Source organism: Salminus brasiliensis, chromosome 19, assembly GCF_030463535.1.
Source record: "Salminus brasiliensis chromosome 19, fSalBra1.hap2, whole genome shotgun sequence".
In the NCBI taxonomy this organism is placed as follows: Eukaryota; Metazoa; Chordata; class Actinopteri; order Characiformes; family Bryconidae; genus Salminus; species Salminus brasiliensis.
In genome coordinates this window covers 14,741,491-15,029,848 of record NC_132896.1, presented here as the reverse complement: position 1 = coordinate 15,029,848, position 288,358 = coordinate 14,741,491, and the positions used below count along the sequence as shown (strand labels likewise).

The 288,358-nt window shown below is 39.7% G+C and overlaps 14 protein-coding genes across 30 annotated transcripts in view; 6 read left to right on the top strand and 8 right to left on the bottom strand.

Annotated features, from left to right (window-relative positions):
• mrpl11 (mitochondrial ribosomal protein L11) overlaps positions 1-5,403 on the bottom strand; it is a 47,445-nt gene extending 42,042 nt beyond the window's left edge. The window contains exon 1 of one of the 2 annotated variants that reach the window (XM_072663670.1): positions 5,354-5,403. The gene's annotated coding sequence lies outside the window, so the exon portion shown is untranslated. Of the gene's footprint in view, positions 1-5,292 lie in introns of both variants that reach the window. The other variant, XM_072663669.1, reaches the window with a different exon arrangement.
• Positions 5,404-5,996: 593 nt separating this feature from the next.
• Positions 5,997-9,217, top strand: pfdn6 (prefoldin subunit 6). Its single transcript, XM_072663563.1, has 4 exons — positions 5,997-6,181; positions 8,271-8,341; positions 8,472-8,596; positions 8,914-9,217. Exons 1-4 carry the CDS (start codon positions 6,118-6,120, stop codon positions 9,032-9,034), a joined length of 381 nt encoding a protein of 126 aa, XP_072519664.1. The 5' UTR covers positions 5,997-6,117; the 3' UTR covers positions 9,035-9,217.
• Positions 9,218-23,437: 14,220 nt separating this feature from the next.
• Positions 23,438-24,610, bottom strand: her5 (hairy-related 5). Its single transcript, XM_072664025.1, has 3 exons — positions 24,560-24,610; positions 24,091-24,186; positions 23,438-23,986 (listed from the first exon to the last, which is right to left on the bottom strand). The coding sequence occupies exons 1-3, from the start codon at positions 24,608-24,610 to the stop codon at positions 23,438-23,440; spliced, it is 696 nt and encodes a 231-aa protein (XP_072520126.1).
• Positions 24,611-28,613: 4,003 nt separating this feature from the next.
• On the top strand, positions 28,614-29,815 carry her11 (hairy-related 11). The gene is made up of 4 exons (XM_072664115.1): positions 28,614-28,640; positions 28,780-28,875; positions 28,995-29,088; positions 29,193-29,815. The coding sequence occupies exons 1-4, from the start codon at positions 28,614-28,616 to the stop codon at positions 29,813-29,815; spliced, it is 840 nt and encodes a 279-aa protein (XP_072520216.1).
• A 33,501-nt stretch (positions 29,816-63,316) lies between these two features.
• fgf20b (fibroblast growth factor 20b) lies at positions 63,317-65,147 on the bottom strand. Its single transcript, XM_072663030.1, has 3 exons — positions 64,874-65,147; positions 63,833-63,936; positions 63,317-63,587 (listed from the first exon to the last, which is right to left on the bottom strand). The coding sequence occupies exons 1-3, from the start codon at positions 65,145-65,147 to the stop codon at positions 63,342-63,344; spliced, it is 624 nt and encodes a 207-aa protein (XP_072519131.1). The 3' UTR covers positions 63,317-63,341.
• Positions 65,148-65,601: 454 nt separating this feature from the next.
• micu3b (mitochondrial calcium uptake family, member 3b) lies at positions 65,602-99,448 on the top strand. Of its 5 annotated transcripts, XM_072663025.1 has the most exons (15): positions 67,968-68,212; positions 71,542-71,604; positions 72,824-72,968; positions 77,923-77,954; positions 78,502-78,580; positions 81,659-81,706; positions 82,874-82,956; positions 83,067-83,138; positions 84,436-84,477; positions 88,282-88,377; positions 89,493-89,584; positions 90,940-91,111; positions 92,829-92,937; positions 93,045-93,202; positions 97,513-99,448. In XM_072663025.1, exons 1-15 carry the CDS (start codon positions 67,970-67,972, stop codon positions 97,579-97,581), a joined length of 1,503 nt encoding a protein of 500 aa, XP_072519126.1. In that variant the 5' UTR covers positions 67,968-67,969; the 3' UTR covers positions 97,582-99,448. The 5 variants fall into 5 exon arrangements, with proteins under 5 accessions (XP_072519130.1, XP_072519128.1, XP_072519126.1 ...); XM_072663029.1 differs by lacking the exons at positions 67,968-68,212; positions 71,542-71,604 and adding an exon at positions 65,602-65,662; XM_072663027.1 differs by lacking the exon at positions 71,542-71,604 and having other exon boundaries at positions 67,967-68,212.
• A 1,809-nt stretch (positions 99,449-101,257) lies between these two features.
• On the top strand, positions 101,258-122,862 carry zdhhc2 (zDHHC palmitoyltransferase 2). 4 transcript variants are annotated; one of them, XM_072663823.1, is made up of 14 exons: positions 101,258-101,561; positions 109,522-109,548; positions 109,715-109,806; positions 111,296-111,416; positions 112,119-112,188; positions 112,284-112,316; positions 113,897-114,017; positions 114,287-114,325; positions 114,949-115,081; positions 115,390-115,516; positions 116,073-116,162; positions 119,236-119,351; positions 120,443-120,506; positions 120,689-122,862. In XM_072663823.1, exons 1-13 carry the CDS (start codon positions 101,435-101,437, stop codon positions 120,481-120,483), a joined length of 1,137 nt encoding a protein of 378 aa, XP_072519924.1. In that variant the 5' UTR covers positions 101,258-101,434; the 3' UTR covers positions 120,484-120,506; positions 120,689-122,862. The 4 variants fall into 4 exon arrangements, with proteins under 4 accessions (XP_072519924.1, XP_072519926.1, XP_072519923.1 ...); XM_072663825.1 differs by having other exon boundaries at positions 109,712-109,806; positions 119,275-119,351; XM_072663822.1 differs by having other exon boundaries at positions 109,712-109,806.
• A 313-nt stretch (positions 122,863-123,175) lies between these two features.
• cnot7 (CCR4-NOT transcription complex, subunit 7) lies at positions 123,176-133,174 on the bottom strand. Of its 3 annotated transcripts, XM_072663635.1 has the most exons (7): positions 133,010-133,174; positions 131,514-131,724; positions 131,232-131,425; positions 130,018-130,179; positions 127,949-128,093; positions 127,725-127,835; positions 123,176-124,479 (listed from the first exon to the last, which is right to left on the bottom strand). In XM_072663635.1, the coding sequence occupies exons 2-7, from the start codon at positions 131,628-131,630 to the stop codon at positions 124,348-124,350; spliced, it is 861 nt and encodes a 286-aa protein (XP_072519736.1). In that variant the 5' UTR covers positions 131,631-131,724; positions 133,010-133,174; the 3' UTR covers positions 123,176-124,347. The 3 variants fall into 3 exon arrangements, with proteins under 3 accessions (XP_072519736.1, XP_072519735.1, XP_072519737.1); XM_072663634.1 differs by having other exon boundaries at positions 131,514-133,174; XM_072663636.1 differs by lacking the exon at positions 130,018-130,179 and having other exon boundaries at positions 131,514-133,174.
• A 1,371-nt stretch (positions 133,175-134,545) lies between these two features.
• Positions 134,546-152,809, bottom strand: mtmr7a (myotubularin related protein 7a). The gene is made up of 14 exons (XM_072663051.1): positions 152,603-152,809; positions 150,467-150,589; positions 150,071-150,233; positions 149,338-149,495; positions 148,432-148,560; positions 145,639-145,773; positions 144,486-144,618; positions 141,733-141,842; positions 141,534-141,659; positions 139,613-139,662; positions 139,276-139,476; positions 138,671-138,805; positions 137,182-137,308; positions 134,546-135,831 (listed from the first exon to the last, which is right to left on the bottom strand). The coding sequence occupies exons 1-14, from the start codon at positions 152,627-152,629 to the stop codon at positions 135,466-135,468; spliced, it is 1,983 nt and encodes a 660-aa protein (XP_072519152.1). The 5' UTR covers positions 152,630-152,809; the 3' UTR covers positions 134,546-135,465.
• Positions 152,810-160,824: 8,015 nt separating this feature from the next.
• slc7a2 (solute carrier family 7 member 2) lies at positions 160,825-181,175 on the top strand. 2 transcript variants are annotated; one of them, XM_072662970.1, is made up of 12 exons: positions 160,825-161,062; positions 163,221-163,605; positions 163,968-164,123; positions 165,563-165,728; positions 165,831-165,967; positions 166,113-166,335; positions 167,533-167,669; positions 170,455-170,557; positions 172,972-173,171; positions 174,214-174,380; positions 176,128-176,236; positions 177,560-181,175. In XM_072662970.1, exons 2-12 carry the CDS (start codon positions 163,242-163,244, stop codon positions 177,712-177,714), a joined length of 1,917 nt encoding a protein of 638 aa, XP_072519071.1. In that variant the 5' UTR covers positions 160,825-161,062; positions 163,221-163,241; the 3' UTR covers positions 177,715-181,175. The 2 variants fall into 2 exon arrangements, with proteins under 2 accessions (XP_072519071.1, XP_072519070.1); XM_072662969.1 differs by lacking the exon at positions 167,533-167,669 and adding an exon at positions 167,104-167,243.
• A 2,445-nt stretch (positions 181,176-183,620) lies between these two features.
• On the top strand, positions 183,621-189,965 carry pdgfrl (platelet-derived growth factor receptor-like). The gene is made up of 6 exons (XM_072664169.1): positions 183,621-183,849; positions 184,750-185,029; positions 185,728-185,879; positions 186,197-186,496; positions 187,469-187,605; positions 188,971-189,965. Exons 1-6 carry the CDS (start codon positions 183,795-183,797, stop codon positions 189,160-189,162), a joined length of 1,116 nt encoding a protein of 371 aa, XP_072520270.1. The 5' UTR covers positions 183,621-183,794; the 3' UTR covers positions 189,163-189,965.
• Positions 189,846-222,984, bottom strand: mtus1a (microtubule associated tumor suppressor 1a). Of its 6 annotated transcripts, none has more exons than XM_072664164.1 (15): positions 222,816-222,984; positions 217,000-218,794; positions 216,182-216,413; positions 214,074-214,244; positions 211,590-211,694; positions 211,086-211,193; positions 202,443-202,672; positions 197,529-197,595; positions 194,239-194,453; positions 193,799-193,904; positions 193,595-193,668; positions 193,399-193,494; positions 192,804-192,917; positions 192,554-192,651; positions 189,846-191,389 (listed from the first exon to the last, which is right to left on the bottom strand). In XM_072664164.1, the coding sequence occupies exons 2-15, from the start codon at positions 218,659-218,661 to the stop codon at positions 191,173-191,175; spliced, it is 3,495 nt and encodes a 1,164-aa protein (XP_072520265.1). In that variant the 5' UTR covers positions 218,662-218,794; positions 222,816-222,984; the 3' UTR covers positions 189,846-191,172. The 6 variants fall into 6 exon arrangements, with proteins under 6 accessions (XP_072520265.1, XP_072520264.1, XP_072520267.1 ...); XM_072664163.1 differs by having other exon boundaries at positions 192,804-192,920; positions 222,816-222,983; XM_072664166.1 differs by lacking the exons at positions 211,086-211,193; positions 211,590-211,694; positions 214,074-214,244; ... (1 more) ...; positions 217,000-218,794; positions 222,816-222,984 and adding an exon at positions 207,656-208,361.
• Positions 222,985-227,262: 4,278 nt separating this feature from the next.
• On the bottom strand, positions 227,263-230,240 carry fgl1 (fibrinogen-like 1). Its single transcript, XM_072663742.1, has 7 exons — positions 230,172-230,240; positions 229,631-229,805; positions 229,396-229,555; positions 228,244-228,341; positions 228,020-228,108; positions 227,557-227,744; positions 227,263-227,422 (listed from the first exon to the last, which is right to left on the bottom strand). The coding sequence occupies exons 1-7, from the start codon at positions 230,238-230,240 to the stop codon at positions 227,263-227,265; spliced, it is 939 nt and encodes a 312-aa protein (XP_072519843.1).
• Positions 230,241-233,739: 3,499 nt separating this feature from the next.
• On the bottom strand, positions 233,740-239,176 carry asah1a (N-acylsphingosine amidohydrolase (acid ceramidase) 1a). The gene is made up of 14 exons (XM_072663084.1): positions 239,072-239,176; positions 238,904-238,950; positions 238,717-238,807; positions 237,853-237,936; positions 237,653-237,731; positions 237,120-237,194; positions 236,981-237,026; positions 236,727-236,871; positions 236,588-236,642; positions 235,437-235,518; positions 235,114-235,245; positions 234,892-235,015; positions 234,298-234,354; positions 233,740-234,163 (listed from the first exon to the last, which is right to left on the bottom strand). The coding sequence occupies exons 1-14, from the start codon at positions 239,138-239,140 to the stop codon at positions 234,074-234,076; spliced, it is 1,176 nt and encodes a 391-aa protein (XP_072519185.1). The 5' UTR covers positions 239,141-239,176; the 3' UTR covers positions 233,740-234,073.
• Positions 239,177-288,358: the final 49,182 nt, after the last annotated feature.

Sequence of the window (288,358 nt, the reverse complement as noted above, 5' to 3'; positions counted from 1 at the left end):
AAGGGTTCACTGAGCGATGTGGATTGCGATTGAGCATGAAGAATCTTTAAGTTGGCAAAAAAACCTTTACATTAACTTCCTTAAATTTTTAAATGGTTTCTCACACACAGCTCTTTTAGAAAAACGGTTCTTTTTAGCATCAACTTAAGCAACACTATGTTTTTTTTGTTTTGTTTTGTTTTTTTCCCCCCTTAAAATAGCAGCTTCAAAATCACGATCCTGCTCAACTGACTTGTAACAGGGAGGACATCACTGTTGTTTTTGCTACTCCGGGCTCAGCATGCTGCTAACTGCACTATGTAACTCTGGCAGGACAAAGCTTGCGCAAACTGTGTAACACTGTTTAACCCGAGTCATGTTTGTGTAAAGTCCTGTAATATTACTCTACACCTCAGTCCACACACTTCTTTCTCTTATGTGATGGTTCTGTATCTCTCAGCTTGTCCAGAAATGCATGTCCTAAAGGCCAGATTCACACTACACAATTTTAGCTGCTGACTGTTCTTGGAGATTGCCAACAACAGTCTCAGGTCGGAGGCCTATTGGCGTTTGCTTGGCACTGGCTCGGTTCATAAGTGTAAACCGCTGAAAGATGTGATCTGAGAGCTCAGAGTAAACACCAATGTCTCACATGTGCTCCCACAATTATCTGGCAGGTTTAATATCTGATCCTGTCGGCCATGAAAGTGAGAACTGTTAGTGAGACAATGAGAACTTGTGTGTTTTCAAGGAAATCAACCTGCATCACTCATCTCTTACAGACATTTTCAAAGACAAACAAAGCGTGTCTCATGCAAGGCATCATGGCGGGTTTCTCCTGGTCCTGCCCCTAAAGATCTTGCCATTTCTGAACCTGTGCCGCTGATCACTTGCATAGCGTGCAAACCACAATCTCTAAAGATTCCCAATCACGAGACAAGAGGTTGTGCAGTGTGAAGGCTGCCATCAAGGGGTGGGTCAAAGCATGAATTCCACTTCTCAGATGTAGAAGGAGCACTAAAGCAGAAATACCAAACTGTTGCACAATGCTGCTTAGAAGAACCTTTAATATTTAATGTTTATAATGATGCCTTTTGTGAAGGTTTCCTAGCTCATCATTTACCATTTATCAGATGATAGGATGTGAACTGCTCAACTTCATCATTTAGTACACCTGTCTGATAGCGTCTGCATTGATTATGCTTCTCATTACGCTCGTCCTGTTTTGTCATTTGTCACCGTCCACTGAAACTCAGTTGTAATTCTGAGCACAAGCCAAAACCCATGTGGAAATCTGCAAGCGAGACTTTTAATGACATTCTTATGCAATTCCCAAACCGTCAACACCATTAAAATGGGCCTAAGAGCTAAGTGGTCCAAATGTCTGCCAAGATTCCCTTTAAAATGTCAAATTTTTACATTTTTACTTTAAAAATACATTAAAACTAAACAAATAAAATGGCAGCTTTAATCGTATTGTTTGATCAATGCTATTGAACACGTTTCACCTGTGTTTAGCACAGAAGCTAGCAGTAATCTTGCACCTTTTAACCTGAAACACTCATGGTGGGTCAGTGACCGTTTTAGAAACGACAGCTTTTGAAGTGCAGCTGTCATCCTGGAAGTCACCACTCGCATCAGTATAGGAAAGATTCCTCATAGCATAATGTATTCCATCAGAGTGACTTTGTATTGATTTGATGTCAACTTTCCCTCTAAGGGGACAAGTGGACTCAAACCTGTCAGCAAAATGCCCCTACAGCATAAAAAAAAGCCACCACACTCCCTCACTACAGCAGCCCGGTACCATTTTCTTGGGGTATGCCAAATGCAGATGCCGATTTAGTTACAGATTCAATTGAAACACCGGCCAACTGAGAGGTCTTTATGACTGAAGCTCCCACCATCTGTGCTCAGAAAATAAACCCTCTTTTAAAAAGTTACTTGGATCTCGTCTTCTTGCCATCTAAATTCATCCTCATGGTCAGCTGGGTCTGCTCAGCATTTTTATCAATGCCACAGAGCATGATAAGATGTGAACAACTCAACCGTACCATTTAGCACACCTGTCTGATAGCATCTGCATTCATTATGCCTCTCATTACGCTTATCCTGTTTTGTCATTTGTCACCTGTCCGCTAAAACTCATTGAAACACATTGAAACTCAGCACAAGCCAAAACCAATGTTTTTAAATGACGTTTTCATGCAATTCTCAAACTGTCAACACCTTTAAAATGGGCCTACAGGCAAAATGGTCTAAATATCTGACTACAATATCTGATATAGACGATAAACCAGAAACACGAAGGGTGCAGCGTTTCAGCTATATGTACGTATTGCTATTATGAAGAAATTCTAGCGGAAACACTGGGGTGCATTATCTTGCATTAATGGGCCAAACTGAAACATGGCTTGGAGCACCTACAGGCCTATACCTTTCGCTAATAATTAAGTAGCAAGCTTACCTTACCTTAAAAATATAATCTTATCTAGGGCTCTCATGACGAATCAGTTGAAGTATTAGACATATAGGCTCTCTAGAAATAGCCAGTTCTCCATTTGGTTTGTATTGTAGAAGAAGCAGAGCCTGATTTTATATATTTATATATAAACATATACACAATATAATATATTTATATATAATATATACACATTATATATAATGTGGCATAATAATCTGGACATAACCTTATTACTTACATTTAAAAATGGCAGCTCTGATCTCATTATTAAAAATTTTTGGTCATTATATGTCAAAATTGGGTCATTTGTGTTAAACGAAAAACACTTGAAATTGTGTAAATGAAATTCTGAAATTGTTTAATATATCTCAAGCATGACAACACTAGTAGACAATAGGAGAACAAGTTCCATGTTTCAGACTCTCAACTTGACCTCCATCATTTTGTTAACTGTCATTTCTGATTAAAAACAACTACCTGAAACGCTTTGCTATCTTCTCACAGCCGTCTCTTAATGATAAATAAAGCATTATGAGCATCATTAATTTTGGCTCGGCTGCCGACTGTTTGGGAGTCAGAATACTTAAAAAGCTTCTCATCATCTGGACTATCCTAACGCGGATTATGAATTGTACAAAATGCTTAAAATGCTAAAAAATGTGTTCCTCTTCTACTCACTTAAGAAAGAAGACACACTGACGGGCAGATCTCCCACCTGTGCTGATGTGGATGGACCAGATGAGGTCATCAGTGAGGCGCTACACCGAGGAACTTAACACTGCTGACTCTTTCCACTTCAGCTCCATTGATGTGGAAAGGCCGAGAGACCACAACTCTGCAGCTTCCTGTAGTCCACAATCATCGCCTTTGTTTTGCTGATGCTGCGACAGAGATTGCTGTTATAGCACCACTCTGACAGCAATCTCTGTCTCAACATCAGCAAAACAAAGGCGATGAAAAAGGCGATGAAAAAAAGCGCCTCCTCTCCCTGTGATGCCTTAAGAAGCTTGGCCTGCATCCAAATATGCTCACCAATGTCTGCAAATGCACCACAGAAGCTGCCTGTGACCGCAAGGCCCTTCAAAGAATGGCAAGGACAACAAAATACATCATAAGCGACAAACTCTCGACAAACTCTCATTGGTGCCTCACAGGACATCTATCAGTCCCAAGTCTGAGGAAACCACATTAAGGTGGAACAGTAGTCACCCAGCATAGGCCTGTTTACCAATCCAGGAGGCATCCAGTCCAGAACAAACAGGATAAAGAACAGTTTCTACCCACAGTCCATCAATCTACTGGAAGAATCATGAAGCTGTGAGTTCAACCCCATTACTCTTGCCACTCAGTCATGTTATTACTATTATATTACACAACTGCTATGGACACTCACACTTTAAAAGTACAGTAAGCCTTACTGTACTCTTTCTGTAGCTTCATGAACTATTGAACTATTCACATTGACACTTTGCTGTTATTTTTTAACTTGTACTTGCATATTATTTTTATTTATTTATTGATGACAATATGACAACTTCAGGAGAAGGGAAAACCGTCCTAGCTTTTGATGGACGTCCAAGTCATTCCTGAACGTTTCTAAGATAAGATAATCCTAAAATAAAATAATCCTTTATTAGTCCCGCAGTGGGGAAATTCTCAATTAATTAGTCCATTTATCACAGATTTCTGAACCAACTGTACAGAACAAAAGTCAGATTAAAACTGGGGCTGGGCTATACAGAAATAATATGTCTTGTGCTGTTTAAAGACATTTGTGTAACAATCTTTATTGTGATATTCTGACACAGACAAAGCACATCTATAGTGGCGCATTCCTTTAAAACAAAACAAAAAAAATGTTCTCAGATACATTGATTTTAATCAAACTAATTACACTCTTTTGAATGATATGTGCACATATGCTAATAAAGACACATCACAAGTGCATCACAATAAAATATAGTTTATATATATATATATATATACACACACACATACGTATATTATATATATTATAATAATATTATTATGATATTGCGCACTCATTCAAATTATAGTAAAGTAAAAAACTGCAAAAATGGATATACAATTTTGCTTGACAGCAACAAAATGTTAGTCTTAGGTCTAGGCTGTACTACAAGGGCATCAGGTTACACAATATAATATTATTTAGAGCAATACTGACACAGTGTAAAGAACACAGATTCACATTATGGAATACAGGGATTTTATGGGACAGCGATCCTGTATCCTGCTAGTGCTCGTTACCTGAGCCTCACAATGCCCAGTCCTCCCATGCACAGGCCTCCCATGCCCAGTCCTCCCATGCACAGGCCTCCCATGCCCAGTCCTCCCATGCACAGGCCTCCCATGCCCAAATATCCCATGCCCAGACATGCAAAAATGACAAACCTTAACTTGACTATTCACACAGCAACAAAAAATGGGGTGCCAGTCAAACTGTTTTGCATGTCACTGTAACATCTTACACTTTTTATTTTCTCCTTTCCTGTTTTTCAGGGCTAAATGTGAAAGCTTTTTCAACAAAAGTCAAACAAGCAGGATGTGTTAATAAATGTGTGACTGGACACACTAGAAGGGGAATGTGAAGTATCTGCTGATCGTTAACAAACACAACCTAAACCCATATGAACACACAACACACCTGTGCTAGGTAGTGCTGCTACTGACTATGTAGTAAGGCATGGCAACACTTCCATGAAGCAAACACTGAGCATCACACAACCATCAAACCCTCCATCCCCCTGCAGCCAGGTTTCACCTCAGAGTGTACAGCAGCAAAAGCGCTAAGATCTGTTGTTTAAAGACTGAGCGTAAAAACACGGTACCTGGTGGAGCGACTTCTGTGATCACACAAACACGAAAAGACCTTCACATCAACTCACATACTATTCAAACCATGTGAGCTGCCATGTTGCCGGACTGCTGTCACGCTGAGGTCGCTGTATGAGCGGTGAGAGAGCGCCGCCTACCGCGCAGGAGGAGGAACTATCTGTCCTACACATGATTTTCAAACCATTAACATTTACAGTCACTTACATAACACACAGCTTTACCAGTAGGAATTGCATGTTAGTATGTAAGACTTATTATTAATTCTCAAGTGAAAATTGTATTGTATTAGTTTTTAATTAATTTAAATTAAATTTTAATTCATTTTCGACTAAATTTGATTTTGGAATTGTACTTATTAAATATTCACTTCGATTACTTAATTGTAAAAATGTATATTTTAATTAGTGATCAGTAATTTGTGTAATTTTATAGGTGTTTAACATTGAGATTCTAATATAAGTAGTTAGCTATATAAGCTATATTACGTCAAAATGTGTTTTGAGGTGTCTTGTGTGTGTTTTGTTTTTTTTAATGTGTATAATGAGTGTTTTTATGTTTTACATTTGTTTGGGGTGTTTAGGTGTGTTTTAAGGTGATTTGGTGTATTTAAGGGGCGCTTTGCTGGTGTTGTGTTTACGGTAACAAGAACAGCAGGGGGCGCTCTGACTCTGCTACCAGACTAGACGCAGGATGATTTCGTCATTATCGCTGCGCCCACGTCTAGTGTGCATGGCTGAAGAGTGAAATCGGCGTATTCAGCAGGTTTAAATACATTCTTCATATTTAATAACTCTGCATAGTGTACGTCGACTGTCAGCATGGCAGACGCGATACAAAAGAAGCTGCAGGCTGAACTGGAGAAGTACCAGCAGGTCCAAAAAGGTAGCTATGTGTGTCCGTGTGTGTGTTTGAGAGAGCGAGGCAGACCGACATCGACTCCGTGAAAGAGAGAATACACACCCTGTTCTTCACTGTCTGTAATAGAATCACGAACTCGTTATAACACGATGAGGGTTTTTTTCCAGTTAAATAAAGACATTATCGTCTGTTTTCATTAGACAGTAAACAGACGTAGTGCTCGCTAAATTACCTTAAAAATATAAATACAATATAACACAATAATACAATACAATAACACGAAAAATCAATACATTTATGAGGTGTTTGAGCCAAATTGCCATTTCAAATTCTTAAAATGCAAAAAAGCGACATAATTACATAAATATCTGCATCCATTGGTAAGAAAAACGCTGTCAAAAATGGCAAATTTGGTTTTGACTAGCTACAAACTTGATGAACATGATAACCTGAACTATATTTACATGAACAAATGTATTAATATGAAATAAATATTAAAATTATATGGAAGTGAGCTTTTTGTTTTGATTGGTTGTGCAGTATGTAACGCTGTGTTAAAGCTAGCTAACCCTGCTGTGTGGAGGCTGCTCTCCCTATGGGTTATTTGCATGTTTCATACTAGAACTGTATTATTTCCACCAAGTGGGTGAGTTATACATATATTGCTGTGAATTATACTTTAACATAAGCAACATTTATGTATAATTTTTTACCTTAAAACAACAGTTTCAAAATCACGCTGGCCTGCAATAGGGAGAATAGCATCTCTGTTGTTGCCATGCCAGGCTCAGCACACCAGCCACTGCTTCACTAACAGTAATTATAATACTGTTAGTATTATAGTTAATAATAAATAGTGTCATTGGTGGTGGTACCCCAGACTCTGAACGCTGCTAACTGCAGTATGTATTTTTGGTGACTCGGGCAGGTCAACGCTTCTGAGAACTGCATAATGCTGTGAAATCAGTCATATTTGTGTAAAATCTGGTCATATTTCCATGTGAAACCATTATTGTAGTCACCTCTGTCTTTACTAGCAAACAGCTTTGCGCTCGCTTATTTACAGTGTTGAAAATTTGAGTGTTTTAATTTGAGGGATTTAAATGAGCCTGGCAAAGGACCTGGCAAAATTTCATGTTAATGATGCAACAAATTGCAAGTAGTATTGCGCTCTGAAATGACATTTATGTAGTTTGAGGAAAAAAAATGACTAATAATATAATATATAAATTATAATATATAAATTAGACACACTGGAAAACTAACACAAACAATACACAATAAAGTTGTTCATTTTGTTTAGCAGATTGCATGTACTCTCAGGCTGGCCAGCTCAAGCTGGTTAAACTGGTTGACCAGCTTAGCTCTTGACCAGCATATTGTATATTTTTGTTTAAGCTTTATGTTTTAACTGGTCTACAAGCATGATCAACCTGATCAAGCTGGATGACCAGCATGAATAAAATCAACATATGTAACATACGCTATGCTGGTCAATAGCTGGTTATTCAGCTAGCTTGTGTTATAGGGTATAGGGTATGTTTTCATTTGGATAACCAGCTTTCAATCACCCTGACCATCAAAGATCAGTTTACACCATCCGAACCCGCTACCAGCCACCGCTGATCTTAAGATGAAGGTTTCAGCAGGGCTGTAATACTTGTTTACTTGTGTCCTATAGTAAACTATTACAATTTTTGATTGTTTGTTCCAAATCAACCATTTCTGCCTGTCCAGCTTGCATTTTTTTCTGCCTGGTCAGTCTGCCAGCTTATCCTTTACTGCGTGAAATCTTGGTGTCATTCTTGACCCGAGTCTCAGCTTTGTTTCTCATATTAAATCTCTGACTGAGTCTGCATTTTCCCATCTTTGCTTCCTTGCACCTTTCACTTTCTTTATGTTGTTACTGTTATTATGGTAATTGTCCAGATGTACTATACAATTCTTGTGGAAAATATTGTTTTACTCTGACACCAGTAAATGTCAGTTTTTTTTGTTTTTTTAATCACTTAACATTTATTTGTTTACTTAAAAAAAAATTGTTTACATGTTGTTGGCAATACAATAAACATGGAACCCTCTGTGATGATCTCCTGCACATTTCACATTGCAGACGTCAGTAAAAGCATGTCAGCTCGACAGAAACTGGAGGCTCAGCTGACGGAGAATAACATAGTTAAGGAGGTAAGGAGAGGAGTATGAAGAATTATCAGATGTTTGAAATCTGACTTCTTGTATCTTGCGTATAGCTCTGAATAGAGCTGCGATGTGGCCTGACAGTGCTTTACTGGAATGCCTTTTATTTGTGTTTCAGGAGCTGGATTTGTTGGATAGCCAGAATACAGTTTACAAGCTAATTGGTCCAGTACTGGTGAAACAAGATCTAGATGAAGCCAAAGCAACAGTGGGCAAAAGACTGGAGTATATCAACGGTGAAGTGTAAGTGTAAGAGTTGTGAGAAACTGTATGATGCAGTGTGGACTGGATGTGTTCAGATTAGTTGTTTTCAGTGCTGTGTAATAACAGTGGTCTTAAATGTGACTGTGCAGATTCAGTGACATTATGCTTGCACCTGTGTCCCTTTTCTATCAAACAATGGTGCGAAATCTTTTGTATTAGTATTCTCCAGTAGTAGCAACGTTTTGCCAGACAAACACACATTACATATTTGTCTGAAGCAGTATTATCATTATGCCAGTCATACAGCATAAACCTGCATTTAATCTATGTCTGTGGAACCCATGCTTTCTTTTCAGCCAACGCTATGAAACGTTACTGAAGGAGATGGAGCGAAAGTCTGAACAGCACCGAGAAGTCCTAGCCAGCCTGCAGCAGGAATACCAGCGTGCCCAGGGCAACCCTGTTGCAAAAGCTTGAACGATGAGTGGATTATGAATACGCCCTTATGTTTAGACAGCTTATGTTCCTTTGGCTCCCATCATGCCGCCTACCCTTACAGACCGATTGTTCATGCTTATTCAGCATTTCACTAAAGAGACTGTTTGAGTTTTTGTTTGCCAATATTGTGAATAAATTTTGTTTATGTGAGCTGAACCTTCAGTCACTTGTCTTGTGTAATATTTAAGATTTCTTATGTTCATGATTGCAAACCCCAATTTACAAATTTATAGAAAATAGTCACAATAGATTATTGCAGAAGTGACCTGCTTATTTATCTCTCTCTCTCTCTCTCTCTCTCTATATATAGCTCAAGACCCAGGTAATGCAGTATTTATATTACTTTTAATTAGTGCCTAATACATTTTAATTGAATTAGAAATAATCTTTGTTCAACATTTTAATTTAATTGCTCACTAAGTAATATCTGGACCAGGCTGAAATTTGAGCCGGGTATAAGTAGTGTGCTTTCCATGTCCAAGCATAAAGTGTATCTTAGAAATTTCTGTAACTTTTAAGTAGCTTCCCAAATTTCTACTGCACATATGTACAGTGGGGAAAAAAAATTTAGTCAGTCACTAATCACTAAAAGTTCTCCCACTTAAAAAGAGGAGAGAGGCCTGTAATTGACATCATAGGTAGACCTCAACTGTGAGAGACAAAATGAGAAAAAGAAATTCTGAAAATCACATTGTCTGATTTTTAAAGAATTTATTTGCAAATAATGGTGGAAAATAAGTATTTGGTCACCTACAAACAAGCAAGATTTCTGGCTGTCACAGACCTGCAACTTCTTCTTTAAGAGGCTTCTCTGTCCTCCACTCATTACCTGTATTAATGGCACCTGTTTGAACTCGTTAACAGTATAAAAGACATTTAGCAGGAAGAAGCCTAAATTATTACTCAAAGTTTTGGAGCTTTGCATAAATGACACTGTGCGTCCTTTAAAACCACAATGCCACAAGATTTAAAATTAAAACTATACATTTAGACCTATTATGTAGATTTCAATGTGTTATGTGTAAATTGTGTGTAAAGTCTAGATAATTAAATCAAACTTTTATTTTTTTCCATCTCTTTGAGTGCAAAAAGCCATTTTAGATCAACATAGAGGATTTAAATCAAGTATTAATCCTCATACTTGCAGACTTTTTTCCTCAATAAAAATAAAAGAATGAATAAATGAATACAATAAAGATGTCCTGTAACTACTTTGTAGTTTGATATTTTAAAGTTTGGCTGATGCTCTTAACATAACGGCTTGGAGTGAGTCATGTTCCACAGGTAGGCAAAAAATGTATTAGGTGTATTAGGTGGCCCAATGGCTTATATAAGTGTAGTGTTTGTGTTTGACTAGCCAGGGAAGCAAACCCCAGTCTGCCATGGGGAGGCAGTGTTGCTACACACTACACTACACCAAGCACTATGTTAGTCATGTTTGACTAACAAACAATATGAACAAAAAGAAAAGGTTAAACAGTGTACAGACCAAATTATTTATTTAATAATGTCCTTTGAAATCAATATTCTGTCATTTCTAGTTGTTAGGATCCACATATTGTCTTGCAACCAGTACTCAACCAGTGTCCTGTCTTCCTGGCTATAAAATGTATTTCCTGGCCAGTGAGAATGCTGAGATATTACAGTCATCATGTAGTGTTTCTATTATGAATCTTAGCTATCATTTCCTATGATACCCACAGGCAATGTGCTTCACTAGCATACACAGCCTCGAGCTGATTTCATATCGATTTGAGAATCCCAAAACAGTTAATTGCACTTGCAGTCATCATTAGTATAATCCAGCTGTAGGGAAATCATGAGATTATCAAAGGACAACACATTTTTCCATCATCTTGGTATTAAAAACATCAGTAACCCCAGCACAAGAAACAAGGCATTCAGATGAAAGCAGCTGAAGGCAGTGTATCCCAGGGAAGCGCATTGCCTGTCAGTGTGAATGATGAAATAATGGATCCATATTGGAAACATCAGATGGCGATGGTGATGCATCTGCAAAGTTTATGTGTGAGCCAAACCTTTTTGATGGCCTTTAAGGCAGGATTTGTGGATGGATACTTTTTAATAAAATATTTGGAAAGGCATTTAAGTATTAGCCAGTTATTAGCCATTTGGAGCTCATTGTGTATTTTTTAAAATACTTAAATGATTCATGGGTGTGGTTTCATTTTTTAATGGTTTCATTTTTCGGGTAAAATTACATTTCAGGATTGAATGATTTCGCCATGCATGCACAGCTTGTTCAAGGTTCATTCACAGCTTTCCTATGATAATTTAGCTCATGGGACTGTGAGAGCCCATTGTGATTGTGAGGTATACTTTAAATAATTATCCTAGAATAGAAAATAAACCATCCCTTAGCTATCCTTTAACAGGTGGTTTGGTATTTTATGGAATCCATTCTTCCCTCCACCCGTGCATTATTGCTGAAGCCACTGGCAGCAACACAACCCAAAGCAAGCAAAATCCACCCCTTTTTCACAGTTGGCTAGGTGTTCTTTCCATGACATGTTGTTCCTTTTTCCGCCTCCAAACAAACCTTTGCTGATTGTGGCCAACAAGGTTTATGTTGACTTCATCTGTCTAGAGCAATCTTTTGCAAAACTCATCTGCCTTGTTCTAATATTCTGTTGCATACTTCAAGAGTTTTGTGACTCGGTCACAGTTAAGATTTGCTTTCTATTACTCTTCCGTAAAGTTTATGTATGTTCGGGTTCATGGCAGTCATATGTGGGTTTTAATTGCCTTGTCTTACTTGCCACATTAGCATTTATCTCCTAGATTTGTCATGGTCCTCCAGATTTCACATTGACTTCCACAGTTCCCCTGAACTGGCATTTTTAATGAACAGTATAACTGCAAGCTAAAAGCACTTGGCCAGGGTTGCCCAAACTTTTGCACACTTACATCGGAAAGCTGTTTATTGACTTCAGCTCAGCAATAAAACCATCGCACCCCAGAACTGAACAAACTCCACTTACATGGTCTAAGCTCATCACTCTGCAACTAGGTAACAGTTACGCAGACAGGCCTCAGACAGCTGGGATTCAGAACAAGGTCTCCTGCTCTTTTGCCCTGAACACCAAAGCCCTCCAGGATGTGTCCAGAGCCCTCTGCTCTACACCCTGCTCACCCGAATTTGCTGATGACATGACTCATTATTGTTGGCTCACGTCCAAACACTCAAGCAGCCTACAGTGAGGAAGGTAAGGCAGCTTGAGTTCTGGTGCAGGAATAACAATCTCCCTCTGGACGATTTTTACAACTGTTGTCATCACAAATCAGCTTTACATAATTAGTATTCAATAAAAGACAGAGACAAAAGGAAGAAAGAAGAAATAACGTTAGACATGAAGGATCAAAGACCCCCAGTGAGCAAGCCAACGGCGACAGTGGCAAGGAAAAACTCCCTTAGAGCTGGAGGAAGAAACTTTCGGAGGCTCACAAGGGGGACCCAACCCATCCTCCTCTGGTCAGAACTATTTAAACATTATTGATAAAAATTACCAAACCTGATACAGCAGATAGTTAATAGTGGTGATATTAATAGTGGCAGATAGTTACGAGTCCATTTAGGTTTAAACATGGTCATTAAACAGGTAGCAGTGATAATAGGGTGTTGGTCTGTTATGGGTGGTGGTGGTTGGGGGGCCTGCTAGTTGGACCAGTAGGTGGCAGCTGGTTTGACGCAGCGGGCAATCTTCCAGCAGGTCGGGCTGGGTGGCCATTTACCCGGAGAAGGTAAAAAGATAGAGTTAGTTCTGAGAGGAATTTTATGGAGAGTAGAGAATGTTGAGCAGTATCAGAGTGTGTCTGACGACTCCGGCAGGTCTGACTATAACAGACTATAACTATAACTAATTACAAGGAGAGAGCCAGAAGGTAACACAGACATGGGAGCACCCTGAAAACGCCAGCATCTATCTGCTCCACCGTCAACAAACCTGAGTGATCACGTGTAAGCAGCTGACAGCTCCAGCATCTCAGTGTACTACAATTCCCTGTGTCCGCGAACCCCTGGACCTGCTACCTTTATCTAAGGGGAAACATTCATTACCAACAGCTAATATTGGTTCTTAGCCATGAGGGCTTGGGTATTATTGTGATTATACCACAATTCTGATAGTACTCATTTTAATCATTTCAGACAAAGAAGACACAAAACTGATTAACAAGAAAGTTTTCTCACATCTGCCAAGAAAAATAGTCCTGTAAGCAGGCACTGCTGACAGTCATACAGCTCTAAAAAAATACATTTGACCAATTCCTTTTCTGGCTTCCTGCAAAACCTGTACTATACACAGTCATAGAACATCATGCTTATCTACCTAATAGTCTGAATCACCACCCTTGGCTTGAATGACACTAGCAGAACGTTGTAGCATGTACTTTATTAGATGACCAAAGGTGTTCATTATAGAGGTTAACTGGACCACTCGCCAAAATGATTGTTTCCATCTGGCATCAATGGCCTGTGGGTCACCACTGTTATGCTATTTGGAGGCACTCGATGTGTGGAGGTCCATTCTCCATACACCTTCACTACAGTGTCTCTAGAACACTTCACACAGCTAGCTGAAATGCTACCACTCACCCGGTACCCTATTATCATGCTCTTTTGGAAATCAGTCAAATGGCATCCTTTGCCATGACGATATTTTTTTTTTGTGCAGCGAATCCTTTCGCTTGGCATCTGACGTCCCGGGCGGAGCTGCTTAATTTGAGGAATGTTCTGGAGCTGCTGTAGTGAAGGTGTACTGAGAATGGACTTCTTGCACATGGCAGCCTCGAGGGCTACTGGTGCCAGAGGGGAACAATGACTCATTGTTCAACAATCGCCGCGCTACAGTGGAGCAGTTAACCTCTATAATGAACACCTTCTGTCACCTGATACAGTCCATGCCATGTCTCACTAATGTCATGCGAGCCAAGGGTTGTCATTTCCACTATTAGGTAGGTGGTCATAATATTCTGACATGACTGTGTATTTTAGAAAACAATAACATGGTAAATAACTACAACCTACTGATTCTAGATCAGTTCATCATGTTCCAGCTGATGGCCCAAACCCCAGTCCAGAAGACCCAGCAGTGCAATGGCTTGATGTTTCCCCCTGTTCCAGTACTCCCAGTTCAGCTCATGATGTGTCAATCAAAAGTTATTAATACAACTCTTGCATATTATCAGCAAGGCTTACACAAATCCATACTGCACTCTTAAAACAATACAGGTCCTTTAAAGGGCTGTGAGTGATACCAAAAAAATGATACCATGGAGGAACCACTTTTGGTTCCATAAAAACATGTTTGTAATAGAGATGTGTGTGTGAAGAACCTTACTATTACATGAAGGTTCTGTAGACCTTCTAACCCAGCTAATATGTGCACGTGGGGCCTGTATGGGTAGCCCTGGGAACCATAAGTAATTCTCCTCAGGTTCCATGTTGGCCCCACATATGGATTCCCATCAGTCAGTGATAGGACTAAACATAGGCCCCATCTGGGTTGTACACTGCATATGGGGTTTAGCTGGGACCCATGTGAGATTACAGTAGGCTGTAACAATAAGGGCTCATTTGGGAAGCCCAACTAGCTCCCAGTAAAAATACATGTACAAACTCACTCAGAGCACATGCCCACCTAGAACCCACCTAGCCTATGTTCCACCCATGAGAACCCCACATGAGGTTTCGTTGAAAGAACTACTGTTGTACCGGTTTGGCTATTAATTCAGATCCACCCACACTTCAAACTCTATTCATAGAGTTAATAGAGGAAAATATATATTTTTTAATTATCAGGGTGACATTTACAATCATTTAGGATTTCGTTTCTGAAAAAAACTATTAGTTATCATAAAAAATAAATAATACATTTAATAAGATAATAACTTGCTCTGGTGACACTGTGCTTCTTAAATGCACATGTATTAGTATTTTTATTACTTTCCATTTTCATATTTTTATTCATGATCTAATTCAGATTTTTTAAAAGTGTATCACTCAAAATACAACACAACTCCTGATTAATTTCTTAATAATGTGTCCCCATACTTACGGTGCAATGTGTGAAACACAAGGGGCTGTTTTGGAGTTGGTGGGCGCCTGCACGGTGCTCGACCCTCCTGCGTCACAGCTCGTGTTGTGAGGGTGCTGTAAGGCGAGGGTGTTTCTCTAATGACGGGGGCAGGCGAGCGGCGCATGGGGCAGCTGTTGGCCGAGCGAAGGCATTCAGAGAGTGTGTGTGCGCCCTAATGCTCCCCCACCCCTCACGCAACAGGCCATTAGACGCAAAATGAAGAACTGACGGAGCAGCATACGCCCGTATTGTGGAGTCTCACCTCCAATTAACGTCCCGTGGAGGGGGACTGGTCCCCCTTCATTTCCCACCCGCAGGGGCTTAAACCGACATGAATAAAAGGCATTTAAAAGGAGCGCTTTTTTTAACTGAAGGCGGGGGCATGGCCTTTTAGATCAGTGTCCATTCAACCCACCCACAGCTCAGCATCCTCAGCTGGAGCCAAGCCTATAAAAGGATTAACCATTCATGAGACCAGCAACGTGCCATGCAAATTAAAAGCTATTTAAATAAGTTTAAAGGTAACTGGCTTTTTCTGCTATATGCTGCTCTTTTAATATGTGGATCGATGGACAGACAGATAGATAGATAGATAGATAGATAGACAGACAGACAGACAGACAGACAGACAGACTGACAGATAGACAGACAGACAGACAGATAGATAGATAGATAGATATACAGACAGACAGATAGACATATAGATAGATAGATAGATAGATAGATAGACAGACAGACAGAAAGATAGATAGATAGAGAGAGAGAAAGATAGACAGACAGACAGAAAGATAGATAGATAGATAGATAGATAGACAGACAGATATACAAACAGACAGAAAGATAGATAGATAGATAGATAGATAGATAGATAGATAGATAGACAGATAGATAGATAGATAGATAGATAGATACACAGATGGATAGATAGATAGATAGATAGATAGATAGATAGACAGACAGACAGACAGACAGACAGACAGACTGACAGATAGACAGACAGACAGACAGACAGACAGATAGATAGATAGATAGACAGACAGACAGAAAGATAGATAGATAGACAGACAGATATACAAACAGACAGACAGATTGATAGATAGATAGATAGATAGATAGATAGATAGATAGATAGATACATAGATATACAGATAGACAGACAGACCAATAGAAAGATAGATAGATAGACAGACAGACAGATATACAGACAGACCGACAGATAGATAGATAGATAGATAGATAGATAGATGGACGGACGGACGGACGGACAGACAGACATAGATGCATGCAGCAACCGGCTTCTACAAATCCCAAGATCCAAAGATGGGTAGACAGACAGACAGATAGACAGACAGATAAACAGATAATCTTTCAGTCAAGAATCTTCTTCTAGTCTTCGAATCTTCTAAGACTTCTTCTGAAACCAGACCTTGGTGGACTATGAGGTATTCTTAGGATAACTATCATGTTACAAGATCCAGTCACACCAAAGCTTCAGCTTCCTGCACACACTGCAGGTTTCCAGTGCCAGAGGAAGCAAATCAGCCCCGAAACATCACCAAACCACCATCATGATTCACTACAGGCAAGGCTTTAGGAGCTAATACATTTTTTCAGAGCCCATCATGAAATAAGACATTGAGACAACACAGATGACATGACATAAGAACCCTCAGACATAGGGGGAATAGGTAGGTTTTTAAATCACACAAAAAGAGCAGGGTTGGAGATCTTATAAAGAAAGGAAGGCTGATCAATAATTTGGGGGCTGCCACAGAAAAAAATGGATTTAATATCCCAGCCTCTACTCAGGCCTTAAGCAATAAATTGCTTCAAAGTTAAAATGAAATGTCTTTTGCTTTTGTTTTTTGAGCTTGCAGAGATTTTTTTTCACAACTCAATTAAACCTCATTGAAAAAATAAAAAATAAAAAAGAGTTTAATCGCATTCATAGTGTTATTTTGACCACAACACACTATAGATTTTTTTTTTGTGTTGAATTGTGTTGACATTTGTGAGTCATATACATTCAAAGCAGGCTGTTTTTCCCCCAGTGAGGTTTAATATGTGGCAATACAAGTGTCTCTGTCATGCAAAAACATTCGTCCAATATGACCCGTGTTGTTTCCAACAGTCAAAATAAACATATCTGATTCTAAGTATTTTTCAGAGCATTTCCATTGGTCCAGTCATAATTTTACTCAGTAAAAAAGAACAGCTGATTCAAATGATGAAGTAGATTGAGTAATCTAGCCTAGTGCTTTAGCAAATTACCCTTTATTTTTAAAATTTTCATTATTTTTGGTTGTCTATCAGAAAACACCACACAATGGACTTCAGTAGAAGGTCAAAGTAAGAATATATTTTATATCAGTTGTTTTAAACGGTTTATATCGATCAATTTATCATGTTAACTCAACATTAAGAACAAAATCAGATTCTGATTGTCAAAAAGTGAAAAAAAAACTGCAAAAATGAAGATGCTTGGAATCAAACTTCTTTTGAAAACAAAATGTACCATATGTCCAATATGCCACATTTTATTTTCAGAATATTTGATTCCAAGTTTTTCAGAGCATTTCTATTGGCCCATTAATAATTTAACTTGCAGAGATTTTTTTTCACAAATCAATTAAACCTCAATGAAAATAAAAAAAATAAAAAAGACTTTAATCTCATTCATAGTGTTATTTTGACCACAACACACTATAGATTTTTTTTAAACAACACAACAGAACATTTGAATAAAATGGTGAACAAAAGTTAATAAAACATTCACAATATTTATATATAATCTTACGCATGTAATATATAACCACACATTATTACACACCCAGTTTTGTGCCATATTTCCTTATCACAAAAAGTTGAGTTGTAGACTCTAATAAACTGAGGAAATCCATCTTTGTGACAGTCCCCAGTCTTTTCTCCCACATGACACCAGAGTGAAGACAGATTTGGCCCAGACTCCACTCATTTTGTTAACCTACACCTGCCTGATTCACCCATTTCACTCTCCTGCTTCTTTGCCTGATGGTCCTGTCTGGTGGGCCTGCTGGGTGTTCTCCAAGCCTTTTAGTTTCAATAACCATCTGAGGACACGTGCTGCTTTCCACCGGATGCTGGTGTTTACACTTCTGAGACAAATGGCTCCCACCGACTGCATAGGCTACCCTACATACACCATGTGCCAACAAGCACCACAAGGCCTTACCGGGCAATGTAAGGAGAGAGGTGCCGGACCAGCTGAGAAAGACCGCACGTCCTTGTGTATTTTGGAGCCACTGAATAAAAGGTCATTAACAAGCGTGCATGAGAACGAAGCCCTGCCTCATATCCCACGCTAAACGCCGGGCTCCGGCTGTCTCACTGTCGCAGTGATATTTTTCATAATGGAAGGAGCCGTATTAGCACACCTATAACCTGCCATACATCAGCACGGGTGCTTTATGTGTGTCTATGTGGCCGAAATCTCCCCCATTCCGACGCACATTTAATAGACAAGGCAGTGTTGCAGGGTACCATCCCAAGAGGACCTGTGCTCTGTTTCGGGTGACGGCGCGAGAGCGTCGCGTGCGCTCAGGCGCGTGTCCTCGACGTGCCTCTCCACGAGACAAACGCTGTAGTGGATTCACACCTGAACGCAACCTCTTCAACACCATGCGCCCTAAACCTACACCACACAGTTTACGCAGCCTGAGTGTTTGTCTTGCTATCAGTCTGTTTGGATTGTTTTCATAAAAAATAGCTGATTATTTAACACATATTCGCCATAATAATCTGATATTCAATGCATTTTAACATAACAGTATACCAAACTGTATAATGTGTTAAATATACAGTACTGCGCAGATGTTATATGCACGCATATCATTTAAAACCATTTATTTTAGCTAGCTTTAGCTAGAATAGCATTTTAAAGAACGTGGTTGAGATCTTGGGATGGGATTTATTCACTCCCATCAACGGATTTAACATCATTAAGCCCTGATTTATACTCTATAAATAATACTAGACTCCCACAAGGATTTATCTGGAGCTGTTTTAATATTATTATTATATATACATATAATTTATGAGTCAAGCTGCTTGACGGTGTACCGGTTGCTGACACGTGCAGCCGGTATCTAGCGCGCACGCAGCTTCATGCCTTTGCGCCATGCGTTTCTCAACATTGTAGCCCTGGATTGTGCTCTGGAGTCGTGGAGCGCCACCCAATACCTTGAGTTGTGTGTTATAATGTCTTTTCCTGTGGCAGAATGCAATCAAATCCTCACATCCTCATATTCCAACATTTACTAAGGGGTTGGGGGAGCAAACTCTCTATTAATATCCACGATTCAGAAGAAACGCTAGATGCCTACAAACATATTAGTCGTGTATTACAGAGGCCTGATCCTGTTTCTTAAACACAATTTCTGTGATTATTGGAACATACAATCCACTCCCAAAACTTATTAAAATTACATTTATTATATATACAAGTTAGTGTTCGCTTTTTAATGGGGCAGCAAGGCTGGAACACCAAAAAACACGGTGTCTGTGAACACAGTCTGCACTGAGTGGACCTGGTTTCTGGGATGGCAGACATACTCTGGAAGGAGGGTCATGTGGAGGTGGTCCAGCACCTAGCTAGCTAATTGCATACACTCTTGGATTCTTAGCTAGCGATAACACCATCTCAATGAAACTAACTATTTCTTTACTCCGTGCTCGAATCTTTGTAGCTACTATTCTTGTAAGAGTCAAATGTTAGGTTAAAGTCTTAAACCAGACTAATTTAGTGTTTTGTAAAGGGGCCTGTACGCTCTTCCTACTTTTCGAGAGGTGCACCATGTTGGAGCTGCACTGCTCAGTAAATACTGTGGTTTGTCTGTGGTCCGTTGGGAAGGATTGTCCGGGTAAGAAGACACATCCGCTGTGGAAAAGAAGTCCTTCTCAAAGCTAATCCCTTTAACCCAAAACTAGTAATTGCATTTGGGAGAATTATCCCCCGTAATGGTGGGTTCAGTCGTCAGACGGTTGTTTGGTGAGAGTCTTCCTTCTATTGAAGCTCTAATCTGATTTCTATTGAAAGTCGCTTTAATGCAGGGCTGATCCAAAGGCGACAAAGCGAGGCGAAGCAGCGCATAAAAGCTGCCTTTGTCCGCGGTTCACCTTAGCTGGACTAAGCCGTTTTCTTTGATCCAAAGATCGTTACCATGGAAACGAGACTTCCGCATAATGGATAAAGTTTTGACTTTAAATTTTGCCGTGAAATAGGTCATGAATCTATCGTGTGCACGTGGCTGCACATGAGTAGAATATCAACACAATCGTCAGTAACTACTTTTGGCGAGAATTGTGTTGACATTTGTGAGTCATATACATTCAAAGCAGGCTGTTTTTCCCCCAGTGAGGTTTAATATGTGGCAATACAAGTGTCTCTGTCATGCAAAAACCATTTGTCCAATATGGCCTGTGTTGTTTCCAACAGTCAAAATAAACATATTTGATTCGAAGTATTTTTCAGAGCATTTCCATTGGTCCAGTCATAATTTTACTCAGTAAAAAAGAACAGCTGATTCAAATGATGAAGTAGATTGAGTAATCTAGCCTAGTGCTTTAGCAAATTACCCTTTATTTTTTAATTTTCATTATTTTTGGTTGTCTATCAGAAAACACCACACAATGGACTTCAGTAGAAGGTCAAAGTAAGAATATATTTTATATCAGTTGTTTTAAACGGTTTATATCGATCAATTTATCATGTTAACTCAACATTAAGAACAAAATCAGATTCTGATTGTCAAAAAGTGAAAAAAAAACTGCAAAAATGAAGATGCTTGGAATCAAACTTCTTTTGAAAACAAAATGTGCCATATGTCCAATATGCCACATTTTATTTTCAGAATATTTGATTCCAAGTTTTTTCAGAGCATTTCTATTGGCCCATTCATAATTTAACTTAATATAAAGAACAGCTGATTCAAATGATGTCAAACTGTGAAAAGCTGCAAATGTTGGTCTTAGGCCATGGCTGTAGCAGAAGTAGTAACAGAGTTACCTGCCACAAAACACAAAACACTGGACTTTAGTGGAAGATGACACACAATTTGCTTCTTCTAACTTTGCAATGGCAAAATCTCCCCCAAAAATGTATTTCCAAAATACTAACTTCACATGTCAGTGTAAAAATGTAAACTAATTCTATTGGTCCATTCAGCATTTTAACCTAACATAAAGAACAATGTCAGATTCTGATTATGTCAAAAAGTAAAAAAAAACTTCAAAAATTGAGAAATGGAGTTTGCCCTAGGCCTGGGCTGTACAATAAGCAGGTAAAGTTACATATAGTGGTTTTGCAATTGTTTTGTGTGTGAGCATCAGATTCAGCATCAGAAAAGCACAACAGCAGACGCAGACAGATGATTTGCTTCCTCTAACCAAGCAAAATATCTTTCATGATCATGGTACATTGTTAAAAAAAGCTTTGTCAGTCCAAATCTAAAAATAATGTACTCAGCAATTTGAGTAATACTCCCAACAGCTTATATTTGTATACTGAGATGTAGTCTGGCTTTATATCAAATAAAATATCATTATTGTGACAATGGAGTTGTAGTCTACTGTGCATACTGTAGAGTGCATGAATGCCATAAGACACACTGGAGACGGACAGATTTACAACTTGTTTTAATTCACTACAGAATCAAGATAATTTTCATACTGTTCTGTATTCTTAGACCATGTACGCACACAGACCTAATATTTGTGTGTTCATGTCTAAACTATGAATATGACTGAGGGTGTATTGGTTTTATTACCATGGTATGCATTGCAAATCAATTCCATGTTTTTGCAGGTGATTGCTATGTTTCATCAAAATATATGTCCCAAAATATTATTTGTACCAGTACTGTATCTGGTATTTTCTGTCATAAAATGGTATGATTATTAAAAGTGTAAAAGTGTAAAAAAAACTTTCCTTATTATACAAATGTATTTGTAGTTTTCATTTACCTGTTGTTGTTTTTTTACATATAATTTTACCTTGTAACATATATGTATGTATTGTATACATATACAAATTTGACCATGGCTTTTGGAAGCTTGCTTCTCTTAACACATACTTATATTTCTACACTATGAGCAATTTAATTGGGTTCGATCCAGTGGATACGACTAAAGCCAATACACTGTCAGGCAGATCACCCAAGCATGTTTTCCAAGCCTGAAAGTCACAATCTGGTTTCCATTGTAAAAGTATAGGTCTATAATATTGCTGACTATTGAAATATAAGGAGACCATCAACAACCATTAATTGGACCTTTAACTGTTGAGCTGATTGTATAATTGCCGCAGGAAGAGGCCACAAAAGACTACAGTTAAGATCAGAACAGCAGCCTAATCAGTTATTTGCAAGTCAATGTGTTGTGCTTTGCCGTCTAACTGCAGCCTTTTGCACGTGGTACTGAGACAACAATGAGTTGAAATGGAGCATTACCTGACTGAAAGTCTGCAAATGTTTGGCCTGTTTGCAGCTTATATTACTGCACATTCACACAGACTCTGAAGAATGTTTTTGAGGCACTAAGAGGCATATAAACACAAATAAATGTAGAAAGTAAATATATCCCCTCAGGTTTATTCTGTCAACATGAAGGAAAGAAAAAAACACTGTTTGCAACAGTCTACACTGGACTGCAAGGAACCAAACATTTTACAATAAGTATTTAGCACATAGAACTATATGCAAAAAGGGAAAAGTCACAATTGAAGCACAAGCACATGCACTGGCATGTATATAAGTGTCCCTAACACTTTAGAAAGTAAAGGTTAAGTGTTAGGCAGATTGCTTGCGGAGCTGTCTGATACGAATAAAAACCATACATCACACAGCTTCACTTTCTTCATGCAAATGTGACTGCTGCAAAATGTGGCCTTATAAAAATGCTTAAGGTCTACAGAAAATGCTAAAAAGTACTTTTCTACAAAAATATATACATCTCCATACAAAGCTGTGCATGTGCATCAGAGCACAATACACATCTGTGATACCCACAGTCTGTGCAATTGCGTCTTTGTATCAAAATAAAGATCTCAGTATCTAATGTACAAAATGGACATATTTACATATGCTGCACATTTACATGATTCACAGTCTTTGGCTAACCATCAGTCATTTTGTGGTCATTTTGCTCCAGGGTCAATGGATTCATGCACATTGTCAACTGCTGATAATTCAGTCTGTTTGGCATCTGTTCTGACCCCTCCACAATTCACTGTTATAAGCCAGCGTTGTCTCTACTGTGGCCAAGGCCTCCACACCGAATCGCTGACCGTCAAAGGCTGTTTAGAGCTGGGAGTCATCTTATTTGTAGGCTCATATGTGACAGTTCTTGGAGAAAGCTTTGGCTGACTCAAGGCTGTGCAGGGACTCGGGGACTCTGCACGAGTAAGTGACCTCTGCCCTGGTGGGGAATCAAGTGTAAGGTGTCTTGGGGTTCCACGGTGAAGCTGACTTGCAGACACTAGATGACTTTGACTGGAATGGTCCTGGATGCTCTGCTGCAAAGTCCCGTACATGTTCCCCAAAGCCTCCCCTGACTCTGGGTTCTTGCTTGCGATGAAATGGCTCACTCTGAGCAGACATGTCCTCATCCCATCTTGGAAGTTCTGTTGCCGCTTGCAAGGAGATCCCACCATCTCATCGTCATCTTCGTAATCTGTGTGTGCTCTCTTTCCTCTCTTAATCGGATATGGGGGACTGGATCCCAGTCGTTGCTCAGCTCTCAAGAAATTAACAACACTCTCCAAGATTTCGGCCTTTTCCACTTTGGGGTTCTTGAGTTTCTTTAAAAAGAAGATGAGAACAACTGAGTCAAACAAACTGAAAGGTGTGTACAGATGTATTTACGTAGTGTAGCTGGGAAAGGGTTTCTGAACCTTGGACTTACCTCATTACATGTGCTCTCCAGCAACAGAAGCCTCAGTGTTTCCAGGCTGTGGTTAATACGGTCCCTCCTCCGTTTCTCCATGAGAGGTTTAGGAACCTGGAGAATAGCAAATAATAAGAATCGTTAAATCACCTGCATGTAGACTATAAGATTCTGTTAGCTTTAGTTCAGAATGAGCTGTCTGGACATCAAGGTCATCTAGGTCATCAACACTTATTTGTCCTAGATAATCTTGAAAAAAACAACATTCCCATTGTAACTTTGCCTCACGATGAGGACAGTCCCAATTACTTTGGGACAAAACTTTTATTTTGGCACAGGCATTAAAACAATCCCCAATATTTTAAGTACTCCTAACATATAATTGGTCCATGAGGCACATTAAGTGGTACATAAGGTGCATGGACTAAGATGTCAGATATTGGCAGATAGCAGAACAAACATATATGCCATGTTACTGGTTTCTTACCCGTCGCATCGTATCTTTTTGATCCGGTATACCAGTAGCCATCTCGCTCATACCTAAAGACAACAGCAAATGACCAAATCTTACAACTTCAGACCCCAGTTCGAGCCACAGCCCTTATTAAACGGTGGGGCTAGACTCAATCCCCGCCCATGAGCTGTCCAAACCAATGGGGGAGTAGATCCATTAACTTAACCCACGCCCTTCATTAATATGCATCTACAGGCTGTAAGAAGGCTTTGATCGCTAAAGGGTGATTGGAACTGAATTTAGCGAGACAAAGACCACATCCCTCAGTGATGGTTAACAGAAAGCCATTAGGAGGTGGTTTAGCTTGGCTATTAGCGAGTGAAGTGGAAGGTGAAGGCGATCATTAAAATAGCCTGAGTAGAGCTCACATAACCTGTTACAAACTTTTAAAAAGAGGGTTTAACCTTTCTCACTTTTCTCACAAATGGGTTTAAATTGTGCTTTTTAATTCAAAGTTAACCAAAGACTTTCAGCTTAGTAAAAAAAAAAATACATTGGATATTGCCTAGGTATGTGTTGACTTAATGACTTAGCAGCCAGTCGACTTAAACACTTAAACAGCCATTAAGTCAACGCGTAGGCTTTATCAAATTGTTATTAAATGGCTATATCAAATAAATATGTAGCCTATCTATATTTTAGCCACTGATATCTATCAGGCTATATATATATATATATTTACAATGTTGACCCTGGTCGCATTTCGTTGATATCACTGTGGCCATGTTCGCCTTAGGGGTTGCACTCTTTCAGGCCTCCTCATTTGGAAAGAAACATCGGTTTAATTACACGTAGTTCCGAGCCTCGGCCTCCTCTTTTTTCCCCTCATTATTAGTCGTGTGAATATTTCAGCTGCTTGATCGGATCAGAGATTTTAAAGCTCTCTGATGGTTCTTTTCAGCACAGGTGGAAGCAGAGGCTGCTTTGTGTTTGCCACTGGCTTATCCACTGGACCGTGCTTTTACTGGCCCACTGAATAGTGTTTGAAGCCCGGCTTTCTCCAGCCCTTTGAACACAGGACCGCCCGCGTGAGCAGGCTGCGTGTGTCCGCGTATATGAAGCGGTCAGGAAGATGGCAAAACTGCGTAAAACAGTCTCTTTTTAAAAGCAAAGTCATGAAAGTAATGTTGATTGTTAAGCGTTTGGTTTCTGCTTATTCGTTTTTAGCAGGTTGATAGACATGAAATAAAGCTTTGTCCTTTAGGGGCAGCTATGGACTAATGTGTGCTAAAATTAGGTGTGAATAGCCCGCGATGGCTCATAACTACCAGAGCAGAATTGTGAATATAGAAAAACAATAGGACAGAAAGAGAAAGCTATAAAATAACTGATCTCTGTAGATGAATAAGAGCGCAGATTTTTCAAACCCAGCAACTAAAATCGCGATGTGTTTATGTTGCATAAATATTCTTATATACACGCTATGCTTATATAGCATAATATGCTTAAATACAGGTAAGGAAATTCATTTTTAAAACGTGGCAAGTTTGTGATATTTGGACATATGTTTAAAATAAGTGTTAGCCTACATATATTTTATCAACATAAAATTACATTTAATTATTATAAAAAAACACTATTAATTTTTTTCATCATATGAAAAAATGGCAATGCCAATAACAAATTTAGAATCAGATTAAAATATGATGTATAAGGCATATAATTTCGAAAACTACGAAGACTACATTTGATTCGAAAAAGTGATCACGTGAAACACAAATACGATATTTAATGCGATATAACTAATAAAACTAATGAAAAAGTTTTAGCCTTAGTATTTGATTAATTTGAAGAAAAAAAAGTTATTAAAGTTATTAAAGTTATTAAAATACAATCAATTAATACTTTGTTTATTATAAGGCACATGATTGATGAATAGGCCTAAATGTCACCAACAGGCATCTGTGCATGTGTGTCTTACTTAACATATAATACAAATAATTTCTATAATGTATGAGTCTATCATTTGGCAATATTACAATTAGTAGAAGGCTTTTGCAAAACAAACAAACAAACAAACAAAAACAACCACACACCCACAAATAAACAAATACATCCAAGTAAATCCATAAACTCAGAAAATGATTAATTCCTGTGAAATTCCTGAAAGGACATGTCTGAAGGCAGCATGCTCAGACATGCAGATCAATACCCACACATGATTTTCTCCATAAGGGTTGAATTCCCCTTGTGGATGTGGACTGAACTGAGCACACAATCAGGACTAGCTGTTAGACGTTGTTGGTGTAGGAAGAAGTATAGCAGAGCATTGGAAGTCCACTGCTATGACCTCCTGACCTGTCTAACTTTAGGAGCAGTTTGGGCTGCACAACTGGTCCCCAAGAGTTCACCAGGAGTCCACCTTCTCCACCAACCTAAGCTCTTCAACACGTAATAAAATCGTTAGCTACGCGGGTCTGGGTGAGCAATGTGACACTTGTGGTTGGTTCCCACGACAAAGAGAAGTGTTGCAGGAATCACTCGACTTTTTATTAATGAAAAAATCCTCCACATGCGTGAAAGCTGTATTACAAACTTGCGAGATGTAAAGTTCGTGTTTATCCTGGTTCTGTAGGACCAGCCCTGTCCTGTTCTCTGGAGCATCAGCGTATGTCAGTAACTGTTGACTTTTGCAGGCAGGTCTTTCTCACTTAAAGCAATCCACGCACACGCCCGCACACTTAACAGAATGGTGCTAAGCGTTTGGACTTCACACCCCAGCTACCCCCCCCCCCCCCCTCACCACCACCACCACGGCTCTCTTCCTTGCGGCCACGCGCTGAACCAGTGGCCAAGGGTTTCCAACACCCACACGTTAGACACAAACATTTACGGCCATAAATACTAAAGTCTAAAGTAAAAACACTTACAGGCTAGCGATTTTCAACACGTTTAAATATTGTTATATATATACACAAAATATCCCCATATGCATTTAAACATATGTAGTTAAACACATTTTTAAAATGTGACCAGTTTGTGACGTTTGGACATATGTTTAAAAGAAATAGATATTTATAACATATATTTTATCTACATGAAATGGAGTATTTAAACATGTATTTTATATTTGTGCTTATCTATATTTATTTGTATGTTTAACTAATGCAACCCCCTTAAATGTGAGCCTTGTGAAAGTTAGTTAAAAAATTGAAAAAAAAAAAAAATAATAAAAATAAAGTTTTAGGCACCAGGTGTTTGTAAAAATCTACATGAAATTTCATCTGATTTACTCAGTAAAACACTCATATTAGAATAAATAAAAATAACAATAGATAAAGTAGTGCTTTTGCCTGTCGTTGCGTTCCAGTATTGCTTAAAGCTATCATCCAGCACCTGGTTTGGTAAATGAATGCTTAATCATGTTAAATCAGGTGATCTGGAGGGAAGTGAACACATCTATGCGGGGGCTGGGGGCATCCTGCAGAAATCTAGAACCGAGCTTCGTTCTTCAAACTAGAATGAATGATAAATTCTGTACAGGTAATTAGACCAGGAGTGCCCAAAATGGCTCGTATATTAGGTAAACATGTACGAACGAAGTCTCTGACCAGTACACAAACAAGTTCTGGCAGACATGAATTAAGATCTAAATTCCAATTGCTGAGTAAAAATACTAATAATTTTAATATATTTAAGTGAAGTTTGCGGATGTTTTTATGTAGCTACACGATTTAGCTTCCATATGATTTCTAGCCGGTATTTCGACATGCCCCGCCTCCTGCTTTCGGATTGGCTAGTTCATACCTTCAAACAGTCCGCCATCTGTCAGTAGGGTACGCTGGCCAATCGTTGCGCAGAAGGCGGGACTCTTGGGACTACACTTCGCTTCTCCACCAATCAGGAGTGTCACCCTTGCGCTAATATAAGTTTCAGCCTGGTCTTCTTCGCTCACTTTGCTTAGCTACTAGTACCCCGACTGCTATAACTACTACTACTACTATTACACCTACCACTGCTGCTGCTGCTGCTGTAGCCTTTCAGAAGTGGTGCGCTTTTATAAAGATACAGCTCTTCAACTTCCACCATGGCCAAAACGGAAAGCCTGCGAAGAGTAAGTCTGATTTATTCACTATATTAAAAATTGCCATCGAAAAATGTATTTTTATTAAAATCAGCTGACCGATGCTGTTGTTTTCTACGTGCAGTTGTAGAGTACTAATTACTAACGTATTTTCAATGTTTACTGTTAGACGCTGAAGCCAGTGATCGAGAAGAAAAGAAGAGACCGAATCAACCAGAATCTGGATGCCCTCAGAGCTCTGCTGTTTAGGAGCACTGCAGATACGGTAAGAAATCAAGAGTCACTTCACAGTGAAGTCTTTACAGTGAGTCCCTCTCATTTATCATTTATCATTAATTGTATTGTATTAATGTCTCTTTCTCTTTCTCCCTCTCTCGTCCACAGCGTTTACAGAATCCCAAACTAGAGAAAGCAGAAATTCTGGACCTTGCCGTTCAGTATATAAAAAAGAATGCATGCACCAGGGCAGATAAGAAAGGTATTATATTATATTATATTATATTATATTAATCATTATGCTTCATTTATAAACAACTGAACTTCTCAATCATCTTAACCTAAACTCAACCTCTTCGTCTTCAGTGTCTGCAAACCTTGAAGTCACCAAAACTCAACCCAAGGCACAGCAACCAGTCCATGGCATTCATCTCCACCAATGTGTTTCTGACTTCACCTCATTTGTGGGCCAGATGCATCCATCTGAGAGGGAGACAGTTCTTCACAGTCTGGAATACTATCTGGACAGCCGTCTGGCCCGTTCTGCCAAAGCTGGGAATGAAACGGACATCAAGGCAACCAGCGCCCTGACCAAGCTTTGCTCATCTGCATCACCTCACCACTATAACCAAGACCCGATCTTCCCTGAGTCGTCGTTACTTGGTTATAAATCCTCCAGCTTTACTCCATCAGCTTCACCAAACCACCTTTCCCCTCCACCCTCTCCTCCTTTCTCCCCCATGGCTTCCCCTTTCATCACCTCTCCCCCATATTCATCTGTTCCCTGCCACCTACCTTTTGCTCCTTCTGGTTCTCCTCCCTCCACCAATCCCCCACCCACTCTTTTTGCAGTGCCATTCTCTGTAATGTCTCAGTCCTTGCCGTCTCACGCCTCCAGAGATCTCCCCACGCCACCATCTCCCAATCTGGATATCAATGGAGATCTGCTCCCTGTCCCAGCCCTGTCAACATGGAGACCGTGGAGCTGAAATAGTACTGAGCACCTTCCTCAAAACCAAGGCAACTGGAGAACCAGTCCCCTTAAACACCCAAGGCCTCCATTCATAACTCCAGTTTCCATTAGGAGTCAGAATGTCCTAAGCCTGTGGGTTTAAAGGGTTAAAATGTGGGGCTGTTGAAGGCCTCTGGTGGACATTTATTGAAACAACAGGAGGAAGATCTCCTGTCGCTCCATTGACATTCCTGGTTTAATTGTATCATTTGTTGCCTAAATTTCATTTATCTATTTATTGGTTAGAATGTGGATAGTCTGTATGTATTCCATCACTTATACTACCTATTTTGTCAGTTCATCTACATAGGACTATTCACTGATGCATTCAATGTGTACATTGTAAATATTTAATTGTTATAAATATGTACATTTTGCTCTTATCATTGTGTATTTATTTTACACAAATAAAAACTGTTAAAGCAATTTTTGACTCCTGTATTGACCCATGATCCCCTGATGAGACCAGATATTCATATTACAAATGTACATCCAGACCACTGGACACCCAGCTAACATGTCCATGTGGGCCCTATGTTCCCAACTTGGAGCTAAAAAAGTTCCATGTTGGCCCCACATATGGATGTTTACCAGGGTCAGTGATGGGACCAGGAAGAGTTAAACATGGGCCCCATCTGGGTTGCACACCAGGTTACATATGGGGCCCAGATGGGACCTATGTAAGATTAAGGTTAGTTGTAATGATGGGGTTGAATTTTAAAGTGGAAAAAAGAAAGAGAAAGACGCACCATGGAAACATTTGGCCACCCTAACAGATCTGAGCTCTTATCAAAGTCTCCTCTCCTCTTTCCAACTGTTAAGCATGGAGAGGTATTGATCATGCTTTGAACTTGTGTTGCAGCCAGTGGCACAGGGGATGTTTTATTGGTTTCACGAAAAGGACCCAGATGAAAGACATGTTTTTTGTCGAAGATCTCTTATTAATGTTGTTCAGTTCTCAGACACCCCTATTTAAAAGCAGATTGAGACTTTAGAAATAGTTCAATCATTCAATCACGTTTCTGAAATTAAGCTTCTGAGAAACAGCCTTTGGATGTTTCTATTCTGATCATTGAATAAAAAAAATAATCTGATATTGACATCAGATCAGTGTAAGAACTCTCTTCTACTTCTCAGAATGTAATAACTCTTGACTACCTCAACAGTCTTTTTTCTTATTTTTTATTTTATATTATATTATTATTATTTTATTTTATTATATTGTCTAATATAATATTATATATTATATATTATTATTTTTATTTTGGTCCATAAAACTTCACATAATGGGATGTCTTAGCATGAAAGACTACAAAAAAGTGTTAACAAGCTGTAGTATCTGCCAAATGCTGTAATGACCAGGGTGCCCAAACCTTTGCTTCAAGCCCCTTTCCCTTTCCCAAGCTGTAAAATATGAGTAAAAAAGTTATCTTCCTCAAAAGATTTACCAAGAATTTTTAACTTGCCTTCTGGAAATCAGGCCATCTTTTACTTGCTTAGCTATTTACAGTAACAGATATTTTGACCAGGGGTGCCCAACTGTGTGCATATACAGATCCCTGTAGGCTACATGCCGCCATCAGCTTAACATAATGCAATAAAAAAGGACACAGTCTCAAAACGACACATGTACAGGAGCTGCCTTATCACACCCTACAGCAGAACTACAGAAGTCCCTGGAATAAGATTTTCTGGTCTAAAGTTGGAAGGGAAAACTACAGCTGCCTTATGGTGCTTTTGGAGGGAGGGGTGGGATGCGCTGGTATCCAACCAGCTGCCAGAAAACTTTATAACATTACAATATCTAAATGTCTTTACAGACTGAATGTCTTGTGAGATGAGGAGGCTGTCTAGATATTCACAGTTTGACTTCTTTTCTCTAGCAGTAGAATTTTCCTCTTTGTATTTTCCACATTTTGGTAGCTGTACTGCTCTCCATCTGTTTCCTTTACTGCAATTTTGTATTGGATAATGAAGAAGGTAGGGTACCCCCAGGGCAAATGTTACATCTAATGTTAGGCTGCTTTGCATTTGTAAGTCTATAAGCCAGAACTTGAGTGCTGCAAGAATTCCCAACAGCTGTATTACATATTTGCACAATGTATGCTGGGTATTGTAGTGAGAAATACAATAAAAAGCAAATAAACAAAAACATGATAAACAATGAAATCCTGAGTTGCGTAGAACTGATAAGACTGAGGGATACAGTGCTGCACTATGGTATACAAACAACACATTCAAAGCTAGCTTTAGGTCAGGATGCCCTTTTAAACAGAAAATAATTCAAATAATTATTTGTCAATAATTGTACTCAAGTGAAAGTGTAAGTACATTTGATTGATTTACTTCAATCAATCAATGTAACTGTAGTGACTAACCATAATTTTTGGATCCATGTTTTGGAAGGACCGTTTACCCTGGTAGGAAACCCACAGCTGTTCCCACTGATCTACCTTAAAAATGCATGTTTGCATTCCATTATCCACTATTTCTCCAGGAACCTGATATCTGAATTCCTTTAACATGGGCTTTATTTGTTTACATGTCTTTGCTGCCATCTTCTGGTCACTGTCAGCACATTTACTGAAGGTAACATTCTCAATGATGATTTGTCTGTTAATCACAAGCTAGTTTGTCAGATGTAGGGGCAGTGGTGGCTCAACGGTTAGAGCGCCGGGCTATTGATAACAGGGCTGTGGGTTTGATTCCCGGGCTTGGCAAGCTGCCACTGTTGGGCCCTTGAACAAGGCCCTTTACCCTCTTTGCTGGGTGTGTGTTCGCATGTGTGTGTGTGTTCACTACAGATGGGTTAAATACGGAGGACACTTTTCACTGTACATAGTACAGTGACAAATATATCCACCTTTACTTTGGGGGAATTACCAAAAACTGCAGCATTCCCCTTTGGAACCTTTGCTCCAATAATAGCTAATAATTCTGACCTAGTTATAGGCTACAGCTTGACTTACATGGATGCATGCTTACCACATCTCAGACTTGTTAAATACATACACAGAGTATAATGTCTCTACAAATTAGCTGTGTAGCAAAAAAGATAAAATAAATATATATAGATTTAAAAAAAATAAAAAACGGTCACGTCAAGAATCAAATTGAGGTGGTTAAATATTAGTGATCTGAAAAAGTTCCAAAGTTCAATAATTCATCCATGATTTCAATTGAAATTGAACCATAACACTTGAGCTTGTAATCTTCTATTTATTGCAGCGATGCAATGCCATGGTCAGCAGAGGGCAACATCTGCTTAAAAAAAAGCAGGTTCAGACCAGGCTCCCCTCCATGCAGGAGTGTGGCTCCACAGAGCATGGTGCTCTCAGAGACATAGAGCTCAGCATTGTTTCCCACCTGAGCGGCCTTCTGGCGACCAGCCGAAGACGCATGACTTCTCGCTCTTATAAATGTCAGTATTTCTCTCGCACTCTTTCAGCTCGGGATAAGTGCGCACCCTGCCCCATATCTGCTGCTCGCATCTCTATTACACAGTCTGAATATTTTCTGTGTGAGGCACCAAAGGATTTGGCTGGAGAAAACAGGCTCTCTGACATGATCGGACATGTCTTTGGATAATGGTTATTTTTTTCCTCCCCCTTCTGCCTGCTCTTCCCTCATCTTCACATTCAGCAGCGTCTCTCTGTAGTAGTGCCATTACCTCTGAGGTGGCCATTGTTCATTGTGAAGGAAGCAAGCAGGCACCTATAATGGCCAGTCTAGCTGTCTTTTGGACAAAGTTTTTTTTCCCCCACAGGTTGCAGTGGGCCCTGCTGACCAAGAGGGGCATAAATGAAAGATGTCTGTCTGTCTAGGCAGAAGTGACGCTCTATGACAGCGATAATGAACAAAAAACCAAGTCAATTGGTAAAATCCCCCTGAGGTGTCTCGAGGCACACTGATTAGAGCTGATCCTGTTAGTCATAGCTGTGTTAATGCTGAACGCAGCCCATGCATTCCTGATTTGGCCCAAACATGGAGGGGAGTGACTTAAAGAAAACATTGAGGAGGATCCAGCCCTGGAGATGTCATTGCTTTTGTCATGGTTTATTGGGCTCGGAGGTAAATACATTTGTTTTGGCACATCTCGAAAGCAATTTGTCGAGGCAGAGCTGCTGTCAAACGCTTTCATCACACGTGCACACACTTGTACCCTGCCGATTCCCTCAAAACACAAATACACTCGCAGGCATGCATACACAAACATCCCCATCAGTCTTTTAAACCTAGTGAGGCTAGCTGGAGGCCCTGTGCGGACCACGCAGAGAACCTCTAAAACCAAAATGCCAAAAACTCAAAAAAATGCCAAATTGAGCAATACGTTATCTCTGCATCCAAAATAATGATTCACTTCACATTAACAGGCCATAACCAGGACAAGCTATTTTTATGCCTATGCCAATGCCAATGGGCCTTCAAGGATTGTGGCAGGAGGTGCCGAACACACCCACATTTGGAAGGCCTGCATTCTTGAACCTGCAATCTCAGTCTAGTCAAATAAATACAACTACAGGTATTCAACCTTGTTATTTCACAGCAAAGTAAAGTAGACCTTTAGGTAGAAATGATTCCTACTTCCTTGTAAAGCTGGCCGGGCTGGTTAATAGAGCATAGGGGTCGATTTCATTTCCTCATTCTGCAGATACAGATTTTTTTCTCAGGTTGTACAAAACCTCCTGATCTACAGCCAAAAGTGCACCAATGGAACCTGTTATAGTACACTGAACCATATCATATCATATAAAACCATGCATCTGCATTCCTTCCCTCAGTTTTCACTTTTCATCATCTTTTCAACACGGCAGCTGCCCTTCACATTGTGAGAGCATATCATAATAAATAGACCAATAGATATTCTCCCAACTTAATTGGAGTAAAATTTCATTGACTTCGATTACAAGCTAAGAATGCTCTGATGATTTGGCCTTCTCCTGTCAAGCTGGACAGATGTGATAGGTAGAATGATACATTCTGCTAGATTTTAAATTAAATCTGAGGTCGCTAACATTGTCCTGGCACTAATATCGACTGGTTCAGGTCAGCAGGTTCTAGCTTACACAATGCTGAATCAGCTTTCAGCGTGTGTAGCCTGTAATCTTCAGTTCAATACTGCAGTCCATTTAGAGTGCAGCATAGTCACAGCTTGGAGATAGGAAATACATATGGAGATTGTTTGGAATTAAATACATTTTCCAATTATTCCAATTATAACCCTTGCAATTCAACTTTTTTAATGTACTGTGAAAGCCTTTGGATGTTAAATGCGGCCAAGGTTATTATTTTTGAACATATATATATATATATATATATATATATATAGGTGAGTCATTCACATCCTAACATACAAGGAACTTAGTCAGTACAATGAGTAACATCTTAAATTTGCCTTTACTGTAACCATTACACTGTATGTCCTAATGTTTGAGGACACCTCATTCTAAGCAATGCTTTCAGCTACTTTAAACTGCACCCACTGCTGACACAAATGTGCAAATGCATACACACAAAGCTTGCCTAGTCCCTGTAGAGACGTATTGCCAAGAGAATAGGGCTCTTAATAGAATAGAACAGATAAATGTGAACTCATTGGCACCATGCCCATTGCAGGTATAGGCTAGAGGGGTAAAAAGCCCCCCCATCATTGGGCTGTGGAGCAAGTGATCATCCAACATCCTGACTGTAGTAATGCTCTTGTCACTGAATGCAATCAAGTTACAGGATGCACTCTTTTTAATACCCTCTGATTTCTGAAGAAACAATAAATTGAGCAGGTGTCCGAAGTTTGGACATATAGTGTACTTAATCTGATCTTATTATTGTATAGCACTGATCTTATTATGGTTTTGAGTGGTATGTCCAGTATACCCCACCACCACCAATTCAATGTGCCGTAAAACCCACACCACTGCAGTGCAGCAAGACATGTCAGAAGTAAGATACCCATTAATGCTCAGACCTGCCTGATGGTACACTAAATAAGTTTTGCCCAGTCATTACATGCAACGTGACACTGATCCACTGTAGTACACTGGAGGTGCTTTCATTTGCTTGGAGTAACTAACTAGCTGACTGAAGAGATACTTTCTGGATTCGGCCTGGCTGGACACAGCGCAGGAAGACACTGAAGAATGCCGATCTGTCGCTACCCACAACTAAATACCATTTTCCCCTCTTTCATTTCTCTTTTTTTTCTCCTTCAGCACAGGGGGCTTTGAAGTTAATAGAGAAAGGAGTCCGGACTGTAGCAAATTACCCACAGACTGGAGCATTTTTTACATAAGTCTTGAGAGGCGGGTGAGCCACTTTTCCTGGCGGCCTGGCCGGGAGCGTTTAATCTCAAGCCACAGGAGACAGCGGCGCTGACAGACTGACAGCACGGCTGGACACGCTTCCAGGCAGCAGTGACGGACATGGCGGCCCCCGGAGCAGGGCCACTGCCCACGCATCACCACACTGGTAAATACAGGACACGCTTTCACCTGAGCGCAGAAACAGAGCTACATGACAGTCAGTGCTTGGACCGAAACCAAGCCTCATGCTGACTTTAACCCCTTAAATGTCTTTCTTTGTCAAAATAAGCATTCAGATTGTTTTTAGTTCTCATGAGTTTGTACTAAAGAACCCCTGAAGAACCTCTTTTTAAGGGTGTAAGACTACATGGAACCACAACTACATGGAAAAAGATGCAAAGTGGGAGCCATTTAAAAAGTCTAGTATTCTCTGATTCTATGCATTTACTAATTGAGAATAAACCCCCAAGTGTAGGATTTAGGTTCTACACACTAAAGTTCATGTTAGCCCACACCAGCAAGCCCAGAATGTGAGATATTCTGCTGTATAATAAGTGTGTAATGCAGGTAAATTGTCACTTCAGTCTCATTGGGAATTTGACTCTTGCTTGTGGTGATGCTCAATCCCTTCCCTTCTAATTAACATAGATTTCCCAGGTAATCATTAAATTAAAGAAGCATATTATGTCTTCAATTGTGGAATAAGGAACTGAGTTCACAAAAGTTGATGATTCCCTGCACTTAGAACCAGAGTAGACTCCAGACTTTCTGGATTCAAACACTCTTAACAGGACCTACGAGGCTAATGTTGCTTTCAAAATTCTTATAGCCACTAGCACTATGCAAACTACATGCGTTTCATCATATGCATCATCACACAAACCATAGTTGTGGTTTATAAAATACTGTTACTCAGTAAACATGTTGTATAAAACCAAGAAAAATACCTTATTTATTAAAAACAATAATAAATACAGATTTTATTTTATTGTGTTATTAAATGGCTGCTTTCTTTCTTGTTGATTGAGCCAGATTTAGCTCATTTCTTTTATTTAGTCTTTCCCGCAAGCATGACATCACCCTTTACCAATTGTCTTACTGTGTTACTTTCAGTAGGGCTGAGTATAGTGTAACCATACAACATCATTAGTGACCAACCGGTAAGTGGAACTTGGCCCATTTGTTTTTTAATGCATTTTATACAGCATATTTAGTAGAATTAGACAAGTGCACCTAACAGTCAGGGTTCCTTATGCACTAAACTGTGCATAGAGTATCTGAATAGGAGTACAAGTTGAACTTTTGTCCATTCTTATGGAAATCAGCATAAACTATATGAAGAATCCATGATCCAGTTCAAAACTAAAGAAGCAAATGTTAGACACCAAGCTGGAGCTGGTGGACTGCATTTAGAAGAAGGCAAATAAAGATGCTTTTCCACTGAATGATGATAATCAAACTGCAACAAACAGAATATATTTCCTGGCAGCCCTGATACTTTAAAACATTCCATTCTTGCTATTATTTTTCCTTCTTATGCGTGAGGCCTACTTGGTTACGTGTTTTCACATTTGGTACATTCTGGTTAACTTTTCACCCTTTCACAATAGAAATGCTATTGTGAGGAAGTTTTAAAGAATGTTAGCCCTATCAGAGATCTCATAAAAAAGCCTTAATAGCTGCTCATAGAGGCAAAGTGGTAATTCAAAGTCTAATGTAAGCAAGGGCCCTCTCCCAGTTCTGTGGCCTGCAGTTAATAGATAGTGTATCCGCCTCCAGTCCCTGATAGTCAAAACAAAGACTACTTAACAATAGCTTTGGAGGCCCAGCATTGTGGCGTTCAGATACTATTTTGGCACTTTGATTCTGTTGAATCACGTCTTTCAATAGCCTACTGTACCATTCCTCTGTATTAATTTTCGGAGGCTATTGTTACACAGCCTTACATTGATGTGCAAAAATAAACCCTTTCATAATGTTCAATGCTATTATTTTCCTTCTAAATGGAATTCGGATAGAATCAAGGATATGGAGGGTTTTTTTTGTTTTGTTTTTTTTAACTCAAAGTTTTTCTTAAGCTGCTTGAGATGTAAGGGGTGGCTGTGGTGTTTTGAATGTCATGCCCTCAGGTTGTGTGTTAGCTGAGCAGTCTGTCTGGTGACTAGAAGCTAGTGGTCCTTGCCAACTCCCTTGACCCAGCTCCCACAACTTGTGGGTGGGCCTTGACCCAGCTAGCCTGCAGCCATGCTGGGCTAAAAACCTCTGCACTCTGCACTTGTAATCCTTTAGGATGCACTTCAGCTCAATCAAGAGGTTATAGCCCTCTCTCTGCTTTGTAAAATCAGGAAGAACTTAACGTGTCAAAGGTTGACAAAAACAAAACTGATAGCGGTTAAAAATAGCGAGTTATTTCTGTGGCGGCTAAAAATACAAGGAGAAACAGTTTTGATACGTCTGAAGTAAAAAGTGTGAAGCACATTAAAGGAATTCATGGCTACATGGTTGGGGAGAGAAACACTTTTTATTTAACAGTTATTTCATATATTTGTAAACATAAAGGGGACCTATACAGAAGGGATAAAGAGGCATAGCCCAATACTTTTGTCCTCATAGTGTGTGTATATATACATATAGTGCAAGTACTGGGACACACCTCGTAATCATTAAGTTCAGGTTCAGTCCCATTGCAAATTTAAAGTCAGTCACCTAGTCATGCACGCTGCCTTTACAAACACTAGTGAAAGCCAGGGTCAGGGCACAGGGTCAGCTATGCTACGGCACCTCTGGAGTAGAGAGGACCTTGCCTAGGGGCCTAGCTTTGGGTATCAAACCCACCCTGCCCACTAAGCCACCACTGCCCTGTTTTGCTAAGGTGCATAGTGCATAAAATTTTGCTTCTTACAGTTTCTAACATTCTCTCATTGTGCTAAGGCAGGTGATTCACTAGACAAATCTACATGTTTGATTATACCTGTTAATTGTACCTGCTAGCTAGGTAGCCCTGTATCACATGATGCTACCAAGCTACCAATAGAGGGTGAAGTCTAGCATGTGCTTCCCTCAAGACACCTAAAATGAAAGGAAACTCAACTTCATTAGACAATTAGACAAAGTATGCTTTGACTCACGCCATGCACAGCATTCTTGTAGTCTTTAGGCAGATGCAGCATTTGCAGTGTTATTAATGCAGTATTACTGCTAAATGTACAGTTTAGGCCAAACAACATTTCAACAAACATCTGCTCTAAAGCTGACCGTAATAATAGGGTATTTGCCACCCGATAGTGTGAGCAATACAGCTAGCTAGCTAAAAAAAATCAAAACCTGCAGGTAGCAGCGATGTCTGTTAACAGCTAATTAAAAGACTATGCTAAAATCAACCGAAAATCTATGCTAAAATAAGCAGACAATAAAGACAGCTGTAGCTTGTATTCCAACCCCAATAAAACTGGCAGTTTGCCTAGCATTGCGCTGGGATGGGGGAGAGGGAGGGCCATCCTACCCTCGCAGCGAGAGTGAGGCCTATTTGGTTCTCTACTACCAATTAGTCACTGCACCACCACGTCATTCTTAAGCATGTTTTTGGATCTGTACATCAATTTAGCAAATTAGCACATCTCGAAAACACATTAGCACATAGGTGCCTAAACCTTTACCAATTCTCTGTATTCCAGATGGACAATCAATGTTAAATGTACAGTGTTGAATTGCAATGTAAAAAATGTTGCCCCAACAAGTTATCTTGAATATGACGTGATAATGAAATAGAATAACACCATGCTTCATTGAGCTTTGGCAACATCTGCAGTATAGACATGCAGGAAAAGACACATCTGGCTGCATTGCTATACCAATAAAGCTGTGTTGTGAAAAAAAATAATAAAATACATGCTTGGCGTGAAAAAGGGGTTTCCCGAAGTAGCACTAGCAAATCCTTGCATGAACAAGTAACTCAGAGAAAGAGAAAAGTACAGGCTGGAAGGGAGCCAAGTGCTAGCTGCTTTAATGATACTTTTTTTGTATTGCCACATTAAAGAGGCCAAAAAAAGCTTGTAGCAGCTTTTTAGGTGCTAAAAATGTTAATGGCTAAATTAGTTTTAAAGGTGAAAGTATACAAAATGTTGAAAGCAAATAATTTTGAACACTTTCGTAGCCTCATTGTTCACAATGTAGGCCATTTAACTGACATAATACAGAGATACTTGTTTTTTCATTTAATGTAAAAAATAAAAATTGGTATTTTACTTGCTTTATTTATTTATTTATTTATTTTTTAAAAAGACAAACATCTCCTCTGAGCATCTTTGCACTGATTCTGTGAAGACATTTCCTTGTGAAAGCAACTTTTGAAAACTCACTTTCCTCCTGGCATCTGTGTTTGTGACCCATGACTTCTGAAGGGCTGCAGAGATCAGTGACCACTGCTGGCCGTCTGTGCAGAGAAGAAGACAAGCCCGAGAGGGCCCAAGAATGTCAGAGCCATTCAGAACACAAAGCCAATGCCACAGTTCAAAATCATGCACTGGGTGGTCTGGAGAGGGAACGCAGCCCCAGTATGGCCTTAGGTTAGGTTAAAGAGTTAAAAGCGTGTGTGTGTGAGAGGGAGCGAGAGAGAGAGAGAGAGAGAGTCAGGGTGTCGTGATTGAATGAGTGATTTTCGCATGTCTGAGGCAGAAGGTGGGGCTGGGTCTTAGGTGCGCGTATGGAGCTTCCGTCGTCTTTTGAAATGGCTAATGCCAGCTGTTTGTGCGATCCCTGCTGCCTTTGATGTTTGATGTGGAGATGTAAGACAGAAGAACAGCTTTGCGGGAAGTCTTGCATGTGCCTGTGTGTCAGCTGAAGTGATGTCTGTTTTGACATCTTCAGCTCATGCACACAATGTGATACAGACAACAATGAACAGATCCTGGCAATCAGCAATGAAAGCTTCATCAAAGTACCATTCTTGTGGTAACAGTCACAAAGAACTGACAGTGAGGTAAAACTGCATTCAATAGAAATGACTGGTGACCTCTATACACTACACAGTTATGAATTTATGCCACTGGCAAACTATGAGTAGAAAAGCTAGGCCTTTATTTCAGGCCATACATGTCAAAACATGGTCACACACAAGAGAACACCATTGCTCATTTCTGCTAGCACTGACATTCAGCACTATGCTAACAACATATAGCAGACCTGTTTAGCCATTCTATAAAAAACACAGACATTTAAAGTTAGTAAGAAATTGCTTAGGTGTTATCTAATCAGGCATTAACATGGGTTTTACCATGTATGTAGCAGTTTTACCCAAACTTTTTGCACTGAAGAGTCCTGCTGCCTCTTTTTCATTTTTAACAACTGACTAAAACCTGGTTAGCTTGTGATCACAGTCAAAGGTCACATATCTGTGACTTCCAGAAGGTCCAGAGTAATGCAATTGGTAGTTCAACCCACTGGGAAACAAAAGGTAAACCCACTATACACTATATACTCTAACTGGACAAAAATATTGAGACATCTGCTTATTTGCTGTTTTTTTCCTGCTTTTGTTTAAGTTAATTTTTTTAGTTTTGTATGGATTTGATTGCATTCAGCAACAAGAGAGTTCAAGAGGTCAGGATGTTGGATAATCACCACCCCACCTTACCTCATCTCCAACTTTCCAACCCATCCCAAAAGTATTGGATGGAGCACCAACCGTCATTCCAGATAACACAGTTCTGCTGCTCAGTGCTGGGGGTGTACCCGTCTAGCCCACACCTAGCATTAGATATGGTGCCAATAGAGTTCTGTACTATTGGCAGTACTTCTCTACAGGGATTGGACAAGCTGTGTGTGTGTTCATTCATTATAGAAGGGGTGTCTATAAATGTTTGGGCATATAGTATACCTAGATACCACTGAGAAAGAAATATCCAACCATTAATTGGACAGTTCTTAAGTTGGCAGTTAAATTTAATACAAGTAATTCCCAGCCATCATTCAGGGTCTCCACAGCTGTATGCTTTAATTTTCATTGACCGTGTATGTATGTCATGCACTGATAAAAAGCGATGGGTTGAATTTACTTCAACAATTACATCAACACAGTCCTTGTATGTTAATGTTATATCATATCATATACCCTAAACAGTACACTGTCTTCCAGTTCAACTGCTCTGTCACGTCATTTCAGTACATCTCAATTAGAATAGCCAATCTAAAACAAAATACCCCCCCCCCTTTAAAAAAAAGAAACAAAGAGTATCAGGACATTCAGTACCCTTTGAAGCTTAGCGTGACAGTGTGTGTGGCTCTTCAGATCTGTGGCGAATCCTTTATTCTCCTTTATTTGTTAGCCGAGGTGAAAACACAAAGATCTAACCTTTGGATAAAGGCAAGAGTCATCATGGAGCATTCAGACTTGATGAGTGGACCACCAAGCGAATATCTCCATACAGGAATAGAGGCACAGCGATATGGGCCCAGTTCCTTGTATTAAGATACTGAACGGCAAGCTCTCCTTGGCAGGAGCTAAGAGGCAAGGGGGCCTGGTGGCACTTTGTCTGTCTCGGCTAGATGTGAGAGATAGAATGGAATGATAAGTGTCATGAAAGAAGCTCGTCCTTGTCGGCTTTTTCTGATATTCTTTTCACCCACACTACCACCATGATCCTGACAGGGGGACTTTAAGAACTAAGGAGTTGGCAGGAGCATAGACAGGGTTGACAAGCAGGTTCTAGCTGGTGACAGGACGCACAAGCTCTGTTGAGTCTGCAGAGGCCAATCTGATGAGCTTGCACACTGCAGTGCAAATCATGCTCTGCACATTATGTGCACTCTCAAGAATCAAGCTTCCTTAATTATTCTTGGCTTAGGTGTAGGACCTGCTTATTACATGCATTGGATCAAATAGATACATTTATTTCAAATTCATTTTTTGTTACCTGAACAAAGAATAAAATAAAAGTTTTAGTTAGTCGAACACAAACTGCCCCAGCACCAGGAATGCATACAATGCTTAGAAAGACTCAAATATACCATATCTATGAATCTCACACACGTTGATCAGGCATTTAGACCACTTTAGAGCTTTAAAGCATTGTGTTGAGGAATTTTACCTTTCTTGGACACAGAGTTGTACATGGCTTCACAGCTCTAGAGTGACACAACTGTCTAATTGCCGACTTGTCAAGAGACAGGAGATCATAAGTAACACCACAGCCCTCCAAGGTCAGTAGTCTGAGAATAGGAAGGCCTGCTTCTATGTGAAGGAATATGAGGGAATTCAAACCTGCAGATGGAAGTTAACAAATTGAGAGGTCAAAGGGTAAAAATCATACAAAATCAGCTGCAGCACATTTACTATATATATATATATATATATATATATATATATATATATATATATATTACATTTCGCATTACATTTAACATTTATTTGGCCCAAACTGAGATGCAGAACTGAAAAATGCTCACATTTCTGTTGGTGAATTAATTATAAAGATTTCACCTTGGTTAAATTGGGTCAACTGGTTTGTTCCAATGATGATATAATAATAATAATAATAATAATAATAATAATAATAAAATGGAAAAATACATCTTTTGAAAACCAAACGCGGTTTGCCTGTGGTTTTTGCCCTAAAGAACCCTTTTTGCTGACCTATTTTTTCACTTCCTTATTTTCCTTATTTTCCTTATTTGCCGTAAAAGACGAGACAAATAGAAAACATTTTCAGCAATCTTAAGGGATGCTGTCTGGGCCATGCAGCTAGCGTTACAACCCGAAAAGCTTCTAAACCACTGCTGATGCACAACCAATTGGGCATTGTAAATGTGATTAAGCAGTGAAGACTATATTGGCTGATGAACAATTTGTGCAATAAATGTGAGAGTAATTTGCAATTTTCTGCCTCATTGTGCATATTAAAACAGCATGTAAAAAGGCATAAATGCCACATCAGCAGTCTTAAACATCACGTCTTAGCAAATGCTGTTGGTGCTGAATAGTGGATTTGTGGCCTGTATTTGCTTCCAGCGTTTTTCTTTTACACATTAGCTGGTTTCTGAAGTTCTCTGTGGGAATTTCTTGAGAGATGGCAGCCACCATACTTAACCTCCTATCTACAGCGCATAACACAGCACTAATACCTTCTAATGTTACCCCATATACTCTCCTGCTCCACGAAGCACACTAACCCTGTGTTATCAGTTCTAAATGGCAGTGGACATCAATGTCAAGCTTAAAAGGGCTATTTCCTCTTGCCTAGTATGTTACCTATATGTACTGAGGCCAATATTATAGCTGTCATCTCCCCCCTCTGGTCCCGCCATGAAGGAATCTTTTGTTCAGCTTGTAACTTAGACATTGTTAAGCTCTCAGGTGCACAAAGTATGCTGGAGCATGGAACAGTATATGTGCTCTTGAACATGGGATAACTGTTTCCTGTTGACAGAGGAGGATTCCTCAGCAAGCGCCTGCTACATGTCTTATTCCTTGCTGACTTTTCTGGAATGTTAGAATGCATCTCACGTTTGCCACACTCATTAAAATCAAGGTTTCTGAGCAGTTCTTGGCTTAGATGCACAGTTCTATTAAAAACCTTAAGTTGGTATAGAACCTTTACATTATGCAGAGGTTCTTCAAACATTAAAGAGGCTCATCGCTCTCACACACAGCACAATGACGGCCATGACGGCCAAGAGTCACCTATTAAAAGTGGTTCTTCCATGAGGTTCGTGTGGTAATGAAAGGATCCGAAGTGAGTGTTCCTTCCTGCACTCAAAGAAAAAAGGTTCTGCAGTGGCATGCAAAAGTTTGGGCATCCTTAATCAAAATGTCTCTTGTTGCGAATACTTAAGAGAGTGGAAGACGAATCTGCAAACGGCACAATGTTAAAGATGAAAAATACAGAGATATGAGCTCTCATATCTTTCATAACGTCTCAGCTCACTGGAGCTGTGGCTTGTTCACAATCATCACTAGGAAAGCAAAGTGCAAATTCCAAAGCTTTACAAATGCACCAACTACTCAAAGCTTTTCCTAACAATCAGTCCATTTTCAAAAGCAGGTAAAATAGAATGTCTTGGCTGTAATAAACAAAGAAATCATTTGCAGAATTTCATGAATGTCACACCTCTCCAACTGTTAAGCACAGGGTTGGATTGATCATGCTTTAAGCTTGTGTTGCAGCCGGTGGTTTCTGGGAAGTATGAATTCAATTAAATATAAGCAAATTCTGTAACTGAACCCCACAGTGTCTGTAAAAAAAAAAAAGCTCAGGTGTAGGACCAAAAGAGTCTGGCTTCTATAACAGGATGATGTCCCTGAAACCTCACAATCCACAATGGACTACCTCAAGAGGTTCAGGCAGAAGAAGCCAGGGCCTTACAGAGCCCCGACCTAAACATCATCAAAAATTGGTGAAAGGACCTCTCAAAACAGAACCCAAGATAGTCCAAGAATCTGACAGAACTAGAAACCTTTGGCAAGAAATAATGGGTAAAACAATCTCTCAGACAAGAACTGAACAACTCTTAGCTGGCTACAAAGAGTGGTAATGGGTGTCAAATGGGGTGTTAATAAGTACTAACCATGCATTTTCCTTTTTTTTTTTGTTATTTTGATCATATTGTGCTTGCTTTTAGCTATTCACAGTAACAGATGTGTTGAGTGGGGGTGTCCAAACTTTTGTTTGTAACAATAGGGGATTTACATGATTTTTTAAAAAAAAAAGAGAACAACCATTTAATCAGGTTACAAATAATTTAAGCAGGCAACAAATGATTTCTAGGACCTTTGACTTTCCTAAAGAACCCTTTAGAAGCCCTCTTTCTTTTTTAAAGAATTTCTTTTATTATGTTGTTTTTTTGGCAGTATGGATTTCGGCTGGAATGTAAACATAAACAGTGAAGTGTAAAACATTCAGTCCCTGAAAAGTGACAAAATTGCTCTCCCTGGCTTTAGCCTAAGGGCTATGGATTCTGTTGACTGTTGTGTTTGGTCACCATAGGTGAAGCTCATGGTGGATCTCACACCCCTTTTCCTTTTTTCTGAGGAGAGAGATGCTTTTGTTCGTCTGTGACAGGGGGAATGTACGGCTAAACACTGCTTCAGCTCCTCAGAACCTCAAAAAGGCCTTTAATGTGCTCTGAGGTCTACTTTGATCTGCTCATACTTACCCATCTGCCCTGAGCTTTAAGTAGGTGAGTATACCTGTTATGCTTATTTTGGTCCATATCAGATGCTAAATCCCTGCAGTCTGCGGCCTTAAGAAAAGCAGGGAAGGTGGCAACGTGCTGTTAACATCCTCAATCCTTTCTTTGTCTGGTGAAGATTATGGAGGTTCTGAAAACTTAACAGTCTTACCTGAAAGTTTATGCATCTGTTCTTTTGCGGCCTGTGGATCTTCTGTTTCACAATCAGTCGGTAAAGCTGGCCGAATCCTCCTATGCTAAGCCCAATCCCACTAAATCCAGTCATAAAATAGCATGAAGTGCAGTGATATTTTTTACAAGTGATGGAATGGGACAGCTCTGCATGCGATCCAAAGGCACTAATGTTTACATAGTGTCTCCCTCTAACTTTGTGGGCATCCAGGAAACTGTCAGCTTAGGCCAACACAGGCTGCCAAAATGTCAAGCTCCCTTTGGTGCTTGGAACCTTTGCTGTGATATTTGATGTTAATCTCACTTTGGATCCAATTTTAGAAATCCAATCTATTTCTTTCTTCTTATTCCAGTTGAAGACCCTTCTGTCCATCAAGGTTATGAGGTTTTTATTATTGCGGGTTTGTGGCAGTGGGAAGATGGCCGGCTGGCTGACAGAAGTGGAGTGATGCCTCTTAGATTAGACTGCCTGCAATAAAAAACAGCACCTGCATGGAGTGTGATTTCACTGCCTCCCTCCCTGCAGCAGCCCTAATACAACATTTCCTCCTGTATGAAAAAAAGACCCCACCAACAGTCAGCACTTTCAGGGCGAAATGAAGTTATTAGGACAGAGATTTGTTTCCAGTGACCTTAACTACTTTGCAGGACCATATTTTGTCACCGATTTAAGCAAACCTTGTTTCTCCAGAATGGTAACTTTATAGGAGCAGAAAAAAGTTATTATTTAATGTTCATTTAGCAAGATTTTAAAAGGCCCATGTCATACATTCACATGTTTTATGTTTATTTTCCCACTGAGAACAACTTTATATACCAAAAATAGTCCTGATTCATTTAATATGACCATTGTCCAACCTTTATTTATCCCTCAGACTTAAACCAGGTTGTTTTGTTACTGTGACTTTAGGTCTCATACACTATATGGACAATAATATTGGAACACCTACACATTACACATACAGGAGCTTTTTTTTAATGACATCCTATTCTAAATCTAAAGGCATTAATATGGAGTCTGGTCCCCTGTTTACGGCTCTAACACCAGGTTTAGAACTTAGAAGTTATTCAGTAAGCAGAGCCTTGGAGACCTTCATGCACTATGAGCCTCAGCCTGCTCAGTAACGGTACATGGTCTTTACAGCTGCTGTGGTTCTTAAACTCTTCCACTTCTCAATATCAATAATACCACTCACAGCTGATGGTGGAATATGTAGGAGGGAAGAAATGTCACCAACTGACTTGTTGTAACAGTGGCATCCTGTTACAGCACCATGCTGGAATTCAGTGAGCTCTTTAGAACCACCAATAATTTTACTAATGTTTGTAAAGGCAGACTGCATGGCTGGGTGCTTGATTTTCTCCACCTGTGGCAGAGGAATGAAATGAAACACCTGAATTAAATGATGGAGAAGGGTGTCTTAATACGTTTGTCCGTATAGTGTATTTTTAAATGTTATTTGTGATTGGCTGTGAAGTATTGTGCCACTTTCAAAAAGCATTTCAGGCTGAAACACTGCTTACAAGCTTCACTGTTAAAGGGACTGAATTGCTATGGGCTGATAGTGTATGTGAATGTGTTGGTTTTTGTAATTAACCAGAGAGTAGACAGATGTTTTGAAGTTTTAACAGTGTTTATGTACTACATCAAGCATTTACTTAAAATAAGGGAGGAAGGGCTTAGCACTGGATGGCACAACAGTCTAAGTGTCAGCCCTATTACTGGGAGATAGCACTGGCTTTGCACTGAATGTGCTAAGGGCTTAGTGCTGGATGGATTTTACATTTCTATTGGTCCATTTTTTTGTGAAATGTTTGTACAACATAAAATTAACATGCTGTTAAAATGATGTAAGGGCAAGGATTCAAGATTTCTATATGCACCTTATTATTTTCATATCTCTATAAAAATAGAAACTCTTTCACTTATTCAGTTTGAATTCTATGAATTGGAACCGCAGCATTATACAACCACACATTTTTTTATGAGAACTGAGGGGTGGGAAAAGGCCTGTGGGAGTATGCATATATTACTCTGGTATAATTAACATCCAAGGAACAGGGTCACTCTAAACTGGGCTCTCAAAAATGCAGTTGGAAAATGCTGGTGCAGCCTTTCTTTGCCTACACGTATAAGCTTTTCATCAATCACTTAGTTTCCACTCTATCTGTAAGTAAGAAGTATCAAAAGATTAAATGTAACTGAACCGTCATAATGGCTTTTGATTTGCAGGCTTAAACTAGGAGGCTCTAAGGGGATGTCATTATAATGGTAATCTATTACCAGAGACTGCAACGCTATATGTCAGTGGGAAGTCCATTTATACCTGTCTGCTCTGCAATTTCCCTCCTGATAATTACTGCTGGGATCACAGTGGTCTCTAAAGAAAAACTCCTTGAGACAATGAACAGGAAGCTTTTTTTTTCCTAGCACTTCACAGAAATAACATCTTAACCATAATTTGAACCTTACCCTGCACTTGGGATGATTAATACCCTTCAACGCATCTAATTCATTGATCTTATGACCAATAAGGTCTTTTCCAAATTGATAATAAAATAATAAAAAAAAAAAACTATTTTAACAGGGAGAAAATACTCTAGAGAAAATACTCTAGATGTTGAACCTTGAGACTTTAATAACTAATCCTAAGCTCAGATTTCTAATTCACTATCGTTCACTGCATGCATTCTTTCATATGTCAGATGGCATATATCTTATCACCCGGTGTAGCATCTTGTTGTGGCAGATCGTGCTGCCTTTGATATCGGAGAGCATGGAGGTTTCCCCTAAATAAAGGCCTCTTTGTACTGCACTGATTAACTTCTGTACATGAGCTTTTTGATAAGATGAAAAAGCTTTCTTCACCAGATCTAAAACTATGAGTTTGTTAGGTTTATGCCAATATTACAAGTTTACATCGCAAAGTGTAGAAAAAAACTTTAAACCTCTAAATGCTTTAAAGGTTTGGTCAGTTACCATTTGTTTCTCTGTTACCATAATGAAGCAACTTGACAGTGGATTATACTTCCATTTTCAGAGTGGAGCTTCATTACTAATGTTGTACAAATGTCACAGTGCAATCTAATGTGCTGGTGTGAATTAGTTAACAGTGGCCAAATGTTGTTTAGCTTCTGTAGTCTAGCACAAAATCTTCAAATTTCAGCTTTAGTTACATATTCGTTAACATCTATATCGGGTTAACTTTAGTCAGAATTATAACCCCTTCCAATTTCAGGTAATTGGACAAATGAACAATAGAATGAATAAAATGATCTGTCAGGAAGTAAAATGCTTGCACTGTGGAGTTCAGGCTGGGTAACTGTCAAGCGTGTTTCACTTTTGCTGCTGCTTAATTCCATAATGCCTTACTAACATACTAGGATAACATTCTGGGACCAGTTCCCATAAGCACCTTAGTTGAAAGATCATCTTTACTAGTAGAGTAGAGTAGAGTGGAGTGTAGTAGAGTGTTTCTTGTATGATTCTCACTCGACCATTAAAATAAACCTTGCCATTGGTAAGAAACCAAGCCCGGATCTGATCTTCCAAATTCAACCTCCTACCATCAGCATTTAAAAAGTCTGTAAGGAAAGAAAGGAACAGGAGGACATGGGGTACATGTTCTGCTCAGCTTTCAAATTGGCTGCATGTCCACGTCACTCCTAAAACAGCCTACATCAAGTTGAAATTATTATCTGTAACATAATAAAAAAAAGCATTCATGGTGTCATGTCACAAAGGCATTAGGTAATGATTAATATGACAATGGGTATTGTGTTCCCTGTCATTATTTGAAGTTTTAAAAGTTCCCCCGGCTTTGCCAACTAGCAGACGTAACCAAGCATTTCTTGTTGCGACTCGCACGTCAAACATGAACACACCCCCGAGAAAAAGAAAAGAATTATAATATATAACATTTTTTGGAGTTAAGAATACTGTACAGTAAGTACAGTGTGACGAGGCTAATCACACACACACACACACACACACACACACACATATATATAAAGCAACGGAGTAGTAAGTTGTCCAGTTATGTATGGTCCTGAGGGCAACTGCACTTATTCAGCATTTCTGACTGTGCTGTTAATAGCTGCTGATAGTGCTGATGTGTGTCTGCCAGTGTTATTGCTCATCTCTATGGTTCATTTAATTTTGTGTTTTAGCTCTTTAGCTTTCATAAAGAAAGACTTCTCTCAACTGAGCAGCTACTTGCCCAGTTATTTATGGGTCATAGGGTCCCTGTTTTATGCAGCATTTCACTGGCTGTGCTGCACTAATGCTATTAAATTAAATTTCTAACAAAACATGCAGGTCAGTGATACTTAAAGCAACAATATGTAGCATTTTTCATCGCAATGCTCTATAGAACACTATTTACATTTATTCATATGTCGAAATCTGAAATCTAGTCCTCGCTGCATGTAGTTTATAACTTATGTAGGTTTATAACTTATGTAATTGTCTATATAGGGAGTGGAGCTATTTAAGATTCAGCCAGAAACATGTATGCGTTGTGACATCAGCGCTTTCACGTCCACACAAAATCACTAAGTTTTAAACAATCTTGGAGCGCATTTCTGAAAAGCTTTGTGTGATCAGGAGTCCAAAATGCAGACAGAAATGCTTTAAAAAAGATTGGAATACGTGTAGCCAAGTGTGGCCAGGCCAAGCCAGGCCCTCAGCTTGTCCAGAAATTAAGTGTAAAGCTTGTCTTTTAGGGGAAACTCGAAGTGTGAATTCCTCCTCACAACTATAGGTGGAGCCCAGGAGTAAGAAATGCCAAATCGCATAATGCTTCTTTAAAAACTGCTAATGTCCAAAAATACACACAGAACAGTTATTGTGATGACACTTAGCATGATCACTGTAACATATGGTCCTGTGGTTCACCCCTTGTTCATAGTCATTGTTTAATTTCTAACCCAATGAGCTAAAGTATGTTGCAGAAATCATTGCACTGTATCATTGCATTGTGTTGTATTTGATGTATTAATACCAGAGCAGCTCAAGCTGTCACAGTGACAGGGATGCCTGTTTTGAACAGGCTAACACGCATCAGATGAAACACCTACAAAGTACTTATGAAAAAGCGCCCCTTTGATAATCTGTTGGTACACATTTGATCTTGAGCCATTTGAATTTGTCAGCGTTAAACTTTCAAAGGAAGTGTATGGGCCCGGGGCTGTGTTCTCAGAAGTGGATTAGCACGGAAGGGAACTCATATCAAATTTATTTTGATGTTGGTTCATCAAGAGCTGTCTGGCTCTTTTGGTTTGGTCTCATGCTGCGAGTCTAACTCACATGAAAATGTTCATCCACATCAGTCAGCTGAATTCTTGATCACTTGATCAGAATGGCACTGCTGATGGCATGTCCACAGGGATCTCCTCAAACCACCTTCTGCTGATCTCTCTGCAGCATTTGATGCACCTCTGATGCAAACCTCTTCTCGCCCACATGATCAGGGCTGATGGAAGTCTGTGCCAGGGGATTTCCTTTTCTTCTGAAGCTCTCCAAATTACTATGGAGGTGGTTTAGCGTTGTGCTGAAGTGCTCGTTTGAAGTTGCCTCGCACCAGGTACGGTTTTCACTTCTGCAGGCAACAAAGAAGACGTGCCGCCCAATTTAGTCGCGTATGTTGCATGTCTTGTGTGTTTGGATCTTTTGCAGGGAGGCGAGGGTGCTGGCGTGTTACCTGACGTCTTAAAATGAGCATGGGGAGCGATACGTGGAGCTCACTTTCATTCATAAAATCCTGCCTCTCATACAGAACATTTCACAAGATCCTGCGCATGCTTTGGCAGCTGACATAATATTGCAGTGGATTTACTTACACTTTGGAGGGATGCCAAGTTCTGCCAATATAAGAAGTCTTTTCTGGAATGGAAGAAAAAATGACATGTAAAGAATAGAAAGTGCATAAAGTCATTTCTTGAATTGACTCATGTGTCTAAACCATTGAATGTGTCACACATGGACTGTACCTGAATTTTACCAGCCTTCCTAGAACCAGGTATTAAACACTACTCTGTAAAACCCGCAGTCCATTATGGTCAATATTTAAGGCCAACATGATAAGATGTGCTTTATGGATCATTTGTTAATTTTCTGAACCCATTAGCTGTGGTACAGATAACACACAAGCAACTCTGATGACTTGCAGGGACTTGCCATGCCTAGTGCTGTGATTCATTGGGTGGCTTCATGTGTATTTTAATTGCAGCTGTGCACAGTGACAGGTGGCTTCCCTGTTTGATATCCACACTGTGATCTTATAAAGGCAATCACAAAGAAACGTGCCAAGAGCCTTTGTACTCTAGACTTAACACCAAATTTACACATGAGAACTTGTTTACAAGCAATTGTGTATATTACATAACTTTATACATTGCATTACACCAGTTTTTTTTCAGATTGAAGTTATGAAGAGTATGAGGAAGAGAGTTGCAAAGTTTGTGGGCAGCGACACTAAAAGATCTGCCACCCATAGTGGAATGTCTAATCGGAGGAATGGTAAGTAGTCGAGAGTGACAATATAAAGTAATAAAATCAGAGCGATACGAAGGAGCCAGACCATGTAGTGCCATAAAGGTTAGATGGTTATTAACTACTTATTCCTATGCTGTTATGTGATGTAAAATATCCCCTTCTTGAATGTGCAATACCTCCCCACCATTTTAGTCCCCTTCCAACAAAAATGATAGCAATGCTGTGGTAGTAGAGTTTTGTTTTGAATGCTCTATGTTTGGAATATATGACAAGAAACTTGGCTTGCCTTAACCTATTTAATCACACCAGTCACTATCGTGATGAGTTTATAAAGCTGTAAAATAGCAAAGTAAAGAAGAGCCTAATATCTAATCTACATAAAAAATGTTTTGTTGTTGGTTGTTGGCCTACTGTGTTTTTTACTGAACAGCAAACTGTAAATTACATTGAAGGTCACCCTGATTTTATAAGACAATTTATATGTGGGTAATGTAATTGGCCAGGGGTAAAGATGATGCCTACATTAACGCATCAAATAAAACAATAAAATAAAACATGTTAGAAGGCCAGGAGTGGAGCTGTTGAACTTGGAGGAAATGGGAGCCGTGGTACTGTACTCATAAGTATGATTTCAGAATATTTGTACTTTATTTGTAAATATTGTTCTTAGTGTTAATACAGTTGATTACTTCAGTCAATTGAAATTTCCAAACATTTGCCCATCACATGACCCATCACACAACAAACAAAGACAACTTATAATTTATGTATTAAAATGTTTACAGTTTACATTACTTTTTCTTACATATTTTTATTTATAGATATTTACTTTCATAAGAATATTTTTGGCCTTTTATTTTATGTATTTATTTTATTTTCTATTTGTATTTTATTTGTATGAACTTCCCATCAGTTGCAAGTGGGTTGTTGGTTCACATAGTTGTGGGTTCAATACCTGGTTCTGGGCTAAGCTGCCACTTTTGGGCCCTTGAGCAAGGCACTTAACCCTCTCTGCGTGGCTACCCTGTGTTCTGACCCTGACTTACTAAGCTGGGATCTGCAAAGAAAAGATGTTTGCTGTAGTTAAATAAGTATAATAACAATAAAAGCACTTAACTTAAAACACACAAAGCTGTCCAAAAAAGTCAAATCCATGTGATCACATAGCTGGGAAATAAATAATTAATAAGTAAATAAATATATAAATATATAAATAAATAAATAAAATAAATAAATAACAAAATATATATAAAATAATACTGTTAATAACACAGCTCTGCAACTGATGTCTCTTGTTTTTGTGGCATGTCACACTAGAGCCTTGCTTCAAATCTCTTTGTAAAAGGCGATAAATAGCACACGGAAAGAATGGCACTTTTTCAAAACTCACTATTCAAAAATTCTAAAGAATAAACCAGAGGAACCAATAGCTGGAAGTAGTGTGGCACCAGGAAATCAGACAAATGACTTACAAGCAGAAACAGTCTTTCTGTAAGAGACATCAATATGTTCTGAAGGCTGTTTTGGGACAATCAAAGTCATTTGCATTTAGACAACAAGCAATCAGTCATGTAAACAGAAATCTGTCCTCGTCTTTTCTGCAGGAAGGACAAATCCATAGAGAAATCTAATCTCAGCTTGGTCAATAACATGCTGTAAATTATAATTTTGTAGTTAATCAATTTCAGCAAGTATAATAATGCACTTTAATGTGTTGTGTGTAATGCCTTCTTTTTTCCGTATGCAGAACTGCACACTCACAATGAACTCTCATTGATGTTATTGGTTTCAGTTCTCAACCAAGTCAGCTGCCACTCAACTCCCCTGATGTCCCCTGATGACAATTTAGGTTTGTTGGACAACTTCCAGTCTACGCTTAAACTGAACCTGCTAAGACCTCCTGATTTGACCATGTTGGCAATTGTTTTAAATGTTCTCAACTTGTAAATTATTTTGTGGACAGTGGAACGGCTGATTGCTAAGTGTTCAGAGATCTTTTTAAACCCCTTTCCAAAAGGGATACAGCCGGAGTGAGAGAGGAGGGTTTATATAGATAGGAGGAGATGGAGGAGGAGTTGGGGTGTGGTCCCAAAATTCAGTTATGATATGACATCGTAACAAATGTAGAGTTCTAACTTTTTCCTTACGAGACAATTCCACTGCTATTAATGATATAAATATTCTGCTTATTCAGATCTAATGTCCAGATGTTAAAATATGTATAAAAAAGGCCTAATTGGAGTTGTTCTTGGGGTTAATGTGTCTTAATTTTTTCACGTGACTATATGTTGTGCAGAGTGAGTTGAATTATTATATCATGAGTAAAATCCCAACATCCCCTTTCTGCCATCATCTGTTTGCATATTGTTGTACTTGGTTTTTATACTTCTCTGTCCACTACCTAGCCTTTTAGTAGGTGGCTGTTGGTGTGGCGCAACAGATAACACCACTGTCTGCCAGTGCACATGGAAGACTGGGGTTCGATTCCCGGTCTGGGTGACTATGCTGCGCTACACTAATAAGAGTCCTTGGGCAAGACTCCTAGCACTACATTGGCCCACCTCTGTAATACGAGTAACCTTGTAAGTCGCTCTGGATAAGAGCGTCAGCTAAATGCCATAAATGTAAATGTAATGTAAATGGCCGTAACACCCTGTACTTGTACCCTGCAGCTAAGTGGGTCTCTATAGTCTTAAAAAATAAAGGTGCTACAAATAGTTTTTGAGTGATGCTATAAAAGAACCATGTTTGGTTTCATAGAGATGTATGAGTGTGAAGAACCTTTAAAAGACCCCTAAAAACTCATTTATAGATAATTAAAGAAGCTCACGTCTCTATTACAAAACTCAAAAGGATTTTTTTTATGGAACTAAAAGTGGTTCTTCTAAAGAAAAGAACCCTTAATTTTTAGAGTGATATAAACTACGTTAACTACTACTAAGTTACATAGATCTAACTTGTGTTGCACCTTCTACTTTTATTACCTGATCAAAACTGCATTAAACTGAAAGTTTGAGTAAAACAGAAAAATAATCAGGGCCCAGTTTTCCAAAAACCTTGCAGTATTAAGATCATCTGAACAGTTTGAGCGAGAGAGTGTGTGTTTAATGTGTGCTTACATCAGCTAACTACTCCTGTGTGGTCTCTGCTCACACCTGATTTTCTTTCTTTTTTTTTTTGTTCTTTCACTGGGCACAATTTGTATGCTAAACTGAACCGAGGGAGTCAGTTAAAGTGCTATGTTACACGGCACATTCTTCACACCTATCAGCTTTCCCTGTGTGTAAGGCCCAACTCCTCTAAACCCTCTTTTCTTTCGTTCGCCTCTTGTTTTGTTATTTTACCTGGCAGTCCAGGTGTGAAGGGGTGAGGCCATGGAAAAACATTCAATTCTGTAAGCTTGTCATGAAAGAATCCATTGATTGACCTCTACATCGAGGAGCACAATGACAAATGGGTTAGCAATTTTCTGCCTCACTTATGGGCAACAATGCACATTTCCACTTTCACTTGAAGGCAGAGAGTGTACGGTGTGCATACCTTTCTCAGGTTCAGCAAACAGTGCCCGGGAAGCCTTGCAAATCTCTTCAAACTTGACTCAACTTTAAACTAATCAGGCACATAGATGGTGCCTTATGTTCCACTTACAGCAGCAACTCTTTCATCCCAGCTGTATCTCTAGAATGTAATCACCATAAATACAAGTAACGCTTATGTTCCAAGAACAAATTGGGTGTGAGAAATCATCCTAGTTAACTTCACCTCACCTTTGCATGGAGGAGCTTGGTTAGGGTTTTTTACAGGGGCTCACCACAGCTTTCACTCTGCTGTGATATTTAATCAATTCCTAATGATTTTCTTTTTCATCCAAGGATATTATTCCTTATTATTATTTCATGTTTTGCCTGCTGATTGAATTACTCCCAAGTGTCCGAAGAATGTTCTAGGTGAAAACTATGGAAATTAACCAATTGACCTTTTTTCTGACCCCTAGGATAGGAGAACCCTGTGGGAAAAGTCACTCTAATGCAGGAAAATCAAAGAGATCTTTGAGGCCATTCAATGGTGCTGCAGGCAATCCGCACTAAAATTCCCACATGTGAAAATTAATACCACATCAGAACAGAGACCATAAATAAGTAAAATAAAATAAAAGCAAAATAATTTATGTGAAAACTGCCGCCTCGACAACGAATAAATGATCAGAAAAGAAATAAACCACATTAAGTAACTCTACGTATAGACTGACGTTTGTATTAAATAAATAATTAATAATTAAAAAAAAGTGTTCAGGGTGTTTAGCATTTCTTCCCTTTTTGAAGTGGTGATTTGCACAGGAATGCCCGCCTAGCCTCTGCTGGACAGGATAATGGGTTTGTGCATCCAGCCTAGGAGGGCAGTGTCCAGCTCCAGTCGTCAGCACGCTCATGTCCTGTAGGGATAACCTGTCACAGTGCTGAGAGCCTAATTGATGCCTCATGCTTTCAGGAGCAATTATTGCGCCCAAATGTCAAGACCTAATTTGTGGCTTTATAAGTTGGACGCATGGGCCGAGGGGAGGCTGAGCAGCGGGCTCCGCTGGGAGACGCCGTGCGGTTTGCTCAGCAGATGTGGGGTGGTCTGGGTGAAAGTCTAGGGCTGAGGAGCAGCCATTCCTAAACATGAGGCCGATCGCCTGAGGTCCTAACTGTCTGCAGGGAAGAGACACAGTCAGAGTACAGCAGTGGAGCAGTTTTACAGACATAACAGCATATTTTCTAGTGGTTCTAATGGTCCAGTATCTATATATCTTCTATAATAGTTTCTGGTTATAAGATTTTACTGCACTCACACTGTAAATAATGTAAACAAGCCAACTTACAATGATAAAGTAAGTGATTACAGTGTTTTTGAGTAAACGCAACTTAGTTCTGAACTTGGTTCTGCTTAGCATTAGTTTTTAGTTCTTTATCTCAGAACATTTTAGTTTGAGCCAAATCAAAAACATTATTTTGTAAGACATTTAGTCTTACTCACTCACATAGAACTCCCCCTTTCCCTTGCAATGCTCCCACACTAGGAGGGTGAGGACGAGCACTCGTCTCCTCCGATACATGTGAAGTCAGGAATCGCCTCTTGTTGAACGTAGGCCATGCAGCATCACTAGGCAGCTAATGCTCTCGGAGGAAAAGGCTGGAAACTGGGCTCTGATTCATCAGCCAAAATACGCCTGTGCCTGCCTGCGTCACAATGGGAGTAATGAGGGGAGAGAGCCCCATCTACCCACTCAGAGAGAGCCCATTGTGCTCTTTTGGGCTTCGGCTGTTGATGGCGTAAGGTTGGCCTATAAGGGTCATGCTGCTTCAGAGCCCTGCAAGGGGGAGTTCAGAGCTTTGTAAAGGGAAGTTCTAAGCTGCAGAATGAAAATCTTAATATTTAAAGGATATTTTTTAATGTTTTTGAGGCTGGTGTGAGTTAGGAGAAGCTTTGACTAAATTATGTCGAGTTAACTAAAAAAGTTTAATCAGTTACTTTACTCTCTCTCTCTCTCTCTCTCTCTCTATATATATATATATATATATATATAAAGGCATTTAAACTGTTGTCAGTACTGAAACCCCAGGGAAACTACCCACAGGCTATTGCCATTGCTCTTGTCTTTTCTATCGTCTCCATAGCAATGAAACAACCGCATAACACTTTCAACATAGCTGACAGCTTTTAAAGTTGAGTGTCAGGAAAACAAGTGTGCAGAGCTTAATTGCAGTTTAGGGAAGCCGACCTCAAAGATGTCATGCTGAAAAAGTGTGTGACATCTGATGAAGGCGTGGCGCAAAATCACTCAGTTTGTTTTTGCGCGAAATCATCCCTTCATAGTATCGCATCTATGTCACGATTTTCCTACCCATTCAGTAGACCAAGACTGCTTCGCCGCTAAGCCGTGTAAACAGCGCTGCATTGTACTTTGGCTTTAAAGAGGTCATTTACTCTTAAAGGGGCTCTAAATAAATACTTGCTGTGTGTATTGTCGGACACCACCCTTATGCAAACAGATGCCTATCCTTAGAAGAATCCACAGCTTTAAATCAGCAGGTGAGCCTTAGTGCCGTCCCCTTGGCCCTTCTCCGGTCAGCCTGTAAAAATACGAATTAGACTTTATTGTAATCCAGACAGACAACAAAGCCATCTAGGCCGTATTATTTCCATGTGCTGGTGTGAGCTGTCTCCCCGTATTCACAGCACACACACACACAGACACACATAGATCAGAGACTGAGGAGACGCTGACAAGTGCTGAGGGAACACCTGCACTGTCTGACTGAACTGCTGAGATAGAGGAGAGAGAGAGAAGGAGAGAGAGAGAGAGAGAGAGAGAGAGAGAGAGAGAGAGAGAGACATGTGACATCAGTCCATAGGCAGGTGTGGAAGTTAGCAATCTCTCAGTCTTTCTCTCTCTCTCTCTCTCTCACACACACACACAAACACACACACATACACACACACCTCTATCTGATTGGATTTCCTTGAGAGCTCTTTGAGGCTGAGGCTGAAGTGATGAAAATAAGGGTGCATCCATTAAGTGCATGAGGTAGGCCTGAGAGAGGGCATGGATGAAGGATTTAAGTGTTGGCTGCAAAGTGCCTCGGACCACCTGCTGCAGGGACAAAGGCATCATTTTCAGCCCAGACAGTCTCCAAAACACCGCTTTAACAAGTGCCAAAAAGTATTTCATGGCATCAGGTATCAAAAATCCAGAATGTTAAATTGACCCCCCTCTAGCTGAGCCCCCCTTGTGCCTGGCTGGACCTTTTTTTTTTTTTTACGAGAACAGCACAGTAAACACAGTCACACAGCTGAAAAAGACCAATGACAGTGAACAGGTTTGCATTCTTAATGGGATATTTTCTATGTTGCCTTCACACATGCTCTCATTCACACACACACACACACACTTCTTAATAGGTGCCCGAAGTGGTTCTTTTAATGTGAGGAACCACTTTTGGTTCTCTACAGATAGAATTTTGGCACGTCTAAACAACTTTAGTCTGTTTATTTAGCAGCTATTTAATAACAGCAGCCATTTTATTTATCACTGCAGTGGGAATACAGGCATTTTATAGAACCATGGCAACATGAAGAACCATAGAAATGCTTAAATAGTTCTTCTCTATGATTGAAAGCCACTTGTTGACGATTTAAAGAACTTTTAAAATAAGTGGTTAGTGGTGGTTAATAGTGGTGCTAGATAGAGTTCCAGTAGTGTTACGGGTCAAACAGCTACTTTTTCAGGAATATATAGAACTCCTTTTGCTTATACTCTAATAAAACATGGGTTCTTCAAAGGTACTAAGGTAAATGCAGTGGTTCTAAAAAGAACCACATCAACCAAAAGAACCATTTTAATGCTTAACCATTACCTTATTAATGGGTATTGTTGAAGATCCCATGTTTTATATCCTAGTTAATAATACTAAAAATAGTATTTTTTCAAAGGTAGTTTGAAAGGGCAAAGTTTTTATAAAGAACCAGCACAAAGAACCGTTGTATTGATTGAAGGGTTCAACTGCAATTTAGTGCTGTATTTTCTATATTTATAATATTATATTTTGCTTATACTAGAAAGGCGGGTTCTTTAAAGTATCTTTAGTAAAGGCAATGTTATTTAATTGGATACTTGGTACTATATGGAACCATTTACACAATGTGGGTTATTCACATATTCTTTACTAACAGCAATGCTTCTAGAACCAAAATAAGTCAAAGAACCATTTTAATGCATAAATACAGAACCTTCTTTTGGGTTCATTAGTTAAGGTTGGATTCTGCATGGATGGGTCTTCTCTGTGATGGAAAACCTCTTGTAGATGATTCTTTATTCTTCTATTAAGCAGCAAGAAATGGTTCCATTGTTGTTACAGGTCAAAGAACCTATTTCAGCTCTATGTTTAAACCTTTGACTGGGAGCTCTGGGAATGGAGCATTTCTATTGGTTCATTCTTCATTTAATGCTCACACAGTTTAGGGTACTGGATCTCATTAACACCAGGCAGTCCAGATTTTTGTTATATAAAATTAGAAAATAATATAATGGTGACAATATGTTAACCACAAAAATATTCAAGAATTAGCAAGGTTATATTTTCCACTTTTTATTTTTTCATAATGCAATCGTCTGTCAGCTGTCTATAAATATTAACATGCATGGGGAGGGGGGGGGGTGACATGATCTGAAGAACATTATGCAAGGTGCTGTGTAACAGGCCTGTAAAGTCTTCTTGAGTTATAGATCTGCCCACCACTCTGGACGAATGTGAACAAGATGTTCGCTCATGTAGTCCCCTATAGTGTGAACCCCTCTTTGTTTCCACTCTCTCTCCCGCCCCCATACACAGCTCACCGTTGTAAGCTGCTCAGATGGGAAAATCCCACAGTATCACATACCGGTAAAGGCTGGCAGCATGTAGGCTCCCCTGTCAAGACAGCCCCTGGCTCACCATCACACAGATGCTGAGATCACAGAGCGTAGCCTTCATGCTTCAACACAAAAACTCTTCCAAGCGTTGTGGAAACTGTAGATAGATATGCTTTTTTGGTCACCGTTGTGGAAATCGCTCATTGAGCCATTCAAACACACATTCAGGGGAAAAAAAAAGATAGAGAGAGCACAGGTAGATTGAGCCTCAGGTATCGAAATTCTACATTGTCTTTTCTTCTGCAGGTGATTCTCTGTTTAATCTTGCCAATGCTGGTAGGGATGATTGATCTCACTGCTTTGACAGCTAAACAGAATGTGTCACCGTCAAGATGGACTAGAAAATCCATAAAAAATGTAAGGAAGTGAGTCAATATTTAGATTTTTACGTCATAAACCTTCTGTGCTAGAGTAGAGTGAGCCACCTTGTCTTATTGATGCACTCTTGAGTGGTCACATTAAGCTCCATTCTGAAATAGTCAACAGAGGTTGCTTAACACTTGTCATTTTGACCCCGGTTGTGCCGGGTCACCAAGCCTACTAAAGGTCAGTTTTTATTTCACCCTGATCTTGTCATTGCTAGGCTGCTACATGAGAAGGTCTCTAAGATGAGCTTTGAAGTCAATGAGTGTTAGACAAGCCTTTTGCTCCCAGACTAACAAGTGCCGATCTATAGGTAGTGCCTGTCTGTTCATGAAGCTTTGTCTGAGGGAACAGCCCCAGCTTCAAGTGATGTTATATCGGTGACATACTGTTATAAACAGACCCATAATTAAAGGGCTAACCTGTAGCCTTTAACAGTGCTGTGAATAAGCCTTTGCCTCCTTCACCTTTATTTTTTCCTATTCTTGCCTATTTGTCGCAGTGAATGCTTTTTTTTCTTCATATCTTTAAACAAAATGGAATATCAGACAATGAGAAGCCTAATAGACGCAAAACACATTTTTATTGATTATCTTATTTATTACTTTTTCACACATGTGAAAAAACACTGCTGAAGGAAAACCTCACTCATACTAAAGCATACCACCAGAGTGATGCAGTTGCCACAAACACAATAAAAAAAAAGAGAACATCAGGAAGGGGGCAAACACTTTTTCACAGCACTGTATTTGCTTTGGTGTTATTAGTTGTGTATAGAGCTGTGTATATGCAGAATGCAGAACTTTCTGGGACCTGCTTTAGTAAGGTTTAGAAAGCACTGGTTATTCTTCATAATGGTGGGGGGTGGGGTGGGATGGGTGGATGGGGGTAGTTGGGGGTTGGTGATTGCAATGCCTTGCGATGTTAATTGTAGCAACAAAATGAGTAATATTTTGTACTTTCGTCATATGAAGACGGATCACTAGCTTAAGGCACCTTCTACAGTGATATCTGTTTAGATAAGTGAAAATATATATTATCAAATAAATAAATACATATAATAAATATGTGTATCATAAACTGTATAAATAATATCCTATGAGATGATGAGTCCCTTTCTCCACAGGTTTCAGTCCTGACATCTCCAAACCTTACATCACATGTCCATCAAGTTCCAAGTTCCAAGTCTTTCTACACCAGTATCAGTCATCTCCAGGACAAATCCAGCAGTCCATGCTGAAGCCACAACTCAAGACATGCCAACAAACAACAGTCAATCTGGACTTTCTCTTTGTCTACCAGCTGTCCTAGTGTTCTGTTAGACCCACTGTCACTGGGACACCCACTTTAGCTCTCAGCACTCTGGACAATCAAGACTGAGACCTCTGCATCAGTACTGGCCAATGCTCCCTAAAAGATCACGTCTCTCTCTTGTCACTGGCTTGCGAGCCGGTGCTAAAAGCCAACCATCCGGTTCCCTTGTTCCTATATGGTAAGAACTGGACCTGTTCCTCTTCTGAAGCCAGACCAGCTGCTCTCAGCTGTGGCCTAACACTTCTTTGTAGAGTTCAGGCACTTTATCTGGGTCCACTGGCCTGGGGAGGAAATGTGTGAACTTTTGATGTCGCCTCGATTTCGTGCCGTCCCTTGGCGTGCCGTCCCTGTTGAGGGCCACGTAATAGCGTGCCCCCTTTTCCCCGTGTTTGTAGAGATTGGAGGAGTATGTGTTGTACCAGTTCTCCTCAAACTGCTCTCGGAAGACACACTCAGCTGTCAGTTTCTCCTGTAAGAGAGTGACATGCAAAACGTTGGCAAATCAGTATGTTCGCAAAAGCAGCTTAGGATAGTCTTCATGACATAAAGAGAGGGAAAGAAAGACTTTGGGTTTTAGGAGCTAAAACCCAAATCTTGGACTTCAATGAGAAGAAATGCCATTGCACACACACAGAGGATTCCTCTGTCCAAACACGGATAAGCAGAATGCTTTGTACGGCTGTAATTCCCAGGCACACGCTGAAGAACACTTACCGAGCCATAGAGTTCCCCCTTGTCATTCATCCCGAGGTAGAGGCCACTGTCCACTCCTCTGATGCTGATTAATCCAACTGCCAGGCTTATGAATTCCAAAATACCTGGAGAAGAATAAATCAATTGTTCTAAGTATGTTCTCTGAAGTCCAAGCCCTCGTCACAGATTGTGAGTAAGCTGCTAGAGTTATCCTCACTCACTCTACAGAAATACCAGTTCTGCATGATCTCAGTGAACTTCTGCTTGAACTGCACAGGAGTTGGTCTCACATTCATGAAGTCATAATAGCCTGAAGTTTCCGGTTATGTTATATAACGTTATATGAATGTTAACAATGAATATATAACCAGATGTAATAAAAGACAAGTTTGAGCATTTGTGGGCCAAGTCATGTCACTCATTTTCTGAAAGGGAGGGTAGAGTAACCTAAACCGCTCTGATGTAAAAGTATTGCAACATCCATTAATAATTCAAGTAGAAGTAAATGTAGCTGCCAAAAATGACCTGAGAGTAAAAAGTAGCAGTTAGTAAACTACAGTAGAACTACAGTGGAACATATCAGAACATCCAGCATCCATCAGAATGGGTGCAATTCTTGTCTTTTTGGTTCTTTTAAGTCTAAAATAAAATAAGTAAAAAAGTGGCGTTAAAAAAATGACAATACTGGGTTAACTACGGATCAGATGTACTTCTTAGTACATTCAACATCTATCAGCACAGGAACTCAAGGTTTTTAGGTGTAATTCCTATGTTTTCAGGTCCTTTAGGTTTACAATAAAAGTGTTGTGATCATCAGCAAAGCACAGCAAGTCCTGGACCAACAGAACGTAATGCAAATAAGCACAAAAAAAGGAATTAGATCAAATAAGTCAATTTCCTTCCTCAGTATGAAAGCAAACCTAGCACAGTATGGCTTTCAGAAGTAAAATATACTCTATTTGAGGGACCAATATTAGTAGTAGTAACACACTTGCATTTGCTGCTTTCTAAAGAAAGCTACACTAGCTAAAAAGCTGACAGATGAAGACCCCTGGCCCGTACCGAAGCGGCTGTGGTCCTGTCTCGTGCCCTGCACCGTGCCGTCCGGCAGGATCTCCAGGTGGAAGCCCGTCCTGCAGTAGAGCTGCCTCCTGCGCAGGATGCCCTTCAGGTGCGTGAGGTCTGTGGTGGGGCTGCGTGAGAGCCGCTCTCCGGGCACGAGGAGGCGCTCGGGCAGCAGAGCGAGCCCGTCGGCCAGCGCGGGCATGAGGAATGGCGAGCTCGCGCCGTCTGCGGCGCCGTGCACGAGCGCGCCGAACTCCCCGAGTCCCGCCATAGTCCGGCCTGTCCGGTAAACGTGAGCCGCGCGCCGCTGGAGACGAGCCTATGCGTTGCGGCGGGACGGTCCCATGCCTGCTGCTGTCCCACACAGGAGAGGGTGTGTGGTGGTGGTGGTGGTGGTGGGAGTGTATTACAGGTCCCAAGTGAGGGGCAAGAAGTGTAGGCGCGCGGGATGAAACACCTCTGGCTCCACGGTGGTCTTCCTCACTCTGTTAATATCCACCTTTAGGAGTTCAGCTTCAGCCGCTCTGAAGGGTTTCCTCTGAGTCGAGCCGCATCCACAGCGCAGGCTGAGTTACAGTGTGTGTGTGTGTGCGTGTGTGCGTGTGTGTGTGTGCGTGTGTGTGCCAGAGAGCAAAGAGGAGAACGGTTGTGTGCGTGAGCTGCGAGATGAGCTGTAGTGCGTGTGTGTTAGAGAGAGAGAGAGATAGAGAGAGAGAGAGAGAGAGAGAGAGAGAGAGAGAGAGATCCAAAGCGTAACTCACAGCAGCCCTGGTTTCGCACGATCAGGTAAGGCGTGTGTGTGTGTGTGTGTGTCAGTGTGAATGTATGTGAGACTGAGGGAAGTGGTGTGTGCTGTGAGTGCTAGAAGCCGAGGCAGGTGCAAAGCGCGAGCGGTGGGCGGGGACTAGCGGGTCAGACCTGCCTTAAGTGCGCGAGCGTGTGCTGTTTGGTCATGGGCATCGACCTCGAGATGATGGAGAACATTTTTTTGAAAGTATATTGAAGGATAAACTGATCAAATATTCAAAGGTTACCTCCAGAAACTGGTTCATTAACCTCTTAAACCCTGGAATTATTATTCAGTTATTAATCCTTGTGCAGAAACTACTGTGATTTTCTTCTGCAACCGTTTGAATGATCATATCTAGTGGAGTCCCACAGGGTTGTATTTTAGGACCTACGAAACTGTTGTTAATTCCGACAGTAATGTAGTTTTGAAAGTGAAGAAATGGGGACTACAATGTCTAAAGGGTTAAATATGAGTTTCTTGAGTTGTAACATCCCTATAGTATATACTACTAGTTTTTATATAGAAGCTTTTTTTGGAGGATGTTGGTGTAACAGCTTTAGCTACAATAATAAAGCGGTCAGTGGAACTCCACAAATGTATTGAAATATAAAGATTTAGATATAATGGAGGCATTGTGGAGTCCCCAACCAGCAAAATGCTATTTCTTCCAAAAAAAGCTTATCGCTGTATTTATTTATTTATTTTATTTACAGTTCACTTGTAGCAATGGCATTAGTTTTAGCATAGCCACTAGTGATACTAATGTAGAATTCCACCAAAATGTCTGTATAGTTGAATAATAAAGCATAATAAAGATAAACTAGATCTGAATGCATCTCCACCACTGTAAGCAATTCTGACTCCATACGTATTCTTAATTTTTTTTAGAGTAGAGTATCATTTTACAGCTACTCTACTCTAAAAAGAAATTAAGAATACGTATGATGTCAGAATTGCTTACAGTGGTGGAGATCAACCAGACGTCTGTAGCAGTTAAAGCAATACTATGGAAAATGGACATTTCTTGCTCCTGGGCTCCCCCTACAGTTGGGAATTGTAATTCATGCTTTGGGCCACCACTAAAGGACATATTTTTCTGGACTGCTTAGAAATACAGAACCGTCACTGAAAGTGAAAGAAGCATGTGGACTGATGCACCATGGTAATATTACAGGACTTACTAATTTGACACTAATTTGAGCATTAAGCACTTCTCTTAAACGTTATCCTGCCCTCTTCTCCAAAGTTACATACCGAGGGCCGAGCTCGGAGTTGCAGCAACAGGATGATCACTTAACTCTATTCTCTTTATTACAATGATTTCAAAGCTGTTAAGTTAAGATACAAATGCCACATAATGTTGCTTTAAATGTTACAGACAAACTGATCCTGCATCCATAACTGAATCCATTTAGCATCTGGTGCTTGAAATATGCCTTTTCATGAGCCATTTATTGTAGAAAATGAGAAAGAGTAGTAGCGTCAAGTCCTGTCACCTAGACATGCTCACCTCTGTGAAACTCTGTGGAACATTGATCAAGAGGATATTATATCATGGTTTTCCTGTAGATTACAAAAAAGGAAAAGTAATTTTCTTTTTATTATTTATTCACAGTGATATTGACGGACAAGGTCACTTTGAAAGTCATTTATACTCTAAATAAAGGCATTGTGTCAGACCAGGCTACGTTTCCCAGTCTCCAACTGTCCAGTTTTGGTGTACCCACTGCAGCCTCAGCTTTCTGTCCTTGGCTGACAGAAATGGAGACCCCCCCCCCCCCCCCCCCCATTCTGATAGTTTATGTGAACATTATCTGAAGCTGTTGGCCTATATCTGCAAACTTTTATACATTGCAGTTCTGCCACACGATTGGCTGACTAGATAACTGGATGGTGTACTGGAGTTCTTAAGTACTTGGGGAGTGTAGACTTATTTAAGAAACTCATTAAAGGTATGATTTTTTTTTCTTGATTTAAGTAAATGATAATAGTAATAATAATAATAATAATAATAATAATAATAATCAGTAGAAAGTCCTTAAGACATTAACCCTTAGCAACCCCATTTTGTATTTTTGCTCATTTTATGCTACCCTCTTATTTCCACCTCTGTTAACATAAATACTGTTTATTTTTAAGAGCTACACTGACAAAATTGCACCCCAGTCCTGTAATCACTCCAAAGCGAGTAAAAAGCGAGTGAGTTGTTTACATGCCTCGATGAGAGCTGAGCCGCGTGCACGAGGCTGCGTGTAACGTTACATCTCGCGAGGACTGAGCGAGCCGCTCTGTCAACTGCCATGATGGCGTCCCTGCGTCGGTTCCTCTCAGTGGGGCGTAAATATACCGCTTACACGAACGGAGCAGGAATCCGTTCGACCAGCACCCGCTCGCTGAAACGGGCCGGGACTGGTCTGGGTCTCGCTTTGGGAGGAATAGCGGCGTATGAGCTCTGGCTGTCCCGGGACGACGTGAAACAGGGCGGCAGAATAGGTCAACACTGTGGGCTAGTGAGATCACTCCCAGCCGTGGCAGCGAAAGAGAAGGTACGGCAGTGAAATAACAGGGTTAAACAGGGCGTGAACGACAGGCTGCTGTTAGTCCACACTGATGTTTCATACTCGCTTATGATCGAGTCGAGTGTGTAGGATTGAACAGGACGTTCAGGACGAGTGGTATAGGTCCTCTAGGCGCTCTCCACTGGCGAGAGGTGCTGAAAAACAACGGACTTGGGTTTTTGTGAAATGCGTCCCCTCCGAGTAGATCACTCTCTTAAAAATAAAGGTGCCAAAGGTTTTTTTTATTTCGCAGTGCTTTAGAAGAACCACCTCTACCCCCTAAAAACATTCAGTGCATGGTTCTTCAGAGACTCAGATTTGTAAATGACATGTACACCATTAAAATGGGATAGTAAAGGCAGTAGCCCTGTTTAGAACCTGGCAGCTCAAATAACTATTTTAATGCCTATTTTAAACAGAAATGTTTTACATAGCACAAAAAGTTAGAGCCATAGAAGCCCCTTTCAGTACTGTATATACAACCCCTTTTTCTAAGAGTGGACACTCTCAGAAGAAATACCACACTGTCACTGGGGTGGTAACATCAAGTGTATGTTATAAGGACTTTATTGAAGGAACATAACTGCACCATATATATTTCTTATATAAGTTAGTTTATGAAAAGGTGCATTTCTCTTGGGAGCGTGTATGTAGTGTATCCTTATGGTACCCAGTTGCTCCTTAAGGACCATATTGTAGTGTTTTTGTTGTATGTATCTTGATAAAAGAAAATGTATTTTGTCTGACAGTATATAGTGTAAAGAACCTCCCTGAAATGCAAAGATTATAGGGAGAACTCTTCAGCTAGTATAGGCCTTGTACATTATGTGAAGGTTTCTCACACTCCCATATCCCATTATATTAAATCAGTAAATAAATATAGTGCTGCTTCCAGTAGAATACAGTAGAAGTAACAGAACTGAATATTATTGTGATTGTCGCCTACAAGCACAATGAACATTGTTTATGAGGCTTGGCGTTTGCCAGAGAGCAGCAGACTGAGCTTAGAGTGTTGACTCTCTGAAATGCAAACTGGTGAAAGTAGTCAGTCCTGATAGATTGATAGATGATAGATAGTCAATGAAATGTTTCTATTCATTAATCTACATCATTCTTGATATGTAGGTCAGTGCTCAGCGTTAAGTGCCCACAAGTCTAAAATAAACCTGGAGGCAGTACCGTGGGGGGATGGGGGGGGGGGGTCATTTGAAAATATATGAGTATCCAAACGTATCACAGCATTTACATGTTTGGTGTTTTTTAATGGACTTGGTAAAAGTGAAAGTTTATTCATTCCTGTGAATAAGATTGTGTATTTTCTTTTTGTAAATAAGGTGAAATATACACCCTTAAAAATACGTTTTACTAAAATGGAAAGTCTGATGTACACAGGTGGTGCTTTAAATAAGCTGTTAATAACAAGATTAAATTATTGTTACAAGCCAGAAAACCCATTTTCCAGAACTATGTAGACTCTCTTTTGCTACGAATATACGTGGGGGACTATCAGTATTATTTTGGGGTTCAGAAGTACAGCCCATGTACCATTTCCCTTTTGTTTGAATCAGGCTAATGTTATTAGGCCCAGCAGTGTGTCCATTAATCCAGGCTACTGTTGCAATGCTAATGATTACTACAGAATTTGGCACCTCAGATTTGGAGGACATCGGAGAAAGCACAGCTTCAGGCCACACCATCCCACCTAATGATGTTTACTCTTGCTTTGCTCAATTCCAGCATGGTGTCAAATGCCATCCTGGCCTTTCTCTCTTTCAATTTGTGAAGTTGAGAAAGGCTTGCTATTTTTTGGCCCTGGGCACAAGGATTTGGTGCATGGTTTAAGAACAGTTTGTGCTAAGCTGTTTGTCAGGTTGATATCTTCAGTTTGCCAACACCTTCATATTTAAACATTAAATTAAACAGAGCGAAAACATATCCGAGTAAACCAGACATTCTGATGAGCCAAACATACCCGAAAAGTTCCAGTGTTGTTTCATTGCTCCACAGACATTTTGAGATTCAGCATTGGCCCACTCACTGTCTTTCACTCAAAACCTTTTGGGCCTATGGATCAGTGGTATGTCTGGAGGAGGAAGAATAAAGCATACACTGAAAAGAACGCACTGCCTATAGTGAAGCATGGCAGTGGCTTGGGATGCTCTGGGGCTGCTTTCCTTCATTTGGCACAGGAAATCTGCAAGTGGATGGCAAGATGGATTCAATCAAGTATATGGAAATCCAAGGAGAAAATGTCATTCCTTCTGTGAGGAAGCTGAAGCTTGGGCATCATTGGACTTTCCAACAGGGCAATTATCTCAAGCATACCTCAAAGTCCACCAAGGCCGGGTTTCAGAAGAAGTCCTGAATTCTGGAGTGGCTGTCACAGCTACTTGACTTAAACCCCCCACCCTAGAACATCTTTGGAGGAATTTGAAGAAGGTGGTTGCAGCACACAACCCCAAGAACATTAGTGAACTGGAGGCCACTGCCTATGAGGAATTAGCTTAGATTCCTCTGGAACGCTGCTAGAAGCCATAACAGCCATAACAGCAAATGGGTGCTTTACTATGTTCTAAAGAGGCTTGTGATGAAGCAGTGATGAAGAGTAATTCTTCTCAGACTGCAGTCGTCATTAAAAGTGGCATTTTGTATTGAATTTGGAGAAAGCACTTCTGAAGCTCGGGTTGGGTTGGGATTTTTAAATTGTTATTGTTTGATTGGTTTATTGCCAACACCTGAATGTTTATAAATGTTCATAATAAACCTAATTTGCAATGGATTCGAATAATTTTGAGTGCAACTGTAGCTACTTATACTATATACACGTGTGCACTGTTTCTATTAAACCAATTTCCACAACAAATACTGTACTTGGTGTGGTAAGAAGCTGTTTAACTAATAAACGCTTAATAAATACTCAGAATTAAACCAGGCAAAGCAACATTTTAGTTAAGATTAACAAAAGCAACATTTTGCATCAATTCAAACCTTAAAACACTGGCTATCAGAGGCTATCAAAGTACAGTTATGTCGCATGGGCTCTGCTTCCAGTCAGCACCACTAAATGCACTTTATTCAGTCCACTGATTTAGTTGGTCCACTCCTTTCTGCGCGAGAAGACAAGACTGTACCCTAGTCATGTTCTTGGCATACATCTCTCTGGGATTTTGCACAGCAGTGATCTGAGTGGACTCTTCCCCGAAAACCTTCAACGGTTTGTTGGATCATTAAACCATGCAGGATTGACTCAGTCCACTTTGCAACCTCCCTTACACTGTGTTCCTTTTTGTCTTTGCTCCCTTATCAACTCGGAACAGGGGCGGGGGGGCATTGGACGTAACCTTGACTTGTGGATTGAGACGCAGGAATCCAGGCCTGAGGTAACGGGACACGGCAGCTTGGCAGCAAGGCTGACATTTGATGTGGGTAATAAGTAGCAGGGGCACACATTCCCAGGGTGTTTGCTTGGTGCCCAGTGGGCCTGGCTGCCTGCCACCTGGGAAAGACATCAACTCTGTCCTCGTGAGCTTGGGCTCTTCATATCGATGTTTGTGGCCATTTGAGTGCTCAGTCATGTGGAGGGACTAGCATTTGAAGATATGTATGCATTAAAAAACAGATCAGTATTCCAGCAATTTGGGGTGAAAATAGCTGAAAATCTCTCAGCAGTGGATGTGAACCACTAAAATCATTATGCCGCTTCACTGGCTGTAATAGGGAGAATAGTGTCGCTGTTGTTGCTATTCCAGGCTTGAAATGCTGCTAACTGCAGGATGTAACTTAGGATAACTGCATAACACTGCATAAGCCAAGTGAAATTAGTGTAAAATTTGGTAATTTCACTGTACAATGTCAGTCCACATGCTTCTTTCACTTTCCACAACGGTTCTGTATTTCTCAGCTTATCTTGAAAGTGAATAGCTTAAAGCACAAATTACACTTCCTGTAGGGGGAGCCCAGGAGCAAGAAATACCATAGTATTTGCTCTGAGCTTGGACTTCCCCTCCTTTCATTTCGCTTGTCGATTGTATTTCCTTTTTCTTCCAATTTGGTGCTGTCAGTTAACCCACCTCTTCATAGTTCTCGTTGCAATGTTCCCAAAACTAGAAGGGTAAAAATCCTGCATGTCCTCCGGTACATGCAAAACCATCCACTGCCTCTTTTCACGCTGCCGCCAATGCAGCATCACTGGGTAGCCGATATGCTTGGAGAAAAGCGCTGTGTCCCCATTTACACAGTAAATGTGCTTAACATCACTTTCTGCATGATGAGGGCAGAGAGAGCGCCATCTACCCACCCCATGAGAGCATGGCCAGTTGTGCTCTCTAGGACTCTAGCTGTTGATGGCAAAGCAGCATGGCTCGTGCCTGTGCATTAGACTGCTGAGCCACTGGACTTCTGTTTCTAAGGCAAAAAAATCACCAAAAATTGTTATTAAAAAAACCCTTTAAGGAATCAAAAATGCCCATGACATTATTTTAAATAACCATGTTGACACCTTTATTCTTAATTTAATAATAAAAGTTCGCCTAAATAATTACGATTCATTGACGATTCATTTTTCAGTGTCAACAATTTTATCTGTGTGTTTGATTGCAGGCCAAGATCCGCATTGATGATGAGAACATTACAATGTCAGCCCACGAACACAGGTTCCGACTCTTCAGTTCAGTGGAGTACGAAGGACAGCTTTACATGACACCACTGGACTTCATTGAGTCAGTGACCATGAGTGAGCCAAAGAGTAAGCACTGATTCAAAATTCTCTCTGCACTGGGAACGGCACTAGCAGTGTATAGTCTAAAGAACAGGTGCTCTGTAAGTAGTTGCCTATCGACTGAAAAGATTTAACATGATATCCTAGATGTTCCACAGCCTTACTTATACAAGCAAACCACCTAGTAGTGCTTTAAAGGTAGCTATGACTGGTCACTGCTAATGGAGTCATAACACCTGCATGGAGATAGCCATCTCCACCAGCATAACACTTATGCCCCATTTCTGTTGCAAAAATCGGCAAAACCATAACCAAATATGCATTTGATGTCTACGGGATCTTAGCTGTGAAGAAGAATTGTAAGATTGCTGTTGTATATGGTGGACTTTAACATCAAGACAGGTGTGGATGATAGAATTGACTTGCTATGTAGCTGTGATTGTATGATAAGATGGTATTTTTATGTTAGTGGGAGAAAGGTTATTGCTAGGATATTCTCACCCTACCTAGTGTTTACACTTCCTTGGCAGTTCCACTGCACCATTAATCACCATTATATATCAGAAAGTCTTGACTTTTCTCTTTTTGCATTTCTAAAGTTGAGAGAAACTTATAATTCCTTATTTTGTGCAGCATATGGCATGAAGTTTTAAAACTCTGTATGGTGAATTGTTATCCAGGCTGTTTTTATTGGGTTTCCAGAACCTAGATTTTGCTTTTACATGAAGGCAAGTGAAAAATGAACAGTAAAATGAAAACATCATTAGTTCCCATTAAGCTACAACTTATTGACAAGTTGTAATTCATTTTACATTACCGATATATATATATATATATATAACAACCATATTCACCACTTGTGTTAGACATCGAATTTAGCCTCTGCCTTAAACCCATCCACTCGATGAACACACACGTACATACTAGAGAGAGAGGGTTAGCCTCTCTAACAGCCTTTTAAGGCCCACTGGTAGGCCAAAAGCGTTATTACAAACTTCTATTATCAAAGAATTGCCCCACCAGTTTGTACAGAAGTCCCTGTAATGAGTAATACACCTTAGTGTGTAATAAGCCTTTCTGCATTAAAGGATTAAGGGCCTTACTCAAAGGTATCTAACCCATAACATAAAAAACTGATTTGCATATTATTCTTCTACAGTTTTAAAAGAACAAAAAAGAAAACAGACTAAAATGAGAACTCTTGACAATAATTTGGCCACCTGCATGCTTAGTACTCCCTTTGGCAAGCATCTAGCCTGCAGATCCTTTTTTCTGTAATTCATTTATTTAAAGAGACTTACTGCAGGGGTCGCTGCACAGTAGAACAGTGCACCACCAACACCCCGGGTTCTGTTTAATCTTACTCAAGATCATCTTTTGGATGCAAACAGGGGTTTTAATTTGCCTTTCTAGCAACCCCCTAAACACATCATATTACCTATTCATGCCTATTCTTATTACAAACTAAGGGAACGACAGCTGCTTTGAGGAGTCCATGGCTGCTGATTGTTGGGACAAGGTTTGAAGAGTCAGGTCGATTCTCAGTCTGCGTTCTTGTCTGTACTTGTGTTCCTGTGGACTTAGGAAACATCATCAGTTACAGCCCAAGTACAGCTCCAACCAGAAGTTCACACCTAGCCAAGTACAGGAGGTGCATCAGGAGATGACTTGTGCAGACATGGCACAGACAAATATTCCAGAATGCATTATGCACCACGCTGCTGTTCCAAATGCAGAATTACTGCACAGCATCCTCCCATCCTCAGGAGTTTGTGTTGAACCTGCCAAGTTTGTGCCTACTTTGTATTAAGAATCCCTTTTTGAGTATTTATAGCATTTTCAAATGTCCATCCTTGGCTGTCCTAACGATGCTTATGAACAAGCCATAGCCCTAACAAGCTAATTAGCTTAAATAACAAGCTAAGGTAAAAATCTTGCATAAAATGTTAACAAAAGAATGCTTAATCTTAAACTGTATGCCTTTTGGAGACCAGTTCATTATCTACTGACTTTTGAATTTTGAATTTTTACTGTTATGGAAATTTTGACAAGTCATTAGACTGTTCTGTTTGACTGCCCTGTATTGTTGCTCATTCAAAATTATAGTCCAAGCTTAAACACTGCGTATAACACTTATAACACAATTGAAACAAACATTTTTAAACAGCTAAATGCAAATACATAGTTTTTTCTGTAAGATCACAAACACAATGAATTTTAAACAGTCTTTTCAGATTAGTTTCCATATATTAGTTTCCGCGTATGGGAAGTGAATGGCACGCTTTAAACCTTTAACAGTGTTTACACACTACATAAAACTCTTTACCAATAAAATGTTGGTTTTCCTTTTGGGCTCTTTAAATGTTCATAAAGTGGCCACTGTTGTCCTGATCCTGGGTGCACACTTCTTCTATGTGTCTGTTACCTGCTAGCTCAGAGGTGAACTTCCTGGAATGTTTAGAAAGGGATAAAATGTGAACTCTAATATAAAGGGCACACGTTGCATCACTGCTTCAAGCACATTATTTTTAATGGCGTATGCTCAACAAAAAGGCATAATGGTATTTATGGTTTTATGCCATGGCTATAAAGTCAGTTTTGAATGCGCTGTAACTGTGTGTGTGTTTGTGAAAGCCTGGCCAGAGGCCGTAATTGTGCATAATTAAATTTCATTATGTAAACATAAGATGTGGGTCATATATTAACTTGTGATTTGTTTGGTTTTGTATTTGTGTGCGCACTAAAATGTCAAAAATATGTTTTCCGTTCTTTTTATTAATTTATTCACGCTGTTTGGATGGACTGATTGCGAATGGTTCCATGAATTCCATTTTAAAAGCCAGAGCTGTAGGCTGGTTTTTCATGGCCAAAGTGCTGCGAAAAGCAGTGAGCATTTTTAGGCGCACCTGCATTTTTGAGGGACAGAGCTCTGTTTTTTTTAGCAGACTTGTTACTGATTTTGCAGTTTGTGGAGAACAGCTCCATGATTCTAGTCAGACTGCTGAGAGAGGAGGAATGCATTCAGTCAGTCAAGCATTTTATGACCCCTCTGCCTTATCGCAGCAGCACGGCCTTGTCATTCCTTTGCAACTTGCATTTACAGTATTAAACAGTAAGATCAGCGCATTGCTGTCATTGTTAACAGGCTTTATGAATCTTTTTGAATCTGTCTTGATAATGTTACCTAGAAATGCATTATACTGAAATTAGCATACTGTGTTAATATGCAATTCAATATATATATATATATATATATATATATATATATATATATATATATATATATATATATATAGACAGTGCCCTCCATAATTATTGGCACCCCTGGTTAAGATGTGTTCTTTAGCTTCTAATAAATTGAGTTTTTTTCTTAATAATATAGGACCACGATGGAAAAAAGAGTAAAATCCAACCTTTAACTCAAGTGAATTTTAAGGGAAATAAAAAATCCCTGACTAAGAAATAATTATTCTTCATAAAATTACCTGTTCCACAATTATTGGCACCCCTAACATTTCTTAGGAAATAAATGTAATTAAAGTATTTCTGTCAATTCTACAGTAGTTTACAAAGTTGATCAGAGTATGTAGGAACATTTAATTAGTAATTCACAACTTCCTGTTACCCTGGGGTATAAATATGACGTGACACAGAGGCCATTTCTCTTCAACATGGGAAAGACAAAGGAACATACCATTCAAGTAAGGCAGATGTGTGTTGACCTCCACAAGTCAGGCAATGGCTACAAGAAAATAGCCACTCACCTACACCTGTCAATATCTACTGTCAGAGGAATTATTAAGAAGTTTAAAACAACTGGAACAGTGGTAAACAAGCCTGGACGAGGACGCAAGTTTATTTTGCCACCACGCACAGTGAGGAGGATGATGAGAGAAATAAAAAGGTCTCCAAAGCGTGTTACAGAATTGCAACAAATAGTAGCTTCTTGGGGTCACAAAGTCTCCAAAACAACCATCAGGCGCTATCTGCATGCCAACAAGCTGTTTGGGAGGCATGCACGGAAAAAACCTTTTCTCACTCACAATCATAAACGCAAACGTTTGGAGTTTGCTAAGCAGTACTGGAACTTCAACTGGGACCGTGTGCTTTGGTCAGATGAAACTAAGATAGAGCTTTTTGGCAACAAATGCTCTAAGTGGGTCTGGTGTAACACAAGAGCTGAGTATGCAGAAAAGCACCTCATGCCCACTGTGAAATATGGGGGAGGATCAGTGATGCTGTGGGCCTGTTTCTCTTCCAAAGGCCCTGGGAACCTTGTTAGGGTGCATGGCATCATGAATGCTTTAAAATACCAGGACATTTTAAAACAAAATCTGGTGGCTTCTGCCCAAAAGCTGAAGATGGGTCGTCACTGGGTCTTTCAGCAAGATAATGACGCAAAACATATGGCCAAATCTACACAGAACTGGTTCACCACACACAGAATCAAGCTCCTCCCATGGCCATCTCAGTCCCCAGACCTCAACCCCATTGAAAACCTGTGGGGTGAGCTGAAGAGGAGAGTGCAGAGGAGAGGTCCCAGGTCGCTGGATGATTTAGAGAGATTGTGCAAAGAGGAATGGTCAAAGATCCCTCTATCTGTATTCTCCCATCTTGTGAAACATTATAAGAGAAGATTAGGTGCTGTTTTGTTGGCAAAAGGGGGTTGTACAAAGTATTAACATCAGGGGTGCCAATAATTGTGGCACACATGATTTGATGTTAAACAATTATTTCTTAATGTGGGATTTTTTTCCTACTGAATAAATTCACTTGAGTTAAAGGTTGGATTTTACTCTTTTTTCCATCGTGGTCCTATATTATTTAGAAAAAAACTCAATTTATTAGAGGCTAAAGAACACATCTTAACCAGGGGTGCCAATAATTATGGAGGGCACTGTATATATGTATATACACACACACACACCTATCTGTAATGTAAATGATTCCTATAATCAAATACCTTTCCTTTTTATTTTAGAAAAGAAGTTTTGGAGATCCCTGTCAAAACAGGTACTTTAAAATGCTCTTATTTTGTTATGTTATGTTCAAATGTACTATATGGACAAAAGTATTGGGACACCTGCTCATTCATTGTTTCTTCCTAAATTCCTAAATCAAGGGTTTTAAAAAAAGAGTTTATCCTGCTTTTGTTGGAGTAACTGTCTCTACTGTCCAGGGAAGGCACTTTGGAGCATTGCTGTGAGGATCTGTAGGAGGATCACCACCCAACTTCATCCCCAACTAATCCCAAAAGTACTGGATGGAGCACCCACCTTTATTTCAGAGAACACCGTTTTACTGCTCCACAGCTCAATGCTGGGGGGACTTTATTATACCCCTCTATCCCATGCTTGGCATTAGGCTTGGTGCCAGTAGGTTCATGTGTATTATCTGCTCCAGAGAGTCCTATTCTATTGGCAATACTTCTGTCAGCAATGGGTGCAGCTTAAAGTAGCTGAATTCATTCATTAGAAAAGGTGTCCCCAAACCTTTGGACATATAGTGCATTTCAGTAAGAAATGTTTATTTATGTTTTTTATTTATGTCTTTTTCTAAGGATTTAGAGAAGATGCTCTCAGACACTCCTCCAGTTTGGAAAGGATCATCTAGGTTTTTCCGAAACTTGCGAGAGAAAGGTGAGACTTAACTAAACTTTAGAAATTCACATTTGAGCTGATCTGGCTGTAGACTTGAATCCAGAGCAATGCATGAAAACATCTGTAGAAGTAAACCACACAGAGAATCTGGAACGTTGTAGAATCTTAAAAAAAGAATAGTCTTATCATGATCCGTCAAGGGCTCAGCTGCAAGCTATACAAGATGAATGGTGAGAATGTGATTGAAGGAGTTGAAACACAGGGTAGATCACTTGAAGGTTTGAAATTGCTGTACTGAAATAGGGGTAAGGATGCAAATCCAGGCAGATTTCGCCTTGCAAGCACCTTTGGATCATGCCAAGAACCCTGGAAGAACATACTGCCAGGGACTGTCAAATTAAGGATCTTAGTCAGAGTGCTGTACAGTGATGTAGTTCTGAACCATTTAGAAAATGTATGTTGATATGATACTCGAAAAGCCACTGGAATTATGGGATCATATATATTTTTCAATATCAAAATTTAACCACCAAACATTTCTTAATATATTTTATATATCTGATATTAAGACATACTGAGGGGTAAATGTAAAGATCAAAGCTTTAAAGAAAGTATTTTCAATGATTTTAAGGACAGACCAAACACACATTTGATTTGCTTCAAGAATCACAAGCCCTAATGTTAGTCACAGGACAGTGGACCTCTTCTGCATACAGCAGTTATAATCTGGTGTGCTGGCTGTATATCTTATCTTATCTTGTAATCTATCACAGCTGTGACTTTGCTCTGGGGGAGGCTCAGATATAAAGGTGACAAAAATCCCTTACCTGCCACGAGGCACTGTGGTAATTGGAGCACTCAGCCAAACACTAATTCAGATAGGACTCAAACTTGTAATGGCCATTTAGTAGTTCTGTGTGTTAAACTCTGAAAAATCAGATGCAATGAAATGTTTGAATTAAAATATGTAGGTTATTTCCACATTAATACATTGCATTATTTTACTTCTGTTTTCTTGGCAATATAATATATGTAATATCATTTATTCATGTGACAATGATGCACACATTTGAATTTACACTAGTCATTAAAAGTTATTCAATTACATTTAAGCACATTTACTGCATTTTTTTTCAGTGAACTGTAAAAGTAGCCATTGTATTTAAGAGAAATTTATATATTGCAATACTATGAGCAAGACAGTATATTGTTTTCTTACTTCTGGCAGTCATAATATATGTCATAGAATTTATTCTTGTGATAATGATGCACACATTTTTCTTAAGTATCTTTAATACATTTTTTTTTTCAGTAAACTGTAAAAGTAGCCGTTGCATTATATAGAAAATGACTAGGACTGTGTTTGATGCGATACATAGAGATATTGCAATACTGTAAGCAAGACAATAGATTGCAACTATTTTTAATTAAATTATAAAAAATGTGTCAAAAAAAGGTATAAAAACTTGATTTTCATTAATCTGTATGGGTTTTAAACACAACACAAAATTAACCAGTGTCTGCCACCAATTCAATAAAAATCAGTACTGTGTTTTTGAGAATCGCAATACTTAGATAATTGGATATTTTCGTACACTCCTAAAAATGACTGATGTTTCCTTTATGGAAATCTGTTAGCACTATTATCATAGTCACTGCATATCAAAGCCAAAACAAGAAAGAAGGACCTTAAGCATTATTACTGTTACACAAATGGTTCTTTCCGAACAATTTTAGGAAGAGTGGCTCCAACCACTGTGGCAAGACCGGTGCCAAAAATCAGTCTGAAGTGCACTGTTGCAATTTTATGCCTCACAACAGTGTGTTATCCATGTTACATGTCTTCTGTGGCCTCATGTGAGTGCCAGTGCGGCAACCGGAGTTTTTAATTTAGCCGTTCAATTCTGAAGGTGCACTTAGGTTTTTAAGAAAGAGGGTTGATCTATAGAACAAAGCCTCGCTTCAGACAACAAGAAAAGCTGTTTGAACTCTGCAGTGTTGAGACTTGTCCCACTGACAGCCCCCCATCACTGAGGACAGTATGAATACTAAGAATGGCGTTGGATTACAGCTCTCACACTGACACTCTATGTGAATTGTGTCTGTGGATCTTTGTGTTCCTGACAGGGCCTACTTGAGCATATGGGCTCGGTTTCTTTCTGCAAGACTGCAGATGTGTGATTTCTTGTCTGGGAGGGCTGCAAAACCATTTTACCTTCGCAAACAGATTACGTCTACGCTAATGTTGCTTTGTTTCTTTTATGTGTTGTTTGTCTAGCTCAGTGGCGGGAGTCAACTCATTGTTTTTAAAGGGGCAATGTGGCCATATATAAACCACTATAAGGAGATACACCACCAGATTTACCTTTAGGGTCTTATGAAGAGTCTCCACAAATAGATATCATCCTGAATCCATCTTTAACAATCTTACAAAGAGTCTCCATGAAGAGATATGATCCTAAAATACATCTTTTGAAAGTCTTGCAAATCTGCTTTGAGCGCTGGGTCTAGATGTAGTTATTCATGCGCATGCAGAGCGTTTTCTTTTATCCTTTCCACTAAGCATACCGATGTCATTTTCCCACAACACTCAGAGCAGTCACCCTGAACTATCTGTGCTCAAGTCACTATCTTTGCCTGCAAACAAAAGCTTGGGAATGCTTTCAGTGGCTGCAACAATTCTCCTTAAGTCTCTCCTGGGCCGAATCCTGACAGTTGCTCTTCCTTTTCTCGCTTTTCGCACAACAAAAGGACTAGCGGGCCTGAAAGAAGAACACGAACCTCACATCAGGCATCCGCAATCAGTGACAGATCACTCGAGAATGTTTTACACCTAGGAAAACAAACAGAGGTTGGCCCAGGAGCCAGCCGCTTCGGGCTGGTTTTGTTTGGGTTTGTGTCCGGCCTGATTACTCGACTTTTAGCGTCTCTATTTGCGTGGAAAGAACACCAGAAAGGAGTTAAGAAGGGAATCCCTTTAGATGTTATCAATGGGGGGAGTGCGGAGTTTTAAACGACACATGATAGTTTGTTTGATTTTAAGGGCAGGGTTTAGGATCAGAGTTTGCAAGTCTTGTTTCAGCTGTCAAGCAGTGTGCGTTATGTGCTGTTTTTCAGGCATCATCTCCTATACAGAGTATCTCTTTCTTCTTTGCATTCTGACAAGTGAGTATGTGTTCAGGTTCTATGTTCTTGTGCTTTTGCATTCGAGGTCGGGTACAATATACACTACCATTCAAAGTAGGGCTGCACATCTGATTCAACCATTTTATATATTTTTTTTGCTCTAAACAAGTAATCAGACAGTTAATTATTTCGATTTGGGCAGATCTGTGTAGCAGCTGCCTCTTACAGGTTTAGGTGTTGAAAGGCTAGGTTTAGTATGTAGTACTGTCTGTAAGAGATTAAAGACAGTGCTCTTTACAGTTTTGGAATTAGCCTGTTTTATAGCCCTGTTTTTTTCCTTCATTTTTTTCATCCTTCATGAAGAAACCAAATGTTTGAGGTTCAGAGTTCACACTCTTAAAAATATAGGTGCTACAACACAACAGTGATGCCATAGAGGAATTACTTTACAAACCAATTTAAGGAACCATATTACGGTCATATAGATGTGTGAGTGTGAAAAACGACCCTAAAAACGTTCTCTTGATGCAAAAGTTCTTTATCAGTTTAAAGGTTCACATCTCTATTACAGGAATGGGTCTTTATGGAACCAAAAGTGGTTCTTCTACGGCATTGCTCAAGAAATCCTTTGCAGCACTTTTATTTTTTAGAGTGTATGTTACTTTCATATACTGAGCTCTCTTTATTCAATAATGCAAAGGTAAATGCTGTTTTCCATTCTAGGGCACCTTTAAAGAATGGCACAGTCAAAATCACAGTTGGCCATAAACATTATGAGTTGTGCATCCCTAGTTCAAATGTTTGGAATCACCATTTCAGTGTTTGGAATCAGTTTTCCAGTCAGTTAAATAAATCCCTTTTGGTGGTGGATGAATGTATAAAATGTAAATAATTAAACAAGAAATGTAAAATGTAAAATGTGTCCAGACTGATGAACAGAGCTGTAAGAGGAAGCTGTAACTTCCAGAACCAAGTGACAATAAACTTAATGTTTTATAGTGCTGTGTTGTTCCCAAAATTCTTAAAATACTTAGGAACGCTTTGGTGTGCCATTGCTAAAATGTAATTGGTTTATTTATAATCATTTTATTATTATTGATTATAAAATACAATGGCTAGTGATCCCTGAATGGTAGTCTATAAACAGCATGACGTTTCAAGTCTTCTAATTGTCCTTTTTGTTTTTTTGGTTCGTTCATTGTCTAGAGCCTCATGCAGGCTTTAGGATAGCGTTCAACATGTTTGACGCGGACGGGAATGCAATGGTGGACAAAAGAGAGTTTACAGTGGTATGAGTTTTCCTTTTTTCACCTGCGGTTTGTTTAACACATGTCTGTACTTACATCATGAACGCAGTGTGACTGTACGCAAAGTCAAAATGATAACTCTTCCCGTTTAGCTGGAGGAAATATTTCGTAAGAAAAATGACAAAAAAGAACGAGGTGGAGATCCGGACAGCTCGTCTCAGCTGGTAAGAAAAACGTGTCTGTAACTGAGGCTGTGTTATCTGATTTTATATCAGTTTATTCCTGTTAAGACATTCAGTGATATGAATAACTCTCACCTCTTGAATAATAAGCTTTATATGCATCAGACTTACATTATGCATGTTAGACATAGGGGAGTTAGAATGGGACAAATGTAATGCATTTTAGGCATCCATTTCTGAAGAATTAACATAAAATGGAATTTCGTATTTACAGCTGTGTTCGGAGATTCACATACTCACATACTTATCATGGACATGGGCTTTCAGTGAAAAAAGATAGCCCCACCAGTTTGTACAGAATTCCCTGTAGTTACTGAGTAATACGCCTCAGTGTATATAATAAGCCTTGGAGTGTTAATTGGTGAACATGCTTTACAGTTACATTTACATTTAAGGCATTTAGCAGACTCTCTTATCCAGAGCGACTTACAAAAGTGCTTCACTGTTAATCTAGGATCCAAAAGATATCTGAAGCCAGATTTACCCAGTATGGATACCTAGATACACAATACTCAACGCTACACTTTGCCTAAGTATTCAGTCAGTGTTTGAAAACAGCACACGATTCTGCCACTTTGGTTTTTGGACTGCAGCCTTGGTTACACTGGTGTTTAAGCAATGAGCACTTTGCAGGCCTGTACTTTGGTGGTTCTTGGATTGTTCCTAACCATCCAAACCAATTTCAACCTCAGCTGAGGGTGACAGTTTGGGTCTTCTTCCAGTTATACCTACACATAATAATAACTTGCACATATGTCCAATTGTTTTGAAGCAGTGATCTTGGAATCTGCTGTTGTTTAGAAATGGCTCCAAGAGACATTCCTGACCTGTGTTAATCTGTGATCATCCTTCTCAGATCTGCACTGAGCTCTGTGGACCTTCAGCTTTAGACTACCAGCTGTAGGCAATCATGATCACTAACAGGAAGTTAAGAGGCCACGGCAAGTTAAAAGACTTTCAGCACCCCGTAATAATAATATGAGGGGGTGTATGTATAATTTGTGTCCATTTGTGTATCAAATTTCATTTTTTTCTTTTCTTGTAACTTTTTTTTTCACCTTAGAAAAAAACAGTTCAGAGAAATCACTGAAAGCCCAATATTGCCATGACATTGATGTCCATGTCTGTATATGTATGTGAATGTATGTCCAACCACAGCAGTAATGACAATGTACCTTTATATCAGATCTAACTACTAGAAGAAGCATAAAAAAATGTGTAAAATGTGAGATCCATTCTCTTTTCTGTATCCTGCATGATGCCACCCTATGTCATCCAGAGTGTGGAATTGTATGGATATCAAGGTTCTGCAAGCAGCGCTGTATGTATCTTAATATTTGTAATAATCACTAAGAGCATGTTTTTTTCGCCTGCCTGTTGATGTGTATGGTGCATGATTACACTTAACATGTGACAGTCAAGGCATGTCCGTCAGTGCACATTCGTTTATTAGAGCATTATAGCACTTTGTACTAGAAACAGCTGTACAGGCAGGCTTTAAAAGCCTTTGCACTCAGTGATGGGTTCTTAGAAGAGCCTGAATGGCAGCAAGGTGCCAGTTGAATAAACCGGGGCCCACATGATCAATAGTTTGAAGGCTGAAACCAAATGATTAAACAAGTGTCAGAGAGTCTACGCAGAGTCAAGTGTTCTGTGGCTTGTTTGGAATTAAAATCTACAGCTGCACCAGCCCTTTGCAGAAAGGCCTTAGCTCCCCTGTAATAGAAGAGCCCCTTCTGCTTCAGTAAAAAACCTGAAACACTACAAAAAGTCAATATTGGTAAGTTAAAAAATTCTGAGTGTAGTTAATATATGCAATATTTCCAGTTGGAAAGGCTGTTGTACGAATATTAAAATATTATATTACTCAGTAATAATACCAAGACCCCCCAGAAGGTGCAAACATTTATCACCTATACCTAGTAACTCTATACCTTAAGAGTAAGTCAGCTCATCTGCAGTGTAGTGACTGTAGTTACAGAATGATAATCTTTAGTGTAACATAGCTGGGATTTTAAGGAATTAGCTTATTTCTAGTCACTGTTTACTGATGTTCAGTAAATTAATGATAAGTGCAAGTATCGCATTATAGTAGCAGACAGATTTGATAGTGGGCTTGCATTTTCATTAGGATTTATAAGATTGTAAGATAGGATGGCTTCTAATATACTTTATCAAATACTTTATCAGGATCCTATTAAAAACTCTTGTCTGTCTTGGTTGGCCTAGAGCTTGGTGCTCATTAGTTGTGTCTGTTGAGTATTGTGCGTCTTTTGTATCTAGGTATCTATACTGACTTTTTGGCAGTATCTAAGCTTAGAGGTATCTTTGTAGCCTATTCACACTAGCCAGGGATATTTTGGAGTAGACAGCGAAACTGTCAAAAGCAGTATCTTCTAAATGCCATTAATGTAAATTGCAAATATTTCATTTATTATTATTAATATTTTCATTTATTTCATTTCAAATATTTGTATTTATTGCTTTATTTTGCTTTATTAAAATTGTACTTAAAAAATACAATAAATAAAAAATAATGATATTTTTACAACAATCTTAAAAACTAAACTCTTTGATATGTCAAGTTATTTAGGATTATTTTACATGCAAAGATATATTTGCAGTGAATAGATGGTCCATTGTAGCACCTCCACATAATGTACCAGTCATCACCATTCTTACTCTTAAGGGTAAGATTGATGTAGCTACGCGTTTTCATTCCACCCAAGCAGGAGCTCACCTCATATAACTAATCAGTTGTTTGAAGACTGAGACTAACTAATTAAACAAGTGGAAACAGGTAGTCTTCTGCTTGATTGGATGATTAAAGCGAAAACCAGCAGGCACTCTGGCCCTTTGTGGATAAGACTGGTGACCCCAGTGCTAAGTTTCCCTAGAACTGTAGGTCCAAGCCAGGTGCAATTTCAGTATCTATTTTAAGGAGTGTTTTCTTCCTACCTTGGCCTGTAACTACATTATGGAACTTCTCTGACAAGAACAGAGCAGTGTCCTTTTCCCATCTAGTGTGCAATGTTTGGATAAAGTCAAATGAAGTGACCCTCATGCGTGGCTCAGCCTCAGAAAGGCAGGACAATGCAGCCCTAATGGATCGCGGCCGAATGCAAACTGAAACATGTCTCCATTGTCTGGCAGTGCAGCCGAACTGCATGGAGAGGAGAGCAGATGATTTATGTTACTTGTCTACTGTCAGGCCGCAGTCGCTGAGGCATGGTCTCAAAGATTTCGCTAAAAAGGCCCTCACCTGAAGACAGAGAATTCCTCCAGGACCCCCATGTTTTATTTTTACAGTTACTTGAAAAGTGGTATTTGGGTTCAGATTACCTTTTTTTGTGATGGCCAAACCATGAAGAGTGGCGTGCCAGTGACACTTGAAGAATGAGCTGGTCCCAGCAGAGAAAAGTAACGCTGGGGATTTAAAAAAAAAATCTTACTCTGAGAATTTTTTTGGTTGTCTCTTTCATTCCCACCCACCATGAATTTGTCTTAATTGTGATGCATGAGCACTACGATTGATTACAATGCGAGGCCCAGGAGACTGTATTTGCACAGTACAGACATTTGGCATTGGCTTTTTTGCAGCGTTTGAAAGAATCATTGTAGTGATCCTTGAAGGCATGTTGCCTTATTGACTGAACCTGTGCATGTGGTCATAAATCTTCCGTTTTGTTTGGTGACTTATAAAGCACTACGGAAGAACCCTGTTTTGTCAGGTGTTACCTTTCTGAATCCCTGCCAGGCACAGAAGATGGAAAAAGATTGCGTAACAAAGAAAAATAACAGTCATGATAATAATAATAATAATAATAATAATACATTTGGTAGATTGGCTCAGGGAAATTACTCCTTATTAGCTGAAAGTTAAAAGAGCTTTCATTACTGAAATCCAAAAGCTTTTGATGTGAGTGATGTTTAGTCATGAGAACTGACCAGCAGTGGACAGTAGTAGTTCATATACTTTACTGCTGTACTGAATTACTTTTTTCAAGTATTTTATTGATGTTTTTAGTAAACCCCTGAGCATTGATTCTGAGCATTGAACAGAAACTCGACTGCTGTATTATGTTCAAATATAAAAAATTTTTTTTTTTTTTTAGTTTTTCTATTCCATAACCTTTATATGACATGCATGTGGCTGCACATTCAAACTACTTAAAATATGCTATATCTATATTAATATCTATAATCTACAATAACTGTATGTAAATATGTTTACATGTTTACAAAAGGTATCTCTACTTTCACACATGCCCACCACTGCTAACCATAGAAGAATGATAGTTGCAACAGGTCATTAGGACCAATAATGAAAAGTCTTTTATTGAGATCAGTAAATGGTTAGTATAGGATATACTGTTGCCAATATTTGACCCAACTGTTGAACTGGCACTTTTTAGATAACACTGCATTAAGTTGCATAGTGTTGACCCCATAATGCAGAAAGGCTGATTGCACACTAAGGTGTATTATTCAGTAACTACAGGGGCTTCTGTATAAACTGGCAGGGCTATTTATTGGTAATAAAAAACTTGTAATAACACTTTCAGCCTGCTGGTGGGACCACAGGCTGTCTAAGGGGTTAATTTATGTCTAGCTTTAAAAACCTGAAACCGTTAAAATGCTTTAATAATAAACCAATGAATCCAGGTTTACAGTCTCCTCACAGATATTGTAATTGCCACAAATTCAATCATTTATTGACTGTGTGTTTATTTACTTATCGAAGTAATGTAGTAATATAGCACTTGAGCCGGTGGCCTGCATGCTGATGGTCTAAATACATTCCCAGTGAAAGGGGGATGGCAATATTTAAGGAATACTGTAGTCCTGCCGTATATATGTAACATACATTTCATTAGCAATAATTTTCCTCTATATTGAAATGATTAAAAGAAGCCTGTTAACTTAAACCATGTTTATCAAAGCAGCCAGTGGGCAGCTGACTCGGTATTCCTTTAAAATGACTGCAGTGTTGCTGTACTTCTAATTCTGAATTTTCTTCAGTTTTGAAGGAATGTGTGTTGTGGTCTGCATGTCTGTGTGCATTTTGCCTTTTAAACGCATGCCTGTTTTAAAGCTTTTTAACAGCTGTACTTCTGATATGCAGGTCCTTAAAAAAGACCAGCCTCAGTTTGAACCCAGAAGCTTCTGGGATGTGCTGAAGCAGGGTGCCAAAGTAGTTCTCTTTTCAGATCTGGTGGAGGTACAAACATTTCCCTCTGTCTCATCAGTCTTCTGACGTCAGTATTGTAATTCCATTTGTGAATAGCTTTAGTTCCTCTTTTCATCTCTTGTGAAGTGAAGGTTTTGTTGAACTATCAGGATCGAACAAAGACTTATATGTCCAATTCAAATGTCCTATAGCCAGTTGACATACTCAGTGGTGTAATTTGGATCATTTGGGCACGTGAGAAAGAAAATACAATAATAATGGCAATGTTTCTAATGTATAATATATAAGTTTTAATGTACTTTTATATGATGATAAGATCATCATATAAAAGTATATGATGATATGAAGTATATCATTAAGAGTCAAAGAACCCTTTTTGCCTACAGTATTTAAAGCTTGTCCAACCTCAGTACAGTTGAAGGAACATTCCTTTGAGCGGAGCGTGTATAGTTCAAATTAAAGCAACACTATAGAAAAATTGGCATTCTTGCTCCTGCGCTCCCCCTAATTAATTTTTAAATTAATTACAGCTTCTCCAAAGTTGCACAGTGCAGTTAGCAGCGTGCCAATCCCAGAGTCGCAGCGACAGCAATGCTATTCTCCCTATTACAAATCAGTGGAGCATCAACATGGTTTTGAAGCTATTATTTTAAGGTACACATTTTACATAGTGTTGCTTTAAAGCAGTCTAGACAAGAAAGGTCAGTGTACACACAGCTCTTTAGTTTTTGATGTATTTTGCAGCAATGCAGGAAAACTTGAAGGATGTGTCCAAGAACAAAATGTTTTAGCATCATCAGCGACAGATTTGGCCTGAAAGGAAAGGATGCTGAGATGACAATGCAGATTTTTTGCATGAGTAACCTGTTTGCTGTCTGGCATGAGTGACTGCTCCTTGTTCTGTCCTTGCACAACAGACTACTCAAATAATGTTCAAACCTTTGACTTAACCCACTCGAATGGCTAATTCTCGCTACTCAACAAGACAGCCTGAAAGTCAAAAGCAAGGCTTCTGTTTAAGGACATGAGGTGCTGACTTTTGCTTTATAAGAAACTACTAAACAGCATCAATGATTTTGCTCTTTTTGTCTGCTGTCGAGGCGGAGTACCGTATACGATTTTAACATTTACCTTTGCCTTCACAGCACGTCCAAGAGAACATCACTGACACAACTCTGTTGGTGCACTTCTTTGGAAAGAAAGGAAAAACCGAACTGAACTTTGAAGACTTCTACAGGTAAAACACTGTTAGGATTTTGGTGAAAAAAGCAGTAATAGTAAATAACTGCATTTTGAATCTTATATGCTCTAGGTGTGCTGTTTAGGCATCAGTTTTAAGACTAAGCATTCAGTAACTGCTATAAGTTATTCTGTGAAACCTCTTAGAGGCGCACCGGTATCGAATTTCTGGGCCATCCGTAATTAACACAGTGTTGTGACTGATGCAGATACCAATAATCAATTTTACTTTGTGGCATGCGAAGCAAGTTGACAGTATAATCCATATGTGAAGTGCAGTGATCGTAGGATCGTAAAAAACTCTGATGGTTGATTATTTTACATACACTATCTGCCCAAATGTTTGTGAACATCCCTTCTAATGAATGCATTCAGCTACTTTTATCATGTAGCAGACACTCTTATTCAAGGAGACTTGCATAGGCAGTTGTGGTAGTTTTTTGTGTAAGTAGTGTTCCTGATTGGCTGAAGAATCTCTGATCTTCTGTGTGTTGGGCAGTGGTGTTATTCCCTATGCTATACTATGCAGAGTTCTGGTGGTCAAATCACATTTGTTTTTCACTTGCCTTCACAAAAAGCCAGGTGTAAACGCCCCCAGGGTGCACTGTGATCGGATTACGATTGGAGGTGGTCAGAGACGCATCTCAGTCTCGTTAAACACATGTTAACTTCAGTTAGGCAAGTGTAAATGCACCTGTTAAAAAAGTTAACACAAGGATTAATTACTGTTGTGAATACTGGTTTCATGCTTGCCCACTCTTGCTTTCTGTGTGTGTGTGTGTGTGTGTTTGTGTGAGCATGCACATGCTTCTTTACTGATAGATGATTGGCCACAGCTGGCAGTGTTACAGAAGCATGGACGTAGTCTACGTTTTGGTGTGCTTTTTCTGCGGGCAAGTAAAATTGGATGTCAGCCGGTCATATTGGGCACACATTTTAGTGGAAGGTGTAAACGTAATCCGGCCAAAGTAGATCCAGATACTGTCCAGATATAAACATTAACATAAACAAATGAACTGCAAATCTGTTAACTGGATTGACTGTAAATCCAAAAACAGAACAATAATAATTATATTTTCACAATTATAAGATGAAAACTGAGCAGATGCTAATATATATGCACCACCCAAACATACATTTAGCAGTTATGACCACAAAATTGTAATGTGGACCCACGTACACGCCCTTAAGGGTTGAATTCTGCTGGGGTTTTTTTTAAGAGTAAGTCCCGTAAGCAATGATGCACAGGGTCAGACACTCTTATTACAGTCTGTGAATTCAGCCAGATCATTTACTCAGTTCAGGGTGACATGTCCTCTCACCATCGCGTCTGTGTCATTGCTGTGTCAACAGATTCATGGACAACTTGCAGACAGAGGTGCTGGAGATTGAGTTCCTTTCCTATTCTAATGGCATGACCACCATCAGCGAGGAGGACTTTGCTCGCATCCTACTACGCTACACTACTGTAGACAACATCAGCAGCTACCTGGAGAATGTGCGTCAGAGCATACCAGATGAGAAGGTAAAGCTTTCTCTCTACCTCTTTTCTACTCCTATCTTCTGACGTGACTCGGCTCGCCACAGCTCACTGATCTTTGGACAGGCCCGTATGTGCAAGCGTGTCCCTGCTGCAGCCTGGCTTTTAAAAGCGCTGTCAGAGTCGCCATACCAGGTGTTGGATTACTCTCAAAAATGGGGTTTTCCAAGGTTTTTTTTTTTTTTAAAGGCAAGGGTAATACATAGAATTATGACAACTCAAACAACCATTGCTTAATTTTATTTTTATTTTTTTTACGATGAAATGGTTATTTTTTTTTATTATGATAGAGAGACCTTATTTTATAAAGTATTTTATATATAATGCATAAATAACCTTTAAAGACAAAATAGTTCAATACAACCTAAATATATAGAACCAAAAAAGTGGCATTTGTTACTTTTTCTCAGTCTTATACGGAACTCTGAAATGGCAACTTTATAGGAGAAGATGTTATATTAAGCCATTTTGGAGGATTTCTATTGGTCAATACATCATAAAAGAAAAACTGCCAGATTCAAGTAAAAAAAAAAACTAAAATGTAAATGTAAAAGTTTTTGCAAGAAAATGACAATATACCCTTTTTGCTTTGCTGTTCTGTGGTAATAGAAGTGTGTAATAACACTTTTGGTCTGCCATATGTGATTTAAGGAGTTAGTCAACTAATCAAGGTAAATACTGTGGTGCTAACAGCAAATTTGTTCAAAACCGCAGAACAGTGAGGACTAAAGGTATAAACAAAACATTAAAATACTGAATGGAATTGCAGAGTAGATCAATCTGGGATCATCACAAACTATAACACATAAACCAGTGCAGCTGCAAATACTGGAATCCTAACATTTGGTGGAGAGTCTAATGCAGAAGGAAATCCTCATGCTTTAGTTTATTCTCTATGCAAACTGACCCATGTGTAAGAGGTTGTGAGTTTCGCACCTTTTAAGGTAGCTGTTGGTAGATGGCCATTGATGATGAAGTGTGTCTTATCACTGAGCTAAGAGATTGTTTTATGCAGTTCACCTTGTAACAACAGCAGAGCGTCACACGTTACTCATTAGTTCATTTGTAAAACAGACACAAGAAGGGCCTCGCAGAAAGAACAGGCTTTAGTGTCTGGAAATGGATGAGTGGAATTCAAAGGACTTCTGGGCTGGTAATCTGCTAGCCCTGAGATGTTTTGGACAGATTCCTTTTGTTTTTGTTTATGTGAGAATCGGGTTAATCTTCTTTAGAACAAAATCTGCAAACAGCTTGACCCTTTCCTAAAGCCTCCAATCCCAAGGCGCTGACAGCTCGAAGTCACAGGCCTGTATCAGGACTCAGGCGGGTACACTTTGACTGTTTGACTAAGTTATTTTCTGCCTTTAGATCTGTTATCTGTCTGATGGTTTCAAGGTCCCTTAGACACTTAAGGTGTCCTCTGATTCCTCCGAGAGTTAAGTCTGGTTCAGATAATGTGTCGTTCGGAGCTCTGCATTTATTATCAGCAGCATTATTCTCTGTGTTGGGACATCTTTTGGAGAGTCATTAGTTTTATGAGTTTTCTCCCATGGTGACAGCTTTCATCACTTAGTCTCTGGTTGGTATAGAATAGATTTTCTTGATGTCTTGCTTAAAGCAGCTTCATAAGCTCATTCTAATTGATATACCCTTTTAAACTTGTGTTTTATCATTGTTTTATCAATGCTTTGTTTTCTTATAGGGGATCACATTTGAGGAATTCAGGTCCTTCTTTCAGTTCCTCAACAACTTAGAGGACTTTGCCATTGCCATGCAGATGTACAACTTTGCTAGTCGATCAATTGGGCAAGGTAAAATGAATCTCCAATTTGTCCTTTTTTTTTAAACTTTTTCTAGCCTGCTTGTTGGAGTCGTTGCAGATGTTTACCACTGACATCAATTCTATTTGACCCTGCAGATGAGTTTGCACGTGCTGTTTATGTGGCCACAGGCCTCAAACTCTCTCGACACCTCGTCAGCATCGTCTTCAAGATCTTCGACGTAGATCACGATGACCAGTTGAGCTACAAGGAGTTCATTGGCATCATGAAGGACCGCCTGCATCGTGGCTCCTGGGTAAATGAGACCAGAGGGTCTCCTGGGGTTGTGTAAACGCCGTTTATCTTCTTTTTACGGCACCGCAGGTGACAAGCAGGGTTATGAACCCCCAATCAGTCTGGGGAGAATACATGTCCTGCTGGGATTTAGCTAGAGGAAATCAAATAGCCTGAAAGTCTAGTTCAAGGCTTTGAACAGTAGCATGACATGATGAAGACTATGAGGGTAAAGTGGCATACATTAATCAGATTTATTGACAGGTTCATGTAGGTCATTTAACAGAACAGCCAGCTAGTGTAGATCTAATTCAGCCTTTTATATCAGAACATATATTCTATATACTGCATGGTAATGCCTTGCTCAGGTCATTATAGGAAGGTGTCATTCCATAACTTGTTTTTGAGCATCGGTACAGACAGTTTTCCCTGGTGCTGGAAAACACTTGCCTGTTTCTGCCATCTAGTGGACATGTGAGACATATTTTGGTGTTGGTTGTTGTACTAGGAAAAGCCTGTCCAAGTCTGGTATGTATATACCAGGGAGGGCCAGTATCTAGCACAGACTTCCATGTTCAAGCTGAAAAATGACCAAACTATGATTATCACTGGTCCTCCACAACTGCAGTTGAAGAGCTTTGTACTGGGCTGTAGTTGTTCCTATTTACAATACATTATAAAAAGAAGGTATCAAACTTTTAAAAACTTTTTATTTTTTCTTTATTTACTTCCTTAAGATCAACATTGATTACAGGTTTATGTACCAAAACCAGCCTTTTTCTTGTTTTTCTTCATTGTTACAAGACAATGCTCCATCTCTTAAAGAGTGGGTATAAACTGCTGGAGGCAGTTTTCGTGACATCACAGAAGCTATGAATTTGAAACTTGGATTGTTTTTTGCAGCTTTGTTTCTATATATCTTCTTTATATATAGCGTTCTATATATTGTATATTTTATAGCGTTTTTAGTTTTCTTCGCCGTTTGAACTCTGTAGTTGCTCTGTACACTGTGTAAATAATTCTACATTTACATTTAAGGCATTTAGCAGACGCTCTTATCCAGAGCGACTTACAAAGTGCTTTGCTATTTACCCAAGAAAAACCTCAGCTAGTTAGAATAGACTAATAGTTCAAAGATACCTCTAAGCTTAGACATTAATAAACACAAGACAATAAGGTGACCATAGTACTCTATTCGCTATTCTTCCAAGTATTCTCGGAAGAGGTGGGTCTTCAGTCTGCGATGAATGGACCAGTCTAAACGCTGTAAATCACTTGGAATAAACTCCATTCAAAGTTAATCACATTTTTGCCTTCTAGTATAAAGTCGCCACTTTAGAGATACATGTTTTTTATTGGACTGTGACGATGTCATGGCATGTATGGACTGGGGAAGTGTAGTGTCAACGCACACCACACTGCAAACACCAAGACTGTGACAATTCTTGACTGAAATTGTTTTAAATCCTGGGTGGGGGGGAAGCCAAAACCAAGCAGGTAATACTCTTCAGCCTATCAGGGGGATCAGGAGCAATCAGTTTACTGTTTAAAATAAGTAGAAGAAGTCAGACTGTTAAAAAAGCCAAGAAAATGTGATGGGTATACTCAATAAAGAGCAACTTCAGACACCATTGTTGAACGTTTACGCAACCAGACAGCAGAGTACCAGAATCATTTCCTCTAAGAAAAATTGAAACTAATAGTGAAGGTACTAATTTAATGTTTCTTGAGACTAAGCAAACTAAAGGGAGATCCTCATTGCCCAGTGGACGAAGTTTATTAACAAAGAATAGTCTCACCAGTTTGTGCAGAAGACCTTGTATTTACTTAGTAATACACCTTAGTGTGTAATAAGCCTTGCAGTGTTAAGGGGTTAAAGGCAGCTTAAAGAGGTCTTTACCCTGCTAGGTTGTAGGAGCTTATGGATCACCCCGTCTCCGCTTCACATGGATGGTAGACTGATGCAACCAAAGACTGAAAGCAATGATCCATATGCTTGTGTCAGAAACAGGTTCTGATTGAAACCAGTGACTACCCGACCTATTCTTTACCTACTGCATCAGTTGTATGGACGATTATGAACAATGTGGAGATATGAATGAACATTAAACAAAATGAACACTGTAACAACCCCAGTAAAAGATAACATGGAAAAAGTACAATGGTATGACAAGTTATCCAGAATAAAAAGCCTCCACCAGGCTAGAAGGTGCTCATACATCTGGCAACATCAGAAAGCAGACTGCTGGCCAAGCGGCAAGGCCCATATTATGTGTAGAGACAATAGGACCAGTTACAAGCTCAGCATGCCCAGCATGCCCATGGCGTTCACCTAAACCTGCTAAGGCCATGATAGGAGGGAACAGGACTGCTTATAAATGAGCTCAACCATTGTCATTAGCTCTTATTAGCTAAGAGTAATGGAGCAGCTCAGTTGTCTTAGTACCCAAGATGCTAGGCGGACTGAGACTCTGCATGCCTTTAAATGAGTCAGTAAAAAACCTAATGGCATTAAGAGTAACATCTAGGTTATACCAGTTCATTATAATGCGACATTCCAGGACTCATGGAACAAGTCTTGCGAGCATCAGAGGACTACACAGCTGCAACTAATTCATGCAGCAATTCATGGGAAAAGCATCTCATGCAAAAACAAATTCTCAAGTAGGAGTTCCAAGGGACAAAGAAGGCAATAGTAGTGGTAAACGCCAAGAAATGTCGTCTGGCGAGGTGGACAGAGGGGAAAGCCATAAAGAAATGCCCACCTCCCATGCCCAAAAGATGAGTTTGGTCGATGCTCGGCTTAGCAGACTGGTAAGGGAGGTTTATTCCAAACTTCTCCAGCAGAGCTGTAGTACTGACAGTCGACACATGAAATGGCCAACCTCAAAAGGTCAAGTGGACTGGAAGGTCACTTTTGAAAACTTTAAGACCTGTTTGTGTCAGGAACCGGTCCTACAGAGCCTGAACTTACCTTTTACAGTTCAGAGTGGTGCTTCTGGGGTCAGCTTGGGGCTGTAATGGGGCAGGGCATAGAAGAGGACGATCAACCTGTACATTACAGCAGTTGTAAGGTGTTCCCAAGAAAAGGAAGGCTTGACTATGGGAAAGAAAACTTTGGCAATGAAATGGGCTCTGCAGTATTACCTACACTGTTAAAAGTATAAGATCCTTGAAAAAGGTTTGGAGGTTCCTAAGGTGCTTTGAGGAACCTTAAAGGAACTTTTTTCTTCTAAAAACCTTCTTGAAGGTTCCTCAAAGCATCTTCCGTCCATCTGTCGGTAGTCAACAGTCTTACTAGCCACAGTCCTGGTTCAGAGTCTGAAATGCTGTGTTGGCCTTCAGTGAACGGAAGCACTTTCCTGAATACAACAGAGAGTTGCTTGAATGGCTGAGGTTCTTAACAATCTTCCTGGCATTGGTCCAGCACTGCTTGCCGTAGATGATCTGCAGGTCAGGGAGCTCAGTCTGAATAATACGCTCAGCTGAACACACTTCCCTCCAGAGAGTCCGTCTGTCTAGCTTGGTGCTGTTCCCAAACCAGGCTATAATATTCCCCGTCAGGATGCTTTCGATAGTGCCGGAGCAGAGGTTCTGCAGCACCTTGAAGGGCAGTCTGAAGTCCCTTAGGTGTCTGAGGTTGTAGAGATGCTGACAGGTCTTCCTTACCAGGGTGTTGAAGTGGCAAGACCATGACAGATGCTTTGAAGTACTTGAAACTGTCCACTCTTTCCACTGCAAATCCGTTGATCCAGGCTGGGTGGTAGCTCCTCTCCTGCTTCTTACTGCAGTGAACTTAGTCTTGCTGTCGTTGAGGAGGCACCAGTTCTCCAGGTGTTTAATCTACTCCAGGTAGGCCCTCTTATTGTTGTCAGAGATCAGACCCACCACAACAGTGTCGTCAGCAAACTTGACAATGGTGGTAGAGCTAAAAGTGGACACGCCGCCATAGCAGGGGGCTCGGGACACAGCCTTGGGGGGCTCCGGGGCTGAAGGTGAAAGGGGGCGAGACATGTTTGCCTACCTGCGCACAGCTTGTGGTCTGTCCACCAAGAGATTACAGTACATATATATATATATATTTGCACAAAAATGAATATATGTATATATATATATATATATATATATATATATATATATATATATATATATATATATATATTGTTGAATGCTCTGGAATGCTACATTAAGTAAGGAAAAAGGCATTTTGTATGTTGTGATCTCTTTAAAACTCAACTGAAACTAAAAAATGTAGCAAAATGTTCACTTGTTTTATCTCACATAAAGTGACTGATGTTCTCTTATTTGTACTGTTTTCTCTTCAACCCCTAGGGATATCGAGGTGAGGAGAGGTTCACCTCCTTTAAAGGCTGTATGAAGAAGGAGCTGGCTGGAAAATAGGTCACTACTCTGGGATAAAGGATTTTGTTAAAGCCAACATTTTGCTAAAAACTTTTACTATCCTATGTTCCATTTTTTTTGCAGTTCTGGATGGAATCAGACCTTGTCTTTTTTCCCTCCTTTACAAAATCACAAGGTTTGGTGATATGACCTTGCTTAGGAGAATTTTTTTAATTGAATGGTTGCTAACCACAGCACCTCAGCACATCTCAAAATTGAGCGGCAGTTTTCCCCTGTAATATTAATGCTTTGGACAGACCAGGTAAACATGGCATACAAGACAAGAAGCTGCCATAGCACAGACTGACAATACCATAGTTAAGCCTTAAAGAAGAAAGTTGCTACTAGTTACAGTTACTAGCCTTCTGCATTCAGTTATATGTAGGATATTAAATAGGATATGGTGATATGGTGGCTTTGTGCCATTCTAATCTTTCTGCCTTTGTATTAGTCACAATATCATTTCCCATATAATATTTATTATGTTTGCTGTGATATTTCTATATTTAAAATGTTCTTTTCTTTATACATAACACTGTGTACAACAATCTACCACTCTTTCCTATCTCTTTCTTAACTAAGAACAATAGCCATAGCACAGAAGACTAGGTGGAGGAGGACCTTCAGTCAGAGCCCCGTGCGATGATGTTATTGACGTTTGTGTCAAAATCTGTAAGCCATTGAATCAGATTAATGTACTACCTCCAGGAATTGTACCCGACACCTTATCAGTGTCACATTTGCAAAGCCCTTTAAACACCTGAAAGTGCAAGATTAAAACACCGGCAGTAGCATGTTTTAATAATCAGACTCACTTTTTAAATATTTTATAAACGTGAATATTTTAAAATTGATATCACTATCAGCTTTTCAGGATTCTGCTGTGCTGATGAAGCGCTAATGCTGTACTCCTCAATGATCGGTACATTTATAGTCTTATGAAGTCTTACGAAGCTGTATTTTTCTATCTAGTCTTATTACATTAATTCAGGGCCTCTTGATACTTAAACACTTACAATCATTTTAAACTGTTTTGTGAAGCAAGCAATAGATTAATTTCTTCTTCAATTTCTCTTAGATAGCTTGTAAATTATGTATTTACATTTTTTATTAAATATGTATGCTTATACATGTTTTATTGATCAGTAATAATAGCTCTAAGTAATCATATTCATCTTGTTACTTCAAAAATCTGACAAGGCTTGCTTTTAGATCAGCCTTGATAGGACTATATTGCACTATTTGCTTTCCTATAAGCTCTAAGCCACATACTCTTCACAGCGAGCACATTGCTAACATACTTTCTCTGAGCCTCTCTTAACTGCCCAGATCAGCTTACACAAGGCCTAACAACATAGAATCCAATAATGATCTATTATGTAGCTCTCAGTGTGCTGTGCATAGAAAATCACACTCTCCTTGCTGTTCGTCTCATCGTTGTACCCACATTTACAAGCTTACTGTAAATCTAAAGATTAAAGATTTGTGTTGAGAGGTGGATCTGTTACTATTTAAGATATAGAATAGTGTAATAGGCACATTTAAAGGCATTAATGATTGACCTATTTGTGAGTAGTCTTTGCTTGTGTTGATTTACATGGTATAGAATGGTTGGTGTAAATAGGCCTACTGACTGTAGTCCATGTAAAAAGGCAGCCTTATCAAAAAAGGCCACATCTGGTCGGCTAAGTATTCAGCCAGTGTTTTGGTCCCATTACATATAGGTACTGTTGAACAATGTAATAATTAAGTTACATTACGAGACATGCAGTATTTTACAGCTGCGTATGCTGTCACAGCTATCAGCCTACATCGATTGGAAGTTAGTTGATGGACTGCTTTAAAGCTGTATTACAATAAAGGACTACAGAACCAACTCAACATTGCATTGTCCCTCTCTCCTGGATTCCAGGCTCCAACTGTCTCCAAAATTATGACCATTTCTGTCAGTAATTTTCACTTTTCAAGAGGATAAAAAATGAAACTTTCATTAGCTCTCTTCTTATGCGATTATTAGAATGCTTAATTATTAATATTATCTATTAGTAAATCCACAGGTATCAGACTATATAGGAATTGTAGTTCAAATAACAGTCCATTCAATCAAAGGATTGAACACAAGGGGAATGCTTAGTTTTGTTATTTGCTCTACCTTGCATCTAGTTATGCTAGTTAACCTTGTCATTGATTGGTTTCAGTAAGGCCAAATGCAGAGGTGGGGACACTACTCTTGGTATTAAAATCTCTATTCATTAAATCAAGCCACCCAAATACTATTTAGGCCTATGTTTAGTATTTTAGTTCATGAAGCATGTATTGACCTTAAAGCAAAGTTAAAATGGTAAGGGTGGATGGATAAAGGAGAAATGAAATTCATGTGAATAATTAAATGTAACTGACTGTAAAGGTATCTGAGTTAATCCCCCAATCCCCCAATTCTGATCCTCAGCATATCCTCAGATCCTGGATATTCATCATATCCATATCCATTAGTTTCTTGATTTCTGATGGATTTGCATTTTGAGAAATAATACTTTACCTTCTGCTCAAGTAGTTGAAGGTGAAGACAAGAATTCTGTTCTCCAGTTATCTGGCCCCAGTTTTCTGAGAACAGCTTAGTGTTAAGATCTAAGATCTTTACTGGTAGAAAGAGAGTGTTCTGAGCAACAGTATGTAGCATTTTTACCTTAAAAGACCTTCAAAATCACAGTGTTTCTCTACTGATTGGTATTAGAGAGAATTTCATCCCTACCATGCCCACTCCAGGCTATGTTTTACCACTATGTAACTCTGGTAAAATGGGCAGAACAATGCTCACAAGAACTATGTAAAGCTGCGAGTCATATTCAAGTAATATCCTGTAATATTACTCTTCTGAGTCAGCCCACACGCTTCCTACACTTTCAGTGGTAGTTCTGTATCTCTCAGCCTGTCCAGAAATGCACAGTAAGGCTTGTCCTGTAGGGATGGCTTAAAGGCTCAAAGCACAAATTCCACTTCCCACCTGTAGGGGGAGCCCAGGAGAATGAAATACCAATTCTCACATAATGCTGCTTTAACAATCAGCTAGTGCTAGGATGCCTTCAGGAAACGCTGCCCTGTTGGTTTTGCAGACAAACTGCTTTAATGTTGCTCAGACTTTAGTACCTGTTGATAAATGATGGATGTTCAACAACTGTTAGGGGACAGTTTTTACTTCTATTCACCGAGCATTTAGTAGATCCTTTTACCTCGGCTTGACTCATTATTTTTGTCCATCATTTTTATCCTTCAAATAAACTAAGCTGATGTAATACATTTAACCATCTAATAAAATCGACATTTAAACCTAACTTTTATGCAATATTTAAACCTACTGCTAAACCTAGCCCTCGACTTCAGTCCAAACTTGATAAGAAATGTTAACTACCAATTAATTAATTAATTAATAATAATAATAATAATAATCATATTACTACTAAAAATAATATCATATTTATAGTTGTGAATTATTAAAAAATTAAAGACAATTTGAGGATCTAAAATAACGTGCTAATTACTTCTACCTGAGTGAGCTCTAGCCTCCTCTGTAGCTGCCGTTGCTGTGGACTGGCGTACGAACACTGGGCTTAATGAGCGTCATGGCAACCTGGTGAGAAGGGGCGGGGCCACCACGCTGCACCACAAACAGGACGGATCGGGGCGAGGGAGGGAGCGCTGGCCATGGGGCATGGGGCAGCATCGCCCCGGCGCACTCAGCACACCTCACCGCCATCCATGCCCTGACAGGCTGGGGCGAGCTTGACTGTTGTTTTTTTTGTTTGTTTGTTTGTTTTGTTTTGGCCACGTTTTTGGTCAGCAGACAGGCTAGAACATGGCGCCGTCGGGCTCGCGTAACATCAAGAGGGACTGCCGGAGAGTTTTGTACTGGATCCCCGTGCTGTTCATCTGCCTCATCGTGGCGTGGTCTTACTACGCCTATGTCGTGCAGCTCTGCATAGGTAAGGCTGAACACGCAGCTGTCTGGGTGAACTTGAACTGTGGAAGGAGACGGCAGCTGCCCACAGTCATGTGGCTGTGCACGGTGGGACTGGAAACGTGGGGGGAAAAACACACACATTTGGTCTCAGCAGTTGCGTAGAGTTAAAGGTTAGTGGCAGTGACATTGGCGACAGACTGTAGACAAGACACGGTTAACGGTGGTGGGGATTGTAAAGGTGTCACGAGAGAGAGGCAAACCATTAAAACTGTTGAGTCACAGTCCTGGTAAAGCAGTGTGTGAGACATTCATCTGTGTGTAAAAATACATGTGTGTCCCATTGTCATTTTGGGTCATATTGGGTCATTCATGTCTATGATTATTATTATTATTATTATTATTATTATTATTATTACACAGAACAACTATATTATTCCCTAAATAAATACACACACACACACACACACACAATATATATATATACACATTATTTAAACCCTGTAGCTGCTCTGTACACTGTGTAAATACTGCTGGATGAATTGACCAATAAAAATGCTCTAAACTACTTACTAATAAACTCTTATATTTCCATTCCCCTATAAAGTCACCGTTTTGGAGATACATGTTTTTCATTGGACAGTTTACAGGAATTACAGGTATATAGTTGAAGGAGGATGCAACTGGATGCCCCTGGTAAAAAAAAGAGTAACATAAAATCATAAAATCTTGAGGTTTGATGTTTTGTAATATTAACATGGTTCCAGTTAGAGCTCAACAGTATGCAGTTTTTGCATATTTGTCATAATCATGATCAATTACATCACAGTAAGCATGCTTTTCTGAGTATACTGTGGACAGTAACATATTGGACATATTCCGTACAGACAGAGCACAATCAGCCGTGCTTAATTGGATTTAGTGCAGTCTGTGAAATGGGCGTATAAATTTGAGCGTATCGTTTTTAAAAGGGGCGTTTTTAAATGCAGCACTGCTGATTAACTTTTGTCCATTTCAGTCTGTCATGTATTAAATGTATAAAAAATAACATGATCGGTCTAATCTATGCAGTATCGTCAGAATCAGGTATTAAATCTGATTCTGATCATTACTGTAGCCATTTTTATTTCTTATGGCATTTATAATTGAACTAAATAAAGCATAAAATATACGTCAATGGCACAAAAAGGAAGGAAAACGCCCAGAGTGTTTTGCATTGAGGATTTATCAAGTTATTAATTATTCTTTTTGCTTCAGCGGGACATATTAATCAAACATATTGATCAGAGATGTCCGAACTAGACTGTACTGGGTGACTACACTGTGGACCCAAACATGGAGAGCCATAATCCCTTCATCAGGCTCAATATGAACCTAGCAGCCAGTTTGGGGAGAACTATGTCAGATTCGTCATACATTGGTTTCCAAAGAAACAGTGATTTGAAACAGCCCAGAGTTCATGTGTTTAAGCTTCTGTGCAGTTTGCTTTATTTCAAAGCGCGAGAGCGAACCCCACAGCTATACTGTGATGACCCCCGAGGCTTGCGTGAGTGATGTGTCGGAGGCAGAGAGCACAGTCCCAAGTGCTGATGTTGCTGCTGAGTTATACCACCGTTTATGCTGAACTGCAGTCAGCCAGGCTTCTGTGTGTGCTCCAGCACATCTCTGTACAGCCAGCCTGGGCCAGGGGCAGGATCAAGAAAATTTTGGGGGTGGGGGTGCGATAAAAATCACCCTCTGATGCATGCCAAATCAAAGGGGAACATGGTCATGTCACTGCAGGCAAAAACGAAGAGGTGTATTGCAAGAGAGAGGTAGTACATCATCCTGAATGATGCTTTGGGGAGTGAGATTGAATCGATAGATTTAATATTAGAATAATTACAGTTGTCTCACTCTGTGTAGGCAACACCGTTTTCTTATGTTGAATTGACCTTGTTGATGTTGGGCTGTGTTTTCCTCTGTGAGTGTTACTACCCAGCAGAAGGTAATGGGTGAATCATTCGTTAAAGCGGCATGTGGCCTACAACAGAAACAGAGCTTGTTATGAATGTGTTATCAGCTGATTATATGTCTCGGAGCTAATCTCATTGCCTGGCTGTCAAAGTGAACCCCAGCAATCTCTGCTTGACCTATTTTTGCTTGTACAATCATTTGCACCACACACTGAGTTAACCCTGGAGTCACCGTAACCAGTCCAGACGCGTGAGAGTTGTACGGTCTTGGCCGAGAATATTGCTTAATGATGAATTTGATTTTCACTCAGGGGTGAGATTACTCACATTATTTCATTAGTTTGGGCTGTTCTCGCTTTATTGTCAGTCTCTCTTGCAGGTTTGTGGATACTTATATACTGCTAGACATTATTTCAGTGCAGGTATTATTTCGATGCTGTAATATTTAGTACGCAGCATGGCAAGATGCCTCAGAAGCTCAGTGTAACATTTCTGTTCAGGTAAAGAATGTGTTTAATTGCTAAAGAAAATCCTAATGTAATGGCAGATGTACCAGTGATGTACCTAAATGATGCAGTACATTACAAGGGAATTTTCAAAAGTTCCATTTAATTCTGTCATGTAAACAATAAATAAACCAATCAGAGTGTCACTTGTCATTCCCTTTAAGAGCCAGGTATTGTCTGACTATTTAAAGAATGCAGGCGAAAATAGACTGTTGGTGGGGTGTAAGATAGCAATAAGCATCTCAGATTTCTCTTTTATCAGTCTTGCATAGCAAACTAAACAACTTTGTTTACATCTCAGCCATTGAATTATGGAGGTACTCAGTGAAATTACCCTTTGAAACAGCATCATGTGAGAACCTACAGTCGGGAAGTGGAATTTGCATTTCCAAACACCCTTACGTGCTTTTCTGGGCAAGCTGTGAGATACAGAACCATCACTGAAAGTGACAGAAGCATGTGGACTGACGTGGCAGTGTAATTTTAACAGATTTTACACACATACGACTTGGGTTACACAGCGTAACACAGTTCTCACAGAGTGTGTCCTGCCTATATTACCAGGGTTAAATAGTGCAGTATAGTTCAGAACCCAGAGTAGCAACAATAAAGATGCTATTCTTGCTATTAGAGTCAGTGGAGCATCAAGTTGTTATTAAAGGTAAGGTTAAAAAAAAGCTACATACAGTTGCTTTAATGTTACTGTGTACCATTTCAGCAAAACTTTAAAAAGGATGAACATCCAAAACCATGACCTTGGAAATGACTGTCAAGGATTGAAAGCAGACATCTAAAAGCATTTTTACAAATTCTAATAATGTTGAGATGGCACAGGCGTCTGTTAACTGGTGTAGTGAAGCTAGAGATCCGGCACTTTCCTCCCAGCGCATCGACTGCACAGTGATGACCGCAGCAGTGGTAGTTTGAAAAGGGGCAGTGTCTGGCTTTGATTGTATTGGAGGAGGCCTGAGTTAAGACCTTACCCTTTTAGTGTCGGAAGCATTGCTAGTGCTAGGGGGAGCTACAAAAGGATAGATTGATTAGCAGGATCAAATTGAATTAATATTATCACTAGTTTTTAGCCTTGGCTCATGCAAATTGTGATGTGGACATTGTGAATAACCAATAGGTGAACTCTCTGCAGCACCAACAGGTACTCAGCACTCTTGCTGTCCTTGTTCATTTAACCAGGGTCATGTCCACATTCTGCTGCACCTTCAAAGATACTACTTTAAAATCTTTGGGTTTAATATAAAATTTGTGCTTTTGAGACCCAAACACATCTGTGTAGTAGTCATTAGAGCTCTGTACAATATTGTGTTTTTACACATAATATTTTGACATTTTTTATTGAACTAAGCCTGAAAATGTGTGTATTCCTACACCTTCATAGTTTTGGACACACACTCTCTCTCTTATCCTTGTGGGTAACTAAGGGACTGCAGTATCCTTGGTGCAGACCGTCCTATATTACTGAGTAGGTTTGCATTAGAAAGCAGTTGACTCTGCAGTGGATGCTAATAAGTGCAATTAAATATTAAACATTTAAACGTGGAAAAAGCACACATCAGTAAAATCAGAGAGTGTGAGAAATACATTCATGAAAAAGTCATATTTAAAATATTAAGAAGCAGCCTGTTGATTCACTCACCACTAAGTTGCAGAGATCTCCTGAGTCAGAATTATTAATTCCAGGTTATGCTGTATTAGAGAATGCCAGCAGCCTGTTTGTGATCACAGATATGCCTTGTGTTGTCATACTCCAGCGTTCCCCTGTGTTCTCCACCATGCTGCTGGTTTGTGTCTGTGACAGATTAACTTGTCAATACAATGCAGCTTACCTTGACTGCTATCTTAGCACAGTCTCTTTGCAGCACCAGTAGTTGCAAGACCTCGGTTATGAGGGTCTATTGATCTAGGTGTATGATCAGCAGCTTGCTTCCCTGTGGCGCAGGTTCCAGCATCAGCAATTACGGCAACTGTACAGGAAACCATCTGCTGCTTGTTGACCTTCTTTGTGCTGCAAGGATGATTTCTGCTGTACTCCACATACAGTATCATAGTGTTCATATACAGCTGAAAATAGTTCAAATGAACAATGGGATTTGGCGGTGCCAGGATGTAATTATGTAAAAAAAAATATATGCATCTTAATTTTTTGTTTCTCTGTGTTGAGTGTAGCCTGTAGGTGGCGCACTAGTAAGGTTGGTTGGGCTATTATAAAATAAATAAATAAAATTTATAAACAACATAACTACATTTTCATTTGACATTTTTGCTTTTTTCTTCACATTATATATAGAAATGGCATGACTGTACTTTCTTTTTCAGTACCAACATTGAGATCTTGAATGTCGGTGGGAATCAGTCATTTTTATTTAACCTCCTAAAATTAATGGTACCATCAAAAGTTCCAGTCCCAATATTTTTTTTGAATTTCCATAGTTTTTTTTCATCCTTACTAGATGTACAGAGTTTAAGAGGATAAACAACAAATTTGCAGCGCTCCAAGCCATGCTGCTTTGCCATCAGTGACTGGAGTCTGAGAGAGCACAATTTGCCATTCTCTCTCTGGATGGATAGATGGCACCCTCTCCCCTCAATCTCTCATCACTCTTGCTTGTGTCGATGTGTGTTAGCCGGTGTCGTGACGCATCCTATTCCCTAGAATACATCCTATCCCATCTGACGTCATCTTACAGAAGGACAGTTTAGGACCCAACACAGTGTGCAATGACCCAAAGCAACTGCTTACTAGGACATATTTAATGCTTTCAATGCTTTGCAGTCTTTTGCAAATGGAGTAACTGAATTTGGTAATATGTGGTTTCTATTTAAGAAAAAGTAAAAAGCAACTCAACAAAGTAATAAAAATATATATTTCCAGTTATTTCAATTGTGAATGGGCACTTAATCACGTGGACAATTTCACCCAATGGAACAGTCAGGAGAGGGCGATAGGATGTAGATAATTGTTGCTAATATTTGTTAGCAAGCTAACACACGTAAAAGGAACTAGCTCGATAGCAGATAACAAGTGCAGGATAGTTAGCTGTACCTGTTGGTATCAGCTTTATATGCCAGCGTAGCAACAACAATATTATATCGTTAAACTTGCTATGTTATTCACATTATATATAAAGTTTAATTGCAACGCTTTACAGAGATAAATTCCCAGTTATGATCAGTAAATATCTTTCAATATTTTTTTATCTGGTATATATGTATGACAGCCACGTGAAGATGGGCTGTGAAACAGTGAAATGAAACAGTTGGGGGAATAGGATGTGTCCAGGGGATCAGATGTGTCATGACACTGGCACTTTCCTCACAGCGTGTCAGCTGTTTGAAAAGATGTCCGTTGGCTAGCTTTGCATGTATTGGAGAATGCATGAGTTAAGACCTTACCCTCCTACTGTCGGAAGCATTGCTAGAATGGGTGAGTTGATTGGCAGGACCGAATTGGGAGGAAAATGAGGAAAATTTGATAAAACAAAATCAATAGGTGAGCTCTCTGCAGCACCAAACAGGAAGCACCTTGCTGCCTCTGTTCATTTAACCAGGGTAATGTCCTCATTCTGCTACCTTTTTTTTCCCCCAAACAAAGCGTCTTCTGTTTCTGCTCCATTATTCAACAGTGTCTCATCTTGTACATTTCTACCAGGAACATGGTGGGAAATAAAGACAATTTGTCATTACTCACAGATGTGAGAGAGTGTCAGACTTTAGTCTTTCAAAAGTATTTTCAGAGTCTCCACTGCCCCACAAGAAGAGCACAGCTAACAGCATCACATCACACAGTGTGAGTGTGTGCTGTTACAGACTATTTCTTACAGATTCCAAGCAAATTGATTACTTTCTTCCATCCAGTATCCGATCCAGTAATTTGTGCTGAGATGATCCTGTTACCAATACCCATCGATACCGAAATGTCTCTGATTCACAGTCAACAAAATATCGGGTACTGTTGGCTTTTTGCAGAACATTCTGGTGGCGCAACTGTCTAAGCGCTTTCACTAAGAGATTCAGATTCTGCTGATGCCACAGCTATGCATTGCTGGGAATCTAACAGAGAATTATTAACATTGCACTCTGTGCGGGTACAGTCATTTAGTGAGGCGCATCTAACAAAACTGTGCAGTCAGTTCTCCTCCAAGTGGGCTGTTCTGTCCACAAAATTTGCACTAGAGATGCTGTGACTCTAAAGAAGCACATGCTAACTCTCAAACTTGGTAGCATTGTATGATAGCAGATGGGAACTGGACTTACTTACTAAATTGGGTTAAAAGAAAACGTATTACTGTAAGTTAATAACGATTATGACATTATGTTGATCAGGGCAGAATAGCAAAGCATCTAAAATCATTAATCATCTTTTGCATCACAATCAGATTCAGACAGAGTGAATGCTTAAACGCTTTCCAATAGGGATGTTCGATCCAGTTTTTTGCCAGCCGTCTGAAGTCTGAGAGAGCACCATGCACTCTCTGGGTAGATAGATGGCAGTCTCTTTCCTCATTCCCTCGTCACTCTTGCCTGTGTCGGCCACTCAATAGGGATGTTTGATCATGTTCTTTTTGTCCCAGATCCAAGTAGCTTAGAGGAATATATGATGCTACTAATCCGATCTTTGTGTTTCTGTAAATGATACAGTCGCACAATGCAGGTAAGATTTGCTGATCATAAATACTTAAGTGAAATCATAATGTGGACATTCTGGACTGTTTTTCTTTGATAGCAGAAAAAAGTTTGTTAGCCTCCTCCTCTGGTATTGAATCTGCTGTTCAGTGCTGGTTTAAAACCCTAAGAAAGACAAGGTGGTGATTGTGTTAATAAGACACAGCTTTCCCATGATAGTTCCATCCCTATCCAGCCAAAATGTAGGAGTAAAAACGTGGTGTACTGTCAAAAATACACAGTGCATAAAGGAAAAACATCTCTAACACAGTCAAAGCACTAGACCGACAGATACTACATTACGCTTCATGCTCCACTGTGAAATAGTTCCACCCTGCAGACTTTAAACTGTGCTGTTATCTTCTGAGAATGCTCCTCACTTTAGCACCCTGGGAATAATGCTCATTAATGGCGCCTAGAGGATCCCAGAGGGCATACTGCTGGAATTGTAAAAACAGTGCACAAAATATCGGAAGTGGATCAGGTTTCAAATTGCTGATACCAAATTCAATAAAAGATCTTATACCTAATTTAAATAATGTGCATGTAGAGGTCATTTACCACTCTTCATGCTTTCATCTTAATACATTTGTGAGAAGAGAAACTGCAAATCTCCAGGCTTTCAGAAACATGCTGATATTCATGCCTTTCTCAGGCGAGCATTATCGAGGTCAGCAGAAAAACAAGTGTTATTTCCGACAGCTGCTGGACATACAAAATTGAAATACAGACACAGGGAGAGCAGGGCACCATGAGACAAAGCTTTCACAAAAATAGCAAAATGAAACTGCTTATTGAGTCTAACCTCCTTTTTCTCTTTCTTTTCACCCTTTTTATTTTTACACAGAATCAGTTGAAAACTTGGGAGAGAAAAGTAAGTAAGCCATTTTATAGTGCTGTCTACACTCAGCCTGTACAAATGCCAGTGCTGCTTTATTTTTTAATTAGGAAAGAAATATTAGTGTGATTTGTGACTCACTCTTGTGTTCACGAACAGTCGTTATTCTGTTGTTATATAAAGCTCCTCTGTTTTCCAGTAGTTTACCTCCTGGCGTATCATGTGCTCTTCATCATGTTTGTTTGGGCGTACTGGCAAACCATCTTCACCAAACCTATGAACCCACTCAAAGAGGTATGTGCTGGATCTCGCTTAGCCCCCCCTAACATTAAGCCCTTAACCCTCCAAGGCGTATTACACATTAAAGTGTACTATTCAGTAACTTCAGGGACTTCTGTACAAACGTGTGGGGCTGTTCTCTGTATTATAACACTTTTGGCCCGCCGGCAGACCGTAGGCTGTTTAAGGGGTTAAAGGATTGCAGCTGTTTTGAAGTGTTTGCTGATTAATTGTAAATTGAAAAATAATAACAGCTAATGAGCCCCAGTGGCAGCTTCATCGTTTCTCCACAGGATTCAAATATCAAGTCATTTATTTTATTTTACCTTCGTGATGAGCAATGATTAGTTGATCATTTGCTTATTATTTGCATGAAACAGACCATATCCTAGATAACTTAACATTTTTGTAGGGTTTTCTACCAGTAACATGCAGATTTTCATTTTATATGAATGTTTTCATACTATTTTGTCCCCTTTTATGTTGTTTTTTTTTGTTAAGGCTAAAATGAACTGTGTTAACTCTGCTAAAACAGTCCTTACAACTTCCAAAATATTGACTGGGGTCAAGCTACTGTAGACTGAATAGGTGTACATAAAAACATGATTTCACAACAACACTGGCTTTAAAACAGGCTGTTTTTGCAGCGTAGTGTCCTAATGAGGACTGTATGGACTGGACAAGTGTTGTACATTTTGAAAACCACCAAACTCTTTCAGTTTGTTATTGTTCACTTAAGTCCATTTTTATTGCACTGGCAGTCAAACTGAATTCTTCGCATGCAGGTATGTCATATACTGATGTTTAGCAGCTGTTTTGCTGTGTTGTGTTTACCCATCTGTTCACTTAAAGGAAGAAAAACACAGCAAATGATAGGATGAAAGTTACTCCGCACAGTTTATTCAGTTTGATATCTTGAGGTACTGCACTGGAAAATGTGTGGAGAAAAACAACCAAACAACTGTGTAGACGGCAGTAAGAAATGTGTCCTTTAGATCAGGTTAAAAAACAGTGTGAGATTTTCTTCAAGATTGATGAAATGCTGATAAGCTCCACACTACCAAATAGAACGAGAAGTACTGACATAGTGTGAAAACTGTTGGGGTTGTCCTGCTTTAAGTGAATAGACAGGATAATCAGAGCTTCTAAACATCAGAATAAGACGGATATTTGTCTTAAGAATATTCATAATTAATGATTCTAGTTAAGAAAAAAAATCAATTATTGATATAATCAATAGTTACATCCATACTATACCATATGGTAAGGTTTAGAAACTACATTCTATAGAGAAACTGCCCAAAACCCATTAGCTGTCCGAGTCCAGTGTCAGTCCCCAGTCCTTCTGAATGCAAATCTATTAAAAATGTAAGGCGTTGAAATTATTGGATAATCTTTCATCCCATTTGCCACCAAAATCACAAAGTGTCACCGTGAGCTGTGCAAATGACCTGCCAGACAAGCAACTTTAGAAATCAGAGCATTGTGGCTTTTGTTCCCTCAGTTCCACCTGTCACACTCTGACAAAGAACTGCTGGAGCGAGAAGATCGCGGGGAATCTCAGCAGGAGATTTTGAGAAGAATTGCCAAGGATTTACCTATTTACACCCGCACGACTTCTGGAGGTTAGACATCATTTCAAGCCTTTTCTGTTAGCCATGTTAATTCTGGCCATTTTCTCCAAATGATCAACAAAATACATTATATGGACAAAAGTATTGAGACACCTGCTTGTGCGTTGTTTCTTCCTAAATCAAGGGTATTAAAATAAGAGTTTATCCTGATTTTGTTGGAGTAACTGTCTCTACTGTCCCAGTAATGCTTCTACTAAGTTCTGAAGCATTGCTGGGAGGATTTGATTGTATTTAGCAACAAAAGCAGTGGTAAGGTCAAGATTTTGGATGATTGCCACTCCTCATCTCATCCCCAACTTCCAGACTCATCCCAGAAGTATTGGATGGAGCACCATCATTCCAAAGAACACAGTTCCACTGCTCCTCACCGCTATACTGGGTGTCTTTATACCCCTTGAGCCTCGTCTGGCATTAGGCATGGTGCCAATAGGCTCGTGTTTGTCTGCTCCAGAGAGTCCTATTCTATTGGCAATCTTCTCTACAGGGACTAGACAAGCTGTGTGTGTTAATCTGCACATCTGTATCAGCAATGGGTACAACTTGAAATAGTTAATGCATTCATTAGATGTGGTGTCCACAAACATTTGGACATTTGTGACATATATATTTTAAATATTTTCCAGTCAGTTTTATAACAGCCAAATATTATGACCTGTGCAGTAAAAAAAACATCATTACTCATTGTCTTTTTAGCTATTCGCTACTGTGAGCGTTGCCACCTTGTGAAACCTGACCGATGTCATCACTGCTCAGTCTGCGATAAGTACGACTTCCATATAACACACACTTGAAGTTTTTTTTGAGGAGTCATGTTGCTTGCATAACTGCTCATCTGTATTACTCAATACCATTTTGCAGGTGCATCCTGAAGATGGATCACCACTGTCCTTGGTATGTACTAGCTCAGAAAACTAAAAGCAAATGAAGAGCAAGAATATATATATATATATATATATATATATATATATATATATATATATTTTTTTTTTTTTTTTTTTTTTTTTTTTTGTAAAGAAAATCTGCATACGGCATCAATGTTCTAATATACAGAGGAGTATAGGAATATACAGAGGAGTAATAGGATACCTACCTGCGAAAGCTTTTTCCTGTAATTCTTTAGTTTTTAATTTGGCAAAGCTGTGGAAAGAGGGGCACAGTGTAACCCAAGATGGTTTAAGTTGCTTGCTTTCTTTTATTATCATGATATTATCATCAAACATCACTTATGAATTTTGATTGCAATTGGACAGATATTTGTGGTTACTGAGGTAAGTAACAGGGATCACTCCTATATTATTTGAATCTCCTTTTTGGTGGATGTAATGTAGCACCAACAGGAAGTATACCTCACTCAAAATCAACTCACAGTGAAAACTAGCAAGGCTAAAGGGCAGCCTATACGTGTCGGGAGTAGTTATAACACAGTGCTAAACTGAGCTTTTTGCTCCATATCCCCGGTATAAATTTAATACTGTAACATTTTAAAAGGATTTTATGCACAGATTTACCAGAAACACATTGTAGAAACACACTGCAGACATCACATAAAACATATTTTATCATTTAGATATCAAAGTTTGAGTTTTTTTAATCATATGTATTTGCATTTATTTGGATGTGTTTTAGGTTGGAACCAGTCTGAAATGTATTGACTTTGAAATGGTTATAATTAACTCCTGTGTCTGTTGCACATAACACTGCCTGTTGGGTAGTTTTGGGTCTGCACTCGCACTGCTTTTAAGCTGAATTATTCAGTAATGTGTAAATACGTCAATTCAATAAATAAATGATTAATCTGAGAAATAACTAAATATTGATCAAGAATCAAAATCTGAAAATCTGAAATGGTGTGCTCTCTGATTATATGTTTAGGAATACCAAGGCAAACTTCCACAAAGGAAAATATAATAGATGGTATTTATAAAATCAATAAATACAAAAAAAAAGAAATGGTTTTAAATAATAGTGTATTATAATAGATTTATGTTAAGCTAATGTGCTTAAAACCCTTGCACAGTACTGTGTCTCATCACTGTCACATAAAAACCTTGCATCATCTTAGAAATCAGCATGAATTCCAACATAAAAGTTTGGCAAAATGTAACAAAAAAACATCTGTCAGGTTCAAATTATGTAAAAGTAAAACCGTCAAAATGTATGTACTAAAGATAATTATATACTATAAAGATAAATATATTACTATATTACTATAATTACATTCTTATATAATAATTATATATATATATATATATATATATATATATATATATATACTGTCAAAAATTCATATACAAGGTGTTTGGATTATAGCGTCTAATATATATACATATTAGATGCTATAATCCAAAAACCTTGTATATGAATTTTTGACAGTATATATATGTGTGTGTTTATGTAGCTGGTATATGGTATGTTAACATTCCTGACAGCTGTTCTAGTTTTTCAGCTTTGTACTGCATGTTTTCTGGCAGGGTAAACAACTGCGTGGGCTTCTCAAACTACAAGTTTTTTACACTTTTCCTTGCATATTCATTGCTGTACTGCCTCTTCATCACTGCGACAGACTTACAGTACTTCATTCAATTCTGGACTGTAAGTATAAATCTTATTATGATGATGTTCTTTAGTTGTGTGGGTAGGCTTAGTTAACATGATGAATTTAATTCAGATAAAACTGTCAACTTGTCAACTGTCAGGATACAGAGTTCTTCGAGTGTCCTTCTGGTAAGATGCCTTGACATTTTCAGGAGGCAAGCGGTGTTACTCTCACTCTAATAAGAACAGTGTCAGGTGGCTTTCCACACGTCTGAAAATGTTGTCTCTTGGTTTTCATCTTTGGTGTCTTTTTATTTCTCTGCAAGGTTGGTGGTAAAATCCACGAGCATCTGACAGAGTACTGGGTAGGAGTTAGTAACTTATGCTGAGCACTGATTGATCTTAACATGCTTCTAATAGACTCCTATAGTGGCCTAGGTTGCAGAGTGAAGTGTAGAAGAGTGTGACAGCAATATGGCAGTCACTAGAGCCAGATTCTATAGAGCACTTCATGTTTTGGTTTAGCGATATCTCTCTCAGCTTACTGCTTTACTAAGTAGCAAAGAATTTTTGCAGCAGCCAAAACATTTTCCAAAATAGGGGTGGGCGATTGTAGACTTTCATAATACGCAATAAGCACTACAATATTTGGCTTTTCTGAGGAATTCGTGGCACATTTCTAGGAAGGCTTTGGGAAAATAGAAAAAAGAAAAATCAGAAAATCAAAAAAAAAAGAAATGAGAAAGTTATTAAATAAAAATAGACAAAATCATAGGCACTAGTATGCAGCTACTTTACACTTTACACTTTACACTACAATTTTTTTTATGATTTATTGCATTTGTTCAGACGTCTTTAAGATATTGCAATTTATCATGCTATGCATGTTGCCCACCCCTATTCCACAGCAACGCTGTCTGTAAGTTGCGTTATGCTCGAATGCTGTGTTGATTGGAATTCCCCTGTGCTCCCATGTGTCTTTCCTCAGAATGGTCTGCCCGACACTCAAGCAAAGTTCCACATTATGTTCCTGTTCTTTGCCTCCTCAATGTTCTCAGTCAGTCTGGCTTCACTGTTTGCCTATCACTGCTGGCTTGTCTGCAAAAACAGATCAACTCTTGGTGAGTGGATTAACTTGAAAAGGATCTTAGGAGTTTAACAAGCAACAGTTGATTACCTTGTAAGCCACAATCTAGATGGTTTGAGAATGGGTCTTTTTGGGCTTGTTTAATGGTCATAGTCTTTTTTAAGTCATTTTTTGCCTTTATATACACTGCTCATTGAACTGTAAAACATTTGTGTAGCTTTGCGGACCACAAGTAGCCGTGATCCACTTTTACATGACCTCTTTCCAACTGTTTCCCTCAGAATTACAGATTTGAGCAGTGGCTGTTTTACCTGTTTATGGCCTTTTTTTTTCCTCCTTCAGAGGTGTTCCGAGCTCCTGCCTTCCGCCACGGAACTGACAAGAATGGCTTCAGTTTGGGGGTCAGCAAGAACTTGCGCCAGGTCTTTGGTGATGAAAAGAAATACTGGCTTTTGCCAGTTTTTTCCAGGTAAATCATATTACACTGCACCTGCATCTAGTCATAGCATTAGTACGACCTGCCACAACAGATCTGACCATTCATGGGCTCCACAAGATATCTAAAGGTGTTCTGTTGTATTTGACACCAAGTTACCACGTTATGGCAGATCTTTTAAGTTCTATAAGTTTTAAGGTGGGACCTTCAAGAGCTTCAATGAGCTTTGGGGTTGGTAGTCTGTTCTTGAAACACCTTTGGTAAGTGCTCACCACTGCATGCAGGAAACACCTCACAAGACCTGCTTGATATTTTGGGGATGTCCAGTCTAGTCATCAAAATTTTACCCATGTCACAGTGGCTCAGATCCTTATGCTTGCTAATTTTCTGGCTGTCAAAACATCACTTTCAAAACTGACTGTTCACTTACTGCCTAATGTATCCCACCCTTTGGTAGATGCCACTGTAGATGAAGATAATCAGTGTTTTTCACTTCACCTGTGGTGTCAATGTTATGGCTGATCAGTGTATATTCAACTTGGGTCAGTTTGACTCTAAAACCTGTTGTGTTTCTTTGTTGTAATGTTAGCCAGGGTGACGGCTGCTCCTTTCCCACCTGTCTGGTGAACACCGACCCTGAACAGCCCGCCTCACCATCCGGACATGCTGCTGTGAAAAGGTCTCTCACATAAAGAGTTGTTTTCATTACATTCCAGATGTTATTGTATGCACTAAGAATGCTGACCACTCAAAACACACAATATTGACACAGATCCCCTGGAACCTTTAAAAAAAACTAGAAGATTTAGAACAGATTTTAATTTTACAGCTGTTTAATGTAATTAAACATTACATTTTAAGATGCCCCCTAAAGACAGACAAGTCTAATCTAATTCAGAAATATCTGGAAGCCAAATATATCTCCATGAAGCATTGTAAATAGCAACTGACATAATTATTTACATAATTAATTATTACATAATAAAAATAAACAGTGTTTTTATCCCAACAAAGGAAAGCGCTGGTTTTAAAGTGTACAGTTCCATGAATAAGTGTTTGTTCCCTTCTGATTTACATTTGTTATATATTTTGGACTTATTTGTATTTGGTGTTCAAACTAAATTTAATTGAAGACAAAGACAATGAAATACATTTTACATGAAATACATGTACTTTCCCTTTAGTTTATCAGTCAACCGATTAACCACATTTAGTTGATAATTGGGCTCCATTAAACTACACACATACTCACACTTGATTACTTGCAGCCCTGTTAAATCTTAATATAATTTAAATAGAACTTTTCCAGCGATGAGCACTATGCAGACATGTCGCACTATAGCATAGCCGCTTTAGCCTAAAATTACACCAGCAATACAAAACTAGCTCTGTTTTCAAGTTCTCTGTAATGCAGTTTTGACTAGTAGAAACTCTCGTTTCAGATCATTTCATCAGTTATAAAATGCATAACTGATCTACAGATCTATAAAGCCATTCTCACTCGTCATATTACCATGACGATCTATCCTTAATGGTAATGTTTACTTGTCATTTGTTTAATTTACCTTTAATTTACATTGAATTCATCTGTAATTAAAATTTCACTAGAAAAAAACTCCAGCTACATTAATGTTGTTACTAGTAGAAATCAGAATAGATAGATATCTACAATATCCAGATCTATAAAACTGCACATATCCTAAATGCACATGACAAGTAGTCAAAACTCCAGTAGGAAGTTCAGTTGTAGTAAAAACGTTATTATAGATAGCTGTAACTGGAATGTTTACTAGTGAAAATGTAATTAGAGATTAAAGAGAGTGAAATGTAAATCAATATTTACAAATGACTAGTCGGAATTATATAGATTACAGAGATGTGTCATCATGGCAGTATGACTAGCCACAATGGTTTTATTTATCTGTAGATCTGAAATTATACAAGGGTCACAATGTCATTTCTAAGGCTCTTTGACATCAGAGAATGACAGTGAGAGACATTATTGCCAAATTGAGGAACAGTTGTGAATCTTCCTAGAGCTGGACAGCCTGCCAAAATGATCCAGGAAGTCACAGTTGAACTCTATGAGAATGAAACCGGGTATAAATGTTGTCCTTGTGAGCAAGGAGAGTTGCAAGGTAGAAGTTTTTACATCTGGCATAAAACTAACACAGCATTGCACAATAAGACCATATCACAACAACATCATCCCAGTTGTCAGACATGGTGGTGGTAGTGCGATGGTGTGGTATGGGACTTGGGCAAACTGCCATCATTGACAGAACTTTGAATTCTGACATTAGGATTTGTTCAGTTTACGAGGACAAAAGTCAAGTCAAGTCAAGTCAAGTGGGTTTTTAATGTCATTTCAACTATATACAGAGTACACAGTGAAAGAAACAACGTTTCTCCAGGACCATGGTGCAACATAGACACAGTGCATACAGAACAGAGAGAGAGAGAGCATGGAACAGAAAAACAAAACAAAACATCAGTTCAGTCTCTGGAGTTGAGAAGTCTGATGGTTTGGGGGAAGAAGCTATTGCAGAACCTGGTCGTGTTGGACCGGATGCTGCGGTACCTTCTTCCTGATGGCAGGAGGGAGAAAAGTCTGTGTGAAGGGTGGGTGGAGTCATGCAGCGGGCAGTGTAAATGGCCATGACGGAGGGAAGAGAGACTCCGATGATCCTCGGATGATGATCCTACAATGGCCATGACTCTGATGATACATGTGTTTACTGTTCTGCTTCACTATATACTGGGCTGTTGGATCCTGGGTAAGATGCGAAAGATGTAATGAAAGATAAATCACAGTAGTGAAGCGTTAATGCACTAAAAGCTAATCTGGGTCACACAGCAAACCCGACCCAGGGATACATGAGTGTAGCTTTTATATTAAAACAAAGTGTGTTTTGTTTTCTCCAGTCTCATGACTTCTGTGGGTGTGATATTACGTTGTTGGACTATTTGTAGGCTGATGCACTGTTCTTATGACTGCTTACACCAAACACCCTTCCGTTAAATGAAATGGTGCTGGGTGCCCACTGCTCTTTGCACTTTTGTGTTTTCCCTACTTTGACACATCCACTTTAATTTAGTAAAGACTTAATGTTAGGAAATGTCAGGGCAGTGTAAATGGCCTTGACGGAGGGAAGAGAGACTCTGATGATCCTCTCAGCTGTCCTCACAATACGTTTGAGCATCCATTATTATGAAAGCATAGCTTCAAACTATTCTGCGGCTTAAAAACACTTCATGAATCTGACCCAGTGATCCGAAACATTCACCTCTCAGTGCCATCTCAATGCCTCAAAGGAAACTAAATTAAAATGTTTTGAGGTGGCCAAGTCCTGACTGGAACCTGAATTGTACTTGGACAGTTGAACAGGGCAGTTCATGCTCAAAAGTCTCACTGTGGCGGAATAAAAGCATTTCTTCAGAGAAGAGTGGGCCAGTTATAGGAAGTGTTTGCTGGCAGTTTGGTAGCACAACCAGTTAATACATTTAGGGAAGCCATACAAACGATGTTTGTATTCCCTCATGTGGTCATTGTTTTATATTTAATAATATATTTATATATAAAATATACTAATATATTTCATTTTCTGCCAGTCTGCCATTACTTTATTTTTATAAACCACATATACATTTACTACATGTATGACTTCCACTTCACTCACTGATGATTCAGGCTATTCTCTTCTTTTCATGTCATTTGTAGTCTTAAGCCTGTTTACTCTGTTGACTATTAGTGATGGAGAAACCCATCCGTTTCCTGCTAAACCCCTTAGAGAGTCCCAGAGCCGACTCCTGAGCAATGGACAGACGTGGACGGACAGCGAGGGGGTGGAGGATAAGGACAGACAAGGTGAGTGAACAGTGTAGTAATCTTACCCATCTCACTGCCATGCACTTAATTGCAGAAAACATGGGATGTTGACATTTACTGTTTACTGTTCTGCTCCACCATATACTGGGCTGTCGGATCCTGGGTAAGATGCGAAAGATGTAATGAAAGATAAATCACAGTAGTGAAGCGTTAATGCACTAAAAGCTAATCTGGGTCACACAGCAAACCCGACCCAGGGATACATGAGTGTAGCTTTTATATTTAAACAAAGTGTGTTTTGTTTTCTCCAGTCTCATGACTTCTGTGGGTGTGATATTACGTTTTTGGACTATTTGTAGGCTGATTCACTGTTCTTATGACTGCTTACACCAAACACCCTTCCGTTAAATGAAATGGTGCTGGGTGCCCACTGCTCTTCGCACTTTTGTGTTTCCCCTGCTTTGACACATCCACTTTAATTTAGTAAAAACTTAATGTCAGGAAAAGTATTAAAATGTGCTGAACAGTGGGCCTCCAGGACCATGGTTGGGGACCACTGCTTTAGGTAAAATCTTTTATATTGCCAAATTAGATTCTTTATTTATGAAGTGTGCTTACATTTTACTGTAATTTTTCAAGTTTTGAAAATGAAAAAAATATACATGTTCAGTGTGGTCTTAGACTTTTGAAGCCCACTGTAAAGTGTAATAACAACAACAAAAAACAAAAAAATTATTATGGTATAGCACTGATATTTCATAGGTGTGGAGTTTTCTCTCAACTACTTTGGAACCAGACTTCTCAAATATATATTGTTTATGTCACGCAAACACCTTCTATCTCCATTTCTTTGCTTTGCATTCAATTTTCATGATGAATGGACCTATAGACATGCTCCAAAATGACCTTTACATTGACTTCCATTGAAGGTTTTTTTTCTTTTTCCTGTAAAGTTGTCATGAAGATACAAGGCTTTTGAGATGATATTGAATAAATGGCAAAATATAATTTACATATTCTGTTTATTTCTTTTAATGAGGCTGCACTGACCAATGCAGTGGAGCCCTAGTCAAGTACACTGTTTACTGCTGTTTGATTTTTCTGTATCTTTTTCCTCTCATTCTGCACAGGCACAAGCAACCCAGCCATGACTATAGAAAAGGAAACTTAGCTCTGTTGCTCATGGAGAACAAGGTTAGTTTTTTTCTATGGCAGCTCTTCTACTCTGCCTACCTTCTATGGAATTAAGTTGTGACATTTGTCTCAATTATCTCACCAAGAAAGTTTCAATCACCTGCATCTGTTGAACAATAGTGGCTTAAATACACTGGAGAAATGACTGTGTTTTTTGTGCTGTGTCTCATTGTCTTCATCAGATCCTTTTGTGGTCATGCGTTTTGTCCACGGAACAGTGAAGCATGGTCTCCGGGCTGAAAAGGGCGTTCCGCTGTGGCAACAGACCATTTTTCATTGGGGTTTCTATCTAATTGCTTGAGTAGGGTGCTTCTTTCTAAAAAGCTGACTGTGCAGGATTACCAGTATGTATATTCATGAGGATGTGGTCAGATCCCATAGAGTCCTTTGTACTCCGTGGAGACGCTGTGTATGTACACTGTGCCTAAAGATAACGCTCACTGAACAGCTGCACTCTGGGTGACTTTCGACTTGCACACGTTTTAAAATGATCACCAAAGTGATTATGTACAGCTGATGCCTTGGTCATATACCGTGTGTGGTGGCGATTGTGTTTAAGGCTACGTTTTCTATCAGTTCGGGATGAGACATTGTGGTCGTGTGCATGCTGTGTGGTGAATATGTATATGCTATGTTCCAGATCTGATTTGACAACCTGAGGCACTGTAATACATACTGTGATAGCTGTGTCATGAAGTGCTGTCCAAAATGCAGTAGAATTCTTTCGAGTAAACGAGTTCGAGTTTTAGGTTTCTCTTGTTGACGTGTAAGAGAAGTTATTTGTATTTTTAATGACGTAGGTGACATGTCCAGTGTTTACTGGCCCTGGTGTATAGTGTAAGAACTGCATATCATCCTTTTGTTTAGTTCTTTACCACAGAAGAATAAACAGAAAACATTTGCTATATAGAAATATGATAGATAGACTGTCGTTTAAAGGGGCACTCCGGCCAAAATAAAAAATGTCTCCATTGCTACATCCTTTGTGAACATGCTAACTCACATCCTACAGCCGAAGCCCCAGTAGCCTCTAGGTCAAGAATTGCAGGTATTGAAGATAGGAGGAGCTTTGGTGGAATTTGTGGGGGATCTCTTTTCCCTCATTTCTTCCAAGTATACCACACTCTTACATACAGGCATTCTTCAATAGAATGGCATCTTTGATAAAGAATAAGGAGTCTTGTTTGATAACGTAGGAGGTTACAATGTAGGGTTAGTAATGCATGCTGGGTATTGTAGTGAGAGAACGTTGATGAAACAGTGTAAAATCATGGATTCTGTCAAGCCAAGGTGGGGGTATATACAGTGCTTCCCTACAGAACATATAGAATACTCCACAAATAACTCTTAAACTTAAATGCTAGCTTTAGGCCGGAGTGCCCCTTTTAACTTTTCCAATCCTGTACCTTGAATACACTCCTGAGCTGTGCGGGACCAAAAGAACAGGAGGGTTTTTAATTAAGTACGCCTCCGTGGAGAGAATGAATTATAGCCAGCTCCAAAACAATGAGACGCTTTGACCTCAGAAGCACAGAACGAGAAACCGGTGGCTCATTTGCACTTTACACTACTTTACATGTGAATACACTTAAACCTGCTTGCAGTCTTATTATTTTTCCCCCAGTGTGATCAACAGTACTGATGCATTACCGGTAGAGATAGGAAATATAGATTTGCAGTCCACATTGTGTTTCTTTGTTTTTAGAAAGGGTGTTGTGACATTTTTATTCCAAAACATGGCACTGAATGTTGAGATGAGATCTTTAATGTGGCTGCAAATACAGGAGTATAAGGACACCATGCTTGAAGCCAGGTATGATGTTTACAGTAACTACACACACTGCAGAAGACTTACTAGGGGTTTTGGGCGGATGGTTGACATGTTTCTAAGGGCTCTATTACTCTTTGATACTGCTTTTTATTTAATATGATTCTGAGAAAATTGCATGATAGAAAACTAAACGAAACGAAAACAATGTTTTTTTTGTTTTTTTTGCCAAGGCATAATGAAAAACACAGACATGCCAAGAGTTTCTAAATGTGTTATGGTGTTTTTTAACGTGCCTGTTTGTAGTTCTTATTGTGGAATCTGTCCGACATAAGACCATTCCATAAACCATATGGTATAGCATAAGGTTAGACTACAGCCTCCGCTATCATTTGTTACGTACATTATTTACTTGTATAAAAAGAAAAAAATAACATACTTTGGACTCAAGGAGACCAAATGAACTGTACTATATTGTACTGTGCTACATAGCCTCATTCACATCTCATGGACCATTTAATGATAAGGCTATAGAACAGACCTGGATGAATGTTTTCAGTTGAAATAATAAATCCAATGTTTTACGTACCTGGTTGTGGTGGCATTAAGTTCTTGAGTGTGTGCTTATTTATGTATTTATGTGTTAGATAAGGTTATATTGTGTATAGTCCTCAAACTTGGAAGTTTTGTGGACTATGTGAACAATAGCCTTGCAGAAAAAGGAGAAAATAGAATTAGTTCATCATGAGTTGACAATGTAAATACCTACCTGATTCACAATTTCTCAAAAAATTACAATTACCAAAAATGTAGACAACGCTTTTGTGTGACCGCTACAACATAGTGGCTGGATTTATGGCATTATATAGCAAAATAGCTTTAAAAAAACATGGCCCACAACTTTTCAGATGTTAGAAAATCTGAGGCCTTTATTTACAAAAGCTCTAAAAACAGTCACCCTTGATATTGCATATTCTCCACATGGATATTTTATACAATAATGGAGTGGGGAGGGGGGGGGGGGTATCCGTGTTGCTTTCGTCATTCTCTGGAGGCGACATTCAACAAAAGATAAGCACTGTCCATGCAGCTCACATCTCTGTAAAAGCTCAGACCATGACTCAACACAGCATTTATTCGAACGCCATCAGTACATGCAGCAGATCTACGCAACATAGAACTGTAAAGCAAACAACCCAAATGGCACAGAATTGTGCATGATTCAAAAACCAGCGCTACAGGTCAATCTAATTCCACTGACACTGAGTACTCAAGTCAAGGTTAAGTGTTTTTTGTTCTTTTTTTTTGTTTGTTTGTCTTAAAGAAGCATAATGAATAAAAGGCTTTGAATTTTTATACTAAAATACTACAAAACCTTTAAGTCACCTTTTTAAAAATGAAATGAAGAGACAGTCCTGACACAGAAGAGGTGATCTCACGTCAGTTAAATAGTGGCAGTTATGCATCACTCTCCTTGGTTTGTGGTAAAATCTGTGCTAGCCCAACATAAAGGTAAAATCAGTGCAAGGCTTCACTCGTGCCGGTAAGTGCCTGTACATTCGCCTATGTGTTTCTGTGAAACGCTCCGTTCTGTCTCAAGCTGCTGCAGGATGTAAAAAAAAAAAAAAAGGAAAAGGAAAGAAAAAAGGTGGATGTAGTACTCCTTGGATCAGGGAACAAACATACATGTAGATAACTGGCATATCAGGGTTTGCTGAATTAGTCTACGCACTATTCCAACAAAGCATGAGAACAAATGTAATAAATTAATGATAAAAAAAAACATAAAACGTAGCTTAATATTAAGGCTGAGCTTTGCGGGGGAAACAAAAATAAATAAAACACCCATTTTTTTTCCTTGTCTCTTATCATAAAAGAGGAACATTTTGTGACAAAAGTTTAACATAGAGAAGGCAACAAAGTGGAGGAAGTTCTTTAGCTTTCCATCTAAAACCAAGAGTCTTGTTGGAGCTTTAAAGTGCAAATTCCTATTGAACGTCTTATGAAAACTAAAAAACCCATGTTTTAAGCCCTGCAGGTGAAGTTCTCTACAGTGAGGGGGTTCTTGTTGTGTCATGACTGCTGCTTGTTGGCCTCCTCTTCGTAGGCGTTGCCGGTGCCGTTCTGGACGTAGGATGAGCCAGAGCCCAGTCCATACAAGTGACCACAGTACTTAGCGTCATCAATATGATCCTCAAAAAACATCTGAAACGAAAGGGAAGGCACAAGTGGATATGCAGGGCAGTGTACACTTTACACTTTATGAATGAAGCAAGTGTCTCCATTTTCTCAGTCGTTATTTACATTCCATCAGATTTCCATGATGAACTGACCAATAGAAATGCTCCAAAATGACTTAATAAAATCTTTAAATCAATGATTTTTTTTCTTCTCCTATGAAGTTTTTTTTTCTTCAAATCTCAAGAAAAAACAGTGTCATATTAGAACTGCTTGTATGAGTGTTATATTAAACATCCAGCTAAATTTGGATGAAAAAAGAAAAAATAGAAATAGCGTGGTCCAATTATTTTAATAAACACAGCTGACATCCCTGTAAAACTACGCACACAACAGCGTGAGCAGGGAGGAATGAGTGAAGTGGGGAATCTGTGAACACACTCACTGAATGCTAACATGCCCAGTTGTATGAACAAACGCTGGAACCAACAAAGAAGCCAAGTGACAGAACGAACAGGCAAATGGGTGAACAAACGAACAAATGAACGAACAAACAAACACATCAATGAACGACAGACCAGCAGAGAGGGACAGACAGGTTAGCAAGCATGCTAGTCTTTTGTTATGCTAGTGTTTTGGTATGCTGTGGTAAAAAGCAGGAAAATTGGGAAAGCATAATAACCTGAACAACTTTGACAAGAGCCAAAATTGCGATGGCTAGACGACTGGGTCAGAGCATCTCAAACACCAGGAATCCTGTGAGGTTTTTCAGGTATGCAGTGGTCAGTATATACCAAAAGTGGTCCAAGAAAGGACAACCGGTGAACCGTTTCTCACTGATGCGATCCACGGAGACCCCACTTCACAACTTAAAGGACTTCAATGATCTGCTGCTGACATCTTGGTGCCAGATACCACAAGACACCTTTAGAGTCCATGCCTCAAATGATCAGATCTATTGTGGTGGTACAGGTGGCTCAATATTAGGCATGTGGAGCTAATACTATATCTGATCGATGTACTTTCTACATGTGTACTGAATGCCCACAAGAGATCAATCAATGGATTCCTTGGGAACTAAAGGAACTAAAGCGTAAAGAAAATAAACAAGAGAAGATCAACTCAATTCAGATCTTGCCTCCTGGAATAGCGCAAGCACTGAGAGAAGTAAGGTAAATGTAATCTGAGACGGTTCAATGACAATTATTACACAGGAGCTACAGTTATTTATTTGCGAGAGGCTGACGCTCAGCATAGTTTACAAAACATGCAAATGTGCATGTCAAATAGAATTATGCATAATTCAGCATCACACTGAGTCAGGCTGTCATCAAGCAAACAGCTCAACACCAGCTCTCAATGGGATCATTATAGACACGCTTGCAGCTGCAGGATGAACGCTGACAGCTTAGCCCAAACACACATTTTCTGAATTACTGGAAAGACTCAATCATGTGGAAAACACTAATGCTCTATACATCTATCCAGCACATACATAGGCTGTAGGTCAGTAAGCTGGTTTCACAGGCCCTTCACACTGCGACACCCAGTTCAATCTCCACTTCTGCACTGATCTTGTGACACAGTGGTAGAAGGCTAGATGTGCAACCTGCTTTCAATTGCATTGCTTTTTACTTAAGGGTTTAATGACTTCAATCTATAATCACAGCAAACGAGTGCTTTTTTCCCTTTTTTGCTAATTTAAAGCACCTTTATCATTTTAACTCATGTGTATTCATTCATCTGACACAAGATTATGATTCATCATGCATTCATTCATTAATCTTAAAAACAAATTCAGCCTACACATTTATTTAACCCAACCGTGCCAGTGAACACACCCAGAGCAGTCGACAGCAACCTCAGCGTCCAGGGAGCAATTGGGGATTAAGTGTCTTGCTCAAAGGCACTTCATCCATAGATGGCAGTCATGGGGATTGAACCAGCGACCTTCCAGTCCTTATGTCCATACCAATTACAACTACCTTAAAGCACTACAAACAACCTCTCTCAGCTATGTTAACAAGGCCCCATTAAATTTCTTCATAAACACGGCTGGCTTTGCTAGCCTGCTCTGAACATAAAATCCTAGCCTATTCTACCCCATCTTAGCAAAGTGCTGTTGCTTGTTGTCGCAGTAAGAACATTTATTGGTTTAACAAGCAGCAGTGGCATCTCTGGCTAATTGCGTAGGTTTAGCTGTTCAGGAAATTCCCCAATATCACTCAATTTTTGGTGCTAATGCAGAATGGTTACTTGGCAGAAATGCTAAGTATCTGCTTGTTTGTGGGTGCCTGTGCAGCTTATGGAGAAGACTGGCTGTTTTTTTTTTTTGTTTTTTTTAGCATAACCAGCTTGAACTCAATTTCAAATTACTTTGAAAAGTGGTGGGTTAAATGCATGCTCACCCCTGTGGTTCCTGTGGCCATTAATTTTAAACAGAGCATCAAAGATTCAAAGCTGTATCACTGTCTGCCCTTCTCTCCAGAGTGAGTCTCATTTAGTCTTTCGTGAAAACCACTGTCAACGTCTAAACTTGGCATCTGGCTTCAGCCAATCAGAGTAAAGGCCTATTCAGACCAGGCCTTTTTTTTTTTTTGCTTGGACGCATGCGATTTTTAACGTAGTGGAATCTTCACACCAAGTTTTTTTTTTAGCCCTCTTTAACTTCCTTCTTCTATATAAGTGCTCGTAAGCAAGGGAAGCTCTAGTTGCCGGTTCTTTGTAGACATGAACAGACTAGGTTGCACCTAGACAAACCTTTACCTATGCTCTGCCATACATTTTCTTTGACCTTTGCATTATTATAGTCAGCGTGTTGCCTGTCACAAGCTTTTGCGTTACATTATTAACAATAATAAGCTGTTAGAAGCTGCCGCAGTGTGGATGCTAATTTGTTTGGTCTGCAAGCATGGAAACTGAGCTTTTAGCTTTAGCTTTTGGTCAGCCTGATTTTTCACGCACCCAACAGAGCAAAAATAAATAAATGCATGCAGCACTGCAGTCCGTCAGTTACAGCCTCTGTGTAAAAGACCTCACTAATTGAAGTATATAATATTGTATGATAGTATTTTTTGTCCCTTAAAATCTCACTCAGTGTGAAAGGGCCTAAAAAAGGCCTACCATTTAGGAATCAACTGCTGTGCTATGTTGCTTTTGGAAAATCCAGGTCTGACTCAAAAATAGAAAGAGAGATCTGTAGAATCATTATTTTACACTTTAACAAGGCCTCTGATGCACAGCAAACATTAACATAGAATTTCACAACCTACCTCTCTCATCTTAAAGAATGCCATTCCAGTGAGGAGAGAGTCTGAGCCTGCCTGATGCTGAGGCCCAATCCTCTCCAGCTCTAGCTGCTCAGCTACTTCCTGCAGGCCACCCTGCACATCACACAAACATCACACATCAGAAGACATTCACATACTCTGTCTTAGGAGCTCTCTCAAATACAATGTATGTGTACAACCAATTTAAAGTAAAAGAGAGTGCATGCCTTCAAATTTTTACAGCTCTTCATTAAGTATTTCACATCGTAGATGATGGGGAAAAATAATCGGAGGATCTCAAAGAAGTCAACTTCTTCCTCTGGCAACTTGGAGTTGGACAAAATTTTTATCAGGTAACCAAAGTCATAGCCACTGAAAGGGAAGTACAAACAAAAGTTTATGAGAACATTTGACATAGAGGGAAATAACAGTTATGGATAGGAAGGCATAATTATGTAGATGTTTACAGTCAGGACCACTGCAAGAGCTCCATCATCTCAGAACATACTTAAAACTAAATGCTATACTGATTGCTTTAGCTGCTGTTACACACACAGTTCAATTTTACAGATACTGTATGCCTGAATCTAGGCGTTCTTGCTTTTGAGCTGTTTTGGTTGAAACGCCACTACCTTGCAACCTGTACTGTCTGAAGCTCAAAGCACCTATTTTTTGAATGTTTAAAAAGTCACCCACTCCCACTTAAAAAAATGAGAGAGACCTGTAATTGACATCATAGGTAGACCTCAACTGTGAGAGACAAAATGAGAAAAAAATTCTGAAAATCACATTGTCTGATTTTTTAAGAATTTAATTGCAAATAATGGTGGAAAATATGTATTTGGTCACCTACAAACAAGCAAGATTTCTGGCTGCCTCAGACCTGCAACTTCTTCTTTAAGAGGCTTCTCTGTCCTCCACTCATTACCTGTATTAATGGCACCTGTTTGAACTCGTTAACAGTATGAAAGACACCTGCCCACAACCTCAAACAGTTACACTCCAAACTGAGCAAAAATCCCAGAACCACACGGGGGGACCTAGTGAATGACCTGCAGAAAGCTGGGACCAACGTTACAAAGGCTACCGCCAGTAACACACTACGCCACCAGGGACTCAGATCTTGCAGTGCCAGACGTGTTCCCCTGCTTAAGCCAGTACATATCCGGGTGCGTCTGAAGTTTGCTAGAGAGCATTTGGATGTTCCGGAAGAGTATTGGGAGAATGTCTTATGGTCAGATGAAACCAAAGTAGAACTGTTTGGTACAAACACAACTCGTTGTGTTTGGAGGAGAGTGAATGCTAAGTTGCATCCAAAGAACACCATACCAACTGTAAAGCATGGGGTAGCAACACCATGCTTTGGGGCTGTTTCTCTGCAAAGGGACTAGGACGACTGGTCCGTGTACATGAAAGAATGAATGGGGCCATGTATTGTGAGATTTTGAGTGTAAACCTCCTTCCATCAGCAAGGGCATTGAAGATGAAACGTGGCTGGGTCTTTCAGCATGACAATGATCCCAAGCACACTGCCAGGGCAACAAAGGAGTGGCTTCATAAGAAGCATTTCAAGGTCCTGGAGTGGCCTAGCCAGTCTCCAGATCTCAACCCCATAGAAAACCTTTAGAGGGAATTGAAAGTCTGTGTTGTCTGCAGACAGCCCCAAAACATCACTGCTCTAGAGGAGATCTGCATGGAGGAATGGGCCAACATACCAGCAACGGTGTGTGCCAACCTTGTGAAGACTTACAGAAAACGGATATATAACAAAGTACTGAGATTAACTTTTTTTTGCGCACAATTGGTGACTGACTAAATACTTTTTCCCCCACTGTAAATTGTGACGAAGAATTGCATTCCAATACATTTCCACAGTAAAAATATCCAGTTTATGGTAAATGAATAGTGGCTCTAAATATCAGTTGTCTGTGTTCTTGATTACCAATAAACAGTATCTGCCCTTGGTCAACCACTGTAAAATAGTAGTAGTAACAGTAGTAGGAATTATTTTAGTCTTTATTACTTAACTTAAATACCCATAAATAAATAAATCATTAAATTAATAGAAACTAAAACAAACAAACAAAAAGGCCATTTAAGGTCTACAGGTGTGAATGAAGCAAAGCTTGAACATTAGTAGTAAAGGTATGGAAGTAATGTATCAGGTTTGAAAAGACAGTACATTTCTTTAATCCTGAACAGGTTTCAACAACTCCCCATTTCGATTTCTCAGCTAGGTATATGAGAACACTTAAATTCAATAGGCATTTACATCTGTTGTCTATGGTGGACATACCTATGGAATGATAGCCACTTGACCCCTTCACAGAGTACCACACCTGAAGTCATGAGGAGCTCTGCAAAATACAGTGTCTCAATGCCCTCTTCTTCATGCTTTTTGAACTGGATACCTGATGTAGTCAGTAGCTCTATTGAATCCTGTGCGTACATATCCTCCCTGAAACAAAACATTTCCATAAACACGGTATTACAGCTACCATTATCCAGTAACTGTCATTTTACATGCCTGTAGAGAAGTATTGCCAATAAAACAAGACTCCCTGGAGCAGATTAACTTGAACCATTTCAGTAATCCAATCAACTCGTTTACATCAGATAATTGGACGAAGCCACGTCTACATGAGTCAGGCAGTAATCAGCATGTTGCATTGCAACATGCCAATAAACTCACAGAATAAGACGTGACGAAAACGTCATGTAAAACCCGAACATAAATGCCGCTGCTCCCCCCCCCCCCCATGATTTACGTTATTTATTTATTTTACACATCAAGCCCCAATATGAACAGGCATCATGTAGAAGAATATTAAAATCCTTTCAGTGCTGCTACAGACATGTGTTGTCATCATCTCATAAGCGCCCTGTTAAAAAGCTGGTTGCTTATTTCCGGTACCATGGTTACCATATTTTCATGCATGCACAGTCATTCGAGAGAAATCCAGGTAAGCATATACATGAACTGTATGAACAGAAGTATGCTATTTACAAGACCATGTGAAAAATCTGATTACTGCAGAAATCTGATTATGAAGCGCACTCAATGAATAAGCAGGTGTCCCAATACTTTTGTCCATATAGCATATATATTTAAACCGCCCTCTTTTCCTACACAATGGAAGTCTGCCTGCTCACAGACTCGTGCCCTGCCTCCTAATGCCTCATTAGTGTGAACTATATAGGAGAGACTTAGACAAGATTTATTTATGAAGTAACGGTAGAAACACAATAACATTCAGACACTTCCTCATCATCAACATACGTCTGAACCAGTGGCGTATTTCACTTTTAGCAACATTTAGCCCACCATTCATTTAAATTATGAGTGCATTGCGAATTCCACTTTAGGATTTGGACACGCAAAGAAAAATGGCTGACATACTCAACAGTGCCTTAACCTGTAAACAGGGAGCCCTTTAGATCACAGCCTATACTTGTGTATATAGAAACTAACCATGCATAGTATTTTTCCACAAGAAATCCTGTACTTACGTGAGGTTAAATTTGAAGTTGAACTGCCATGTTGAAGTTCCTGGTGGGTACTCCCCTTGTTCATTCATAAAGGTAAGACCAAGCTGGATAATCTTTAACAAATCAACGTTACACCGCAGCAACTGGTACTGATAGTCCGCGTTGCTTCTAAACTCTCCAATAGGTCTCGCAACTACACCTGGAAACTCTGTGTCCTACAAACACACAACACAAGCAAGTGAGGCGCACTGAAACGCTGCAGAGTTGAAGAAAAGATAAATGGCTAAACGCAACAAGGTTTACCATTGCGATGTAATTGTATTTTCGGATGACCTGCCGAATCCTCTTCAGCTCCTCATCCAGGTTACTAGCCCAAACCTCACATATTCTTTGGCTATGATCCACAGTGGCTGCGGGCATAGTGCCACTTTCAAATGGAAGGCATCAAAAATGAAAAAAAATGCTCCCTTGGGGACAACTCTGTAGAATTTTGGGTCCTATTCTTTCTTTTCGCCTGAAAGAAAGTTACACTTAAGACACATATTAGACCACTCAAAGAAGGTGTTGGTGGTTTGAGCAGTTAAGATGAAAATGAGCAATGCCAACATGTGGCTTACATGCAGGCTTACAATTTCAGCAATTTCAGGGAGGCTAGATCCAATGTGCTATAACCTTCACATCAGCTGTATACCATCCCCATTTGTGCAGAACAGGACCCAACTAAGGAACCGTGTGCACTTGTACCTCATGTTTAGAGCCACTGTTTGACAACAAGCAACTGATTCTGTTGATTCTGTCCAAGTTTACTAAGCCAAGGTGGCAACAGCTTAGTAAAGTTCATCAGGGCTCAAGTTGATCACTGGGGGCAAGATGTCACTTGGCTGTTGTCATCCAGCTGGAAGGCTGGGAAAGCTAGCCAACCAAGAGACTATGTCAAGTTATGGTTTTCCTGCTGTGATCTAAATCACCTAGCATCATCTAAACACCCTGCTGCAAAACCCGGCTCAACACCAGCTTTTGCTAGTAGCTGGAGTTTAGGTGGCCTGCACTGGTCAGGGAGGCTCAAAAGCTGGTCATCTAGATAAAAATAAAATAAAACAAATAATAAAAACATACCCTATGCTTGTAAGATAGCTTATTGACCAGCATAGTGCATTTTGCATCCGATGTCATTCATGCTTGGTCATGCTTGGTCAGCTGGATCATGCATGTAGACCAGCTAAACCATCAACCTCAAACAAACACATACTGGCTAGAAGCTGGTCAAGAGCTGAGCTTGGATTTTCAGCAGGACAGTGCCTTTTTATTTTTGCTTGCCAACGTAGAACAAAGCTATCTGGCTAACGTTTCACACACATCTGAGCAGCTAAGCTGGCAAAACCCAGGTCCAGCAAGTACAAATCCTCAACACGGCTCTGCTCTCAGTCAGAACAAAAATGCTGGGGAGATTTTTTAACTGTCTGGACCTGAATTTATTTGCCAGCTCTACTAGCCAACAACTCGCCTAACAATAAAGCTACCGCCCACCAAAACAGACCAGGCGACAACCTTCATCTGAAGGTAGCTAGCTAGCACCTGCCACGCCAACTACAGCCAGAAACACACGAAACTGACCTCTAAGGGAACGCGCTGCCTGGCACTTCCAGGCGTGCATCTGGACAGCCTGGTGTCATGTTAGCCACCAGCTAAAGAGGTTCCTGTGCGCTAGCGAAGGCTAACGAATCCTGCTAGCTAGCTGCACAGCCACCTAACTTTGTCCTGCTAGTTTTGTCCAGCTCACTCGCTCTCACTCGACTTACCTCTCCTCAATTAAGGTACACTTATATGTACTGCTTCAGCAACACACGGTTGTCTTGTTTACAAATGCACTAGGGTCTTAGGTCTAAACCTGAAAGGGTTTTATTAGTCTAACACCGACATCAACAACCAGCTGCCACCTCTGATACTCCATTACAACGCCGCCGCGTGACGTCATCGAGATACGAGCACTGACCTTGGAACGTCACGAAATCTGGATCCAGGATCGTCTGGAAGTCTTTCATTTTTAGAGCTTCAGAAAAGAGCACCAGGATTAGTCTGAACTCAGGGGGTGGGCGAGACGTACTGGTGCAGTTTTAAAAGGGGTTGGGGGGGGGGATGTCTTATTATTATTATTATTATTATTATTATTATTATTGTTATTGTTATTGTTGTTGTTGAATATAATAATAAAAATAATAATACTAATAATACAATGAATACCTTAAGAAAAGCCATGCCCCCCCTTTTGAAACAGCACTATATTATTATTGTTGTTGTTGTTGTTGAATATAATAATCAAAATACTAATACTAATAATACAATGAATACCTCAAGAAAAGCCATGCCCCCCCCCTTTTGAAACAGCACTATATTATTATTATTATTATTATTATTATTATTATTATTATTGTTATTGTTGTTGTTGAATATAATAATAAAAATAATAATACTAATAATACAATGAATACCTTAAGAAAAGCCATGCCCCCCCTTTTGAAACAGCACTATATTATTATTGTTGTTGTTGTTGTTGAATATAATAATCAAAATACTAATACTAATAATACAATGAATACCTCAAGAAAAGCCATGCCCCCCCCCCCTTTTGAAACAGCACTATATTATTATTATTATTATTATTATTATTATTACAGATGGTAGGGTCAGGATTTGGCACCGACATCATGGATTATGTTATCATGGCTACTTACAGCATGATGATGCACCATATCTCAAAGCAAAAGTTTCAGTCTCAGACTGGTTTCATTAGCATGACAATACATTTGGTATAATAATAAATAATCATATACAAAAAGTACCCATCTTTACCTGCATAGCATGCCCAAGGAAAATGAGACAGTCCTTAAAGCTAACTGTGATATAATTTTTCAACAAAAGTTTTTTTATGTGTAATTTTGTGGTAGAGAGCAGAGTTCATGGCAAGTCGTGCAGGCCTTGAAGCAGCAAAGCATCCAAAGAGCATCCCACTACCACCGCCATGTTTAACTGCTGGCATGTTGTTCTACTTGCCGAATGCTTTGTAAGCTTTAAAATAGATGTAACAAAACCCCTGCAAAAGACTTTGCGCTCATTAAGGTGTTAAGAACAATACAGCATGAAGCTTAATCACACAAAGTTACCCTCTTTTAGCAGCAAATTCAACTTGTTAGCTTTGCTATAAACTGAGAAATGTTGATATTTTAATTGAAATCTTAATGAATCTTAATTTAAAAATGATTTGAAATCTCATGAAGTACCACACAGCAATAAACAACCTTCCCTATTAGCATCACACATCAACTTACACAAGAGGGTGAGGTCACATGTTGACTTTATTTTCTAATATTTGAGTAACATTAATGCAGAAATTGACAGAAAGTCAGTTAGTTGTGAGCATACAGAGTAATCGCAACATCCACAGGGAAATGTAGCTTACGCTTACATTCTGCATGTCCTCATGCATATTTTCAATTACTGCTCATTTGAGCATTAATATCCAACATTATTTGAATAAACCAATGTGAAGAAGTTCCTACAGTTTCTACAATGACCATCTAGACCATGTGTACTTTATAATGATGCATATTTGGTAAATATCTTGTATTTATTATTTATTTTTCTCATTACTACTTTACAGTGGGGCCAGAATGTAGGTTCTTATGGTGTAAAGTGAAGCATCTTTGGCCAAATGAGCTGTGACAAGTGGATTAGTTTTACGGTCTGAAAACTTGCTGATGAGAGAGGTCGACAGAGAATGGCCAGGCAGATTCGAGCTGACAGAAGGGTTACTGTAACTTAGAAAAACACGCCTTGAGCCAGATGGGATACAACAGCAGAAAACCATGTCGGCTTCCACTTCTTTCTGCCAAGAACAGACGGCTGAGGCTGCAGTGGGCACAGGCTTCCCAAAACTGTCTGGATCCTACTTTCATCTATATAGGAAAACATTACTTACTGCCTGAATGTAACGTCATTATGATGTATTCTGTGACATGCGGGTTTTCAATGCAAATCATTTCATGCACATACAAAATAAAATGCCATAAATATTGTAATAAATAAATCAACACTCTTCTTCACACTGGCAACAAGTAATACAGACACAAAGACGTGTTAATGGAGCACTCAAGCCAAATGCATACATGACATTCCGCCATTTGTAGTGTGATTGCATGGTCCCTTTAGGAGTCCTATGGCTTTCATTTATCATATGTCATTTTTAGGCATTATTATATTATATTATTATATTGAAAGCAGCTTCATCGGAGTCAGCGTCCTTCACACTATCTTCACTTGGAAATGATTCCCCGCCACTGGAGGAGTGGCAGCTGAAGTCTGCCACTCCTGACTCCTGATCGCTGTTGTCGGGGTCTGATGTTTTTGGCGCGTCTCCGAACAGGCTGAGCGCTGTACTCTCTGTCTCCCTCTGCTGGAGGGGCCACTCTTTAGGACTGGCACCCATAATTCCACCATTGTAATCCTGAGGCGTGTTGGCCAGGCTGACATGTGCTGGATCAGCCCAGAGAGCCTGGCTGTGATTAACTGCAGGCTTTTTTACACAGTCCCCATTTGTCTGCTCTTTACCCAGAGCAGCAAGTTTCTGGAACAAGAACAAGACACAAGTTAAACAGTCAGTTAACAGTAAGCTTCGACATAAATATTAGATTATTGCAAACAAAGTACTTCCTTCTCTTAAAGGAAAGACCAGCAGTTCCAATTTGTAGCATTTGGCAGATTACTGAGTCTTTGCCTTAGTAAAAAAATAACTGCAAAAAATTGGTAGCAAATGCGTTTTTTAAAAACTGTGTATAAAATTAAAATAAACACAAATACACTCAACAATAAAGGTGTTACCCATGTTTCTATGAGTGGTGATAGAAGAACCACTTTTAGTTCCACAAAGAACCATGTCTAATAGAGATGTGTGAGTGTGAAGAACAACTTGTTTTCTCATCATATAATCATCTCTATTACAAACATGGTATTTCTATGGCAACGCTCAAAGAACCATTTTTATCTTCATTTTTAAAAGTGTACTGTAAAAAGTAGTTTAAGAGATTAGATAAGATAAGATAAGATAATCCTTTATTAGTCCCGCAGTGGGGAAATTCTCAGTGTCACAGCAGAAAGGGATAGCAAGACACTCAGCTACAAAAACGTAGATAAATAATTTCCACTATATACACAATATAAATAAGAATTAAAAAAAGCAATAACAATATTATTTACAGCAAGTGACTCTTAATTGCACATGTGGGTGGGGGAGATATTGCACACAGTATTTTTGCATTGGGGGATCTCTGTTCCCTGAGCATGTGTGTGTAGTTAAGTGTGTGTGTATGTGGTCCGCTGGGAGCAGTGCTGGTTGCGCAGTCTGACGGCAGCAGGAAGGAAGGACCTGCGATACCGCTCCTTCACACACTTGGGGTGAAGCAGCCTGTCACTAAAGGAGCTGCCCAGTGCCGTCAGAGTCTCATGCATGGGGTGGGAGCTGTTAGTCAGAATCAGTGTTTGAATTCTCTGTGAATTTCAGTCACTGCATGGCTTTTTAAGTGCCACCAGCAGCTCCCATGACTTATTTTAATAAAAGACTACTTGGTGGCAAAAGATACTTGGTGGCAACTGTAAATATTGGGCCTCCTTAATGAGAGAATTAAAAAAAATAAGCTACAACACACACAGACATCAAATCACACTTAAGTGTTTATTTGTATTTATTCTATTGTTAACTTTATGTGAAAAATCAAGAGGTATCTTTAAATATAATTATGGAGGAATTCCATTTATATATATATATATATATATATACACACATACATACATACACTCACACACTGTATGACTGTAATAAATAAATGTATGTATGTATGACATTGTATGTCCCAAACAATGTTCCTAGTCAGATATCCTGAATGATGATAAGTTAATGACAACCTCAGCTGATCCTTACCTGTTCACAAACAGCAAGCAGTCCCTCTAGCTGCAGCGTTTCCTCTTTCACAGCAATCAGGCAGTCCAGCACAGACTGACGCGGGTGCAGTCCTCTGTCAAAGCGATTATACAAACCCCTCCAGAACCTGAACACAACACAGTAGCCAAACAGAACACACAGAGGATCATGGTTTTAAGTATACTGGTGAATAAAGAAAGTACTTAAGCATGATTGTTTCGTAAGGGTTGATGTGAGACTGTGAGACACAGTGGCACCAGTGTTCGAGAGGGTGACACCTAAAAGGGTTGAGGTGTCTAGATACAGCTGTATGTTAACATTTAGACAGGCCTGGTAGAAGTACAGTTTTTTTATAGCAAGTATATTTAATTCACAAATTAGAAAAAAGGGAAAAAACATAAAATATTTGTAAACTTTTGTATACGACCGTACATGTATCTGCAGAGTGAAATGGGGGAAAAAATCTGATCTCACTACAGCTACGAAGTAAGCAGTTGAAGTAGTCAGCGAGCAGAAGGGTTAACAAGTGCTCCAGCATCTCCATAGAAACTACCAGGCAGTACTTTAGGTTCAGTGGGTTCGGAATGCTTAAATTATTCCCCAAATCAGGCCAATTTCAAAGAGAGAGAGAGGGAGAGAGAATAAGAGAGAGAGAGAGAGAGAGAGAGAGAGAGAGGGAGAGGGAGAGGGAGAGAGAATAAGAGGGAGAGAGAGAGAAAAAGAAAGAAAGGAAATGGGAGAGAGTTGCATCTTTCAGTACAAGGATATGGAGCGATTTCGGGCTTGTAAACAAGCACTTGTGCCCCAGTTGCGTCAATTGCACATGGCTCAGCGGTTGAGTCGATCAGTCGTCAGAGAAACAGGGCACAGTGGCCCGCAGGGATTTCTTAACAGTTCACTTCACAGTGGTCTTAAGTACCCAGCAGCATCTCTTAGCCACCTGGTGGGAGAACCTGGAATGCTGTGAACCACTCATTAAAACTAGAACTACGAGACTGTGGAGCATTGCTGTGAGGATTTGATTGAATTTAGCGACAAGAGCATCACTGAGGTCAAAGGCTCATCCCCAACTCCCCACCTCATCCCAAAAGTATTGGATGGAGATTCGGGGAGGAGAGGGGGCTTTGTACTCCTCTAGCCCACGCCTGGCATTAGGCATATTACCAATTTTTGGGTTTGTGTTTATCTGCTCTAGAGAGCCCCTTTCTTTTGACAATACTTCTCCAAAGACAAGCTAGACAAGCTGTGTGCACTTGCATTTGCACACCTGTCAGAAATAGATACAACTTTAGTAGCAGAATGAATTAATTAAAAGAGATGTCCTTAAACATTTGGACATATAGTGTATATATTCCAGTAGCTGGACCCTCAAGTGGTTCATTGGCATCCGAATGCTTCACTAAATGCTTAAATGCAGCTTTAGGGGCATGCGAGTTCCATGCACAGCAACAGGCATAAAATCAGTCATATTTAACATGCTTTAACACACTTGAAACAGTAGGGGGTGGTGAGGGGCCGCAGAACTCCCTGAGTCTGACTGTGGTCGGGTCTGAACAGAGGGTTCGCAAAGTCTGATTTACTCGTCCACAGGTGAGGCCATAAGGAGTGAGTCTTCTCTCTAATGCTAAAAAAACAAAAACAAAGCAAGCTGTCAATCAATCAATTAGAATAAATACAATGTAAATGTGCATGTGTACAGACTGATATGTAGTAAGTGAAGGGCATCTATCCTACATTTTTTCCCTTAGGTCCCCTTATGACATTCGGAAATTTACATATTTAATGAAAGTGACCAAAACGTGACTCTCTTTATCCCTTGGAATTAAACAGGTTGTTGTTGTTACTGTGCCCTTAAGACTGATATATGTAAATGAATTCTGTTCATTTGGCTTTGGGTTTGGCTGCTGTGTGCAGTCCAGACTTCATAGTTTCAGAGTGAATGGGCAGGTCTAAGTTGCTCTAGGCCAAATAGGTTGATATGTAAATGTGTTGGTTTATGTAAATCAAAACAATGATTAATTAAAAATGGCTCCACATTATTTCCATGAGGAAACTGTTTGGTTTGGTATTGGCCCTTTAAATAAACATACTTACCCCAGATCTTTCCTCTCTTTCTCACAGTTGCTAATGAAGTTGCCATAATGACAAGAGTGAACATGATTGTGGATGCTGATAAGGAATCGTTCGTTGTATTCGAAGGCACAGGGAAACTGCTCCATAAGTTGCCACACACACTCCAGGAACTGGTCTATAACAGGTGACACCTCCTTGGGGTCTTCATCTAGATGACTGTATCTGAGAATGATGAAGATAATGAAGACATTTTAAATAAACAAAAAATGTGATTTTATTAATTGATTTAATTTATTTGTAATTATTTGTATTATGTATAAATGTTTCTATACATATAAAGTTATCTTCAGTATCTAACCTGTGGGAAAACTTGTGTCCAAATGAAACCCAGTCTTTTTCAATCAGCACCTGCATGGCAAACAGAGTATTAGGTATAATGTTTTGATTTGAATAATTTCAAAGAAATTGAATTGGGCAAAGATGTCACAGTAATCTATTTATTCTGACATAATCCATTCTTCTGGCAACCTAGTTTCTCCACTCCATGCTACAGGAAATGAAAATTTCTTTGAGATGGGATTTCGAGACACAGCTAATCTATGCCGCAAGGCTTCTTCACCCTGTTCACCCCTGATGGGGTTCATTTTTTCCCAGAAGCAATATATTATTCTACAAATATGGACCTTGCTCCTCCCCGACTGATCTCCAGGAGAGGAAGCCTAGCCAGACGGAATAAATCCGTATGATCAAAGGAACAAGGACTATGAGCACAGCTTGACAGTTATTCCTGCCAAGACCATGATGCTTTCTTGCTCACATTGTGATGTTTTAAATAAAACTTCTAGGTTGTAAATAAAGTATGCCATCAAGTCATCATCAAGTGTCCATCAATATGTACTAAAGCATGACAACACTTTTACCTTTTTGACACCAATACTGATATTGACAACTTGAGTACTGGCTGATTCTAATGCCATTCTGATTTTTTAAAATTACTACTTTTTAAAATGAGCTATTTTACAAAGTATAACATGATGTCAAACAGTATTGTTGTTACTGCTGCAAGACAAAGTGAACCCTTTGGATTTACCTGTTTTTTCTGCATTGACCACTAATAAAATGTAGTCTGAGTCACAATTACAGATAAACCTTATCTAAACTAAGAAAAGTCACATAGTTGTACTGTTCATGTCTTTTTATTGGGCACATTAAGTAAACATCTACAGTGCAGGCTAGAGAAAGTGAGTGAGTGATAATCACCTCCACCAAACGTCTTCTGTACCTGTTAATATGATCTAAACAGCATTAAGGAGGAGTTTTGGACCATCCCTCGATTAGTTGATTTACTTGTGCTCTTTGGGTCGTTGTGTTGTTGCATTACCCAACGTCTCTTCAGCCTGAGGAAATGGGCTTCTGCCCTTACATTCTCCTGTATAATGTTTTGATACACTTTTGAATTTGTTGTTCTTTCAATGATCGCAACACATCCAAGCTCTAAAACAGCAATCTAGCCCCAAACCATAATCCCTTCACCATGCTTCACAATTAGGATGACGGTTTGGTGTGCAGTGTTCTTTTTCCTCATTTCCAGCTTCATGTGTCTCATAAGGTCTTCTGAAAGTTATTTGCATTGAGGCGTGGTTCTCACCAATCTTTCTTTTTCCTTGAGTAGAACAGTTTTTTTTCAGTAACCAGGCTTTGAGTTCCTTTATTTAATGGACAAAGCACATGTGAAACTCGCACTTCCAATCTCATCTTCTTACCTGAAACAACTTACACCAATTAGGTCTTAGAGAAGTCATTAACACAGAGGTTCATTAACTTTTTCTAGCCTGCACTGTGGATGTTTACTCAATGTGCTCAGGGTCATAAACAGTACAGCTGTTTGTGTTTTATTATTTTGGTTAATGTTTTTCTATAATTGTGACTTAGAGAATGATCAGGCCACCTTTTATTAATGAACAATGCAGAGATCCAAGCCTTTCCATTGTCATTTATTACAGGTTTGAATCAATATCCAATCAAACCATGTATTCTAATTGTTTATCACATTCAATAACGGATGAGACACAGTATATGCACAATTGTAGAGAATATCACCTGCAGTATCAAAACTTCATAAACAAACAAAAAAATTAAAAACCCATTATTAAATGAAGTGACCTTCATTTTATTCCAAAATTAGCTGGAATAAAATCAACTCACATTAAATGTACATTAAGGTTAGGTTATTTGTACTTTTTCTATAAAGGCATGCATTTATGACACACTGTGTTTACCATGAGTCCCTTGAGAGTCCTGTAGTAAGGGTCAAGAAGTACACTGGCCACAGAGCACACTTGAGCTGTCCGATCCCAACCATCAGAGCAGTGGACCAAGACGCTGACCCCTTCCTCGGCCACGGCCTGCACGCATACTCAAACAATTAGTACAAAAAAGTCATATGCAATTTGCAGACGTCCTAAATGTGATTCCTACCTTGGCAATGAACTTCCCAGCAGCCAGTATCGTCTGGATGTGTTTTAACCAGTCTGAATTTTCCACTCCTGAGAGGAATTCCCCCATGGATGGAGACCGAAGATCAGACACTGTGAAATGAGCCACCATACCATTTAACACACCCTTGGGAGTAGTTCAAGTAAATAAATGATATTACATTTCTATGAGCCAGATGGTACTTATTCACTGCTAGATATTTTCTTTGGGATTGTGGTACAGTGCGTTGAAATGTGCAGCCCTTTTAGATACTGAAAAAAGGCTTGAAATATAATATGTGTTTTTTAAAATGTGTTTTTATTTACAGAAGACAAAAAAGGGCATTAACGTCTGCAAAGCAAAATTCATCAGTATGAAGAGGCATCATTAAGTTGAATGTCTTTCTGTACTTTTTGTATCAAGGACATGAGGAAAAGTAAAATAGGGGTGGCAGATGACATATCAACACCAGATTACCAGTACTGGTGTAAACACTTGGCATTGTTTATTTTTAGTTTTAGTGGTACTAACAGATATGTTTAAGCACTTCAGTGAACGTTATGTGCTGGCTGTTTGAGACTGCTTTAACAGAGCCCCTCAAAATACACAAAAACTATATAAATAGCCAGGAATTCTCCTGGAATTCTAGGAAAAGTTTTTGATTTGTTTAATGTTTATATGTTATCTCTCGGGAATTGTAAGAGAAGAAAACTGAACTAAATATAGCGGCCCATGCAGTCCATTTATGGAAAGTCAGAAACTGTTTTAGATTAATTGTTTTTGTAAAGTCAGAAACACATTTATCTGCCTGTTTGGCCAACATCGGTTTAGCCACTACCATTTACACTGACATTATTATGCCTTCTTCAGCTTATTAAATACAGCACAATACAGAGCAGGTTATTCACATGCATCCACTATCTGGACAAAAGTATTGGGACACCTGCTTATTCATGGTTCCTTCCAATCCTGCTTTTGCTGAGTAACTGTCTATATACTGTCCATAGAATGCACAAGATGCTGGATGATTACCACTCCACCTCATCTCAAATGTACTGGAAGGAGTAGCACCATTGATCCAGAGAACACAGTTCCACTACTACACAGCTTAATGCTGGAGGGGGGTTGTACCCCTCTAGCCCATGTCTGACATTAGGCATGGTGCCAGTAGGTTCATGTGTGTGTGTGTCTGTGTGTGTGTGTGCGTGTGTGCATTTGCACAACTGTATCAGCAATGTGTGCAACTTAAAGTAGCTGAATGCATTCATTAGAAGGGGTGGACATATAGTTTGGACATATAGTGTATATCTGTCTTACATGCAGAGTAACAAAAACAGGCTGCTTAATTCTAAGGTATTAAGAGAGTTTGGAAAATAATAATAATGTTGAAGTACTGAATTATGTGTGTTGGTGCATAAAAGCATAGGAATGTTATCTAAGTGAACCTAAAACAATGATTAATTAAAAATTGGGGTAAAATACAATATAATGAAAACATAAGACATTGGCTCTTTAGTTTTATGAACGTAAACAAACTTAAAGCAGCATTATGTGAGAATTGGCATTTCTTGCTCCTGGGCTCCCCCTACAGGGAGAAAGTGCAATTCGTGCTTTGAGTGCCTTCTAAAAGACACACTTTTTACATTTCTGGACAAGCTAAGAGATACAGAAGTGTTACTGAAAGTGAAAGAGGCAAGTGGGCTGGCGTAGTATTACAGGAGTGCAGGATTTACAGAAATATGACTACAGGAATTATGCAGCATTACACAGTTCTCGCAAGCATTGCTTGACCTCTTCATAAGCAAAGTTACATAGTGCAGGTTGAGGTGTGTCGAGCCTAGAGGAGCAACAACAGTGATGCTATATTTTCTATTACAGTCAGTGGATCATCCACATGGTTCTGAAGCTGTTTTTTGAAAGTATACATGTTACAAAACCAGCATAAATAATAAAGAGCTAATGGCTTCCTCTAGGTCCCTTATTGATTAGAGTGCACCAGGCTCGGATAAACAGGTGAGCAGAACTGATGATGTCAGAGCTAATACAAACCTGTGTTCTAAGAAACTACCATTCTGGGAAGCATTAGAGAAGGAAAAAAGGTTCCAACTGGCTTTGCTGTAACAAGAGCTAAAACTGCCATGCCGTCTCCGCTGGACAGCTACTCGATGGCATTCACCCAGAGGACTCCCCAGTGCTTTCTGGGTCAAAATGTTATCACAGCTAGTACTAACATTATTTTTACAACACTGAATCAAATCATTCTCACGCCCCTCCTTTCCTCATATGGGGGAAAGGGTCCCCAATCGTCAACTTGGCAAAACCAAAATAGTTGAGCAATGAAAGCCAGATGGATTCAAAGATGGCTTACCATATCCCCCTGCTTTACCACGAAATCCTCCTATGGTCCGATCTAGGTCGTCACACTGCAAATGTTTTTATTAGATTAAATGAGAACTCTAGGTGGTCCAGGATCCAGTGGTATTCCGATCTCACTATAAGTGGAATTATAGGATGATCTAAGAAAGAGTGATGGGAAGCTGCTATATGCACTAGCTCCACTTTGTCCAGCAATGAACATTCGAATACTAAAGCTCTGTATACTCAGAAGTAAGTTCTTCTGTTTTTTTTGGACCTCTGGAGGCGTTGTAGAAATCGTGCAGCATGTGTTGTAACTGCAGATAGCACTTTATTTGGTTAACAGTTACAAGTTAACCTGACATTAACCGGACATGTGCGGTACACAGACGACAGCATACCTTCAATCAGCTTTTGTTGACTGTTCCTCATCACATGGATATTTTCAATGCCGATGAACTGAAACTTGATGTTGGTGTAGTTATCCTCGCTTTCGTAGCCCTTTCCTGTCGCTCGGTTTGCCATTGCGTTGAGCTGAAAACATACAAGGACAACCTGTATGTGCACTGAAAAACGTATTTCACCATTCCCACATGTGTATAATTAATATATATATATATATATATATATATATATATATATATATATATATATATATACATACATACACACACACACAGCACCAATTTTTTTTGGGCATAATTTGAGACAATTTGTTATTTGGCAGTTGTTCCTTACTTTGTGTCAAAATATCATGATGAATAGATCAATAGATATGCTCCAAAATGACTTGAAATACATTCATTTACACTAAAAGTTTTTCCCTTCTGTTCAGTTACCAACTTTTTTGAGTGACAGCTATGATATGCTTCTAATATTATGACTATATTTGGCTTACATTGGAAAGATTAAGTTAATTGGACAATATTATACTCAAATATTTTTAGAATGTTAAAAAGAAAAGGTCTGTCTAAAAGGCTTAAAATGCATTATATAGTTTTGGCTTAATGGGCACTACCCTGTTGAAGTGGCGCCATGAAATTGCTAGAAATAAGCGCTGCTGACAAACTGTAACTAAATGGGAATTACGAGATAGCCGGACGTTCAAATGTGATCTTACTTGGATGTTGGAAATGAATTAGTTCCCAGTTTCTCATGAATGCAGAATAGGTCTACCCAGATAGCAGATAGCAAAACTTGCCCTGCTGTAGCAGCCACATTCAAAGTCTGTCATGCCATTTAAAGTCTGGGCCTTTATGCAACCTACCATGGAAGTTGATGGTACTGAATATCCATACTTTACAAAGGACTGTATTGAAGATGGAAATTTCAGTATTGTAACAGTTGGAACAGTTGGAAAACAGTTGGTTGCAACATTTGAAATGCATGTTCTTCATGAGGTACAGATATGCATATGAATCAGGTAGATTCAATGCATCCCATATCAGTGTTTATATACTATAATAAATAATAATAATAATAATAATAATAAATATAATCACTGACACGACAATGAAGTGAATGTATATTCTCTTTTTGTGTCAGAAAGCTTACCTTAGGTCTAGTGTCCACAACATACATGAACTGGCTGCCAGGGTTGGACTTCATGATGGCCTCTAGCATCTGTTCATCTTCCAAACAGCGGGCGCTGAAGCCGGACAAAGGCTGGCTGCTACGGCATATGGCTGCCTGGCAAGGAAACAAATTTGGCACAATCAGGGCTGGTTAGAACATCACATTGTGAAAAAAAGAACCAGCCTGTGCCTGGTAATAATTTATTTTATTGTGAATAATTGAGTGGTCTCTATAAGGCATAACGTTCAACATTTTTAGAGTGGGAAATGCACCATGCAAAGGTTTGGGCACCCCAAGGGATTTGAACTCTTAGATAGCGATTTCCTAATGCCACAGACCCTAATAAGCTTGTTAGGGCTGTGATTTATTCAACCTCATTGTTAGGAAAGGCCAGGTGATGCAAATGATAAAGCTTTATAAATACTCTGCCCCAACAATCAGCAGTCATGGCCTCCTCTAAGCAAATAAGAAGACAGCTGTTTCCTCAATTCATAACATAATTATGAAATAGTAGTTAGAAGGAAAGGCAGAGATCAGAGAAACTGCTTACAGAATTGATAAAAGATTTGACTGCCAAATACCTTAAGGAAGATATATCAGTGCTGGTGCACTGGTCTAATATGCAGTGATACGTCCACCAAAAATCAGTTTAAAAAAAAAACAAACAAAAAAAAAAACAAAAAAAAAAACCCTTTCTGCATCCTCACAAAATCAGCATCAAACTATTTTAAAGGAACATCTAAAAAAGCATGAAGCATTTTGTACTGGGGACTGATAAAGTTAAAATCCACAATAGACTACCTCATGGAGCACACCCTGAAGGTTTCGCAAATGCTCTCACAGTCCCCTGACCTAAACATCATCTGAAATCTGTGGAAAGACAGTGCATAGAAAACGCAGTGCATGCAAGATGCACTTTTGTGGGGAATAAAATTAACATTAATACCACCTCCTCATTTCAACACTCATTGTCCATTTAATCAGGACAAAAAGGATCATTACAAACTGTCAAACATTTGTTTCTCTGCATACTTTTCTGTTAGCTGTATTCTTTCATTAGTTCCATACTGCTCCCAGATCAGACCATGAACTTAAACCACACTGTTAAGTTTTAGTGCTCTTCTGAGCCATCATCTTATAAAGATGGAGATCAAAATTATCACCATAAAATAGTTAGCAATTGACATTCTTCCACCCACAGACGATAAATCAAACTGGGAGCACATGGTCCTCTCCACAAACTGGGCTCCATTTCATGAGAATTTGACCTTGGCCTCATAAAAGTCTACAGTTGTGTTAACGGTATGAAATTTTTTTTTAGACACTTGTTCCGATCACATCTGGCATTAGCAAAGATAGGAGAAGAGGTTATGCTATGACCTGGCCATTTGGGTCATGTCGTCCGGGGTTGTAAGTAGAGGTCAAATAGACAAAATAGAGGAGTCTGTGGGGAATGCTTGACCTCAATAAAAGCAATGGACTATACTGAAGAAGCCAACCCACACAGAGCAGAAAGACTGTGACCCATCTTTTAAGCAAGCCAGTTATCATGGATATAACACTGAAGATTACGCTGTGGAATACATGTTGGAGGCTTCTGGCAAAGGAGATACGGTACAGCTTAAACGTTTCACACAGTTTGGGAAAGTGCAGTGGAGGAAAGATACAAATGATCAGAGCCGACTGTAGGATGTCAACAAATAGGAAATGGAAACATTATATACTAATGTCTATTTTATGCAAACCTATATATTTGCATATATGCTTTGAGATGTCTGCAGGACATACGTTGTCCTTGGCCCTCTTCTCAGTTTCCCTATATACTGTAGCTTCACTAATAGAGGGTATGCATGTGATGCCACAAGTGGTGGGAGTCACTGCAGCCATGCTCACTGATGGGTAAAAATAAATAAATAAATCGACTGAGTAGACGAACCTGAATGTCATTTGACTCTCAGATACAAGGTTTTATCCTCTGAACAGGTGTAATTTGAGCCTCACTTAGCTGGACATTCCTGGCTACACATTACTGCCCATGGACCAGTAATTTGTAATTTGGATTAATTGCTGCCTTTACCTTAAGAGGCTAATTGCTTAATTTCTGATCAAGTGTTCTTGACTTCACCAGCTCTTTCATGTCCTGACCACCAGATCTTCATCGTTAGTGAGCTTACAACCACAGTTCCAATTTCAGAAAGGCAGTTTCAGTTGGAGAATATGCACAATTGAGCATATTGTCGCTATCGCATAACAATATCGAAAAATCGCATTTTTCATGTCCAAACCTAATTTGAATCTGAACAGGTGTTCAGTACATTATATCAAGTGGACCAATAGAAACGCTCCAAAATGACTTTGAATAAAATCTTTTTACACTGACATCCATTGAAAGTTAAGAAGTCACCATTTTGAAGATGCAAGGTTTTTGCATGACAATGACAATATATAAAATATGCACTCTGTTATGCATGCATATCTACATGCACACAGAGTTTTACTACCATTACAGAATCAGGACCAGATGGAATGGAAGGTTTTAATACCCAGTGTAGTTTGAGGGACAAAACAGCAAGGCAAAAAAAATGAATGAGACTTGTTGATGTTACATAAATATGTATGTGTGTGTGTGTGTGGGGGTGGGTGTGTTTATTTTAGCTGTAAGTCAGAAGCCACAGAAGCAAGACAGGGCCGAATCTCAGAAGCGCCATAAAACAGACCCATAGAACCTGATGTTCCTCCTAAGGAATGTGTTGTAAAGTCAGTAGAACTCACTTGGGTTTCTTTGCAGTAGTATGACAGCGTGGGAAATCGGCCCCTGCTGCGAAACTTGGAGCTCCCTACGATGACGGGGAGGGTGGCTGATTTAGGCACAAACAGGTCTGCGGGATATGTGTCACACACCTGTCTCAAAGCAGAAGAAGTGTCACATGAAAACAAACGCTTGATCATATCTTACACTGACAAGCTAAATGTACACTAAATGTACTTGATTCAGATTTGAGCCACATGATTAAAATAAAGGCTGAATAGAAACTCCACCCAAATATGCAGCCAGGAGTTACTTACTAATTATTTTCATGTTTAATCCAATTTTCTATGACCAATATTCAGTTAGATATTAAAATTGGCATAGAACAATACAAAAACTTTAAGGAAAATTCAAAAAAGAAAACCACAAAAACAGAACACATCCAAATGCCATAGATCCATAGATGGAGTCATTAAAAGAAAACCTTTCCTGCACTACGACCACAAACGTTTTGGGCTTGTGTTGTTGCCAGTGGCACAGTGAACATTTCATACAGCATTTAAATATCTACCAGCAAATTATGGATATCATACAATCTGTAAAAAAAGAGGATGGCTTCTACACCAAGATAATGATCCCAGACGCACTCGGAATCCACAATGGACTTAAGAGATGCAAGTTTAGAAGCTGCCAAAAGGGTTAAACTTTAAGCCTTTTGGAAATCAGGTGATCTTTTACTCACATACTCGTTCACAGTAACAGATATTTAGACTGGGGTACTCAAACTGTACATTGCATACGAATGGATGATAAATTTTGTCACCACACTGCTTCTATACCATCACTTGCAGACATGAAGACAAGCATCTGGATGCAACATCTGAGTTAGATTAGTGCATGAGCTAAAAGCATTTGAGTTATTTACTGACCCTGTACTCTCGGTTGATGGGGGTGACATGCCAGAGCTTATTTGGTACTCCCATACGACTGTATTCAGCCCTTAGGTCGATAAAGTTCCAGGCCTTGTCCCTCTCAGCCCTGTCAAGGTTAGGCTTGAAAGAAAAACAATAAAGCTCCTCATATCGTTCTGAAAAAACAAACAAACAAACAAAAAAACAGAAAAACAGACAACATCACCCAACTGTAACAGTCACAAACAGCATGGATGCTGTTGATTCTATTTGCCTGAATGAGTGTAATATTTTAAGACTGCAGTGCAGGGAGTAGTAGTGAGGCAACCACATCTAGTGAACAGAGGAAGCTGTATACACTGGTCTGTAAAACTGCAGAATTACAGAGGCAAGAGCTGAGATGCAGGAGACAAGGTGTGATGTATCTAATTGGCTGGTGCTGCAGCAGGTGCCATTTCCAGACTTACTTTGTCTCTGTGCTGCTACACTCTTAAAAATAAAGGTGGTTCTTAAAAATATAAATGGTTCTCTGGTTGATGCTATAGAAGAACCACTTTTGATTCCATAAAGAAGCATGTTTGTAATAAAATGTGTGATTTTCAATGTTTTATTTACTTGATCATATTGGTAAAGACTCTTTACATCAATGTCACACATTTTATTGCTAACACATTTTTTTAAGAGTGTACATAAGCTCACAAGGTGTCACCTGCAGTGCTGTAATCACAAAAACTTGGACTGTTCAGTTTACCTGCCCTGGAGAGACGCAAGAGTGACATAAACACATCGTTGCAGTCACTCTCTTCTGGTATGATGAGCTGAATGACTTGAAAATTCTTGCACCGAATGAGGAGTGGGTATCCCAAGGCAGTAACGCTCTGCTTCTCAACATTACACACTAAACTGTGATGGACCTATAATGGAAAAATCAAACCAACTATAAAACAATTGTCGTCAGATACAAGACCCAGCATATCTCAAACGCACTGCAGTAGTAAGATAAAATAATAATAAAATAAAATACTGGTAATAATAAAAGCCAAACAGCTATTGCTATGCTCTGTGAATTTACCAAAAAAAAAAAACCCTAGTTAAATCATTAACAGCAGAAAAGGCCATTTCAGGGTCTGACAACTCAACAACTCACCCATATTTCATTGCGAACCTCAGCCTCACTATCCACAAAGATGGTATGAGACGCTGTCAAGTACAGTGTGCCCACTTGTGCCCTTCGAGAAGAGCCCCTGGCCCCAAGATGGACTTTTTCAACCTGCAACATGACACAGTCAACATTGGATAAATATTCAGAATCAGATTTATTGGCCAAGTATGTTCTCATACACACAAGGAATTTGTTTCTGGCTATTAGTGTCTCTCTAGTATCTAATATCTAACAATATACAATATATTATACATATAATTTACGGACAATACACAATATACAGAGAACAATAGTATACACAGTATACACTTTACGATAGACATAGACTTTACGAGGACATTTATATACAGTGTGCTTTACAGTGTTATGCACAGAACAGCAGTATGCAACACTATACAGATTAAATATTGTGTAACCACAGCAGTGTAGACATGTGAAATGAATAATGGTGCAGTAATGCAGTAACTGTAGGACAAGAGTGATGAAAGTTTATCAGTAGTATCCATGGCCTTTAGCTGATGATGGTGATCAGCTGTTGATGAAGGTGATGGCCTGAGGGTAAAAACTGTTCTTGTGTCTGGCACTAAATATAGAGGAAACTAAACACTCTCAAAGGGTTTAAACACGTCTGGATGTATCTGAACTATTAACCTCCTGAGACCTGCATCACATTTCAGCTCCCCTGTGTCAAATGCATTATTGTATCAACATAAAAGTGATAATCTGGGGCTCCTGTGTGGTGCAGCCGTCTAAACGTTGGCCCCCCTCACTGGGAGATCGCTGGTTTGATCCCCAGTGATGCCACAGCCATCTGTAGCCAGGAGTCTCAAAGAACACAGCTGGCCTCACCCTCTCTGGGTAGGATAGGCCTCGAATTCCTGAACTGTTAGTTAATTAACTGAACTGGCAGTTAGTTAGCACTCTCCAGACACATTCAGTGTTAGCGGTAGCATCAGTTTGAAAAGACAAGACTGGGTTCATGTGATAGTGGAAGCTGCTTCCCGCATCAGATTCTAAAGCTTGACTCTGGCCTACAAAGCCCAGAAAGGACCAGCCCTTTCCGTACTCGATGGCAATGGTCAAAAGCCAATCCACACCAAGAGCCCTTCAATCTTCAAGTACGGCTCGCTGTCTTAGAGGTATCTTTGAATTTTTAGTCTATCCAAACTAGCTATAGTTATTCTTGAGGAAACAGCAAAGCACTTCTCTAAGTCGCTCTGGATAAGAGCATCTGCTAAATGCTGTAAATGGAAATGTTAGCTGCCCAGTGGCGTTGTGTCAGCAGCAGACATGAGACTCAGGGAAAGTGTGCCAGACCTCAGCCTCCAGCCTCCCAGCCTGGTAGCACTGTGTGATGGAGAGACCTAGTTGTTCCACACGTGTTACAAATACATACAAATACAAATACTGATTGGTGGTGAAATTCGTCTTTGCTGACGTTTATTTGGTAAAACTGCTCGGGTACCTCTGAAAGGTCAGATACACAACTGTGCCAGCTGCATGCTTTTATACAGTACTTGTAAAATATTAATTCATATTTTAAGATAAATAAATAAAAAATAAATGAATAAAAATAAATAAACCCACTGTTGCCATACAAGGACATTCTTTTTCCCATCTTTCCTTAAAAAAATAATTTGCGTTTTTGGTTTAAATAAATAAATAAATAAATAAATAAATAAATACCATCAAATGAAAGAGCTGGTTTTAGGCCTATATATCCTCATAACGACGTGTGGCTTTAACGTGATTTATTGATTAAAAGCCCCACTTTAACTCTGTGGTTATGAAAGATCATAAATAAAAGAAGACCTCTGGAAGACTGGTCATTTAGCTAGATCGTTTATCTTGAGCACAAGCTTGTGAGTTTGTAAGTTACTGGGATCTAATGAATGATACCACATCCTCATATTAATATCTCCTACATATTAAACTACTAGAGCTGGTACGAGGCTGTGCTCTCTAATAACCACAGTAACACAAATACATCACGCCATTAGAAAGCTAACATCACGCAAAATAAACATAATAACAAACGCTTCAACAAGTAGAAGTAGCCCTATCTCAACTTTAAAAACGTGTTCCTGGCCAATATCAGCAATTTTCCTGGGTTGTATTTACCTTTGGTAATCTGATGTGCTCCATCATTCACTCACACTCCCTATAGCCAGATAAACAAATAACCTCTAAAGCTTTCAGGAGACGATCTCAGTCTCATAACCGGCTAACGAACATTTTTCTCACACGGCCTCTCATAATATGTTTAACTAGTAAATAAAGGAGATGTCGATGGAGTGTTATGGATGCTAGCTGACTGGGACATGGTTCCCCCTGTCAGCAGCGGTGAATCACCGGTCGCTTTCAGGCGTCGTGCCGGGTCCTAAAGCCCGCCGGGTTTGATCAAGCAGAAAGAGGAAATCTACTAACACGCACGTGTCTAATCAAACACTAGATCATCAATACACAGTCCGTCTGAGGTGGAAAGGTTTTGTGGCCGTAAGTGACTTAATTTAGCAAGTTAGGCCCACAGGTTGGCTTTCGATTGTTGCCTATCCCCTCTATCCTCTGCTGTGTAAAGCAAGGTGTTTAATGAAGGCTAGTATGTTGGACAGCAGGACACGTGTTGTTAGGCCACCAATGAGGCCCACGTGATCATTAGCATTGGGTTAGTTTGTATTTTCTTCTCTCAGGAGAGCCTCCTCTTGGAATGCTGCTATACTGGCTGTGATGAAGTTTCTTGATTGGGCAATTTCTCCTGATGTTCAGAGTCCAGACGGTGCTGAAGGCATTCTCAGGCATGATTAAATGCTTTCTGGTTCTTTTCTCTTTAAGGGGGATTCAAAAGACATGCACAGACATTTTGAGGGGCTGTTGTTCTAACCTGGAAAAGGGCATCCGATTTCAGGTGTCACCAATCAGCACATACCTGAAAGTCATTCACCATGAGTACTACTGCAAGAAAAGACAACCATATTCACCATTTGTGGCGGACACAGATGGAATTTGGCCTCGCCTTTAACCCATCCGTGCAGTGAACACACACACATACACGCTAGTGATCAAATACACACAGTGACAGTGAGCACACATGTCCGGAGTGGTGGGCAGCCATTCTGGGGCCTAATGATGCTTTCAGGAGCATGTCGGTTTTGCTGAGGTGCAGCTCGTTCACCCAACTTAGCTGTGTTCATGTGGTTTGTGTGGGAAGTTAAAAATCATGGAGGCTGTTGAGGCTTTTTTATGGATTTTTTGATGCATCTTTATAATGCAAAATACAAAATAACAACATTACTATTACAACTGATGTACAACTTGTTGGTTATTATTTAATACTGTTGATGACTGTTCGGCTATGTTGGAAATAGTGCAGTGGGCAGTGAAATAGGGCAGTGGTGGCTCGGCGGTTAGAGCGCCGGGCTATTGATAACAGGGTTGTGGGTTCGATTCCCTATTGGCTGGAGTTGGCTGCCCACTGCTCTGTGTGTGTGTACTCACTGCCCCTAGTTCGCTAGTGTGTGTGTTTACTACCACAGATGGGTTAAATGCGGAGGACACATTTCGCTGTACACTGTACAGTGACAAATACGTGCACCCTTACCTTAAAATAGCATTTGCATCACAGCTTGGCCAGTTTGTCGGAAATTTCAATGTTTCCAATTTCAGACGATGTTCATGTGGTACGTCCTGGTAGGGAAACTTTTATAACATGACATCAGAATCACTTAGTAAGTCAAACAGTGTTGATGCAGATTTATTGACTAAGCAGTGCCTTTAAGCTGCTATAGGTAGCCGAGCTGTGTAACACATCTAGATTAATCATAACTGAATAGAGGAAGTCAAAGATGATCACAGGGTTCTCAGCTCTATGATAATCAGAACACCAATAAACCTGTTCAGACAAACAGAAATGGCAGAAATGATTAGCTTGTCATCCCTTTTTGCTCTTCTTCTGCTTAGTTCATTCATTCAGTCTTACTACTAGTTAAAGTCTTACTTTTCAGTGAGTTTTCAGTGAGTTCTTGAGCAGACACATGAGCAGGGGTGTCAACCTATGGCCTTTTATCAGTTATTCTATTTTAAAAATTTGTCTAAGTTACATATAAGCTTAAACACAGTATACAGACAATGTAACCCACAAAAAAAAATATATATATTTTGACATTTTTGTGTTTACCACCTCAATGAATTTGATATGTATTACGTAAGTAATACATAAGTAATGGAGACAAAAATATGACATAGTCCCTCAATTGTCACAGGGTCCACCGTAATTGGACAAACTAACAATTATAAATCGTGCAGTTTAGATATCTTCTGTGATCTTGTAGGTGTTTTTTTTTTTGTTTTGTTTTTTACAAATGTACCAAACTGTTGATTTATCCATACCTAAAGTTTCTGCTGTCTCCAAAAAAAATTCTTTTTATTTTTCAGCATAACTGGATGGCCTCCTTCCAAGGGCTGCATAGTCAGAGCTACCCAAATGCAAATTTAGCACTTGGCATCAACTGCAGTCTATTTATATTCTTAATTTGGCATGGAATAAAAAGGGAACAGGCCACACCTGGCCATAAAACCAGTTACTTTTGAGCCTGTGAAAATGAAGGCTTAATGCTTAATGTTTTTTAAAACCCCTTTAATGAAAAGCTTGAACCACATCTTGGTTGCATTATTTTGAATCCTCTGAGATGTGGTACACAGGCAAAATGACATTTAGTCACTGTCCAAATACTTATAAACCTGACTCTATTTTCCACTTGTCATAATTGAAGCAATGGGTCACCAAACAAATGACACATTTTAAAGTAATATGACGAAGTGACAGACTTGTTAGACTCATAGCATGTCTTGGCCAAACAAGCATGTTTGAGGTAGGTGAAACCAGCCTATTTTTTTAGTAGAATCTTTTATTTAAATTCAGAGGCATAATTGTATTTTTAATGAATGAATTTAATTTAATTATTATGTGTTTGATAGAAATAAAATAAAATGTATTCAATTTAATTTATATGTACAATTTGCACTTTTATCAGTCAGTTTGATATAGCAGTTGACCATTGGCACATACTGTTAAGTACATACTAGATCAGTGTTGGGAAAGAAAACACTGTGAAAGCCTGCAACTTTTTTTTTTACCTTTGATAAGCAGCATGGCTCCTCCCCGGAGTGTGTTGGTCTGGGTCTGCAGGGGTCATACTGTTTAAAAGCTGTCGATTCAACATAACATTTTTTATGTTTTTTTATTTTTATTGTTAATTGCTATAATTATTCATATTATATATTCATATTATATATATATATATATATATATATATATATATATATACATATTATATTTAATTATATATAATAATAATTATAATATATATATATATATATATATATATATATATATATATAAAATATATTATTATAATTATATATAATTATATATTATAATATATATATTATAATTTTAATATATATATATATATATATTATATAATTATTATTATTATTCAGTGCCCCTTTGGGAGTTCAATTGCTCTGTATCTTTGTATATTCAATCTTTCCACATATTATTGTAAGAATACATTCTAACAGTCTATATATTTCTAACCTCATTTATTTATGATCATATTCTACTCTCTGTTTTATAAAGTATCAGCTCTGTTTCTAGACTTTCCCACTTCAGCAGCTTCTATGAGAGAATAAAATGAGAGTAAAAATGCAAAGCATTCATTAACTTTATTACTTCATTAATTTCTGCAGACTTGAACGAATAGGAGATCCAACCCAAGACTTTGTAATCCAACAATGTCTTACAGCACTGTTAACAACAGAAAGCAACCACGGGTTACACTCCCATTGAATATGCTGCCCACCACAGCAGTGTGCAGAGCTGTGTAATAAAGGGAGCATTAAGCTGATCTTAAACACACACAGGTGATCACCACAGGCTCCAGACTGGTATTAAAATGCAATGGGAAATAGATTTCTCCCACCAGGCCATGTAGGTGCATTAGGTGGCTCCAGGGTAAGGGTGCTTTCATTTATAGTTTGTACAATAATGCATTTGTTCCTCATGGCTATACATCATTTGTTTTTGCCCCCTATATGTTATTTAAAGTTGGTTTTACATACTGGTTCAGCTTCAGTAACTGCTGACGATTTTAAAGGCGGGGCCCTGATGTATGTTTTGTTCTAGACATTTTAGGGAAAATTTCAGCAGTTTCTGTTCTTTTTTGAAGCACATGGTGATGATATATTGAATGGGTCAATCAAGTAATACAGAGGCTGGAGGTAAGTTTCAAAATGCTGGAATCTAAATGCTGGGGGCGTTTAGAAAAAGGCGTTTTCTTGCATGTGCCATTTGACCTATGACCCACAAATGGATTCATTTTGTTAATCTGGACTCCACTACATCTGCTTGCCTAAAGAAATCGACAGAGGCAGATGAACTTTATCCCCCTATCAATAGTAGTTACATCATGACAACCAAACACATGCACATAATGACGTCCACTGAGAAGAAAGCTGTTGTTTTTTTGTTTTTTTTAGATTGAAGATAGGGGATAGTTCACATGCAGAATGCTAACATATATAATTTTACATGGCCCGCAAGTTAGAATACTGATATTTATGTATTATGTATTATATTTTCCTCTATGTATGTATTTCTTTTACAGTTGTTTAGAGTCCTAAATGCATGTCCTCTCAACAGTAGCTATTGTGGCCCATATTGTAGGTCAGCTTTTTTTTTTTTTTTTTTAGAACATCTGTTTGCACCATCTTCAGTCTGGTCACTAATAATTGACCGAGACATTTCCTGGTGACAGCGCGGCTAAGTGGTGCGAAGTGTCCCCTATGCAAACAGTGTTAAAAACATTGTGTAGCGAGGTCAATTTGTTGTCACAGGCTCAATGTCACTTGATGGCTTAGGATTGATCATTACATTGGTAGTTGGGTTAATGCATTGGCAACAAGACAGTCAGGACAGTCAGTCAGGATAAACTGGAGGTCTAGCATATGTTCTCAATAAGTATTTTGTAACATACAGATAAATAGAAAGGTAGACAAAAATGTGTTCATCTGAAAGGAACATCTCCCAAAGGATTCAATAGTAATGCAGTAATGCAACTATTGAGTAACTGTGTCGTGGTGTTGTCTTTGGTATTGGATGGTTTGAAGACGAGCACATCAGCTGTTTCAGTAATTAATGTAGATACAAAATTTAACTTGCAAAAAGCTTGCCTAATATATATATACATATATATATATATATATATATATATATATATATATATATATATATATATGTGTGTGTGTGTGTGTGTGTGTGTGTGTATTATTTCCCTATACAAGTGACTAATTTAGCAAGGTAAGTACAGGGATTGATGGTCACAATTACTCATGTCTAGAATTTTCTACCCATTGGTTTATTCGTATCTTAGGTCATTGATGCCAATTGGCATTAGCCATTTTTTAGTTTTGAATGAGTCCTTTCAGCCTTTGTCATGTGCTTTGTTTTCTTGCTTGACTACACCTATCCTCTACTAATTTATTCACCAGCTTTAGCAAAAGACTCCAGCAAAGGAAAAAGAAAAACCTTCACTGAGGTTTTTAAACTGCATCATGCCTCCCTGTTTCCCTAGGCGGTGTGTGTGTGTGTATGAATGTTTGCGGTCATGGTTCCAACTCACCCATCTATCAGGAGTGGCATTTGCTTTCACAATGGCATTCAGGACACATAATGGGCTTAGGCTTGGGCAGCGATGGCCTGAACTGAGTTTGGGACACTGCTGATGGATTTGGCAGACTCCAGCAGTTGAAGGCAGACTGGCTGCATTAGAAATGAGCTGAAAGCAGTGGTTTGTACATTAGCAATCTGACCAACATATCAGGATTCTTATTATGAGAGGAGAGTCTTTTTTGTGTTAAATATAGAGATGGCCCCAGACCCCTAGACTATGACAGAACGTACTGTACTCATATTTGGGGAAAAGGCTACAGAAACTACACTTCTTGATCAGGATTGTGTGGGTGACTCATAGACTTCCGGTTTTAGGCTTTTTCTCTGGGATAATAGTGTTTTCATTATTGCCTCTATCATATCTTCTAAGTGCACTGTGTACCTAAAGGACAGTGCATTCTCCTTCAGAACAACCCATTGGCAAGAACTGCATAAGCCTGCATAAAAGTCATATTTGTGTAAAATCCTGCAATATTACTCTACCTCATCAGTGTTTCAGTGATGGTTCTGTATCTTGCAGCTTCCACCTGTAGGGGGAGCCCAGGAGCAAAAAATACCAATTCTTGCATAATGCTGCTTTAAGTCTGTGTGAGCGATCGGTTTAAGGAGGACTGCAGTTTCATAGGAAATCTTTGTTTTTGTTAATCTTCACACTGTATTCAGGTCTGTTTTGGCCGTTATGCTTGTTTCTTAAGGAACTGTACATCAAACATTGTGAAATATTATCACCCTCTGCTGGTGAAATATAAGCACCCCCCACTGTTTCAGAGTTATTTTGCATTCTTGTGTGGACAAAGACATTTTTCAGAAATGCTGCTGCAGCCAGAGAGAAGAATCAATGTTTTCAAATATAATTAGATACGTGAATTAGACCTTACAAAAAAGTTTACTTATTCACATTTCTTATTCACATATCTTTTTTTAGTAAGGGAAAACCATTTTCACACTTAGAACCCAGGTTATTACTGGGTTATTATTTAGTGTCATACTTAACCTGAAAGTTGTAGAAACCATAACCCCCTCAGTATGAACCAGGGAAAGCTCCTTTAACACTGAATCATGTACAAAAATGCAGCCCCGCAACTTTTTTTTTCTCTAAAAACACCACTGTAAAAACAAAAGTGTGACAGAATTAGATGACTTTGCTGGCTGGGCTGCATCGCTTTTTTGGAGAATGGGCCACTTCTGTTTTTGCCACATCTCTATAAGTATATAGAGAATACAATTTACCTTTTAAAATGTAACAAATCTGTCACAGGAACAGGCCATGTTTAATTACCAGTCAATTATTGGATACATACATATATTTGACAGGAACCTACAGTGCCTTTAAAAAATATTTTATACTTTTACTTTTTAAAAAAAATTAATTTACAAAAAAACCTTCAACAAAGTAATGTGAATTACATCAATCATGTAAATCAATAAATCATGTAAATTGTGTTGCTAAATATTCACTTCTTTAAAATACTGACCTGATTCAACAGAGGTCCAGGCAACTGCTGCTAGTAGTCTCACAATTGGTGAAATGGAGATCACCTGAGTGCAGTGTGTCTCAAGTGATTACAGTATAAAGAAACCTGTCTAGATGGTCCAGTCACTCGTTAATCAGTATTCCTGGCTACGAATACACCATGAAGACAGTAGTACATTTTCAACTTAGCTTCATAAAAGCAACAAAAGGGAAATTAACCAAGGGGGTGAATACTTTTTATAGACACTTGATGGCCTTCCTTACTAGTCTCCTCCTTGCACTGTCACACAGGCTATGAGGACATCCTGCTCTAGACAGATTTCTTCTAGGCCATATTCCTTCCATTTCTTAATGGTGCATTTAATTGAACTCCTGAACACATTTTCTCTGAGTTTGCATAGAGTGATCTTTTGTCTTCTCATGGTGTATTTGTAGCTAGGAGTACTGAATAACCAGTGACCAGTCCTTCCAGACATGTGTCTGGACAATCACTGCACTACAATCACTGGAGACTGCACTCACGGAACTCAGGTGGTCTCCATTTTTACAAATGCTAATTTTGCTCATTTTGAAGGCTCTTTTGTCCAACAAAAGGTTCATTGGACTATCTGTGCTCAGCACAGGAGAGGAACAGGTTTCCGTAAAGGCCTTTTACCCGCGATCACTCCTCCATAACCGCCTGTCCAATCAACAGCCATGCTTTTAGCCCACTCGTCCACACTGCACTAGGCAAACAGACGTGTGAGTTTCAGTGTTTGTCAATGTCAGTTGCTTAACCATTTTTAGTGGTCAGTAAGTACTCTGGCAGCTGGACATGTTTGGCCTATGTATGCACTGGAAAAAAGCAAGCATTTTTTTTTCCAAAGAAATGGATATTTCTGCCTCCCACTGCACATACACATGCTCGCACGCACTTCTACTCTCGCAGATGCATACACACACACACACACAGCCCACAGTGTGTTGCTTCTTCTGGACCCTAACTGACCCACCGTTGCATGCTTTAAAGAGCAAGGTTGCCTCCCACTGTCCATGCTAACAGGCTAAACCCACCCACATTCTGTTCCTCCCCTCCTTCTCCTCCTCCTCCTCCTCCTCTTGGGGCGGTACAGCTGTCAGAGTCCCCTGGAGTCCAAGCACCAGGGCAAAGCAAGTTAAGACTCAACCGGGATAGAATGAAAGGAGGAGTAAAAATAGAAAAGTTGGGGGTTCACATGTCAGTTGCGAGGACTTGAGCTTGAAGGGAGGAAGCGTTAAACTTGAGACAGGGCTTTTATAGATAGGCTCACAACTCGGCCGCCTTTAAAGCAATCAGTGCCAGGATTCACTAAGGGGTATGTGGGTACTGTAAGAATTCCTCCAGAACCACCTTTTACAGGTAAGTGGACTGATATTAAGGCACATGATTTATGCTGTGCAACTGTACTAATGGTGAGATTTGCATGATTTGCATTTTAACAAAGAAATTGTTACCCTTTGTCTCCATTCTTTTATAACAGCTAGTATGTTAATGTTATGCCAGTTTTTCACGCCCAGTGAAGAAATCCTTTCGGCACAGTATTTATGTAGCTGCAACTGTACTAATGGTGAGATTTGCATAGCTTGAAGTTTAACAAGGATATTGTACAACCTATTTCCTCTAGTCCTCTTTAATGACTGTTGTGTAAAGAATGAACAGTAGTACGACAGTTTCCCTTGTCCAGTGAAGACATATCCTTTAGGCACAGAACTTATGTAACTGCAACTGTATTAATACTAAGATTAGCATAGCTTAAATTTCAAGAAAGGAATTGCTTTGGCTAAGTCCACTAATCTGCAGTGGCTGGTCTGTTCTCTACAGACTGTTTGGAGATTTGGTGATTCAGGTAGCACAAAGTGCAGACTGATGTGACCTAAGGGCCGTCCATAGAAGTCTTCCAGAGTTACAGAGCAAGAAAGTGCTCACAACTGTCCTTTTCACAGCCTTACATTATTATGCTAATGTTCTTTCACATGCACCAGGGCTTTGCTAAGCCTCTGACAAAGAGCATATTTAGTGTTGCAGTGCTTATTTAATGGAGCTCAGCTCAAGTCAGGTGTTTCATGCAGGCTTCTATGATGCAACCCCCAAGACTGGATCTGCAACCCTGTGAAAAAGCCAGTAGAAATGGCAAACTGCCAAAAAGAACAGGAGAAACTGTCTTTCATCCTACATTCGGAACAGTGCATATCAGTGAAATGATTAACGAGGCAAAAACGACCCATAGGGAAGTGCATTAGCTTTCTAGGAACTATTGAGAGGCAGGTATGCGTATAAGCACATTTTCTGCCACACACAAAATAGATAGAACCACTAAGACCTTAAGATCTTAATGAATCAGCAATGAGATGATTCTGTAAGGACTGCTTAGCCACAAGTGGAACGCTCCCTTGGCATACACACAGCACAATTGGCAGATACTCAGCCCTAATCAGTCCACACCTGTCAAAATGATTTTTTTTACACATCATGTTATGTAATTCTTGCTCGAGGCGTTAGTAGTTTTTTTTTATTTTTTTTTTACAAACTATTGCATGGCTTGCCCAAAGTGCAGATACATGCCAGTGCAATGCTTGAAAGAACTGCGTTTCAGTGTTTTCATTTCGTTCCCACCCTGAACCTAAAGAGAATTGACATTTCTACTCCATGAGCAAGGGTTAAACCAACTTGTCATCTTTGTGTCTGAATGTGGTGCAAAAGAGCTATTTCTGCGATACTCTACTAGTCCCTTGAGAGTTAAGCTCATGCTTGGACAGAGTGCAGCCTTGGTAAACAGAGCTTTTTTTGGTTGTTCAAATAAAGTGGTTTAAAGATTATAAAGATAGTGTTTTTTATCACTAGTCATAAAAATGGCAAAACTATGACATAATAATTATATAAAGTATATGTGAATAAATTAATATATCATGAGGCTTAAAATGTTGGCTGTATGAAACATGCATCATGACATATATTGGGTACCAGTAGAACTGAGGGTCATGCATTCAGACAGAAGTGCCAGATTTATGAAAAACTACATAATTTAAAATTGATAATTTAATAATAGTCACTGAAAAAAGCAACTAAATTGGTAAATTTATGGTATTGTTGTTGTTTATTGATTCTATAACTGGATTAAATCTGAACTTGTTTAGAGTGTGAAGAGGTTTTATTTAGTAAATGTAAATATAGTTCTATTATTGCTGTCAATCAAAGTTTTATTATTCTTCTGTTAAATTGCCATTTTAGAGATACAAGGTTTATGTGTGACAATGATGAAATATGTCATTAGAGCTGGGCAATATGACGATATTTTATGGTATTGTGATAAATATTGTGTATCATGAAAAGTGTCTTTAAATATCATGATATAGTATTTTTATCATATTGCCCAGCCCTATTACAGTTATATACTATTGAACATCTAACAGTTTCTAATTATTTGAAAAAATCACTTTCTAGCTTTACAGTTTAAATGATTTGCAGAATGTCTTCAGAATTTGGACACTAATGTTTGATATTATTGACACCTCTTCAGTTTCTAGTGCTAAGTGGAAGAATGCTGGCCCACTTGCTCTCGTTCGGCCGCTCTCTGGTGCGACGGAAGAATGTGGACTGTCTGGAAGACTCCAAGCTGTGCCGCTGCCTCTCCACGGTGGACCTCATCGCTCTTGGAGTGGGCAGTACTCTGGGGGCTGGAGTCTATGTCCTTGCTGGAGAAGTTGCTAAGGGTGACTCTGGCCCCAGCATTGTGGTGTCCTTCCTCATTGCTGCCCTGGCTTCTGTAATGGCAGGCCTGTGCTATGCAGAGTTTGGAGCCCGGGTGCCCAAGACAGGCTCAGCTTACCTGTACAGCTATGTGACTGTAGGGGAACTCTTGGCTTTCATTACAGGATGGAACCTCATCCTCTCATATGTCATAGGCAAGTGTAACAAGCTATTGGGCCAGTGATTGCTGTCTAATTGTCTTGCATTTTGACCCCTGGAACCCTGAGGGCTGGCGTGTGGGTCCATACGGCAGTAGCTGAATGACTATGTAATGTGCATATTTGCCATAGTATATATTTGTAATAGTTACAGAATAGCTTCTATTAGGTCTTAAATAGCATATTTTAAGATTAGTATTACAATTTAAGGGTTCTAAGGGTTGAAAAGCACTGTATGAGCTTAGAAATGCAGTTTGTTGACAGTGTTGTTTCTTGTTCTGGAAGTTTCTCTGCAGATGTATTTTTTAGAAGGGAAAGACATGTTGTGTTAATTTTTTTAAATCTTATTTTTCATGCAGGTACTTCAAGTGTTGCCAGAGCTTGGAGTGGAACATTTGATGAACTCATTGGGGGCCATATAGAGAAATTCTGTAAAACGTACTTCAGAATGAGCTTGCCTGGCCTGGCAGAATACCCAGACTTCTTTGCAGTTTGCCTTATCTTACTACTTTCAGGTATTTTTTTCTTTCCAGATTCATTTTGATCCACATGTTTGTGGACACCCCTTCTAATGAATGCACTTTTTCCCCCAAGGGGGAAATGCACACACAACTTGTCTAGTCCTTGTAAAGAAGTATTTCCAATAGAATAGGACTTTCTGGGGCATAAACACGAACCTGTTGGCACCATGCCTAATGCCTGGTGTGGGCTAGAGGGGTATAAAGCCCCTCCAGCATTGCTCCATCTATTACTTTTGGGAGGAGTTACTTTTGGGCAGTTGAGGATGAGGTGGGGTGATCATTCAATGTCCTGTCCTCACTAGTCCTCTTGCTGAATTGCTGAATGCAATCAGGCAATCAAGCTGAAAGCTTTCCCTGGACAGTAGAGACAGTTACTCCAACAAAAGCAGGATCAACTCATTTTTTTTATTCTCTTGATTTCAGAAGAAACAGTGAATAAGCAAGTGTCTCAATACTTTTGCCCAAATAGTGAAATGGTCATGTTAGATCATTTATAAATCCAAAAATAATATCTTCAATTACTATATACCATGCTTTGTCAAACATATTAAATTTGAACACATTTGCATATAAGTGTAGTAATATCAGTAAAATTCAAATAGAGAAACACTGTAAATGTCGCAATACTCCAACTGTTTTGATTGTGCTTTTCGTGTCAACACATTTTAGTTCAGTACACTTCAAAATCCAATAAGTAAAGATGCAACATTATGTAACAGTGGCTAAGAAAAAGCCACAGACTCACATGGTGAATAGAACATGTAAGGAGCTGTTGTGGCACTGAATCTGTGGCTTTGTGTCAGGATCCAAAGTCAGTTGGCATCTGCACCACTCTGCCCTTCCAGAAAGTCAGGTGGCATCTGCACCACTCTGCCCTTCCAGAAAGTCAGGTGGCATCTGCACCACTCTGCCCTTCCAGAAAGTCAGGTGGCATCTGCAAAAGTCACTTGCCACCTGGACTCACTCCACTATTTCAGAAAGAGTCCAATTGAATTGCTGGACCGAGCCTGGTGTTGCAAGAGGGCACTCTGACAATGTAAACAGAGTATTTCACAATGTAGGCCCACTGACCAATGGTGGCACAAAGGATTCTTTGAGTGAAATCTATGAAGAAGCACTTTTGGTTCCCTAAAGAACCATTTTTGTAAACGACATCTGTGAGTGGGAATTTTTTTACCTCAAGTAAAAGCTTTCTCACACTCACAGATCTCTTTTACAGATCATTTCTGCTATGGCATCTCTCAAAAAAACTATTTACAGCACCTGTAGGGTCTTCTTCAAGGACTAAAGGCTTAGAGCAAAGAGACTTCTGGTTGATGTTGTATAGGTTGTCCATATTTTGCCTCTAATAAAGGGGGGCCAAGAATTTAGCCTTGAGGAACACCATATATTGTGATATTGACTACTCTCTTATGTCTTATATATTTTCGCAGGTCTTCTTTCTTTTGGGGTAAAAGAGTCTGCGTGGGTCAACAAAATCTTCACAGCTGTCAATGTGCTTGTGCTTCTTTTCGTCATTATCTCTGGGTTCGTCAAAGGAGATTCTTACAACTGGAACATATCAGAAGAATCGCTCATAAATGTCACTATTGTAACAAGGTGAGAGACAGAGCAAGTGCAGTGCATGGAGCAATAATGCAGATATTATAGTTTTATTGTGTAAAAAATGGCATTTTAATGTCACTGCACTGTTGATTACAGGAACCTATCCGACACTGGAAATGTCACCAGTGATTACGGGGCTGGAGGCTTCCTGCCTTATGGTTTCGGAGGAACCCTAGCTGGTGCAGCTACTTGCTTCTACGCTTTTGTAGGATTCGACTGCATTGCAACCACAGGTACAGACATGCTGATGTCTTGGAATATCAAGGAGCTGGTTTTATCATGGTTTCAGACATTCATTTTATGCACAAATCATTTAAGGCTCTGTGGGAGCGGGAACAAAACATAGCAAAAAGTGTTGTATTATGTTCTGTTGATCAGGAGAGGAGGTGAAAAATCCACAGAGGGCAATTCCTATTGGTATAGTGTCCTCCCTGCTGATTTGCTTCTTGGCTTACTTTGGTGTATCTGCTGCCCTCACCCTCATGATGCCTTACTATCTTCTGGATGAGAAGAGCCCGCTGCCTATGGCCTTTGAATATGTTGGCTGGGGACCTGCTAAATATGTGGTGGCAGTGGGCTCACTATGTGCACTATCAACCAGGTAATTGTCTTTCCTCAGACTTGCTTTTAATGCTGTGCTTGCAGGAATGTAAATGTTAAATGTAATTCACAGGCCTGTTTACAAAGGTAAGGTGTATTTAATTCGAAAAATGTAACTGTCTATTGTGATGTGTCTAATTGGGTCTATTTTGGATTGATTCTTTAATGCCTTGAATGACTCTTTGATGGTGGCTTGTGTTAAAGAGAAGCAAACATACATTGCCTTGCAGTGTTTCTCTGGGCTTTGTTGTTGCACTCTTTCAGCACAAAACCTAAGCATGCCTGGTGTCTTTCCTTTTTTTCCTGGTGAGCCAAATCATTGAAATCACAACGAATGTATGTGGGTTGTGCAAAGACTTTTAATATGAAGGGTGGAAGATCTGCTGCAGAGGAACTGGTTACTCCATTATTTTAACTCCATCCTCTATTTTAAGAAGTAGCCAAGGTATTATTTTACTAACACAACTGATCTAGAGATACCTGTAGCCTTATGACAGGGCCTTTAAAGATGACCCAGGAAAAAAATGTAAGATGTCAGGAGTGAAGGCCAAATCCCTAAATTCTCATTACATACTATATAGTGCCCAGATCAGATTTGACGTCTCTAAATCTACCAGACTTAACCCATGTATATTTCCTAAGACGAGGTTTTGGGGATGTGGCCTTCGGCTTGTAATTCTAATGCTCTGTGGCTATTGTGCAGTGGCTGGTGTGAGGGGTTTGCCTGACTAACGTGTTGGTCCTATGCATGTCTCTGCTCCACATGCAGTCTGCTGGGCTCCATATTCCCAATGCCACGTGTAATCTATGCTATGGCAGAGGATGGGGTGCTTTTCAAAGTGTTAGCCCGAATCAATCCTAAGACGAAGACCCCAGCTATTGCCACAATGACCTCCGGTGTAGTTGCAGGTGAGAGCTGGGGGTAAAACTTGCTGTGTAAAACTACATATTCCACCAGGCAAAAGTGAAAGGTAAATGTTAGGTTATCACTGCAAACTACTCACAATTACACACAGACCTGAACAGAATGTAAAAAAAAAAAAAACGCTGGACAGAAAATGAATGCAATTGATACTAAACACAGGGCCTGAATTTGGCAATGGGCTGCTCATTCACAGTTGCCTGTGGTGGTGTATCAAATGTTCATAATTGTCAAGAATGCTTTGTGTTTGAACCATGACCCCTTTTTTGTCCCTAGCCTGTTGGGCTCCATGTTTCCGCTGCCCCGCATTCTGTTTGCCATGGCGCGAGATGGCATACTGTTCAGATTTCTTTCCAAACTGAGTAAGCGTCAGTCACCAGTGGCTGCCACCATGGCGGCGGGCACTACCGCGGGTAAGCTCCAACGGAGAGAGAGGCCTGGCATGGCCTGCTGTCTCGTTGTGTGTTATCCTTGGTGGCGGTGCAGCTTGTGCATGCTTGAACTTGTGGTGGTGGTGGTGGATGCATGCTCTTGGTGGTGGTGGTGATAGTAATCGAGATGATCTAGATGGTGTTAGCCTTGGGAACTCTTGCCTTTGTGCTGTTCTTAATCATCAGGTGAATCAAGTTATTTAGTAATAATTTTTGTTTTTTTGCTCATCAATTGAAAACCAGCTTGAGTGACCATTCTAATGGCAAATGGACCAACAGAAATGGTCCAAATCCTAGTAGAAAATCAGTTTAAGGATCAGTTCGGGCAACAATGTTAGCATTGCTAACAATGAAAGAAAGCACAAATGGAAATTATGCTAAGTGGTAGCTGCTAGCTTCTATATATTGTTAGCAGCCTTTGCATACTTGGTTAAGCTTTATTACATTTTGGTTTAGACATCTAGGGTTTAGGAAAGCTAAGCTAAACTGAGCCAGAGATCAAGTTAACTTGGAATAAAAATCTAAAAAACTTAAAATCTATATGAAGGGTTTGATTTTGTTTCTTTTATCTCTTGGTCTTTTAACGTAACTTTAGCTAATGTAGGAAAAAGTTCATGTTACAGAGACAGTATAACACTAGCCCTACAATCTTGCAGGCTTGAGTCGTTGAGAAGTTAGTTTAATATGCCACTACTGAACTTATGGGCCGTTTCCTGTAGTCTCAGCTGTAGTGAAATTCTCAGAGGGAACAGTGGATGTTGAAGACTTTGATGCTAGCAGGAGTGAGTTCAGTGTATGTACAAAGACTGTCCACAGCTGGATGAAGGCTAGAAGGTAGAGGACACCATAAAGCACCAGACAGATGTTTTTTAGGGGGTCCAGCTTTGGTGTGGGAGGCCACTGTGATTGTCGTGAGTTAAAGCCGTATTGAATCACTCTGGGTTTATTAGTATACAGTGTGGGCCTGCTGGGTGGAAGTTTGGTCACCTGCATCAGTGCATTAGAGTCATGGGGCATGTCTGGAACTGTTTGCTTACATTATATCACAATCTTGTCTTCGTATCAGCCTTTGGTGTAGGACTCTGTGATTACAGAAGCATAGCTTGTTGATACTGGTCACTACAGAATGTATTAACAACATCATGGCTGCTGGTTATTTTACACAACAGTGTAGTGAAGAATTTCCTTTATAATAACTACTGCACTGAAAAACATATGCTGAATGTACTTTATTCAAACGAGTATAAATAACATATATTACATCAGCACAATTTTCAGTTTGCTAACTTTAACTGTAATTGTTCTGCTATAAAAAAGTGGGAATGTACACATTTGAATCATGTAGATTCAATCCAATAGATCAAATCAAAGTCGATGAATTTAAATATTAAAGCCAAAAGCAGATTATATTATTATATTATTAATTTATTTTAATTGCATCTATTAATAATTGTATTGATTCATTATTAGTAATTTCCAGTGTAAAAAGGTTATGCCAGATATGAAATGGTTTTCGATTGACCTGTAAAAATGCTTACTTTTGCATGTGGTTCTTTGTGTCGTCAACTTTTTGTGCTCTTATTTAGAGCTATACCTAAAAAATAAAGGCAGTATGTGCCTTTATTATTACGTAAGTGTGCATGCTACAAGTCTTTGATTATGATTTTTACAGTTTTTTGTTAGTTGTTTGAAAGATGTTTAAAAGGAATCCATAGTATTTCGGTTTGACATTTATAACAGCATAAATGCTTCAACAAGTTTGCTTTAACATATTTTGTGTTCGACCCAGTGTGTTCACATGAACAGTGGTCCTCATCCACCAATATATTCCAAAGAATTTTCGTAAATTTATTCTTGAAAAAAGTCAGATTAGATTCATGATGTGATAGATTTCAGATTCATGATGCGTTTTTAAATTTGATGTGCACAATTGTTCACAGTTACTATAGTGATGGACACCATTGTCCTTGTATATTGAATAAATTATAAATAAGAAAAAGAATTGAATGTCAAAATTTTTGGTAAAGCTGGTAAAGTGGTGTTTAAGAAGAAATTTCTCCTTAAGAACAGTTGGTGAATAGGGCCCTACTGAGTGCTGACTGTCTTAAAACAGACATTACACTGCGAAATTAAACCACTTAATTTAGTGGTTTAAACCATACCCCAAACATAAACATCTGAAGTTTGTTTATTTTATTTTGCACCGGAACAATGAGGCTAATGTTTTTTACAAGTTATGGAAATTTAGACGATTTAGCATCATATGCCTAAATCAGCACCTATGTGTAGCAATGGACAACCAAATTCAGGCCGCAAGGCGGCTGTTAACAATGCTTTTAGCCATGTGACATACTTTTGTCCATTTTACTTAACTAACAATCTGTTTTACAGTGTCAGAAACCACATAAGCCAATGTAATCTTGATATCGTCATAAAGATACATAGTTTGAGACACATGTGTAATGAATCTGGCATACAGGGCCTAGTTTGTAAAATACTGGAAAAACTCAGATTAGCTTCCAGTAATAGTTAGCTTCATTGGCTTCATAGCTCCAACTGAAGAAAGTTTGGACTCCAAAGGTCTTGATTGTTCAATCTGGGTTAAGGGGAAATTTGTGTCAATATGATTTTTCACAAACTATTCCTTTACGATGATATTTACATTGTGTATATAGTATTGTTTGCACTTATTTTATAGCATTTTAGCTTTTCAATGTAGTAAAATCCTGATGTCTAATCTGTTTTTTTATGTGTATCGTCCCCACAGCTATCATGGCTTGCATATTTGACCTAAAAGCATTGGTGGATATGATGTCTATTGGAACCTTGTTGGCCTACTCTCTGGTAGCTGCCTGTGTTCTTATTCTCAGGTTAGTGCCTGTGGCTTACTGTGTACTGCAAAACAGCCTTTTATGCTAAGCAAACCTGCAAGCTGCTGTAGCTACCAAATGAAAGACAGTCAGGAAGATACGCCCTAACACTGCAGTGAATGTTATTGGATTAGGCCTATGATGTAATCAACTGAATACAACTATTGTGCAACCCTCTGTGGTTTCTGTAGTTCATGGATTTGTTTATTCAGCCTTGATTTCACAGACTGGCTCACCTCAAAGGACTCACAGTTACTCCCGAAGTCATAAAAATGCTCCCTGTTAAAACAAAATAGGAATTCTAAGAATCTGCGGGGTGTTGACCAAAAAACACACACCTCTGAACCACACGCACCAAGAGCTCTTTCAGCAGCTAATATGAGCAGGGAAGAGGGCACGTGGGCCTAAGAGAGGCTATCTGGAGTTATGCGGGTGCGGCGTTCTAAACATGAAAATTGTGCTCGCTAATATAGTTACAGCTCAGCTTACCACAGGACAAACATCACATCCAGCGTTGGTGTATACCTGAATCCACTTCGGTCAAGAATCAGTCATCAGTAACCCATGTAAACATGTTGTGCTGTTCAAATAGCTTTGTTTATTATCATTTCAACCCCTGGAGGACTTATTATTTTCACTTTGCATTTAAATGCTATTTCATAATTACATAATAATTGCAGAGTTACAGTAAAACCTGAGCTTTTAGTCTACAATTTTATTTGTTTGTTTCAGTGTCAGGCAATAACAAAAACATGGCAAAAATGTACAGGTGGTACCATTTGAAACAAATGGTTTCCCCATCAATCAACACTAACTGCTATTTCTATTAAAATCACATGTACCAACAAACACAGATTGTAGCCATGGAAAGTCTAAAATTGTTTAGAAATGACACAGTGCTTATTTCAAAGAGCTACAAGTGATATCATTAAATAATTAAATTACCAAAAAATATTAATGATTAAATAATTGACATTGAATTTAAACCATGCTATTGCTATTACCAGAAATAACTGTATATATACATGGTTAAATAATTTCTCCAAATATAATTGTATACTATAAATTGAGTGAGTAGAGAAAGAGTTGCTCAGGCATTAGGCAGTGCTTCAGAATGAAAGCACAATAAAAATGATGTAAACAATGACTAAATCAAAAAAAAAAAGTACAAAGTTTGGTGTCAGAAGTTTACTTTAGCTGCTGCTAAATGCAGGCTAATGCAGCTAACTATATTGTTATATACTATATTGGTGCTATACACTTCCATTGTTCATTAATACCCAGAATAATTCTTTATTAATATAAAAATATAGCTATAGGGCCAGAGTGGTTCAGCGGACTAAGGCACTATCCCTATAATCAAAGGTTCGAGCCCAGGTCATGCTGCTAACCATCAGCAGCAAGGCCCAAAGAGAGCACAATTGGCCTTGCTCTCTTCAGGGTTGGGTAGATGGCGCTTTCCCCACATTGCTTTGCTGCAGTGCAGGCCATCACTGGCATCTGTGGGCTAGTGTGTCGAAGCTGGGTATGTTGCATCGACGGCAGTTCGAAAAATGAGAAGCTTGACTGCGCAGGCTTCCGAGGAGCCGTGTGTTGGTCCACCCTCACTAGTGTCGGGTGCATCGCATGCAATGGTGTGGGGGGGAGTTCGTACTGGTTGGGTAATTGGCGATCCAAATTGGGGAGAAAATGGATGAAATATTGGATAAATATTAATAAAATATATATATGGCTCTATTAATAGGTCAATATTTTTGGTACAGCATAAAATGGTTGCTCTGTCGTTGATTAAGTGAGAAGCAGTGAGCTAAATATTTAATTTCATTTACATACAGCATATCACTCCTTCCAGCTTTTGCTACAGTGTGAATAACCCAACACTGTCAGAAATAAAGATACTGTACAGGTCAAAAAATGTTCAAACTGTATGTCTACATGTCTAATTATGGTAGCCAGGTTTATGCTTCAGTATATATTTTTTACTAACTGTATGTAAGTTTCTCACCTTTAGCTTAGAATATTCCCATTTTATTCCCATTAATTCCAGTTAATTCCCACATTGACCTGTTTATTCCCATGGTAAATTTATTTGTATTGTTAAACCTTTATGTCTGCAGTTGACAAAAACAGTACATTGATGACAGTTCTCAAAATTTCCATGGAAAGGTTACATATTGGAATATTATAAGTTCCCATGAAAAGTTACCCTGTGCTCATGCTGTGCTGTGCCACTAATTGTGACATTCACAGCTTATATGTATAGTTATACTGTATTTATTTATTTTTGTTCTGGAACTTCAATAATCACCTAGACTATTCCACTTCTGACTGTCAGGTTTTAGTAAAATGGTTACTATTAGCATGGGCATAACAGAGACTGTGTGTCATAATGATAATGAAGTCTTCCATTTCAGGTACCGCCCAGACACTGTATTTGAGAGCAGCAGGGTGAATAAAGAGGGAGAAGAGGTGAGGGAGTCAGAGCTGACCGAGTCTGAATCTCACCTTAACAGCCTAAAGGATGGAGAAATGACTCTGCATTCCCTCCTCAACCCCTCCCTGCAGCCCACTAAAGCCTCTTCCACTGCCGTCAACATGGCGGTTGGGGTGATAGGTGAGCGTCATGCCTTTAACTACAAGCCTTGATTCAAATCTATATACCAGTCAATTTGGAGCATTGCTGTAAGAATTTGATTGCATTCAGTAACCAGAGCATCAGTGAGGTCAGGATGTTGGATGTTCTCCACCCCACCTCGTCCTCAACTCACCAACTTTTCCCAAAAGTACTGACTGGAGCACAACCATCATTCCAGAGAACACAGTTCCACTGCTCCACAGCTCATTGCTGGAGGATGTTATACCCCTCTAGCCCACACCTGGCATTAGGCAGCATGGTGCCAGTAGGTTGCTGTTTATCTGCTCTAGAAAGTACCTATTCTATTGGTAGTACTTTTCTAGAGGGACTAGATAAGCTGTGTGTGTGTGTGTATGTGCATTTGCACATCTGTGTCAGCAATGGGTAGAAGCTTTGATGGCTTAAAGAAGCTAAATGCATTTATGGGAATGGGTGTCCTCAAACATTTGGACATATAGTGTATGCATGACAAATCTTTAAAAGGTTCAAAGGTTGAGGTTCTTTACCAATTAAAAGGTCCTTCACATTCACAACGTCGGACTTTCTAGGCATAGTCTTTCTGTGAGGATTATAATACTGTATACTTTCTAACTGAAATAAATTAAAGCAATTATTAAAATGACAAATGATTTGAATACTCATAAATGGTACTGTATAAGATGGAAAATGGATTGGCATTTGTGGTTCAGTAATTAGAGCTCCGGGCTACTGATAACAGAGCTGTGGGTTCGATACCCGGGCTCGGCAAGCTGCCACTGTTGGGTCCTTGAGCAAGGCCCTTCACCCTCTCTGCTCCCTGGGCGCCGCTGCAATGGCTGCCCACCGCTCTGGGCATGTGTGCTCACTGTCACTGTGTGTGTTTGATCACTAGTGTGTATGTGTGTGTGTTCACTGTACGGATGGGTTAAAGACTGTCTGGTGACTGCAGTTGTCTTATCTTTTCTTAGAATATGCAAATCTGTCTTGTGATTGGACCTCTTCCCACAGAAATACTGAGATTATTTATTGTCTCTTTCTATAGTCATCACAGTGTGTGTGATAAGTGCTCTCACTACACATTCTGGACCGGCCATTCTTGCCATGGTGCCCTGGGTCCTGGGAACCCTTGCAGCATCCTTTGTCATCTTTTTCATATGCGTCATCCTGGTCTGTAGACAGCCCCAGACAAGCAAGAAGGTGTCCTTCATGGTATGTACACCATCAGCCTTGTCTTGCGTTACACATCTGTCTCAAAGCTAATGTAGCTGACAGTAGCAAACATACTGTTGCAGTGTTTTGTCTTTGTGGGTTCAAAAGCATTGGTTTATATTCCCTGCTTGAAAACTGGCTTACTACACTTTCTATAATATTTCACATATGATTGTCAGCTTCCAGTATGTGGTGACTATTAGCATGGTTATATACACAAGCTACAAGGCTAATGTATGTGATCTTTATTTCTTCACTAATTTTGTACCAAATTTGCACACCTACATCAAATGACTTGTTGAGTTATTAAATATTCTCAAACAGACTTGTATATGTGCGTTCAGACACTGTATGATATGCTAATATATATTAAAATACATAAATGTATAAAACTAAATACATAAAAATGTACAAATAACTGTTGTTTTCAGCCAAGTGGTGAACATCTGTTCTTTATAGTTTCTCCTACATTCTCAGAAATGCAATAAGCAAGTCTGTGAGTACTTACCAACACATCAGGCTAAACTAGTGGCTATAATCTTGTTAGCCTAGTAGCTTCTGTAGCTTCAAAACTAAAGAGGGAAACATTTAGCTAAGGTGACCAGATGTGCTGTTTTGGGATGTAAAAACACGTGTGTTTATTTTTACAGTCTCCACACTTCCTGTGTGCGGATTTTTACAGCGTTAAACGCGTCTATTAAAGCCCCGCCTTCTCACCGCCACTATTGGTGTACATGTACCCATGTACCTGCATGTATTGGTCAAACTGCTGAAGTCCCGCCTTCTCTCCGCCAGTATTGGTTTAAATATACCTGCATAACATGCAGCCATTGGTCAAACTACTTCCCACCTCAGCCGGTTGGCCGCAGCTTAAAATACATGAACGCAAATGGAAACCAACACAAATCAGTTTAAACCATTTATTTATTTTATGTATGTATTTGTTTATATATTTTTTTAATATTGACATGGAAATATAAAACGTAGGGTAAAAAGTGGTGTAAGTAAATCTTAAATCTTTTTGATTTGGTTTTAATTTTAGGTGAAACAGGCAATAAAGCTATTTACGTATATTAGTCTTGGTAAATGAGTATGTTTATTAATCAATTAATGTTCATTCATTTTAGAGATATTTAACTTCCACCTAACCTTAAACATACACACTGCCACTGTCCTACATCTTAGACCTACTTGAAGTCCACCAGCCCCAACATCCTTACCGTGACAGATACCCATGTGCCCTCAATGTCCTCTTTTTTTGAAACCCAGAATATGCCCACCCCTAATTTAACTACTTCCAGTCTGGGAGGCAACCAAGCATGTCTTGACCGATTGACCACACTGTGCGTAGGAGGAAAATAGTGTTAATAGGAAGAATAAATGAAGAGACAGATGGAAAGGGAAAAGCATATTGCGCTGTCAGTATGGAAAGCACAAGCTGTTTTTTTGGCATGTCTGTAAACAAGGGGTATGTGAGGCACAATGACTGTAATTATATGAAGCATTTGGGATGAACAGAAAAGATTAAATAGCTGTAGTCAATCTGAAGCCCTGTTAAAAGAAACTTCCAGCCCTGCTATATATATATATAATCCAATAGCTGCCATCAGTTCATTGAGGTGAATCAAAGCAGGCTTGCTTAATTGGTTCCCCTGATACACTGACCATGCTTCAGTCAGTATATTAGTGGTCACCTGTGCAGATGGTCACTGCAGTGTCTTTAACAGAGTGTTTATTTGCTCCACAGGTCCCACTGTTACCCTTTCTGCCCATTCTGAGTATATTTGTCAATGTTTACCTCATGATGCAGCTGAGTGGAGACACGTGGATCCGTTTTTCAGTCTGGATGGCTGTGGGTAAGTGCAAACACTTACTCACATACACACATGTGCACACACAGTGGGCATTTAGGACTGCAAACAACTTATTTAAGCATGACTGGCAATACTGAAGGAGTAGCAGGTAGTGCTTTAAGAGAAATTCCACTGATTTTTCAGAAATTTCAGAATACTTAAATGGTTAAGATGTATCCATAAGTCATTCAGAGTGGTTTGATGTGAAATGCTTGAGAAACTTACAGAGTCAGAATTGTACACAATGGTGGTGGTAGGAACCAGTCTTCTGAAGTGCTTTGAGATTATGCTGGTACTAATTACTCCATTAGTAGTGGGGTAAAATTGTCCTGATAGAAAACATATTTTTTAATATTTGCCAAATTTTGCAATTTGTAACATATAGCATATCAAACCCAGAGAATATTTGTAGTGTAATAGTAAATGAATAATAATAATCTCCAACTTTCACCACTGTAATCTGGTTCCAGTCTCAGTAGTGTTCTCCACAATGAACCTTTTCACACCAACTATTGAAATTGTCAGATTTGAAATGACCAGTGGATTTCCCCTTTAACTTCAAAATGCTACACATATCAAATATGATCATCTTAGGACCCTCCTATTTTGTCATCTATAATGCCAAACCTCTGTTGTGTCTATAAAGAAATATCTTGTTATAAATTATTATTATTATTATTATCTACTACATCATATGTGATACTGTCAAAACTATTTTATATTTATTATTTGTAATTATTTTATTATCTAAACTGTTTTTTTCCCTGTGTTTTTCCTGCTAAATGTCCGTAATACATGTATTACTTTTACATATTAAAAAAAAAAAGTAAAATAAAGAAATACAGCTTTCATACATTAACCCTATAAACCCTAAGGCTTATTACACAAAGGTGTATTACTCAGTAACTACAGGGAATTCTGTGCAAACTGGGGGGGGGGGGGGGGGGGCATATTCTTTGATAAAATAAGTTTTTAATAACGCTTTCAGCCTCCAGGAGGACCCTAGGCTTTTTAAGGAGTTATAGCTGGAACTAGAAAAGTGGGAATATGACAGTCGGCCTCTAACAAAATGAAGTTCATTCTGTTGAATTGCTGCATACCTGTGTTATTTCCTCACTAATATTAGGCCCGCTATCAAACTCTTTGAAAATTGTTTGTGTATGTATTTAATTGAAAGTGTCCTCTTGATCTACCAGTGAAGCAGTTTTCTGACTAAGGTTGGCAGGATGAATTATTGGTTCTGACTTGTTCACAATAAAAGAAAGTTGATGCTATTTAAGTTATGCTGAATGTAATGGAACATAATTTTCTCTTAAACCCTCACAGGTTTCCTCATTTATTTCGGTTATGGAATTTGGCACAGCAGCGAGCACCAGAGGCAGCGTCAGGGGGCTACCAGAGTGCTGGACAAAAAGACGATGAATGAAAAGGAAGGCACTATGGAAAAATTCCTCCATCCAGAGAAGACTAGTCAGTTTTAAAGAGAGATGAATTTTCCCTAAGGACTCTTATGAACTTGTGCCATTTTGAGCTTTTCGACCCCCCTCACCAGCTGACAGTCCAGCCCAGCTCTGGACCCACCTACATGTTATGGTTGGGTACACAGCAGACGAATGTTTAGTCACCTCTCTCTCTTTCTCCTAAGATTGCTATCCTTGCGAATGCTTTGATGAAAGTGTGAATGCTACGACGCACAGTGTATGAAACATGAATGTAGTTCTCAGACAGCACTGTGCATTTTAATCGCAGAGTGAGGAGAAGTGTCTTAACTATTTCAGCTCACAATGAGTGTTGAGTTTTACACAGTAACTCACTAACTGTTACCTCCAGCTTTAACAATGCCCATGCTCAGTAGCTTGAACAGGAATACTCCATTATTGTTTTAACCTAATGTCTATGTGCTGCATGGGTAGCATACGGTTAGATAACACATCGCACAGATAGTACATCTTGTGCTCAGAAATGACTAAAAAAATTTTAATTACTTAAAACACACTTTTAGAAGTGTGTTTTGTGAAAGCTGTAGACTGTGGTAAATGAATGTATGCTACAGATGTGCCAAATAGAGACTAGGTTTGAAGTATTCCATGGTAGTGTTCTATTAATCGTTCTTTTTCAATGTATTTCCAATTCATTTATAAATGTAATTACTTTGACTTGCTTTCTTGACCATGACCAGTATTCCTAGTATTTCTACTGAAATTTCTACTGAAAAAAACATATTAACTTTTTTTGCTATGCCTTCTTATCCTTGGCTGTTTGTTAATGAAAGAAAATATTTTTAAAAAATATGTTAAAACACTTTATAATCAGTCCACATTAGCGCACAGTGGCTTAGCGGTGTAACACGCTAATACTACGGCCTTGGGGTCATGAGTAGGAATCCGAGCCATGCCGCTTTGTCATCAACGGCCGGAGTCTGAGAGAGCACAATTGGTCGTGCTCTATCCGGCTGGGTAGGTGGCCCTCTCTCCCTTCATCTAGATTGGCTGGCTCAGTTGTCTGTTATCTGGTGCAGTGGAGCTGGGGACCCAGAGCTTTCCTCTGAGGTTGTCAGCTGCAGTTTGAAAAGTGGCGGTAGCTGGTTTCGCATGTATTGGAGGAGACATTGATATTATGTCCTTACCTTTTTAGTGTCTGGAGCACTGCTAGGGCTAGGAGGGAGCTACGAGCAACGAGGGTTAATTGACAGTACTAAATTGTGAGAAAACAGGAAAAGGTCTACAAACAAATTATTAAATTATCTGTAATAACAGTGTAATAACACATTAACAATGCATGCAGTAACTGTATAACTGCTGGTGAAGTATTCAGTGTTACAGATGCATTTCAGCAGTACAGTTTATGCAGCAAGTGCAGCTCAATGGCTGTTGCAGTTAACCTCTTAAACTCCACAGAACCACTGGTTGTTCAACCGCTGGTCCTTTTTTTTCTCCCTGGTGGAACTACTCAGCTAGTTTAGGTATTTACAGTGGCATTCAACTGGCATGCTGTTATTTTAATGGCCCTTGGCTGTAAAAATTTGAATTAAACACTCTACATTAGCTGCACAGTGCACCAGGAAAAGAAGAATTGTGGTTGCTGATAAAAGCTCAGTGTGGCACGGCTGCCCTGTGTAATTTGCATAAAGTTAAAGACAGCTCAACATTTCTCATTGCCCTGCAAGTCATGTTTGTGCCACCAGTTATCTCACAATCCCACACATATTTTTTGCTACTACCCATAGAAAATGAATAGAGGATGAATTTGCGTGCAATGGACACATTCCGTTTTAATTACAGCACATAATAGGTAAAACCCTAAATCGAATTAGTTACATTATTGAGATTATTGAGACTTCTGCTATTGCAAGATTCTAAACTAGGGTTGATATAGATTTGTATTTACACAAGCTGCTCTGGCGTAGTTCATCTGTAATAGAGAATATGTCACTAACATTCACATTGTTGTTAATTAATTATTAACATGTAATTACACAGTTATTAGAGACTTTTACTATAAAGTAGCACCACGGCGCATTTTCCTTTCACTTCGATTAAGCATGGTGTTGATATGTCTATGCTGTGATACAGCTGTGAGTTAATAGTGTCACTTTGTGGCAAAGTGGGTTGTTGCAGAATTCGAATATGTAGTTGCTGTCATGCAAAAACCTTGTATTTCCATTTTTGGCTGTTTTCATTTTTTGAAAATATGAATCTGACAGACCTTTACATTGTGTCAAAATTGCATGATGAATGGACCAGTGAAAATGCTCCATAATGAATGGAGCAAACAAACACCTTTTCCATTCACTTTCACCAAAAGCTAAAAGCAAAAGTTTTTTTCCTTTCTACTGTCAAATTGCCATGTTGTTCTTTCATAGTAGTCAGCTCCTCTAGTTTACATTCCTTGCTCTGATTGGGTTATAGGCCGGGTTTGTTTTAACAAGGGGAATAAGTATGTATGTAAGTATTTGTAATCAAATGTGCTATTAATAGCCTTTCTGTCTTTCTTTGTCGTTTTTAGAGATATAAAGACATGTACACACATGTAAATATTTGAGAACAAGAATGAAACGGCTGTTAGACGCGTCTGCATTGGTATTAAAGCGCCAGCATTATGGGTGTTTGTAATATGGTCTAATGCATGTTTTCTTTTGAAAGGTGTTTCTATTGAAGTGCTTAGCCCCTGCAGATTGGCACTCCAAGTGTGCTCTATGTCCTACTGCTGTGAATCACTACTACATCTAGTCTTACAGTCTGATCTACTGGATTTGCTTGATCCAAATGTTCACCAATCAGCCATAATGTTAAAACAACTGAACCTGCCAATGGTTGGGATATACATATTAGTATATATAGCAAGAATCAGAGGGACCTTTACATGATCAAAATGGTAATGGCTAGATGATTGGGTCAGAATATCTCCAGAAGGCCCACCAGTGAAGCAGCAAACAGAGTCATGGGCGCCCATCGGGTCATAGCCCATTTGGTCTGATCCCACAGAAGAGCTGTTGTAACCAAATTGCTATAAAATGTGGATGCTTGTGGAGTCCATGTCTTGACAGGTCAGAGCTGCTTTGGTGGTTTTAATGTTATGGCTGATTGCTGTAAATTTCTTGTGAAATATCCTTCAGTTTACTTCGGTTTGGCAATACCTGCATTTTTGTTTGGGTGGAAATGATGCACGCATTTGAATCGAGGAAATTTAATGCATTTTTATTTGCAGCATAGGAGCTTATCTTCATCCAGATGTTTCTACTCAGACGCCATTGTATCTTTTGTAAAAGTAATCCCGCTAATTGTGTCTGAGGACTTCTTCTGTACAGTGTCCATTCATTGAAATAGTCTTAATAACACGACTGCATCACAGAGTGATTGTATAAAATTCAGCAACATTTTCATCTTTTTCTATTCATATTTGAACACTGTTGTCAATAAATGTGCTTTTCCATTTAATGGTACTGTACTGTTCTCTTTTGTGGTGGTGGTGGTGGTGTTGGTGGGAGGTGGTCTTTGTGTTCAGACATTTCAAGCATACCCGGGAAACAATTGCACATTTACCTTTACTTCTATTTACATTACATTCTGTAATAGTTCAGGATGGAAATCTGGGGATTCATACAAGGCTAATAGAGATAAGTTATGGAAGCTTATATAAAGTGCATGAGTAATTCATCACACAGTTGCAGCAAGCTCAGACATGCTCATGCGATTTATGACACCCTTTGACATGCAGTTTTTCATTTATTGCACACATTTCATTCAGGCTTCCGGGCAGTTTTCCAAAAGCATCTTAACAAGGGGAGTGTTCAGCGTGATGCTTTTGGAATGCATGTAATACACGAAACCACCTGCTAAGCAAAAGATCTCATAACATAACATCTCAACGTTGGACTTTTTCTTATGGTCTCTTTTTCTTAATTAGCTTGTTAGGTTAGCATTGTTTGGAAAGGCCAGGTGATTTCATATTTCTTTTGTATTTGGACTCCTCAAATCTTATCCCAACAATCAGCCCCCTTGAGCTCTCTAAGCAGCTGCCTAGCACTCTGAAAATTATAGTAATCAATGCCCACAAAGCCGAAAGAGGCTATAAGAAAATAGCAGCTTGTTTTCAGGTACCTGATTTCTTAGTTCCTCAGTTCGTAAATAGCAATTATTTTGATAGCTCTGAGACTCTGGAGTGGTGGTGCACTGTTTTACTGTGCAGCACCACCTAAACAAATATGGCCTTCAAGGAAAAAATCTTTGGAAAAGTAGCAGTTTTCAAGTTTTTCAAATTTCAAATATCTAAACAAGCCGGAGGCATTTTAGAAATACAGCTTATTAAATTTCAAGTTTACAGAATTTTAAGTTTACAGAATTTCATGAAAAGTGCACCTCTCCAACTGTTAAGTACGGGGCTAGATTAACCATGTTTTGGGTTTGTCTTGCAGCCAGTGGCACAGGATTCATGGATTTAATTAAATACCAGTAATTATGTACTAAAACATCACACAGTCTGAAATAAAATATGCAAATGGAAGAAGGATGGCCTTTTCACCAATGGACAATGGACTACCTCAAGAGGAGCAAGATGAAGAAGCTTTTGCCTTGGCCCTCACAGTCCCCCAACCTAAATATCATCAAAAATCAATTCATTCATCAAGATTTTTCTTAATACGGGTGAATTTATTCCGTTGAATTATATTGACTGAGTTAACTGGGTTGTTCCAGTGAAAATTAGGGACCTGTAGCATCTGCATATACTTTGATGAGTAAAACTTTATTCATTTCATCCAATGGTTGACTGCCTGGCCTCAGCATTGTAGGAGATTGGAGCAAGTTACCAATTTTTGTACTGTTGAGTGGGACTGTATAGTGACTGTAGTGTTCACTCTTGCATTACCACAAGATTATACTGTCAGTGTTTTTGGCAGATGAGTAAAATACTAACACATTGGGAGATTATTCACCACTTCAGCTGAGATTTAATTAAAGTATAAAGACTTTATGAGTTATCATAACCTAAAGTATTCGAGTTGTTGTTACATACAATGCTTAGTATCTTAAGTCCATTCATTACTTATTTTTTTCATTTGTTCAACAAAACTTACATTAATTGAATGTGACATATTTATGCCTTTGATGTGCCTAACTAGTTAAAGTAACAATATTTTGACCAGTTTTCCAAACTTTTGCACATGTAAATTAATGCAGTTTTTAACCACTGTAAGGCCTGCTTGTCCTGATGATCCAGATGTGCTTCAGCTCACAGACCTTACATTCTATTAGAATTCTATTGGTATTTTTCTACAAATCTAGCAGTTTGTCATAGATATTAGCCATTAGCTATTGGAGCCCTTCCCTCCCCTATTGATTTTCTGTTTGTCAAGGCCCAAAGCATAGCTGTTCACTCCCAGTCCCAGTTATTGCTGTTCCTCACAGAATAGCTTCATCCAACCAGGCAATGTTTAAAAGCCTTCGTAAGTTCTGGCAGATGTGTTAGACCCAAGGACACCACTAAACACCAAAATGTTGGAGATTTTCAAGGTCAGGGAGTGAAGATCTCTGCCAGAGAGGTTATATGAGTGCAGTATTACTCAAAAAGTTGTGCATTAAGCAAGGCATGTCTGGCATGTCAGATTTTCATGGTGAAACCAAATGCTTTTGTTACTACATCTCCCACTGGCCTCATTTGATGTGTTTTATGTTGAAACCGGCCGCTGAGAAAAGATTAAAACAGAATTAGGGTTGCTAAGGCTTGTTCTGATCATTAATGAAACTAAATTGGAATCATACTGGGCAGTAAGTCCATGTTTATTGCACAAATCCTGCTGTTGCAGGACAAATAGCAGGAGGGCGTCTTAAGGCCCACCAGAGGGCACCAGAGGATTGCCATTTCTGGTGCGCCCAGATTTTCAGCAGCTGGTGGGGGGAGTTGCAAGGCTGAACCCATCATCCCCTCTTCTTGTAGAGGATGAAGCTCAGAGTGTAAACAGGGCAGACGGTTCTTGCAGAGAAAGTCCTGCAGCTTGGGCCTTCTGTGCAAACAGGGAAAAAAAAAAGCTCCTTGCACTACTGGACTTGTCCACTCCTTCACCATGAAGCTGTGGGTCCTGCTCACACTGACACTGCTCCTGCTGGAGCTCCAGAATGGTGAGCCAGTCTTCCTTTTTCATTCTTCGTGCTTTGTTGTTCATCTCCCACGGACATCCACAGCTGTAATTTCGAAAGTAATTGTGGGCGTGTGGCTTGTGTAGTTTGCCAGGAGTGACACTGGTGTTGGTGGCGATGAAGAGTCCAGATTCCAGATTCAGGGAATGAGGTTGGGCTGGGGAGAAGAGCGAGCTCTGCTTTGGAACAAAGTCCTTGTTGTTTGGAATCAAACCTCTTAACCTCTCTTCATTTGCAGGACTGTGACTGTTTTCTTCTCTGCATGCTTGTTGTATGTGTCTACTGTGTTCCGACAATGGAAAACTTCATATTTTACCTTTGAGGCACCATCAAACCCTAGAGGGATCTGAGACAGTCGTTTCGGCCCATTTTGACCTTTTATTATTACTGTTAATATTTGCACCTCAATAATGTCAATTAGGTCTATGTCTTGTGACGTCAAGTTGCAGCAGACTTTGCAGACTTTGATGTTAAATGAGCTGACCTTTCTGAACATCGTGCATTGGTATGGAGAACAAAAAAGACATATTTCCTGCACTGCTGTTTATACAGCTGTGGGTTGGAAACACAAAACTGGAGTAGCTTTCCAGATGGGAGTTCCACCGATCTGTTCTCCATCTCCACTCCTTGGCTCTGCTACTGGACCAGAGCAGTGAAACACTGAAGGAAATTAGACACCATTGCTGGTGAAATGGCAATCCACTTTCCATTCCTTCATTACATGGCAGAAAAAAGGGCTGGTATGCTCATTTGTCTCCTAAAACTTCTCTCACCTTCCTCATGAAATTTCTGTGTTATCTAGCATCTTCATTTCATCTAAGTTCCAGCTGTCTCCAGCAGTCTAATGGCTTTGAATGGTGCTTCTTTCTCATGCTGACCCAGGTGTGAGTCAACAAGTCAAGAGTCAGAAAGAGGCCTCAGAGAACCGTCTCAAGCCTGGACGCAGGAGGGTCAAAGTGCCCTACCCCAAACCAAATGAGAATAAGGTCGGAGGAAAAGCTCAGTCTATTCTCACCCAGGTTCTGGACAAGGGCCGGTTTCTGCGCCTCGGTGATTCTCTAACCTTAAACCCTGGCAAAACATTGGAACTCAGATGTAAAGGGACCAAGATTGGATGGGCGTACCCCTCTTACTTGGACACGTTTAATGACTCCCGTCTCAGGTATTCAATATCTTAAGATCATCTACACCAAGTGTTCCCAGCCTTGTAGCCTTAAACCCTCAGAGATCCAAGCACTGGTTTTGTTGATAAATCTTTTGGTTGTTGACACTGAAAGGTACATATGAGCACACAAAGGCTCAGAAGGAAAGGTCAGACTGGTTAGTGCTGACAAGAAGGCTATGCTAACTCAGATACCCATTCTGTACAACTGTGGTGAGCAAAAAAAAAACATCTCAGGATGTATAGCCCATTGAACTTTGAAGCCAACGGGCTAAAACAGCAAAATACCATGTCTGTCTGGTCAAAGAACAGAAGGCTGAGGCTGCAGTGGGCACACGCTAACCAAAACTGGACAGAATCCATGAATGTGAATCCATGGTCCCAGCCTAACTTCTAATGGCTATTTTAGCATTAGAATGAACATGGACTAGAGTCTCAAATGAGTATTTCCAATATTTTGGAGTGGCCTGAGGTCCTGTCTGACGCTGGACAGTGGTCCTTCATAACTTCATAACTTGGAAACAACTGCTATTAAAGAATTGTTACCAGGATCTCTGAGGGTTAATTGTCACCCGTCTCAGTTCGGAAGACTGTGGTTAGCTATCAGAAATGTTGGATTATGGCTGTAAACTCTGCTGAAGGTTAGAAACAACATAAATTGGATATTTATTGGATCCCTTTCGTTATGTTTGTGTCAGTGTTAAGCAGAACGGAAAGTTCGGTCAGTTGACCTTGACATCGCCATCTGCTGCTGACACGGGAGAATACAGCTGTTGGGTGGTGCTCTGCGATGGTGAAGAGTGCGAGAAGGATCCCGATCGCACCTCCGCCACTTACATATACTTTACAGGTATAACACCACTGCTTTATTTAAGTACTCACATACACTATAGGTTCTAAAGTTTGTGGACACCCCTTCTCATGAATGCATTTAGCTACTTGCACAGAGATGTGCAAACGTACACACACATAACTTGTCTATGTAGAGAAGAGCATTATGGAGCACTATCGGCTTATGCCTATACCTCTCAATGCCCATAGGCATGGGCTGATGGTGTTCCATCCAGAATGTTTGGAATGAGTTGGGGAGTTGGGGTTTAGGTGGGGTGGTGATCAACCAACATCCTGATTTTTCCATAATGCTAATATTTTTATCTCTCTGCAAAGACAAAGATGAGCTGTTTGTCCCGTCGGCCATCCACTTTGAGATCGTATACCTGCGGCCTGACAAGCCTGCCACTATTCCCTGCCGAGTGACCACACCAAAGGCCTCAGTCTCACTGCATAGGGAAGTGCCTCCAGAGGAAGTCCATGTTGACGGAAGCCTGATCTCCTACAATCCCACTAAAGGTTTCATTCTTCAGGAACCCAGCCCAGAGCATGGAGGGGCATACTACTGCAAGGCCAACAGCACCACCAAAACCACCCCTCAGATCTCCACTAAGTACCAGCTGCTCTATGTGGAAGGTTAGAGGAACGTTACTGATAAGGATACAGGGAACTGTGTTTTAGCATGAGTAGTGGACTGATGGTCTATGTACTGCAGAAAATGGTGCTTTTTTTCACTGTATTTAGAAAAGGACACCTATTGACCAATTAAATGGAAACCTGTGGGTTGTTTCAAAATGTAATGCATAGAAAACGTGTGCCTATATAACACTCAATCTGCAACCGTTACCCTTCCATTACATGCTTACACTAGACGTAATAGGGGTTCAGTACATGTGGTACAACAGAAAGACAGCTCAAAGAACCCTTTGGATGCTTAGCTGGATTTTTGTCTGGTTCAAGGATTTTGGCATTGGTGAAAAACCTTGTGTTGAGGGTTCTATATACCACCAAAAAGGGGCTACACTATCACTGAATTCAAATACTCAAATTTATGATGCTACAGAAAACTGTTTTTTAATACCTAGCTCTGGATGAATGGACCAATAGAAATGCTCTAAATTACTTGGAATAAACTCTTATCTTACATTGACTTCCATTCAGAGTTAAGGACATATTTGCCTTCAACGTCATAGAACATAGAACCACCCCAAAAAAGGTTTTCCGACAAAACCTTTAACCAGGCAAAGAACCATCTAAGCATCCAGAGGTGTACTGAACCCCTATTACTTCTAGTGTAAGCATGTAATGGAAGGGTAACGGTTGCAGAATGAGTGTTATTCAGTCACACATTGGTTTTTAGAACCATTGTTTTTCTTTAAGAACCCTTGAAGAACCCAAAGATTCATGATTGCATGAGTTATGTGGCATGTGCAATCAGGCAGGCGTTCCAAACTACAGTTAAATTCACACATGGTAATCTACAGTACGCAGCAAATGCAATAGATAGATCCTAGGATTACTCCTTTGACATGAAATAACTGCATATGAAGGAGAAGCAGAACTTGATGTGGTTTGCTGACGTGCATACTCTCCTCTCACTTATTCTAGTACCCAGTGGTCCACCTTTCGCAACTATTCAGGCCTCCTCGAATGAAGTGAGAGGAGGGGACATCTTTAACATCACTTGCACAGTTCTGGGGGAGCCTGAGGTTGAGGTTAACTTCAGCTGGAGATATCCGGGTCAGGTAAACATTGTATGGTCAAAGAAGAGTTGCACAGTTTTTCTGTGGAGGTGATACGGGAAATGTTCAGCTAAAGGGTTGTCTGGTGGTCTCCTTCATTTTTTATTTATCCTAAATATTTCTCTGTAGTGACCCTAAACCAGAACAACTGCCCACTGGCTTTGATTATACATTTGTTGTGAGTCTATGGCTGTTCAGTTTCTTTTTCTAAGTTCTGGAAATTAATATTATTGCTAGTCATGGAATTCAACTGCAATATACAGACATGGCAGAGTGAGGTTGAAGCATGCTGAAATATTGCTTTAATTGATAAATTGATTTTATTGATAAGAGCAGGAGCTCATGCAAAAGTTTAGGTAATTGTTTTTATTATTGGGAAGCAGGAGACAGCCTTAACTGCTAATCAAGCTCACATTCTGATTGGTTAAGAACCATTCTAATCGTACTGATATTTGTAAAAAAAAAAAAAATAAATAAAAAAAAATGGCATGGCTTATTCACACAAAAACTGTATGGAATTCTCATTACAAAGTACAGCAAGTTTGGAGTCGCGAGTACAAATGCCCGAAAACGCGGGCGGAGCAAAAACAACTTTAGGACTGTACTTGGCTTGGTGTGAACTTCTGAATGGAGCTGTACTTGGGCTGCAACTGATGAAGTCCACAGGAACACAAGTTCAGACAAGAACGCAGACGGAGAACTCTGTTTTCACACTCTGTTGACGTGTGAAAAATTGCAATCACAATAACACTGCAATCAAATAATAGCCACGATGTAATTTGTGAGAACACACTCCCTCTTATAAAATTTAGCAAAGGTACATTTGCAAAAAAAAAAGGAACTGCATTTTGTAAAAAGAAAAACAGCATGAAAAGAACACCTCCCAACTGTGAAGTGTGGGTGTGGCTATGTCATGGCTGTGTTGCAGCCAGTGGCATTAGCAGTATTTCACAGGTCGATCATGGAGGCAAATGTCAAACCATATGTTAAAAGGCTGAAAAAGAAGGAGGGTGGCTTCTACAAGAAGACAATGATCTAAAACCCTGAAGCTTCTGGAATGGCTCTTACAGTCCCCTGACCTAAACGCCATAGAACATTTGTAAACAGACAAACGCAGCAAGACAGCCCAGAGATATTTAAGATCTAAAGGAAGAGTGGGGCAAAGGTTCAACTGTAAGAACTAAAAGACTTTAAGCTACTACTAGACTTTAATGCACAATCCACACAAGCTGGATTAAGCTTGATTAGCTACAGAGGCCAGAAGGCCTCTATATTAAACTATTTTGGCGTTTTCACATTAAGGAATTCCATCAATTCAGCCTCCGATGACATTTACCTTTACTCCCCCTCTTTATGTTCCCATTCCAGGACCAGAGACCAGTCAGTATTCAGAACTCCTGGAGGCTGATAAACAGAGGCGTGGGCTACACAACTCGCATCTCCCAGAGTGTGATGACTGTGGATGATGTGGAGACTATCGATTTTGGGAACTACATCTGCACAGCCAAAAACGCTCACGGAATGACATCGGTGGCCACACTCATCAACTCGTACGACTAGCTCCATCAAGAAAGCATCAAAACTTGAACAGACTGTTTACACCGAGGCCTCTTTCTGCAGATTTGCATCAGTGAAGCTTCTTTAAATGGATAAGTGACTGTAAGGCTATGGAATAAACTGCTTTTTACATGCAAAAGAAGTATATATACAGAAATAGTAAGAACATTTTTCTGTAGTTTTTGTACAGATAGGTAACACTATTATTTCATGCTATTTTATTTGTTTTATCCGCAAACATCTCCCAACTGAGGTCCAACTGAGGACTTCCCAAAGTGCTTCTTCAAGTATACACTCCAGTATACATTACGCCACATAATCCTATCCACAGGCATGCACAGGAGTCCGAGAAGTCAGTGTGTGTTACACGGTTTGCACATGGCTGGCAGGGAACGTAAAGTAAGGCTGACGGTGGAGCTCAGTGTGGAAAGTGTGCTAAGCCTCTAATGGACTCCGTATGTGGAATGTGCAGTTCAGGCTCAGTGCTTATTTTGGTTCAGTGTTACACACTTTCCCATTTTCTCCTTTCTCTCACAAAACAGTCCTGTCTATGCTTTCTGGATTTTTGCATTAGTGCTGCCATTATCACTGCAGCCGGTAAAGGTTAGCGGTTAACATTGGCCCGTAAAAGACTATTACATTCGTACTTTCAACCAGAAGAGAAATGAGTGTCATTCCAACTCAACTGTTTTCAATATGACTTTATTTATTTGCATATTTCAAAGAGTTTCAGCTTCACACACAAACTTAATACCCACACAAATATCTTAGCTACACTTAGCTACCAAATAAACTCATACACGTTCCCTCTTCGTTTCACTTGCTCTTGCATCCCAAACTTACTTACACATTTGAAAAAGAGTCAGACCTTAAAGCTGCAGTAGGAGATTTCAGACAGTGAGGGGTGCTCTTGAGGCCACTGAAACATGCACAAACAGTCCTTTCTATTGGTCCCGTGGTCATATAGGCTAGTCAGGGGTTGGGGAAAGGTGGCAGGTGGGGAGTGTACTACTTTAGCGATTGATAAAGGTTCTAAACTTGAGTTCATATTTGTAAAAATGGTAGATTTTCCTCAGTATATCTGGACAGTAATGAGGCTGGTTAATGTTCTGAAGCTTAAAGAAAGCACTTGCACTTCATGAAAAGAACACCTTGCCAACTGTGAAGCATGGGGGTGGATCCACAAGCTTTGGGTTGCGTTGCAGGCAGTGGCATCTGGGGAAAAAATTATTCCACAAAATACCATATTTAAATGCACTGTTATGAACATGGCTGATTTCCATCACTAGATTGGGGCAGTAAAACACTTTAGATATCACTCATTTGTTTCCAATCATGTTCTCAAAATTTTAATCGAATATAACTGCATGATTTCTTGCACCTTGTACCTATAACCTTGCTCTTCAAAATACGACAAGATGAGAACACAGACCAACTTATACTGTTAGCTGACGCTAGGCTTTTGTTCTTATGTAAAACAAGTGATAGTACTCAGGTACATTAAAAGGCTCCTAGTGGTAAAGCTTTTTTGAAAAATCACCAAAAGCCCTCATTCTTTGATTCTGATGGCACACTAGTCCTCTGCATAGAAATCAAAGACAGACTTTAAAAAAAGCATTTCTTCAAAAAGACAGCCATTAATGTGCTGATGACGCAAGACTAAAGGACAATCCAGTGAAGGAGACACTATCCGAAGTTAAAGAAAAGAAAGGGTACGAAAAAAAACGGTGAGAACAATGTACAAGCCCTGAGATTTCTTTTTTTTTTCCTCCCCAAAATCAGACATGAAAGGCAAAAAGTACAAAAAGGTGGCCTCATTGGTTAAGTGCTTCTGTGCAATATTTCCTTCAGTCTTTATTGTCGTTCAACTGTACAAGGTTCACCTGAGAGTAGATCCATTTTGGATTAATGTCCTTCAGGCGACAGGTCCCACACCCCCACACAGCTAATATAGCTTTCAGCATAGAGGAGGAAGTCTTTCAGAAGCTGCTTCCAGAAAGCTAAGGGCCAGTGTTATCTGGGTGATATGGGGGGGCTGGAGAAGAGGCCTGAGTTGCGAGGGCTCTGGAGAGTGATGGAGGGTGACGAGGGGGACGTTTTTCGGGGGCTGCTCAGGTCTCCGTTCTGTAACTTCCATAGTAGCTCCTCATTTTCCATAGACAGGCGCTTGTTGACTTTGGTCTCCTTCTGAAGAGATTCTTGTAAGACGGCCTGCTCTGTGGAGAGTTGCCTGAACGGGGGAAAAAAAGAAATGTAGCTACAGAATAATAAGCACTGGTACAAAAGAAATATCAGGATTTGTTCCCATAAGTAGTTCAAACCATCTTCCACCACCAGCCATATGTCAGAACCAGCTTGCTTGTTACTGAACAAATCACAGCCATTCAGAAACAGTTTCAATACTTCAGCAACTTTGGACACATTGGGCATTGACTTCAAATGTGGCGATCTGTGCCAGATCTGTGCCATAGTCATGTTGCAAGCTATCCTTAGGACAAGCGTATGGCGAAAATGAACTACAAGCAGCACTTGTATTGAACACCCTTCTGATTAATGAAGGAGCAGCCACTGCTGACAAAGGGGTTTAGTTTTGCGCACACAGCTTGTATTAGTGCAACAGAAAAGTGCTGCCAACAGGACTGGGCGCTCTGGAGTTGACAAATCAAGCTCAAGGTCCATGCCCAATGCCAAACGTCAGTGGAATTGCATTCTCTGAAGCGATGGAGCTCTATCCAATAGCTTTGGTACAAGTTAGAAAGACATTTGTGATCCAGAACTAAATCATCCAGCATCAGTACCTGACTTGACACTAATGCTCATGTGGCTAAAAACAATCAGATCCCCACATGTTCCAGCATCTGGTTTACAACCCAACAAGAAGAGTAAAGGCTGTTATTACAGCAAAGGAGGAGAAACTTTCTAATAATAACCTTGACTACTGGACAGCGTATGTATACAGTTATTGACTGTGGTCCATCAGTTGCTGTGGTGCATAATTGGCCAGTCACCCTCTATCCTTCCCGTTAATTAAAAAAAGGACCAGTGCTGACCACATAGTAGATTTTGGACTAATCACAGTACAGCGGTGTTAGCAACATGGTTGTATGGTGGTAGTGTTTGTTGAGCTTCAAGTGAGCTATTGATGAGCTACTGGTACAAGTGCTGCAGGTCCAGCAGCTCTGCTGGGTGTTTTAAATACTTTAGTGTCACTGGGGGTGTGCACAGTCTACCAAATCAAAAATAACTCAACAGCAGTCCTGTGGTCACAAACTGTCCACTTATTAAGTTCTAGAGGATGTTTGTTTACATGTTGTACATGAACAAAATGAGACTTTAATTGGACCAGCAAGTGTGTCCTAGAGCGGGCAGAAAGTGTGTAAATAGAGTATAATACCTCGACAATGCAGCATGTCTGTCCATCCTGGCTTTTAGGTCCTCGTTTTCTTGCTGGACTTTCTTAAGGCATTCGTCAAGCTTCACGTTTTTCTCCAGCTAAAATAATGCAAACTAATTAAAAGAAAGACTTGGACCCAATCCAATTGCTTCTCAAGCTTAACATCCAAAGCACATACATAATGGAACATAAAATATAAAAATCAATGAAGGCTGTGGAAAACAATGGTCAAAATAAGAGTGGGCCTTACCAGTTTGTCCATTTGCATAAGTTTTTTGTCCTGTTGGTGGATCTGCTTGTTTTTAATATCAAGCACCACTTTCAGACTTTCCAACTCTTGCTCCAGGTAGAGTGTATGGGAGTCCTTCTAGAAACATCAAGAGTTAGCAAGCCAGAAGAGTATCTGCTTATAACTACAGACGGCTACCTCCTGGTTTTAAACATAGATTAATCAGCTGGACTGGTAATTGGATATATTGGTGATAAAGGAGGAAATACACAGCAGCACTTTTTTAGTATGTAATTTGCGCAAGAGTCTTTTGGAAACGCAAGGCACTGAATGACTCGTGTACTCATGTTATTGTCTCACTATATATAGCAGGCCAAATAGTTCAGTAGAGGGTCCTTATCTAAATCCTCTGGTCTGCAGGTTGCAGACCATCAGATCACACATAACACTGTTGAAAGGGATCTGTCTAATATTAACCAGCCACTCCCTGAAAACTGTTAGGCCCTAAATGGCTAGAAAAAGTGTTCAAACACTGCTATCAGTAGGCACTATTCCTGTCTAGCTGATAACAGAAAAACAGCATCATAGAGGTCAAGAGTGTTGGTGTAAAATGTACCTGGCATTTTTCTGCCAGTTCTCTTCTTCGGTCCTCTTCTGCTTTCAGCCTCTCGCTGAGCGCACAGTTCTCAGCTGTGAGCTCCTCAATTTGATACTGAAAAAGACAAAATGGGTCATTGTCCAGGTGTATATATATATAAATTAATGTAGTAGTATATTATATAGTACTAGTTCTTAAAATACAACTGTCTTACTGATAACATTGCCTCAGCATCTTTTAGTTTTTTTTCCACAGTGTTCATCTCCTGCTCATGAGATTTTCTAAGTTCTGAAAGAGAAACCAGCAAAAGGTCAGCTACACTAAGCAAACCGTACCATGTTTCAAGGCAGAAGACGTATGGACTTTGCATATGGAACATTTAAACAGCTTGGGAGGAGAAAGAAAACATTCGACTCACCTTCAAAAGATTCTTCATAGTGCTGTTTAAGGCTCTCCACCTTCTGTCCATGGCTGGCTTCCAGTTCTTGCTTCAGATCCTCATGCTTGGCTCTCATCTCCTCCAGCTACATAAGCAGAAAAACAGTCTCAGTATCTTAAGCACTTTGCCAAGTGTTTGAATGTTTGAGAAACCTAACAGAATGGGTACACAAAAGCAAGCGAGCGTCTAAGCCCAAATATAAATCACTCGCATAGTGATGTCTGAACACAAATGGAAACTTAGTCACCCTAAAAATCAAGTAACAGTTAAACACACAACCGAAGAAATAGACATCATGAAATATGAGGGGGAAAAAATCCCTCTGGATTACTTTCACAGTAAATCACGTAGGCATCCATAAGGACCTTGTGTGTCAGTTCCCAGAACCACCTGGAATAAGAACAATGCTTGTTGCTCACCTGCTGCTCCATCTGGGCTTTGCACTTGTCTGCCTCATCCTGGTATGCATGGTGAACCTTCTCCCACTCAGCTGAATAGAATGTCTTCAGGCGTTCCTCCAGGTCTGACAGGTCTGAGCGGTGTTGCTCCTGGACTTTCTGCAGCACTCCATCGAAGGCCGCCCGCAAATCTTCCTTCTCCTGCTCCAGGCGTTCGCATGACTGCGATGAGCTCACTGGGAAACAATCATCATACCATGTCAAAAGGTATATTTCTTCAACTGACTGATAGACAACACCACAAAGAGTGGACAATATGGCAAAGAATGTTCATATTACAAAAATATACAGATCAGATATGCATCAGCAGAACAGTAATGCCACAGAACCTATGATATGGGAGGATGGAAAGTCTATAAGGCCATTTATCACAATAACGATTACACATTCCCATCACCCATCACAAAATGCATGTTATTACGAAACGTCTTTAAACATTAAGGCTTTTAACCAGTAAATTCCACAAGTGTTCAGAAGTGCACTTGCCTTGACCAGTGATCGCTTCAAAGACAAGCTATTAAAAAAAAAAAAACACACACTTGCTGCCTCAACATAAGGTCCTGCCAACACTCCACTGTATGATTCATAAGAAAAGCATCCTGTTCTTGGATACACAGTTGTCACCACAGTTATGGAATAACCAGCGGCACTACAAGCAAAGCTACATCTGTTACATGAGACTACATGTCAAGTTAAAAAAAAAAAAAAAAAAAGTTACGACAGATGATCGCATCATAGCTTTTCTAACAAGGACTGGGCATGAGTTTCTCATGTGTCACAATCAGCACAGGACTGGAGATATTCCCCATTTCTGAATAGCTTCTCTTATTGTCAGCAACAGATGCACCTTAAACAATTCCCAGAGGGGCTCGAGACTCTCTTAAGACACACTGTTCTTGCAGTTTGCACAGAGTCAGGCGACTGCTGGGATCACAGCTGCAGCTGCTTCTCTTTATGTTCTACAGTACAGTACAGTGTGTAAAAGCCAGCCATCTCAATGCAGCAGCAAGCTACTCCTGTGGGATCGCTTGCAACTCTGATTTCTGGATTCAAACGCATGCCCAACGTCCTTCAGCAGTTCAGATGGCAGTCTAGAAGGGTTGGCTTTGACTAGATAAGGCTGGCAAATACAAAACCCCTGCACCTTATAAAACTGAACATCTAGTCACGCTACACAGGTGGCAAATGTTTCAAACTCTACTCCACTCCAGTTTATGTGGCAGTAATATCAGATCTTCTCAGCATCCATGCTACCTTCAACAACAAAACTGGCATAAACATGCTAAATTATTTTTTGAACAAACGTCCTTCATTTGTTTTCGAACTAGCTTACCACAAATGCTGACTCATGGGTCAAAATGAGTCAAAAAGAGGCCAATAGAGTCAATCAATTTGTGGCTGTAGCCCAAGACAGTCTATTAGACAATCCCTAGAGCAAACGGTTACACCCTACACAAACACCTTAATCAAATCATGCTTATACCAGTGACTGTCATGACTGAGTCATGAGTGCGATCTGGGGAAAAAAGATCACTTATTATTTAGCATACTGCATGGTGCTCTGTAACCTGTCCCCAGTATAAAGCATGATATCTGCAGTACCAGATACAGGGGATGAGCCAGAGCCAGAGCCAGCACTCACTAATGGCTGGATGCATTTCATAAATCTGCAGTGTAATTCTATTAAAGGGTAAATTTATGCTGCAGAGCTCAGATTCAAAGACTATAAATAATCCAAATAATGTGAGCGAATGGAAAAGCAGTAGACAGGCAGCAGGAGCCTGAACTTGGGGACAGGGGCAGGCACGTCATGACTTAGACATGTCCTCTGTACAACTGATATGATCGGATTTTAGATACTGGAGAAATCTAGAGAGTTGGCGGACTTTCATGGACACAGCCAAGGAAAAGGGGTTAGAATAATGAAGAAACTAGATGTAAATTGTATTTTTGGTTTGTCCCAGTGCGACCAAAGCCGATAACTAGTGGTGGTGATGGAGAAAAAAAAAAAAAAAAATGTAAGGACCAAAGCTTGTGACTCAGGCATGACTGATTTGCTCAAAGCCCCCCCTCCCAATACCAATTTACATTAGTGCAATTTAATAAGACTAAGCATTTTATATGCCCAGTCTGGAGAGATGCCAACATAAGGCCTCTCATGGTCCAGTAAGCACACTTCAGTGACATCACTGAAACCAAAAACTCAAGACAGCTATATTAAATAGCAAGTGAAAAATCAATAACTGAAGCTTGAGCTGGCATCAAAATAACAATGTCCAGCATTAGTATGGTTTATATGAGGCTGTCTGAGGCAGTGGTATGGTGTCTAAAGCTGTTCTAGATGGCTGGAATGTGCTAATAAGCTGAGGCGCAGTGATTATAACGGTAAAGAAAAAGTATGTGCGGGATTAAGAGCGTCAGACACAGTGGGGGAAAAAAAAGGCATAACAAAAATAGAAAATGCAATTCCTGAAAAGCAGGTGGGGCTTGAACATACTAAAATGTGAACCACTGAAAATATTATCTTAAAAAACATCTCTGACCAATTATACCATTTCTGTAACTGATATCTTCATCATAGAGAAGCTAATCACACATACTTCTACGCAGACTGAATCTAATCACCTCCTCCACCTCCTATAACTCAACATAATTAAAAGGACTCCTACAGTAACTGTCCTTCCCTACAGACATAAACAGGGTCTTGGCCTTGGGGTGCTTGTGCATGCCAGGGCAGAGGCCTCCCCCAATGGTGTCTGGAGGAATGGATGTAGAGAAAAATGTGCATCTCTGAAATCCCTGAGGGAAAAGCAATGCTCCAATGACCTGCCATATTACAGGGCAGTAAAACAGATAGCTCCCCCTCCCTACTCCCGTCCAACCTAACATCACTAAGGGTTCACTGGTTGGTCCATGGGTAGTGGTGGGTAGGTAAAATTAAACAGAGGAGGATGAAAAAAAATTTAATTACAGGACAGAAGGGGAAGCCAGGCCAGTCATAGTGTTATTGTATGTGTGTGTGTGTGTGTGTGTGTGTGTGTGTGTGTGTGTGTGCACACCCACTGTCCTGCTCATTGATTACTTCCACTTGTGACAAGCAATTGGTTTACTAAAGCCATCCACCAAAGGCAGTAGTTCTGTTTTGCCTTTGTTTTGCCCGCCCCCCCCGGCTAAAAACAGAGGGCTGTTATACCAGGTTGTAGATACAAGTTTTTGTAATGACATAGGCAACATAGAGCCTCAGTACTCACCAAGTTCCTCACGTAGGTTGAGCAGCTCTCGGGAAAGCTCCTGGCGTCGTTTCACTGCTTCTTCATGCTGCACACAGAGGGGGCGAACCCACATCAGAAGCATGTATGTATACACACACACACACAGTTTTAGTATGTGATTGTATACAGGCGATCTTATGACATGACTTCAAATTTGCCTGTTTAAAAGCTGTGGTGCTTTTTTTAAAGTGTAAAACAGCACTGTGTGGTCAACTAATCTAATCAGTTCAGAGGGACGTTTTTCTTCTAAAACATGCTATTCATTGGTTCAGATTTGCAGGACTAAAAAAAGATCCAATGCCTTTTCCATTCGATTAGATTCATTAAATCAGAAAAAAAAAAACATTATATCAAATGCACCATAGGATAAAGACTGCGGTATCCACCAGTATATGTGTGTGTGTGTGTGTGTATATATATATATATATATATATATATATATATATATATATATATATACATACACATACACACACACACATATACTGGTGGATACCGCAGTCTTTATCCTATGGTGCATTTGATATAATGTATTCAATTCTGCATTATCCACAACCATCCATCAGAATAGGGGAGGGCCTTGGCTAAAACACAGCAGAAAGAAGCATCTGAACAGAGTAACTAGTTTCCTCTTGCAACTGTGTAAAGCATGATGTGCAGGGTGGTATAATTAGTCTCCAAATCCCTCACATCCCCAACCAGTTGGTTTTTGCTTTCTTTTAAAAGTGGAGGGCAGCCCAGCCACAGCCACAGCTGCAGTGCTCCAGTCAGCCTCCCAAAAAGACGCAGAGGAGATCCAAAAAACTGTCTGCTGGCTTTTCAACCTGTGCCTTCCCCCGCAGATCAATAAACTCCACACAGAGCCATGCATCTAACCCAAATGCAGACTGATTACCACTCAATTAAAAGCCCTGGCTGAGCGCACGCAATTGCATGAAGCCGAAAAAACAGCAGTCAGCGTCAGGCGTCAGATGGTGAGTCACTTATAAACTCAAAAACCTCACAAGCTCAGATTAATAATTAAAGCAAGGGACAGCCTGGGCATGCTTTTGTTAAGGCATCTACTGAGATCCCCTTTCTTGTCCTACCCTGGTCCCAGAGGAGAAGCTGAATGTCTTTACCCTGGGTCCTGCGCAAGGATCACTAAGGCACTCTTTGCTGCCGGAGCAGCCCATCGTCCAGCAGTCCTCTGCAGTTCTGTCCGGTCCAGAAAGGCAGGGGGGACAGCAGCCCAGGTGGAGGAACCACCACCACCACCACCTCCTCCACCTCCCCACACAACTGCTCTCTCGCTTTACATCAGAGGGATGCCTGAATAAAGCCCTTCTATTGGCCCCGGCCTCCACCAACCACTCGCCTCTCAGTGGCAAGCTCTTACCGTAACATTGCTAATAAAGGAGCATCGGGGGAGGAGGCTGCACTGTGCACATGGGCAGAGTGTCATTGCCAGGGGGGGAATTAAATAAATAAAGGAAATAAACACAGCAGTGTGACAGCATGCTGATCGAGTGGCACTTACTGAAATGCTGTACGTTATGGGAGAAGAGTGCGCAATGACCTTCCCACAGGAGAAGAGATGGAGAGAGTGTCTCCTCTTTTGTCTTTTACTCCAGTGCAAACAGCAATCAGTGCATTACACTATGCACCTCCTCACATGATATTGCATATTTTCTATATTGTGGCATTAGGGCAAAAAACACACGTCTCCATTTTTGTCTTTTTTCACATTTTTAATAATGTGAATCTGGAAGTGGTTCTTTCCATTGTGTCAAAATTTCATGACAACATGACCAATAGAAATGCTTCAAAATGACTTGGAATAAAATGTTTGTACCTTGACTTCCATTGAAAGGAAACAATTTAGGAGATGCAAGGTTTTGCATGACCACAACAGTAGGGTATAAGTATTAAAATAGTATAAATACTTTAATATATCGTCAATGAAAAACACCTATCTCCTTTTTTGTCAGTTTTCGTCATTTTTGTGAACCCCGAAGCTGCCCAGTACACCATGTGAACAAGTCTGGATGAATGGACCAATAGCAATGCTCTAAATTACTTGGAATAAAATATTTTTCTATTGACTTCCATTAAAAGTTACAAAGGCTTTTTCCTTCTCCTGTAAAGTTGTCATTTTGGAGATGCATGTTTTTCATTGGACAGCGAGAATATGCAGTTTTTGCATGTAGTTTACAGCAAAACCGGAATATGTATCGCATATGTATACAGCTTAAATGCTTGCTACCTAAAGACAATGAGCTGCCATTATGGAGCTGGTCTATTTCTCAAAGTCTCTGTCGTCGCAAAACATTTTATCACAATGCATTAAATGTCTCAATGAGACAAAATCAATACTAATGATAAATGGTAAATAAACTGTATCAGACTTCAGCCAGAGCAGTCCTACAGAGGGAAACAGGATCCCAGTCCCTAGCCATGCATTTCTGCGCAAATGAATACAGTCAGTGCAAAAGCCACCGCTAGACAAAATGAACATGCAGCCTCTAATCGTAAAATTATGGCAACATGCTGAGTGTTGACAACTCTTTGCAAACAAGTGATATGAAGCAGCCCACTCCACCTTTCCAAATGCCTGCCTGTGCCTGTAACCATATCGAGTCAGCAGCTGTACATTCTCACACAGACACGGCAAAGCCCAACCCACTATTCTTAGGCTAATGAATGTTTAACAGATTCCACTGCAGAACATTGTGTTCTATTCCATTCAATCATACATGTGCTGACGACCCTTATAACTGATGTTAATGCCGGTTAAATGTGAATCAGAATCAGAATCTCTTTATTTCACCAAGTATGTTACCCATACAAGGAATTTGTCTTGGTGAGAGCAACACGCATGACAAGTAACAAAGAAACACAGAACACAGTCTTAAACTAAAGGAAAATGACACTAAACAATAAATAGGGTAGGGGATAAATTAAAAAAAAAAAGTAGAAAGTACTAAAGGTAATAAAGGTAATAAAGAGCTGAAAAATATATTTACAGAAAAGAAAAGGACATCTGTACAGGTGTGCAAATAGTCATAGTGCAACATAGGCAGAGTGCAAATAACTGTTCAGTCCGGTTTGGTACAGTTCAGTTGTAAGTTTAGAGGTTTACAGTGGGAGGTGACCACTGTGATTGAGGAGCGCTACAGCTCTGGGGAAGAAGCTGTTAGCATGACGTGTTGTGCTGGTTTTGATGGACCGCAATATAGGTGTGGTGGTTTTCCCTCAAAATGCAAACTACATATTAAAAGTGTAGACTAACCCTCAGAGGAAAAAACCTCTTCACTAATCCATATTCTTTCTACAGTTTCTCTGTTCCAGGATACGTCCAGTAATCAATACCACCACCACCCCAGCACCCCTCCGCCCATGCGAACACATACAAAACATCAATAGAGGAATAAAAGCATTACTATCAGTTCTCACAAAATTATTTCTGGACCACCAGTGATGTAAAAAATACAAAACATGCACTGTATAAGTACTCCCTTCATATGAGCTGCACTGTGTCAAGAGCAGTGATGTCAGAGAGGTTAAGCCTATCTGAGGGAGCAGATAACGGATAGCAGCGGGTCTCTGGGAGCTGCCGAAATTCACTGCCAGCTCTACTCTCTCCTTAACAGGTCAGAGAACTTCAAGGCACATGAGTGTGCTTATCAAGGACAGCTCTCTAGTTAGAGAGCTGGGAGCTCAGGCTCTGTGGGTTCCAAATGAACCCCTGTGCATTAAATATAACCATGTTCATAAGTTCAGACTTTCTGTCAGAGACAAAATTGCTGTTTATATTAGTACATGTAAGAGATGCCTACCTTATGATTGCAACAAAAAAATCTTCACTAACCCTTCAATGGGCTCAAAACATTGCCATGTTCCCAGCCCATTTACAACCCTGTTATTTTGCCTCTGAACAAAACATTTCCATTTTACGTTAGGCCTGAGAAATAACTGCACAGCACAGCTAAGTCTGGGATTAGCTTTTAGGCTTGTACCTGCTTGCTTCCTGGACGTCTTCCGGTTAAAACTTCTGCCTTCTCTGGTCAGCTTTTTGGCTTTTATCTGGCTTCTGTGCACCATAATGTCATCTCTGATCAGCCTAGCGTTCGCTTTTGGCCTTTTTATCCTTACTTCCATAAGGGAAAGGAAAGGCTTTTGCTAGTGGGCTGGGTGCATGCAAATGTTGAGGGCATAAAAAAAGGCTCTGTTTAACTTGTGAATTTTGCTGTTGAAGGAGGAAATAGTGGTTGAGGTTCACAGTGTTTCAGGTTACAAGTGGATTGGTAATCAGTCAATGTATTAAATTCCATAAATATTTGAAGCACTTTGCATGTAGTATTGTGTTTATTAGAGAGGTGTGGGTAATGGGATAAACTTCCTAGAAACCTACTCATGGAAGTTGATTAATGTGCTAGGAGAGGGCATCACCACAACAAACACAGCAGAGGAGTGCACGCTCACTAGTGCCTGCACACACTCCCATAAACACCACATTCCCCTTCCATCATGCATGCATGCATGCATGTATGTATCAGAGCCAAAACAACACGGACTGTGTCAGGCTCTAAATGACACAGCCAATTAAACCAAAAGCTTTTCTTCTTCGTCTTAATGAACTCCTCCCCCATTTTTTAGAGTGAGCATCAACATACTATCCAGAGCCAACAGAATGAATACTTAAGCCACAGGTTCCTAACCCCTACCCCTAACCCCCCCTGTCCTGCACATTTTAGAGTTTTCTCTGCTCAAACACTCCCACTCCTTATCTCAAAGTGATTAATGAGCTGATAAGTAAAATGTGTGGGGGTTCCACAAGGCCAGGACTGAAAACCACAGATTTAACTGCATGAAATACTGAATACCTATATGTAAGAGACACATCCTGCTTACCTCTGCACTAAGGTTTTGTACAACCACAGTGATTGCTTCAAATCTGCGGTTGCTGGCTATGAAGCTGTTCCTTAGATGTTGGATTGTCAGGTTCTTCTTTTCACACAAAGCCTTAAAGTACTCCACCCCTCGCGGCTTTGTCTCTGGAGGCACCAGGTCCGGCTGGCCGTTGGTCTGGACCTGCTGCTGCTGCTGGTTCCGAGTGGTTGTCTTTGCCTTGTTCTTGTCAACTGTAAAAGACAACCCATTTAGCGTGGCTACAACATTCAGCATCCTTTCCACCCCGAAGCTTCATGCATCTACTTTAACCCCACTGTTATGTCTGCTGATCTGAGCCAACATCCACAATCTACAGTTTAGTAGCTCAGAAGAGAGAAGTCAGGAATCAAATACGAGAGCTGAATTAGATTGCGTCCATCTCCTGATCATATCTCTCACTCTCTGGCCCATGCCAAACATCAGAGTGCTCTTATTTTAGCATGGCCCTGCCATAGCAGTGTTGATTTACATCAGGTTTATAAATACAACACCAGGGCATAATAATGGCTAGAATCCCTCGGACAAGACATTACCGGTGAGCGGAGAGGCCACAAACACCAAAGGCACCTTCACACCTTCACTAAAAGTCTTTAAAAAGCACAAGTGGTGAATGTATGCCTTTATAACCAACATATCTCATCAGTGATTTGCAATCTCAAAACTGCCAACTTTCATTTTCTTAACTTTCAAGGGCAGCCAGTGTAAAAATGATTATTTACACTTATCTATTGGTCCAATTTTCCGACACAACTGCAGGCTTCAATGCATGTCAAAAAGTAAGATGCAAATATATTTTTGACACTGAACACCAATAGCCTGCATGAAGGCAAGCTGTTCTGTATGAGCAATTATGTAACAGCTCTAAGAGGACACGCTGGAAAGGGCATTTCTCAAATGCCACTTTAAATGAGGGAGTAGTGAGACCCCCCCCTCCTTTCACAGGGTTAGACATTCATAGCTATACACTATTGTAAATAGAAACACAGATCTCAGAACAATACAACTCCATTTGTTTGTGTTGAAAAGGATGCTAAACATAAAATATACTACAAATAAAGCAAAAACTAAATACTGGAAATAATGCAGAAAAGAGCGGAAAGTCATTGCACAAGAACACTTCTGCAATTGTGTGTAATGACAGTCTTGAGGCTATTGGGTTTCCCAAGCCTTGTATCAAATGATCATTGCAAAATTAATGCCATTAAAAATTCATATAGCTACATAAGGTGGGTAAAAACACAAAGGGTGATGCAATGTCTGTGTGAAACCTGAATGTTATTTATATATACATAAACTATTAAAAAATCCAGACGTTTCTCAATAATAATAATAAAAAAGATTATATATAATTAATGAAACATATATATATATATATATATATATGTTTCATTAATTATATATAATCTTTTTTATTATTATTATTGAGAAACGTCTGGATTTTTTAATAGTTTATGTATATATAAATAACATTCAGGTTTCACACAGACATTGCATCACCCTTTGTGTTTTTACCCACCTTATCATATATATATATATATATATATATATATATATATATATATATATATATATATATATATATATATATGATAGACACATATGGATATGGATATATAATTAATACATACATCTTATATAATCTGGTATCAGTGAGCATATCATCTAGACTATTCTTGGTACACACAGCAGTGGAGTCACACTTTCCACCTATACACCCAACACCCAAGCAAATACTTAAAGCCCTACCACGTCTGTTCAGCTCCAAGTTCTCACCCATTAAACAAATACAAACTTACCACATGTGATGCAGAAGCAGAGGACACTGCAAACTTCCCAGTTCTAGAGTGTCTAACAGTTTACTGACAGCCATCATGAGCTCAGGAGTTTTTTTTTTATTATTATTTAACCAGCTGTCCATTTGGACATGCTGCAAGGACACTTGCATAACATTTGAATATTCTTGATGAAACGTACCCCATTCCAGGAGACCAAATGGAGCTCATTACAAGACATCTGGATGGTGAACTGATTAAAGAGAGAAAAACATGAACCTTCTAAATCATTTTCCAGAAGTGAAGTTATGCGTTACAGTGGCCTTCAACTGTTGTTGTAAGCAGTGTGATGAGCAAGGAACAAACTATGAAAGGGCTCGATAATTCAAACCATACAGTGTTCCATTGCATATGAAAGCAAATGCCTCCGATGGCTCCCTCTGCTGGTCATAATTTAGAACTTCACAGCAGTTTAGTGTTTTCACGTCAACAGACAAACAACTGCCATGTGGATCAAGAAAAATATAGGTCAGAGATTTTTAAACCAGCTATTCCAAATCACAGTGATTCTAAAACTGAGACTAGCTCTGCAGTAGGGTTGGGCAATATGACAATATGTATTGTCTTTTCTGAGCATATCGCCAGTACTTCTACAACACTGACCAACTGCTTATTTCATTACGGAGAGAGCACAATTACTGCTGGTTAAATCTTCAGTACAGAAAAGGTTAAATGTTAATTTTAAAGGATGTCGTCATCACTGGTTCTTTTTAGTCCATTCTAGCTCAATAGAGGTCAAGAACAAATAAATATCACGCACCCCTACTCTGGAGCTCCGTCAATCACACATTCCAGACTATTTTCCACACTATTTCCTATCCCATTGCTGGAAAAAAATAATTAATTATATTAATGAAATTTGTTTCCCTTCAAGAAGAATCACAAAGGCAAAATACTCTTACCTTAGCAACTAAAAGAAATGCTGATTTCAGATTTGACCAGATTGGTTCTTCCCTACAGAGTGTAATTACAGTGAAGCACCCTGACCCCTTTCTGTTGGCAAGGAGGTTTGATTTAATCCATCTTCACAGGGGGTCTTTGGGGAGTATTTTGCAATTTAATATGCACGGTACTACAGGTGCCAGAATTACACTGAGGCTTCAGAAACATGTCCGTCAACTAGATGATGCAGGCGATGACGAAAATGACTATTATTAAACAGTATAATCCTACACTACCCAAGCATTTACATTTATGGCATTTGGCTGACACTTTTAACCAGAATTACTGACATTTGATATACAGGTGTGTCCAATGTAGTGTTAGAGGGGTCTTTTCGAAGGACTATAACAGGTGTGTTGTGGTGTGCTTATACGGCTATGGAACCTAACCCTAGTCTGCCACAGAAAGAGTGGTGTAGGTACCCTCTACACTGATACAGATACCATTCTGGCAAGTATCCATGTTTTCAGTATTTATTGGGATGCAGAGGAACTTCAATACTGTAAACAAAGTCTGGTCCATATTCACCACAGCAAAGTGGACTGTGCTTTCTAGAACTGATAACTGCATGCATTTATAAATGATTAATGCTCATCTCCACCTGAATTATTCAGACAGGCCTGAAAAGCAGAAATGCTCAATCCTTTCTGCCTCAGTCAAGACGTCCATAGCAACTGGTAGTTTACAGCTAAAGGTCAGTCCCACGCAGTACAAAGAAACTTCTGAAACAGGTCCAGGCTATGCTCTGTATGTATGTGCAAGCCTGTGGAGAAATTGCTTAAATAATCATCAAGATTTTGATTTTAATGAAACAGTTTTCCACTATTTGGCATTTCTTATGTTAGAAATTAGTTAAACTAACATAATTCATTATATGTTCACATGTTCACTATGATGGTATTATTGGATTATGGTCACAAGCTGGCTCAGGGTTGTGGAAATGGCCTGAATACTAAGGTAGTTTTAATCCAGTGTTTTTAGGAGTGTGAGTAGAAAGCAAATTAGGTAAACTGTATGTTCACAAAAACAGCATTTTGAACTTTTACCATAATTACTGATAATCTGGGGAAAACCATATTAACCCTAAAACAGAATATGTAGTGCATTAAAAAAGAGACTCTTAACAGTCACAGAAGAAATGACATAATGAGCATTCATCATTCTCTTGTGCCACTAGGGGACAGCTCTACCAGTCTGTGTGGGTAGCTTGATTAATTCAAAACACTTGTTGTGCCATTTGTCTTTCAAAATGTAACAGAGCAAAAAACAAACAAACAAACCTTAATGAATATATAATATGGAGGGGATACTGCTTCTCATGACATCTATGCTATGAGATTAAGGTTATGGTTTCTAAGAAGAGGCATTTGTACACTGGGGCTGATCAATCCTGAGAACATCTGGTAAAGGGCTGAGCATAATATTAAAATGGTTAAAGCCAAGTAAGCCACTATGCCAATGACCAGATCAACAAAATTAACATTCATTACCTGAAAAAAAAAAAACAGCAAAATCTTGTATCCTGATGGCAAATTTGCCATGTTACCACTATGAAGGCAAAGCGGACACAAAATTACAATGAGCATCCCATTTAATCTTGTCTAAATGCATCATTTAGTAAACCTGAAAGACTCTCAGGTCTACATTTGTGTTCTACAGTAAGTAAACTACAGCACATGACACAAACAGGCCTGGATTACCATGGCCATGGACGTCAGGACAGGCAGGAGTACCATCAATAAAGCTTTATTTGCGGGACATATTTAAACAAGTGAAATCAGACCCTGAACCTTTTCATAAATCACTTTAAATATAGCTCATCTCATAGTCCAGCGCAAGAGGAATAATTATGGTCTTGCTCAGACAGCCCTTATTTGGCCATTCTCTATAAAAAGGAGAAGAATGACTCCCATAAACAATCTCTGATGAGCCTTTTTTTCTATGGAAATGTTTCCAACCCAGTGACTACATCCCAAAATAACCCTCCTTCAAGCTGTTACTTGAAAATTGGGTTTTTAGACCTCGGTCCCTACATGCACACACTGGAAAAACAGCCAACAAATGTGATGTAAGCTGTAAGGATGATGATAATAATAATAATAATAATAATAATAATAGTAGTAATGGTTTTGCCACACAAATTAATACACAACCCCAGCCTAGAATAGCTTCCTGACTATTTTTGGAGAGTAAGCGGGCACCTTATGGACATGTACACAAGCAGCGAGCATCAGATACTCTCTAGCAGTGAGGGTAAACAGCCAGACTAAAAATAGCCTCAAAAACATCAGAGGAGATGGCACCTTGCGATCATTCCAGGGTGCCTTATGCATAGCCACGGAATATTCACCAAAACAGCATGATTTTTGGTTTTAAGGACACACTCGTGGAAAAACCAACCTGCTCGAAACACCACCGTGCTCTTCTTGCAGCCAGACAGCAGCTGGAGGCTTCGCAGTAAGCCTTTAGCGGTCAGCTTCACGTGGATGTTGGAGAGGGAAAATTTGGGAGAGAACAGCATTTTGCCGGTCCAAAAAGACGCGTAACTAACAAGGCTTTTCACGCAAAACAAAAAGAAAAGCATTCAGAGGAGCAGATCTGGTGTGAAGCCACATGCCGACGGCTCAATGCATCATGAAATGATTTGCTGGAGGACTGAAATGTAGGAAAAAAAATGCACTGAAAACACCAAGGGTTGCAAATAGGTGAAAAAAAGACTCCCCTACTCAAAACAATGTCAAAATATTCTCTTTTTTTTTTTTGCCAGACAAGGGGTTTTAAAAAAAACGCAGCCCCCTCAGACAGAAGCAATGAATGCAGACAGGCTTAATCCAGCGATCAGAGACGAAGCTTCTAGGCAAAGCTCAAGCAGCATCTCTCCATGGTGCTGCTACTATGGAGGTGGAGGATGCTAGGGGAGAGAGGAGGGAAAGCAAGAGGGAGGAGGGGAGTGGGAGGAGTTAACGGTAGCACCTCGAGCTGTGACACGCAGCTCCCTCTCTTGCCTTCCCACACATGCTTGATCGCTCGCTCGCTCACTCACTCTCGCCTTCTTGCGCACGAGGGAGGGCAAAAGGACAAAAATGGTGGGAGTGAAAGCAACAGCTCACAGCAAAGAGTCATCTGCTGTAATGCTGAATTCAGCCACGCTGGCCCCTGCCTGCCTCCTCCATGAATACAACCAAGAGGTTTTAGCCTATGTCGCACAAAATTCTACAAAAGCACTCACATGTTCCACCAGGAGCAGGATCATACATGCTTTTGCCTCAGTATTATTAAATGAGGGCATATGCAAATTAGCACACTTGAAAGAGGGCAGCTTTTTTTGGCGATAAAATGACACTGAATTATGAAGCCATTGATTCTTAGGCAAAAAATAATAATAAAAAAAATAAATCAAATATGGATTCAAGAACCTCTTTACTTCACTACCAAACATTTACAAGTGATTTACAAAAGTGCTTTGATGTCCACTTAGAAATCCACAGGTACACTCTTAAACATAGGTGATATATAAATAATTTTTGAGCAATGCCAGAGAAGAACCATTCTCAAGTGAAGGCTCTTTACAAGCCAGCTCTTCTCCAATACGAGCATGATTCTTAATGGAACCAACCTTCTTTGGCATCACTTAAGGAACCAATTAAAGCATCTTTGTTTTTTTAAATAGTGTAGATATGCTATGGTAGATACTGCCAGAATTTGGAAACTGAAAATTTTAACAATACACAATGGTTATATAATAACTGCAATCACGCCTTTTAGAAACTGCAAGACTAACGTTCATGTAAGCGCTCTTGAAAGAGCCTGTCTTCAGTATGCATTTGAAGACTGTAAGAGACTCAGCTGCTCAGACACTGAGAAAAGTTGTTCGCTCCGCCACCTCTGTGACCGGTCACAAAACCCTGCTGACAAAAAAAATGTTTTTGTTCGAGTTTGATGGTCTAGCTGATCTACAAGCATGATTAATCTGACCAAGTTAAGCAAGCAGTATGACTGAGCCAGACCATGCCGATCGACCAGCAAGCTGATTTGGAGCTGGATTTGTTAGCAGGGAAGTGTGTATGCTATGTGTATCTAAATCTACTGCCCAGGTGTAATGCAACCCCACTGCTTTACCATACTACCTAATGCACTGAAAGAAAATCTATATATTTAATCAAAACTAAACTATTATTACTGCTTGAGCTACAATTAGATTCTTATATTCATAGTTTCACATCAAGACAACTGCCCCAGAGTTTCAATGTAAAGCATCCAGCTGGGTGCACAAAAACAAAGCCTGCACCCCAGTGGGGCCATAATCCCACATCTTTGGCAAGACACTGTTTATAAGGAGAATATGTGGGCAGTTGCTGACAGCATGCATGCCTACACAGTCCAAGCTGCTGTCCAAATCCTAAAGACCATATTTCCAAAACAAGCATCTAAAATCAAACCTTGGCTCTGCAAAGTGTGTAATTTCACAAATTCCAGAGGATATGTAAAGATCGGAATGCAAGAGCACAAGCGCATTCTATTAAAACAAAACACTGAGACACAAAGTAAACACTCATTACAGGCAAAAAGAAAGAGGAGAACTTCAGTGACAAGTAAAGTGCTACTGTGAGATTTTTATGGAGAGGAACGCTTTTAGGAAGCCACACTTAAAATTTCATTTTATGAACGTGCAGTACACAAGCAAGGTTCATTTTTACACACCGCAAGACAGAGCTTGCCAGGAAGATAATCAACTGCTGAAAGTAATACAACTCCCTACCCTAGCCTACGCTCTACCAATTACTCACAGATCAGTCAAAAGTCAACTCTAACAAATCAGTGGCGCATTACTGGTCATTCATGCAAATCATATTACTGGAGGTAACTCTTTATTGTATTACCAATCAATGGAATTAACTAAACAATTAAAGTTATGGGATAAAAAGTGGACATACTGTCCAGTTTTGGTGAATCAGTGCTTACTGCAGCCTCAGCTTTCTGTTCTTGGCTGACAGAAGTGGAACCCAATGTGGTCTTCTGCTGTTGTAGCCCATTTACGAGTTGCAGAGTGTTGTGACCTTTTACTGCTTAATATTATCGTAGCTTTATCATAAAAATAGACAAATGGCAGCCCTCATTTCAAGCCCAGCACCAGAGTGTCTTGCGCGCAAACAGTGCAGCGGTCTTGGCAGCAGGCTGTGCAGTGATACTGGCTGTGGCTGCTTTCCTCGTCTCAGCTGTGTCATGCAGGCTTGGCAGCAGCACTCTGTCCCTGCACTGCTGAGACGGCAATTTAGCAGAGCCCACATAGAGAAACCAAACTGCCACCACATTCGTATGGCAAACCACAAGCACAGAGATTTACTACGGACTGTTTCTCGCACAGAACACATCCACATCTCACTCTGGCAAGTGCTAGAACACAGAAATAGCAAGGGTGACTGAGGCGATAACAGTAAAGGGACTTCACACAGTCACTGGTGTCATCTGTATTCTGAGATGGTTCACAGAGTTGAACTGATTTGTGGTTAGGAATGGAATACATAGTGCCAGTGAAAACAGTATTAAAATGCCTGTTTGTACATATCCAGATACATCTCAACAACCCTGTACCAAAGTCATAAGACCTTTAACATATGCATTCACCCTCAATATCGTTGGGGCCCTGATATAGGGGGTCGATAAGCGTGCAGGGGCGGGGCTTAGTAAGGCATTAGCAGGGTAGAAAGCTACCCTGGCGCTCAACCCAAGTTGAAAAATAACTGATTATTGAAAGAGTAAATTAACGGCTGTGCGAGGGTGTGTGTGTGTGTGTGGGGGGGGGGGGGGGGGGGGGGTGTTTTTGCACTACCTGATAAAGCCCCCGTGGGTCGAACATGCCGTGGGGAAGCAGGGGTCTTCAGAACATTGGATGCAGACCTCACAGATGCTTGTGATGACAAAGAGGTATTCTTGCTTCCTATTGGACAACAGAAAAGCACAGGGTTGAAGAGAGCTTTTGCAGTATTTATTAAGGAAAAACAATAAGTGCAAAACCTCATCATTACTTGGTCTAATGAAGATTACTAGAAGAATACTAGATTACTAATGGACTCACTTTGATGCAGGATAGGTGCAGTATAATGCAACTACAGTTGAAGCCTTGAAGATGACCTATATTTCTACATGAATGCATAAGCAGACTATTGCCACAAAACACGAGTGGGCAAACACCAACTCATAGACCATACATGAAGGTCATTTATGGGATAATGGCAATAATATAGTAAAAGGAGAATGCTTGCAGTGTTAAAAAGCAGACATGTCCACATGAATGGACATGTGGTGTATTCCTTTGGAACATGTGTGTTCTTACCCGATGATGAAGCTCTGGGAGGCAGACTTTGGAGCCTGGTCCTTACTGAAGCAGTTCTGTTAGTAGGGGGTTTCCCGAAAACCGCCGAAGAAGCCTCCACAAAATCTGAGAACAGACATATATAATGTGTTTGCCTTCTATAAGAAAGCTTCTCACAGCATAGCTATTGTTTGTCACACTCCAATGTTTCAGCAGATGCTTGTGTATGCAAGGATTTCGTCAGCACAAAGGCATTCATGATGGTTAGTGGGTAAAGTAGCCCCCCTCTGAGTAAAGTTCCCCCTCTTGCTACTGCCATGTTTCTATGGCAACATGGTTTACACTATAACTGCACTATTGTTTCTGGTATTAGTAATGTTTTAAAGGCAGCGATCCAAAAGCAAGCCCCAGGAGTACTTTTACTGATCTCAATGCAAGCGAGAAGCTTCTAACAAACAACACAGCTGCGTGAAAAAGCACATACAGTACGAAACAACTGCAACAATTTAGCTCCATATGTTCTCAGATAGGGATCAAACAAGTGACTTACTTTTCCATGGGTGAGCCTTAGGCTTCCCATTACAGACTGCTAACAAAGGAACGATACAGAAGCGATAGGATCCAATGAGGAGGCATGTCAACAGAGTGAGATCGCACTGAGCACATGCACTGGACTGGGGAATCAGGGTCGAGTTGGTGAAAACGTGCACGGAAAATTCGGTCCAGGTGCAGCTGCGGAGGCCTCCATATGCTGCCATGATCTTATCCAACAAGTTCAGCAATGCACAAAGAAAACCGGGCGCTCCACTTCGCACTGGGCTTCGGTGGTCATATTGTTCTGTGTCTTTTTCTAGCTTCCCTCCAAGTGAACTGGAGTGGAACAAACCCTGCCTCCAGACATCTGGGACTGTGCAGCCCCGTTCATAGAAAAGCATGGACATCCACCAATGAGGGAGCAGCAGGGTAGTGAAGATGCTCAGGGAAAAAAATAAAAGGTCTCTTTGTCTGTTTGGGGATCCCCTGCTCTGTCTGCAGTGACGAAATTGGCCTACATTTTAGTTGTGCTTGGCTTCAGACGTAAGAAGAGACAGGACAAGACCCTGACTTTACGGTCACAGGCAATTACTACAGTTAAAAAGGATTTAGTTGAGTGACTGACTGATCTAGGTCTCTGTCTCCTCCACATCCAACTACAGAAAAACTCAGGATGCTACGGTAGAACGTAAAACTACATGCACTTTCTTTACTAGTCCTATCATAAGGCCACAAGAAGACTCCCATGTGAATCTGTGGATATTTTACATGAATTCATTCAAATCTAACTGCTGAGGATGATTAAATCCTGAGGGAAGAATTTAAGACCTTAGATTAAGGATGTCATCAACCAGCCTGGAAAAGTAGGTCAGGATGTGCAAGAATAAGGTTGATCCTGCCAGCGTTGACTGCGGATGTGAAACATGTAAAAAGCTTAAGCAGAGTTTAAGCAGAAATGTCAAGTCTGATACATGATGTGTACTCTACTACTCCACTGGCAGTAGCAACAAGACATGAATGAGTTCAGTTTGCCTTTTGTAGTGACAGCCTTTCTATTTCAGTAACGGTTTCAAATGGCAGTAAAAGGAATGCAGGTGCTTTTCAACTACTTATCTTTGTAGCTGCAAAAGATTCCGTTTGTAAGGCACATTACACATTGGGTGCTATTCATCTGTGAGGACAATGTTCTTTAAGCTATAAACTGCAATTAAAACACATGAATTAGGATTGTCCACCAAGCTAGAAGTACGGTCATCTCCAGTGACCATATAGCATGTATGAAATAACACCACTAAAGTGAGGAGGTTATGCGTAAGTAAATTCTCTATAGTGCGTATGATGGTGTCCATCTTATTATATGCTGTGCTTATGTAAGAGAGAAACAGACAAACCTTTACGACTGTGCAAATATATTATTATTATTAATAATAATAATAATAATAATAATAAGTGCTTTAATCAGGGCTCCTGAAGGGCCGATCTCCAGCACAGTTTGGTGTTTTCTCTACTTAAACAAACCAAGATCAACTCATCTCTAAATTTGCAGATAGTAGTTTGTTTAAAGAGGGAAAGCACCAGATGTTCAAAATGAAACTTAATTAGCCCTGGCACATATGTACTAGTATATTACATATAGACAAGGAACAATATGTTTTTTGTAACCAGCTTGTTGGTTGTGGTGGATGTCAAACAAATGATCTGGGACTTGTGAAATCTGACTGGATAGTAGTCCATTTTAGACATGCACATAAGCCAATGGAAGAATTACTTACTAGGACTATTACCTTATTAGGCAGCACAGAGTAAACCCTGCAGAATCCTCAGTAATATATAGTACACGATTTTGTACACAATCACATTCAAAAGACATGGCAACACTTCTTTGTTTTATCTAACAGAACATCTCTCATATCCACTGGCTGTAGTATAATGCAGTTTAATAACCTTTGGCACAATCCCTTAAAGTCTCACCTGGTTTTGTGTGCCCACTGGGTGCACTGGTGCTCTTGATCTGGGCTCTTGGCTTCACCGGCAGCTTTGAGGCTGAATTATGTGGGGGAGCAGCAGTTAGCGAGAGTCTTGGATGAATTCCTCCCGAAGCCTCTGCTCCTGTACCCTCAGCTAGCCGCATTTTCGGATTCCCTACAAAAGGAGAGCGAGTTGAGCATTACCGATTCTGTTCTACCCCTGTCCTCAAAATCCCCCTTCCTAAACCTGCAGGGCCAAACAGTGACAACTGGTGACCTCTGAAAATGCAGTCAGCGCACTCAATAATGTTGGTCAGACAGTGCAGCAGGTTCTGGCAACGCGGTACAGAACGCTCCAACAATTTTCCTCTAGTGGCATGTTACATAAAAAGAACACCACGTTCCCCATATGGCACAATACTGCAGAAAAAACAACCCAGAGATAATGGCCAGATGGAGGGCAGGCTGGAAGGTGATATTTCAGGACAGTCACAGTAACTGGGTAGATTAATTTACATGTAACAGACAGTGTTCTTGTGATGTTTTGCACAATTTTAGAACATATTGCTAAGTAATAAACCTGGATCCATGTCTGATTGACTACATTTTGTAAATAGAGCAGGTTCCTGTTTCTGTGTTGTCCCCCATTTTAATAGAAACATAGTGGAAAGCTGTCTTTTGCAACTAAAATAAAAGCTTTTATTTCCCTTGGTTTTCTCAGCCCACTGCCTTCTAGTCCAGAGTAACCAACACCACATGACTCATTTTCTTCAGTAACTACAAGAATGATCAACAAACAGAGAGGGGTGTGTGTGTAAAACCTGCAAGAGACTGTTAAGGTAGAGAAGGTACATCTGTATCCTCTGTTAGTCCCCAGAGAACATGACATAAGCTTTAGCCATTAGAAACAGGAAAGTCTATTGTCAAGAGTGTAGATCATTTGCCTCCTCATGGTGAAAATAAGAACTGCAGCCAGGCTGAAAATGTGAAGCTCTGCTTCTCACTGTAAGCAACTGACAAAAGTCAATGTGCTACTGTATTTGAGTAGTGCAGCTAATAAGACTTTTTGTTGTTTTTGTTTACTGTCCTCTAGGCTTGAAATGAAGCAATAGTGGTTAAAGTGCAGAATGTAAATTGCAGCTTGAAATAACTAAAGCAAAATCAAATGCCACACATTACAGATTGTACTCACCCAATAGCAGATAGTAACAGAAAATAGTATTTAAGGCTACATTTGCTTCAGGACTGGATTTCCTTTTTACACTCCAATATTATGTCCAGTCCTGTAACAAATCTAGCCTAAAATAACACACACACACACACACAGTTGTAATATGAGATTTGTTTTTCTATGGGGTAGCAGAGTGTGAGTAGTTTGAGGGTGATAGCCGACTATTACATGCTCATCTTAAGTGAAATGCTTCTAATAAAACAGCTCATTTAATGATTAGTAGTTTATAAAAGAAAACTACAATAAAAAAGTGGATCAAAATCAGCTGATCACCTTTAGTATCAGTAAATAGTTATACCATTTCTACTGTACCTGTTTAGCAACAAGTAAAATGCCAACTTTAATTGCAAGAGCTATGCAGCTATGCCTCAAGGATGCTCCACTTTAACAGTAAGATCATGTCACACAGGTGACAAATATCTCAGTAAACTGAAGTGTTACAACTGAACAGTTTAGAGGTAAACCACCAAGTTCTCCCTCTTCTCTTATAGGTGCCAGAAATTTGCAAGACTTTCCTATACAGATCTCTTTGAGGAGGACAACATGCCAAGGTGTTTAAACTAATCTAAACAATATTAAAGTTACAATGAACTTGCTGCGGAATGCCTTTACAACACAACACTTCCAGCTGGATCCTCCAGCGTCAGCACTGAGCATTTATTAGGTAATAACAGAGAGGAATCGATTACATAACCATCTGTAACAACTTTACATCTGCTTGTTGGTAAACAGTGACAAAATGAATGTGTGATGTGAAACAGAAACAGAAAAACATCAAGTTCAACATTCATCAAACGTACAAGAACATTACCAAGTCACAAAGTCAGTTTAATGCTCTATGTGGAGAACTGACTAGAACCACCTAAAAGTAATTTCCTCACCTCCAGACGTGCTCGCTTTGCTTCTCGGAGAAGGCATGTCAGTGGTGGCGCAACCATTTTTCCCTGCTGTGCCAGGCTTGAGCTTTGATGCAGGCAGAGGCGGTTGGCGAGTGTTTGCAGCTGGACCTCGAGCAGCAGGAGCACCTCCTGCCCTGGATGTCGATGGCTGAGGGCCAAGTCTGCCTTTGCTCCAGTCACACGGTGCCGGTTCTGCCAGCCGGGACGAGGGCGTCTGTAAAAGGAGATCCCTTTCAGTCCCATACTCCCACGAGAAAAGCCCAAAGTCTATGTGCCCCACACTCACTACAGTGTTGGCCATAACAGAGCAAAGGAATGAGCAGCGCTCAAGCTTACGCACGCTCAGAAGTTGCTATTGTACTACAGTCCTCTTGGGAATTTGGAAGTCCCTGCCAAGCCACCCCCCCCCAAAACCTCTATAAACACAGTGAGTGTACACATGGAATATATTTTCCAGACACTCTGAGCAACAAAGACGTAGTCAAAGTAGCGAATTAGCCAACCGAATTTGAATGTTTGACATCACGTTTGTAACTATAAATTGAGCCTCAAAAAAGAATTTTAGATTCTTTGCCCTGCACTTCTGCTGCATTTCATAATCAAGTCATGACTTGATTATAGTGTACGAGCAGCAGACTCGCCCTGCCAACAGCATTACGCCACAGAAAACAGATACCTCAATCTGTCACTCCATAGCTGATTTAAACTGAATATGCCAGTTTACAAGCACATAAAAGTGAGTTTGGAACAACCAAAACATACAGGTATCTTACAAATTCATACTAAACATTTTCACTCACTTTTGGAGCAGGCTTCACAGGTTTCCTGGAAATGCCGAGGGATGAGTCCACCTGCTTTACTTCTCCAGAAGAGGCACGTTTGTCTGCATGATTGGCTAAGCCAGTCTGATTCTGTACAAAACCTACAGATGAGCATTTCGCTGTGTTCGAGGGCACACTAACGTCCTTCTCACCAGATTCCTCTTTAGTAGCTTTCAAAGAGTTGGACATCTCAGACTGCGTACGAAGTCGGGACTTTGGAGCAGGAGCTTCATCTTGGCAAGTGACCGAGCGGACTCGTTTACCCACAGTGCCCTGAACCTTCTTGAGGCCATTACAGGCAGATGTGTCCGTGGGGTTGGAAGAAATGGCAGAGGTAGATTTGGTAGGAGACATCTTGGGTTGCATGGAATGGGGAGCTTTTGAAGCCTGGTTCTTGCTGAACTGGCGTGAGATGTTTGAGGATACCTTCACAACTGACACACTTGTTGGTTTTGAGGCACTGCTGGGTCTTGAAGCAACTTTAGATTTCACATTACTAAAGTCAGGCCTGGCAAACCTCTTGTTTTCAGACTTGTGACCTTTGATAGGTGCAGTCATAGGTGTTTTGGGTTTCTGCAAGACAGATGTTGGCTGTTCTTTTATGACATGTGCCACTGGACTTCCCAAGTCACTCTTACCCTTGTTAGGTGAGTCTGAAAGGGATGGAACACAAAAGGTCTTTGAGCCTAAAGACTGAATAGGAGTAGAAGTTTGGGCATTGCCACTGATGTCCAGTTCCTCAGAGGTCGCGAGGTGGAGCGTCTTTCCTTCAGCTGGAGTAGAGTGAAGGGACCCACTTGCGTGGGACAGAAACCTTTGCGCTTCTCTATTACTTTTGTTCCAATTAATTGGTGTGGCAAAATCAGAGCGATCAACACCTAGAACCAGGAGTGGTGACTTGTTCTCCCCTCCACGAGGAACCAAACAACCCGAAGTTGCCTGAAAGACTTCCTCTTCCATGATGAAAGTCTGATTGGTTGGCTGAATGAAGGTAACTCCAAGTTCTTGGTGTTTTGTGGCATTATTATTAACAAGGCCCTCACACACGTCAGGCAACAACCCAGGCATCATACCAACATCAGAAGAAATATCCGAGGACTCCTCTAACAGAGAGACACTGAGCAGTGGCTCAGACTCATGGAGAAAACTGTTACTCCTTGTTACCATCTCACCAGAGCTCACCGAGCTGCAGTTCTCATTGGAGTTGCAGCGCGATAGCTTAACAGAGCTTAGGACAAAGACCTCTTGCTCTGCAGAGTTCAGACGGGTCCCTGAGCCTTGGTCATTTTTCTGAACGAAAGGTCCATGGGTAACTGGGAGCACGGCACTTTCAGAATCCGCAGTGCCCTTTTGTAGGCCTGAGATCTTTAACGTCACACTTCGGTTACAGATAGCATAGTTTTTTACAAAATCCACCATGGCTGTGTTGTCTGGGTGCAGAATGATTTTTCTCATAAGGTTCTCCTCACCAATACAGTCCTCTGCCATCTCCACATCATCGGGGCTGTCTGTGCTGCCATGACTCAAACTACTGGTGGTTCTCAAGGAATCTGGGGATGGGTCCATAGGGCAAGTAAAGTCGTTTCCATTTGGGTCCTCCACAGAGAATGTAAGATGCAGGACCCTGCTGGGAACCTCCATGCCTTTGGCTGTCTGAATGATCTCCAAGTCAGAAGAGCTGACTTGAATATCCAAACCTCTATACTTTGACGTGGCAGACCTCTTTCCAAGCGCAGGTGATATTCATTGAATACTTTCAACAAAAGAGATGCACCTGGGGGAGGGGAAAAAGGATTTTGAGGTTTAGAAGTTACTTAAGACATTAAACTGTAAGAATTTGCGAGGACTTTTGTGTTGTATAATCCGTCCGGACAATACCTTTCTAGTAATGAGGATATGATACCCTACTGAATTTTTAATATCTCCAGGAACAACTGCATTCAAAATGTATAAGCAATAGAGCCTGGACACTATAGTCGTCACCCACAGTGGATCTTTCTTAAACCTAAAACCAAGAACGCTGCCATTAAAATATCCGGTTGGCTAGAGGAGGATAAGTTTGCATTCTTTAGGGACTTGAACATAGATTTCTATAACAATGCCTGTTATACAAACTCTATACATTTTTCATGGAATTGAAATTAACTGAATTCAGCTACACATGAAGAAACAAGATAGACATACCCTTAACATCAAAAACATCAGCAGATAGCTACATTTTACGCACCTTCATTTCCAGGCTACTTAACATGAATGTAGGCAAGTAAGAGAGTGGATATTCAATATTGTCCTTGATGAGCATTATTGCCCTCTCTCTTGACAGCACTGTTAAGACACAGCATCAACTGTTACTTGGGGTGTAATGATTCACCCATTACATAGTTCAGTGCTCAGTTGCTCTGGTTGGACAATGGTTAAAATTTCAAACTAATGATTTAATTATTCACAACATTTGTTTTAAAAAAATCTGTAAAAGGGTCTTGCATGTAAACTATTAACCTTATTTTATCGTGTGGATACATAGGCTGTATATTAATTGAGGTTTTACATGGTCAGTATAAATGGGGCACTGACGCTTAAAGAGAACTGAGTTCCAGGAAGTTTCATAACAGAGCTCACCGCGTCAGCCGTTTGGTGCACATGCCAGATGCCAGTCCTGGAGGGATAAAACACTGCAGGCTTTGGCGTCTCTCCTCATTTAATATACCTTACTGAACTCATCTGCTAATGTGCTAAGGCCTTTGTGGCTTGATCACAGGTGGAAAGGCCAGTGTGACACCTGTGGATTAGCATATTTTTTTTAATTGTAACTGTGGAACATGAAGGTTTATTGTATGTATGCCAGCATGACAATGCATACATAAATGAAAAAAAAGCCATGGTCTACGTTACACACACTCTGAGCAGAACCATGGCCTGCCGAACCACAGATTTTGATTATGGTTCATAAACAGAATGTAACTTTTAAGCTAACAAGACTTCTAAAAAGGTATTTTTCTATGTTTTCTGGCCCACATATTTTTGGGCTCATAAACTTTGGCCTCCATAAAATTTCCTTGGCCAGCCAATGACCGACTTATTAAATTGGCCATTAGCCAAAAAGCATGTTTCAGAAGACTGACAGACTTCTGAGTATACTGTGGGGAGTTTAAAGCATGAATTTTACATGCATGGGTGATCGGCGTTCTAACTAGAGGCCATGAGGGACTGGGAGAGGGCTCCTCTATTTAAAAGAAGGGTGGCTAATGCTAATCAAAACAGCTCACTGGGCTTTGTTGAGATTGATTTAACTCTGATAGCGACTGCGCTGCCAAGCAGACAAGCCCCTTCTTTAAACAAAAGGCTCACTGTGGCGTTGTTAGAACATGATTAGGATATTGGCAGAGCAACAGTTGCAAAACTTGAAACTTGCCCACATGCCAAGCCATATTACAGTGAGCCCAACACATTCTGGAATGAAATTATATATACGTGTGTGTGTATGTGTGTCTCATTCCCATTTAATGCATCTCCTAACGGCACAATAATAAGGCTGGAAAGAGTTTGGCATGGTTTGTTGGAAGTAAGAGCCTGCATGCTCCAATGAACTCCTGTCAAGCACAATAAGAAAGGAAGGGAGTTTACGCACAAGGTACAGAAAGGTTCTCTGCTGCCAAGCCTCTTAGCAGGGCAGACTGAAATCAGCAAAGCGGAGCTTTTACGTAAAACTAATAGTAACATTTCATAATCAAATAGTCTATAAAAATACTCAGCCTGCTCAGGGAAGATAAATGATAAACGCTGTGTTCAAATGATTTCAACAACACCAGATTTGCGTCAACAAACAAATCAGCAGAACAATGTGTCACTCTGTGTAGGTATGGAGGGAGGTGTCTGTAGCACGTAACAGGTTACAGGTACCCACATGAGGAAACAGAACACATAGCCACTGGGCAAAGGTATATGTGTGTCTGAGGAGACCTGAGACAGCTGCTTTAAATTACACATGAATATCATACATTAAGGCTTGCTGTAGGGCTGGGATTGCCTTCGCTAATGGTCCAAAAGTATCTGCTGAGTTTGGGTATGCTCATAAAAATTCAAGGTTCTTTGTGTGATGCCATAGAAGAAACACTTCTGGTTTCATAAAGAAACATGTATGTGAGTGTAAAGAACCTTTAAACTGGTAAAGAATCAAATGATGAGTAATACATATACACACCCACATATATAGGCTTGTTTGTGATGAAGCTCCAGACCTTCTAAAGAGAAGATACTAATGCTCAAGAACAAAAAAGAAAATTCCAACTAATCAAACTAATCTCGTTATTAGAAGAAAGTACTGACAGATAAGCATGGAAATTCTTCTGAACTGAGCCTAATCTATCATGATTACTGTGATAACCATCCCTTATCAGTTGTCCACAGCACATTTCTCATTAGTCGGCGTGAAATTTAAAATTACGACGCAGTAGCAACGTCTTACATAATGTCACCACAGCAGCTTCTAGGAGTCCCTACTGAACTGCTGTGGTACCACAGGCAAGTGTTTTTCTACTTATTTATTTATTAAGTATTCTACCATTCAAAGTAGGTTGAACATGACTTATATCCTCAGTCTGCTTACAGAGTAAAAAGGCTTGCTAGGGACAGATGCTCTGCTCAGACATTTACAGTCAGCAAGGCAGTAAAGGAACAAGCACATCTCTGTTAACACACTAGCACATACAGCAGAATCATTGATGGCCATATCGCAGTGCACCTCTAGTGGCACGTTCACAGATTCAATGTTCATGCAAACATCAGCTAAATTCTCAGCATACACAGAGCTCACATTGAAATGCCGGTCAAAAAAAAAAAAAAAAAAAAAAAAAAAACGAGAGAGAGAGAGAGAGAGAGAGAGAGAGAGAGAGAGAGAGAGAGAGAGAGAGAGAGAGAGAGAGAGAGAGAGAGAGAGAGAGAGAGAGAGAGAGAGAGAGAGAGAGAGAGAGAGAGAGAGAGAGAGAGAGAGAGAGAGAGATTGATTATGTTAAAATTATGTTTTAAGGATTAAGTAGCTAAGATTTTTTTTGCACTGAACCTGAGCTGGAGCTTACAATGCTGCCTCTGTTTACAGCAGAACACGGATATGCATATGTAAAGAAATCACACCCAACAAAACACAAATATCATGGTCCTTACCTCAGTCAAAACAAGCACACATACAATAAGAGAGAAAATGGAGAGCCAGACACATTGTGGATTCCACTGCTTATTACCACACATGCAGACACTTCTTTGAATAGTGTAAGGTTTTACATATTATCTGATGTGCCTTAAACCACTTCCTGAAGGTTTACAAAAACATAGTGGTAATAATGGCCACACATGGTAGCCTCTCGCTCTCTCCAATTAATACACATTCAAAAAACTGTCATGTCAATGAAATATATTACATTACATCAACATTTCTCGACTGCAATCAATTCAAATAATTTAAATGATTTTTTCCAATATCTAAACCAATCATTAGGTTGTTAGTAAGTGTTCCAGTTAATACTGTGTTTCCCAATTTATCCCAGTCCTGGGTATAAAACTACATCACGGCATGCGACGAAGAGCGAAAAACAGACCTACCCATCAAAGCGCTGTTACATCAATCCTCTACATCCTCTTTCAGTCTCTCGCGCTTTCCTGAGTCAGGATCCGCTCTCTCTGAATCAATCCCATTAATGCTGGGGTAAACACTCTGTGTCTGTATGCGCAGACTGGCAGTAGTAACCCTTCTCTCCTCAGACACTCACCAATCAGCTCAACTCAAAGTCAGCTCAACTCACCAGAGCCTCAGCGGTGCACTGCTGAAGTGGGAGAAGAGGGGGTCTTGTTGTCCAGGCTTACAGCAATGATTCACAGTCCTGTCCTCCGTCAGCACACCTCTGGGCGCTCTGACTCTACTCGTTTCAACACGCCTCTACTCATGCTGCACAGTTCAAGGTCCAGCTCAGGCCTATGGCAAGTTGCAGGGCTAAGTTTACTGGGGACAGACACTCGGTTACCTTATCCCTACCAAGTCCCTGTGCAGGGAGGGAGGGGCCTCCGTACTTCAGGCCAAGAGCTGCATTTGCTGTTGCTCGGCAACCAAAGTCCTCCTTTTATGAGAGTTCAGGCCGGCCAGCTTTTCTGAACAGGACTGAAACTGAGACCAGGGACACACATACACAGCCTTTCAGTTCAATGCACATCTTGCAGTCACAGTCAGGACATGTTTCATTCATGTCAAAGGTCATTTCACTTGGATCACAAAAAGCTCATTCATTAAATTTCCTACATTTGGTTTTAAAACCTGCACATGATTAAGATACATGGCTTCTTTGGCTGGAGTTTCTCCCGTCAACACACAAACACAGGTTATGTAATTTCTGGGGTTAAAGGACATGAGCTGGTAAGCTGCAGATCTAAGACCTGACCTTAAGAACTCTTTTCTAGAACACAGTTCTATTCCTGCCTAATCCATATAAGGTCCTTAGAAACCACCCAAAAGACATAATCTTAACTAACAAATGACACCACCTAAAAAAGGGGCTACCCACTCCAAGCTGTTGCTTAATGAGTTACAAAATGGGATTAGACTGCAGACAAATCAAACATGGTTCACTGATTAAAACGGTCCACCCATTTTAAGGCCAGGCAACAGTAAGACAGCGCAGGCAGCGAAGAGCGCAATAAATGATCTGCAGCTGTGCGTGAGTTGAGCAGCAAGACGTACATACAAGCACATATAGCATTACATACCTTTTCCATGATTACAGATATCATTACAGCGGGAACAAAGAGCAAATCCGTGGCAAGACAAGACTAGAAGAATAGAAAATGACTGTTTACATAGAGAACTGTGGGAAGTTAAACCAGTGAGGTTGATTACAATCAAGGTCTACCAAAATGCTCTTTTCCACCCTCCAAAGGTTTATATAATCTATAAGCCATGATTATGTCCCTTTTAAACAATCAGTGGTAGCATTCAGACAATCAATCAAAATGTGAAATAGTATACAAATAGGCCAGCCCTCAATACCATAGAAAAGACAAGGCTCTTTCTGAGTAAAAGTGCTCTGAGGACAGCTTTTTTTTTTACAGGGCTTTTTGGGTTTATATAGTAACAAGAGAAATGAAAATCCCTCTCATTCACACTACATTCGCACCTATTAAACAGTAAATATCACTTTAAGTGCAGGTGGTTTAATCAAAGTTTAATTTAACGTAAATTTCTACTGCAACACTGAGGCAACCTGCTCTAAAACCTGCTCTGGCATCTGGCAAAAAAAAAAAAAAAAAAAAAACCCACACAAACATGCCTTTTAAGTTGCATGTGGATGCCGTACAATACCCTCAGGGACAGAGAGCAGCAGGTCAAGCCATGGCATGCCAGACCTACCCCACTCTTCTCTGGGTTATGGAGAAAGCAGTTCAAGTCACAAACGAGAGATCTGCAGCCTAAGACGAAGCAGAAAAGCTCAGCCCTTACTCACAGCTGTTCCTGACACCTACCTTTCAACACAAGCCTATTCGGGGAAACCTTTTCTCTTCGTCCGGTCAAACCATCTCAGACAGTCTATGAAATCACAAACAGCATCTTAAAGGAAATTGTCAAAAGTGCATGAGGGGAATGGAGGCTGTTAAAGGGGAAGGGAGAACGACAAGTTTGAAAGCACTCGTTTATTTCTAGTAACTCTTTCCTATGAGGTCCCACCTCCCTCTGAGAGTCTATTTGAAGCCTGACAGTCAAATTGTTTTTTTTGCACCTGACATACACATATCAGAGGGCTATCCTGGATGTCTGGCAGCACTTTCTAGAAATAGTGCTGGGGTGTAAACATAGTTGTAAAGCTGCGGGAGGGAGTGAATCCTCCACTTGACTGAGCGAATGAACGAATGAATGAAATGAGTCAATGAATCAATGAATGGAGCAATGAATCAATGCAACTATTGTAGAGAACAGGGTACATTGTATTAAGACGATGTTGTATAGGACAGAATTAGCATAACAGATGTCCTCAGTGCAGAACAAATAGGCAGACTTTAGTGCTTTACTTACAAAAATAATTTGAATTTATGTTTTAAATCAATTTACCTTTGCTTTAAAATGTATGGTATGGTAGTGTTTTGATATACATACCAAATAATATTTGTCTAGGCTTTAGAAACGACTCAATCTACACAGCTAGTAGCTAACCGTAGAACAAGTAGCCTACTATATATATATATATATATATATATATATATATATATATATATATATATATATATATATATATATATATATATTTTTTTTTTTTTTTTTTTTTTTTTTTTTTTTTTTTTTACTGACTTTTCCTCAAATGGAAATAAATACATTTATATTTACTTCAATTTAGATATATATTAACAGAAATAGTATTTCTGCTTTCACACAGCAAACCATGTCCAAACCCGACTCTTTATCTATTTAGAAAATTGACTAGCTGTTGTCACATTGTTCTGGAGCCGTCTTCCTACATACCGGAGGAGCGAGGCCTCGAGCCAGAGCTATTAGCGAACAGCAGCAGTTGAGGTAAATATAATTATTTTGCCGTGATAAGACAACCTAATGGCTCATATGACTGCTTTTTGTTTTCTGATCGAGTATAACGTTAACTTTATTCAAACAGGACATGGAACTGGCCTTAATCCAAAATCCCAGACAGATTAACTATCTACCTCCATTAACAAACACCTCTCCTCGTGCTAAGCTAAGGTGCTAACCCCCACACGCGCCCCACCTGCTGAACGCAGCAGCTCCACACGCGCCTCACCTGCACGGGGAATGACGTCACGTTGGAGCCCACCGCTGCAGTTTTACACCCAACACATCTTGTGCTTAGTGGATTACGTTGTCCGATCTGACTCTGACCAGGTCTGATACCATTTCTGCTGGTCTGACAAACACTCTCTTTCTTCTCTGTCTTGGTTTTATTTATCATTTATGTTTCGTGGGAGGAAGAAGATAAATCTGAGATTAATCCTCACTCATTAACACCGTGTTGCTGACTGGCTTCAGCTGTTGCGTTTAATAAACTGCAGTAATATCATTTTTAATTTTCAGTTTATAAATCGAGCTGTTCTCCACAACTAAGAATGCAGTCTGTGAGGACAGCGGCCTCTCAGAGCTCCGCCCACAAACACTCTTTCGTAGCAACCGTTGCCAGGTTGGAAAACCCTTATTACAGGGCATTGGCTTCCTGTCAGCCCCCTGGACTGAAACCTCTTCTTCAGAGCTGGAATCTAAAAAGTAGGCTGGTGGGAAACGACATGCTAATGTTAGCTGTACTTTACTAAATACATTTACATTAATAAATAATACAGTGTGAGCTACAATTTCCAATCCGAGGGTCCATATTCTTTTACATAAAAAAAACATGGTCTCTGTTCTGATTGGCTGTCACACGTTTTTGTAATATTATTTTATTACAAAAATATATATAATATTATTTATAAGCTTAAATACTACAAGTACCATTTTTATGTATATAGTCCATGTGGGCTGTATATGGACACACACACACACATTTTATTATTATTATTATTATTATTATTATTATTATTATTTATATTTTTTGGGGGGGGGGGGGCTTTTTGGCTTTTGTTTTGTTTTGTTTTCTCCAAGGTTTGAACCTGTAGCTGTTTTGTACATTGTGTAAATAACTCTGGATCAATAGACCAATAGGGATACTCCAAAGTACTTGGAATAAACTCTTGTCTTACATTGACTTTCATTCAGAGTTAAGGACATTTTTGCCTTTTCCTGTAAAGTCATCATTTGGGAGGTAACTATTTTTTTATTGGACAGCGACAAAATATCAATACCAGTACACGTCATGGTGGGTCAGAGACATATCCAAAAACACTGGACACAAGGCATTATAACTGTAACACATACAGGACATTTTAGAAAGCATGTTTGTACTTCATTATGTTTAGATTAGTCAATTAAACATCTGTATGTTTCTACATGTATTACTTTTTATAGGATCTCTTTCACCCAGACAGCAGATTCATATTATAAATTATTGCTTCCTTTTTAATAATACATGCACCTTGTAAAGCTTTTTATATTTTCTTAATCATACATGAGTATATGGACTACAGACATAAAATGAATGTTAACTTTGCTGAAAGTTTTATTTTGTCTTCCGCACACAACAATCATACATTTGCATCATTTGCGTATACAGCTCCTGGAATAGTTGTGCAGTAATATAATGTATGGAGCTAGACCTCATTTGGTTCAAAGCCAGTCGGTCTGATCTTCATCTGCACAGACTTGAGGGAGTACCACCAGCCGTGCCATGGGTACCACACTATCCCATTGTCAGTCACTGCACTGTACGGACCCTTGTGGTAGAGTCCATTCAGATTGGCAGAGTGACATCTAGTGGAAGGCGAAGAGAAGCACGTCAACTTTAAAAGTCAGGATGACAGTGAGACTTTCTGAGCAGTCTAAGCAGGGCTTTTTGTTGGTACTCTTACTGATATGAATAATTCAAATTTACATTGTGCACAGACCTGTTGAACCACCAGCCGGCCTTATCCTCAAGGGCACAGTTGCGATCATAACGATCATTGTCTTTATCCCGTGTGCTGAATTTCATGCCCTGGTGGCTTGCCCACGACTGGGCCCCAGGGTTGTAGTTGCCTGAGAGCGCATCTCCCGCATTCCCTGTGTATCTACCAATCTGCAGCTGATAATGGTTCTGAAAAAGGAGGACACATGAGAGCATGATGATGTTCAAACATTTCTAGCTTGATATCAGCTCTACACCAATGAAAAAAGGGGGTTCTTCAAGAGGTCCTTTGTATAGATAGTGGTTCTGTATAGAACAATCACATAAAGTAATGCATAAATGGCCCTGTTAAATGTCTCTCTTATGTATAATATAAACATCTTGCACTGTACTATATGGTTCTACATACATAGCACCAAGAAGAACCCTTTTTAGTACTGTATAGAAACCTTTAGAAATACTACCTGTTCATTATCAATTTTGAACTTTCCATACACAGCAAAACGATAGCCGCCCTCAAAGTCCTCCAAGTTGATCCTCAAGATATAATCACCTGCATGACATTGATATCTCTTTATAAAGAAGCTTCACATCAGTCCCCTTTAAAAATAACGGTAAATGGAGTCTTGCTTTTAGCATGAAGCTCATATCTCGTTGTACTTTGCTCACATATGAAGAAATAGCTCACCTTGGAATGTCAGATAATGCAAGTTGTCATTCCCCAACCAGAACTCTCCATTGGCAGATTTCAGGTCACCAAATCCAGCCTTGTAATCTTTCCAGTCTCTGCAACAAAACAGTACTGGGTTCACTGGGTTCACACTGAACACTGTTTCTTCTGACATCAAGGGCATTAATACAGAGTGTGTCTCCTTTGCTACAGAAACAGCTTCTAATCTTCTGTGCAGGCTTTTAGACACGAGATGTGAGGAACACTGCTGTGAGGATTGGATTTCATTCGGCTACTAGAGCATTATTGAGGTCCATTACTGAAGCGGGATGATTGCTTCCTGACCACTCCAGCTCATCCCTGGTGTATTGGATGGATCTCCAAGGCATGGGTGGGGCTTTATAACCCTCAAGGCATTTGGAATTGGGCCTGGTGACCTTAGGCTCAAGTGTAACTGAAAGCACAAATTCAAAAACATGTCTGGATACTTTTGGCCGTATAGTAATATATACATAAAGGGTTTCATATCAAACCCACAGCGTATCCATTCACAACAGTTTGGGTCATTTGATATCACAGGCCGTAATTGTAATACAATATATGGACAAAAGTATCGGGACACCTGCTCATTCCTATTCATATCTTGCTTTTGTTGGAGTAACTGTTTCTACTGTCCAGGTAAGGCTTTCCACTGGATGGTGGAGCATTGCTGTAAAGATTTGATTGCATTCAGTGGCAAGAGCATCAGTGCGATCAGGATGTTGGATGGTCACCACCGCACATCATCCCCAACTCCTCAACTCATCCCGAAAGTATTGAAAGGAGCACCATCACTCCAGAGAATACAGTTCCACGTCTCCACAGCTCAATGCCAGGGGGATTTATACCCTTCCTCTAGCCTGCGCCTGGCATTAGGCATTAGCCAATAGGTTCATATGAGTCCTGCATCAGAGAATCCTGTTCTAATCAGCAATCGGTGCAGCTTAAAGTAGCTGAATGCATTCATTAGTCCACAAACATTTGGACAAAGCTTGGTTCCAGATTCCCCCAGCCATTGATTTGCCAATCCAGGAGTTGGATCACAGCTGTAAATAATACTGGCTTCCCCAGAGGAGAGCTCTGGACATGTTCGGACACAAGATAAAAACAGTAATGCAGAATTGCCCTCACCTGTCAAAAGACTGGCTACCATCAGAACGTCTTTGGAAGACAGTCCATCCACCGCCCTCTGTCATATCACAGTAAACTCGGATCTGGGCTGGACTCCCCGAAGGTTTAATCATGTAAAATCCACTGGCCTTGTTTCCGTTACTAAAAACCTGCGCACAGTCTACCAGAGACAGAACCATTTCAGTAAGCAGAAGATTTCAGCAAACAACCAATATTCTATCATCCAAAAGACCACCTGTATATTGTCTGTCTCCCAGATCAAAAAATGTGTTCTCATTGGCAAGATTCTGGCTCTGCTGCGTGAGGTTCGATAAGCGCTGGATCATCTCCTGTTGCTTCATAACACGAACCTCCATGGACTTTAACTGTGCACGGAGCCTCTCTCTCACCAGAGGACACTCATCAGGTGCCTATACACACATAAATACATGCTATATAAACACTATATAAAAAGAATCTAAAAAATAAAAATAAGGTTCTTCAAAGGTTCTTTAATAAAGGCGATCATGGCAACTCAAAGAAGCATTTTGATGCATAAAGGGTTCTTTGTATTGGTGTAAAAATGTTAATAGGTGGTTCTTTATAGAAATTTCATTTATAAAATTGGTTCTAAATGGCACCAAAAAGATTCCAATATCACTATGAGTCAAATAACCCCTTTTCAGTTTCATATAGAACCCTTTTAGCTTAGAGCGTAGTTGTGACCAAAGCTCAGTGTGCCCAAAAAGATGAAATTGAATAACAAAAACTATGGAAAAAATGTAAACAATACTTACAGAGTTTGTCGAGTCCAAATCCAAAACAATCCAAATGACAAGAAAATGTAACATTTTAAAAGCCTCCATAGCAATCTTCCAGGAATTCAACAATCAAACAGGGTTTGAGGAAAAGATTTAGCACTGCAGTGAGCCTAGTGGTTTCAGGTCCTTCAGTCCAGCTGGTGTACCAAAGATCTCCCAGCAGCCAGTGCTCTTCTGTGTGCCTCTTAAACCCAGCTGGAACTGGGAGTGCTCTTTCTGGAGCAACGTAGATGAACAAAAACAGACAGTCTCCATCAACAAGTGGCAACACCACCCTACAACAAGCTCCTGTCCTCGGAGCATCATGGCTTCGGTTTTCTAAATACTAACAGAAAGACTGAACATTTAGATTTTTTTATATATATATTTCAAAATTTCAATAAATCATATTATAAACACACTTCTATGTCTGTAAGTTTTGAGCTCCAAAATAAAAATCCTGTTAATCTCATAGTAAAAGTGTATATTAGTGATATATATTTTTAATGTCACTATTAAGTGGTAGGCCTTCGTTATATTTGACATGTCAGTAAATCAGGATTTAAAGAGTTAATATTCCACCTTCTTAGAATCATCTGTGCTAATGTGATGTGCACCCATGTGGAGGGGTTATACAATGGCGTTATGCCTGTATATGTTGTTTACAAGCTTATCATTTGATAAAAATAAAAATAAAATCATTAAAACAAAATAATAAACAGGCTTCTATGGTATCGGGGTCCATTTAATTCCATTTTTCTTTTCTTTTCTGCTTTATGCTTTTCTGGTACATTATTATTTTATTATTTTATTAAAAACATGCTTTATTATATATAAAAAGACAATATTTTATTTCATTATAAATGTGTAGATTAAAGTCTGAAACAGCCACATAAAAATATAGTTATGTATAAATATGGATGGGTTTATTAGGAGCTTTTTAATCTATATTGTCTCAAAGTATATTATCCAAAGCTCTCGCATTGTGGAGCAAAACATCTTAGGAAAGAAAGAAATTCTGAAATAACAAAATACCTCAAATTTCAAAGTTAACTTTCCACACACACAGATGGCCAAAGCACAGACAAGAATACCTGATTTGATACACACATAAAAACCTAATGTGAAAAATGTGTGTCAGGTACATTAACATGTGGTGAACCATGGCCTTCAGTAACAGATTGTGGAACAAAAAACATAACCAAAAGAAGCATCGAAGTGCACAAATGATACAATTGTGCAATTCTAGAATTTCTCAACTGCAAATCAAACAAATGAAACACATATAAACCATACAAAAACACAAACAAAGTTGCTTTGGGCCAGAGGTGACAAACTACAGTCCAGAAAGTACAAATCCTCTCCTGTATTCTGTTCAAACTGCCTGAAAGCTGAAACTGTCCAACTCAGCTGAGAGGAAATTGGATAAAATACTCAGAAACATCCCGAGATCCACCGAGGCACATGCCTGCAATTATCTAGAAGCTGCTGGAACACCAGTGCCACTGTCTACGTTCAAGCAAGCTTTGTATCAGCATGGGCTGAGAGGCTGCGGCCCAAGAAATAAGCCCCTGCTTTAAAACTGACATCTTCAAGCTCAAATAAAGGTTACAGCTGAAGTATTATGGTCAGATTAGATAAAGATTAAGTTGCTTGGCCAGCGGTTTGTTTGGAGGAATTAGGGGGCATCATTTAACCCCAAGAACACTGTGCCAACTGTTAAGCTTGGAGGTGGTAGCATCATGCTCTGGGGCTGGTAATGGCACTGGTACATTAAATAAAGTGGACCTCCTCAGAATTCTTCAGTATAACCTCCAACCATCAACTACATACTACGAACAGGACAATGACCCCAAACGCACATCAAGGGTGGCTCTGAAATGGATAAAGCAGACTAAACATTAAGCCATTGGAATTCCCAAGTCTTAAACTCTACCAATGTTGCCAAGAAGAGTCCTTTAAAAGGTTTAACCAACCTTCACATGAAATATTCTTCATACTCACATGGCATAATTTCAAAAACATGGTTCTTTATGGAATCAAAGATGGTACTTCTATGGCATCGTTTTTGCAAATGTTTCATAGCTGTAGGGTTTTTTTTCTCTTACTGCTACGTCAGAAGCCCCACACAACAACAGACCGGTGAAAGTTAAATGCATTAACTATTTAAAAAAAACTTATTATATTAAGATATTAATCAATATTAAGAGTAGTAGCCATCGTATTATGCTTTTAATTACAATGTAGAATAATAAACAATGCAAACCAGTTAAACATCATGTTGGTTTAAAGTCACACAGATGGATTTATTAATTGTCAAGTCAAGTGGGTTTTTATTGTATTTCAACTACATACAGAGTACACAGTCAAACAAAGCAACGTTCCTCCAGGACCATGGTGCAACATACACAGTGCATACAGACACAAGTGCAACACAGTACAAGTGCAGACAGACAATACAACACAGTACAGATAAAGAATAATAAATAATTTAGAGAGAGAGAGAGAGAGAGAGAGAGAAACCATCAGTTCAGTCTCTGGAGTTGAGAAGTCTGATGGCTTGGGGGAAGAAGCTATTGCAGAGTCTGGTCGTGTTGGACCGGATGCTGCGGTACCTTCTTCCTGATGGCAGGAGGGAGAACAGTCTGTGTGAAGGGTGGATGGAGTCATCCACAATGCTGTTTGCTGTGCGGATGCAGTGGGCAGTGTAAATGGCCAAGACGGAGGTTAGAGAGACTCTAACAGACTCCACAATACGTTGGACAGCACCTCAGGTACATAATACATTTGGACAATAAACAAAGTAATGAGGCTACACCACATTTAAACACGGAGGCAAATGCCATATATAATAAACAGAAATATATATAGGGAAATATCAAAAGGGAAGGATCAAAGTATAGCAAACGAGAGAAAGAGATATATAGAGAGACGGAGAGCAAGAAGGGGAGAGTCTTGGTGCTCCCATGCGATCTCCTCCCTGGGATTCTCTCTCTTTCTCAGTTGTATGCAGAGATCTTGACCTTTTATCTTAAACAAATTGTTATCTTTCAAACAAGGGCTGGTCTAACCAGCCAATCCAAAGGGCCAGCATGTGAACATCCCCCGCCCCCTCGCCATCTTTGGGCCATGCTGTAAACCCTTTTATGGTTAGGGGCTAAACAGAGCAAGATGGCAGAATGGAAAAGTTGTAACTTTGTAATTTCCACTAAATAGAACTTTTATTTTTAAGAGTGCATCTGCTCCACATGGCCTCAAGAAACAAGAAGTGTGTACCGCAGGCATCAGGTAAACATGCTCATTAAGGACACTTAATGAATCAGACAGAAATGTGAGTTGCAGATCATGTTTTTGGCAATATCTACCCTTTTCGCCTATAATATGTGGGTGCAACATTAGACTCTCACACATTTTGTGTGATTCACTTCCCGATTGTGGTTTTTGGTTTAAAGCACTTCCCCTATTTCACAGTAAGAGGAACAGAAAAACGTAACATGGACCACAGCTGTCCTACAACAAAAATAACTATGTGATTGTACACTTGTCAGGAAAAGTAATTAATTCCTTATTTTAAAACTTTAAAAAAAATAATTTTATTAAACATTAGACAGTCATTGACTATACAGTTAGTTCCAGTAACCAGAGGGAGAGTCGAGCCTGATGCAACTACCACTTTCCATTCATGATATCAGTACCAAAATGGTCACAACACAGAATATGTACACTTTAAAAGAAGTCCAGGGGTTATGTGGGAAATATTGGAAGTAACAATAACAATGACAGTTGATGTAATGTGTTAGAGGTAGAGTTTAACAGTCTTTGAAGTTTGGTTTAAAATGGTTTGGATTTGAGGCCGCAGCTCTCCGTCTTCTCCAGTGTATTCTGTTGTGGGGTCTGAATCACCAGGGGGTACATGGATTTGGACAAGCCCTAATATAAGACTCCAGTTTACCAGTTGAAACTTCCATTAGTGACGTATAGGCGGTCAGCTAAAAAAAACAAACAAACAAAAAACAAACATATGCTATTAAAAGAACATCTAATGGGACGTGTGAACAGCTGTTTACAACAAAAATGGTCTGGGTTCATTCTTGCTAAGGCATGAAAATGAAAGGCTTCTCACCTTGTTTAGTACCGGTTTTGTTGAAAGAACGTCATATATTGTCTGCAAGGTGATGTTCTGAAAAAACACATTTCCAGGGTCAGTCTAGTAAAGTATAACACACCTTTTAAAAACAGGTTCTCTAAGAGTTCCTTAGAAAAGGCAATGGTTCTACACAGCACATTGACAAGTCAAATAACTATGGGAATTAGAGCTGGGCAATATGCCGATATTTTATCGTATTGTGATAAATTTTGTTACTTTGATAACAATATGCTGTTCTAAGCATATCGAGGATATTGTCCGTGCTTAATAAACACTGATCAGCTGCAGGTTTCCTTACTAACAGTGTATTTAGACTGGTTAATTTAAGGGAAATGCAGCAGATATTGAGTAATCTAAATAGTAGCTTTTAAGAATCTGTCGCTACTAATGTTTTTAGTCGGTTATTACATGTATCATGATAAATATTGTGTATCGTGAAAAAAGCTTTAAATATCGTGATACAGTATTTTTACCATATCGCCCAGCCCTAGTGTGAATGCACAGAACCCTTTTTACTATGAGTGCAGTCAATATTAAACAAGCACTACTACATTTGGCATCACCACTTACTGCTTGTGTGGTTTTATTCATGCACTTCATAGCTGGCGTCCGTCGATCGTCCAAAAAGAATGGCTTTTCCCAGTGGTCATAGTTCGTTTCAAGGACATACCATCTACCGAGCATCAAATCAATCCTTCAACATAATCAAAATGATGTTAATTATGAATGTATTTAATGCAGATTGTGGATAATCCCAATGTTTGATTCATTGGCAAGATAATATAAGCTCACTCCCAGACATCCAGCGTGTTGATCCTACTTCTGGTTATCACACAACCCTGACCTGTCTGGTTTCCACCCAAGATGAAATAGGCTGGGGCAAGTAGTTTGGTCAGAGCAAGCTGGTCTTTGGCATCATCATAACTGTTAAAGGAGGAGAAAGACTTGTGTTTAACATAAACATCTCTACAGACACATTATAGATACAAGGCAGGTCAATGTTTTTTACCCACTGACAAAGGCAAGACATTCAGTTTAGAACACCAAGTACCAAAACAAGGCTGTTGATAAAAAGGTAAGAACATGCCATAGAAGAAGTGGAGGACTGACTCAACCTGGTTGCATTTTCCAAGACTCTGCGAGTGAGGAAGCTCATCCACATTCCATCCCTCTTGCCAAGAATCCATTCCAGAATTCCTGTGGGAAATGTTTGATGTTATCATTCTTGTCAACCAGCAAGGACTGAGTGCCAACTGAGTCCACAGTCCATTTCTTAATGCTGTTCTGAAGACCACTGGCAAAGTGGCATCTACACATCTGTGTTCACCAGCCCTGCTGGCTTGATTGATCCCACCTGTTTCACCTAACTGCAGCTTGCAAAAGTGCTTGATTAACTGAAGTAGTTTTTTTTGGGCTGGAGTTCAAAGTGCCGTTTAGGTAGGTGCATGAAGCCAAACACCACCCACACCAACCCCCCAACCTGTTCCACCGCCCCGCCCTGCCCCACGCACGAGGAGTGAGAAAAAAGGTGATAAAAGAAGGAGACAGTGAAGTTGACTATGCGAAGTTGTTCGACATGATGGTGGAGTGAGAATGAGGGTTTAAGTAGGGCTGAAAACACAGTCTGACTGGTTGAAAAGGGTTATACCTATGTTGTTCTATCCAATAATGGCATGTTTTTAGCATACCTGTATCATTTTGCTGATCACATGAGCTAAATAACTGTGGTTGGTTTACTCTCTAAGCTTCTGACCGTTATACAAAATACAAAAATAGAAAGGGGGTGTATTATTAGACATAACATTTCATTTAAAGCCGGTCTGATCTGGAAGAAGAGAGCTTCATAAACAGGTGAAATCCTGAACCTAGTGCTCCTCAACTTACTGGTCACTTGTGCTGTAATATACCATATATGATAGAGAAATTGCCAATGTTAAAAATAGATATTTTTAATAATGTTCAGGGACTCTTGGCTTTACTTTAAGCTGCACTGAGATTAAAAACTGTTCAATAAAAAGAAAAGAACAGTCAAGGTGTTGTGTTATCAAAGATAATACCAATGCTACAGTAGTTCTCAGACTGTACTCAAGCCTCTCACTTTTTTGCTCTATTCCTATGTGTAGTGATTTGGCATTGAGCAAAAATGTGGACCACCTTTAAGGCCTGAAGAACTAGCTAAGAGTGATCTATGGTGATCAAATTACAATTATGATAACACATAACACCTCATGTTATGTTATGATTTTAAACCGTCGTTTTTTCTCACCTATGTATCCTCCATCAATGTTGAAACGCTCGTTCATTGTCAGTGTGAACTCTTTCTGTAAGGAGAGAAGCATGCTTAGTGTTTTCCTGCACTGGAGGATCTGGAGAATTCCCATTTTCACAAGTCTGGAAACACTTACAGGTCTTATGCCAGTGAGAATTCCCACATATCCTGCAAAGCTGGTTGACTTGAATACTGTTCTGCTTTTCCGCCGAAAGTCAACATTCACCACAAGTGGTTTGAGCTTCTCGGTTAGGGTCCAGGTTTGATTTTTGCGATCCCACCTTTAATGGAGGGGGGGCATAGCAAAAGGTGGCACTGACGTGGTAGGAATAGAAAACTAACATGCATTACATTTATACATTGTTTACAATGTACACAAACAGATCATACCCCATGAACAAGCCAAAGTCCAAATTCCGAGCATGGTATATATTGCCTGAAATAAATGTGTAATTAGATTTAGAGATACACGCATCAAGTTAATGACAACTTGTAATTAGAGAGAAGACTGCCATGTCTGACTACTTACCTTTTAGATCTTCAACAACAACTGATGTACACACAGTGAAAATCTCATAGAAGATATTAAACAGCACAACTTCTCCTAAGAATTCAACAGGATGACTTGCATTAGTGAGAAATAAGAAATCTGTACTCAATTACAATTACTCTTTTTAAAGCATTCATTTTATAAAAATGCAACAATGTGCATTTCTACACAGCACATTTAAAACAATAATAGAACATAAAATTATCAGTGTGGGCTGTAAAAATGTTTATATATATTTTTTTGGTCAAGGTCTTAAACCTTTATTTGCAAAAAAGGTCTGAGCCAGGTCACCAATTTTAATAAGGCTTTAATTTCAAGCTTTGTAAATTCTCACATTTTTTTTGCTGTGCTTTAGGATTTGCTGAAAATTGTGTTTTGTGTTTCATTAGCTATAAAGGCTGTGTTTACTACTTCTCAATTGGAAATAAAGACAAAATATGTCTAAACATTTGCATACAACTAAAAAGTACAGTTTATAGTCATTTTTAAAATCTAAAATAAGTAAACCTTACCTAATGGCACATCAGAGACAGCAGCAATTCCTTTAATTTCCTCTCTAAAAGGGGAAGGAAGTGTGTCCACAATCAAAGGCTGCAGAATTGGAACAAGAAATCACAGCATTCCAATTAATACCAACATAATGACTGAATACTTAATAATGTGAACAAGCAAATGTCATACGGTGCTACAGATATTAAATTAGCCTACTTACCAGCTCCTTATCCACTATGTGAATCAGTTTTCCATGGAAAAAGTCACCAGCTAAATCTTTAATTGACTGTATCATTGCAACCAGCTGAAAAAACAAAAGTTCATATGAAGATTACTTTAAAATGCAGGAGACAGATTTACAGTTCTCAGTTTTGGTCGCCATAGGAACACAGTGTTCCTTATTCCACAATCATGATGATGGTACTACTCATAATACTCACAATTTCAGTTGCATGGGAAAAGCATGTGTACAGTCAGAGTTTATAAAGTTGTATAAACATGTGGCTATCTGTCAAAGGTATGTTGTTGTTTTTTTTGCATCAGCACACAGGGAGACTACAGGAAAAACAAGAATTTTGTCTTTGAATGACATATAATGACATTTAGATAATAAATGGAGCTTAAAATAACCAGGGATTTGAACTAAAAAGGTACAAATGTTTGCACGTCAGATTGACTTTAAATGACCACAAAGCAATTCCACAAAAAATCCAACATATTGCTCTACAGATTTATTTTCCTACATTGCTAAAAACATAACCCGATAAAATGATATAATACACTTTTTTAAATGATAAATTTTTATTTATTCTTATTTATACAAATGTCCCCTGTGTGATGATGAAAAACACCTGAACAGATGAATCCCTAACCATTCTCGGCTAAAAAAACAGGACTATTCGTGAGTATATGACATTACTGACAATACTGATAGCACTTTTCTCTTGTGTATTCTTGACCGCAGTGTCCAGATAAGATAACACTGGACAGGGAAACAGAGGAGGGTGCGTAGGGTCTGCATTAGAAAATTAGATAGTACATAGTAAGCTAAGCATCACAGTGTACTTCATCAGAGTGTGCTTACTTCAGCTTTCTTCTCCTTTACCACATGAGTCCACCTCTCAGTGGGGGGCAAATCGAGGTTTACAGTGTACCAGGTCACATTACCTCTAAACCTGGGGGAAATATAAAAACAGAGAATAAACGACAGCATCAATGACTCATTTATGGCACTAATTTCCCTTCTATCCAGTACATGTTTAAAGCATTACGTTGGGCCTTTGGGAGGATACATGCTGCTCCGGCACTCTTCACCGGACTGAAAAAGAAGAGACGTTCAGACATCAGGAAAAGACAACGCCAGCCCAAACTGAAGGAGTATTGCTATATGATGCTGCCCTAAGTACAATCTGTCAAGACGAGGAAAAGGAGTGTCTCACCCCGCAGGTGAAATGCGAGTAAAGCCCGATTAATGTCATGAAAATGTAACGAAGGTTTGACCTCTTCATCTCTCCCCCAAGTTTGACTTTTCATTCTGAGGCTCAGAAACAGGTTCCCAAGCGAAACCGGGAACTAGAGTGTACCACCGTAAAGCTCCGAGGGGGGGCACAGAAATATTTCAATATATAAAACCTGAGCTACGACATTGCTTAGTGTTAGCAAATGTGCTACTTAATACATGAGACTCGTAGTCACACGCAGTTATTTTGCTCTCGGTTTGCGATGTTTGCATTTTGTGTTAGCTAGCTATACTAAATTCTGACACCGACCCCTCGAGAAAAGCGACAATGCCTTCTCCCGCTAGTAAACAAGGAAGTAAGGCTTCCGCCCCGTCCTGTCGGAAACACCGTATTTAGGAGAGGAGCGCATATGAACGCCACCACAAAGTCATATTCGCTAGTGAGAAAGGCATGTAAAAAGGCCTCAGTAAACACTCTGATAATGTGATAATTTCTGTCACCTTCAAGCAGTCCTTGGAAGTTATAGATAGCTACGTACGACTTTGGAGCTCGTAAATAACTTACCGTGCTACACCGTGATTTCTGTTCAAGTGGGTTTGGTCGTAAACAAAGTCCTGAGGGAAGATTCTTACTCTTATGTAGCCTGAACAACACACAACATGATGGCCTTCAGGACTGTCTAACACACACACACGCACGAACTGGCTCAACGCTCCTATTATTTATTGGAACTCTGTCTTCAAAATGCAGCTATTTCAGGACACACTTTTCATCCCTGGTACTGCTGTAAACAACCTGCAATAATCTTAGTATGTGCACTGATCTATTTTATTTATTCTGTTGTATGTATTCAAATATGTCTACTTGTCTAACCGAATGATTTTGTGTTATCTATCTATATGAGCCTGGAGAAACGCAGCTCTGCACTCCGGCTGTACAGACAAGTTCACTTTGAACTTTGAAAGAGAGCAAATGAAACTGCAACAAAACAAAGAGCAGAATATGATCTTTAGGTGAGCAGTGTTTTCCTCAGTATCCTAAATATTCTACATAGTAACCTACATATTTATGAGCCCCAATGTCGTAGCTATTTGACCTTCTGAGGAGGACCTGAAGGTAACGACTAGAATATCTAGAATGAGTTCTAGTTAGCTAGCTAGTTGATAAAGAAGTTCAGCAGATGTGACCTATAAGCCACCTTTTGCCTTTTTTACCATTAAAAACGGGAAGTTTGACGAGGAAAATGAAAACGTTATTTTAGACCGCACTGTGACGTTTATATGAACATACAGATTTTATTTTTGGGGTGAATAGTTATTATTCATCATTATATTATGTGGCCGCAAATACGAACTAAACAGTCTGACGCAAAACTGTAGGGGGCGCCGCTAGTTTCAGGACAGATGTTCGAGCGGTGAGGAGCAGAACGGGACCGGTGCTCTGTCGATGTGTGCTACCCATTGACATCCGCTACTTAACGGCTCTGCGCATGCGCGGAACATAAAACTCACATTTTTTTTAATGTTTCTCATGATAATTTCGTTTTTCTCGGGTGCATCCTACAATCCAAGCTTACTAGTAGGATTTGCTTGAGCTTTACAAAAATACAATTTGTTATTAAAAAGAAAAAAAAAGATTTCTTGTCGCCTCAGTTACTAGTTACCTGATAAAGTGATTTATGCTACCCAATTATCTTTCCTATACTTCTGCGATACATACATTCTCCGATATTAATCTTTTTAGCCTATAGACATATAGATATATGGGATGTTAAATTACGCAGCTTCACCTATCTATAAATACACACTATGCTAGCATGCTTCGACGGGGTAGCACAAATCGACAGAACACCGGCTCCCTTTCACCTCAAGAGCTGCTCAGAAGAACAGCGTTTAAATCACTTCGTTTAATAAAGCACTAAAAAGGCTATAAACACTGATCATACGAGTAAAAGAACCTTCTGGCACTACATATAGAACCATGTTCCCTTTGCTTAGCGTGGACACCTGACCCAACGTCCCCGGGGGGGTGGGTATGGACATAGATATAGAAATTATATAGAAAACACAGGCCTTGTACCCCATGTAGGGATCTTCCGATGTCAGCTTTACTGAACCCAGAGAGGGCCTCTATTGAAGTTAATGGCCTCTCTTCCATTCTTTGACATGTTATACCCAGTAGGGGGCAGTATAAGCTAAATGTACGGACAGACTAATTGGTGAGTAGCTGCAAGGAACCAGTCTTGCTCTCATTCAGGTTTCAGAAATCTCCCACTAACACATGCAATTAAGTGAACCTACTGTGGTGTAATTATTGTCATTATAGTTCATTACATTCAGTTTATATGCTTCTGAAAGACACCATCTCTAGTCCCATAGGTGTGAATAGACTAACACAGTGTATCAGAAACCCTGTGATGCACAGTGGAGTCCTGTGCTGGCAAAACATCTAATCTAAAAAGTCTAAAAAGGAACATCTCAAGGTGCTTTGAGGAACCTTTTTTTTTGTTTTAGAATAAAAGGGTTCATTGAAGGTTCCTTAAAGCAACTTAAGAGGTTCTTCCACAGTTTCAAATGTTCCTCAAGGATCTTATTCTTTTAACAGTGTCCAGTGACTTGTTTAGAATATGGACAATAGTGTCTCACTCTGGACCGGACTGACTGCCTTAAGAGTTTTAAAAAAGGTGGCCTGGATGTGATGACCTGTGTAGGGGTACAGCACATTTCTGTATACAGCTTTGTTCTCCTGTATCTTTTCACCAAGACCAATAGTTCTGGCCCCTCTTTTGCTGGTTTCAGTGGTTAACTGAAAGTGGAACCTGTGTTGAATGAGAGTGGATTTTATGTTCAGGCTGATACTGTCATTTTTTCACTGGTATTAAATCATTCATTGGTCCAGCTGCCGAGAACTGACTGTATCTCTTTGACCTTAAAATCAAAGACTCAAGGATCTGGCAGCCGTTCAAAACAAGAGCCTTGATGTAGGACATTTGGAGCCTTTCAGTTTCATACCAGCGTAAATGAAAGTCGCAAATGATAGGCACAGATATTCACAATTAAATATAGCCAGTGCAGAAGTAGAGCGGTACGGGTGCTGGCTATTGCAGAGAACAGGGGAGTGTAGACGACGGCAGTGTGAGTTATGAATCTTTCACACATGGGAGATAAAAGCTGCCAAGCCACTCAGCCAGCTGAGGTTCCTCCATTAATTAAACACTTCCCACTGATTATCCCCTTTGATAGACCTTATCTCCTGAGTCAGAGGGAGTGCTGGTCTCCATTCTAGCCCGGAGCATTCACCTAATGTGAAGATACGTCAAACAGAAGCACTTTTAGGACGGAACGGCCGCAGGCGTGTACTTACAGCAAGACAAATGACGTATTCTCAGCTTTATGGTGTGAAAAAGCCAAATTCTCCATAGCTGTCAAAGTCTGTGGACAATAACGTCCCTCTGGATTTAGATTCTGATTGCTGAATAAAATGCAGTTCACATGGAGAAAGAAAGTTCTTTCAAGGGCAACTGAATATTTCCATTAAACCAAGGGAGATAAGGTGATACAGATTGTTTTCTTTTAACTCAGTTTTTTTCAAAAACTTAGAAGTGTACTATTTATCACGTCATTTACTTAAAGGAAAACTACACACACACACATAGATATATAGAAATGCTGTTAATGCGCTAATACACAGGATTAATCTGCAAACCTTACTGTGTTAACCCTTTTTTTAACACAAAGTTTAATACAAAGTTTGGTCCCCAACCTCTTCCCATAGGTCACTCTCTTTACAGAGCCTTGTGGCGTACTGTTACACTTTATTTATGCTGAAATATGGATTAAATCTCATACCTAACTCTCATTCTCTTAGCCTTATCTCTCTCTCTCTTCCACACACACTCAGCTGCTCCTCTCTTAGCTCACTTAATCCAGCCCAATGACTGATCATCCATTTATCTCTTTAAAAAAAAAAAAAGCAGTGTTTAGATGTAAACAAAGTCATTCCGGTTGGTTTGACTTTAAATATTTCTAGTTCTAGAGAAACTTAGCGTTCTATAAGAAACTTATCGAGTTGGAATTGTTGACAGTGGTAGTGATGTGGACCACACATTTAGTGTCATTTAGAGTTTACACAAAGCACTATAGTACATTAGTTACATTACACAAAATGGTTGCAAACACACAGCCTACAAAGACATTGTTTTTATTATAAGCTTGAGATAGGTTTTTTAAATCGGATTCTTGCCAAAGAGGCACATACAAGGCGTTCTGTGGCAAAACAGAACCCAATCCAATGTTCTACAATTTTTTGTATATATTTTCCCCTTGAAACCCACATATTACATACAGTATGGACATTTCATTGGCACTTGGGAAATGTAAACGTAAAAAATGACAGTATTTGTCTAGTCCTTTTCCAGACAAGACAAGCTGTGAGTGTGTGCATTTGCCCATCTGTGTCAGCAATGGGTTCAACCTAGATTAGCTGAATTACATACAGACCAACACACGACCCCTCCGACGTGTGTGCAGTCAAGCGACTTCCCCTGGAGGGAAGCACTGCATCTACCCACCCTGGGGCCCCGGCTGCCGATGGCTAGCATCATGACCAGGATTCGAACCAACAATCCGCTGAACGAAAAATTAAAAATAAATTCTTAAAAGTGCATATTTAAAAGCAAAACCTCATATTATTTCATATATTATTACATGTTTTGGACTTTTGTCACAAACACTAACATTTAGATTTAGGTTATTGATTATTCAGTGGTTATTGATGACAGGGTTGTGGGTTCAATACCCAGGCTCAGCAAGCTGCCACTGTTGGGCCCTTGAGCAAGGCTCTTCACCCTTTCTGCTCGCAGGGCACTGCAGCAATGGCATGTGCTCACCGTCACTGTGTGTTTATTGCACGGATGAGTTAAAGACGGCAGGGAAATTCCACCTATTTTCAACACTAATGGTGAATATGGTTGTATTGTCTTCGGTTTAATTCTGCTCTACAGTCATTATACCAATGCAGAAAAGTACAATATAAGCAAACACTGTCCAGCTACAACCATCAGCAGAAACTCAGTGAAACTAAATATGTGTAAACATCACTGCAGGTCAGAAGGTAGTAGCAAATTGTATCAAGCCATAAATATACAATCCTTAGACAATTTTAATGGCCTAAGCTGCAGCAAAGGTAGAAGTACACAAATATGGGCAGTCATCAGTGGTAGAAGGTAAGGGGGTCCGCTGTGCAAATCAGTAACAGCATCGCAAAGTTCTATTAACAAAGTGTTTGAAACGTTCTGCAATGCACTATTTAAACATGCATTTAGACCACCCAGCACCATCCACAGTTTTGTTTCATTGCTCTACAGTTTTCTTGCTTTGCCAGTACCATCTGTCTAGCTACAGCATTCTCATCCAAATGGTCATGCTTTGAGCCTCCATATATGCTTACAAAATACATAACCACAATCTGTCAAATATGCTTTGTCAGTCTGATGGACATTGATTTGAAAAGCAGTTTATGCAATCCCCTACCACCAAGCACCCCACCCCCCCGTCCGCCCCCAAAACTGGATGTGTTTTGCAGATTTGTTTCTTTTGTCGAGTACCTTTATCAGATAGATTCCCAACGAGATGAAGCTTGTTGCTTTTCTCGTTTCTCTCTCTGATTGTTTGTCATCCCTTACAGGATGCTGCCAAAGATAAGGCCCGCAATCATCAAAGCCAGCTGTATGACGATCATGCTGGATGATGGATGCATAACACATCAAACAGGAACGCCTGTCTGTGTCAGGCTGTGTCAGATAACTTCTAGTTTATCCCGGTGATGTGGCATTGAGAGCTTAGAGTGAGAAAAGGCATCTGTGTGGCTACATGAACGGCAGCCGTATGATTCACATCCCTGCTGTGTTTCTCATTTGCAGTGCTGTATCATGATCTTAATGCTACCTGTACTGGAAGTGCAGTATCAGCTAACTGGTAAAACACGATGCTGCCAAACATAGGACCTGCAATCGTTAAAGGTATGTGCATGGTAATCATGCTATCATTATTAACACCATTAAGGGGCCCTAGAATGAAATATGGTATTTACCTTGGTATAGTTGAATAATGAGAGTTCAGTACATGCAACTAACAAACCACGAGCCAGTGAAAAACTGCTGGCATAACTGCAAAAGGGCTGTAAAACAGGCCGATTTCAAAATCCAGACTGTCATGTAATAGAGTTGACTGTTGTTGGTGTGTTGCATTACCTGCCAGTGAACCTCCACACCATCTGAGAGACTGGTGTTCAATTCCTGCTCTGGGTGACTATGCTGTGCTACATCAATGAGAGTCCTTGGGCAAGACTCCTAACACTCTGCAAAAGAGTGTCAGCTAAATGCCGTAAATGTAAATGACTATTTTCTTGACATCCCCAAACTGAAAATACATCCAGGCCACTAGCGAAAGTCCTGCTAGCACTAGTCAAAACTGCAACACAGTCAACTGGAATGGTCAGTTCGGAAGAATATGATGTTGTTAATACTTGTGGTTAGTTTTCTGAGACAATCTTTGAAATCATTGTGCATCAGTAGCACAGGAGAGCAGCACATCCCTGCCAGACTCTGCTAGGCCTTGGGACTGCAGCGTTTTCTATGCCACTGTCCACAGAAGGGAGCTCCAGCGTGGTGCACAGTGTATCAGAAGCCAGGAAAGCAAGCGGGTATCTGTGCTAGGCTAAATCCCTAGTCAAATAGCATGTCATTTCTTCAGTGTCTGTTCCCTAAAAAACAAACTGGCTGCAGTCTTTTTTTAGCTAGTTTCAGCTAATTGCACACCATGCTTAGCCGACAGAGCGAGGAAAGCAACACAATTCAGTAAGATTCGAGAATAGTTACAAAAAATAATTACAATGTTCTTGATCTAAAAGCAAAGCTGTGTTATGCTGTACTATACTAGGGGGCTCTTGTGAGCTGCCGTGGTGACGTAAAGTATACAATTGGAGCATCATAAATAGTACCATTAAGTTTTAACAGGCATCTAAAATGGCATCTGGGCATTTTTGACCTCAACCGAAGTCACACACTTACTAATTTCTACACCAGAGAACTAATATTAATGACTAAAATATTGAATAAATGTATTCTATGATACTAAATATTAAAAAGTATTCCTTGGTTTATTTCATGGTACAACTCAACAGTAACTGACTGTAAAACACTACCTAACATTACAAAAAGGTACTTGTTTGCTTGTTTTAGTAAATTGATAGTAGTATTGATATGTTGATATGCACAGTTTTGGGCACGAATTTGCTCAGTTCCCTGAGCAGCTCACTGATATGCTTCAATAAAAAAACTGAGTAGACAAACCAGAAATTAGATAACTAAAGAGTGAGAGAACATATTAAAATATTGAATAAACATATTCTATGGCACCTCTAATGAATCATTTACTCTCAGACTAAAAACAGACATTGGACACTTCCTCTGCGTTCCATTTGAACCGGGATTTTGGAATTTCTGTGTTCCAGGTAGGAAATTTCAACTGGAATGGATTTCCTATTTTGCCACTTTTATCTATTTGTGTCTCATAAATCAGTCATACACATAGTACTGTCAAACGTCTATCTGTGAATGTGTTATCATGATGTTTGGGTGTGCAAAACACTGTATGATGCATTGTTATCAACTGGTATCACTAGCAATGTTAACCTGGGACAATTGCTAACAGTGCTAACCTGGGACATGAAAGCTTGCGGTAAACTCTGAAGTCTTTAGCTGAAATATTATCAAGATGTTTAACTCCAGTATTAATTCCCAGCTCCGACATCCGATTTCTGAGGTAATTGGAATGCAGCACTATCTCTCAGGTTTTGTTTAGGATTCCAGATATGTAATATGAGCAAAATATATTGGCAAAATTCTATGATTCCGTTCTTCTGATGAAACTAAAGCATGATAGACAGAAATTCATTCCCTTGACACAATGTGAAATCCATAAATGACTGTTAAATTACATTATACTAAATATTAAAAAGTATTCCTTGGTTTATTTCATGGTACAACTCAACAGTAACTGACTGTAAAACACTACCTAACATTACAAAACAGTACCTGTTTGCTTGTTTTAGTATATTTTATAAATGATAGTAGTATTGATATGTTGGTTTATAAAGCACAGTTTTGGGCATGGATTTGTTCAGTTCCCTGAGCAGCTCACTGATATGCTTCAATAAAAAAATCTGAGTAGACAAACCAGAAATTAAATAGCTAAAGAGTGAAAGATAGAATGAGACATGAAGAGTGATGTAAAGGTTAAATGAAACAAGGTCCAGTGTAATTTGAAGTACTTCTATATCAAGTGAGCCATGTGAAATCTCCGGATGAGTGCTTTTAATTTCATACCAGTAGTTTTTACATTTGAACCCCTCTGAATAAAGACCTTTCAACTGAAGCCCTGTGTGAGTAACTGGGGTCCAGGTTCTATTATGCTTAAAATAACTAGCAGCTATGTTCAAAGATCTCTGGATGGATGTGTCTCGGGTGCTCATTATAGCATTCTTATTAACTCCAGCCCCATAAGACTGAAGCTCGGCATGGAATCCCAGGACAGTGCTTTTGCTCAGCCGGATACTGCTGATGTAATCTTGTGCATTCATTCAGAAGCACTAATGCCTCATTTTGGGGCAGAACGTGCCTGTGGGGGACAGCTGTGCCTTCAGGAGTTTCACTCTGGCAGCTATGACCATTAGGAACAAATGCAAAACGCAGCTTTGTAATGAATTCCCATACAAATTGAGAGTCCGTAAATGTCCGTAAACCGTCATGTAAAAAAAGAAAGGACACCCCATGAAAACCTTTGTCTTTTTTAAACATTTGTACATTTGATCTTCATTTAAACAATATTATGGTGGAGGTAATATAATTAAACCCAATAACAATAAAGAAACATCATCTAAAAATAATTTGTGAAATGTAATTAATAGAAAAGGAAAAAAGGAAAAAGTTAGGTCACCCTATGCCCTAATAGCTGGTATTTCCCCCTTGGCCAAATTAACTTCCTGTAATGATTCTCCTCCATACAGAAATCTTTCATCTGTGTGATGTTTCAGCTTTAGCTTTTAGACAGATTGTCTCACATTTTCCTCAAGTGCCTCCTCAAATACAATAAATAATTCCTGGTGGATTCTACATTATAGAGCTCTCCAGGCCCTGTTGCAGAAAAGCAGCCCCAAACTATGACATTCCCACTAGATGATGTGAGTCCTTGTGCTTAAATTCTCAAATACACAAACAAATTCTCAAATACACAAAATTCTCAAATACACAAACATACTCAGTGTTCTCTGGAAAACCGAAGTATTGGTTTCATGTTTTTTTGGACAGCAAGGCTTTCCCCCTTTCACACATTCCATAAAATATCAAATGTGTAGTATCTTTCTGATGGAAGATGCTGTAGTTTGACTTCAGCTGTGGCCAGAGCTACCTGTAGATCCTGTGATGGTACTGTAGGATTGTTGGAGACATCTTTACATATTTTGTGGCCTTCTGTTGGACTGCTGGCCTTGCTAGTATGGCCTGACCTGACCATGTTGGCAGTTGTTGCACTCATAAATTATTTTGCAGACAGTGAAACAGCTGATTTCTTACTGTTCTGAGATATTTTTAAATCCCTTCCCAAACTTATCTGCAACTTTAACCTTCTTTCTGAAGACCTCAGAATGCTCTTTGGATCCTACCATAGCAATCCCACTCACTTCAACACTATAAGAGCAAACCAAACTAAATATCTGAGGTTTAAATAAGACAGAACAGAATTTTCTAATCATCTGTAGTTGATATGCTGCACCTGATTCTAATTTTAGGCATTTGAAGTAGTAATAAATGTGGGGGTGTCCTAACGTTTTCCTCACAGGAAAACAGTAGTTTTATTAATGATCTTTTACAAATGATTTTTTAAAAAACCTTTTCTTCAGTTGTATGTGTTTAGTTATATTGCCTCCATCTCTCCACACTGTTCAATAATGTCCACATGTTTAAATATATGAATGCTAACATTGGGTGTCCTAACTATTTTACACAACTGTATGCCTTGTTATTTGCTGTATCGTAGCTTGATTTAAAGTGCATTGGCATTTGTCTCTTAAGATTTTTAAACTCAAATGAAATCTTGCCATAATAATGTGTTCTTGTCAAAACTGTAATCACAATCAGTGCCAATCAGCATCTGGCTATTACCTCTGAGGGGCAAATTGACACCATAGTGGAGGCAGGGACACCCACCAAGCTCTGTTTTTATGGAACTATGTAATGGAGCTATTTGAAATAGGGTGGTTTATTACCTTTTCTAAACATAATGCACTTTAATAAATCTATACTATCACACCATGAAAGGTGCAGATGTTTTTTGGGGGGAGGTAAATGTGGTCATGTAAAGTCTGACAGCTTTTATTTTCTGTTCTGTGTAGTTTTTATTAAATTCAATACTTGTTTTTATCAGCCCAGGGAAACTACTGTTTTATGCCCCTGAGTTGGAGGTCATTTGGTTTAGGAAGAATTGTATTAAGCCAAACACCACAGGATGTCCCCTTTTATGGATCTATTCTTCCATCTGTACCTCTCATCTGACTGTATTGCATTTATATATCTTCAGGACAAAGAAAAAAATGTTCCCCTTGTTCAACCTCATCCATGGAAACAAACTCACTTAAAGCCCTCAGTGTCCAAAACATCTACTTCAATAACAGCCCTCAATGGCTGGCGATTCATCTCTGACCAGAGTGCCCACATTGCCGGTGTTGCTAAAGCTGAAAATGATTCAAGCATCTGTCTTGCAGAGCTATAAATCATATAGCAGTAGAGCACCGCAGGCTAATGGCTTAGATGTATTGGAGTATTTTCATTTGCCTTCAGTCTCCTGAGCCCCCCACTGTTTCTCTGACATTGCTGACTGCTCCCACATGGCAAATTGCTTATTGTTTGGCAGGCCGACTGGGCCATGTCTGCTTATCGATTGCTTTCCAGTTGAATTCTTAGTGCTGACATCCAATACTAAAATGCTAAATTACAGATCATTCACTGCTTTTTTCGCTTACGTTCAGACAGGAGAGTGGCATTAGTAAGTAGTAGAAGGTTTCTATTTGCTTCTTAAAAACCAGAGCGCTGTCAGTCAAAGCCAAGACAAACACAGAAGCAGACGTAAACTAACAGGCGCTAACTCTCGCTGTCCGGTGCGGATGGCGTGCACTGTGCAGCTGGGGCTCACCGATAAATCTCTAGCGCTAATCTACGGCTCTGCAACTCTAAGCAGATAAAACAGATGACCACCTGGGCCTTGTTGGCCTTAAAGCCTGTTAGAGTAAAGCCTTTTAGCCAGATCAGACCATGTTTGTAAGGCTTTAGGCTAACTACAAACAGGCCGTCAATGTGATTTATTAAAACAGCGTCACGTCACATTAAGGATAACGAAGCGGCTGGGGTGCCATGAGGACCCGTAATCATTCTTGGTTGCCAAGAATGCATCTGCAAGGATCTGTCAGACGTCATTTAAGCACTCTCCCGAGTGGTGAGTTCATTCCTCTTTATCTCCGGCAACACAAGCGTTAGTCTCTGAGGGAACTGCAGAGGAGGTAGAGAGCATTCATACTGTTGACGCCTGTCTTGCTCTATTAACACGCATGCCAAGAGCAGCGTCTCTGGTGTAATGAATGAGATGTGAACACATTGTAATGCTCCAAATGAGCTGTCAGTTCACTGTCATTTCACCTGCTTAGCTTTTTGCGGCGTGAGCAACTGCGCCACCGGTTGCCCAGCGCAGGACCTCTTCGCAGACTGAGAGTAGTAAAGTTTAATCTCAGAGCCAGACCCTAGGGCAAATTCTTAATGGACTGGAAACAAGTGTAGTCATTGTGTGCCAGCCTGCTTCCTGTTCGGTGGGCCACTCGATGCGGTGGAGAAAAAAGCCTGAGAGTGGAGCCCCAGCGTGAAGTGGATATTGGTCTTTTGCCTCCAGGTGGTTGCTTAATGACTTGGAACCTCAGGTTCTGAGATGTGAGAATTGTCATTGGTCGCGGTGACAAACACACTATCTAGTCGTTTTCTTGTTGCCGAAAGTACTGGTTCCAGCTGGTCCTGAGTTACCTCTGCAACTCTGTTACAGCAGGGATTTTCAGAAACTGGCAGTAGTAATCACCAATGCACAAGAAAACAAACAGAAACAGAAACAAACTTCATCATCATAATCTTCATCATCCGGGCAATTCTTTTTGACTGCCTGTGTACATAGATAAAAGACAAATGCAGAATCAGAAGTATGCTCCAGGACTAGGGTTGAAAACCTGAGTGTAGGTTGCAACTGAGTTGTGGCCCAGTTCTGGCTCACACTTACACAAGACAACCTCAACTGGCTATTGCTGGGCAGGTTTTGGGTCATAATAGAAATGCTATACAAACATTTAACATGGCAGACTGCATTCGGACCACATGTAACCCAAATATCTAACGCCATGACAAATCCTATAGAGAGGTCTAGAATGAAAAACCGTATGTTCCTGGGCATAGCTGAATAATCACAAACTCAACCTTAAATACCTTTAAGACACCTGTTGTGTCTTCCCTCAAAAGGAAATCCTGCATGACCAAAACAAGGCTTTAAAAAGCAGGCCAAATGGGAGCAAAGGGTGATCCATGTTAGACCAAAAGCTTACACTAGTTGATGCTGGCATTTACCTCCTTTGTTCTCTAACTTCTGCTCCCTCAAAAACTCAAAAATCTGGAGTACCAAACTGCAGCTAACTGTAGACAAACCTGGGGAAGCAAGTAGGGGCCAGGCTTAAGCTAGCCGGCTACTGTCTTTTCAGTTAGCACATCAGGCAAAGAGAACACAACAAGAGCAGCAACAGCACTATCCTATAAGATTAATTGCCACAACTAATCCGTAAGTGCCTTAACTGATCTGTATTGGGGCCAGAATCATCTGCTATTTGGGCAGATCAACAAATGCAAAAAATATTAACAGCAATAAATCCTGCCTCTAGAAAATGTTTGACTTACAGCAATAAATCCTGCCTCCTGTTTAGTGCTGTTACAGGCTATTCTCCTCAAGTTCTGCTCTGCCAAGCAGAATTATTAGCAAGGGTGAAATTAATATTGGAAAAGAATATTACTTGAGAAATTTCTAAGGCTAAGCCATCTGGATTTGCTCAGTGACAGTGATTCAACATTTCGTCTTGAAAGTTCACAAAGCATAAATAATGCAGACCTCTGAAGCCGCGTGCTGTTCTGTAGTTGATGTCGTGCTCAGATTAGATACAGTTTTTATATATGGTAGAATTGCCCCTTTCACACCCCTTTCTTTTGGCAAGCACCACGCAACTTGAATTAGGGTGTGTCAGTGTGTCTTTGCAGTCGTAAGGACAGTAGAAGTATGCCTTGAGTCAAAATGTGCAAAAGGCATGAACTATTAATTAATCATGGGTGTGTTTTGGGTGTAACATGCAATAAACCAGTCAGAGTGTCACTTGCCATTCCCTTTAAGAGCCAGGTGCGGTCTGACTTTGGCGGATTGATATTTCAGTGGTGCAAAGCGGGGGTGTACGTGCGTTGGGCACGCCCCTGTGTTGACAATTCACTGCCAAGATGGCAACGAACGTCTGACTGTTGACGTCTGCCTAGGTTGTTTTCAGTCAGTGGCGTACCTGTGTTTTCAGTTGCCAAGATATCACTACACCGAAAATGTACCTGGACAAACCTCATTGCGAGACCACTGCAGATGTACACAGGCACCGGTGCTATTTAACCAACGCAGGCAGATGCTGTGAAAATAGACTGTTGGCGGGGTGTAAGATAGCAATGAGCAGTGTGATACGAATTGTGCAGGGTGTAAGATAGGGCCCCAAGTTCCAAAGCTGATACGAAGTTCCCAAGCTGATTTTGTGCTCTGTAGGTTTTTTCTCAAAATGTCACTGGACTTTCTGACTGCAGTCATATTCAGTGAAACTAGCACTCCTGTGCACTAAAGTAATGTTATAAAATGAAAGCAAGTCTGGTATTTCACTTAAATACTAGCTACACACCTTAAATCAACATTATTTTTACCTTAACATAACAGCTTCAAAATCAATTAATCAACTGATTATTACCACTCACTTTTAACAGGGAAATAGCATCTTTATCTTTGTTTCTCCAGGTTCGGCACGCCAGTTTCTGCACCATGTAACTTTGGTGAAGTGAGCAGAACAGCGCTGGTGAGAACTGCTTAGAACTGTGTAACCTTAGTCAACATTTGTGTACAGTTCTGATCGCATCAGTATACATGCTTCTGTCGCTTCAGTTGCTGGTCCTGTGCCTCTCAGCTTGTCCAGAAATGCATGTGAAAAGCCTGTGAAACGCCTAGTGGTGTTTCAGAGTGTGAATTATATTAGAATGTAGGGGGCGCCCAGGAGCAAGAAATACTAACTCTCACATAATAAAGAGTTTAAAAAATGTTTCGTCCAAGAATAGCCATTTAATACAGTTCTGCTGTGTCTGTGACTCTATTGATGCTCCCACTAAACCCTGCCTCCGCATGCTCAATAACCACCTCATGTACTGTGAGGATAGGAGACCTGCTCAGGGTTGTTGGTCCCTTTAAGCTGTAAACCCTAGGTTTATAAGCCCAGTTTATGCATTTATTAATTATTATACAGAAACTATTTTTTTAACAGTTTAATTTAGCATATTTTGTGGCGTTTCACAGGGTTCTGTTTTAGGGCCAATGAAACTGATGTTAATTATCACAGTAATGTAGCAATGAAAGTGAAGAAGTCTGAGTTATAGGGTCTAACAACCACATTTAAAGTCCGATTCTGATTTGCTCGGGTTGCCAGCATTATATGCTATTTTACGTGTAACATGCTTAGCACAGGGTGTTATAATGGCAATTCCCAAAAATGGCATTCATTTTTCCTATAGTGAGCAACAGCTTAGGTTCTGGCGTTCTTATATGGCTATGGCACTCTCTACAGTATGATGCTGAGACTTATGACTATTATAGGCACTGATATTAACATCAAAATGTCTGGGATGGCAGATTTGGTTCAGTTCTGAAGACGTTTTTCTCCAAAAATATATGCACATAAACACTTCTAGTGGAATCTTCTATCTGGACTCTGTATCAGTCCTAGTTTGCATGTCTCCATTTTGTCAAGTGCAATTACAATGCATCAATGGGATCTGCAATAAACTCACTCTGCCATCACCTAAACAGGTTTCTACAATCATTAGACATCAATGACCAACACCGATTATTACAGGCTATCAGGGCAGGACTGCAGTTATTCTGCTACAACTCATCTATTACAGCACTTGTGGCGCACAAGTCAAGGTTAAGAACTGTAAAACACACTCAGTATAGTTAGTGTGGGCATTTTTAATGGGGAGGTTGCTTCGGATTGTGGAGAAATCAATGAAGACTTTCTATAGCTTGCTTTATTGACCTGCCTAGTCTGGAAAGTTGAATTGAAGTCACTTTACTAATGAAAATCAATCAATTCAAGATTGGTCTAGCCTCTGGAGAGTATTACATAAATAAAACAGCTACTTCATTTTGTCTGTGCCTTCTCGATTCATCATATTAAATTAAAATTCCATGAAAAAGTCAAATTGGTGTTTTTGATGGATGCTTTGGGAATTGAGAGTGGTGCAGCAGTAAGTTGGTCGTCTTTCTTTCCTTCTCTTCTCTGAGATGGAAGGCATGGATTTGCACTTTAGAGTGGTTTCAGCCCATAGAAGCCAGTGAGAGGAAACACCAGCAGCTTCTTCGCCACAACTCTGATAGATGTAAGCAGGTTAAAGGCACCGGTCTGCACCATTCTCTTAAAGAACATTACTCCTAAGCGGCATAATCACCCAGTGTTTGTGGCAAAATCTCTTAAAGCATGCACATTGCTATCCTGAGAATAGGCACGTACTCCTATTAATTATTAATTATTATTATTAAAAACCTTTAATTGGTGAGGGATCTTTATACAATATATTATGTGGAAGACCTTTAAGATTTGTAAAGGTTCCTCACACCCACACGTCATATCTCTTACAAAATGGTTAGTATTTTTATTGGAGCTAATTTAGCCAAACCACATGAGTCTATGGTCATCCAAATCTTTACCACCAATAGACCTACATGGCCTATAACTCTTGAGTTGGACGGAAAAGCGCATGTCAATGAACTCACAGGATTGCAAAGCTGCCTACATTTTTCAGTGGGAGCCATTTTTAATTGAATGCATTTAAACCAGACTGCCCAATCTGAGCTCTGTTGTCATGGTTGCAGATCAAACAAATGTGCATCCAGGGGTGAAAAAAAGTCCAGATGTGTTTATAGAACCCTATGGTTATGAACATTTATGGTGGGCTTCTAACATTTCTGTTTATAGTGGGCTCATTAATAATTATATTACTTCACTCTGATTGACTGGTTTACAGAGGACCTCTAACAATTCTGCTCAAATACTCAATTAATAAATTTTTGTAGACCCCCCCCTCCCCCATTCAGAAGCCATATAGCATAGCTTTGTTTTTAGCATTGCAACATGAACATTCAGATTATTTATAGTGCTGATATCCTGTCTTGCGATGGCTAGTTAGCAACACGATATAAATGATAAAGCTGGTCAGCTATGATTAGCTTTTAGCCTAGCACGAATACCCACTCACTTCCCCAGCTTTTGCTTCATTTGCACTCTACCTTCGACCCCATCTTCCTTGGATCAGGCCTCAGGTAAAGAGGTATTTCCATGACATTTTACATCTTTGACAATTGGTGGGCTGGGTGTATGTACGTTTTGGGGGCGTAAATAAATTTATTACAAGACTGTTGGACATAACAGTTTTGGGGATTTGGAACTGGCCCGTTTCCCAACCCTGTTTTGGTTATGCTGGGTTTTCTTATGATTGCTTGAGTGCTTGAGTTTCACAGTTTATCAGTTCCCTGTACCAAACTCTCATTTTTCAACTATGCCAAAGAAAATACAGTATTCCATTCTAGGGCACCTTTAATGAGGACTTGGATGTAGCTTGTGTGGGTTGTGGGATATTTTTTGGCAAACTGGTAGCTATTTACTTTCAGTGTTTTGGCTACATTAGCATCACATCTTCATTGTCTTGGTTGAATAACTAACTAACTTGAATCTGGTTTAAGTAAAAAAACTTTAAAAAGTGGTTCTTCTATGGTATCGCTTCAAACAACCCTTCCTGATACATTTATTGGCAGGTATTGTTGTGCTTCAACATTAAAAAAGGATTTTATTACAAACACTCTTTACAGAAAAGAAGATCACTGTATTGTGGGACAACATGTGTAGCACACTTCTTCATCAGGTATTCATGGTCATGTCGAGTCTAATTGCAGAACATGGTTCCTAGTTAATCAATGTAATCAAATTCCATTAGTATCTGTCAGAAAACACAACAATAATAGGTAATCAAGACAGTTATTAACCTTACCTGTGTCCTAAGACCCTGAGCAAGGAGGGTGTGCACAGGAACAATGATTAAGCCACAATCTCCTTAATGGAGCATAAACTACAGTTTCCCATGAACTCATGAAATCCATGAGTGCTCTTTCAAATGCAATTTAAAAATGATAGGAATACACAATCAGCCATAGTACCCCCATTAGTACCCCGCCTAATATTTAGTTGGTACCCCGTTTTGACGTAAGGTGAGGCCTCCATATGCATCAGTGAGCCTTAGGTATCCATGACCCTGTCGCCTTTCTTGGACCACTGCAAACCAAGAACACCCCACAAGACCTGCCTGATGGAACAGAAGGACTACTTATAAGGACCAGCAAACAACACCTGAGACTAACATACAAGAGGGCAGGGCTACAAAGGAGGGACAGGTGGGAACACTAATGACAAGGCAGGGCAAAGGTGGAGACAAGAAACAAACATAAATAGAGCAATGAGCTGATGTATGATTGCCATGGCAGGGCAAAACAGAGGCACAAACCAGGAAGAGAAAACACAAGGGCATGACAAAGACTCAAGTATTTCACATCAAATCACTCTGAATGATCGTTGTAAACCATTAATAAATGCAAAAATATGGAAAAATCTGTGGTTCAGTCAAAAATGTACTGTAAGGTTTTGTTGTAACAGCGACAATATGCTCCAGGTTTGCCTGTTGCCTAACTTTATCCATGCAATTTGTACTGATGAAACACGATTAAATACATTGGCAGTTTACATCTGCTTACCATCAGTCAAAATCAAGGTAATTACCATGTCAACACAGCTGAACCGTTTGGATGCTTCTATGGTTCTTTGTCTGGTTACAGCGATCTTTGCATTGCTGGAAAACCTCTTATAGATGGTTCTGTGCAGCACCAAAAAGAGTTACACTATCATTAGAAGTCAAAGGGACCCTTGTTCAGTACTATATACAACCTTTAGTGTTTAGAGGGCACTTAAATTGTGTATGCAGAACATACTTACAGCCTTAATCTCTACTTTAATAGCTCCGATGTACAAGCGTTAATATTACCTCAAAGCAATTTGAATCCCCATACCTGACTGGAGAGATCGCTGAATAGCTCTGCGCAGCATCATTTCAGACTATAACACACGGGATATTAGAAGATTATTGAATGGATGGAACATTGATTTATGCTGTTTCTCCTGCCAGGACAGAAATAGAAAAGAGAATATTGTATCAGTTCGGCCCTCTATCATTGTCCTCCACTGACACAAGATGTATGGATGTGGACTTAATGAAAGTGTCTATCAGACCTGGCTAGAAACCTCACCCCAGGAAGCTCCTTCAGTTGTTCCGATAGGGACGCTTTCATCTGTCATTGTCTAAAGGTGCTACCGACAGATACTAATCTGGGACTAAAGCTGCTGAGAGTATTTAGGATATTGTGCACAAAAGGGCAGCGAATCCAGTGAAGGTGCTTCCAAAATGAAAGGGAAGATTTACCACTATCTACCCAACACTACACTACTACTGGAGTATTAGGACTGAGAGCTTGAATGAGAAGCCATTTAGGAAACGCTGCAGCTGCTGTGAAAATGGCCTGTCAGCAGTGATTCACATGTATTCGCTCTTTAGGAAGTGGAGGAACACTTAAGTGTGAATCAATATTGACTGTTCGGTTACATATTTAAGTGGCAAGTTCAACTGATTTAATGATAAAGCAATTGTCAAAAGAATAATATGGTTATTATTAGTAATACATTACCCTGTACATGCTGAAGTAATAGAAGAGCAGAGACAGTGGTTTTGAAAGTTGGCACTGTTATCTTATAATGCTGGACAATGAAGTGTGAAATCATTTAAAAGGGGGCTAATGTAATTATTCTGAATTATGAATTAACACATTATGGACTATCCATGCATGTAATTGTTTTTGGATTTCACTCTACGTTCAGTGACTACCGAACACCGCAGTGTAGTGAAGACATAACCCTGAAACTCAGTTCATGTCATTTAGAAGCATATTGCACACACACAGTACTGAGACCACCCTTCGTTTTGTTTCATTTCCAGTCAAAACAGCCACCAAGAACAAGATCTTCATTTTTCAGCATCAGGAAAAAGTAGAAAATATTTATTTAGCATAAAATTACACAGAAGCTTCAGCAGGTAAGCAATTTTCAGGTGTATCAGTGTTTAGAGTGTCCATCCTTTGCCTTTTTTATTTTACAGCTTCAAATCTTTTTGGGAAACTTGATGTCAGTCTTTCAAAGAAATCTATAGGGAAATTTTTCCATACCTTCAACTCCAAACTTCAGCCTGAGACCACATTTGATAATGACAGTGACCATGAGACTCACACAATTAGCTCTAATCTCACTAGTCTCATACTACAATTACCATTTCTCACACACTTTTAATGACCCTACGCCCCCCTTCGAAAACAACGTCCGGGTGAGTTTGACTACTGATAAAGTTTCCTACAGCTGCCTCCCCGGATTTCACTGATTAAACACACTCACATATAATATGGCACATAGATTGACTGACTGACAACCACTGTTGAAATGCGCATTCGCAAGGACAACCTCTTGTTTGCCTCTTGTACAGAATGTACGGACTACATTTTGCCACAAAGCTAACAAGTAAATGTGCTGCCGAGAGAAGATGTAGGCTTAGGTAAGCTGAGGTTATGGGAAGATATACTGTGGTATTAATGTGTGTGTGTCAAAGTCTGTAGTGATAGCATCAACACAACATTGCTACTGTGGCATCTCTACCATGGTGACCGCCGGCCTCGCTATTGTGCGTTAGCATTGCTACCATGCCGGCCTCGTCCAGCATCACCACCGCAAGTTTTTATTGCTGCCACTGTATTAGCATTGCTACCGTGTCGGCTGCTGGCCTTACCTAGCATTGCTACCGCGGCATTAATCACAAGCCTTGTTTCCTGGGCCCTAGTAGTAAATATGTGGTCTACATTTTAAGGCTCTGAGGGCAACGCTTGTGAAATGAAACATAATAGATGTCATTTTATGCCATAGAACTCTTTCAAAATAAAGTCTCAATTGTTGAAATGCCTTTTAAAATTCTATGTCGCCAATGGCAGTCCAGCAAAACTAGACTTGCCTGGTTTTATATACAGTAATGTATAATTTGAGCATGGCAAAGGTTTGATGTTAATTTTTATTAAAACTATGTACATCTTATAAAAAAAACAATTAGTGATGTATTTGATCAGCTTCTGGTAAACATGCCTCATATTTCTGTGAGATTTGGAAAGGCATTGTATGCTCTGGCTGTATCAGAATGCTGAAAAGTTATTAATTCCACGGATGTATTGAGCATATTTTAGATTGAGAAAGGAGGCTGTCAATGTCACCTGAGGTTCCCAGATGGAGGCTTCAAGTCATGATTAGTTCCTGAGGAATATATTAACACATTAATGCCAGCTGACCGAAGATCCACCAGCGAACACAAACAATATTCCCGCCACATGGCTCAAGAAGCCATTTGCAATGGTGATCATCCTATAAAAAGCTAACAAACAGATGGGCTGAAAGAGCTTCCGGACCATTGATAGTTCCTATCCTGTCCCATTAGGGGCTTTCAAAACATTTTAATGCACCTGTGGAAAAACAGACCAAAATGTAAAAATACATTTTAAATATAACAAACAATAAAGGAGAACTTTAAAATAATTCTAAAAACTCCAAATAAATAAATATTAAAAAAAAAAAAAAACAAACAAAACAGTATTAATGGTATTAAACATTTATTGTTTGTTGGGGCTCTTTTATTTCTTTGTTTAAAGGCTTTTATCACTGAAATTTGTTTTCCAATTTTGGATGCCTGCAAAAACATTCCATTTTGAATTTACCTACTGTGGTCATACACTGCATTTACATTAATTATATGTCTAAATATTTGTGGACACCCCACAATGAGTGTCTAATGAGTGCATTCAATTACTTGAAGCTGAGAACATTGCTTACACAGATGTGCAAAGATCCACACACACAATTAGTCTAATCCCTGTACAGAAGTATTGCCAATTCAACAGGGCTCTCAGGTGCAGATGCCAGGCATAAGCTAGAGGGGTATAAAGCCCCCAGCTGTGGATTGAGCTGTGGAGCAGTGGAACATTTCTGAAATGATGCTGCGTCATCCAGTACTTTTGGGATGAGTTGGGGAGTAGGGTATATATATATATATATATACCCTTGATGAAAAAAAAAATGAATGAGAAGGTGTCTCAATACTTTTGTCCATTAGTGTATGTTAATTTATTCAGCCTACAGCAGTGTAGCTTCTCTGGGTCTATCCCTATTCCGAAAACTTCGCACCCAACCTCCTCCCTGTCTCTTCCCTCTTCTTCGGAACCATAATAGGGGGTTCACACGAAGACCACAGAAACCCAGCAGACTCCTGACCAAAAACACCTCTGAGTCTGCCCTCCTGTTTCACTTCAGGGTTCTTTAACTTGTTCATAAATCTTACATTTTTAGAACCATCCATTAAAAGGTTCCTTAAGGACCAGATAGTGGTTCTGCTGTCATCTCTCCAAAACGTTTGATAAATTTTTCAAAAACAGTGCTATTCTGCGCATTGAGTCATTTACATTTGCCGTCCACTAAAAGAAAGTGGGGGTGAAGAGGTAGGAGCTGTCGCCTAATGTATGAATAGACACAGCACAGCAGTAATTTCAAATGATTGAATAATTAAACGGACACCCTGGACCCTGGACAGACCATTTGGCTCAACTGTGGGTAAATAAGTGACCAGCATTATGAAAGCATGCAGTTAGTGTCCTTTTTTACATCACAGCAGGTGAATGAATGCATAGAGTATGAAATTACGTGAGCAGCATAGTGTCGCTGGGGGAGAGAGTATAGCACCTTTGTGGAGAAACAGATGGTGGACCCGCTGCACTGCTTATTCCACTCACTCCTCTTAGTTGAGAGCTTGCAAATGAGCATTGCAGGAACACAGCATAGGAATGTGAATGGTGAAGCTGAAGCAGTGATGATGGACTGACAGCCTTATCTAAAAGCTTAAGCAGACTGTTTTTTTAAGCAGTTTCATTTTCAAACATTTTAGATAAAGAGAATAAATGAAACATGCCTTTTTAGTCCGAATGGCTGATTACTTTGAGCTGGGAATGTACTCCTAACTTGTCTTCAAATATCTTCATTAGTTCATTTGAAGAAGAGTCGCAGTGCATTTAAATAGACTCCTGTACTGAGTTGATTAGTGTGCTTTGCCTCTAACCCAGCTGATTCTACTCATGGGCTAATTATCAAGCCTTTCATGAGTTCAATCAGGGGTATTAGAGCTGCAGAAACAAGAGAAGAAGGGAAACACTCATCTTTGCAGTCTGTTAGACATAATAAGCAAATTCAGCTGGGCCTCATATCAGCACAACTGCCGTTACTGTGTTGGTGTCACTGCTGTGCTGACAATGGTCCATCACCCAAATAATATCTAGTTAGTGGTGGTCCTGTGGTGGTCCCTTTTCAATGATTGTGCGGGTAGAGGAAATTAATAGCAGCAGATGGGCTGCAGACAATAATTGTACACCTACAATGAATAATATGGTAGTGTTTCTTATAAAGTAGACAAATGTGTAGGGAAATGCCATGGGAGGTATACTTAAAGATTTATGGAATTGGGATGGGGGTAAGTCTGGGGGCATGTGCTACCCCAGAAACAAATGTATAGTTTAGAGTATTTGAGTAACGAAATTGAAATGGCACTTGGCTATGACATAGTTCAGCTACATATATTACAAACATATCTTACAAAAAAGTTAAAAAGCACAACAAAAAGTCCTAAACTTCCAAAAGATTTTACCAAAATGGCAAAAAACCTTAGCTTTCAATGGAAATCAACGCAATATTTTATTCCGAGTCATTTTGGAGCATTTCTATCAGTCCAATCATCATGAAATTGATGATGTAAAGAACAACTGCCCGATTTAAATAATGTCTACTAACAGTTTGACTGTTGATGTGACTATTTGGAAATGTAAGAGATGAAGTGAAGAGATGCAATGAAGGACTGTAAAGATCTGGCAATAACATTATTTAGCACACTCCTGCTATCTGTTGGCTAAATGGTTGGCTGTAACAGAAATAAACCTAAAGTTAGCTAGCTAGCGAACAAGCAGGTAACAAGTGGCTAAGCTTAATAACTTGTTGCATTGACCACATTATATTAAAGGTAAAGGTAAAGGTGCACATATTTGTCACTGTACAGTGTACACTGCACAGCGAAATGTGTCCTCCGCATTTAACCCATCTGTGGTAGTGAACACACACACACTAGTGATCTAGGGGCAGTGAGTACACACATACCCAGAGCAGTGGGCAGCCAACTCCAGCGCCCAGGGAGCAGAGAGGGTAAAGGGCCTTGCTCAAGGGCCCAACAGTGGCAGCTTGCCAAGCCCGGGAATCGAACCCACAACCTTGTTATCGATAGCCCGGCGCACTGCCCACTGTATATTACATATACTGAACATTCATATTGTAGCTAGGAATCTTAATATTATCAGTATAATATCTATATGACAACATACTATCTATAAGCCTGTTTTTCCAATATCATTAGTGAATGCTGACTAATAATAAGTCGGAGGGCTTACATCTCAGTCTGGTTAAATCGGACACGGGTTTGTTTTCATTCTTGGTGCAATTTGTTTGGGTAGGTAGGTGTGAGTACAGTAATCGAACTCAGATGTGGACTGTTGAGAAGAGGTGTTCTCAGACCAGTCCCAAACAAACTCTAGAGCAAACTGATCTCTGTCTGACCCAACTATGAGGTGTACTGCACAAGTTTGAGCTAAATGGCTTCCATTGCCAGGTATGCTTTGCATTCCATCACAGATAATTACTGCAACTGTGAACAAATCTCTACTGTTGCTCCATGTTACACTGCACAGAAATATGAACTAGTATGTAATACTTTCTTGCTCCCATTCAACAAACCAAAGCAAGGGAAAAACACTCCAAGTTTACACACTCATTAACTGATTTGGACCAGAGCAAGCCAACTAAAGGTGTATAAACCTTATACTCACTTTGCAGAACGTGTAGCTTAGCCAAGGCAGTCTCCCCAAGTTCCTCAAGTACCTTTATATATTATAAGTCTGGAGACATAATGGCATGGTTGAATACTGAGGAATGAGTGATAAAACAATTGATAATTGTAGGCCTTAAGAACGCTTAGACCCTTAACACTGGCCTAGTGCTGCCCCTGGTGTAGTGGTGTCATCAAATTCGAGCTAAACTCATGTGAACGAGGAGAGTGCAGACTTTCTTTTTTTCCCCAGCAATTCTGCACGTCATATTTGCCTTTAAGTCTTTGATTTTTTAGGCCGATTTCAATCGCATGCAACGTGTTTAACACCAAGCACCTCAACACAGCGTGAATCTGGGCCAGAAAGTCGAAATTCATATTTGGACACAATATAAGTCGCGAGAAGCTGACTTTTCTCCACTATCATCCCACTCCATGTAAGCATTTCATCACTCCTTTATGATCAAAAATGTATGAAACAGCTGCATATCTCAGACAGACTGAGACCTAACAGTAAAAAAGGAGACGTGTGATCAAGTATGTCAGAGCAAGCCCGCTGACAGCCCTTCTCCTCTGGGAGAGCCATAAAACCACAGGCAGAGAAATGATAATGCTAGGGGAGGCCAGGATATTAAGGTTTAACCTAAAACACTGCATTAAGGTCAGCCTAAAAACAGACTCTGATCACACGTACGGCCGCATCACTGCACCTGAGTAGCGTTTGAAGCATTTTTGGATGCATAAAACTGGACCGGCGTATGAATTCTGCCTCACACTGACTCGACTAGAATGCCACTCGTAAATATGCCCCTAGAACATTTGAGATGCATAATTAATTTGTTTGCTTGTTAGGCTAAATGTTAGAATGTCACTCTCGTCTGCACTTGACGCCGGTAATCATGACATTTCAAGAGTGGGTTGTGGCATAATTTAACCGCTTCTGTGTAAGTGTTTCCTTCACCTTCCATAACTGTCGACTAACAAGGGGTATTGTCATCTCATTAAAATAACAACAACGAGCTACAAGGGTTATGCTGTTACTGAGCTGATGCTTCCACAGCTGAATGCAACAGTGACACTGCTCCAGGATTTATAGCTGACAAATACTGTTTGACTGTATACCCACACACATACCACTCAAAGAACAGTAAATAACTGTAGGTTAGAAATGTGCACCTACTTACGGTTGTGTGAAGTATTTACCCCCTCCTTTTTTGCATTATAGCCCCAGTGAATTGTTTCCAGTCTTGAAGCTGAATTTATTATAAGGCACTTAAGACTGAATAAACTCAAATTTTAATTATTAAGAAAGTTTATTAAAAATTAAGAAAGTTATCCATCACTCAGTGGCCCTGTGAGAAAAAGCAATGGTCTCCATAGTTACTAAATCAAAGAAGCAGCCGGAGTCTGAGAGAGCACAATAAGCCATGCTCTCTCTGGTTGGGTAGATGGTGCTCTTTCTCCTCATCACTCTTAAAGCAATGTTGGCAAAGGCATCTGTTAGCGGAGCTGGGGACCTGTTAGCGGACCTGTACGGACTGCATGTGTCGGTGGAAACGTGTTAAGTCCTGTTGGGAGCATTGCTGGTGCTAGGGGGAGCTGCGAAGGAGCGGGGAGATGGGAGTGTTAATTAAAGTGGGAGAAAATCTGACAAACATATTAATAAAAAAAGAGACAGTAATGGAAAATGGAGTTTAATGATTTAACATTTCAATTATTGAAGGACGGTATCCACCACTGAAAGGCCCTTTGAGAAAGAGTTACTAAATCAAAGAATTGACCAAATTAAGTTGATCATTAGGATCAGTCAGACTAAAAACTAGCACAGAGTAATTACATGAAAGTGTGCAACTATTTATAGATCTGTGAAAAAAGGTATTTACCCCCTTCTGATGTATTTTATTTTAATTTAAATAATGGGTTTGACTATGACTCCCAAGCCATGCCGCTTTGCTATCAGTGCCCGGAGTCTGAAAGAGCACAATTGACCGTGCTCTCTCCGGGTGGGTTGATGGCGCTGTTGGCCGACACAGGCATCTGTTAGCGGAGCTGCGGACCCAGCACCTTCCTCTGAGTATGGCTGGCTTTCCATGAGGAGACCTGTTAAGTCCTTACTCTCCTAGTGTCGGGATTATTGCTAGTGCTAGGGGGAGCTGTGAGTTCATTAAATTGGACAAACAAATTAGTAAAAAAAAAAGACACAGCAAGACTAAGTAAACTCAAACTAGAGTTTAATAATTTAATGACATTTCAATTATTGAAGGCTTGACAGGCTCAGTGTAAAAAAGTAACTGCTCCCTTAGTAACTAAATCAAACAGTTACCTGAATTTAGTTTAGCTGGGATCAACTATATGTATTATACACAAGTTTAATTACTACCAGCAATGTTGAAGTCACTTAAATAGAGCCTTTCCAGGTAGAAAAAAAAAGATTATCTCCAAATAGGGACAACTTGGAAAAGGAATTATGAATTCTTCCGTCTGTCAGAAAATCCTGCATCAATCTATGATCTGGAGCTTATGTTTAATTGGAACATGCAAAAAAACAAGAATTAGAAAACCAAAAGCAAGTCTACTTTTGAACAGCTCAAAAGATTCCAAATGAGGGCTTTGAAATAGCCTTGTCAGAGTCCTGACTTCAACTCCATTGCAGAAGTTGCTCGAACCCCAGGGCAGTTCATGCTCAAAAAATCCTCCAGTGTGGTTAAATTCCTCGATATCTATGTAAAAGACTGATCTCCATTAATAGGAAATGTGTTTGGTGATACAACCAGTTGTTACATCTAGGGGGTGATAGAGGTGTTGCAAAACCTTTTTCTGATAAAAAATAAAGGAATTACAAAAATGAAGGAAACCTGTTGTGTCTGCACTTTCTCAATGTAGTATATTACATTTATTTAAAGATCTAAGAATGTTTGGTGTGACATATCGGCAAAATACTTTATCAGACCATTCTTTAGTGCTCAATAGTCACTGCCAATTCCCACTTAACTAGCTAAACCTCAGCTCGCTTTGCTGGCCATGGGGCAACACTGTTGTGCAGAAGCAGCCATGCACACAAGCAGGGTAGATTTTTTATTGAAAGTTCATTAGACTTAGACTTTGTGTTTAAAAATTTAAAGCAGTCTGCACTCTGATGAAGGCAACGGCTGCTACGCGTGGGTAGTCTGTCACACTCTGTCCCAGCCGTTTTAATATTCCTAAATGTACCTGTCATTGAAAAAAAATAAAGGCCATTTTAAATATTTAAATATCAAATCTAAAAGTGCCTTGGTGTTAAGTCAACTTTTAGTACTGGTAGCCTTATAGCCAAAAAGCATCTTACAGCAGAGAGGTTCCACTACAAGAGATTACTCAGCTATTATATTTGGCATCATGAAAAGTAAATACTGTATTGCTCAGTGGACACATATGCATAATATATTGATTCTACACATACCTTTGATTGGTAGGTAAATCCATTTATGGATACATATGTGGTAAACATAAGTAAATATAAATTATGGTACATATATGTAATATCCCAGATAACATGCCTATGAGGGGCTGTGGGTTTCATGTTGGCCACATATATATGGGTGCCCACCAGGGTCCCACATGGGTCAGTGATGGGACCAGGAGGGGTTAAACTTAAGCCCCATCTGGGTACACTGTACATGGGGCCTAGATGGCACCTATTTCAGATAAGGGTGGGCTGTAATTATGGGGCCCATTTGGGAAGCACTTCTGGCTCCCAGTAACAACACATGTACAAACCCACTCAGAGCTCATGCCCACCTGGAACCCACCTAGCTCATGGTCCGTTGTTGTCTGGAATATTGTCACTGTCTGTATCCGTTTTTGCAGTTTTGCACTTTTTAACATTTGGCAGTTGAATCTGACAGTTGAGTTAATGAATGGATCCATATACATCCTTATTAAATATCAAATCTTTTTACATTGACTTCCATTGGTGATCATGCAACATCCTGCCCTCACTTCCGCTATGGTTGCAGAATGCAATTAGATCCTCACAGCAGTGCTCCAAAATCTAGTAGAGAGTCTTCACTGGACAGTAGAGACAGTAACTCCAACAAAAGTAGGATACACTATGTTTTAATATTATTTAAATTAACTGATTTCTGGAGAAACATGAATGAGCAGGTGTTCCAATACGTTTGTACTCCATGTAGTGTATTGTAATATATGTCATATAATGGAAATCTATATACTGCCATACAGTCTCCCCAGGTTTGTGCTCAAGCAAGCTCTGGGAATATGTGTAAACGTCATATATGGACATTTCCAGGTTACTCTGAATTTGAAAAGCTAGAACCTTCTGCTGAAATCTGCACAGTGTCTCTCTTCTTGAGTGTGCTAACAAAGAGCTGGATGGAGTGCTAGAGTGTGTGGATATGACGGTCTTTCCCAAACAGCAATCACATCGATCACAGAGACGCTTGTAATTCTTTCACCTCAGTGGAAGTGTAATAATTGAATTCAGCTTCGACCACGTTCTGCTCAAATTCGGCCACCCACGTCCTCTGGAGTGCTGATTTGGTCCGTCATGAGGAGAATGCACTTCTGCACAAATCCATCTTCATGGCAGAGCGTGAGCTGTAGCTGGGGCCACGCAGGTTTGAGTCTGCAGACGGGGTGTAGCAGAGAGCGCATGATGGTCCATTAGGAGAGGTCCAGCTGGGCAGCGGGTCAGCCTGCACCATGTGACAGGCTGATTAATAGCTTTCAGTGCGCATTGGGCCGTGTAGATGGGGGAGAGGGCATGGGCATGGAATAGAGAAACCTGCAGGTTAAGCCCTAATGCCCGTGTGATTGAGTCTCCATTTGCCGTGGCAGCTTGAGTATTCACCTCTGAAGTCCAGAAGCAAGCAACAAAGCTGAGTGTTTCAGCCACTCTGAAATGTGAAAGATTCTGTCAGCTAGCAGCAGACAGGCTGGATTCATGGACCTGTACATTATTTTGATAAATTCACTGAAAAGCAATGCTTTGAATTTACATAGATTTGCATATCAGTCATTAACATATACATAACACAACACAAGTCCTGCCAAACAACAGAAATGGGCAGTTGAGTTAAAAGTACTACCTGATTTTGGGAGTGTAAGCAACCTGCTGAAAAAGGCCTCTTTCGATTTACATGATTCAAATGGCGCTTTGAAAACAGCAAACAATAAAATGGGTTCCACCAACACAAATCTTGCCAAAAGAGCTTAACCGAACAGAGGCAATTGTGTTAAACACCTTGGCTCAGTCTAATCCACTGGCTGATTAGTAGGCCTTGCTGCAAAACGGTGCCTTGAATGTTCATGATAAAAAAACATGCTTTGAAAATGGCATAAAATGTGTTCAGCACATCAACACAAGATAGCTAAACAATTGTGTTAACACAACAACCCTGGCTCAGTTGTTGATCCACTTGTGGGTAATCCACTTGCTGATTAGCGGGCCTTCCTGAAAAGGGGAACTCTGAATACACATGATTCCAGTGACGCTTTGAAAACAGCAGACTGTTTCACATGGATACAGTGTATCACATCAGCACAGGTCCTGCCAGACGGATAAGTCAGCTAAACATCCATATTTTATTCATGTGCAACCGCATTGGCATGTCAGCAGCTCTAATCAGGAAGATGATTACACTCAAAAATTACTCTGGGATGATTCCTAGTTTGACATTAATTGCTATTGTGTTTTATTTGGAGGCAACGCAGTGCATCCATACTTCTGTTAAATCTTATGGACTCTTATGTTTCTCAGAAGCATCACTGAGTTTAGATCATCTTTATTTTTACACTGAAAAATATATGCTGAATATAAATATATGGATACAGAATTGCCATTTGTTGCTCATGGGCTCCCTCTACAGTTGTGGAGTGTAATTCACTGTACACGTGCATTTGTTGACATGTGAAAGTGACTGAAACATGTGGACTGACATGGTAGTTATGCAGTTCTCGCAAGATGTCTCGAGCAACTCCACAAAAGGTTGCACTATGTACCTTTGTGTTTTGGCCCAGAGCACCAATTACAGACACACGATTAATTTATTTAAATCAGGTTAAAATACACTGAGCTACCATATTTTTTAAGTGTAGCAGGAGCGCTCAGTGTGATTCTCACTTGACTTTTTTCTGAATTTTCTTAAGATGCTTTTGGGAAAATCAGGCAAGATCATTTATGCCTTTTTTTTTTACAGTTACCAATTTACTTTTTTTGTTTGTTTTTTTTAACAGAGACAATGATGCTGATTTATGATCTACTCTACACTGAATACCATAACACCATAACCTGAGTTCATCAAGTGAATGCAAAGAAAAAATGCTGTATCTCAGTTTTAGCCAAAAAAAAAAAAGAAATGCAAGACAGCTCTGTGCTGATGTAATATATTTTTTGTCATCAAATTTAAATGCAGTAAATTCAGTGCATAACTGGTTCAGTGTGTTTGACTGTATGTACCAGAAGCCTTCATGTTTTTTTTAAACCCTCCACAGTGTTTTGCTTTGACTGGATCTTTGAAAGCCTCTCAGAAAGCATTCTGGTTTGAATAAGGCCTAGTTAACGCACTTATGGGCCAGTTAAGTGGAAGGGGTGCCAAAAGGGCTTACTGCTGTGGCAGCCACACATAAGATTTGTCATGCCATTTGTGCATATGGGTCACATGCAGTGTTCAGTGTGCAGTGGCAGTGTTCTGGACAATTCCAGAATTCCACGCTGGAAGGTGGGCCAGATGAAAGAGCAAGTTTGGGCAAGGATTGCTATCTGGGTTGCTGTGATTTTTATGGGGAGCATTTTTGTGTTTGGAGCACTTCTCAGCTGGCATGACAGCTGGAAAGCGAGGTAGTGCTGTGGAAGGACCAGAGGAGAATGTCTGCTGTGGTGTGATTGCTTATCGGGTCCCTATTGTCACTCATTAAATTGGCCATGACTAACAGGCCAGCTCAAGGACAACTTTTGTACCTTGACTTGTTTCATAGAGTACAAGTTGCAGGCGTTGATATCCCTCGGTGATGTTTACGCAGTGAGTGCCTGAAAGTGTTATTTACTGTTGCTGCTTCCAGATGGAGAAGGCTGGGAGGGTCCTATGCATTCTGGGTGGCTGCGTTCTGGTAGACGTCATGTCAGACTCTGCGAAACGCATTATTCTCTTTTCAAGAGTTTTACGACTCGCTGAATTAAAGGCGTTCCATCTGTTTATCCTTTCATCCAGCTCATCTTTAATTTATATGGCGAGCTTGCCCCTCAACACCTCAATCTGTTTCTATTTAACAGCTGCTTAAATAAGCCGCACTTTAAAGCTGCCTTCACGTTTAATCATATTTTGATAAATTGCCTGCGCACGGGTTTACGCTTAGCACGTCCAAAACGACATCATGTCATTGAAAGTGTTTGTTTTTTCTACCTTCGCGACTCATAACTTGTACTATAACTCTTGATGGACCCTCATATCAGCGTGACGGTAGCTTCTAAAGAAAATTAGAGATGCGCTGGCACGGAACAGCACAGTGTAAAACAATGCTTTCTATATTATGTGTGAAAATATAAAAAGTCTAGCTGCTAAAAGACAACATCACTTTCCCACACCGGCACTGCTATTTGCCATGACTACAAGTTGGATGTGGAGGCGTTCACTTATTAGTCAATTTCTCTAACCACTGGTCCACAGCAGCTTATTGTCTTGTGCTGCTTTGTGTTGGCTAGGTTGTATTATATCAGCAAAGTGCAGTATTCAGGAGAGAGCGGTAAGCATTATTGTTCCCCAGCACGCCGGCCAACACTGTATTACAATTCCCTGAGAGAAGTTTCAGCTGGCTTAAACACTTTGCATATGCTGCCCAAGGAAGCTGGGTCAGGAATTTAAGCAGGGTCAGGGGACGTGTTCTTAAGCTACAGTCACAGCCAGAATGGTGTGTGTGTGTGTGTGTGGGGGGGTATGTGTGTGGAGTGGGCTAAACCCGCACTATTACTTCATTGTTTGCTGTTTTTCCAGTGTTGCTTTATTGAAATAATAAGCAAAAGTAAAATGATCTTTCCAAAAAGCAGTTTGAGACAGAAGTCCACTGCTACATTTAGTCCTCCGGCCAGCCCTGGAGTTACAATATACGCCTACTACTCTACTACATCAGTGTCGTGATACAGCCTTACAGAATTATGTCGATCTAAACTTCTTGTTTCTTCAGCTTTTGTTAGTTGAATTTATGTAAATAAAGCTGGATGTACAATTAATGCACAAACACACACACACACACACACACTAGCAGATATTGCACAATATTGGCATTTACTATTTTAAATGATCAGTAAACCTACTGAGGTTTTCTATGTAATGCCAGCCGCTTATGGTCAAATAGCAGTAAATTCAAAATCCAAATGTACTTTGGAGGATGTTTTCCTTTAAATGCCCTGCATCCATGTCATCTTTATTAGCATATATTTTTTTTATAATATTATCAGAATAAGGCAAACCCTTGGGCATCGGGCAATATCTTTATAAACAATCATTAAATAGCTTTCTGATTTGTAGGCTTTAAATGTGTTAAATGCTTCCAATGTCTGCTTCCAGTCACCAGCACCATGAACAATTCTGAGCCAGTCATTCAATTTACTACTAACTGGCAGCTTGGTGGCACATTTGTTTCTCAGTGCTAGGGTCTTCAGTTCAGGTCTTCTCCCTGTGTCCATGTAAGGGACGGGTTCCTCTAAAATTGCCCTGATATGTGTAAATGAGTGTGTGTGTATGTATGTATGTAGGTATGGCCATACACGGCACTCTGTCCTGGGTGAACCCTCTTAGTAGTCAATGCAGTTCTCCAGGTGCATCCAGTTAAAAGTACGCTGTGCACAATTGGCTGCTGCTTCTAATCGGTGTGTGTTGGCTAAGTGTATGGAAGCGTCCTTGGGTATTAAAAAATGTGTTATGTAAGTGTAACTTATTGATTTGTTCATTCAAACTCAAGTTTTACAAGTTAAAGCAGTATTAAGCACAAATTGGTATTTTTTGCTTCTGGGCAAAATTTGCTTAAGTAATATTTGTTTGTTACATTTTTAAAAATATTTGAATAAAATATTACTTCACAAATATTACTTATCACTTAATTCAAAAACATGTAAACTCTCAAAGTGTTACAGTAAACTACAGCATTATTTATTTATTATTTTTTAAGGGGAACTTTATGATATTGGTGGAATTCCTCTTTAAGTACTGAGTAACTTATCGAACTGCATTGAAGTTCTTAACACATCGAGTATCAGAACAGGAACCAATGTTTGTTCATCTTTACGTACAGAAATGAACATGTCCGTTTCCAGCGTTGTAACGGTCACTGCCCACGTGCATTCTTTACATCGACGTGGATGTTAAGCCATACATTCACTGGCGGGCAGCATCAAAGGTTTCTGACAACAACAAACGTGGCGGAGGTGGAGGAGGTTGTAATAATGTACTTACTACAAAATAAATATATGAATATATGAAGCAGTGGTGTGAGCGGCTGTATACGGTGTAAAAATGTTTCTCCATAAGTTTCTTCTTCATTGTGTCCATATGGCAGTGGCCATCTCACTAGAGCTATTGGATACACTGCCCCCAGGATTTCCAGAGGTACTGCTCTGTATCCGTAAGCTTGAAGAGAACCTGCACAAATATGGGCAAAATTAATGCAGAGTACGGACGGGAGGATCCATTCTTATCCATATTTAACACTGAACATAAACAAGCCTTTCTTCTTTCTTTTTCATAGTCAGATTGAAGCGGTGACCAATCCAAAACTGTACACATGCTGTTCCATACTTAACACAATCAAGTTAAACAGAAAAATAGAAATCAGCAATGAAATGTTAATGGGTAAATGTTACTGAATAAAATAAAAAGTACTTTTTTTTTAATACATTGGACAAGAAGCACCAACCACCAAAAAACATGGTTAGATATTGAAATTTAGTTAGCTTGTACTAACACCAGCAATATCCCATTCATAAACAAAATGATCAAATTGGAGGAAACCGCTTGGAGGAAAGCTAATGAAATACTTAATGACAGTTTCTCACCATCTGAAAATACCCCATTATGGAACAATGCCATGTCATGCCTGCCCCTGTTGTCATGTCTGCCTTTGTTTTGTGTTGCTCTGTTTGTGTCTTGTCTGCCTCCTTTGTAGCCACACCCCCTTGTTAGTCCCAGGTGTTCCACATGAGTCCTTTGTTAGTCTTTGTATAAGTACCCCTTTGTTTCAGTTGTCCCTTGTCTGGTCTTGTGCATATTCATGTTGGTGTGTATGGTCATGTCGGTTTCACGGTTTGTTGATTTGGCCTGTTTATGGGATTCTTGTGCTGTTTATTTGGTAAGCTTTGTGCTTGTTTGGTTTCTGTTTGGTTTGTTTTGTGTATTACATATATCCAGTGAGTATGTCTACCTCTGTCTTGTGACAAACCATGACAGCCATGTTTCTAATCAACAAAAAAAAAAATTCATTCCCAGCCTAGTGTTAGAAAAGAGTAACTAACCTCTGTCATTTATACACTAACAATTTTCTCATGCCCTTTGACATGATCAAGGAAAAATACAACAAAACAGACTGTTGTTAATTTCAGTATATATAGATCAAACACATGTAGAAGAAAATAACTGTCAATCAATTTCCCAATCATGCTTCAGCTCTTCATTCCAGGCTTCTCAGTCTAAAACCATGCAAAATAATATCACAAATATATACACTAATAATATAATGTCACAATAATTCTTCTGATTAAAAAAAAGCTGATCGGCAGATATAAAACAAGCTTGTAGTCGTAACTGGCAGGTCAGATGTAGTGATACCTTCTTTATGACTGACAATTCAAAACTGCAGTTAATACAATAGAAAATCCTTCACTGAATCCACATTACGACTGACAAGCTGCATCGGATGGGATTTGACCACAGTAACACATGCCCACACTGCCCAGCCTTAACAGACCATTATTTCCATGCCTTCTGGCTATGCCCTCAAATTCAGGATTTCTGGTCAAAGGCTATGGGTAAGTTCTGAGTCTGAGATTCTGGGCCTTGGCATCCTTGTCTGTTGCATTATAGCATTAATTAAATGAGATCTCTTTATTAACAGTAACCAAACATATTCAATTCTTCTATTAATCTTTTACCATTGCCAAATAAATATTCTGCTTAATTGCAAAGATAGAACCCAAATCTCCACAAATCTCTGGCTTAGCCTCCATGCACATCACTGTAACTTAGAATAAATTAATCAAATATATAAATGCAATACAAGTTCCAAGAGTAGCACCAAATCATTAAACCAACCTGTTCATACTTTTTCATATTATTTTGCTCATATTATTTTGAGAACTAGCTACATATGTCCTTGCTCCATATGTCCATATGCCAACTGTCTCTCTTTCTCATTCTGAGCCAGCCCCTTTGTACTTGATGGCAATGGTCAAAAGCCGATCTGCACCAAGAGCCCTTTGAGCTTCAAGTACGGCTCGGCTCGACCCGCCATCCCTCAAAATCCACAGAAGACAAGCGTCCAGGCTTTTTTCTGTCCTGGCACTGAAGTGGTGGAACGAACTTCCCCTGGGTGTCTGAACAGCATAGTCGCTCGCTGACTGAAGACCCACCTCTTCCAAAAGTACTTGGGCGAATAGTAGAGTACTATGTTCTGAATATTGACTTGTGTTTAATAGTGTCTAAACATTTCTCTTCAAACTAGCTGAGGTTACTTGTGAGTAAATAGTGAAGCACTGTAAGTCGCTCTGGATAAAAGCATCTGCTAAATGCCCTAAATGTAAATGTCCTCTTTTTGAAGGAACACCAAAGCACACTTACTTACATCAAACTTACAGCGTGTAACCTGCAACCCTGCAACATGTTGGGGGCATGTTTTAGTATTTGCCATGTCTGCTCTATTCTGTCCACTCATGTCAGTGTATATCTGTCTGTCTTGTCTATGTCTGTTCAGCTTAGTCTGTTTATGTGATTTGCCACTAATGTGTGATATGGTATTCCATACTTCAATGGGCTATGAATGGAAAAATAATAAGAACAGAAGGAAAAAATAAATAATGTGTATGTATTAGGGGTGCAGCGATTCAACTTTTTCTGATCCGATACCACCACCCATTCGTAAACTTTGTGTATCATCTGATATCCCAATACTGATCCTATTCTATTGTTGAATTAATAAACCATATATCTCACCATGTGGGAGAGACTTAAGGCATCAGGATTGACTTAAACATGACTTCTGTAAATTTGTAAATCTAAATCTAACAAATGAACACAGATATAAATGAACCAAATTGCTGTTAATTTGTCTGGGCTTAGGACATTTATTTTGAAATCTGAAGTTTGTGAGACCAAAAAGGAGCGGGCAGCTCCTCCCTTCTTGATTCTCCTTAAATAGAAGAGCAGCTGTGGCTGTGACATCATTACCCCTCCCCTTCATTCTCGGCCGTCTTCCATTACAGACGCAAGTCTCCATCTGTACAGTTCAGCACTTGTCTTTCTATCGCTGAAAGAAACTGCAAAGCTGTTGATTTTGGATGTATGCCTGTGTGTGTGAGAGATCTCATACTCACTCTTTCTCCCTGCGCTGCTTTTGAGTAAACAGAGCAGGCTGTTGAATGGTAACAAAAGAGCCCAGAAAAAAAACTTCTAAAGAGATTAAAGGTGAACTTTAAGCTCAAGGAACATCAGTGTCAGATCGCACCATCCGTCATTGTTTGAGCCAAAGTAGACTTCATGGGAGATGTCCAAGGAGGACACCATTGTTGAAAACAAATCATAAAAAAGCCAAACTGAAATTTGCCAAACTACCTGTTGATAAACCCCAAAGCTTTTGGGAGAATGTCCTATGGACAGATGGAACTTTTTGTCAAGGCACAAAATGATGTATATCAAGAAAAGAATACTGTCCCTACTGTGAAACATGGAGGAGGCTCTGTTATGTTCTGGGGCTGCTTTGCTGCATCTGGCACAGGTGTCTTCAATTTGTGCAGGGTACAATGAAATCTCAAGACTATCAAGGAATTCTAAAGAAAATGCCCAGTGTCAGAAAGCTTGGTCTCAGTTGCAGGTCATGGGTCTTGCAACAGGATAATGACCCAAAACATACAGACTATTCTGAAGTGGCCTTCTATAAGCCCTGACCTAAATACTATTAAGCATCTTTGGAAGGAGCTGAAACATGCCGTCTGGAAAAGGCACCCTTCAAACCTGAGACAACTGGAGCAGTTTGCTCATGAGGGGTGGGCCAAATTACCTGCTGAGAGGTGCAGAAGTCTCATTGACAGTTACAGGAATCGTTTGATTGCAGTGATTGCCTCAAAAGGTTGTGCAATAAAATATTAAGTTAAGGGTACCATAATTTTTTGTCCAGGCCTGTTTTATGAGTTCTGTTGAAGCATGGTTCAAAATCAATGTTGGATTTTCATTTGTTCATTTTCATAGAATTTCTGTTACTTTTGTCAGATTCAGGGTATTTCTGTGACCATTGTGGGTTTTTCTTTCATTAACCGAGGGGTACCAACAATTTTCTCCACGTGTGTATGTATGTATAGGTGTTAATTACATAAAGGTGTAAGTCATGGTGAGGAGGTGGGCAGCCATTGGATAGTGGCCCAAAGTATAAATCCGTAGTTTTTCCTTGAGTACATATACCTGAATGTAACTGGTCGCTACCTACCTCTACTGACGACAAAGGTGCTCCACACTGTGAGCAGCAATCCCAGTGTCGGTTGTTGTTAGTGATCATGTACTGTAGATGATCTACATAGACTGTGTCCTCAACAAACTGTATCGTCCAATAAAGTTCCATTTCCACCTGCATTAACCACCAGCTTTTTTCCCATGTATTTTCATGTATTTTTAACCCCTAGTGTCATAAGCCATCCCTGTTTTATAGCAACTACACGGAAATCTCTGCTGGCTTTTGCAAGTGACAGAAATTTCAAGCCACGTTCGACAGGGTGAAGCTCATGCACTGCATAAGTTGACGTACAGGCACTGGGAAAAGGCCCGGCAAGCGGTTCAGATCCAGACTGATTGGACAGGTGCCTGAGGCCACGCGAAGCCTTCCTGCAAAAAAGAGGCCCCCTTACTACCAATGAGGCAACAGCGGTGGAAGCTGCAGTCAGCAAGATTAAATGATAGATTGACTGCAAATCAATGGCAAACTGGTGCTTTTTTTGCCTCCCAGATAAATCTTCCCTAATCTACTCTCTGCAGGTGTTCCCAGCCACCCAGGTACTGAGTCAAAACGACATCCCTGCAAATTACATAGCAAATTACATAGGAGATAACCTAGCAATGATACACGGCTCTGAGACCAGTATTAAGGCTTAGTTTCATACCTTAGCTGCTACGCTGTGGGTGAGTTTGAAAATATGTGAGGATAAAGTCACTTGCAAGTGTAAGAAAAGCTGATTTGCAAGAGCATTAAAGGGGAGTGTATAACTGCATGCTCCCACAACAGGCACAAAATAGCGGACTGGGCAAAACTGGGTTCTATCAATTAATCCCTAAGCGTGGCTAATCTGAAAATGACTCATGTTGGCTAAATCAATGTCTTCTAAATACAAACATGTGAACCAAATCCCCCCATAAATAGCCTGTCTAATGCTATCACATATCCAAAGCGTCAAGGGAAGCTTAATCATATTTTCCCCCCTTTACAGAGAAATGGAATTCACTAAATGTGAGTGGCACCTCACTGACTTTCAGTTTAACCCTTTTTAGCTGACGAGACGTGAGTCAGTCAGCAACAGCGTGTGAACATTCTCGCTGCTTTCATCCCTACAAAAGCTGGTCTAATATTACCTATCCGTCTAACAAAGCGTGTGTCGTATTAGGCCCGTAAACAGGAAAGTGTGCCATTAAGGTTCATCACAGCCGTTTTGATTGCAAATCAAAATGTCGCTTTCAGGACAGCTGGAATGCTTTGTGCTAAATGAATAATGTGTCAATGAAGAGTTGTGAACCAGCGAAAGTGGGTCAGGATCGAGCGGCTGAAACTTGCTGTCTGATAAGTATGCATGCAGTGGTTAGTGGAAGTCAGATGGTGTAATACGAGCTGTGTCTTACCTTGCATATCATAACCTGTAAAACCCCATTTCAAAAGATTGAATAAATAATTGAAAACTATTCACTGTCACATGCCAGGCTGTGGAGTTGCCTCCTCCCACTCACTTCAATCTTCACCTTTATCCTACACCTTTTCTCTGTGAAGAAAAAGCTGCAACGCTTTCTGTAGGAACAGATAATTGACACTTAAAACACATGCTCTTTTTTTTTGGTTCCAATATGTTGCGTGTTATTTTTAAAGCTGCTTTTTAAAGAGGCACTAATATGTTGTACATAATTTAATAACAGCGATTGCATGACAGGAAATATGTCTTTTTCTTCACTAATACTGCTTGCAAAAGGAAGAAGCAGGCTGGTAACTGTACATGCATGTTTACGTACAGAAAAAATATACAGTGGGGAAAAAAAGTATTTAGTCAGTCACCAGTTATGCAATTTCTCCCACTTAGAAAAATGAGAGAGGCCTGTAATTGACATCATAGGTAGACCTCAACTATGAGAGACAAAAAAAATATCTGAAAATCTGATTTTTAAAGAATTTATTTGCAAATAATGTTGGAAAATAAGTATTTGGTCACGTACAAACAAGCAAGGTTTTTGGCTGTCACAGACCTGTAACTTCTTCTTTAAGAGGCTTCTCTGTCCTCCACTCATTACCTGTATTAATGGCACCTGTTTGAACTCGTTAACAGTATAAAAGTCACCTGCCCACAACCTCAAACAGTCACACTCCAAACCCCACTATGGTGAAGACCAAAGAGCTGTCGAAGGACACCAGAAACAAAATTGTAGACCTGCACCAGGCTGGGAAGACTGAATCTGCAATAGGCAAGCAGCTTGGTGTGAAGAAATCTACTGTGGGAGCAATAATCAGAAATTGGGAGACCTACATTACCACTGCTAATCTCCCTCGATCAGGGGCTCCACACAAGATCTCAGACCGTGGGGTCAAAATAATCACAAGAACAGTGAGCAAAAATCCCAGAACCACACGGGGGGACCTAGTGAATGACCTGCAGAAAGCTGGGACCAACGTTACAAAGGCTACCGTCAGTAATACACTATGCCACAAGGGACTCAGATCTTGCAGTGCCAGACGTGTTCCCCTGCTTAAGCCAGTACATATCCGGGCACGTCTGAAGTTTGCTAGAGAGCATTTGGATGTTCCGGAAGAGTATTGGGAGAATGTCTTATGGTCAGATGAAACCAAAGTAAGATAAGATAAGATAGTCCTTTATTAGTCCCGCAGTGGGGAAATTCCAGTAGAACTGTTTGGTACAAACACAACTCGTTGTGTTTGGAGGAGAGTGAATGCTGAGTTGCATCCAAAGAACACCATACCAACTGTGAAGCATGGGGGTGGCAACATCATGTTTTGGGGTTGTTTCTCTGCAAAGGGACTAGGACGACTGGAAATGAAAGAATGAATGGGGCCATGTATTGTGAGATTTTGAGTGCAAACCTCCTTCCATCAGCAAGGACATTGAAGATGAAACGTGGCTGGGTCTTTCAGCATGACAATGATCCAAAGCACACAAAGAAGTGGCTTCGTAAGAAGCATTTCAAGGTCCTGGAGTGGCCTAGCCAGTCTCCAGATCTCAACCCCATAGAAAAACTTTGGAGGGTCCGTGTTGCCCGCCGACAGCCCCAAAACATCACTGCTCTAGAGGAGATCTGCATGGAGGAATGGGCCAACATACCAGCAACAGTGTGTGCCAACCTTGTGAAGACTTACAGAAAACGTTTGACCTCTGTCATTGCAACAAAGGATATATAACAAAGTATTAAGATGAACTTTTGTTATTGACCAAATATTTATTTTCCACCATTATTTGCAAATAAATTCTTTAAAAATCAGACAATGTGATTTTCAGAATTTTTTTTTTCATTTTGTCTCTCATAGTTGAGGTCTACCTATGATGTCAATTACAGGCCTCTCTCATCTTTTTAAGTGGGAGAACTTGCACAATTGGTGACTGACTAAATACTTTTTTCCCCACTGTATATATTTAATAATGGAGGTCTATATATTAGAGAATTGAGGCATGCTTTGGGTCATTGTCCTGCTGCCAGACCCCTGATTTCTAAAGGAGACCCAGAGGATATATTGGTAGTCTTCAGATTTCACAATGCCATGCAGACAGTCAAGGCATCCAGTGCTAGAGGTAGCAAAGCAACCCCAAATCGTTGAACCGCCACCATGTTTATGGTAGGTACTACAGTACTGTGTTTTTTCTTTGAAGGTCTCATTTTATTTTCTTTAAATGGTACAAAGATGTGCTTTTAGCAAAACTCATATTTAGGTCTCATCTGTCTACAAGACATTCTGACAGAAGGACTTTGGCTTTCTAAGGTAAGGGTAGTTTCGAGTCAACAGTGGGGTTCTCTTTGGTTTTCTACCATAGCATTTCATTCAGATGGTGAAGGATTGTGCTGTTGATGGAAAAACACTATTGTACTTGTGTCTGCAGGTTAGCTTAAATTTGTCAGAAAGCTGATTAAGGTTCTTTATCCAAAACAATCCTTCGTTAATTGCACTTTTATCAGAGTTTCTCTTCCATTCACATCCAGAGAGGTAAGCAACAGTGCCATGGGCTGTGAACATTTTATGTATTATATTAGGTGATGAAAGGAGTTCATTGTTTTTATCAATGGTCTGTGGGGAACCACTGTCATGGTGTTGGGATTCACTTAATCAATCTTGGTACACAATCACTACAGTGGCTCTAGAACATCCCATGAAGTTAGCGGCTTCTGAGATGCTATCGCCCCTCTGACCTATTATCCTGCCCTTTTGGACATCAGTCAGATCCTTTCCCATGATTTTAATTTTGCACTCTGCTACATCTGACTGGTGTGCTTGTTTACTTATACGGACAGCAAACCCACATCTGTGACATCCCAGGCCAAATTCATTTCAAGCCAGGGGTGGTCCTAAAATTCCGATATAACTGTGACAGTTGGCAAAGGGTGGAAATTAGTGGAAACTTGTGCTAACTTTGTGGGATATCTAGAGCCGCTGTAGTGAACGTGTACTGATAATGGGCTATTTTTTGGACTCCCGAGACAGGCTAGCCTTCATTGCATTAATGATCATGCAGCCCCACAAGATCTTCCATTTTGGAGATGCTCTGGCCCAGCCATCTAGCCATCAAAATCGAGCCTTTACAAAGGCTCACTGGATAGCGACATAAACACACATACACAGTACAGAGCTTGCACATGACTTTATTACAGTAGAGTTAATACTAGCCTATAACAGTGCTAGACTGGGTAGTGCTGTTATGAGAAAAAAGCAACATATCACAGAAAACCTCATGGTCCACACATTATGCCCCCCAGGTGTTCTGTTGCTTTTTCTTTATTGAGTAACACACTATTCTTATAGTCTGCTTTCAGACAGAAACAGGATATGTGTACTTTGCCACATCACTGCAACCGACTAAAAGTAGGCATTTACCCTAATATCACACTTTTCAATGAATAAAAAAACAATCCTGTGTGCATGCCGCCGCTGCACGACTGCTGACAGCAGCGCAGTTTGCACACTCATGGTTAATTATTGTCAAATGATAACTGTTGCCCTTTTTTTTATAACATGATTAATGGCAACCCACTACACTGCTGACCCAGCGGCCCGTCTGCACTTAATACAACTAACTGCTGTACAAGGTGCCGTGTTTCTAATTGGGGTTTTGTGTGTGTGTGTGTGTTTGTGTGTGTGTGTGTGAGTGTGCTCTTATCTAGGCATAAAAAAGGGTTGTAAGCAGACATTTACAATATTGCTGTTTCTCTGCTATGTGAGCTTTATTAACCCATGACCTCAATCAACTATTAGTAGACATTCATCAAAATAGTGGTTCGATTGACTAAATGTAAGGGATAAAAGTAGTGATGCTGCCTTTTTGAATGCACTGATTCTTTCTTTCTTTATTTATTTATGAATCATTGTTTATGTTATTCTTATTTTAATCTTAATTTAATGTTTAATTTCTCACTTATATTAGCATTATGATTCTTAACTTATTATTATTTCAGTCATTTTAGTTGGTTTAGCTTACTTTTTAAGTTGTTTTAAAATCTTTGACCTGTTTATTTATTTTTTTTATTATTTTGTCATTCTTTCTAATACTTTTAATGTATGTCCTAGTCTGTCATTTTGATGTATTAATTTCCATATTTTTTACAGTTTATTTCCTCTCTTACTAATTCAGTCTTGGACCCCATTAAAATCTCCTCAGGATACAATCCAGATACTAGTCACATGAAGTGACCAGGTGTTTATCATATAATTTACTCTTACTCTAAATCTATTATCCTGATGTGTTTTTCTTCATGTTTTCTCATTTCTTTACTTTCCTCTGTTTATTTTCTCCTCCAGTCCTTGTTTACTGTAAATACTCATCGACATTAAAAATGAGTGTTACCCTTCATTGTGCTTCCAAGGGAAAATATAGGTTTATTGATTGTGACCTAAATCATATATCTCATATGATATAGTATACAGCAATATACAGCATATTGTTGTTGTCACTTAAAAAAACACTTTGCTGAATTCACTACTGTCTTTTGTCCATTTTTATTAATGTTGTTCAGTCATTTTTTCTGCTATCCAGTGTCAACCAGAGGAGGATGGGTACCTCTTTAGAGTCTTGGTTCCTCTCAAGGTTTCTTCCTCTTGATCTGAGGGAGTTTTTCCTAGCCACTGTTGCCCTTGGCTTCTTAAAAGAGGCTCGCACCCAGATCTCGGACAACATTTGTTGCTAGAAGCGTTATGTAAATAATGGGGAATTTAATTTAGGTTTTCCAGATGTTCACTTTTATTTCAACATAATGTGGATCTGGCGGTTGTTCTTCACATGTCAAAATTCCACAATGACTGGATCAATACAAGTGCTCCAAAATGACTATTCAGAGATACTGTGTTTTCGTGTGACAGCGAGGATCCATACGTGTCTTTTTAAAGTTCCAAAGCACTACAGAATCTCTTTAGATAGAAGATCTGCAAGAAGACATCAAAAGACTACCAAAGCATTCAATGCTGAAGCTCCAGCCACGTTGCAGGATTTACACAACGCGTGGCTCTGAAAGCAGGGGCTCGATTAACTTAGCAAACAAATTTTGTGTAGTGATAAATAAGCCGAATCAGTCTCAGAGACACAGAATACATCATCTGAGGAGATTTGATGTGTTTACCGACTCAAGGCCAATCACAGTCACATCATATATTCAATTTAACCCTTAATGCGGTGGATCCTGAGTGCTCAATTCAGGCTGAAAATATAATTTGCCGGAACGGGATGAAAAGATTGAAGAGATGCGCATATTGCCGTAATCCCTTTTGCAATCCTTCTTTGTGCTCAACATTTTTTTTCCAGCAGAGCTTTCGGATCATCTTCAGCTGTGCTTAAGCAGAGCGGGCAGAGGTATCAGGAGAGGATATTGGATTGTGTGGAGGATGCTCAATGGCACATTTGATCTGGAAAATGAGTGGGGGAAAAATGCATGGAAAAGATGTGCTTTTCTGCCGTTTCCCAACAGAGATGAATGCAAATGGCATATTAGAACACAAGAGAAAGGCAATTGACCCTAAATTGGGAGCATTTGCTTAGTGGCTTATTCAATATCATCCCACTCATATAAACAGACAGCAAAGATTCAACAATGGCCAAGCTGGCTGCATCTATTCAGAACGCCAGTGTCAACACCGTTAGGGCTCATGAAGTGTTAATTGTAATAGACTGCTATAGAATTTAACCACAGCATCACCACACCACCACCAGAGGTTACATTTATCATTAAAGCAAAACCAATAATTCTAGCATATACTAAATGTCCAAAAGTATCAAGACATGCCTTCCAAATGGTGAGCTCATCTTGTATAATCCCTATTGAATAGCATTGCTAATGCATGGGAAACTCTAGAGCAGCAGCTCATAGGTCTGAGTTCACTGTTCCCTATGCCAAGATACAGCTAGAGGGGTATAAAGTCCCCCAGGGACTTGGAGTGGCATCTCTGATCTAGAACTAATCATCCAACATCAGTATATAGTAGGAGTTCTCAGCCCGAACGGAGATGAAGCATATTCGCTGGTGCACCAGCCATAAGCATCACCTGTAACCATCAGTCTAGCTTGCCTAACTCGGATAACAGGTGACTTACACAGATTTACCGTACCTCGCTACTGTCCATGATGCTTTAGGATGCTTTACCATTCACGCTACAAATATTGCAGGGTCATATGCTTCCCAGACCACCCCTGAAGGGGGTTTAAGTGATCAGATTACATTGATGCACTGTGCCCCTTTCACACTTGCACTTAGCCAAATGCAACGGCCATTTGCGATCCTATCACCTGAGACAGGTGTAAACAAGGCCTTAGACAGTTGCACCACTTAAAGACATCCCAAAGAACCGCTATTATCACCAATGTTTTTAAGAGCGTAGCCGTACTTGTTGTATTACCACATGTTGTGTAGAACACCTTCAATTGCCCAGTGTCTTTGCCAAATGGCACTAAAAGCACACCAGTTCCTGCTAAGGGACATAAAGAAATAGAGGGCTTTAGAGCAGGTGGTGTGTAAGCCATGAACAAAAAGCAATGAGCCCTTTCCAACATTATTTCCTCAGAGAGGAGCTTAAACACAGCAGGAATTCTGTCTCATGCTGTTAACCTCACCACGCTACGCTTGACAACAATGGAGAGGCTATGATCCACTATTAGGCCTATGAGGTGACTGCATTTTCATACATTGTTGTTTGCATCTAACATGGCCTAGTGATCTGGAAAGCAGGCTTCTGGCAGAAGGTGCATAATTGCTGCCAAGCAGAAAGTAAGGTGATGGGCTAATTAGAATCATATTCACTGGTTTTATTGCTCTAGGCATGAAAATAACTCCCACTTATAAAACAAATAAATAAGTCAAGACAGCAGCAACAACGGCTGAAACTGGAATGGCTCGTTGAAGGCATCAATAACTCCTAATTAAAGTTCATCCACTCAGCTATGGCTCTCCAAAACTAACTTTCATTGGAATTTCCACCAGGCAAACAAGTCCACCACATAACCAATCTGAACGCATATTGGTTTTGCAATCATTTGTTCATTTCTTTTGGATGGGAGAAAAATAAATCCGCTGTCTGTCTCATCACATGAACACTATACATGAAGTGCAGGCTCGCGTATCGTATTCCGCGAGATGCAAATGAGCAGACGGAGCCTTCCGTTTGTTGTTGGGAAGGGATTGTTGAAGTTCAACCCACTGGAAACAGATAGTACCTCCTTCCGCATCTGTTACCCCCAGATAGAGAGTCCAAATAGAATTTCAGAGCAGGAATATCCTGGCACATGCACCCCTATAAGATTGCTAAATCTCTATCTGAAATAGGATCTTCGTCTCCAATTCTTTTGACCATCCAGGCATGACTGAGCTTTTCTGCAAACACTGGTCTCTATTACATGGCTTTACAAACCTAAACATGTAAATCCCCTCTTGTAAATGTAATATAGCGTTTGCTTCCTTGCTTTTTTATCTCCACTGGATTTCCAAGGGATTTACACGATCCCGTGCCAGGTAGTTTGGCCACCCCAGAATCAACACGGCAGGCAGGTTTTCAGGCAGATGGTGGGCACTAAAATGCAAACGGGAGCTAAGTTAACATGCTGTATTAGATTGGTGCTCATTGATTTTATAGCTCTATGCCTGAAAATAACGCCCACTTAAAAAGCGCTCAACATTGCGTGGCCCTCTGCACATCCAAAAATCAAGACTTCGAAAAAGGGAAAAAATTGACCGCTTTGCTCTGAGTAGGACCTTTTGGTTCTTGCATTCAACCAATTAGAACACAGTGTTCTATGTAGGCTGTATATGGGTCCAACATAATTAAACAGAGGGTTTGGAGAGCTATTAGATCTGGTAGACTGTGCAATTTCACTGTTTGTAAATAAGTTTAATAAATTGCTTAAACCTAAAGCAGTGAAGTAGCCCTTAATGTACCGGCAGAAGTCGTTATGATCAATAAGCCCAAAGTAAGCCCAAATGCAATGTAACAAAATGCCTGGGCTGAACAGTATGTGTGTCAAATTGTGCACTCAGTAAAATCTAGAACAGGCCCTGGCTTTTGGATTGGTTCCTTAACCCTTTTTTTTTTACAATCTAGACTAAATTATTAGATGTCATTAATTTCTGTAACCACGTACTGATCATGTAATGCTGTTATTGCAACACACCCTGACAAAGAAATCACAAACCCCCTTAAAAAGGTGTTCTTCAAGGGTTCAATGGTTGCATTTAAAACCATCAAAACTGAAAGGCAACCATTTAAATGCATATGACTCTGGTTAAATGGGTCTTCACACAAAGGGGGGGGGGGCTTATATATAGTTCCCTATAATACATTTTAAAAATGATTCTTTGTGGTACCAACAAAGGGTTCTAATATTGATCCAAGCCAAAGAATGTAAAAAATGTACGATCCAAAATCACACATTTTTGTGTGAATATTTACCTGAAGTTCCTGCTTCTCTCTGATATGGAATATAGATCTTGTCCTTATTACATACTCCACTAAATACCCTCTGTATCGGCCTCCAGAACTGTGCCCAGGCTGGCCTCACAGACTATGCCTCAGCCTTTTGCTTGTCCTGGGTCTAACCCAATACTTGTACCTGTTCTGGTCCCTGACTCTGTGTATGTTTGTGCCTTTCCCAGTCAATGCCTTGGTCTCTGTCCTTGTCTGTGTTGTGTCTCCCATCCGGTCTTCTGTTCAGACTTCCCTGTCATGTCTTAGGTGCAGTCTCCATTCGTGTTCGGTGTTCATTTTCCCGTCTTGTCTCCTGTTGGTCTCCCCAGTCAGACATTTGTCCAGCCCATTATTCTAGTCTCTGGTCATGCTCAATTTCAGTTTCCTATCCAGTCTGCTGTTAGTTTCCCCAGTCAGTCCCCAGTCTTGTCCTCCATCCAACTGTTAGTTTGTTAGTTCTTGTCCACTTTTGTCCTGTTTCTGTCCTTCAGTCAGTTTGTTTTGGTTTTCCACATGTGCTCGTTAGCACATGGCTTTGTTTATGTCTCCTTGTCCCCTGCCTGGTTATAAGTGTTCCCACCTGTGTCACCTCTGTAGTCCTGCCCCTTTATAAACTCTTGTCAGGTGTTCCTCATTTCTTTCTGTGTATAAGTAGTCCAGTCCAGTTTCAGTGTTCCTGGTCTGGTCTTTCTTCCACATCAGTCCACATCAGTTCCACATCTTTTGTTAGTTTTGTCACAAGTTTGTTTTTGTATCTAGTTCTTTTGATCTTGTTTTGTTTTTTTCTCTCACTACCATGACAGTTCTCCAGTCCGACTCAAATCATTCCGATGATAAATAAAACCTGAGGTGTTAATATGAACACTACTTATACGCAACAATCTGATGAAACTCTACATGCACGCTACACGTAATCCGATCCATAATGACGAGCATGTGTAGAGTACCACTTTGTTCATGTTACTATGACAACAATTATCACGTGAGTCTATTCAGAGTAAGAGGAGCAGCAGTGTTCAGTTGGTGTGTTTGTGTTTTTTTATTGTTTTATAATGACGGCAGACTCAGGAAAATTGACTTCTCATGAACTTACTAAAGAAGGGCTGAGAGGAAGATGTCATGTTCTGTAACATTCTGAGGCAGTGATG

Coding starts and splice junctions, on each gene's coding strand:
- pfdn6 (XM_072663563.1), top strand. CDS start 6,118: ATGGCAGACGCGATACAAAAGAAGCTGCAGGCTGAACTGGAGAAGTAC. Junction 8,342..8,471: donor AGAATAACATAGTTAAGGAG/GTAAGGAGAGGA, acceptor TTTGTGTTTCAG/GAGCTGGATTTGTTGGATAG. Junction 8,597..8,913: donor GAGTATATCAACGGTGAAGT/GTAAGTGTAAGA, acceptor CTTTCTTTTCAG/CCAACGCTATGAAACGTTAC.
- her5 (XM_072664025.1), bottom strand. CDS start 24,610: ATGAGCGAGATGGCTACTGGTATACCGGATCAAAAAGATACGATGCGA. Junction 24,187..24,559: donor AAAAAGATACGATGCGACGG/GTAAGAAACCAG, acceptor GCTATTCTCCAG/GTTCCTAAACCTCTCATGGA. Junction 23,987..24,090: donor TGGAGAGCACATGTAATGAG/GTAAGTCCAAGG, acceptor TTCTTTTTAAAG/AAACTCAAGAACCCCAAAGT.
- her11 (XM_072664115.1), top strand. CDS start 28,614: ATGGCCAAAACGGAAAGCCTGCGAAGA. Junction 28,876..28,994: donor TTAGGAGCACTGCAGATACG/GTAAGAAATCAA, acceptor TCTCGTCCACAG/CGTTTACAGAATCCCAAACT. Junction 29,089..29,192: donor CACCAGGGCAGATAAGAAAG/GTATTATATTAT, acceptor CTTCGTCTTCAG/TGTCTGCAAACCTTGAAGTC.
- fgf20b (XM_072663030.1), bottom strand. CDS start 65,147: ATGGCGGGACTCGGGGAGTTCGGCGCGCTCGTGCACGGCGCCGCAGAC. Junction 63,937..64,873: donor ACAGGACCACAGCCGCTTCG/GTACGGGCCAGG, acceptor ATTCTTCTCCAG/GTATTTTGGAATTCATAAGC. Junction 63,588..63,832: donor AGGGGGAACTCTATGGCTCG/GTAAGTGTTCTT, acceptor ACTCTCTTACAG/GAGAAACTGACAGCTGAGTG.
- micu3b (XM_072663025.1), top strand. CDS start 67,970: ATGGCGTCCCTGCGTCGGTTCCTCTCAGTGGGGCGTAAATATACCGCT. Junction 77,955..78,501: donor GGAGATCCCTGTCAAAACAG/GTACTTTAAAAT, acceptor TCTTTTTCTAAG/GATTTAGAGAAGATGCTCTC. Junction 78,581..81,658: donor CCGAAACTTGCGAGAGAAAG/GTGAGACTTAAC, acceptor GCTGTTTTTCAG/GCATCATCTCCTATACAGAG.
- zdhhc2 (XM_072663822.1), top strand. CDS start 101,435: ATGGCGCCGTCGGGCTCGCGTAACATCAAGAGGGACTGCCGGAGAGTT. Junction 112,189..112,283: donor CACTGCTCAGTCTGCGATAA/GTACGACTTCCA, acceptor ACCATTTTGCAG/GTGCATCCTGAAGATGGATC. Junction 116,163..119,235: donor GGACATGCTGCTGTGAAAAG/GTCTCTCACATA, acceptor GTTGACTATTAG/TGATGGAGAAACCCATCCGT.
- cnot7 (XM_072663634.1), bottom strand. CDS start 131,630: ATGCCCGCAGCCACTGTGGATCATAGCCAAAGAATATGTGAGGTTTGG. Junction 130,180..131,231: donor AACTTCAAATTTAACCTCAC/GTAAGTACAGGA, acceptor GTTTTGTTTCAG/GGAGGATATGTACGCACAGG. Junction 124,480..127,724: donor CATTCTTTAAGATGAGAGAG/GTAGGTTGTGAA, acceptor CTTTCGTTTCAG/ATGTTTTTTGAGGATCATAT.
- mtmr7a (XM_072663051.1), bottom strand. CDS start 152,629: ATGATGGAGCACATCAGATTACCAAAG. Junction 148,561..149,337: donor CCATCAACCGAGAGTACAGG/GTCAGTAAATAA, acceptor GCTTTGAGACAG/GTGTGTGACACATATCCCGC. Junction 141,660..141,732: donor CTGGGAAGTTCATTGCCAAG/GTAGGAATCACA, acceptor GTATGCGTGCAG/GCCGTGGCCGAGGAAGGGGT.
- slc7a2 (XM_072662969.1), top strand. CDS start 163,242: ATGCTGGCCCACTTGCTCTCGTTCGGCCGCTCTCTGGTGCGACGGAAG. Junction 164,124..165,562: donor CCTTATCTTACTACTTTCAG/GTATTTTTTTCT, acceptor ATATTTTCGCAG/GTCTTCTTTCTTTTGGGGTA. Junction 174,381..176,127: donor GCAAGAAGGTGTCCTTCATG/GTATGTACACCA, acceptor TTTGCTCCACAG/GTCCCACTGTTACCCTTTCT.
- pdgfrl (XM_072664169.1), top strand. CDS start 183,795: ATGAAGCTGTGGGTCCTGCTCACACTGACACTGCTCCTGCTGGAGCTC. Junction 185,880..186,196: donor CACTTACATATACTTTACAG/GTATAACACCAC, acceptor CTCTCTGCAAAG/ACAAAGATGAGCTGTTTGTC. Junction 187,606..188,970: donor GCTGGAGATATCCGGGTCAG/GTAAACATTGTA, acceptor TTCCCATTCCAG/GACCAGAGACCAGTCAGTAT.
- mtus1a (XM_072664163.1), bottom strand. CDS start 218,661: ATGGAGGTTCCCAGCAGGGTCCTGCATCTTACATTCTCTGTGGAGGAC. Junction 214,245..216,181: donor CAAAGCGAGCACGTCTGGAG/GTGAGGAAATTA, acceptor CTCCTTTTGTAG/GGAATCCGAAAATGCGGCTA. Junction 202,673..211,085: donor ACCCACGGGGGCTTTATCAG/GTAGTGCAAAAA, acceptor TGTCTTTTACAG/TTGACAAGAACAAGGCAAAG.
- fgl1 (XM_072663742.1), bottom strand. CDS start 230,240: ATGGAGGCTTTTAAAATGTTACATTTTCTTGTCATTTGGATTGTTTTG. Junction 229,806..230,171: donor ATTTGGACTCGACAAACTCT/GTAAGTATTGTT, acceptor ATGTGTGTATAG/GCACCTGATGAGTGTCCTCT. Junction 228,109..228,243: donor GCATTATCTGACATTCCAAG/GTGAGCTATTTC, acceptor AATGTCATGCAG/GTGATTATATCTTGAGGATC.
- asah1a (XM_072663084.1), bottom strand. CDS start 239,140: ATGAAGAGGTCAAACCTTCGTTACATTTTCATGACATTAATCGGGCTT. Junction 236,872..236,980: donor GACTTTGGCTTGTTCATGGG/GTATGATCTGTT, acceptor CCTCCATTAAAG/GTGGGATCGCAAAAATCAAA. Junction 235,016..235,113: donor AACACGCTGGATGTCTGGGA/GTGAGCTTATAT, acceptor ATTATGTTGAAG/GATTGATTTGATGCTCGGTA.